Here is a 288,358-nt window from a genome sequence, read left to right as displayed (position 1 = left end):
CGATGGTAAGTATGAAAAGTGGTTGAGTGGTAAAACTTGAATGGATGGACTGGACATTTCCTCAGGATGATATCATCTGATTGAGCAATAAGGGCTGCTGTAGAAGGTTAATGACATTTGAATTGTTTTTGTGACACTGTCAGAGTTGGGGTGTTCGTAACAACTACTGCTCAATAATTCAACCAAATCTTGATAAATCAACATTCCAAGAACCAGAGTTAAATATTGTCTGCATGACAACATTACAAGCATTATTTTGCACCTGCATGACTATCTAAGGAAGTTAAAATGAATCTAACCTTTAAAGACCTACAATATTTTGGCATCCAGTCAGTACAGAAGTGCAATCCTTTTTTTAAGAGCTGATCGTCTACTTCTCAGCTTCACAAGCCTCCTCCCACTGTGAAGTACAGTAGCTTTTTACAAACTCAAACAAGAAAGTTATGTTTTTATAGAAATTTTACAACATGCAGTTTGTAAACAGACAGATTTATGCAAAGCAATTTAATGACTTCACTACATGCTGCTTTCTGAGCTTTTTTTTTTAAATCAAAATACAGAATGTGAGACTAACCTGGCACTGACATCGATTCAGACAGTGACAACATGTCATACAGATTGTATTTCGGCTGAACTTTTAGCAAAAAATAAATACAAATAAAAAAGGTAATTTGCGCCACATTCATTCTTGCAGCACATTAGAAGTTCATATTTGCATTCTACACTTACTGTCCTCAGCTACACAATGCAGTGCGTGTCTGTTTGTGTGGTGAGAGTCTTTTGTTAGCCATGCTAGCAGCAAAGTTGTTGGGATAGCACCATCTGCCTATAGACTGGTTTGTCCACCACTTTGGTCCAGACCGAAATATTTTCAAATTCTATTGAATTGACTGCCATGTTGATTCTGGATGAATCCCAGTGATTTCTATGATCCCCTGGCGTTACCATTAGTGCTGCTATGAGGCTGACGTTTGTGTTTTTAAGTAAAATGTCTCAAACTGTTTGATTAAATCGTGATGGCATTTGGTACACACATTGTCCGCACATCATGTATTGTAATCAGTTTGTTGATCCTGTGACTTTTCGTCTACCACCATTATCAGGTCAAAAATTTTAAAATGTCCTAATAACTTCAAAACTAATGAAATCCCCATCAGCCGGAGCTTTTTTCATTTTTGTGTTTAGTGCTAATTAACTAATGTTAGCATTCTGTCATGCTAAATGAAGGGGATGATGATGTAGATCATATCTGCTAAACATCAGCATGTTAACATTGTCACTGTGAGCATGTTAGCATGCTGACATTAGCATTTAGCTCAAAGCGCCACTGAGCACATGTTCAGCCTCACAGAGCTGCTAGCTTGCTTGTTTTTAGATTTTCTGTGTCTTGCAACAATGATCATCCTCTCTGCCTACACTTCATGTAGAAGAGAGCAGGTAGTGAATTTGGAGGGATGTTGTTTTAAATGACTGAGACTGGAAAGTGTGTTTTAAAGGGCAGAAATTAGAGCACATCGAGTACTATTTGAGCCAGTGGTATTGGTTGACATGGCTTTTGATCCCATGCCATCGTTGTGGACGTTTTGTGCTACAGGGACAATATAAATCATAATGTCTCCATGTTAAAACAGAAATACCTATTCTCTCCTTTCAAGTGCCCTGTGTTGGATGTTTAGTTGAGTTGAACAGGTGGCACCGTCATTCCTCTACCACCACTACCCCGTTCCAGCGCTCCACTGTTTCTTCTGGGAGCTGCATAGCTGACACCTTCGCTTTCTGAGTTCCTGCTTTGCAGCCAGGACAGACTTGCTTCAGTGTCCCAGCAGGGAGGCAACGTATCAGGAGAGCCAGGGAGCTGCACGGCATGCCGACAGAGTATGGAAGGACATTAAAGCCTCTTCCATGACCTTCTGAGACACCAATAGCAATCTGCCCTTTACTCCACTGCTGTCTTATATTGCTACAGTGCACAGGAAAAAAAAAAAAAAACATAGCTCAGAAGTGTTTAGAAATTTTCCGTCTATTGCTTTAGTATGATGCGATTTAAGTTACAAGAGGATATAATCAACATTGTTAAAAGGCAGAGGTAGAAATATGTGTTATTTTGGAGTAAAAACTTAGCAGAAATCTGGTGGACAGACATCACAATAAGAGCAAAGGGTCAGTGGAAGACATACGAAATATCAAAGATACATGTCATCAAAGCTTTTTTTACGCTGAGCGATGTTCACGGCAGGTTAGTGACATTTTCTACTGAAGCCACTGATATTAGACTGCATCTCTCATGAAGTGCACCAGGAGACATTATTGAACAAGAGATGGAGAGTCTGATCTGATTCCAACTCATTCTTTGATTTGGCTGCTCTGGTTCAAAAGCTAAAGGGATCTGGGGTTTGTACGCCGAGGTAATTGGACTGATAGCTAATTGGGTGTCAGGAGAGAGAGGAGCAGGTGGGCATGCTAAAAATCTTCATTTTTGTATCAGTGAAAGGAAGAAGGAGACATTTGCTTTTCTGCTTTTTTTTTTTTTTTTTTTTTTTTGATGTCAACTATGCAATTTCTTTGTCTTTCAAGTATCAGAATCGTTTCTGAAATCTAGAAAAGGCGTCACTCCTGCCAGAGTTTGTATGTCTGGTGTTAATTTGGTGCCTGTTAATTTCAAACCTGGTATGTTTTCATCAAATATTCCTATCCATTATTTAATATTTTTTCAGTGTTTTTGTAGAGATACAGGTAAGGTCGAGCCGCACAGAGAAAAAAATCTTTATGGTGTTTTTCTTCTCTGCAGCCATAGACCAGTTATGGAGTCAGGAGTTGATCGATTTGTTTCCCCTAAAGATCCTTGCAGTTGAGTGGGATTGGTGACAAAGCCTTGGTTCTGTTGATATGGGCCCCCGATGACCTGACGGTATTTGAACTGCCCTTCAGGTCCAGTGATCAGAATGCTCTGTGTTATAACCATGAGCACCAGGGAAGGGGTTAAGACTCAGTTGGTCCGCAAGGGCCAAGCCTTCAACACACTAGAGGATCTGCAGTTCTCTTTGTGAGGATCATGGACCTACAACCTGTCAACCTCTGCTAAATTCATGTCTCACTGGCCAATGGAAAATATCAATCAATCATTACCTGAAGCCCACCATTCAATGGCAGCAAATCCAGTCTGTAAACATTTTATCTTCCTGACAAACATGGACTATCCTTTAAAAGAAAAAGACTAGTTTCAGCGTCTCCATCAATATTTGTCCAAAGTTGGAACAGCATAATTCATCTGAAATGGCCAAAGTCGGATTATCTTCACTCTCCTCCAACTTTTTACAGGTCAGTCTAGATTTTAGGTCGTTTGTTTTTAAGGTGGTTAAAGTCAGTATGTGATGCAATCCACAGNATTTGTCCAAAGTTGGAACAGCATAATTCATCTGAAATGGCCAAAGTCGGATTATCTTCACTCTCCTCCAACTTTTTACAGGTCAGTCTAGATTTTAGGTCGTTTGTTTTTAAGGTGGTTCCCTATTAAAGTCAGTATGTGATGCAATCCACAGTCTCTATTCATAATAATAGCAATAACAGTATGTTGGTATTATAATCTACCAAAAATCTGTAGTGGCAGAAGAACTACTACCAGTACTACTACTCCAAAGTGTCCGCACAGAAATACTTCTTAAGCAGGGGTCAGGACCCCTCCAAAGTGTCATGACACAAATGTGGAGGGTCACAAGGTGATAAACAAGAAACATGGTGGTTTAAAATAATATTTGTTTAAAATGTACAAAAAAAAAGTCTTAAAATATGATTCAGTAATTAATTTTAATCATTAGCTGTGTCATTTTCTTAGTCTCTGATGTGTCAGTAATGATTTGTAAATGACTTTGTGATGTTGTGAGTTTTGGGTTATTTCTTTTAAAAATAATCCATTACTTTTATTTTGTAAGGGACCATGTACAATTCTAAACCTAAATATTATCATTTGATGTATTGAACCAGAGTTCATTTGAAGCTCATTTTCATCTGCCATCTCTTGTCAAGTCACAATTAAAACATAAACACAGTGGCAGAACACCAAATAAACAAACAAGACAAGATGCATTTGGGTTAGATGTGGGAAAGTAGATTAAGTGTGTATTAACCTTCAGAATAACCTCTTTTCCTTAGGGTCCACAATTCTAAGATGTGCCCCTGCATGGTTTCATAAACCCGCAAGCATCAAATATATTAAATATAAAAGTATTCAAATGTATAGATATGTACATGTGCAGACATCAGACTTCAGATGCATCATGACTAAAGCTGCCTCATAAAATTCAAATTTTACAACTGCAGTATTCTCTGATCCTGAAGAGCTGCTCAAACTTGTGCCGTGAAAGCAACGTTCATGTCTTTGTGTTGAAAATGATAGCACTGCCTCAATTATGTGTTGGAATGATGCCACAGGAAAGGAAGAAGAAACACAGGTTCTGTTGCATCACTTCATGCACTTTGGGGTGATTTCCACTCAGTCTGCCAATCAAAGCAGAGATCAAAGAACACTCCTTTAGTCAATCTGCTTCCTACAAATAGAAAATAGAAAAAGAACCACACTACTCAAATAAAAACACTTAGAATACTCTATTTGGAACCACTGCTTTTTATAAGCATTTAATAGGTTTTCATTTAATGATTTTCTTCAGGAATCCCTAAAGTCCTCTTTATCAGCGACATAACCTCTCTGTGTTTGGCCTAAATAATCACACTTTATATATACTTGACTGTGAATTTCAGATAACTCTGTCAAGATACAAGGCGAATGGAAAGGGTCGTCCACAGCTGAATCTCACAAAAATGGAATGTGATCCAATAACACACCGATTAATTTTCATAATCAAATTTTACTTGTGCCATATTTATTAAAGTAACATATGAGAATATGAAGAAAAGGCAAGGGCAGAGCTCTGAAATTGCCTGGAGTGAATATTTGTCCCACTAGACATGCAAAATGAAGTCATGTGCACCACCAGGGATGCACACAGCGTTTGCGTGATCCATCACATCAGGCATTATCAGTCATATAATGAAGGCTTTGGTTCCACTCCCATGCTTTCTTTTCTCTCACACTCCTCAGACATTTTTTCCCAAATAAACTATCTCATCCCTTTTTCATTACACAAGTATTCCAACGCTGGAGTAGCCTGAAGGTTAGAGGAGCTTTCTTGTGACCGGAAGGTCGCTACAGTCTGAATCTGCCAGATTTGCAATGAAAAACCTGGGTGGGGGGACTGAGTGAGTACATCACAAGCTCCATTGTCATGCCCTTGAGCAACGTATAGTGGCTCATTGGCTCCTGTGCAGGACAGTTTGAAACCCTTTCTCACCTATACTTACAACTAGATAAATAAATTATAAATAAACGACTAATAAACAACTTTTTTGGCAGAAATCTGTCACTGAAAAGATAATTGATCCATGATGTGTAAAATCAAACAGCAAAACCTCGAACTCTGTATGAAACTTAAAATAAAACCTGTTAAGCATACATTGAGGAGTGGAGGGAGGCATAGTGAAAGGGTGCAGTTGTGTGAAACAATCTGGAACGAGGTTTTACACTTCTAATTACATCTATCAACAATTGGGGCTTTCACGTCAAAGCCAATGTGTTTCCTGTTAGCTGAACACCGTTCGTGACAGCCCTGCAATTAATTGAAACATTAGAGAGAGACAGGGGAATGCTCCGGGGCTCATGTGGCCTTGGCTGACGCGTCGCATGCACTGCAGCCCCCAAAAGACACGGAAAGCACAAGCTATCCAGCGGCAGCTTAGCCTAGCCTCAGTGTCAGCAGGCTAGCTTTCCTCCCAGTCAGGGGGAACCAGATGTAACTTTGTACTCAGCATTAGCACTTGTATCATGTAGAGGCAGCCGCCATGGAGACGTCCTGTCGTGACGAGGTTACTGCTCGGCTGTGTATTATTTTGGAAGGCAGAAAGTATTAGACATGAAAGACCCGAAATGGAGGCGTCTAGTTTATGGTGCGCACATGATTCATTGACTTGTTATTTGGAGGTACATAGGGGGGTATATAGTATATGGGAGTGGGAAAAAAGCAGGGAGTGGCAGGTTCGGACTTGGAATGAGAGATACCACTCTGAAGCCAAAAGATTAGAGGTTTAATCTCAGCCTCAGTTTATATGTCCTTCAGCAAACACTAAACCCAGAGCATACATCTGCGGAGGTGTCAAATCTATACCTGAAGTATGAAAAACAATAAAGTTCTTGATACAGTCATGTCCAGGACTGAAGTTAATATACTGATATACTCACCACTAAAGATTTTGTCTTTTGTTTTTTTTTTTCTGTCAGTTTTGATAATCAATCAACATTTGTGGTCATTTATCAAGAAAAAAAAAGCGAAATATTTTTGCTGACTTGAGCTTCTCCTCTTTTATAGCACTGTAAATGGAAAGGGGTTTATGCAGGTTGTCAAACAAAACATCCCTTTGGGAATTGTGGTGGACATGTTTCATTATTTTTCTGTCATTTTATAGAGTCAGTGATTACATCACTTGTCATAATCAAATCCTTAAAGCAACATTTGAGTCATAACACATTTTGACCCATTTTGTCCGAGTATTTGTGTGTTTTATTTATGTCATAATATGTGGTGAGTTTGGATTTTTAGTTGCAATGTTCTAATAAGAACAACTAGCTTGGCTGTACTGAAAGTAGACACATGTGCTTCTTGACTTGAAAACTTTATTTTCCCATGTGTATCCATCTGTGAGGGTTTTAGGCCATGCTGGCATTTTTCTCATTATTCTCACACCAGTTGTTGTGTGTGCATATGTGGCTGTGAATCACGCTCGACTGTAGTTCTGTGTGTCTGTGTTGGAACAAAATTCCCCTAGAGTCTTTATTGAACATCTCTATAAAACTATAGAGGTGTTTTCATTTTGATGAACTGCCACACTACTTCTAATTTTGCACCAACATTTGTAAGAGTCTTTTTTTATGTTGGAAAACTCCTTCAGTGATGAAAGTCATCTCTTATGTTTGTGTGTGTGTCTGTTCCGTTGGTTCATTACAATGGAAACTGTTGTGTGACATTCACAGCATGCCAGGGGTCAGCAGCGCCAGCCTGAAGCAAACTGACACGTCAGTCAAAAGATGTACTTGGAAACAATCTTAAGCATTATTTATGAGGCTGGCAACTGCCATTACAATGAACTATGACATCACCTAAGCTTAGCCCATTAAGCATTTATTTGTAGCAATGTGGCACCTCACACATCAAAGCTGTCCGCCTGGTATTCCCTGTGCCTGCGACAGCCTGCGGCTAATTACACGATCTGATGGTTGCACAAGGAAGGTTGCGACTGGATGCTCACTGCTGGGACAGTAAACGTACTCGCCGCCACCTCAGCAACAACAACAGCTGCTGTGCCCTTGAGCAAAGTGCTAAACCCACAACCGGCCCAGTAGCTGCTCATTGGCCAACAGTGTAAAACGTTTACACTGTTGGCCTGTTCTTTTGAAAGGGAAGGCTGCCAAGAGAAAATATTAGATGTGGGCTGTCTACCTAAAACTGAACATTAGACATGCTGGCAGTGGATATTTAGGACTGTTAAACTGATATAACCCAGATCTTAGAGTCTACTGACAGATTTTCTCAGTTTGGTAAATAAAAGTAACTATTTTTATTAGTTACATGAACAGAATGTGAACTTCAGCATTTTAAAGTGTTTTGTCCAAGTAGAGAAAGGTGTTTACCAAAGTTCACATTTGTTTTCTGCTGTCAGATTTTTTTTTTCAGACTCTCCCGTTGTGTGTATTGATAAGGTGTAATTGCGTCTTCCATAGTTGAGTCAATAGCCAGATAACACAAAAGGGACTCATCAACTCCAACCCGTAAGAATACGTGTTTTGGCAAATGAGTGATGATTTTGGCAGCTTTCACTAGAGGGAAATACATGCTATGTAGGGCTGTGTGATATGACAATATACATCGTGTGACAATAGAAAAACGTCTGTCGTTTCATATTCCGTTGCATCCAAAATCAGACTTCCCAGCAATACATTTGGGTGATGCTTTGTGTTCTTCCACATGCCACGAATGCAAGCAGGGAATTTGCATCAGGGAATTTGCATCAGGGCAACAAGAACAAACACAGAGGAGAGTGTGTGATAGAAAACAGGGTAATTTTGAACAGGAGAAGGACTCAGACCAGCCAAGACTAAACAGGACAGCTCTACTTCTAGCGCATGGATGTGGATTGGGTATGAAAAGTCTGACATGGACCAGAAAACACTACTATGTAAATTATGCCACATACAGACAACTGACTCAAACACCACTGACTTGTTTTACCACCTACGCAAGAATCATGTCAAACAGAACAGAGGGAGTCTACAGATGAGAGCCGTAGAAGTACAGCTGAGTGCTGAAAACAAACCCCAGACTCAGACATTGTTAGAGGCTTTTTGCCTGTGACACCCCACATGGAAAAGAATCACGAAGACGGAAGGAGAAGTTGCCGTTGCAACTGACATCTGTAAAGGCATGGCCCCAATTTATACAGTAGAATTTACAGAAAATTTTACAGAAAATGTGCTGTCTTGTAATTTGTACTGTTATCTGGAAATGGATATAACATAACATACATAAGGATATGTCATTTTGTTCACATCGCACAGCCCTAGCACCAAGTCCAGTTTATGAAATATTAAATTTATTTTCACTGGACATTATCAAAACCATATAAAGATATAAAAAGTTGCACCAACACCGAAAAAGCCACAATAAAAGGCACATTCCTATTCTGAATGTGATTATATCTAAATGAAAAGAACAAGGCCTCTTTGTGAAGCCCTCTATCACACTCTTACTCTCAGATTAATAACATATACAAATACACTATAATCATTTCCCTTTGGCAGCATCAGAACTTTATCACATATCGCACTTTCACTCAAAACCCGTATTTGCCCTCTGGGATGAATAAAGTTCATCTTTTCTAATTATGGAGTGACTTTGATCTTCACATAATTGTAGGCAAAAGCTTTGATTAGTTGTCTTGTTTCGAAATCTCCTGTGAGCTGATCTCACTTTCAAGTGGGAGAGCAAGCGATCCCGGAGCCATCCAGCTCCTGCAGACTGAAAAGAACAAACAAGATTTCTGTTCAACTGAAACAGGAGGTTCACAAACAGGTGGCTACTGTTCCATAAGATATCTCCACCTGTGGCATTTGGCAGGTGTGAGCTGTTGATGTTAGAGAGCTACAGTTTTGTACTGTAGGGGTTATGTTATGTGTGTTATGCAAATTTAATCTTTCTCTGTTCTTTTTTTTTTATTAAAGAAAGACAAAAAGACAAAGTCAGCCCTGAATCTACAGTTGTCGTGATGCAGTGTGTCTGAAGCTTAAATGACACAATTTCTTTGGCAGCACATTTTTCTCTCCAGTAAAACATCTCATATCAGTTACACAAAGGCCACATTAAAGAGCACGGCCTTCTTGTGAAATTGAATAATTCGAGTGATTTCTCACTTGAAATAATAGTATAAAAGGACCTGTGCCTTTTGTGAGTGTTCAAACTGGACATCATGAGGTTACAAGATTTTTATTGATATCTTGTGTCACCTCATGTGAGAGTCATTCAGGATCAGAACATGTGCATATAATTTTTTTTAAACTTTATTCAAGTTTCCACCTCTTCATAAAAGGTCAGTGCGTTCACAAATTCTTTTTTGTTAATTTCTGAAGGGACGTCAATATATTGACAACAGAAATTTAAAGTAGGCTGATATGCTGAGACTGAGTTTTGGGTGATTTTAGATGCCAGTTCTTCAACAAGATGAAAACTCTGACCCCGGTTACTGTACTAAAGTTTCTTTTTCCCCTAAGCCTGCAGTATCAACCCATTCAAATGCCCCTTAACTGGACAGAGGAGTGCAGAGGATGCCATCTTTATTTCTAAATTTGCATGAGCATTTATTTCCATTTATTTTAAAGTACAGGCATTTCTCCTTTATCCATGCATCTGGACAAATGTGGCATTGCCGTTGAGCCTCAGACATCCGGGGGCCGTTAAAGTCCCAGGTTCACTGTTTGTGAGCTACTGTTAAGTAATATGATTAATTGCAAATTTGTACCACTAAAGTAAACTATGCTATCTTGTGGCCCTGTGCCAAAATCCCATGAGGCTTTCATCTATACGCCACACTGTGTCCGCTATACTTGATGGATACTTGTAGGGAACAGGGAGCAAACTGGAAATGTTTTTCCAAGGGCGCAAAAACAGGTTCATTCCACCATCCAGTCAATAAAACGACCAATAAACTTCATTCAATGCTATATGTAAAATATATAATTATCTCATATGTGTGAAATTATTCTTACCTACACTATATGTCTCACCATCAGTCTTCCATTGCCCATTCCATTTATGCAACAAGTATGTTTTTGTTCTCTATTCCCAATCTGAATAAAAACTGTACTAACACCTAAATGTCTCTCCACCTTCACACCACTGGCCTTTATTTTGCTCAGGCCGAATCAACCATTGTGTTGACAGAAATCAAAGCTGGCAGCGGAGAGAGAAATAGTGAATATGTATACCTTTAATCCCCCTTATCCTGCTGTTAGGCCAGGGTGTGTCCCCCGGTCTTCTATAATAGTCTGCAATGAGAAGCTTGAGTAAACACAATCAATGGAAGATACTAGCATATGCACCGCCGAGACCTCCGAAGTCTCCCCGCTTTTATTCACCCCTTCATATATTCGATTACACACCCCTACCTTTGTGGGTTGCACGCAAATTACAACCTGAGACAAAGGTATTGATGCAATATTACTTGTGGGTAGCAATAATAGGTAATGTTATCACCATCACAGGATTGTCTCGGAAAAAAAAAAGGCTCTGATTCTACAAGAGGGGTGCCCTCTCTCCCTGTCTCTCTCTCTTTCTGTGTGTGTAGGGTGCTCTTGCATGCTCTCTTACTCCTGGATTACAATCTCTTCATCCATTATTAATGAAGTTAAACTACTAGTGGCATGCTGAATGTGCTGCATGGGAGATTTGTAGCTAATCCAGCGCAAAACAGCCCCAGTCACATAATGAAGGGAAAAAAAGCACAAATGTCAACAGTTTCACACTGGGACTGGATTAGACACCCCCACCTCACCCTCCTCATTCACACACGGCCTCGCTCTCTCTTTCTTTCTCTCTCCCACACCACTGGCACAGCAACCCCTGCGCGCACGCACACGTGCACACACACACACACACACACTGAATCAGTCACACAGCAAATCTTGCATCCAGCATGAAGACTTATGAGTACACACACATCCACCTCCCTCCATCACCTTTTCTGTGATGTTTGCCCACTGACGGATTAGTGAACCTGAAGTACTGATGTGAAGGAAAAGGCCAAAGAGCCGTTGAGGTCTATATATGTGAAATGATTGAACAGAGTCGTCCGAAGGTTAACGGCTGTAACGCGGCTTCTTAAAAATCAGCCACAGTTCCAGTCTGTGCTGCTTTCATAAGGCTTCTGACACAGACACACACGCTTACAGATCAGCGCAAAATGAGTGGATGTTGACCCTGCGTCGTCTTTATGGTTCTCATGTGTCACTGTTAGTCTACTGAATGCATGGGGATGGCCGGCGCGTTGCGGCGCGCCCGTGTACAGTGCAGCCAGGCAATGTGGCTCCATGAAAAGCAGAGATGAGCATGAAACACTGGAACTAATCAGAACACATGACATGGGTCTAGCATTCTGATTTCAGATTAGCCATGTCGTATCCACCCTCCCTCCTTCCATCTCTCGTCCTCGCTCTTTGTCTTCATATCTCTTATCTTTGTCTTCCTTTTGGAGGTGTTCTTCTTTATCTCTCTGGCTCCTCTTTAAAATCTGTCTTTGGATCAGTTATGTTATGTTTTCCCCTTTGCTTTATCTTCTCTTCCAGTCTTCTGTTATCCTCCTCCTTTTCTCATCACTAACCATCTGAATGTCTTTAAATATCAAAACTCATCCGTCAATGCTAGTCTTTGAGGGTTTTTCTTGAACTTTGCAGGCCACAGTACAACGTCAAAAAAGACATTAAAAGACTAAAAACAAGGAAACATCCGTCAATGAGCACAACTCTAGACCGATCTGAACAGGAGAGTCGGAGATCTGAAACAAGGCTTTATCGTTACACCAACTTTATTACACTCCCTTTAAGCAACTTTCCGTCTTTTTCCGAGGGTTGCTTTGCTATTTACACAGCAAGCTAGTGAGCAAGTCGAGACTCAGATATGAAAGAACAAATCACTTGATAATCAGGTTCCTGAAATCACATGAGTCAGCATCAAAAACTCCTGTATCCCCATCATCACTACAACAACAACAACACTTGTGGCACAGTTCTGGAGATGACAACGTACTGTAGGTCGGTTGGTTGGTCCACAACTTTGGCCCAGACTAATATATTTCACATCCCCCCTCCCCCATCAGGATAAATTGGAACAACTTTGCTGATCCCCTGATTTTTCATCTGGAACCATCACCAGGTTAAAGTTTTATTTTGTACTACAATACTTTGCTTCATAAAATCCTGGACAACTAATGACACTCAGCTGTACTTTGAGTTTAGTGCTAAATGTTAGCATGCTAACACACAAAAGTAAGATGGTAAAGAACTTAACATTGTCATCGTCAGTACATTAGCATGGTGACATTAGCATTTAGCTCAAAGCACAACTGCCTCACAGAGTCTCTGGCATCCTGTTCAAATTTAGTGACTTTGGAGAGAATTTTGGAAAGATTAGTTATTGGTGGTTGATAACACTGATGTGGAAATTTGTAAAATGAAATTTATTTCAATTTGCAAAATGAAATTTATTTCAATTTGCAAAATGAAATTTATTTCAATTTGCATGAACATGGCCTGAGTCTTTTCCTCTTTTACCCCATCTTGAATTAATTAATCTTTTCCCTCACTCTTACTTACACCTCATATGTATGTCTTTACTCTTATAAACATTTTTAAGGCTTTGGTTTACACATTACTCTCCCATCCTCTACACTCGGTCTGAATCAGCCTATGTTTCTCCTGCTCCTTCCCTTGCCTGTCCTCATGCCGCCGCTCTCTGCCACAGTGGACCAATTAGGACGAAGCTGACTCCAGTTGTGACCTTTGGGTCCACCTCAGGTCTGCTGACAGGAGAGTTAGCATGTAGCTGAACTGTTTTACATGTTATTGACAGGGTGGGAGGCATCATAGTCATTTTATCACACCAATTTCATTCTTGGCCGATTTCCCCTTAGGCAGGTTAGTGGCAGCTTCCCATTGATTTTTCATGTAATTGATCAGAGACCGGCTTGAGCAATTTATTGGCCCGCTCGCACCTGTGATTAAGGCTGAGGCCGCATGTGTTTATGCATGCACCGACTATTACTTTCCCCGAGATCAAGCGCGTGCAATAAAAAGCGTTGCTGTGCTGTCTGTCTGCGGCTGTCAGCGTAATGAATGCCGTCCTAGTCTCAGGGACATTTTTAATCATGCTTGACCAAAGCCATGTCATGTCCAAAGTCAAGAGAAATGGAGACGGGCTCGTCTGACTGACCAGCAATGACAGGAGTTAATGTGTTCACATAAAAACATGGAGCAGAGTTTAATTCAAAGTAATCCTTGTTCATTTGAAGCCGCTTCATGCATGGGATTAATATTAGAGCAGTCGGGGGGCCAAAACCACAATGACATCAGCTAAGCATTTTCTTTGGAAGCTGAGGATAGGATAATTACAGAAGAAGACAAAGACGAAGAGCTGAGTACTTTTTAAATATACACCATGTTAGCTGAGCATGTCGGGAGAAGTGAGGGCAGCCTAACATGTAAGTCATTTACTGGCCTCGTGTATTACGTTCTAAACCACAAGCCATGTTGCTGAGTTGGAGTGCTTAGCGTTGGTGTAGCTCATCTCCCTTTGGTACTGTGACAGAGCTGGAATAGTAAGGATCAGGCATAAAGCCGCTCAACAAGCTCAAGAGCTATCAAAGAGCCACCCTTTTAATTTGGTTAATTTACAGGCAGCTTTTTCGCTAATAACATTCTTGGAGTGATACTTGACAAATGGAAATACACACAGGATATTTCTGCCTCAGAGGAGAAAGACTCATCTAATGTTCTGTCTTTTTTCCTCCTCTCTTTCTCCGAACTCATCTTCTCCACCTTCCTTCCTCTCTGTCTTCTGTCTTCCTCTCTATATTCATCCTCCTTTCAATCGCAGAGAAGTCACACCCCAAAATAAAACTCAATTCCCAGCCATTACTTTATTTCTAACATATTAGCAGTACATAAACTGATTTGTTTAAAGATTTGTGGCTTTGGAAACACCAATTTGACTCCAAATTTTATTACATGGCCGCAGAGTGTTGGCCAGACAGAACACTAGGCGACAATCGCATGTGGTTTGAGGCTAAAACTGAAATGAAAAAAAAAAAGAAAAAGAAAAAAGAAGAAGAAAAAAAACAGGCTCGGTTTCTCAGGCAAAGAGCACCCCCCCGAATAAAGGAACCACTTCACATCTGCATTACTCAAGCTTCCCGGTGCAACAGAGTGATGACCATGTATAAAACAAGGACATTATATTTCACTGAATGCTGTGGGAAAAAAAGGTTCAGATTCGTTTTTCTACTGACGGCCTATAGAATTAATTCAAAAGTCATGGTGTGAAGTGAAGGGAGAAGTCAGAGACAAGCTCCTTGAAACACATTTGTTTCTTTTTGATTTGACTGTCATTTATTTGATTCCTTGTGGCATGAGCAGGATGCAAAGTGCTGGAGAGATGGGAAAAGACATTTGTCACATCAAACCATTTATTCTATGTCTATAGAAATTAACGTGGGTTTAATTTCAGAAGACTAATAACCTTTGTGTCACAGGGCAGTTTAACAAATAGCAAGAATATTTGTTATATGGGCTCTATTCTGAGAGATATAAATGTAGGGCCACATCTGCAGGGTGTGCATATCAGGTTATGATGCTTGTGCGTCTTTTCGGGATACTGTTGTGGCTTTATAAATCCGTGTATTTAGTCACTTTAAATAATTATATGGCTGCCAGATCCAAGTACTGGTTCCAAGGGGGGAAATGTTGGGTTTTATACATCATATTATGTGCATAACCTGTTCTTAGATGCTCTGAAGCATCTGAAGCCTGCACTGATGTGAAGAGCTGCAATTAATCACAGTGGAGAATTGTGCAGACAATTCATTCAAAATGATAATTAAAAAAAAATCCCCTGCATTTTTAAAAAGGAGCCAACACTACAATTGCCTACTTTTTGAGAGTTTTGTGTTGTGGCTGAATTTGCTGGGCAGTCCATCATCTTGCCTCTTTAAAGTGGAGGCTTGGATGCGTGCTGATATATACATGAAAGCCGGGGGGGAAGAGTGTTTTAAAGTCCTCTCCAGTATGCAGCATGAGGAGGAAAAGTTGAAATGTCCAACTGTACTGAGGCTGGCGGGGCTGATGTGCTCGTTAAGAATCAGGAGAGAACACCAGCGGAGCAGGTCACCCTGATTCTCACATCACAGCCCCATCAGAAATTCTTTCAAGTGTCCTTCTGCGTCGCCAAAGATGACAACGGCGAATCGATAAGCGCTTGAAATGAAAAGAAGCCGCCGGTTTGCCCCCGAGGCGAAAGATTTCATACCCGCCAGCCTTCTCTGAACTTCAGGCATTCCTCTGCACCTTTCTGCGTGAGAAAGAGGAGGCTCTTGACTGATTTTTTTCTCTCTTTGTATAAGAAGGTAAGAGGAGAATATAGCCGAACCATCATGCCTCTCCAGGCGCCGCTCACCCTCTTTTTCCCTCTGTGCAGGCGGGGCGTGATTTGAAGATGTGCATGATGTGGGAGATGTTTTCTGCACGTGCTTTGGGCGCGTTTACTTGCATTGTATGTGTGTGTTGAGTGTGTGTGTGTGTGTGTGTGTGTGTGTACATTCTGTGCTTTAATAGATGCGTGTGCCACATCACGGGGTCAAATTTTGAAGCACTAAATGAGCTGTGTTGGTAAACAAGCTGATTTTATTTATTTTTCTCATTGGTTTGCATTTGAGTCAACGCACCTAGCCTGCGCGTGTATTTACGCCAGTGGAGAAATTGATAAAATATGGCCTTCCTGGGCCTCTGTAGAAGACTATCTGCGCTAAAAATGAGGATATCTTCACATGTTTAGTCCTGACTAAATAAACCTGATCTAAGCAACTGTTCAAATCACATCCACTTTCATAATGACTCATTCTGTAGGGCTGAGCATCTATTATATCACATGTGTGTTTGGGATACCAGCCTGATTCACCAAATTTTTTTCGGGGGGGGGGTTGGTTGGTTAGAGGGGTGCGTGATGCGCACGTTTTGCTTCAGTGTCCCCTTTTGACTGGAAATTCCCGTGTGGATGTGCGCATTAATTACTGGTTTAATGGGAGTATGACTAAAAATGTAAAAGAAGGATTAGGAGAGGGGAACGCAGGCCTACGTCCGGTCGGTCTGCTCGCTCGCCTCACTTAAGATGCTGAATGGAAAAAAAAAAAAAAAATCTGTCTGTATCTCAGGAAACGGATCTATAAAGAACATTTGCATCCGAGCCAGCTGTTCACTTCATCTGCACATAAATCCGCTCCACCATAGGTCTGTCTGGCCCTGAAGCAGCCTGATGCATCAATTTCCACCCACCTCTATAATACTCTGTTTTGCAGATATGTTAAATTATAGAATGATCATGTGTGAAATGGCCCTTAAATGAGCATTAATTGGACTCTAATGTTACTGATTACATAATAAGCTGGAAGAGGAATCAGTATCTGTGGCTGCAAATGTAGCCTATTTTATTTAAATTACCTGCCAGTAAGTGGGTTTAGTCATGAATCTGTGGTCGTGACTATTGTTTATTTTTGCGCGCACAGAGTTTAGATAATAAGCAGTTCAGTTGCTTGTTTTAAATTACAGGTTGGGTTTAGGCAAATTGACCCATTCTATGTTTTGCTTGCCTGCATCTCAAATGGTGCAGTGTAACCGTAAACGCGGCGGGGCGGGCAAACAGGAATATCAGTGTTTTATTTTTTTTAATTTTTTTTTTTTTTTTTTAAACACAGGTTTGCTTTTTAAAGATACCACAGTGATGATGTTTTTATTTTGTTTGATTGTTGTTGAAAGTTGAGAGGCTACTAAGTTTGTCCTCAGCTAGACTACACAGGCACACCCCTTTAAAAGCGCGCGCGCAAACACACACACACACACACACAAACACACACAAACACACACAAACACACACGCGCGCGGGGTCCCTCTGTGAGCTCAAAAGAAGGAGGAAAAAATGCGCCACTCTTGGAGCGTCTTTCTAGGGGGAAAAAGTTGAGGAAGACAGAAGAGGACGAACCAAGGGGAGACTCTGATGAAAGCGCCTCCTTCGCCATTTCTCCTCGCACTGTAAATAGATGGTTATTTATGCGCATAAATGAAACAATCCTAAAAGGTAGCGCTGCGTCTCCTTTTTTTGGATAACATAGCCGTGGGGGAGCCACATCCATGCAACGCTCATATTTCCGGACAGAAACTTAGACTTCAACGGTACTGGACCCTGAAGTTGACTGAATTTTCTGCTGTAAACACGACTGCTGGTGTCTGAGTGTGTCTGGACGGTGGAATTTAACTCTTCACTACAGAATAAACGACGGCTGGGCAAATAAAACCCCACCGGTGTCTACAACTGGTAAGTGCAGTAGGCTATAGAGGAGCTGCGGGCACTTCTTTTTTTTTTTTTTTTTTTTTAAAGAAACTGAGATGTGAGTTAATGCAAGTGGAGGAATTTGTTCCACCTCGAGTTTTTTTTTCTTTTTTTTGCCTGTCCTGATGTGAATTTCAAAGCCGTGGCTGTGCAACATGAAGGAGCACGAAGTGATGTGAGAGCGGGGTCCGCCATACAGGTCGGCGGGTGATAATGATGTATCGTTAGAGGTGATGGAGTGTGGGAAGTAAAACGAGGGGGTAAACCAGACAGTACTGTCCTCTGGTTGGCGATGGTTTGAAATGATTAAATATCACTTGAAGTATCCAAGAATTGGATATTTGCGCATTTTGGCGTCATTGTAGTTTGTCAGTTTGATGCTCTGAGTTTAAAAGGCAACGTAAATTCCATGAAAAGGCATTAAAATGTCTGTATACCTGACAAACTGAGCGTCTCAACACTCGCACAGTAACCCAAATAAAATGGTGAGTTCACGCTCTTGAGCAAATCACCAATAACCGTGTTCACAACAAATCGGTAAAGTGAGTTCAGATGTGCATCCTTTTGCAATATAGTGAAAAGAGAATGGGTGGTGGTGGTGTTATGGGGGGGGGGCGTTCACGGTCTCACGCCTTTAATTAATACAGGACCATATGGTGGAGGTTAGTCGATTCATCTCCCGGTAAAGGCTGCAGTCTCATGCTCTACTGTGTTAATTTCAGAAGTAAAGCCAGTGTGAGGCAATGCCAGCTTTCTGTCTGCACTGGGCCGGATGCCATGTGAGTCACTGATGCACATCAACTGTTGGTGGTGGAGCGTCCGTGAAGTGAGAATGAATGGATGAACGACATGAATATCAGCAATCACAACATTCATACAAGCGTCCACTGCGGCATTTGATGAAAAAAATAAAAGAGAAATAAATATTTAATACCACAGAACCACCATTTATAATTATTTCTGTTAGTATTATTATTATTATTATTATTATTATTATTAATATTATTAATATTATTGGTGTTGAACGTGCCACATTTATTTTAAGATATTTATAATGCAAACATATGAAAACTGCTGTCTTTCAGTTTTTATGTGATACCCAATTTTGGAGAATTAGATAATATTAATTTCATCATCTAAACTTACGTGCTTGCAGATTAGCACAATAATATAAATTTTCTTTGACTTAAACGTAATTTATTACGTTGTTTATGCATTTAATTTATTTAAGCGATATTAATTAAGTATTTTTTATTTGTCATTTGCTATTTTACTTGTAATTGTAAAGGGAAATATACGCCCTTAATTTCATTTCATTTTTTGTCAGCATCAAAAAAAAGATGAAAACACATCATTCAATGCTGAAATTTAGCACACCAGAATAAAATACAGTAAAATATATAAATAACGCGGAGCAGCCAGGCAGGATGATATATTTGAGGTACCTCCTTCATTAAATCTCACTGATTAGATAACACGGAGCCGCATACAATAACCTTACACCTTACAGCCTGACCCCCACTATTTCATTTTGCAGTGGGGATATAGGGGAGGGAGGAGAGGAAAGGTTGTGCAGGTACACACCGTGTAAAACTTAACCTCCAATATCTGCATCTTCTGAAATAAAGAGAAAAAAAAAACCTCACAGATGATGTAGAGCAGGTGAAGAGAAGAAGTGAGGAAAATGGTTAACAGCATGACTGCATGCAAATTCCCCCCGACTTGAATTATCATAAGCAAACAGTGTGAGCCTGGACTAATAAAACCCCATCTGTGTAACTTCATATCGAAGTAGTATGAGGGCTGCGATAATGAATTTTGTAATATCCCACCGACAGACATCTCAATCAGACTCTAATCCCGTGATTTTACTACGGAATCACTGCACTTCCAACTGCTGCAGGCTGCACCGAAACACAAGATCCGGCTCATGCAAAACACGACGGATTTTAAACAATATATCAGACTGTACAAAAAAGAAATCTTGCACTGGTAAAAAATAGAACAATACATGATGAGCCATAATATGACGTTTTAGACTCTAATTTGTCTTAAAACAATGATGAGAAAGAGCTTCTGGCTGATGAGATTTTTCTCCAATAAAAATCATCTTGTTTCCATTATTTTATTCTATTTTTTTTTAATCATATGAGGTTTTCATGAAATACAGATGGGATTTTTCTGCCGTAGCTACAGTTTTTTCCTGACACAGGTAAAATTAAATTGGAAATAAATCGATCACTGACGCATTTTTACAAAGAGTGAGACTTTCAGATCAGAGCAGATTCGTTTAGAGAGCACCACCGCTGACATCCCAACTTTGTTTAATGTATTTTATGCATTTGCTTCATTATAACAACACCATTGTATTTTAATTGTATGCATTTTAAATCTTTTCCTCCAGACCACCAGCATTTTTCTGGTGTCATCCTTTGAGCACACCACTATTCTTTTAGGTCTCATATGTTGACTCCAAAATTATTGACTGCACAGGCAGAGCTGTATGACAGTGAACCACACAGGAGGTTATTTACCAGCCTTAAAGGCTAATTATGGCTCTTTTATCTGTTTTTACAGAAGCGGTTTCCTCAAATTGCCATAATGGACTCCCACTGCCGCAAACTGGCCACCACCTGCGCGCAAATAGGTGAGTATCTGATCCACAGGAATCAGTATGACGCGTTTCCTCCAGCAGAAATAATAAAACAGGGCTTCTTTGTTAATATAATATAAAACATAGGCTAATATTTTCCATTTCAAATCTGCATATAAATCATTAAAAAAAAGATATGTAGGCCTACATTTAATGGTCGTCATAGTAACACACACTATAGATATTTGTCTGTGAGTGTTCCTTTCCAAACATGGCCTGATTATTAATTACAGCGAATATTTTATTCTAACCCTTCCCGTCTACAAATTCTATTGTCAACCGTCAACATTTTTATAAAGGCTAAAAGTAAAATTAGTTGACATCTTCTGAGAAGTCAACATAAAACTAATACTATATTATTAATAATAATAATAACAATAATAATGCAGTTATTAATGCACCTTCAGATGTGGCACAAACACATTTTTGCTCATAATCTGATTTTGTGTCAAATCAGTGAACCGATGTGGTAGTGTGATGGTGAGCTACTGTTTCAAATGTATTGTTTTTGTTAAGTTTCTTAAAAATAAATTCAACATCTTTAATTAAAAAGGTAAAAATAAAATGACGCTGAAAATGTATAGGCCAAGCCATCACTTCTGTTTGAATTCTCACATTATAATCTCCAGTTGTTCTCTTCACAAATTCAACTTTAAGACTATTGAATAATAGTGAAGATGTGGTGGTAAAAAAAAAAACTGTTTCATATTATATTTTGCAGTGAATTTCCCTAGTTTGTTCAAAAGTGGCCACAGATATTTTGGCCTCTTCTCTTGTCACTGTGGAGGGATTTAGGGTGAATCCAGGTTGTTATCTGTCTTAGAGGGACACCTGGTGGCCAGATGTGGACCTGCAGCTGCAGTGCTGCACTTGAAGCTGGCAGAAAACACTGAGCATCATCCCAGCATGAGATAAGGCTGACAGCACTGCAGCGACGTTATGTGATGTAATTAAAAGACGAACCTATTTATAAATGTTATTATAGCCTTTAGTTCTACTTGCACGGCCGTTGGCTCAGCAAAGCAATACAGCAACAAAACACAGACTTTAATGCGTCCCCCCCCCCAATAATCCTCCTTAACCATTTTCAGATCTGTTCTCATAAATGCTGCTTTCCAAACTGACATCCCCGAAAAAAAAAAAAAAAAACGATAACAGGACTAAACACAAGCTGGAATCCTGCGAGACAAAGTGTGGGATTTATTAATTATTCTCCAGTGCGGAGTGGAAATGACATCGAGTCTTGTTAGGGTCTTAAACGAATAACCAATAACCCTCATTCTGTTTCATTTAGCCAGCATCGACGGGGCTGTGCGACAGAGCGCAGGCTCGTCATGGCATAGCTGCACATTGTGAACGATCATTGATTATGAATAATAAGAAAACTGAAATATAAAAAAACGGTGGGGGGTGGGGTCAGAATGATGCTTGCAAATATAGACACACCAGCGTCAACTGTTCTGCTGTATAATATATGCGGCGCTTGTTGGATTGACTCCGGGGAAAACTAAATGTATAATGAAAGCCCAGTCGTGAGGAGGAATATACTAATGGAGAAATCTGATGTCTCCTTAATCCTATGTAAAAAGCCTTGTCGTCTCCCCCTATATTGACTGAATTGCTAATTAATGGCCCTCTATGACAGAGGCCTATTGCGCGCAGTAATCCGCAGAAGTGAGATAAAGCATTCAGAAGGTAGAAATGAAGAGGAAACCGATAATCCACTTCAAGTTTAGTATTACAATACGGCTGGAAGGAAAAAAGGAGCAACAGACTGATCGCTGCTTTCCATCAAATAAGACACAGGAAATAGGATTTTATTATTATCATTATTAAGGAAACAGTAACCTGATTCTGACTAAACGTTCATTTTTTTAGAATTACATGTTTATGTCATTATAATAATTATTATCACTATTGAAATAAGGTACTCATTAAATTTTAACATGTATTTTATTTGATGTTTAGAAATGTCAGAGCATGATTGTTTTATGTATGCATACACATGTAATTTGTTAATAATAATAAATCTGTTACTTTTAAATTATGCTTGAATGATCCGAACTAAAAACATCAATCATCTTAATTCAATGACTCAGAGACGATCCAAAACAAGGTTTTACTGCTCTTTGAGGGTGATTGGCTCGCTGCTTTTGATAAAGTATTGCCCCTCCCTCAGTGTGTGTGTGTGTGTGTGTGTGTGTGTGTGTGTGTGTGTGTGTGTGTGTGTGTGTGTGTTGTAGGCTATGGTCTGCTGGTATTTATATATCAGGGGCTTTCACGGGATTAGCCCAGTAACTTTTCAACAGCGCCAAATCCAAATGTGCTGGCTGTAATGGGCGTCCGCCTGGCCACGTGGAGATGGGAAGTGTGTTATTTGATGATGATGATGATGATGATGATGATGATGATGATGATGATTTTCACTTGCACACTGCTATGAGTCGCCCTGATTGGCGTGAATGTTGCCTCCTCTCTATAAAATCGCTCCATGACTTCAATCACCTGTTACCCAGCTGACATTTCTCCACCCTCAGTGTCCCGCCTTGAAAATTAAAGTCACATTTTTTTTGATTGAACATGTTTGCTTTGCTTTAACGCGTCACAATCTTTGGGGAATTATAGGTTAAAAGAAAAAAAAAAAAAGCAGTCATATCAATTCAACTCATTAAAAGTCCTCCTTCAGAAATTCTTAGGCAAATGAGAGTCTTATCAGATTAAAACAGGGGGAAAAACACTAGAGGAGTGCTCCCTGAGACTGAGGGGTCCAAACGCAAAGTGAGGAGAGATATCCAGTTAAGCTCTGATGAAGTAATCCGTCGTCAACAAACTGAGTCTGCGCGGCTAACTAACTGTGGCTGCGTTGGTTTGATTTAATGGATATTTGAACCTTAACTCTAGGGAGGTCAAGAGGGTCGCCTCATTTGACAACTAGTATGACTGACACTGCTTTCCCAGTGCACGGAGGCTACATACGGGGGTTGTGGTGAATAGTGAAACACTTTGGTCACAGTTGGGTCACGTTTTTGAGGCATGTGATGAAAATGCACATTATTCATCCTCCCTCAGTTTGTCGCTTTTAAAGTCATTTTACCACCTTTTTTTTTAACTTCCTGTGTCTTTACTGCCTTTGAATGAACATATGATAGCCTACTTGAAATTCTGCATCCCCCGCCATATGCAGCACGCCAGTATGAGCTGCACCAGCTGCACATGTGCTCTTTTTAACATACTGTACATGTCTGGTAGTTAGCGTCAGTTGACAAGTGCGCACAGACAGTTTCTGGAGCAGGCTGGCACCTCCCTCCTTTTGAAGTTAAAATCGCGTGTCCCTCCGCAGGATCATTGTGCTGTAGGCAAGGAGGTTGTTGTGTTTGATATTCAGTGTGGATTTTTTTTTTTTCATCTTCTTTGTGCTTTCAATACAATCCTCTCAGTGGCTCGCTTCATCCACATCGACTCCCTGAGTAAACTGCGGTGACAGAGCCTGCGAGCACGCGGCTCAGCTTGGGTATCAATAGAACTGCATCGTTTTACTGGGCCACTGGACCCATCTCATAAAATGAGGCCAAACTGTGTTATTTTCATTTTTATTTGGTCTTGGGCTGCTGCGCAACGACACCTCGGAGCGCCTCGGGTACACCGTGCGTCCCATCTCTCTTTACATGCTTTTATTTGGAAGAGAAAAATAAGCGCCAGCCCGGCATAAACACATTGGCAGACATATCTCGTTTCTGCAAGCTCCGGTTGGTTGGGCACACCGTCATATCCACATGGATGTGCCTGTCAGAGAGAATATGGGCGGGCGCAACTTGGTGACGTGGAGGTCTGGAGAGAGGCGCAGTTGGATGGGCAGTGCGCAGGCAACAGCTGAAATGAACAGAGAGCGGTGTAGTGTGTGTATGCCTCTGGATCTAATATCACCTACCTGTCCTTGTCACTCTGATAGTCAGCCGAGGTAGCCGCTGTTTGCCACCGATGCTATGGCAGCACTCAATGGGCTATTTTAAAGCATTTACCAGCTTAAACAGAAAGAGGGTTTCTGCTGAACCGCAAGAGGAGCCGCGCTGCTGTGCGTTTTTTGGAGAGCTGAACACATTCCGCCGTCGGACTTTCCGCTTATCCTTCCTGTACTAAAAGGGGACTTAATCTGCTTTTGACAGCCAGTTGTGCGATCTTTTACCCATGAACTCTATGAGGGATCCATTAAACACAGACCATCACCACCTAACAGGGAATAAACTTGCCTCCACTCACTACACGGCTCTGGCGATGGCCTCTAGTTTACAGCCGCTGCAGCGGTCTGTGGACTCTAAACACCGGCTAGAAGTGCACACGGTGTCGGACACGTCCAGTCCGGAGTCAGTCGGTAAGAACCGCCCGGGGTGCAGATGTTCTCGGCAAGGTGCCGCAGATGTCATCTTGATATCAAACATAAGATGGCTCCCGTGAATCAGCGCACAGCGAGTTTTACATGCATGCAGATAGCAGATTACAGCTGTCATTTTTTTACTCGGATAATTAGTTTTGACGCTGGTGTGTGTGAGCGCGCGTGTATGTGTGCGCGTGTGTTGTGAAAAGTTTCCGTGTCATGTGAATGAAAGAGAGCTTGTCCTGTGTCAACTAAAATTAGTCAGGCATTTACTCAAACATTCGGTGTCAACATTAAATCAAAATATCAAGGCAAGTCGTATGAAATGAAGGACAATGCAAAAATTCAGACCACGAAAAACTAACTCAGTTTATGAATCAGAGCGTTTCCTCTCCAGTGCAGGCAGACTGAACAGCTCATCCATTTCCCAAGAGTGTCATGGATTCAGGAATTTTTCTTCCCTCACTGTAGCACAAAGGCCTTAATCTGCCTGACCCTGACTAAAGTAACTCGTTTCCTCTCGACAGAAAAAGAAAAGATCCAAAATAAAAACGACGACTCCTCAGATGACCCCTCTAAAAAGAAGCGGCAGCGGCGGCAGAGGACTCACTTCACCAGCCAACAGCTGCAGGAACTGGAGGCCACTTTCCAGCGGAATCGCTACCCGGACATGAGCACAAGGGAGGAGATAGCCGTGTGGACCAACCTCACAGAGGCCCGGGTCAGGGTGAGTGTTCCCCTGGGTGTAAACAAAAACAATTCGTGTGTATAATTTCGGGTAATTTGTACCAATTGCCCGGTTCAACTATAAATATCCTGCACCTAAGTGTTATTACGCACGGACACCAAACTTTACGCACGGCTGAAATTTCCTTGAAAATAATTTAGGACACAGTTTTCATCTGAAAACAAATAATTAGAGTCTTGTTTAAATATACTGCTGCTTCAAGCTCAATTTAATTACACTGTCTATGTTTATCTGTTAGGCTAAATATAATTACAATCCCCTGCACACACTGCAAAATAATCTATCTTTGTACAAATTCATTTGTTGTTCTCGGCAAACTTCAATATTTCCAGTGGTTTTCTAATAAACCGGGAGAAAACTGCCTGTTTGTTATTTGCCTGTTAAGTGCAACAACACATTATTAACGAGAACGGTTTCAGTCGGTGACAGATACCAGTCGTGTTCGCCTGTTCGTGTGAAAGAGGTGCAAAGCTTGTATTTTGCGATTGTCGCCCTGGTGTTGTGTGATGGAGCTCAGCCTGTTTGTGGGAGCCTGCGGAGGAATACACATCCACCGCCACATTAAGACAGTGCAGTGACAGCCCCGTGTGTATTCTGCTCAGATAAGGACGGAATCAAAGCGGAAGCCTGTTTGGATTTATAGACGTTGCGATTATCAGGAAATAAGAATTAATTTAATTTAAACTTCAGCAGCAAGTGCAAAAAATTAAAGAGGATTTGACTGATAATTAAAATATAGAACTGACTCAATACAATAAATACTAAGAATTACAGAGGCTATAGTGGATAAATAATCCTCTAATATAATCTCTAACTTTCTAATTTCTCTGCTCCAGGTTTGGTTCAAGAACCGGCGAGCCAAGTGGAGGAAACGGGAAAGAAACCAACAAGCGGAGCTTTGCAAAAACGGCTTCGGTCCGCAGTTCAATGGACTCATGCAGCCCTACGACGACATGTACCCCAGCTACACGTACAACAACTGGGCGGCCAAGGGCCTCACGTCGGCCTCCTTATCTACCAAAAGCTTCCCCTTCTTCAACTCCATGAATGTCAACCCTTTGTCCTCGCAGACCATGTTCTCGCCGCCCAACTCCATATCCTCCATGACTTCCAGCATGGTGCCATCGGCGGTCACAGGCGTGCCGGGCTCCAGTCTCAACAGCCTCAATAACTTGAACAACCTCAGCAACCCGTCTCTCAACTCGGGGGTGCCCACGCCGGCGTGCCCCTACGCGCCTCCGACCCCTCCTTATGTGTACAGGGACACTTGTAACTCCAGCCTGGCCAGCCTGAGACTGAAAGCCAAGCAGCACTCGAGTTTTGGATACGCCAGTGTGCAGAATCCGGCGACTAATCTGAGCGCTTGCCAATACGCCGTGGACAGACCAGTCTAATACCTACCTGCACTGCAAAAAATAACCACCCTAACAAGTCATTAGAGGCTGGTAGTGACGCTTTAAGTGTTATTTTTCTCGCAAAAGGGGGGTAAGGAAATCTGGCGAGGGGATCATTTTACCTTTTTTTTCATGTGTTTAGGGAAATTTCTTGATCAACTGGCATTTTCTTGGTACTAGCTGGAATATATTCTGGCTTTTTCATCAAGATTCTGCCATTGAACATTCCCCCAAACGTTCAAGAAAAAAAAAAAACCTGTGAGATTATCCCCATCGCGCCATGTGGGTAGATTTAATTTTCATTTATTTCAGGAAAAGAAAATGTGATTTGTAAGGTTGATTACAAAGACTAAATGGCTGGTTATGGTGGTCATTTTTTGCAGTGTGTGGGTAATCACAAACAGCCGGCCACAGGAACAAGAGACTACTACAACTACTTTTTCATTTTTCAAAAAAAAAAAAAAAAAAAGGGCACTAGAAGACTGAACCACTGAAACAAGCTCAACTCCAGGTCGGAGTGAAACTGAAATGGGAGTTTTTAGGTTTATTCCCCCCTTTGATGATGATGACGAGTCCAGGCCTCTGCTTCACACTGCGCCACAGTACAGAAAAAAAAACACAAAAACAAACAAAAAAAACAACAACAACAACAACAACAACAACACAAGCCTGGTTCATTCTCATAGCTCGTCGTGAGGGTTTTTCCTGATGGATTTTGGACGTTAATTGTTGACTGAAAAGGTTGTATATATATTTGAATTATCATCTCCTGTTTGTCGAGGCGAATGCGCTATAACCCTCCAGTTCTCTCCAGGTTCAATTTATCAACGCATGTGGAAAAAAAAAAAAAAAAGAGAAAACCCTAAAAAGGAATCATGTTTTGCTTGCAAACAAAAAGGGAATGTACATACTAAAACGCACCAGTTGTGTGTTTCTAACATATTATAAATTTATTATTAATGTCTGTGTGAATATCGATTTAGAATAGCAATTCTGGATTTAAAAAAAAAAAAAAGAAGCATCAAAAATGTTCCTGCGACAAATTATTTGGTTTTTGCTCTGTGTAAACTATTTGGTACGGAATTATGTTTTTTTTTTTTTTCAACATCCAAAAAAACTATTGTGTTTTATTTAATGGAAGTAAATATATTGTTCAAAAACATTCTGCTGGAGGACTTTTATTGAATCTTTGTGTCGGTAGTCCGTTAGTGGAGTGTAAAGCAATGACAGTCCTGTCTATAGCCTTTCGATTATGTGAGTAACTTGTGCGGCTAATCTATAGAGGAAAACAATGGGCCGCTCCAATACACATAGCAGCGAGATGCTCCGTCAGATTAACTGCAGAATACATGTCTGCCTGCTCAGCCAAGGGTCTCGGCTGGTCACTGGTGCTTGAAATAACACGGGAATCAACAAACAGGAGTTGGACCACACAACAATGACAACAGTCCATTAGAGTTTGTTTTTTCTCCCTGTGTTTGAACTCAGGGGGATTCTCTCAAGTGGATTATTAGAAAACGTCCTATAATCCACAATTTTAAAATAATCACTTGATTTAATTAATGCTTTAATTGCAATTCTGCAAAAGTGTAATTGTCCAAATTCATATTTTTACTGATGAATTTAATCTCTATAATTTAACCATAAGCGTTATTTGTTTAGAGTTTATGTTGTTATTCATATAAAGTCTTGCTCCTTTTTTTTGTTCCAAACATCCAGATGATCTCCACGCAGCCTGCCTGCCTCACGCATGCATCTGTTTGCCTTTCTTTTGTAACTTTGCACTTTTTTAAAGTCATGTATTATAGTGCGTAAAATGCGCCAAAACAAAACAAAGCCACGGTCTAGGGGAAACTATGATTCACAAGCCTGAGCAAACAAGCTCACACAGAGGTATGTGGGCCGATGCTGACAGCAGGAGGCGAGGTGGGGGGGTGTGGGGGGGGTGGGGGGGTGCAGCTTCATGGCTGCAGGCAGAGCCGAGACACCGGGGGGAAAGCACCGCAATGCTCCCCGCTGAAAGAGCCAGATAAATAGTCCCGAGTCTGGGTCTGCAGGCTGAGCTGAGTGCACTTTCCAGCTTCATAATGTCGACCGTGTGAGTTGTTTGAGTTTGTGTTATATTTAATTGCTCTGTATGATTATATGAAACTGTTGTCACAATTAAAATAACTGGGATATTCTTTTGAAAAAGGAAAAAAAGCAGCAATTGCCTCTTGTTAAAGGAGCTGATTTAGGATCTGATGTCATGCTGGAAGAGGTCACCTCTCAGGGGGGATTTAAAATGAAGAGAAATAAATCAAGAGTTAGTCCAAATGTTATTTTTTTTAGAAGACAACTGTTAAACAACAAACACAAGACAGCCATTCTTCTCTTTCAACACCAATGAATTCAAGTAATTTTCTGATCTGCAGCGCGCAGTCTGCGGCCTGAACTCCTCACTCTGCACAATTACATTTTCCTGAAGAAAAAAAAAAAAAAGCTGCGCGCTCTTTTGTCTCGTCACCTTTTGATGGAGTCGGTAACGCGGAGCAATAATCAGCTGACAAGGGGGGATAAGCCTCGGCTGCTGTATAGGGGCGAATACGCAAGTCTGCAGCCTCAATACACATCCACACAATCAACATGTGAGGAGAGGATGACCTGAAGAGAGGAGGCTTCAGTGGGAAATGTTCATTTGGCTGAAACGGCGCTCAGGACTGCGGACCTTTTCGCCTCTCCTCCCCTCTCCTCTTCAGCCTGCGCAAGGTAAGAGCTCATTACAGTTTCAATGCAAAACAACACATGGCTTTTAGCTGCTGCGGCTGCATCTACACTGGTTTATTTACTGACATTTGCAGAGAAGCTTCACAAAACGAGCTTTTGTTTGTACCGTGTCTGCTTCTACTCTGCTTATGTTTTTTTTGTTTTTGTTTTTTTTTGTTTGTTTGTTTTTTCTTTTTTTTTTAAATCAGAAATTAATTCAAACTTCAGACACTGCAGTCATTTATGCGTCAAACCAAACTGATGTTCAAGTAGAAAACGATATACTTTCCAGGCATAACCACGCATTAATATCGCCTGAGAGATACAGCAGACGCATGTAGTTCATGTTCCAACAAAGATGCAATTCTCAGTATGTGTTTAAAGCAAATTCACACACCTCCCGCCGCCAGTTTTTGGTATAAAACACACTAGTACATCTTAATGTGAGATTTGTTCCGCCAGCATGATTAAAATAAAAATCCAATGGGAGGAAACACACCCGAACCGACACAGCTTTCACCTCAACACTCCGTTGGGAATTGAAGAAAAAAAAAAAAAAAAAGAAAAAGCGAGCAAGTGCAAATATCCAAACATGTATCGTTACAGCCCCTAATCAAAATAATTAACAAGCTGTCAATATTCATGCAGCGGCGGCTTTACAACAGACTGGGTGGTATAATATTCTGCATGTGACGCATCAGGGAGCATATTTTCTAATTACACGCTAATGAGGCCTGGATTTCAACTATTGCATTTTCTGAAACGTAACACATTTTTTTGTTGTTGTTGTTGCACAAGTTGCATGACATATGCATGAGACTACTGAACACACACACACACTCACACACACACACACACACTATGAAGGATCACAGATATTGCTGGTTGAATTTTGATCAAAATAAAATCTGGTGCAAGACTAAAAAATTCTAAAACAAAATTTATCATTAACTCATTTCATTCATTTACTGCATGATGATGGCAACAATTTCAGCTTCAAAGATTAATATATAGGCTACTTCAGTGGTGGATATTAATGTGTGATATTATGACTGTTATGAATGCACAACATAAAACCCTTTTGTAGGACTTGCTTGAGTTAAAAAAAAGATTAACTCCAGAGAGAACTCCAGAATTAAACCTCTGCCTTTTCAGCCACAAAGAAAAACAAACATGCAGATTATTTAAAGAAGCTGAGTCTTGGGTTGTGTGTTTAAAAGTAGCAGGAAGAGTGAGAGCTGTGGGTTATGAGTTAAGGTATAATGAACACAGATTTCAGATTTACAGAGTGCTGCTGATCAGTAGTTTATTTTTGAAGTAAGCAATAAGGCATCAGGGCTAAATGAGCAGGATTCAGTTTCTGCCACCCAGCACCAACACCTCAAAGATCATCAGCAATTTTCAGCTTGTTAAAGCCAAGTTTGTATCTATAAGTTAGATAAGATAAATTGTTTTTTTTATTGTCCCAATGGGGGGAAATTAGCTTTTCACAATCTGCACATGCTCCTGTCTCACAAGAAAAACATTCAAATGCACCAAACAAACATAATGGAAATATATAAAACATACACCTTTTTTGTATCCCCAGATATGTATAATTTAGGGTTGGGGTCCTTCTATATGTGTTTCAGAATATGGCTACATAGAAGGTACACAACACAAAACTAGTCTCCTCACTTTGGCCCTCAGTGCAGCGGTCAGGCAGTAGAGAGGACTGCTGTGTGTCTGGGGGAGGTGGTTGAGGTTGAGGGTATGGGGGGTTTTTGGCTCTGGACCAATGGCGGCCCAGCGGCTTCAGCTAAAGGTCACATGGTGTGACCTCACACATTCTCACCCTCACCTAAGGCCCGGAGAAGAAGTTCTCCATATAACAAGATGCATGAGCGTCCATCTGAGCTGAACTCTGAAAACCACACAGTCACTGACCTGCTCGCTTTGCTTCTACAACATGATGCAGGAGAAATTGTTCAATTTTCTTTTTATTCGCTGCAACAACATTCACATGCGTTTGCGCACTGCAAAATGAAAAAAACATGTATGTCTTTGCCGCAGGCTTTGATTTAAATGTGTGTGCTTTGTGTGAAAATATTGACTTGCGGGTGTTCATTCATGCCTCCACGCTTGTGAATAGGTACACAAAGGCATGCATGCTTCCTCAATGCTAGTGTCCACTGCATGTATATCTTTGGGTATATGTGTGTGTCTTGTGTGTGGATCGACATGTGCGTGAATATGTACGCGCGCATGTGTGTAAGCTGTGTATCGGCTCCTCTCACAGTGGGGGCTCGGTGCTGTCTGAGGGCAGGCGGCTGGCCAGAGCGTGTGAAAGCAGATAACCAGGGCGAATTTCATGACGCACACACTTCCTGCTCGCTCAAGTTCTATTAAAGAAAAATGAAAACAAAACACACATCTGAGATGTTTTCTCTCCAAATCAATTTCTACACATTAAGCATGCTGAAGAGATCAGCAGCACGGCTCTCATGGACCTTGAAATAGTGGGAGGGAAAAAGTGATCCATCAGGAGAGACTCATGAATTTATTTGATAGAGGAAACATACCCTGTGTTGGGTAAAAAAAAAAAAAAATCTTTCAGAACTAACTGTAGATGTTATATATGTTTCGCCAGGTGAAAAGCAGTGATTTAAGAGCCTGTGCCAGAATATTTTAAAAGCTCGATTGGCATCCTCAGTGTAGAAAAACTGAACCCTGGATGTCACTCACTATAGCTCTGCTCTGGAGTGTTAATGTTGAAGGTATCTCTGAGCCATTTCGCTCCCCGAGTTACATTACTGGGCAAAATGAATACATAAAAAAAATAAGTAGTGAAAAAGTATTAATCAGTTTTTTTCTGGAGGTCTCTGATCTGTGTGTGTGTGTGTGTGTGTGTGTTCGGCAGGTTATTGCAGAAAAAAGCTTGCACGCTCAAACTCCTCTGGATGAAAATGCCATTCAAGTGGTATTATTCAGCATTAAGGTCGACCTACCCAGCTGCAAGAAAAACCAGGGATACTATATTATGATCCGTGTTGACCACATGAAACACATCCTATATTTTTATCAGATATTATCCACAAATACATTGTGCATTATCTATAAATATAACTAAAAAATGTCGAAAATAAAATAATGAAAACATATAATTCAAAAATAGGCAGCCTGCAGGCAGATAGACTACCTAAAGTCTTCCTCATGCCTCTTCATGTTAACCTGACAAGTCTAAAGCTGCTAACATTTTAACCTTATCTGAAGCATCGTGTTCAGACACCTTCAGTTTACACAGTCTGCCCCAGATGGCATCTCTCAGCACTGTTTTCTTTAGGCCTGTCATCTACTGTAACGTCTTAATTGACGTTTACCTCTGTTCGCCGCTGTCAGCCACCCGGAGTCTGTGTCTGACGAGCAGCCTGGCACAATAGTTTCCCAGGCTCCAACTTCAGATAGAAAATTACACCTGAGCGCTTCTGTTTGTTTTAGTTTTTTGTTTTTTTTTCATTTTGTGTCATACAATTTCTCCCTCACACGCAGAGTGAATTAGAAAAAGCTGTGGAAATTGTCCGGCGCTCGCCTTCATGCTCTCACCAGTTCATGTGAGTTTAGTGGCCTGAATGAAATCCTGCCTGTTCATCCCGTCTTACCTGAAGAATCAAAGATCAGATAACAACTCATTTCACCATTACAGAAGCAAAATGTGGGAGGATTTCCAACTGAATCTTCATGGCATGCATTAAGACTTGTCTTTATGGTAATAATCCTAAATTTCCCTCTTAAGTAAGATTAGATATTTCAATAATGAGGTTTTTTCATTGCTTCCAACCAGCCTGTGTCAAATCGTGCAAAATACACAAATAATGTGGAAACTTACATGCACAGCCATTTAAAGTGCAACTTTTTTTTTTTTTTTTTGTCCCTGTGAATACAAAACCCTGAACACTTGCAGAGTTAATGTCACACTCTACACACTGATCTGACTCTCCAGCTGTACAAACACAGTATCTTTGGGCATGAAACACACAATATTATGGGGAGGGCCACTTAAAGAGAAGCTTTACATCATTTATCCCCCCTCTAATGCCACGTTCAGTTCAAAGCTACAAGTCAGAAATTTGTGTTTCCTAAATAAAACCTCTGTGCTTTCATGTGGTCCAGATATGGGGTAGAAAGGAAGAAATAAAGGGACAGCAACAAGATTTTAATTATAATATAATGTAAAGCAGTTTCTACTATGTTACAGTTAAATGTTACATCGGATATATTTGGTTTTAAAGCTGGAAACTTGCCTTTGGAGAGTAGGTTTGAATGAGCGTAAGAATCTGGGCAATTGCTCAGTCTTAACCACAGTTACCTGATGAATTTAAAACTCAGTTATTTCAAGTCTTCGTCTGCTGTCCCAGACCAGGTTTCTGTATAAAGTAGTAATGTTAGATTTGCATTAGAATTTGTGTTTCATGCCATCATCCTTTCCCATTACGCAGATAACTGAGGAAACTTTGATGACTCTTTGTCATTTCTTTGTGAGGACAGCATAAATCTTTTGATCTTTTTGTCATACTGAATTGTGCAGTCAGCTTTTTTCTGTTAAAAACAGTCACTAAGAGGAAGTCAGATTTAAAATTTAGCCAACAGCATCTCAAATCTAAATCACTGACTCTGCTCGTCTCACACACACACACACACACACACACACACACACACGTTTGCTGGTCTGCACTGCAGACATAAAATTGCCCTCAGAATATGGTCCAATATATCAACATTCATGTTTGAATTTGTACATGTTTCATTTAAGGAAAAACATCAAACCTTGCCTATTAATAAACAAATGTCTGCCGTTGTTTTATCAGGAACAAGATTTTTCTCACATGCTTAAATGATGTAATTCACTGTGTTTTTGTTACATTGCACATGGCCTAAGAGCAATAAGCTTTTTTGTCCACTACTTCCAGAGCCTGCTGCAGTTGCTGCCCGTGACCATCCTGCCAGCAGCAGCTTGTGGTTAGAGAGAGACCAGCCTATAATTCAACAACTTGTGCCTCCATCGACAGACTGTCATTGAGCAAAACATAGAAGCTCTGCCCGCTAAGTCGCTGTAAGTTACTCTGGTGCTGGCTGAAGTGTAAAATGTTTACTCCTTGTAAAAAATATTTATTTGGCTTGCTCCCTTATTAAAGCCAGATGTTGGAAGCTCCAGTTTTCGCTGGTGTAAGTTTGGAGTTGTGGTGTTTTGGGGTTTTTTCCCAAGTTTAATTTCTGGCATTCACTTTTTCTTTTTCTAAACACAACCCTAATGGTTGACTGTTCTCCACACATTCTTCTGTTGACGAGCAGCTGTTTGAAACAAGCAACTATTATATACAAACTGAAATGTCTACGTCACTGTTGTTTAAGGTAATAATATAAATATTGATTGCTCTCTTCATTTCTAACAGTGTTATTGTTGATTTATCCTCTTCTTTGCACATTTATGTTTTATTTTTTTCTCACATTTTCCATTTGGTCTTTTATTTAATATACACATTATGTTATTGTGTTATTACGATCTCTGCTTATTATTACATTATTATGTCATTTATTAGGTCTGACTTTTTTCCATTATGGTCATGTTAGTCTATATATAGAAAGTTTGACAAAAAAAATCCCATTTAGCGTCCTATTCTTTCATTTATTCACAGATTCAATGTGTAATTCTAAAAAATAACATATCAAAAAATCTTAATTAGTTAAAAAGAGAGCAATAATCTATCTATACACATATTTAGGTTTCTTGCTGCTAAATAAGAAGATTGATACCACTCTGATGTCTGTGTTAAATGAGAAGCTACAGCTAGAAGCCAGTTGACTTAGCTTAGCATTAAGACTAGAAACAAGCAGAAACAGCTAGCCTGGTTGTGTCAGAAAAACACAAAATCCACCTAAAAGAACATCTAAAGCTCACAATTAAACTCTTCATCGATATATATTGTTTGTTTGATTCTTTCAAAAGCTGAAGCATAGCATTGTGTTTTTTACGTGGAGTTGTGTGCCAGGGTTGGACAACTTCTTGACCAGGGGTCACCACTGGTTGACTAGCGATCTCAGGGTGATGATATCAAACAATATAAAAAATATATAAATTGTATATTAGCAAGCTTCAGAGGTGCTGGTGGGTGGATTCTGGCAGAGACAGTGAAGCCATTTCCCCCTGAATCCAGACCTAATTCTAAGCTAATGGCTACTGGCTGTACATTCAAACTGATCATACAAACATGAGACTGGTATCAATCTCCTCGTCTAAAGTGTATTTCCAAAAAATGACAGATTATTTAAGTTTGGTGCAAACTCTGCACATCTACATAATAATGTAGTATAATTTAATTTCAGCTGTGCGGGAGGTTGGATCACCCGGGCACTGATCGCTGCCCATATGACCACACACACAATATTCAGACAGACAGAGAAAGAGAGAGGAGGAGGAGAAATGAAGGAGGGAGGGGAGAAGCTTAGAGCTCTAATATTAAAACATTTTCATGATTGTTTTTGTTGATGTCAGATACGATGAGAAATAACCTCCTTAAATGACCTTTAGGTGGACAGCAGTGAAATGTGAAATAAACAATGAACTATTGAAAATAAATAAAAAAAATAAGAAATAAAAAAAATAAAAAATAAAAAAAAGGGGGGGGGGGGGGCACTCCACCTGGTGTACCTGGTGTCTCCACTCATCCACCTCTCCCAGCCTACAGCATTTCCAACCCAGCAAGAACAGACGGTGTGGAAAGCGATTTATTGGATTCGATCCCACCCAGCAGTGACTTATACGCTCAACCTATATGTCACAGATGGTAGGATTTCACTGTGGTTGATATAGGAAATCCACTAAGGAGTATTGATCTTTCTAAGATCTGCTCTCTCTGCCTGATCTCCACAGGATCTGAACATATGCAGAGACCTGGAGGGGAGAGGAGCTGCGAGAATCTCACTCCACCTTTAATGGTTGATATGGAGGTAATAATATGCAACAGTTTTACAAACATTAATGTTAAAGTTGTAAACCTCACCAAAATCATATGCTGTAGCACAATAATGATTCAACTTATAGCCACTTGGTCAAAGTTTTTACATTTTTAATTCCAAACAGTCTCTGCATGAGAAATCATGTTAAAGTGGAGGAAGTGATGCATGTTACATTTTCAAATGGTTTCAATTAAACTGAAGAAGAAGAACTGGTTAGCTACAGCACTAGCATCCACATCTGAGATGAGAATAAAGAAAAGAGTACTGCCAAATGAAACTGTAGCAGCAGACAATCCTGACTCACTGTTTGCTTGCCAACTGATCTCTGCGTAGATTAAGTTCAAAACCACAACAGTAATAATCAGTTTGCGTCAAAGATGTCTCCAAAATGAAAAACAATAACTTTGCAGATTTCTCCTTGAAGATAAAGTCTCACATGACTGAAGTGGGATTTCTAAGTGCCATCTTTTTTTTTTCTTCCAACAATGATTCTGCAAAATGACAAAACATCACCTAATTAAAGCCTATCTGCAAATGTCAAGCATTTAATTTCATATATCTGAGGTTTGTCTTTCTTTACCATCCACCTTTGTGGGTTATCTGATGAGGAACAAAATTCAGATCAAACAATGGCCTATAGCTAAGAATTTAAGTTTTGATCAGAAAATAAATTATGTACTATAACTGCCATATTCTGTACCTGTTAAAGCAATATCTCATCTGACGGTGTGTCTGTAAGTGAGTGGGAAAAGCAATGTCATGATGATAATAATTATCATGTTAATTAATAACTTGTCTGAGTCTCTAAAAAAAAAGAAAAAAAAAACAAAACATCTGAACAAATGATCTGACATTTTGTTTACAGAAAAGAGCTGACTCAAGAGACAGCTGTTCTGATGGTGATCCAGATCTCAATTTCTCATATTAGATTATGTTTTAGGTTTTGTTTTTTTTTGGGGGGGGGTTTTAGACAAAACCATGAAATTGACAGAGACTTGAGTTCCATGTTTGCTGAGAAAACAATTTAGCTGTTTAGCTTTAGGTGGAGCTTTTTGCACCATCCTCGTGCCCTTTAGCTGAAACACAGCACAGCAGTGACACTTGAAAAAAACCTATTTTGTCTTAGTCTTCCCTTTGATTTCCTGGACTGTAAGCCAGTGATTTGCTGTTAAATTGCACAAGCAGGTTGACTGCACAAGTGCATAAAGACCACTAGCCCCCTCTCTCTCTCTGTCTCTCAGACAGTTTTAATCTCTGCTAAGACAGTCACGTCCAGCTTTGTCGTCTGCCGTGTAAACTCTGGTGGAAAGCGACCTGCCGCCCACGCCTCCAGTCTCCACAGCTCTCCTTCATTACCACGCACGGTGGGAGAGCCAGAGCACACGGAGTGGTAATCCCCGATGGATGGTGTCACCATATACTGTCATTAATGACACAGCCATACACACACACACATACATACATTTATATATATATATATATATATAATGCATGTACACACCCAGGGCCAGGATTGATGAATGGTTACAGCAGCATCTTGTAGATTACAGTTGAAGGTTTATATCTCTCTGCAGGAGATGTTATGGGCGCTCATATCATCCTCTGTAGTAAGTTATAGGCATGGGCTGCTCTTATTTGTTGTCGTTGATGTCATGCAGTGTGTGTTATTCTGCTGTGAGCTAATTTTCTGCTTTGTCCTATGTAATATCTGCTCACCATCTGCAAAAATGGTAGGTTTCAGTAAGGACTCACCTTTGCATACTTTTTGTATTTTTTTTTTTTAAACACCTCCTGGAGCAGTGGTTGCCAAACGTTTGTCTTGTGACCAACCGAAACAAAGCTAAGTCTACTTGTGACCCCTTTTAACTGATTGTATATGTCTACAGGTTATGAGCAGTTCAACCTAATAATGACTCTTTCCTCTCAGATTGTTTGATTTGAATTATTTCTAAGAAGACAAATCATCAAGAAATCCACAAGATTAGAATAACAAAGAAGTTAGAAAAAGTAGCCACTGGTTTGTGAAGCAGAAATATGTTTTTCTGCTCTGCTATTCTGCCAATCATCTCAGGACCTGCCTGGTGTATTTTGCGACCCCTTGAGGAGTCCCACAGCACTGCATTAAGATTTTGACCTAACCAATGGGTTTTACAGTGATATTTGTACATTTTACCACATGCACATTTACCATAAGTAATGGGGACACTAGCAAATGAGAGGTATCTCTGTGGTGTACTACAGCATTTCCTGTTTATGTAATTTATTTAAGTTTATGTTGATATTATGAAGACACCTGCAAATGTAATGTTTATTTAAAATATTAAAATTCTTGATCTTATATTTTGCAGTTGTGCACATTGCCTTTAGTGTTTTATTGTAGAATTTTGCCCTGTCCTTAGTTAACTATTAAAGTTTTGTGTTGTTTTGTGCCATTTTGTCATAAAAAACCATTATAGTTCATTTATTACAGGCTCAAGTTATGTAACCATTTCTCCAAAGTGCTATGAGGTGACCCAACAGGCTGATAAATAAAGTATGAAAGTTACAACTTTTCGTGTTAATTTCTTTGTGATTTGTCCGTGAACACACCACTAACTAAAGCTCTCATTCACCCAGTCATGTAGTTTATTTGAGACCATATTGGCCAGCAGAGGGCACCAAAGATACTTCAATGTATTAAATCAATTCCTCTCACAATTATTTTTTTTTCAATTAACATAATTCAGCATCTGCTCAGTTTTGAAAATGCACCTCATAATCTTATTTCAGTCGACTCACTATTCACCAAATATCCTATGATATTCTAATGGTGTACCTTTTCTGCATCAATAACTGTATAGTTTGATCATTTATGGCATTTCTAATTTTCTGTAGGTATATATTTACTTAAAAAATATTTTATGACAACTTCAGTTATATGGTTATATATAATTAAACTATTAAATGTATTCATTATTTTATCATTAACTTTCTTTAGGTAATTATAGCAAGGGTATTTATTGACAATGTGGTAATTTAAACATTCATCTTACAGATTTACAAGGTGACGAAACACAATCAATGAAAATAAAGTCAAGAAAAAAAAATGGAGAGAAAAAAAAGAAAACTGCCGGTCGTACTGTGCTTCTGACATGACACCAGCACTGTATTCTCCTCAATTTATGAGGTATCATGGCAGGTAATGAAGCGGAAAGGTCAGGGGGAATTTGTTTTTATCTGCTCTAAACCAATAGGTCAGATTTCCACTTTCCACATCACAACTCTGTGACTGCAGCTGGTGCCCTTTTGGTTAAAACAATACATTCACCTTGGCCACTCATACATCATATCACCAATTCTCCATCTTATTGGCAATGTCACACAGAGTACTGGAAGATATTATAGAATAGATTTACTGCAAGGGCTGGTCCACAGCCTCAGATATGATATCAGCGGTGTGTAATGTAAGTCATACATTATGAATCCAATTTGTTTGGGCGAGATCAGGTATTTTGAGTGCAAAATAGATCTGCTGGGCTGAAAGTCACCATAAGACCACTAGATGGCAGTATGCTGGTGAATATGGTCCTGATGAACCCACTGAGGCAAGTTTCAATGTGTTCTCCTTGAAAATATACATTTATCTTAAAACTGCAATGAGTACCTGTGACACTATTACTCTTTAAAACTATATAGGGCCTACTACATACTAAACTATATACTATACCTTCTTATAAAAATATAATCAGAAAATTGTAACAATACCATATCGTATGACAAATAAGGCCATTTGTGAAATATCACAGTAATTTTATAGGCTACAATAAAATTGTATTTTATCCCCTATGGATTCAATGCACTGATAAGGTGCCTTTCATTCTCCTGATGCTCAGGTTTACTGATATTTATATGTAATAACATATTTACATCTTAGCATGTTCAAATAGCATTTTAAATTGCTACAAGGGCAATTTAATGTAAGTATAATGTGGCAGTAAGACAAAGTTTAAGAAAGTTTAACTTTTATGGACACAGTTTAAAGAACACTTATGTAATCGAATGGAAAATCAGTAAGCCTGTAACAACCGATAGCCTTTGTGAAGTTTATAGTATTCTTTGCTGTTTCAAAAGAGATGCTGAATAATCTGCAAGGGTTGTTTTGAGGCCCTGTTGTGTTATGGTTTGTGATTCTGCATTATATAGAAGGGGTTCAGGTTTTCTCTCCACATTTTAAACATATAGGCTATAGGAGGGGGCAAAATAGGATATACCTTAATGTAATCCAGAGCAACAGCACCACAATACAGGCCTATAAAAATAACCATATAGATAAATCCACATTGCTGACACAGTCTGAACAAAATTGTTATAGTATAAACTTTGCAAGGCTGTTTTACTGGATTGCATTAGACCAGGGGTGTCCAACAGGGGGCTCACAAGCTACCAGATATAGTTCAGTCAAAGGTTCTGAGAATATCATCTGTACAAACCTTAGATGCATCGTTCAAACTTAATGCAACACAACTTCACTCAGTAAATCTTCTCCAAATGCAACTAAATCAAATACACAGACAGACCCACCCCTCTTCAACACCAGATCGTTATTTGTCATGTGTCAGTCAAATGAGTGACGTGTCAAGTTTGTTTACATCAGATATGCTGTAGGTGACATGCAGTGATAGCAACTCTGCTGACAGCAGTACAGATATAAACTAAACTTTTCCAAGAAACGGGAAATTTGTTGCCATGGATGAAGTGAGTTAAGCGCTTGACATCAGATTGAGCCCCATTTTTTTAGCCCACGTTTGTTTATATTTTGGAAAATTAAGTGTACTGAATGAGCTATTTTGGTTTGCTGATGACATGAGTAGTTCTCAGCCCGTTTGATTTTGTCAAAGTAGCTCTCACAGCAAAAAAGGTTGGAGGCTGTTAAAAATATGAGTGTCTATCGAGCTATTTTCCTTTAATTTTTTTCAGAAAGCAATTCAGGCTTTTTGCAGGCCCCCTCTGTGAGGTTTGAAGTGGCTTAGAGGACTGTCACCACAGTTACAAGGTTACTCACGGCCACACACCCACACAACTTTGCACTTTGTAGAAGTCTTTGCAGTGAAGTTCACACTGTGATGCAAACATTCAACTTATTGGTACCAAAAAACAAGACTTTACAATTATTTTAATTACTGGTTAATCTGCCAAAATCTTTGAAAAGGACAAAATAGTGTAAAATACCCATCACATGTCCTGACAACCCAAGTCTATCAGGATAGCTTCTTTTGTCCAACTAATAGTCCAAAAAAGAAGCTGGAACCAGCAATTGTTTGGCATTTTGATAAAAGACTCAATGAACTACTTAAACATAACAAATTATTATTATTTATTATTAGTCAACTCATTTTGCACGTTTATAGAGTATTAAACTTCTTCAGTGGTGTAGGCATTGGGGGAAACTGCACATAAACTTTCCAGAACTGCAGCCTAATCTGTCATAGTGACAGCACCTCAGTGCATCCAGATGGCCTGTGAAATACTGTATGTTAACAAACTTGTTTCAGGACATATTTGTATTTGCTTCAAGAACACAGTGTATTTAAAGCAAAGCAAGCAAAACAGTGGAACAAAGAGTTTAGGGGGGGGGTGTCATATTGAGGTATGATCCTACATGGGTTGTAGTCATGGGAAGACAGTTTTCGTCCATCAGAGGAAAACACTAACACATAACAGTGTGGAAGTGGAAAATCCATGTAACAGCATTTAAACATCAGCAGTTTAGAGCACAATGTACAGCACAGTCAAAAGGTAATTTCATGGTCACGGGTTATATAGTAAGATTACTGTTAACCGAGGTTAAGTGGCAGCTCAAACCGGAAGCCTGTGTTTTGTGATTATTATTATTATCAATCGGCAAACAACAACATAACAATAACATAGACCCTGAAATGCAAGGTATATTCTAGCTACTAGTAGTCCTTAGTAAGACTTTCAACTACTTGCCTACTCATTGTAGGACGCAGGATGCAAAAGTATTTGCTAAATATTAAACAAAAACAAAAATAAACATGGACAGACATGTGGTCTTTGTGATTCTACCTACAGCAGGACTCGACAGGGAATCGTGAGTTAGAATATATCAGAGCACATGAACATCTGTCAGGCTCCAAATCTCACATGGAGGAAAAAGGCAACAAAAAAGTGATTTCTCATTCTCTGCTGCTTCTCCCTTCAGCTCTGTCTGTCTCACTGTCTTTTATTTAACATCCACAGCCCTGTTATTTAAAAAATAAATAGCTCTACTCGATTTAGGTTTTCTTGCTAAAATTTTGAAGAATAGATATTTCATACATGAAATCATTTTTGCAAGAACCAAATTTATAACCACTATTCCTCAGTTGTTGCAAAATTATAACGAAAGATGCAAATATTATTTTTGGTATAAACGTTCTTTTTTTGACCTTGGGAAAATTAGTTTGCCAAGGTGTACTCAGAGTTTCCTCAAGGTGTAAACTACGAGGTCAAAAGGCCAAACTACATGAAGTCTCTACGGATATAGACCAGGAGATGGGGTTGAGAGCTCCACAAATTGGTAGTAAATGGACCTTGAGTTAAGATTAATTAGTTAACTAATGATTGTTAACTACTTTAACATACTGTTCTGAATTAACTGTTTAGTGTTTAAAAAACCAGAATGTCTTAAAACCTCTTTGGGACTATATGTCCCAAACTCAAAGTGATTTAATTTACAATGATGAAAAAAGAAAAGAAAAAGAGAAAACATGAAAATATTCAAACCGAAGAAACTGGAGCCAAATAACAGTTTTACTTATTAAATTATTTAAAACAAGTAATACATTTCTAAAAATCCTTTCAATTGACTACTTTGTTTCTGAGTTTTATTATTAAATCTTTTTTTTTTATTATTTCAACAACAAAAACCAAATCACTGATTTCAATAAGATACATTTATCTAATTATTAAGTCGTGAGACACTTAAGTTCTGCCTCGTCACTCCTATTATTGAAGTCTCAGCACTTGTTCTGGTGACCTACACACACACACACACACACACACACACACACATTCCCTCTCTCCCATATTTCACATGAGTGACTTCCCAGACTACGAAAGGACACAACTCATGAGCAACTCTCAACTCTCTGTAGTCCAGCTCCCCTGAGCTGCGCTCCAGATGCCTAACATGCCTGCCAAACATCTTCCCTGAGGGCAAACCAACTACACAGGTGCACTCACTAACTTACAAAACACAACACAACAGACACGCATATGCATGTACTAATACATGCACACAGCCCTCATGTGCTTCCTCAGATTTATTTGATGTGGAGAGAAAGAACTCTGATGATGAAATCTCAGATGATGCTGTAGCACACCCGGCTTCAGCAGCAGATGCTCCACTGGGAGACTTTAAGATGATATGTTTAGACAGACAGGTGAGAGGTCACACCCCTCAGTCCTACAGCTGAATCACACTCAGGAGACCTCTGAGAAACTAATGATGCAAAGATGAAATCCAAAAGCTGGATATTTTAGGAAGCATAATTAGGTAACAAGGGAGAAAAAGAGCAAGCGTGAAGAGGTGCAGGAATGTAAGTGCAGCTCAGTCAGCTGGCTCAGGTGAAATAGATTTATTTATGTGAATACAGAGCTGATATTTGGTATCTAGCCTGAACACTCCCCACAACCTTCATCCAACTTTGCACAGAAGAAAACTATAGGTTATATACACAGAGTCCAGAGCCAGCCATTATTTAGAACCATATCATTTGTGAGCCGATGCCTCCTATGGCTATGTGGTCATTCCCCAACAAAGCATCTCCAACCATTGCAGGGAATAAACTATGAGCTCAGGTGAAAACATGTGAGCCAGCAATGCACATGAAATTCAGCAACACAGTCAAGAACATGTCAGCAAAACAACAAAAAAATGATCTGCTTCACATATGCCATATTATGTATGATTACATCAGATAATCCTCAAAATATTATGTAGCTCTGACAATCAGCAGATGACCAAGAATATGGTCATAAGCACAATGTTATAAGCAGCAGCATTAACCACAATACAGGAGGTGAGCAGTCGAGATGCAAACTGACACATAAATCCATTATTTTGAGTTCAAATATTTCTCCAACACTCAGCTATAATATAAAATGTGTAGACAAAAACATCTTAAAGAGAAGGCTTGTCATGTATATGCTTGAGAAAAGCCATGATGGGTTCCCATGAAGTCATAGTAACCGGAAATAATTGTCAATAGGCAGTGTCCAAGAAGACGACATTAATATTCAACATGAAGCTAAAATAATACATCCCCTTCTACAGAGGCCTAGTTCACAGAGAGCTGATAGCAAATCCCCCAAAACAAGTGCAACATTATGTACAGGAAATATGCTGTTATCAGTTCTGCCGATAAGTTAACAGACAAAACACTTAATATTGGCAATAAAAAATGATAAGCTTTTAAAAACATTCATTTTTGACAACTACATAAAACAGCAGCATTGCATCCACCACACAACCAAAAACAAAAACGAGCTTAGCCACAACAACAGAGTGATTCATAAAGGAAAGTGCAGATAGGAACGGCAGAACAGCAGGTATCAGATCGCAACAGCATCAGAGCAGAAACACATAGCTGCTTGTGGTCAATTGATGTCTGGTGTCTGTAGCTTGCTCATATAACCGAGCACACCGACAACAACTGCCCAGAGCTAAGTCATCACCTCACAATATGAATGCAAGCACAAGCAGCAAAAACTTACTTGGTGCAGTGTCTCGGGGAAGGGTCGCAGTGGCTCCACGTTGCCCACAACAGAGAAGGAAGTAAGACTTTAGCTTCATGCTTGTGGTTCACAGCAGATAGCATGGATGTCACCAAAGGAACAACAGTTGATAACAAAGTAATTCCGAGGCGACATTAGGACTGTTAACAGGTTGGCTTGGCAACAGCAGTGGCAAATGTTCGCAGGAGTGTTATCACAGAGTTAGCCAGAGTACAGCTTTGCAGACCAAAACAACCGGCAGGGCATTGGTGCGTTAAATCTCCCGCCTAAACAGTCAGGTGAAGTCTGTCACATGACCATACCGCACCGGAAAGCGACCTGCCTGTCATTCCGGATAAAGGGTAGAGTGATGTCGCTAGAGTTTTGAATTGTCTTTGTGGTTTTGGTTCATGAAAGTTAGTGGTAACATTTTCTTGGCCTGAAAATGTCATGTTCAGCGTTCGGTTGTACTTAATGTTCAATTTTTTAAATTACATTTGATTTTCAGCCTGATTTTCGCTAGCCTATATTAGCATTCCTGTTAATATTACAATTAAGTGAATTCTGGATGTACCTTGCTAACCAAGCTAGCTAACTAGAGCTAGTGTGTGCTATGCTAACAGTAGCTGACACCGCCTAGCTGATGTGTTAAGCATCACTGTTTCAGCCAAAACCCAATAAATTGTCCATCATGACACTGGAATTATTATAGTCTTACAATTCATGTATTCATCAACTTATTCATTTGATTAAGGTTGCTTATTCTGTTACTTTGGGTGAACATATATCTACACACACACACACACACACACATACATACTTAATTGCTGTGTGCAGGTAACCATTCATTCTTCTTTATAAAGGTGGGGAGAAAGAGAGGGCGAGGGGCTGAGTTTGATATATGGTTGGAACATGAAAGGTAGTTGTTGCACAGCTTAACCCAACCAAAATGACTGAGGAACAGTGTTGGGTCTTTCTAAATGATGAGGCAGCCTAATAAATGTAGATTGCTAAAACATATCAGTGATGTATAATATACCGGATATTTGACAAATTAAAGAAAAAATCAAGTACATGTAGTCCAGGCAGAGGAGGTGGCTGAACAGGGGAGGGGAGTGTTTTTTCATGTTTGAATGAGGTGATTTTTTGACCCTGGTGTTTTTGTGCGAGATCATTGGCAAATATGCTTAAAGTCCAAGTCATGCTGCAATATAATCAGAAGACATCATCACCCGACCATCGAAAGGTAGTCTCCTGGGGAGCATAGTCTGCTTGTCAGTGCTGCAACCATATCTGAAGAAGCATAATTGTGCTGTGTGTGTATCTGCATTTGGCTGCAGACTTGAAGTCACTAGGTGAATGTTCAGACAGGCTGTACCAAAACCTTTTTGCCAGATGAAGAAATAGCTTTCACCATTATATGAGTCTTTCATAACATTGGAAAGTGATTATGCAACAAAGTGGCACATAATCAGGCTAGTAATGCTAAACTGATTGGGTATGATATAATGTACATCTCTATTATTAGGAAAGTGTGAAATTAACTGTTTATTCACACTGAGATTATGAAACCAAGGATTAAACAGATAAAAAGAGGTATTCAGGCACTTTTTAAATAAGTGATGAGGGATAAAAAAGCTGGTGGAAACATCTCTAATATGTATTTAAATTTTAGACATATACCTCAGCACTATGCTTAAGACCTCTCGTTAAATGATCTACACACAAATTAACTTAAGTGATTCTTTTAAAGCTTTTAATTAATATTTAATTTTTTCAACATCATGGGTGCAAGTAAGGGGATCTCTCTTTGAATTTCCATTCTTTTTTTATGTATTTTTCAGCAATTTTCCTTGTCTTCTATTTAACTTGGATTGGGTTGCATTTATAAGTAAATCAATGTTTTTAATAATGCCATGAGCATTTTTATTTATCAGTTAACTTCATACAAAGTATCCAACAGAAAAATAAAACTACTGTAAGTGAAAGCAAAATGGTGTGACTTCGCTTTGCCTTTTCTCCATGTACACTTGCACACAGATTTTGAAGGTGTTTTGCAGTTAGGTTGCTCCAAGCATCTTGAAGAACTTGCCATAGCTATTCTGTGAATTCAGGCTGTTGCTTCTAAGTTGCTAGACTTGATTATGTTGACCTCAGGGCTCTGTGGAGGAAATACCATCTGTTGAAGGACTCCTTGTTCTTGTCACTGAAGTTAGTTATGACACAAGATATATGCTTGGGGTGGTTATCGCGCTGCTGAATAAATTTAGGACTGGACACTGGCCTCCCTAATGCCTGATTGATGATAATACAAACATCTAAAGTGCCTCAGATCTTTGCACAGTACTATGAAGTCCATTGAGACAATGTTGCTCCATACGAATAAACTTGACTTGATCTGAATGTAAATAAAATAAAATTGACCTGAAGTGAAATAATCTGAATTGTACTGAAATTGAATTGCAATACCATGCAGCCGTACGACAGAGGGGAGCAACTTGGGCGGCGTTAGGACCTGGCGTGCATCTTCCTGAGGAAGAGGGCGTAGGCTCGGTCAGCCGGTAGAGGAGGAAGGTGCCGCCACTGCCGAGCTGCTCGCGCACAACCGCGAGGTCTTGACAGCAGCACGAGCGATGCTAGTCGAGGGCTGCGAAGGAACAGACTAAACAGAAACACTTCGGCCGGGTATCGTCTTGTTTCAGCAGCGTGAACAGCAACACAGCACAGTGAGCATGTCGGTGCTAGCTCTACAAGAGTATGAGTTCGAGAGACAGTTTAACGAGGACGAAGCCATCCGATGGATGCAGGAGAACTGGTAAGGCTTCACTGCGATGTAACGTAATGGTTAGCCCCTCGGTTTAAACCCCCCCCAAAAAAACACATCGCTGTTTACGCTTTCTACTGCAAATTGAGCGCGGTGTGTACGTGCTTAATGTGAGCAGGAGGCTGTGTCGGCGCACATGCACCAGCCTCGCTCACCGGGATTAAACCTCGCCGTATCCTATTATATCAGGCTCTCTGTCATCATCCGCACATTGCTGCTTGTGCTTCATAAAATGAACAAATTCACGCAGGCCTGGAGCCGCGTGCCAGTGCGATGTTGTGCTACACTTGAGCCTGTTTGAACTCAGCAGACACTACAAGGCACTCCGCTTTTCCATGATGCATCTTTTCACGGGTATGATTTGTCCTTGATTTCCTGTGATTTATTCTCCCGGCATCAGTTACCGCGATACTGCTGTAAAGGTCATCCATGGTTCCAGCTGCCTCATCCATTTAGACAGTCACTGGCCCAGTGGGTTATTGAACCAAGCCTGGCGGTAGCCTGGTTAACATTCCCATCGACCATATGCTTTTCTCCTTCCAAAGAGATGGTCTTCTGTTTATTTCAGTTAAAGTAGACTACTGCACAGATATCTAATTTAAATCTAAAGCAGTCACTCAAGCCTATTCTGAAAAATATGTTTTGCTCTGTATTAAAATGATTAAAGCTGCAGACAAAAGGGTAAAGTGGCCATCACGAGCTCTTAGAAGCTTGTTTTGATCAAGCAGCAGTCCAAAACAAAGATGTCCAGAGAAAAGTACAAAATCTATACATAAGAGAATTTGAAATTGAGAATTTGGTGTTTTTGCTTGATCATTTCATGAATTAAAATAACTGGCAATTAATTTTTTGTCTTTGATTAATAGATTATAGTTTCAACTCTAAAAATTAGGTTTTGGCAAAAGGAGGAACAGAGAATACTGATTAACCCATAACTTATTAATTACTTAACAAGCTCCAACAGAGTGTGTAGTGTATTTCATGAAACATTGGCATCACTGAGGACTGTGATTTAAAATGAAAACTAATTCTAGAACTGTCATTGTTTACCCAGGGCAGTGTCTGCCAGGCCTTGCACAAGCTGCAATATTACCCAGGACTAATATTTCACTGCTGCTACAGGAGTTAAGTAAATATTGCTTTGTGGTTGTGTGCGTTGATGCATTTCAAATGTAGGTCATGTGCAGGACCATCCAAGCATCCTTGGCATGGACTCACTGGAAAGTAATTGTCGTCCAGGTCCACACCAGGTTGTATGAGAAATGGTTCTAAGCTAAACAAAATGAGTCATGCGTAAAGTTAGCATAGGCTTCATTAAGCATTCAGTGGCAGTGGGTTTGTAAAAAGCAGCACACGGTGAGCAGGAGGCATTCGTCTGGCTTCCTCTATCATCTGTTTGAACTGCCCGTAGAAAAGACTCACATTCAGCATATTATTTTTAACACAAATTTGGATTGAGTGGTGCTCTTGGAGCCAGATTTAAAACTGTTTCCTTCTTATTCATTGGAATGAAATCTGTGTCTGTGTGTGTGCGAGAGAGAGAAGTAGAGAGAGAGAGAGAGAGAGAGTGTGTGTAGGAGCTGTCCATACCCTGGTACTGACAACGGGCCAATAACGTTCATCTTCTGATGTCTGCTGACAGAGCATTAGCCAATCATGTTGCAGCTGATCTGTGCTGACTTCTCTCTGCTGCTCCTGTAGTGGAGGGTGTCAGACTGGGCTAGTGCACATGGCCGATAGAGGCAACAACCACAGCAAATGGGATTTGATCGGTTGTTCATTACATTCATAATGTACAGGGAGCAACTGACGAGTTGTGACATGTTTTTATGACTTAAGGGTGAGACAGAGAATGGAAAAATGCAACAAAAGTAAACAAGTCTGAATGCATATGTCATGCAAAACAGAAACAAATGAGGCTGTTGTCAAATGTTTAGTTCTGTAGGACACTTGAAAACCAGCTGCATTTTTTCTTTTTTTTTTTTTTTTTAGCCGTGCAGTGATTTTAATCACAGACTTGCACACCACACTTTTATTTATTCATTTAGCCTGGGGTAAGGCACCTTCAGCAGACCTCTGCTATGGTCCAGGAGTTACATCCCCTAAGACAGAGTGCAAATGCTCATTCAATTAGTTTTTGACTGACAAATGTTCACTTAGCACAAAGGTTGGGTGTTAGTCAGGTGTTAATTGCTTCTGAATCTGTTTATGAATGTCAGTGCTGGCTCCTGGTTTAGTTTTTGGCATATTATTCAAATAAGAAAAGAAACCAAATATGCTGAGAGCAAAATCTAAATATCCTAAATATCTGTATTTAGGCTGCCGTAGACACACTTTCGTTGTCATGAATGACAATTTATTTTTTGTGTCTCCTTAGTCATATAGTAAAGAACAATAAAAACGTTCTTCAGATGAATGTTTATTGTTTAACATTTATGTACTTGAGATGTATGCACAAGTATTAGCTGATTCTGCCACATTATAACAAAAACTGCAGATACTTCCTAGTTTTAAAAGTCAGAGCATAATATTACTTAATAATACATCATTTTTATTATTGTACAGTGATTAAGGAAATGCTTTATTGTTCACTTCTGGGTTCTAGCTCCAGCCCATCACATTGTAAACACCCTACATGTGTGCTAATGTTGGCCAAAGATCAGTAGGTCCAAACGTCACATGGAGGAACTATGTTCTACGTCCTTAAACATTTTATCATGTTGCACTTAACACCTGAGTCAGTGATGCCACAGCAGGTGTCTTACCTTTGACCATCTTTTATGAAAAATACCTGCAGTGACATCAATGATTGGAGTGAGGCGAGAACAGCAATGTGCTTGAAAGTTTGAACCAATAGCTCAATATTCTTCCCTGATCATACCGCATGAAATCTGATAGAATGAGTTCTCAGTAGATATGAAAAATGGTGTCGGTGGTAGATTTTACCTGGTATATATAAACCAGTATAAGTTTTGGAAATAGAAATTTGTCACAGCAGAGGAGGAGCAGACCACCAGAGACGGAGGATCTGTGTTGTTGAAAAGACTGTCAATCAAGAAAACTGTTTGAACCTCTAAAGGTAAGACAAATTTATGGTATGTTTAAGTTTTTATATCACCTGAAGAATGTTTTTTGTCAGAAATCTTAACTTTTACATTCCTAAAGAAATTGGTTTATGTTGGTAATGAAAGTTGTTGAAAGTGGGAGATGCTTAATGTGCAGGTAAAACCGTGTGCATGTCAAAGGATTGAATAAACACAACATAACAAACACAACATATATAAGATTAACTGGACTATACTATAGTCTATACTATTTGTATTTCAGACAAGTTACAAAAATGCAACCTTGGCTATTACACTGTTCATTCAGGAATACGAGCTTTATCTTAATGTGACCATTGAACCCAATTTTCCTTATACTGTATTACATTCTTTGAGGTGTGTCTGTTGTACTTACGAACCGGCAAATTGTTTTGGCGATAACACAGTCCAACTAGTGGCAGATATGGGTAGATGGGTAGTCCAATTTAGCTATTTGTATCCAAGGTGCTCAGCATAGGAGGGAAGCTAGTTGAAATAATAAGCAGACCACTATCATCATATCAAGGGCCAAATGATGATGTTGCATTTCTTTAATCTTATCATTATCAAAGGAGGAAAACGTTATCATACTTCAAATGTAATCTGAGCTGTTAAATGAGTCAGAAATTGTTTAGCTTGTCAGGTATTTTTAGCTAAGTTGCATTGATGAATCTAGTTCATTCACTATTCTTAGTTTACCCTGTGGCATTTCACTTTTCATCACTTTTACTGATGACACATGCAAATATTTGCGTTTCAGAAAGATATTTTTTGTCCAGTCTAGTGCCTTGACTAAAGTAATGCATGCATGTGTTTGCAGGGATGAATGGAGACTGGTACCCTGATCTGATGTGTTCCCTGGGGACTGGCAGCAGACAGCTCAGCATTGTGAAGCATGGACAATTAAGCGACTGGTTGAAAGGAGACCAGGAAGAGGAACGAGTGGTTATGGACGTAGATGCTGTTATTTATCAACATCAGTATCAACCTCTTTCACCCCTATAACAAGCATGAACACATGAGGTAGTGTAGGAGCGGGACAATATATTGTTCTGACATGTCATGCTTGACAATGCTGATGACACTGTGGTTCACCAATTCAAAGTAATCAGTGGTTGTTATTAATGGTCTGGAACAATCAAATGCAACTGTAGTTTCTGCGTATAATGTTTGAAAAATGGACAAACACATTTCCCCTATTTCAGATAATACTGCTGTCGATGCTGTCTTGTTATTTCAGGGGTGTCAGCAGCGTCACATAGCACCTGGGACCTGAGAATTACGTGCAAAGTGAAGTGACGATCATTTCAGCTAGAACCTGGCATGTCAGCTGGGTGATATTAATATCAGTGACTCTTTCCTGTCACATACTCTGAACCCCATGGCACTTGTCGCTCTGTTCAACACATGTGCTTCAACTGTAGGATACGACCAAGAGAAGACTGACTCTGCTACAGATAAAGTAGAATAGGGAATAGGACTTAAAATAGCTTGCTTGGCTACTTAGTGTTACAATTTTAGTATGGCAGTGGAAGATTTTTATTTACATGTGACAGGAACTGTAGTCCTTGGACTTCTCTTCTCTTGTCCATTTTCTCATATTAACAAAGTTGAAAATGTCATATACAGCCTTCTGCCACAGTCCTCAGTAATTATTCATTTACTCATGTAACTGTTAAATGTATCATGTTTTATGTTTTAAATGATTTTCCAAACTGTTTGTCTGCTTTCTGTGAAATGCCATAGGTTTACATATGTGCTGTCGCTATTTTTCTAAATAAAGCATTTTAAATCACACACACATAACGTGCACTTCATTTCAAATTATACTGTGATATGATGTGATGTTCAACAAGACAGTTTGGAAAGATGGCAGTGTTCCCAACCATTACAGCTATACCTTCTAGCATGACGGCATTGACAGTATTGCTGGATTCATCATTAGTATAGTATTAACAGCACATAAACACAAGACAAGCAGGACACAACATAAAGAAAAGCAAATCATTTAATAGACAGATTACTTGTTTTGTCAAATGTGGTAGAGAAATATCATTGAAAACCATCTAATATCAGGCTGATGTATAATATTCTGTTGTGGATTATGTGTTTGTCATTCAAATGGTGCTCTTGCATTGTATGGGTGCATTTGGGATTTGGGATTTTTTTTTCTTGTTGTAATGCAAATAATGCAATTCAATGTGATGGGAAAAATCTGCTGCAGTGTAGAAAAGGCCTGTTTTTTAAATTATGATTGCCATGTTTTGCAGTGTGGTATTGCTGTCCTAAAGAGAGCTGTTACCTACTGTTACACACATCTTCAACCTGCTGACTCACTCTGTACTCCCACAGACGTCATCACTCCTCATTGCCATGCAGGTTGCTGGGAACCTGTGTTCTTTGTGTGTTTTTTTTTAATTAATTTATTTATTTTTCATAAAGCCTCTGGGATAGGTAGCAACCCCACGGGGCACCACACTTTTGATGGATCTCTGGTGGTTTTGCCCTGGACTGATAATAAGAGATGCAGAGAGCGAGAATGCTGCAGTGCGAATGAACAATGAGATCTTATTTGTGGTCTGTTTTGTTAATGTTTATTCTCGCTATTTTTATGATTCAGCTGCTCTGTTGTTCTTACCATCACGCTGGAAATACATTTGTAGGGAAAAATAACATAATTAATTGTCTTTGCAGATGTTATGAGAGGATTGGGACTGTTGCTTTGTTTTAGTGGTATTTGGTTGACGCGTTCAGCTCAACACAGCTTATCATTTGCTTTTTCATTCAGAAGTATCATAGCTCATTCACTAGTCTTGAAGGTCAGGTTCCTGGGATTTGATGAGTTAAGGTGATAAGTCTCTTCTGTCCAAGTCTCATGTTACTCGTTCAGCCCAAGAGCAGTCCAGCCTATTGTCTCAGAGCCCTGCTGGTGGATGGATGAGACCAGTAGATGCGCCCATCTTAAATTTGGCAACAGGGTGTCATTTCACTGGTCCTCACATTCATAAAGTTCCTTTTTTTTTCCCTTTGTGATACATTTGGTTAAATAATATCTGTTTGTTGATACTCTTCTCTAGTAGCTTACACTGAACAGAAACAATGGAATAATATATTTCTACAAGGCAGCATTACAGGCAGGCAACTAACAAAGGATGCATTATTTAAAGCTCCAGTGCAGACGGTATGAGAGGGTTAGGACAGTTCAAAATGTTCAATAAAAAATTAGTTTTGAGGTGTCAAACTGGGGTGGAAAGAATGAGGTTATATTTTGTAAACACAGTGGGACTGCCTTCTGTTTGTACTTCATAGGTTTTCTTGTGCCCTGAATTTAATGCATAAAGAGATGTTTTGTTCTGGGTTAAATCAAATTGGAGAACTCCACAACTGAGCAAAACGCAAGCAAACATTGACGTGTATTATTTTTCAATTTGAAGACATCATTGTTCATTCAATTCTAGAGGTTCCTCTTGATAGTCATACAGTAAATCTACAAAGTCTTTGTTCTTCATGCTGCTGCCATTTTAACGAGAGCAGCACATGGTGATGTTGATCAATCCTGACCATGTTAACCCAGAATCCACCCCAGGCTTGATGTTTGCTTGGCTGCTCTCCTCTCAACTGGTGAGGTCAGAGATGAAGATGTGGGCTGGCTCCTCACTCCAGGTCTGCCTGGAGTGTTGCTGCATTCTGGTTTCACTTTCAGATTTAATCATCGGGCCGTCCAGGAAAAGCATGGCTGCAGACAAAGGAAAGAGCAGTTAAATGTAATTCCTGTTTTATTTAATGCCCATATCATTGGAAATACATTGGTTAATATATCATGAATATTACCAGCATCCTTTAGCAAGTTGGTCATAACATACTGCATTGTCCAGTGAATAGGTTTTTCATAAGGTATATGTTTGGTGTATACGTAAATAGGCCATGGAAAACATTTCAACATGTCACAATAGGAAAAGCAGAGGTATAAATGATAAAACTAATGATGGCCAAAGTCCATTTAGCTGCTTTAGTTTCAGGGTCCTAGTATTTTGCTTGCTGTCTAGTACACTTGAATAGAACGGAGCCATCATTACGTGGATATCCATCACTGACTGTATACAAAGATGGACGACATCAAAGCTCCCCAAAAATGAAGCCAAAACATCTCAACCGTCCCCTTGTGGCTAGGTCATAAACCCCACCCACTTTATGTTAGTGGATGGGACATGGGCCAAACTAAGTAGTTCTTATCAAGCTGATGTATTTTCAAGTGATATTTTGGCTTCATTCAGTGGGAGGAAGTGGAGACGCGTCATCCATCTTTTATATACAGACGTAGGTTGTCCATCCAAATGTAGCACAAATTTTAACTGAATTTCAAAAGAAAATATGTATAAATGCACATTTCTATCCACTGTTATGTGAATATTAGGAGTTGGTTTGCCAAGATAAACAGGTCTGAGGTGCCATTAAATTATTGCTGAAGAAGATGGTGCAACAAGATGAAATAATTAAGAGTGCCGGGCAAACCTCAAACGGTAAAAAAATAAATAAAAAATGTAGAAAATATGAGTGAAATATAATATTTTGCTTTTGTTTATTCACCAATTAAAAAAAAAAAAAAAAAATCCCAGAATATTGCAAAACCAAAGTACAAAAACTTCTTTGCAATGTTTTGAGATTTTTTTGACTGGATGGAAACCCACCTGTTAAAGTTATTAGTACCAGCTGAGCTTTCGATTGCTAGTACCCTGTCAGTTCTGTAAAAGCCCAATCAGTAATCTTTGCCATTTAAATCAAATATACATTAAATGCATATAAACTGAAAACTTTAACTACCTAAGCGGATGTGTCGGATGGAGAATCAGGTACAGTGTGAGTGGCATAGTTCAGTCTGTGCACCTGGATGATTAAAAAGTATAGCAAGGTAGCAAATGAGGGAATTACCCCCAGCTAACACCAAAGCATCTTCCATGAGAACCTCCAGTTTTTACAATTTTTGCATGATTTTTAAAAATATTTTGAAACCTGCATTGTTTTTATTGGGTAGCAGTCATCCCCACCCTGTTAGCACATTGTAGCTTTTCTTGGCACGTTATCTCTATAAACTTTCAGTCAGTGGAATAGTGTGGCTTGCATGCAGTACATAATTGCATTACAGCCCTCTGCAGTTCCAGGAATGTCGATGGTGTCACCCTCATGCTTGACTTAGTACATGTGTGTGTTATTATGTGGCATTAGTAGAGCACAAGATAGACACAAATTTGGGACCTGTTCATTCAAACATCAGTCCATAGCACCACCAGTGGTCAAAAAGTGCAGTGTTATACCAATCAAATACAATACAGTGCATTTTATTTCATTTCTCCACAAGGTCGAAACTGAATAAATAGCGTAGTCACAGATTATAGTCGTGTAGTCTTCTAAAAAGAAGCCACACATTAGTGATCTTTTGAATACAGTAAGTGTCCAGTATAAAGACTGGGTCAAGGTGAATGGGTTTGGTAAAAATGTGTACATTGTGCTTATGCTGTTGACTGCTATGCGATACAAGCTTCCTTCAAGCCATTTGTCTTACTGCTTAAAATAAGCATGACTCAAGATGTTCTTAAGCACTTAACAGGCTGAAATAATAACCACTCAACAAAAGTACTCTTCTGTTTCCTGAATAGTCAAATGATCCTTTCAAGTGGGCCACCGGATGCAGAATGAACTGAACAAATGGTAGTAGTTTTACAAGGTTGGTCATTTTAAGTCCCACATGAAACTCAATGCAGGAACAGGGAAAGGTGGGTGTGTTACTAACTGGATTATATCTGGGTGCTTCCTGGATAACAGCTCATTCTGTAATAGGTAGGTCTTATCTACAGCACCTCTTGGTCTTATTTTGTGGTTTGCTGGACATCCTACACTTTGGCACAGTAACTCGGATTGCCTTTCCTCGGTTTTAGATACAGAGCAGTGACAGGGAATAGAGTTGTACACCCTGAACTGTGTGTGCGTGCACACATGCATGCATGCACATGTTGTGCTTGCAGTTGCATATGCACATGTGACACTGTAAACATATGCTTTGGTAAGACAGTTAGACACCAGCTCACTGGCACAGGCGTGCAGACTCATCCTCAGACTGCAAACTCAGGATTATGTAACGAGTGAAATCTCCTGGACCAGCTAATACAGATCCAAGTACCACAGCAGGTTACCCAGCAGCTTTATACAACACTGCCAGTGGGGGAGGGGAGGGTCTACAGGATCAACATCCTCATTATACTATGTACTGTACTAAAGAGGATACATGCCAGTACACAGTCCTCCAAAAACCACAGGCAGAAAGTGCACACCTCTGTTGTGTCACAATACCCTAAGCTGATGTCTAGAACCTTTTTGGTGTGGATAGTTTTGTAGGGCCATAGTGGCACAGGACAGCATTAGAGTTTTGGTTTGTTGGCTTTATGTTCTTAACTCTGTCGAATATGAGTATATAATATGAGTTGTTTTTTTTTTTGTTTTTTTTTTATATCCCAGATATTCAGCATGATTTGGCAGCAGTGCAAACTGGGCCAATGCCCAGCATCTCGCCCTGTGATAATAATCACACATGAGAGAAAGAGATGCCAGAGATGCCTAACCTACCTAACCCAGCAGCTCCTGCATATTATCCTTGTTGTACACACCAACATGATGTCTTAAGCTGGTGGTTTTCATGTAAACTAATATTGGACTCAGTTTATGTTACAACAAAATAAGGAATATCAACACAGCAACACACAGAGCATATAAGTTATTTATAATTTATTATTTTTCTGTAACAAACAAGTGTAACATTTTTGTTTATTTAAGTATACCAAGCTTTGTGGGCATAAAAAAATAATATAAACACTTTGAACATGTATAATATGTAGTGGATCTGAGACACCTATCATTTTTTAAAATGAAGCCATTGCTGCTTACTGTTGTGTTGGAGGAAATCTCAGCAGGAGGGAAGCAGTTGGTTTCCAACCATGCAGAAAGCAAGAAATCTCTGCTGATCCTTTCCAAAAGAGCTCTGATGTTGTAGTTTTTCATTTGTGCTGCCTCGGTCCACTTTGACAAACAGCAGAGTCAAGCCTCTTGCCACACCCCTCTAATGTATTGTCCTGTGTAGACATAAGTCAGGATCAGGGGTGCTAGGTGCAATGCTTGTCTTTGTCCTTTTGTTTTTCCACGATTCTTTTTATTTGTACAAAATTTCATAAGGTGTTCCTTTCTGATGTTTCCAGGCCAAAGTTTCTGACTTCGTAAGTGGTAAATGATAATGGAGGTAAATGATCCTCTTAGTCCCTGCACCAGAAGAGGATGAAACACCAATGATGGTAGACATATCCTTCTAAATCATCCATATAAAGTCTCAATTTTCACAAAATGGATTGATAAGATACCTTCTGTAATATCAGCAAGGATCCAAAGAGGTAGTATGTGCATTTCTTGGTGACTATGCACAATAGACTAGTGTCAGTGTCTTGATCCTCAAGTCGGTCCAGAGTGCTTGTGATGATCAACAATGTCTGGGTCATTTTGTCTTTCCCTGCAGTGATAGTACTTGTTTTGGCCCTTACATGATTAAAAGAATGTATCACCATGATGTATGATGGCATTTTGGCGTGTTTCAAGGAGCAGAAAACCCTGTTTTATTCTCTGAATCCTGCATTATTTCTTGGATGAATCTGAATACTGATGATCATGGGTGGAGCTGTAGAGACACAGGGAAGCATGAAATGATGATGTGAATTCACACTGATGTCTCAAATACATTCCTGTGACTGCAGACATAGCTTGGCTGCAGCTGGCAACTCAGAGCCTTCGCAAAGACAACAGCAGCACCTCCCCCTCCCCCATCACCTCCACACCAACTTGTCAGCTTTGACCATGCCCTTGGGTTTCTTTACCCTTTATCATTTTTTTTTTCTGACAGCAGTGGAATCTATCTTCTAAACATATTGCAGCAGGCAACACATCTTAACCTTTGGCTAAGTCTAATGCACATAATGATAATGACAAAACACAGAGAATGACATGGAAATATTCCTCTATACCTTTGTGTATGAGATAGATTATAACATTCTTTTGGATTCTTTAATCTTTTGGATAGTTTTCAGTCAGTTATCTTTGCCTTGAGTTAGTCGGCTAAGTTACCTGTCAAACCAGTTCAGACTTGTTATACTGAATTGCATTATAGCTGGTCAGTGTTCACACAGATTTCTGTCATACTTTTGTACACAGATACGAATTACAAAGATAAGAATCTAAGTGCAAAGACATAATGAGAATACAAGTGTAATAGTTTTGGTCACTCAGTTCACAGGGCCTGAAATGTAAATGATCTCTTTTTAGGTAATGTTCAAAAAGGTGGTTGAGGTTATGAGTGCTTGGGCTTAAGGTGAATCAGTGGTAGCGAATTACAATGTGTATAGTATATCTCTAATTCTTTAAGTACAGGGTAACATAATACTTAAGAATTTAGCAGTAAGGCTTTTATCTAAACAACAGTCCTAGGTATTTGATGTAAATTGATGAGAAATGTAGCACAGCAAGCAAATATTTGAGTCTCTTTGAGCTGTGACCACCACATGTTTGGACTTTTACTTAATAAATTACTTAAAGGACCAACTTTAGGTTAAATTTTTGGTGGCTACAAGTGACAATTTCAGGATAATGGTAAATGCCAAAATGCATTGTAACAGTTACACAATAATTTATTTTATACAGTCTATAAAGTTTGCTAACCATAGCTCCCTTTAAGCTACTGGTCATACCAGACCAAGCAAGGATGTCGCAGCAAAACTGCTGAGTATATTGAGTTGAGCAAGTTTGTGTTGTTTTCATTTGCAAATGGAAGAATATGTTATATCTTCTTTCCAAAGTTGTATGGTCTCAATTTAAATGGTTAATCGATTATAAAAAATGTTAGTGGCAAGTCTTAATGTGATTGAATTATACATGGTCTCTACTGCTACCTGTGTAGGATATCATTAGGTGTAAAATATACTGCACACTGCCAAGGTCACATATCACTCTGACCTGTGATCTTTTAGGTTGGATGGCAGTACGCTGAAGGGGAATGCTGAGATTGTTTCTCCTTCGCAATCCTCCCGGCCTCACTACAGTATGTAGGCCACTGTGTATTGTGTTGCTCTGTTCTCCCCTCGTTGGTGTGTAGTTGAGAAACAGTGATGTCATTCTGCAGTCCAGCCCTGTTGTCATTCTGTGAAAGCTGCTCCTTTTGACTTTGACTGGACTGCTTTGTCCTTTGTTCACTGGAGGTGGCCTAAATCAGTTTCTGGGCCTCCTGCAACAACAGAGAGGTGGCATCCTTCATCCTCGGAACGCTGACACACAATGATGTCCATTCTTTTAAACAATTGACAGTTATCTTTGTCCGCTTGGTAACTGTTATGATAGAAATATTTTAAGATTCACATTCCTGGCAACATTTTCTTCTTAGTGTGGGAAGGTGGAGACAAACAAAGAGTCGATATATTGTGTAATGGTGGTAGTATTTCTTATAGAGTTGGTTATATTTGAAATGTATTGGGAAAACAGGTGAGAAATAGGGAAGCCCCAAGCCAATCTGCAGCTTTGGCATCAGGCAAATGTTGACCTTTTTTAATCTGTTTGTACTAGTTGAGATATAACTGCTTAACATGACTGACTCGCTTATAATCAGGTTGAGTAAACGTTTTCTTTTTATGTGTAATATATCATACAGCCACTTTTCCTTTTTTTAGTGGCTAAGTGAATTGAACACTTTTTCTCTTTCTTGCCCAGCTACACACCTGCTCAGCAAAACTAAGTGCTGTTGTTGCTGTGCTCTGCTGAGGCTGCAAAACAGAACAGGATGGATTGCTGTTTACAGTTTGCATATGTCATGGTTCTGTGAGAAATGTTTGCATTTGTATTGGAAGTAATATGCAAACCATTTGACCTTTGTGCTAGTCTGCATTGTATGGTACAAACACAGACTAGATGATCATAACCAGAGATATAACTTCTCTCTTGTATAATACAGCACTACACATTACAGTAAGGCTTTGAATAGAATAATATACTTGGGTTAGGGTTGGGCTGATTCCTGATGGTTGACAGTCATCATGATGTCATGACCCCTCTGAAAGCAATGCTCGGAGCCTGCTAAAATGAGAAGCTGCAGGTGAAGCAGAACAAAAACATCACTGATGTGTAGCATCACTCCTTGAGCTAGTTTTACGCAGCTCATTATCGCCAGTGCTATTGGTCCCAGAGCTCCCAGAATGCCTCATTCCTTGGTCCCTTTGCAATGTCCTCTGAGAGCATACCCGATTTATTTATTTATTTTTTCCAAGGGTGTTATTGTACTTGCCTCTTTTTCAGGCACCACTGTACTTTTACACACATATCTACCTCTGACCACTGAGCAACCTTACTGCAGGTCTAATGCCTTACTCATTAGCAGTTGCTACCTTATAATCATTGGTTTATTTTCCCTAACTTTTTTGGCTAATGCTGCTCCAAACAGCTGCTCTGCTCTCTGTCCAGTAGACCAAACAGTGTTTGTTCTAGTTTTAGGCAGCATGCCCCCATCTTCTGTCGGTCCTACTCAGCATCTAGTCTGTCGCATCAGACCACCTGTGCTTTGTAATTGTGCTGAGTGCTAGAAAATGCTTTTATTCAGATTCAGTTGGGCCAGGTGATGCTTCATCACAAGTCCTCCACTTCATGTGGCACAGCAGTGATCTCTGACAAGTCAATTAAGGCAAACAGCATGGTGGGAGTTGGAGCTGAATAGAAGCAATAACTGTAAACTGAAAGCTAAGCATTTAGCGACAGTTGGAGTTAGATTTAAATCATTAAATCATTACTTCAGGCGTTGCTTAAACTCGGTACAACTCGGGTTTGTGTTGTAATCAGTATGTTGCACTTATAGTGGTGCTGCTGGAAGAGGAACAGGTACAGATGCAGACTTAATGTTGTATAACTGTCTTTTAAAATTAAAAATTTTGGGTTTAAAAGGACTTCTTACAGTACTGTACACGAGTAACAGTAATGGCTCCTCAACTAAATACTGTCAAAATACTTTACAGCGAAGATGTAAAGGAAAAAACCCTCTTACGATACACTTAAACTTTTAGATGTCATCAGTTTGACATGAGCATAAATTGTGTAGTTTTGTGGTGTCCATGGTAAATAGCTGCTTGTAGTTTTAGGATGGATTTCTAACTGATCAATAGATGTTTGTTGCTCATGTCAGGATGCTCTGGGACTTGATATTAAGCAGCAGCTAAGCTGCCCAGTGTTTTCTGTATGTGACAGTCTGAATATTAAGCAGGTTGTTGCTGAAAAAGACGTGACATAATGAGTGCATTAACCCAGTTATGCATAGACAGTTAAAAGTCAAAGAAAGGTTAATGTTAATCTCTTTACTTTTTGTGTTTACAGGAAGAAGTCTTTTCTCTTCTCTGCACTCTACGCTGCCTGTATCCTCGGGGGCCGCCATGTCATGAAGCAGAGGGAGAAGTTTGAGTTGAGGAAACCGCTGGTGCTATGGTCCCTCACGCTTGCTGTATTCAGGTGAGAAAGAGTTATTATACATACTTTATGTATGCGCAGTAAAAATGAATTTTCTGTCATGTAGAGTAACCCAAATTATTTTGATGTGAAAATAACTGTCCATACATATAATTAAACTGTGTTTGAATGTGGCTTTAGCTGCAGAGTGTCTGTTAGTGACACATGCTGGTCACATTACACACTACCACCAACAGGGGGAAGCAGCTATATTTTGTTATGGAGCCATGAAACTTATTTACACAGCAAGTACATATTTTGTGAGTCATCTCTTGGGAGATGTGTAGAATCCAGTTTGTGTAATCAGATTGATTTCATTATCCAGAGGGAAACTGAGTCACAGTTGATTTTAAACAATCTGCAAATACAATTTAATTCAGGCTGGAAAAAAATATGTTAAAAATGCTGCATATTTCAACACATTAAAAAAATCTGCAGCTGATACGACACACACAAGGCGTAGACTTCACATGCAGTATAGTGCATATGGACAGTGTATAGTAAGTGACTAAGACTGCTGTATGTAAACATACCATATACTTACAACCTGCTCATGTGTGGTAGCCACATATTTCCCACCATAATAATCAGCTGTGTCTGTATTGTCTCTCTGTCCATGTAGTATATTTGGTGCCATCCGTACTGGGAGTTACATGATGTACATCTTGATGACAAAAGGGCTTAAACAGTCAGTTTGTGACCAGAGCTTTTACAACGGGCCTGTCAGCAAGTTCTGGGCATATGCCTTTGTACTTAGTAAAGCACCAGAATTGGGTAAGTCAAAACCTTCTTATAGCATATCTCATATTGCCATGTATTATAATACCAGTGTACTGTAATGTTTTCCATAAAACACCCTGCCCAAGTGAATAAACTGCTCACCAGAAACATTTTTTCGTAGTTCACCTGTGTTTCACTGAAGTTAAAGACAACATTTAACACTACCAAATAACAATACCATATTCATGAAAAATTACTATTACTCATTTATCAGTTCATAGCAACTGTTGTGTTTCCAGTTGCAATGCAATCAAATGTTGCAGTGTCTGACTACACTCATTTTAGTAGCTGCAATATATTAGACTTACTTTCCTTCCTTAATCAAATGCTAATAATATTAAATATTAGCATTTCTAAATGAATTCCAATAAATTATCAATATTTGATTTCATATGCTTCTACATTAGTTTTTTTTTTTTTTTATAAACGTTCTCACTGAAATACATCTGAAGAACCTTTTATTTGTCCATCCTTCTCATAAAATGTGACCTTATTTAGGGTTATGCTTTATATTTCTTAGGATCCTTTTCTGCCTGTGTGGTTGCTTTTTTAGCCCATCTGTGTCCCTCTGGGCCTTAAAGTGCCATGAACTCCAGGCTTAAACCAAGAGCAGTTGTTCCCCTCAGTGGGAATGAAAGGTGGCAGACGCTCACTGCCTCTGTTCTCTCTATCTGGTTGTTGTCCAAACCAGCGTGAACTAGATTGTGAATGCTGGAAGAATGGACAGTCACTGTTTAGCCACAAGGCTCAGGATCACAAACGTACAGTCATTTTAAATTAAACTCATACACATTTGGCAGAAATACATATATTCAGGTTTACAATATCACTCTGTGCCAAGGTGTAATATTGCTAATAGACAGGCCAACTGTTCCCCCTGCACTATACAGTGCTTTCAGAAAGTGTTGAGATCCCTTCACCTTTTCACATTTTCTTCTGTAGCAGCCTTATGTTAAAATCTGTATTAGATGCTATGAATACAGCTTTTGCTGTCACTTGTGTTACTGTGTATTATTTAAAGGGCAGCCTATTCAGTTGTTTGAAACATTTCAGTCCTACTCTGTGCCAACATCTTTGTGGTTTAACATAGTTCATTTAGCCAACATTTTCTGCATATTTGAGAGCAGCTTGAATCATAGCCAGTCATTTTGAATGGGCCAGTGGTAATGATATTCTCTTTTCCTCCTGTTTCTGCCCCTTCATTCACCCCCTTGTCTTTATTCCCCTCCTCCTCATGCTCTTCACAAACTTCACCCATCTCTTGTACAACTCATACCATACCTGTAGGTGACACTCTCTTCATTGTCCTGAGGAAACAGAAGCTCATCTTCCTCCACTGGTACCACCACATCACCGTGCTGCTCTACTCCTGGTACTCCTACAAAGACATGGTGGCCGGCGGCGGATGGTTCATGACTATGAACTACTTAGTCCATGCCGTCATGTACTCTTACTACGCCTTGCGGGCAGCCGGCTTCAAGCTGTCGCGCAAGTTTGCCATGTTCATTACACTGACCCAGATCACCCAGATGCTGATGGGCTGTGTGGTCAACTACCTGGTGTACTCGTGGATGCAGCAGGGCCAGGAGTGTCCATCCCACATGCAGAACATTGTGTGGTCCTCACTCATGTATCTCAGCTACTTTGTGCTCTTTGTCCAGTTCTTCTTCGAGGCCTACATTGGAAAGTCCAAATCGGCTATGGCTATCACAAAGAAGAGCGAGTAAGAAAATGCCATAAGTATGGGAAGAAGGGAGATAATGAAGAAAAAGGGAGTTGGAAATGGTGAGCAGGGACCAGTGACTTGAGAGGGAGAGAGAGAGTGAGGGGGATGAATGGGTTTGGATGATGGAGAGGTGGCATGGAGGCCGGGGGAGTGGGTGTGGGGTGGGGGTGGGAGGGTCAAGAAGATGGCTGGTGTTTGTGCTTGAGCATTACTACTAATGTGCAGATCTAAAAAGCCTCACTGGAGGTGACGTCTCCGTTGAGGGATGCTGAGGAAGCAGCGCCGCCATGATCAGAAGCCATCACGAGTTGTCCACCTGAAGTTTAAAAACCCCTTTTTTGAATTCACCATGAATAGTTCTTAAAACCTAAAAGATAACAAAAAGACAAAATCACCAGATTAAAAAATTACATCTGCCATGAGCATATGTTTAAGTGATATTAAAAAAAATAAATTAATCAGTACATATGAAGATGGATGGAGTCAGTGTTAACTTGAGCCATCTGAGTATGTTTTTGTCTGTCTGTCGTCAGTGTTTGTTGTTTTGTTTTGATCTGTCAAAGAAAAAGTTTGAGACACTGGTGAGTGCTTGAAGCTCATGTGTGTTGGTGGTTGATGTGAACTGATGGGGTGAACGGCACTGTATCTTCTGTGTCTTACATTGCAAAATGCGATATTTTTCTCAGGTCTTAGGTTATCTCTTTCTTAATATAATATGCATATCAAGACAAAGTAGACATGTTTAACATCAGCACCGGTTTACAGTATGGCTGAAATTCATCCAGTATGGCCGCATAGTTGAAAAAAGTATGAATGAAACTGATTGGACTGACTGCCTCAGATGATCACACTGCTCCTGGGCATGATGGGAAACAGATGCTGACAGTGCCCTGCTTCACCATTTGTCATGACCTTGCAGAAGTTGCCGACCACACTTGGAAAATGACTTGCCATTGATTTCCAAACGCTTGTCTGTGTTAAAGGGTCCCTACCAGTGAAGAAAAAAAGTCTGTTGGACATTGACAGCTTAATGGAGGACAAACATCTTTATGTTTAGCAAAAGAAAAAAAATAAACATGCAAATTGTCAAAATCTGCCGTATTGACTTCAAAAAATAGTATGTATCCTTAATGGTGTCTGTTGTGCTATTGTGCATTTGCACTGTATCAATGTCAAAAACAATTGTTGCTGAAAAACGTAACGTATGAACAAAGAGTGCTAAAATGTAACGTGCCTGTGGTGTTCATTTTTTTCTCAGCGGTGACAACGTGGCATTACACAGTCCATTTTTTGGTGCTGAACCTGAAAAGCCATTTTGTGGGATACCTGGCAGATTTACAAGCAGCGATTCTTAGAAAGACCAGAAGGTGATTATCAGTTCTAGATATCTAGTATATCTGGTCAGCTGTTAACATCAGTAGACCATATGCTTGCATGCATTTCGAACTTTATTCAGTGGATCTTATGTAGCAGTAATTACAAACAGTTTAGTTGCATACCTGCTACTCTGAAGCATATCAGGGTTTCCACTTAAAGTGAATGTGTGTCAGTGCTGGATAAAGTTGGCTGGTTGCAGGTATGAACAGCATATATGACTGGAGTAAGCAAGCTAATGGGCTTAACCAATAAACCATTCTACAATTGCTGCTAGACCTGTATTTAAAAGTGTTCTTATCCAAGATACCCGGCCTCCGCCTAGAGGTGCAATTATGCAATAAGGGTTAATCATTGAGACAAACTACATTTGTGCAGAAACTGTTAAAGGATGCACAGATCTTTCACTTAGAGTAAGGACAATGTACATTTTCTGTAAATCAGAAGGGTTCTGTGCTCTCTCGATTATTTTAGTTCCATTTTCATCAAAGAGATATGAGATATGCATAAGAATATCAAGATCAAATTCTACCTTTTTAGAAAAATAAATTGATTGTGTATTTCACTTTAATACCATATTGTGAATGTGTTAATACCACATGTAGTTGAACGCAGAATTGTTCAGTAGCACATGCAGGGCAGAGTTCATAATTTGAGAAATTAGTAATTAGCATCAGCCTGTGCATATTCTCATTTGTCAGCGCATGGTATCCTAAAGAGTTTTAAATCAAAACGCAACTGGACTTGATTATTTGTCAGACAAATTTGTCAGACAAATAATCAAGTCCAGTTGCGTTTTGATTTAAAACTCCTTTAAGAGTAATTAGCATCCTGTTTAATGGAAAAAAGCCAGTAGTATAAATGGCTGAAAATGGTCATGTTTGATCATGTGTCTTCTGGATTCTATTAACAGCCACACACTTTAGGGTGAAAACTTTTACTCAAATTAAAAAAAAAGTTTTATTTTGCAGTAGTTCAGTGACTAAATGGTACTGCAAGAACACAAACATGAATGGTTAGTTTAGACCATTGTGTTCCCTTATCAGCGGTTATCAGTTAAGCAAAAAAAACATGGTCGCCGGATACGACTTTCTCCTTATGCTTGTTGAAGGACTACAAAACATGTCACTTCCGGCTACCGTCGTTGTTTCGTCTTAAACAAGTTGCAGCTGGTGAATAAGTTCAAAAACTTTATTGTAAAGCTAACATGATATTCATATTCCAGCTGGATCAAGGAGCCTTTCAGTAATCCGGAAATGTCATCAAACTGCGGTAAGTGTTGTCAAACGACCAGAAGGTTTCTGAAAGGTTGAATTGCTTTTATCTTCAAGAACATGCTTGGCTAGTTAGCATTAGTCCCACCTGTGACTGCAGATGATTGCTAGAGATCTATGACATCACGAACAAACATTTTAAGATTTAATGTTAACTCGCTGCTGGAAAATGGCTAAAAGATTGAAAAAAATAATGTCCCACCTGTGTGACAAAGGACGCTGCGTGACTGAAGTTAATGCTTAGCTTAACTCGCTAGTTTTGTTGCTACAGCATAAGCAAGGCGGGGCTGTAATTAACAGTAAATAACGCCAATTTGAGTGCAGTCACGAACTTGGCCTACTGTTGAAAGTTTCGCCTAATGAGCAGTCTTCAACATGAGGTGCGTTGTGTTTTCAGAAATAATAAGAAATAAGTTTCTCCTTAATTTGTTTGTCATTTTGCTAATTGGCTAACCCGGCCGAGTGGCAGCCTTGAAAACTAGCCTTTTAGTGGACTAACAATGGCACATTTACATTGATGTTGATCAGTTTGCATTGTCCCAGAAATATATAAGCAAATAAAAATTTAAAATTTCCATCTCGCCAGTGTCCAGCTTCCCATGTAATATCTTATCACTAGCTATGAACTTTATGTTTATGGCATTAAGCAAACGCCTCCTTTATTGTAATTTGTATTGTGTTTTAACACACTCTTTTTACACATACAGTGTCCAATTCTTTTAGCCTAAAATATAAGAACTAAAATGACAGTGTTTAGAGTTCCACACAAGAAACGACCTGGTCTATTTTGGCACTGTTGAACATGGTGTTGAACATGGTGTTGAACATGGTGTTGAACATGGTGTTGATCTATTAGCTTTTGTTAACAAACCTGTCTGACGTGTTGGTCACATTTTGTTGTGGTGACTGTTGCTGTTTTACTGGATATAACATGATGGATGGTTTAGTTTGTTCAGTTTAAGCTGCAGATTATGGACAGTCGGTCATAGTGACGGATTTTGTCATGAAGTAGAGATGTGTATGGGTTTGACTTCCTGCAGGATTGTGAAATGATGCACTGAAACTATTGGACATATTTCTGATGTTGATTTGTGGCAGCTTTTTCACAAGTCGCATCTCAGTTTATTCAGAGCAGGATATATTGTAATAATTTAAATCTTAAAAGGCTTAAGATTTTCTTGTATGTTATTATTGTTGTTTATTAATATTATTATTTTTTATTAATGTACTATAATTTGTTAGGATGAGCAATGAGTGGGACAAGGGACTGCAAATACATACGGTACTGTATAACCTTGTTTTGTACATCAGTAGGGCTGTGAAAGACTGTAATTGTATTAACAAAAAAGACTAGATTTAGAACGTCTCAAACTGACTTCAGAAATGTTGTTTTTGTGACAGTTTTGTAGACATTTCCAGTAAGATCTGGTTTATGCCACAAAATGGTTAATCTCAGTCAATATAGACAGATGTGGTCTAGTTTATTGTGTTGATATACATTTGCAGGAGAGCTAAGAGGTGCATTACTTTACTATGCATCCCCCATTCCCCCATTTGGATCTGATACAGTCATCACTGTTCTATTAGTCTATATGCAGAAAGTTCACTCCTGTCAGACGAGCTGTTTGCACTTAAAAGGTCAAAGCAGGGGTCTGTCTTACACACAAGAATTTCATAATATGAAGCATTTCTCTTATAAGGAAGGTTTTTACCTGTCAGCTACTAAGTAATCATTTTTGAGGGATTGCTGCTGTTACCATTACCACAATATACCTTTCACATATTCTCACCATAGACCCAAAGTGGTTTTATTTATACGCTATCGCCATCTGCTGGAACAAAGACAGTCCTGCCTCAAATGTAAAACTAGACAACAAAATGATGATAGCAAATATGTTCTCCCAGTTTTCATGGTATCTGGATGTTCCTGATCAAATCCAGTTGCAGTAATTCTATAATACTATAATAATATCTAGAATACAAGAGAAATAATAAATAAATAATCAACAACTATGTTGATATTTGAGTAAACATTTTAGTATTTTTTTAAGCAAAATGACATATTTGTTGTTTCTAGCTTCTGTAATAGGAGGATTTTATGCTTTTCTTTGTCATACATGATAGTAAACTGAATACGTTTGGGTTTTGGATTGTTCTAACAAAGCAAGACATTAGAACATCAGCTTGGACTGTGGGAAATTATAACAGGCATTTTTTGCTGTTTACTGTCACTTTATAGACAAAAAATTAATTGTTTGAGTAAAAAAATAACCGTCAGGTTAGTTTATAATTATAATACATGGAATTGTTTGTTGTAGCTCCACATTAAACACAATGAATCAGTACTAAGGGGTATCCATTAACAGTTCCAGGAAAAAAAGATTTGATTTCATATGTACTATCATATGCTGTATGTTGAAAATATGTCCTAAATAAATATTTTGGAAAAAAAAAATTGGATTTAATGGATTTGGATTAAATTTTATATATATATAATATATGTTTAGTTATAACTTAAATCTATTCAAATACACGTCTGTTTTGTTGAATACTTTGAAACTTTTTCAAAGTTTAAGTGAGATGCATTCATGTGTCAGTAATGGTAATGTTCGTTGATATACATTGGGATTGCCTCCCACTTATGGTGAAGCATATTTCAGGCTTTAAATCAGTCTACTCAAAACCTTCTCTCCAATTACCCCTCAGGAGACAAAACTATGAAGGAAGCTCTAATGTTTGGGACTTTCCCTCCACCCATAGATTCTGGCTCATGTATCTATGTCCAATACATGCATTAGACCCCCTCCCCTTTTGATTTTAAATCTGCCAAAATCCTTGCAAACTAGTGTTACTCTGTCCTGCTCAAGAGCTGAGGGGACCAAATACTGACCTGAAGGATCAGAGCAAAGCCTTTGAGTGGGTAGCTAATTCCCTCTTTAGCCCTCATCAGCTGTCCTCCGGGCTGGGATGGAGACGTGAGCGATAAAGCAAAGCTAGCCCCATCTGGCAGAAAAATACAAAATTAGCTAGCAGAGAATGAATTGTAATACTTACTTACTTGTGTAAGTTTTTTTTTTTTCTGTTAAAAAAAAAAAAACACTTTCTTGTCCAATCATCTTTCTTTCCTTTATAATTTTAACACATTTTTTTCTTTAAATTAATTCACTTATTAAATGAAATACCTTTTAGTAAGATAACTTTCTTTGCCTTTTCTGACTGTATCTCTGAATCTATTGACACATTCAACCCATCACCCTACTGCTTTTATTTGTTTTCAAAATCTGAAGCTAAAACTGAAACTTGTATGCTCTTGTATATCAACAGCAAGTGATTTGACTGGATGTAGACGGTGATTTTAAAAGTACAATTGGCTTCTTTCCGTCTCTTTCTGAGAGCTTTACATTTTACAATTCTGCTTATTGTACATCTTTCAGATGATATGGCCACATCATTACGGTTGCATTATTAGAGGTGTCCAGCTCATTAATAGTGAGTGTAGAGAGAGAATTGTTATCCAACTTGTAACTTTGCCATTACAGCAGAATTAAAATGGCTAATTTGTCTGCTGACTTTGATGGAGAACTAATAATTCTGCTACTGATTAATCCAGATTGGCTGCTTACTTTTGGTGCATAGAAAATGTTCACTAACTAGCAAGTCAGTAGTTGTATTAGTAACAGTAGTATCTAGCAGTACAATAACAGGTTTATTCTAGTATCTAGTGGTATAATAAACAGTTGATTTGCTACATGAACAAGCAAGTAGCTTACAATATCAAAAAGACAGACTTTTGTTCAGGTGTTTGGTTAGTGCTTTGCAGAAGGTTAGCATTACAGCAACTGGATGTCCTATGTCTTAGTAAGCTTAATAGACCTATTCCAGTCAGCACTGCTTTACCAGGCATCTGTTTTACTCATGTTGTTGTAAATATAGTCACCCACTTCTTTTCTTTTACAGATTCTTTGTTGATCCATAGTGATGACGAATAAGCGAGTCCCAACCACATTACTGTTAATGTTCTTGAGAGAATGACATCCAGTTTAAAGTTCATGATGTGCACCTAGCTAAAACCATAATACAAGAGTCCCGCAATACATCCTACCTTCATGAAGCTTATAATGTTCAGTTTTTGTTATTTAGCCAACCAACATTAATATAAATGGGATAGACAGCGTAATAGAAACAGCTGCCAGTGTAACGGCACCACAAACTGCATCCTCCTAAAATGAAGGTGAATCAACACCTGTCTAAAGCACTTTCAATAAAAACAGAATATCACAACCTTCATTTAAGGTAGGATTTATTGCAGGACTGTTGTAAACTAATAAAATACTAATATATTTATAGAATACAACTAATAAATTGGCAACTGTGGCAAGTTTGTATTTATATTAACATTTAAAACAAAGCTGCTTCCAAAAATGAGATGTAACTGAGACCCCCTGAGGGCCCTGTTACTTACAGTGTCAGTGACTCTATTGCCCCCTGTTGCCCCAATTGATGAGTAATACAAGATAAATTGACACTGGGCCCAATTTCATCTTTACTTGAGGGCTGATCTGCTGCTGTTTTGAGTGGTGCCCTAACCTATCTGTTAGCCCTAATGGAGGCCAATATATATAGATAAGTGTGTCTTGCCAGGAAAATCAATATCTATGTGGCCCTTGATGGTTTTTTGAGTTAAAGTGCTTTGTTTTCTGCCATTGCCTCGAAACAAAGAGGCTATGGGTCCTTCTATTAACAATTCCCAGTCAACCTTGAGACGAAGTCGCAGACACAGACAGAGATAGAAATAGACAGATGGGGTGGTGGTGGTGGTGGTGGTGGTGGTGGTGGTGGTGGAGGGTGACAGCATCGCTACCAACATCACTAGAGCGTTAGATTTGGTGGAGGATAGAAAAGCATCATCAGTGGAGCATGGGCTAGAGCTTTGAAGAAGTGCGATGTGGTGTAACGAGACAGAGATGGGGTTTGAATGGTCAAAATAAGCTTTCAATTATAACAAAGATAATATCATTAGAAAAGTGTATTTTTCAAAGAAAAGTGGATGGTAAAGAAGGCAAAAGTTTAGTGATGGTAATCATTTTTATGTGTCTAGTAAACTGAGGATGTTGGTGAATATGTTGCAGTTATTAAAACAGTCAGATTTTTGGGAATATAGTTTTATTGAGGGAGATAAAAATGAGCTTCATCTTGCAATTTTCTAATTCCAGTTATGTCTGCCGAAGATAAGAGAAATAATCGGTCGAAAACAGTGGGAATAAAAATTCCGGATGTTGTCTGTCCTGTCCAAATAAATATGACCTGTTTTTGGCTTGTTTAGGGGACATAAAACTCTGTACTGTAAAGAAATTAGGTAAATAGCAAAATGCCTTCCCTTTCCAAACTAAATAGTCCAGTTCAGTCAATCATCAGTCAGTCATCAACCCAGTTCAGTTAACCCTCATCTTATTTCTAAAAGCACAGATCTAAGCAGAACTCTACTAAAGTAAACATGGATTTCTGTATAGAATAAATATAGCATAAAGTTTGCTAACAATGTCACAGTTCTCAGGTTAGTTAAGTAATGCACCGACATGATAGTTGTTATGCTTGGCTAAATGTTACCATGGTAATACACACTGTGGTGCATAGTCTGTGTTTTATATCGTTTACATATCATTTTGTCAATTTGAATTGATCGGCAAGACAAGAAACTGAAAATTATTTTCACTGAGCCACATTGCACCTGACAGAGCTCCACCTCGATGGTCAAAATGCAACACACTGAAAGGAAAACCTCATACAGTTACTCCATAAAATATATAACAAATATGGAAAACATGTAAGTAATTTCTAAACAACAAAACAAATGTGTCCCTTTGTAACACAAGCAGGCAGGCAGTGTTCAGCTTTTACTCTCCTACAACCACCTTTTTAATCCAAGGAAGTTGAGAGGGATTTTCAGATATTTGATCATTTAAAAAAAAAAAAATTGTAACAGTAGCCCAAAGTAAATGTGAAGACTTGTAAGTGCTCCAACTTGAAACATTTCATGCTTTGATGAAAAAGCTGGATAAACAGCATTTACACGACTTGGTGTTAGGAATGAAATTCTTATAGTGATGGTGGCTAACCTCAGTTATTCAGTGATAGGTGAAAAATAGAAAACCTATTTAAAGACCCTGTGGCGTCCAACATTTTTGGTAGGCAATGCCACCCTGAGTAAAGCAAATGCTTGTGACTAAAACATGCAAAACAGAGATGTGAATGAAGGTGCTGGGATCTAGGCTAAGATGACGAGGTTAAAGACAAACAGAAATTTAGCTGTTCTTGTTAGAAAGTCCATGACAATGACATTTTCAAAAGCAAGCAGTGGGAGTAGTTCTTAATTTTCTGTTTTCACTGGTTTATCTCTCTTTTTTAGCAAGTTATGAGCTTGTACAACTCCTGATAATATCGATCTACTCTAGAACTTTGAAGGAAAGACGTACTGTACACATGTATATTACATAGTTGTCAGCTACAGTATCAGGTATATTAGTGTAAGGAAGAGTTTCAGTCCAAATGCTGTATCTTGGAAAATAGTTTACAACAACAATATTTTATTATTAAACCTACTAATGTTAAATGATTAAGAATCAGAGGGCTATGCTGTAGCATTAATGCAACATTGTACTCTGGTGTTACACCATCATGCCACCTCCCAGAATACACTTATTTGAAGCCGACAGCTCCATTGTATTCTGGGTGAGGGATATTTATACTATATTGGTTATCTACAATTTCATTTTTTTTTTTTTTTTTTTTTTCAATGAGAGATGGCACTCATTACTTTTACAATGCACTGTAGTCTGTGTGTTAACTATAGTTTCCTTTTTTTGCTACCAAATACCTGTATTTACAAGTGCTTACATCTACTGGCCTGACCGAAATATTGTGTATCATAGAAATCTATAATTGAGAAGTAAACATGAATTTATTTTTACACAAAAATGCCACAAGTTACTTTTCCAGGCAACAGCTTCAGTGGCTCTTGTTCACTTTGCGGCACATTTCATTTTGGAATGAAACTCTTCATTTGCAGTTTGTACATCAGCCAGATGTTACAGTATGTATATGTGTGCGTTTAACTGTACAGCGGTGTCGGTCTGTCCGCTGAACTACGAAGCGGGTGACTCTGGGCTGGCAGTCTGGGAGAGTGGTGTCGGCTTGAACGACGTACAGGAATATGAGCTTGACAGTGATGGACTCGAGTGATGGACAGTGGGTTTAGCGATTTCCATGGCAACAGCCGACACCATGGAACACTCATACCCTCTGTTGTGTTTGGACAATGTTTCCGACTCTTCAGACACATGGTTGTCCGCTGGTGACAAAAACAAAACCACGATAATTTAGCAGCCGGTAGAAGAATAAACATAAAAACTTCTTCACATTATAGTTGTAAGTAGATAAAAGGAATAAGGTCAATGTCAGTTTCAGGTACCTGTCTCTGAAGAGCATGATGGACAGACAGCTCTCCTGGGACAGCCCATGGCAGGGATGACTTTTTCTTCCACTCCATTTTCTACCAGCATGTAGAACTGCAAATTCATACAGGAATTCATTAAATGGTGAATGGGTTTTTATTAGTTCTGAAGCCATTTGTCAATGAATCAATTAGCTTAATAGAAAAATAATTTCAGTCATTTCAGTCACTTCTGAAGCAAGACAAGTGTGAAAAAATGCCACATATTCTCTTATTCCAGCCTCTCAAATGTGATGATTTCCTGCTTTTCTTTGTCTTATCTCATTGTAAATATTTTAAAAGACTTTATGATTAACCAGAAAAAAAGATCAGCAGATTAATTGACAATGAAAATAATCGTTAGTTGCAGCCCTAGTCCTTTTTATAAATGTTTTTATCGCTTTCGCTGCATGTCTTATTGTCAAATGTTGTCATGGTTTCTTCAAACCACTAGTTGGTTTTGAGTAAACATAACATGGACTTCTTGCTCTTTAGAATTTATGAGTTTAGTTAGATTTAACTTAACCAGATTTGTATTGATTGATTGATTGATTTTTGTACAGTGAACTTGTGTGTTCCGCATGTTATGAACAGAGACCACACAGATTCAAATCTATTGACCACATCAGTCAAGTCACATTAATCTCAGATTCACTGGATGGCTTCCTTCACTTTAAGACGTATATGAGAGAGCTTGGTGGTGATGGTCTTACCCGAGGCACGCTGGTGGCGGTGGCTTCTAACATGCTCTCATCTGTCATGCTGGTCTCACTCACATTATCCACTGAGGGTTGTTTGTGGAAGAATTTTCTAGTTCTGTGTGGAAGACAGTAAAATCATCCATGCAGTACTTTAATTAATTTATGAATCCCAAGAATCCTCAGACTCGCTCAACACATAATTTTACATACAGATATTCAAAGACCCACATGGCATTTACATGGTTATCAAGTCAAAGAGATGGTGTCCTTGCATAATGTTATACATTCAAATTGATCATGGTAGGAAATATCAAAATGACCTTTACTCTCTATGGCCTGTTAATAATGTTATCTAGCGCTGCACCCCACGAACACGCACGCACATGGTGTAACATCACAGCAGATGCAGCACACTGTACAGGTCTCAGTCGCTTAGCTCTGTGTGTTTAATCTCTTTAACATACTATCGACCAGAGAGGATAAATCTAGATTCAGTGATGTACTAGCCCAAAGGCCGTGTGTATGTGTACGTTTGCTATATTTGTTTATATGTCTGACTTTAAAAACACAGAGTATGAGAAACGGCGTTTTTGCCCGTATTGCTGTGTGTACTGTGTGACTCTTAACATGTTTGTGTGTGTTGCAGAGGAAACTCAACCACCAAACTCAAAAACTGACAAGTGCACTTGCAGTCAAGTGCAGAAGGCAATTTGAGGTAGAGCTATTGGCGGCGATGTAGTGTTTCCACTGGGGTCATACCTCACCGGCTCCATTTTGTAGCCGAGAAATGACCTATTTTTATGTGTAATTGCTGTAGAACAAGCTAAACCAAGCATGTAATTGAAAGCGTGCCGCTTCCACAGGGGGAACCAAGACTGCAAACGTTAGGATGTAGTATGTGGAGGGGGAGGGATGTGCTTTGTGAGTCAAAAGAGTGGAGAATGCCAACAGCCTTGTCCGTAAGCCAGCGAAACAACCGTAAAACAAATCAGCTACTTAGAGACAGCTCAGGTGGAAATAAAAGGGAGGAGGGGTGGCAGTATGTAGTTTACCTATGCTCCTTACTCAGCTAACCAGGGTTGCATGCTGCCATTCGTTCCACATGTGATCTGCTCCCTGACCCCCCGCTGTCATGCTGAGACACCTACATTACACGGATCATGCCACCATGGGTTTGATAGACACCTCTAAAGGCTGTCAGCTCATTCATTGTTGAGGCCGGTTCTCCCTGGCTATCTGTGCTGCCCCGTGCTTCCAATGTCCAGCAGACTAAACCCAACACTGCTTATATTGTACATCATTACTGTCGTTCATACACCAGCACATACTGTGACGTACTGTACTGTTTTAATGGTAAATGTGTTTTCAACTCTCACATTTACCATTTTTATAAAACCCATAAAAATGGAATTCTTTTTTTCCTCTTCTTTTTTTCTCACTTTCTCTTTTAATTTCCTTTTTTCCTTATTTTTCACATTACAGTTTTATATGCCTTGGTCCTCATGTACCACTCTTTGTCCTCCTGTCCTCTCACCCATAGCAGTAGGTGACACAGGCAGCAATGGAGAGCAGGGAGATGAGGACCACCATGCAGGCCGCAATGACCATGTTTCTCCTTTTCTCTTCCTCGGCCTGCTGAAGGTCCCACCACTCCAGGTCACTGAACTGACAGCGCTCCCCCATGTAGCCTGATACACAACTGCAACAGGTTCAACAAAGACACAGTTAAAAGTTACACTGAATTTTTCCGATGTGCCAGCCATTTAATAATGTAATGTACTGAATGATCAGAATCCACTATTGAGAAATGAAGTGCGTTCTTCAAGCTTTTCAACTAAGTGGGTCATGTGCATATGCTACATTAAATATAATACAATGTAAAATTATGTAAAAATCATAAATTTTAAATAATAAATCTCTTAACTATATTATGTTAGAACCTGACTGACTGCACTTAGGCTATAGATTTGTGCTACATTGAAGTTAACAGCAGTACACATTACAAACCATGGAAAGAATAACATAATGAGCTATATATATATGCAAAATTTAAATATCTTTACTACAGCCCACAATTAAAGCTGGATATTATTATACCATTCAAGATCACATTTGCAAAATGTTGCTTTTCACCAGATTTTTTTTTTTTTTTGTGCATATGTAATTTTATGTTGCGTGTGTTTAAATATGAGAAAGTAGCAATAGTAGCAATAGCCACTGTCATGATGCAGTGGCTTTAATCATGGAACAACAGTGACACCTACAGCCTGTCAGCTGTCATAAATAACATCAGAGATAGAAGTGTGATGTGACAAGCTGTTTGAAAAGGAAAATACTTCCCAAAGAACGCTTAAATATTCTCTTGATTACAGTCTGAGTGACTTTATATTTGTTTGTATTGAGCGTAAATGAACATTACGACCTCTCTTGAACAAATGAATAGCAGCCTTTTTTATGTAATGTGTTACGTATGTGTTATCTAATTATCTAATCTGGAGAAAGGCCAGCAAGCAGGAGCACACTATCAGTAAACTGTTAAACTCGAAGGTGGCAGGTCAAATAGAGGGATTACACATGGAAGTTTATTTACTTGCATGCATAGGACTCCATTTCAGGAAAGTAGAAGCAGATGCCCTGGTATAGACAGTAGGACTCATGGGTGGAGGGGCAGTTCTCTACAGAGTTACTGTTGTGGTGCCGGGTGGTGACTTCAGCAGGGCTACTGGTCGTCACCCATGTCGATGTGGTCTCCAGCTCTTGAGACAGAGGATTAGGGATATGATGTGATTACAGTACGGCACTGCTGTGTATCTTCAATCAAAGTCTGCTATTTGAAATACTACTTGTGTCTTGAAGTGACTCATATATACACTGTATTCTGTCTATGATAAAAGGGATTATTTTACATCCCAGATGTGAGAATGATAGATACTGGGGATTTGCTGGAGTAAGCCCGGTTACTTAATCACAGTGGTTTTAAGCCTCCACTTTACTGACTTTGGGCCTGATATCTCACCACTTTAAATAGTACATGTGATGATCAGTAGCAGGAGTGAATATAGTTTCAGTGTTTGTCATGGTGTTTATAATAATCTAAATGGGGAAAAAAGTGGTACTCAAAATTATATTTGCTGTAAAAATTCAAGACGCACCTTGACATGTTTTCCCGTTGATGTGGTATCCAGCCTGGCACTTGCAGAGATACTTCCCCAAAGTATTTTGGCATTCAGCGTTTTTGTTACAATTGTGTGTTCCCAGTTTACACTCATCAATATCTAAAACACAGGGAGAAGAAAAGATGACTAATCTTTTATAACCTAAAATGTTACCGTATTCAAAGTATCACAGGTCTACAATTCTTATTCATAAATTTAATGGTACCTTCTCATCAAAATATAATCTAATATAATCTCTATAAGCAGACCCGCAACTCGCTGGTACATTGATGAAAGCATCAGTCACTGAAACTGGTCTATAAAGAACTTTCTGAAAGACTTAGCTCCTCTCATTAATTTTTATCTTACATTACCTTTGCTTCCCGAGCAGCTCTTCCTCCTGAGAAATGTTTTTACTTCAAAAACTCAATTCCACTCCATTCACAGCGCTGTCACCTATGCTAATATGTAGCCTGCAGTTTAAATCCCTGCTACAGAAAAGTGAGATAAAACCTTCTCTGTGCCAAATTTTATCCCATAGGCTTTTTTTCAGGATATGTAACTTCATCCCTCTAAGACACTTTGATAGTACAGAAGAAGAAATACTCACCCACACACGACTGTCCATCACCCGTAAAACCTTCAAGACATAAACAGGTTGGGCTGCCAGCATGAAGCAGGCACTGTGCATTCACATCACAGCGGAGTGAGTAACACTCATTCTGGTCTGACAGAGAAGGGGACATATGGAGACATAACATGGAGGTAGAGTAAGATATCGAATGGTAGGAACCACAAATCGTTTTCTTTTGTAAAGGTGCACTGTTACCTGAGACCATCTTGTCTGTGAAGAGAGTTGGCTCACTGCCTTTGAGAGATGTCAACTCAGTGGATTCACTGTCTCCAGATTCTACACAGTTAATACGTAAAGTTAACATTAGCATTTATCATCATTTAGAGTTCCTACAGAAGTGTCTCCCAGCATAAAATAAATCACCTGCGCTCCCATTTGAAGCATCAGAAGGCAAGCAGGTTTTTCCATCAGCTGATAGGATGTAACTTGACAGACAGGAGCAGTAGGCGAATCCCAGTTTGCTTTCGCACGCCTGGGCACAACCTCCATTCAGATGAAGACAAACGTCTGCCCCTGAAGATAAGGATGCAAATCGACGATGAGAAGCCCAGGAAATGTCAAGGATTAGAGGATTCATTGTTTGATCTTTTCTGTTGTTGGCCTATATATACTGTATCCAAGTATATTTAGAAGCTGTCCATCTACAGTGAATGTAGAGAAAGTTGCTTTGTTGATATAAATTTTGTAAACTTAATAACAACAAAAACGCTTTAGCACAGTTAAGCACTGTTTTGGCTGGAAGAAGACTCCTCTCCTCCTTCCTTCTTCCTTCCTGCCATACAATATTATTCTGTAGTTATGCCACTTTTAATTACTGTTGTTGATTCAGATATACCAACTCCTCAGAACATAATCCCTGTTTTCTCTCTCTGTACCTGGTTTAGCGAGGGGATGAACCACCACAATGGATGCTGGTTGGACCATGCTGCCATGGATACGTTGCAGTTTCTTCCCAGTCCGCTTGTGTACGCTCCTCAGCTGCTGGTGCTCCCAATCAGAGATCCAGAGCCTGTCTCCGAATACTGCGAGGTCAAAAGGTCGACCTGGACCGATCAGAATAGAGGAGGAAGAATTGAGTTCACTGGGTGATACCAGGTGAGAATTATTTTCTGTTTGTTCAGCAGTTAAGTCCATGACTACAGTAAGGGCAAGAACACACTGGTTCAAGTGAACACAGTCACTGAATGAAAGAGTAAATTGGACAACTGGTAGAAATGTTGTGTGTATTTAGGAGGACTACATTTATAACCTGGACTGAAATGATAGCATGGCTTATTGGAAAGCAAGAAGATGCATGTGATAAGCATTTGACGGCTTTCTGAACAAGGTATTGTCGTTCTCAGCAGACTGCTGCATCTACAGATAAATTAATGACAGGTTTGGATAAAGTTTTAATTGATATACACCAAGTCCACAGTGCGCATAGGTAATTTTCTTCCCCTTGTATGGTGGCTGCTCAGCGCATCTAAGGCTCAGCTTGTTTGGCTTAGCTCTGTGTTGTCAGATGCAGCATTGCCTTCATCAGTCTAAAGTGTACAGTACTTTCTCAGGCTTAGATCAACATTTAGCAAATACAGCTGCACAAAAGGAGCTTCACCCACACATAGATTTAGTATGTCAGTCTCAGTTGTAGTTCGAAAGCTGTAAATGTATTTATCATCTCTAACTGTGAGGCTCAGGTGTATTATGGCCCTGATTTTAACATAAACAATTCTGTCTTGTATTATAATACTTGATGATGTACTTTCCAGTACAGTGTCACCTCTACATGTTTGCATGTGCATGTTTCAAACAAGCCTCACCTACTTGGTTCTCTAACAGGATCCGTCGGTCTGAGCCATCCAGGGCAGCAGTCTCCACCAGACCCCTCCGCTGGTCGCACCAGAACAGACGATCCTCTGTGAAATCGATGGCCAGGCCACTAGGTGACACAAGGTTGGTGCTAGCAATGACAGTCCGAACTTTCCCGTCTAAAGAGGCGCTTTCCACCACAGGCTGGGCTCCCATATCAGTCCAGAACAACTTCCTCAAAACAACAAAAAGAAGTATATTAGGCAGATACTTATTAATCCCATTAGATTTTTTTTTTTTTAAATAATGTAGTATTTAAAACAGGACCTCTTGGTAATGATATGACTTTACAGAATATAAAACAAAAAAAAGTTTTTATTCTTTTCACTTTGAAGCTACTTAATAGAAAAGGGGGGCAGTGTTAAAGTCCAGAATGATGGTTACAAAAATTCAATGGTCTTTTCAGGGTAATTCACCAAGTAGAGCTGCTATTGAGACACTGAAGATTTGCCTTGTTTGAAAGAACTGGTGCATGTATGGTTCCTGGCATACTCACTTTGCCAAAGGATGGACTGCGATTCCTCTTGGTTTTTCTAGCCCTTTTCTCACAATGGTTTCTCTGTTCAGTCCTACCAAGGTACTGCAGTCAACAGTCGACTGGCTGGAGCGCAACAGTACAAGTAAAAACAAAAGGGAGTTAAACAGTTTTGTTAATGTTTAGCAACATAACAATTACCTGAAAATACTATCAACTCTATCTCCCCAAAAATGACTTAAAATGCCTGTTGCCAATGCTTCACAGGGTTTGCTTGAGGTTTAATAAAAACAAAACAGACAGACAAAATCGACAGTGACCTAAGCACTGAAAGTCACATCAACAGAGTGTGGCCCAGCATAGAAAAAAAAAAGTAAAATTTCTACACAAGATTCGTAAGTCTAGCAATAAATGAAATCATCTTTTCATGGAATGGATCAGCTGAATTTACTTATACGCACACCACAAACCTTTTATCAGTCCAGTACATCCTGCGGTGTACCCAGTCAATCGCCAGTCCCTCTGGAGAGTTCAGATTATCAGACACAACAATGTGTCTGGACCCACCGTTCAAATCGATCCGCTCTATTGTCTTCTGGCTTGTACTAGCAAAGTACACCTTCAAAATGGATACAGAAATTTTTCATGAAGACACATTTATCATATAAAATGGGCAAATGGTAAAACATGCAGATAATAATCTAAACGGAGAACACCAGAAACTACCAAAATGTGAACTAAAGGTTAAATGACTCATTGGTGAAAACCTATAGGCCATCAAATTACAGCGTCTGTCCACTAGGTGTCATTGGATGCCTGCACCAAAACCTGAATCTCATCCACCTAAATGTGCTACTCTGGAGGAGTCATGAGAGTGTAGGAGGTTAGTATAGCACATCAACACACACTCATACTCTACTACAACAGCAACTAATAAAAAAAATCGGACTCAAAATGACGATACTAAATGGAAGGGGTTTTCATCTTACATCGTTCTGGACCGGGTCGTAATCCAAAGCTATGATGGTTCCTCTGGGCTCCTCCACCAGGGTTTGATCACCAGTGCCATCAGGATCTATTCTTCGTACATCTACTAAATTAGCAACTAGCAGATACGGTGGTGGTCCTGAAAAATACCAAGGCAGTGTTTTTATAATCAGATCAGTTGTACTGTAGTAGATGTTTACACACTAAACTCATAATTTGCATTTTCTTTGCAAATTTTTCTTTGTAATTTGCAGACTGTGTTTGTGGAAGCAGAGGATAAACAGTGAGATTTAGACAGATAGGAAGTCTGTTCATCTGTGTGGGCTTATGCGCCTCAGCTTTCTGCTTTGGCGTGGTATGACTCACCCATAGCAATACAGCGCTTGCCATTTTGGTGGAGCTGGTAGCCAGGCAGACAACCACACTGCCACCTACTAGGGGTGACGGGAGTACAGAGCTGACTGCAACCCCCTTTGTCTACAGATGAGCAGCCTGCAACAGCCAAAAATAGTGTTACACAGATAAGTTATGTTCTCTTCAAACATGCTCCATTTTCTAACAGGACTTGGCTCCATGTATTTATGTAATACTGCTTTTTTTTTTTTTTTAACAACTTAAAACTCCTTCCGTCTTTTAACTTTTATTACTGATGAGAGAAAATCCATCTGTGTTGCTGCGCACTTTGTCTCCCCTGATTTTACCTGAACCCCACTATAAATTTGGAGCTCCATTATTAAATGAAGCAAAACAGAAGGCCGCTTTCTTGCCTCGCAGTATTTGTTTTGGTATTAGGTTTTGTGTGTGTGTGTGTGTGTGTGTGTGTGTGTGTGTGTGTGTGTGTGTGTGTGTGTGTGTGTGTGTGTGTGTGTGTGTGTGTGTGTGTGTGTGTGTGTGTGTGTTAAATAATTCCATGAATATTAGGTAGATTTTAGTTCCACTGTAATATTGTCCATACCAGTACAGGCTTGTCCGTCCTCCTGTAGTAATGATCCCTCAGGGCACACACATATGTCGCCCTCATCTGTTTTCAGACATCCATGGCCACACTTAGTCATATTGCCTTCACATGGCATGATCTCTGATTGTAGAAAGAAATGTATATCTTAAAACACTATTTTCCATTTTAACAGTTATGGTAAAAGTCTGATCTAAGCGAGTTAAATTAATAGAAACGTGGACAAACAGATGGACAACAAGCTCTGGTAAAGTCCCTGTATGAAGTCTGCTGTATTTCTGCTGTTAAAGTGCGATGAGAGTGCAGTCTAAGCCCACACTGTGAGAGTGATGTAATGTTACCTCACAGGAGTGTGGTATCTCCTGTACTTGTGAATATGCTCCATGTATACACAGACAATATACAGATATGAATTTAATGTGAAATAGTTACAGGAGCAGTTGCTTGTGCCTCTTACTGTTGACTTCTTCCTACTGGTAACAGGTAAAATTATTGCGCTAGCTAGCTTGCTTTTTGAACTAGATACTGTACTTGGAACATTAATTGAAGAATACATTATGTGTAAATGTGCAGGACGAACTGTACTACACATGAAAATGATGAAAGATGGCATGGAAAATTTTTTTTACTTGAAGCAATTTACATGAAAAACTGTTTTTTTTAAGTGCCTTTGTTTATTGTGAATTAGTCTTTTCCCTATTGTTTTTATTGAGTCTAAAACAAAAAAACGTAAGCAGCGTCGCTCTATCCTCCTCCATGTAATCTCTGCTGCTGTCTCCATTGTCTAGTCTGCTGCTTGGCTGCACGTTTGTTTTCTTGTGGACCTTGGCAAAGGTTGTCTACTTAAACAGCTTAGAGAGACAAAGCTGCTGACCAGATATGTTCCCTATTGAAAATGTCATCTCGTTATCTAATCTCATTGTGTCTGTGAACCTTTCCTGTTCTATTGGCCTCTCAGCTGTGAGATTAGAAGAGAAGAGATTAGGATGTGTCCATAATGTTTTTTAATATGTTATGAAGTTAATCACTGTGTAGACACCACTGTAGCTTTTAATGGCAAATTGGTCAGAAACCAACCACAGCTATTTTGATGATTTAAGATCACCATTATTAAATGAAAAAATTAAAATTTAGGAATACACTAAACACACACTAAACACTCAACACTAAATTTAATCATTAAACAAAAACAGATTTGTATATTTCTGAAAAATCCTTGTCAAAATCAGTTGTTCTAACCAATTTATTTAACTAGATAAAGATGTTCTTATACATTCCCTCATGACTGCAAAGCATGTTTGTGCCAAAAATATTAGATTGTCTGCGGTATCTGTTCACTTAAAAACAATCTGTTATGCAGGCAGACAACAGACCTGCATTATGGCAGAGAGCAATGACCAGACACATAGAAAAGCTATATGGAATAACTGAATTAGTGAAATTGCAAAAAAAAAAGTTTTCAAACAGTATATGTTTCAGTGTAGCTCCTGACAGCCAATATTTAGAGCTAGTAATCAGAATCTCTCATTTTGACCAGTTTCTGGCCAAATTAACAACTATCAAGCATTTCCAACAGCCACTATTACATTTTTAATACAGGCCATCAAACTGATATATTGATCTAATCCTAAAAAGGCAGATTGTTAAAAAATAACATTTATTAACATCCTTGTTCTCATGAGCTTTAAACAGCCTCTCAGTCTAACCACTACCAGGCCTTCAGGAGTGCGACAAGTGACCCAAGTAACCTAACACACAATTGGCAGCTCACATATGTCTGGTCTGTCTGGTTGTCTGTGACCCAGCCTTTTTATTGGCTCAGTAGGGTCAAGGTAGTGTCTGTGGGACAAATGCCACCTTTCATAACACACACAAAAAAGATAATGATCTAGTCCAAACCAGAGTTATATTAATTATACTGAAAGAAAGTGCAAGTGTTAACACTTTTTGCATAAAGCCAAAATGTTTCCTCTCTTGTTCTTATTTCACTGAACAGGGATTCTGCACAGCTAGGAAAATTTAATTGATTGTTGTCAACTAGTTGTGTAACTTCATCTGCTAATTTATTGTTTGTGTGATATCAATTCTTCACATCTCTAATAAACCCATTAGAAAAATCAAAACAGAGAAGAATAGAATAGACATTAGTTATGATCAACGTGATAATAATAGCAACTCTGTTTCCACTCTACCTTGACATGTCTTCCTGTCTGGAAGGAGGGCGTATCCTTTAGGACAGGTACAGAAATAGGAGCCTGGGATGTTTTCACAACCAAGCGAGCAGCCATGGTTCCAATGGGCACATTCATTTACATCTACGGCGCACATAGACAAAAAGTTTGGTATAACTTTTTCATAAATATATTACCCTGAAATTTCTGAGATTCATACTGACTTTAGTAAAAAAAGCACTGACTGAACTAAAAATGTTTTATTGCGATTTTTTTTAATTCTTTGATTTAATGGCAAACATACCAACCTTCACAATAAGTGCCTTGCTTACTGAGAGCAAAGCCTTCACTGCACTGGCAAACCCCCTGCTCAGCTAGATTGGAGCACACATTCACACAGTTTCCGCTCTGTTTGTCACACTCTGTTTGAAAGGGTTAACAAAAATAGATTATCAAAACATTTTCATTTCAGTCATATATATACAGTACAATGTAAATACCAATAATAAAATGGTGAGATGCTACGGAGCAATTTAAATGTCGCAGTTCAGCCGCAACCTGGAAAAGATGATGGGGAGTCTGCCAGCGGCTGGTTAAGGGCATGTACCACCTTGATGTCAACTGGGGGTTTTGCCATTTGTTTTATGTTAACATCCAGTGCCTTTCCACCAGTGTACTTGTTCACTTGTTTTATAACCCGAGATGCAGCATCAGTGTAGTATAAGTGCTCCAGAAAAACTGATATCCCCAGTGACTGAGACCTAACAAAAACAAAACAAAACAATAAAACATTAATAGAAATAATCATAATGCCTTAATGTTGGTATCTTTTGGAATCTTTGACACTTGTTTGTCAAATGTTTGTCTTCACTGAGAAATGTTAGATCATTTCAGATGTCTCAGTATTGGCCAATATTGAATACAATGACATGCTCACCGAAGTGGCTGATCTATGATGTGCAGGGCGTTCCCATTGTAATCGCAAGAGGCGATGGCACTTTCTCCTTGCAGACCAAACTGAACCCAGAACAGTCTGTTGTCCTCTCTGTCAATCGACAGGGCTTTCAGTTGCTCGGCTATCTTAATAAGCGTGGTTTTCATCTGTCCTGTCACATCAGAGCGTTGGATACTCGGAGTCATTCCACCGGACAGCCAAAAAAGGAACCTGCAAACATATGTTTGGAACTGAGAAAGATGGCTGCGCAATGAAGTATTCTGAAACTTCACCATTGTTTTTTTGCTCCCTTTGTGTCCTACTTTGTTACAGAATAGTGCCATTTTTAGTTAGATGCGTCTACTGATGTCCCCATTTGTCCCTGATTGCTAATATTCACCCCTACTCAGGAGCCTCATGAACCTTTTGCCTTATAGTCATATTTTAGTCATGTTTAGAAAAGTAAAAAGTAATTTAAAGTATGCTCTTGGCATTTTATTATCACGGTGAAATATTCTGAAATGTTAATATAAATCCCTCACTGCCAGTATTTGCTTTTGCGTATCCACTTGCCAGTCTACTAGACCAAAAATGCAATAAAATGACAGGTAATATGTGGCCTGGCTAAAAACGAGCTGTCTTTGACGTGACAGATCGGTGGTATGCCAGAGTCAGTCTGGCATTTTGCACCTCTGTGCAAGCCGTGCTTAATGGAGGGAGATGAAACATTTATACAGTAGAAACACACAAAATGCCAGGAATCTCCACTGTGTGCGCAGCAGCATGGGAGTTATAAATGTAATCTCATTTGACCTGTCCTTTAACTTGCCTACATGAGGACAAAAAGGTCCGTCATGACAAACATAAAAGTCTAATGCAGAATGGATTACCTGTTCGTGGGGTCAACAACTATAGAACTTGGTTGGGTCAAGTGTCTTAGAAGAGTTCTCTCATTTTTCCCGTTTAAATCCATTCTCTTGATTTTTCCCTTTTCTCGACTTGTCCAGTACACGCTGTTCCAAATCCAGTCCACTGCAAGGCCTGAAATGTGTTTGTCAGATGAGTAGAGTTTCTGGAAAACAAACAAGTTAACATTTGAGTTTTTGTGATTTGGTGATCCTTAACTTCCATACTGATCTGTTACTGTAGATGGATTCAAGTTTGAATATATTTCATACAAGGGACTGGTAATCCATTTGCATCAGTGAAATTCCTTGCTGGGGTTAGTGTTAGCTGTTACATAATCACCTGTTTGTGTGCTCCTCTCACTGATGCTTTGTAGATGACCCCAGTGTGTTTGTCAGCCCAGTAAACTCCCTCCTGTCTGAAATGAAAGTCGAGCAGGATAGAGCTTCCCACACCAGCCACAAGCCTTCTCTGGTTCTTCCCATCGAGGTCCAGCCGATGAATGGCTTTACCGTGACCGAATAGCAGGAAGGGCTGTGAAGCTTAACAAAATCAAAAGTCACACACCTCTTATGTGAATCTAAACACTAAAACACACAGTACAGATCTTTCCAAAGCTCCATATTAGTAGACAAGGGTAACTCAGTATTCTCACTCGGCAGCGCAATGGTATAAACAATGTCACCCACAACAATAGTTGCATTAGGTGACTAAAGTTTTAACATGGTTTGTAATCTGATGATTTGTCTTTTTATTTCCAAATGCTGTCTGAAGGTGCCATATTGTTTTTTTTTCTTTTTTTTATGGCTATATATTTGTGTCCACCAGCCCAACCTGCTTAATTCATCCAAGACATGCTTCTGTGTGTTTATAGGGTTCTTTTTAAAGGTACATGATGAATTGGCCCCAGGATTTGCATTGACCCTCAAATCAGGTGTGGTTGGCAGAAAATTATTCGATGTGAAATCAAAAAGATTAAAAAAAAAAAAAATTAGTCACTAACTGCTTCACAACAGCATACTTGTTTGGATTTTAGTTTGAATTGTGAATGAGATTTTGATGCACACGGATGTTGCTGTCCTTTTTATAAGGCTTGTCCTCTGTGTAACCGAACTTTTCAATAGCTGCTTCTTCCATCTTTGTGCCTATCTGCAGTTGTCGGTAAATTTGTCAGACTATCTGATGAAGAGTCAGGCTGTAATGGGGTGAAGTTCAGGGCAGGCGATACATCATCCCTTAGCAACAAACAGCTCCTGTGCTATCCTTTGACTCTCTGACAACATTCTGCTATGAACTAAGTTAATAGCTGAAGCAGTTAGTGTCACTTTCTTCTCATAGGTTTTGGTTTTAGGAAATCAAATGTTAACACGCTGAGGTTCTGAAACAGCTCTGAACATCAAAAACTTGGCAATATTTTCTAAATTTATAAGGAGTGCATGTTCATATCAACATGTCAGTTGTAAAAATGATTATTTCTTAATACAGACATGTTATTTGCTGTCCAAACAGTTGAACTTTGACAAACTGGCCTAATTCGATCTCCGAATTGCTATTGATAGAAGGTGCTCTGGTCTATCATGGTCATGTGCAACCATGGATACTGCTCTTAACTCTGTGGAATGAAGAAAACAATGAGCAACACCAGACAAACATAATGAAATGTCTGGCCTGAGCTCCCTAAGACAGCCACTGGTGCTGAGTTGCTAGGAGACATCCTGATGAATCATTGATTGACAAGTTCACAGGGTGGTCAACGTTATTCTAGTCCGAGTAAGCTCAGCTCATTGGATATGGTTATTGGGGAAAAGGGTTGCTGTCAGAACATTTTCCATTTTACAATAGTTATTGGATCTGACAGCAGAGTGAAACAAATCAGGATACTCCTAATGCCTGGGAAGGCAAACATTATGGACATTGATTTCCTATTTTTCATCATGATAAAATTTATTAGGGCAGTTTGAGTGGTAATTTTGGCTGTTGAGTCAGTTCATTGGGTTGGCCAATGCAATCCTGTTGCTCATCAAAACAATCTTGAGTATTGGAGATGCAACATCGCATAGACTGTAAGGGTTTGAGCGGTATGACAATATATAACATATAACAGACATTTCCGCATACCACTTATACCAGGGTAGTATATATGTGGCTGTATTTGGCTTTTGTGGACAATGTTGCAGATTACTGAGCAGGACTACTTTACAGCAATAAAGAAATACTTATTTTGTTAGTATGTTGAGGTATTATAACTATCAGGTAATTTAATTAATTGAAATAGCCAAAAAACTAGACCTCTCCATCTGGCTCTTTTATCTATAAATGAATTCTCAACTGAGTTAAAAGAAGATCACACAATATAGCTCAGTATTACTTTATGAAATTGCACATGATAATTTAGAAGTTTATATTCATTTCTTGAATAGATGTGAGGAAGATGTTTCATATTTTTTATATCCAGATCTCTAGAGTGATGTCAGTGAAAGCAGCATAGAGTGTGTGGCCCCTTGTTTCTTGCACAGCCTTTGGGGTGTGATCAACTAATTTCTAGTGAACCGAGGGGTAATTGCAAATTTGGCACAACATTGTGCAAACTGGAAAATGGGCTTGATTGAGATCAATACATTTTCATTAGGAGGAACACGGAAAAAGGGGGAAAAATGCCCCTGGATGTTTTGTTATCTCATATTTGCTGCGTGAGGATGCTAGAATGTAGTTTTTTGTTTAAATAAAATACATCTTGTTCATTGTGAGACCGGCTTGAGTGCAGAGGAAACTAAACCAACTCAGATGATGATGTTCTTAAGCTTGACCTTTGATCTATCTGTGGAGGACACCAAATAGTGACAAGAATTTATCAATGGCTATTGTAGAGACAACTCATCATTACTCTTCACTATGTTCTGTTGAGATTAAGCTAAAGTCATCAGTTATGACAGTCGCTTTTCCTACGGGGAAATAATCTTTTAGACGTCAGCAGTCACTACCTGTAAGCTTCATGTGACGTCCTTGTGGCATCCCACAAAAAACTTGGGCTCAGTTTGAGATACACCCACTCAGCACAGGCCAGTGTACTGTACCTTTGGTACAGTGCATTATATTGTTTGCTTAGCCAAGTTCACTTTGCCACACACACTGAAGAGTGGCTGTCTTTTACCATCTGTTGCTCTGTTCTTTCTAGAGATGGTTGTAGTTCTTGTGTTATTTTACACAATATCAGTTTTTTTTTTTTTGTTTTTGTTTTTTATCTGGGCACTAGCCCAAGGCAGAATAGCAGTTATCACAGTTGTAATAGTACTTGACATGGTTGCTGATAGTGTATACTGTACCTGTTAAAATCAACAGACTACTGACACACATGTATTAAGGACCAATAGACCTCCATATACCGCAGACTATCTGGTGAACAGTGAGCAACTGTTAGTACTGTGAATTGGAATTATTGCTCTGGACAGGAGAGGTGTCAAACTCACCCGCACAGCTGCTGTTTCTCCCCGCTCGTGATAGGCGTTCATCCCAGCATCCTGTTCTGAGGGCCAAGGCTCCAGAGTTTTGCACCATGAAATAGATCAGCAGCGCTGCTGTGATCGTTGCTGCCAACATAATCCTGCGCCTTTTCCCTGTCTTAGGAGCTGCACTTGTTCACTGTTTCTCAGGCATTCCCACTATCAGAGCTGGCGCACAAGAATTCCCCAAAATCAAGCAACGTTTGCTTACAGACTGTTGACATCCTTGTCGACGGCTTTAACCCTAGAGACGCAGAGGAACTTTACATACCAGGTGATGTCATGCTAAGAGATGAGAGAGATGCAAATCCACTGTGAAAAGATGGACTCAATAAAGAGGGTGATACTGCTATTGCAGTGTTTGACCAAAAGAGGAAAAAAAAAGAAAAAGTGTGTGGGATCCTGCTCACTCTCCACCTTGCCCCCAGGGTGCCAGCCTGTTTTGGAAGCAAAGATTGAAATTCCTGACACCCCCGTGGTAAATTTTGCACATGCTAGTCCAGTATTGGAGCAAGATCTTCTTTAAGCTACAGTCAGTGTCTCAAGCAGAATGTGGAATATGCAAGAAATGAGGCTGGGCTGAAGAAAGGTCCCACATAATAACAAATCTTACCCTCACCCCACCCCCTGACCCATGTCCATTCTGTGTGTGGATGGATGCGTCTGTTTGGAGTTTTTGTGTCTGGCAGAGGGAGACGGGGAGATGGGCTATTAGACCGGACACAACCCTGAGATATTCAATTATTTATTCATTGGGGAACAAAATTGACTTTGGGTATTTTTTCCAGACTATTACACCATTCATAAATTACCTACACTTACAGTACAAGTATAATTTACACATGACTGAGACACACACACACACACACACACACACACACACACACACACACACACACACACACAATAGACACTCTGTTTTGTGTCGTGTGTGTGAATGAGAAGCCAGTGTGTCAGACTGTCTCCTGTTGACGTTCATTTGGCTCCCAGAGGGAATCGGTAAAATGAGTAATTTATAGAGAACGGAGCAGGAGTGGAGCTGATTATCCCTAAATTGTTTGTCCTCTTTTTACCCAGGAGAACAGCTAACAGACAGCAGGAACCAAAACCTCTATTCATACCCTCCAATGACTAGGATATTGTCAGCAACAACGTCACCAGTAAGCTTGTATAGGAGAAGTAGAAGATTTACACGGCTGAGAACGTTGCCTTGTCTCCTGACTAATGTTAGCAGTCTGACGGGCACTGACCTTTTCCCACGGTTTCACCGCGGGCAGACAATTATAATGTTAATGTTAATTTCTCTTCAGGTAACTGTTGCACTGAATGACAAGTACACGTGGGTTTGAATCATCAAGTTAAGTGTTAAGTTAAGTTTAAGTGTTAAGTTATCTAGGAGAAAGAGTGTAGATGCTGCAGCCATATTAGATGCTACATCATCATCATCACGTCATTGCTTTTGTAGGACAAACAGTTCTTAATTCCATCTGGATGAGTCACTTTGAAGCTGTTACGTTATAAATCATTTGAGACTATGCAACTTTTGATTGAAATAATGTCATGCTGATAGTAATACCTGCAAAATCATCACTCTTACTAAAGTTTATATGATACAAAGTTGAGCGTGGTGAAACACCTAAAATAGCACATTTGCTTTGGCTGCTTCATCCACCCAGCTCCCATCTGCTACTGAAAAATATTGATCAGGGTTGCCAGGTCCCACCTGCTGGTACTAATACTGTCATGAATTTAATAATATACTGTATTTGTGTTCACATTACTTGGCTGCTGATATTGTTATTTTCTTCTACATTCGGTGTCAACAACAATGTGCAAAAACCTAAGAAATAAGTGTTCCTTAAACTTTAGTGTTATTTGAGTGAGGTTAAAGTTAATGGATTGCAGGTTTAAGATTGATGGCTTTGTGCTTGACTTCTGGCTGAAAATGCTAAGGACAAGTTTGTTTCACATTTAAGTCAAATTGGAAGCAAATCCAGCTTATTAGACCCAGTGCATAGCATAGATCACAAAATGTTTCCACAACCACACAACAGTCTTAGCCGTGTTGGTATATACTCTGTCACTACTTACATGTAATCAGTTTTCCACTGGCCTGCTATAATGGCAGCAGAATTTGTGATGCAACTGTAAAGCCTCTAGAGAGGTAAAGTATCTCACCTCCAGTTGCATTGTCAGGATTTGCTTTCATGGACCACAGCCTAGTGGCAGCTGTGGCACAATTAAGGAAGAAATCTATTGTATCTGTTTTTATGTCCGACAGATAAATTGTCAGCTAGGTAGGATAGATAGCTATAGAGGCAAGAGGACCAGGGACATAGAGAGGGGATAAAGGACAGACCGACAAATCGATAGATTAATTAACAGACTGTCTGTCCAGTCATAGTTCATCTATCATTAACACCTTAGCCCATCCTTTTCTACATCCATTCATTCTGTTTGTGAAAGTAGCCTGTCTGTTGCCATAATAATGGCACAGCTGGTGTAAAAATTATCTATTGCTGCAGGCTCATACAGATGGTGGCACAGAGGTATCCATGGGAACAGTTTTCCAGGTTGTCTAATTGGGATTTATTGCAACTCCTGTTCAGATGAGCAGAGCATGACAACTGTAACCCATTGATTTTCAGGATGAACACGCCTGCTCTTGTTCTTAACTGACTGAACATATGATATGTCTGTGTACATTTCGATGCTGTATTGTGTTCATAAATAACACTGGTCATACTTTTACTTCACAGCAGCCTCTTTATTTTGCTTCTAAATTAAGTATTGTGTTTAACTCGTACTAGGTAATGCACAGTTTAATTTATGCATAGGTGAATAGAGAATTGATGGTAAATAATTGAAGGTCAGTGAGTTTAGTGACCCTGAAAGTCATTGATGGTCAACATTTTTTAATAAATTTATAAATATTGGTACAAGTACACATGTACACAACACAAATAGAGTTCAACAGTTTAATTAATGGTTTATTAAAAACAAATGTACAACTCCACTTATAAACAAACGTATACATAAAGTCATAGAAACTGGCAATGTTTATCAGATGAGTCACATATTCTATCAAACACACTGACAGTGCTTGCTTGTCCAGTAAGGCAACAATCAACTTGATGTATAAAGCAACAGTGATGTTGTGAATGTGATGGGGAATGGGTAATGGGTCTTTTTGACACCACCACATGATATTCATATCTGACACTTAAACTTTGGCATTGAATATAACATTGAACACCACACACAGTTAACTTACAGGCTCTTTGTATGGTACTATTTATAATTCAGTCCAACAAAGGTGCTGTGCTGAAGTGACAACTATTGAAATGTCTTTATCAAATATAAGGCTCCAAAGAAATAAGGACATGGATAAAAAACATCAGACAGTTATTGACTAATCTGAGTTTTTACCAACAACTTCCAGGGCATGTTTTCATGTTTACTAAGCTTTTCTAAATCATTATATAAATCTTTATAAATTGATAGTTGATTGGAAATGGAGAATGAATGGGCTAAACCATTATATTACAGTCAATCAGTGCCTTATCACCCCACATGTGAAAAAATTAATATTTATAAAGATGTATAAATGATATTGTAGTTAATATATTATCAGTTTCATAAAAGGCATATAAAGAAATTTCATATGTGTTTCTAATGTGGCATTCAGGCATTGCCCACGGTTTCCTTACGTCAGCAGAGATACTCAGACCGGGAACTGTCACTTTTATAGGTCATCTGGGAGTCTATGCTTGACCTGGAGCACAGGAGCATTCGCTCTGATTCATGGGTCGCTCTCCTTGCCCAAAGCTCAGTTGGGTGAGAGGTCAAAGTTCTTTGTTTCATTGAAATTGTCTCAAACTTCACATAGCTGTCCTTTTCAAGCTCCTCTTCATCCAAAGCTGTGTTGTGTCCTTTGCAGTAGAGAGCGAGAATCTTGTAGATCAACAGAGCAATAAGCGACAAAACTAAAGCACAGGCAATACCACTTATGATGATGAAAAGTTGATTCGGCCCACTATCCTCTACATTGTCCAGTGTGTAGAAGTCAATGCAAGGGTCTTTTCCAGAATCACTACCTTTTGCTATGAGGCAAACTGAGTACCTCATCCCAGAAGACAGTCCCTCTAGGAGTATTTTTCCACTGCCAGCATTTGTCTCCTCTGTCCTTTTGACGTCATCCTCACCATAGGGTGAATATACAACTGTAAGAGGGGCATCATTTGGCAGTCCATCTGCTGCCCAGAGCAACACTGCACTGTCAGATGTTTCCTCTACAATCCTTAGGTCTTTGATAGACTTAGATGCATCACTTTTTTTGCTCTTTTCATCTGCCGCAAGCTTTCTCCCTCCTTGCTGGGTCTTTGTTTGTTTGAATGAGCCTTTCTGTAAACCATTGCTGGGGGTAGTTTTCGGCTTCTTGGGGACAGCAGATAGTGTCGTTGATGTTCTTGGGAGAACTGTGGACGTTAACAAGGGCAAGTTGGGAATGTCTGTTGGCGGAGTAAATGTTGTGCCTTGGCTGGTTGGTCCAGTTCCAGTGCTTGGCCTCAGTGGAGGGATGGTGGTGCTGATGGTACCAGCAATAGAGATAGAAATGGTGGCATCTGCGTTGCCAGCAACATTCTTAGCTTTGCAACTGTAGTCCCCAGCATCTTTGTACAATATTCCGTGCAAGCTCATGATGGACCATCTTATGCCCTCCGCAGGTGACTCCTGAACTATAGGGTGACACAAGAACACAAAGGTCAGCATGGATCAAATCCTACCAGGTCTTGACCTGCTTTGCATGTTTTCAAAAGGATTATGACCTTGTGGCATTAGCCCTGCACAGCTTAATGCTTCCTGCTCCCCAGAGAGTGAAAATTTACATGCATACTAATACATAGATTTTCTAAAGATATAAGTTTGAAAATGCAGAGGCTATATATTATACCTGTGTTGTTGACTGGTGAGCCATCTGACTTAGCCCAGTAAAGAGTTGGTGTCGGAAACCCTGTTGCGTCACATCGAAGGAGAACATTGCTGCCCAAAGGAGATGTGATCTTGGTTGCGGAAGTCATGACTGATGGTTTTACACAATTATCAAGTTCAGCACGCTGAAAAAGAACACCAGCCAGATTCTCTGGTCCACCGCAGGTCAGGAATAGGTCCATCAAAACCACTGGTGTGTCTGCCATTTTGGAAAGCTCAATCAGCTTGGAGATTTTACAGTCACAGAACCAGGGATTATCTTGGAGGCCTGAAAATGAAAAGATGAGACAAATTATGATTATTCGTTGGTGTTTCATTCCATTGCCGTGTGAAATACCATCCATTTAAACGGAATATGACTTTAAAACCTTTTTTATGGAACATAATGGAAAGAATAGAGGATGCTGAGATGGCAGTGTAGCAGTGCAAAACAAAACTTGGTGGTTGAGACAAATTTTTGAAATGACTCATTCATATTGAGTCCTAGCTATAATGTGATATTAGGAAAAAATCTATTTAAAATGGATTACACTAGTAAAGGCAGATTTAAGAGGATAATTGTTTCACCTTTTCCCAAAATGGATGTACAACTTGATGGAAGCAAGGCAAACCAATGAAATTGAAAAAAAAAAAATTACAAACACATAATGATGTATACTCTGAGGTGAGTTAAACACTGCTGGAAACTGGGTATCTTATGGTTGCATGGTACATGTAAGTTAGCCATATTTATAAACTGCCATTAGTTTTCTCTTTTGCTGTGAAAATTCACATGATTTTAGGCATCGTTAGAGGGAAATTCAAGGGCTGTGGAAGTGAATCGATCCTATGAACTCCTTTACAACTTACTGTAAACACATGTTACACAGGTCCAATAGATAAGCACACGTACTGGTGCATATTAAAGCCTTTTAACCAGATTAGTTTGTCTTAACAGTGGCAAAGCACCTAAGCTTCCTCTGGCCTTCTTCCATTTTATAGCAACACTCTCTTTCCATTAGCCTTTCTGTTAGCATAACCATAACTAGGTCTCTGACAACTTTAACACTTTATAGTCATTGTATTAATTTTGAGCTCATCAGGCCTATTTTTGTGGTTGAAAGATTTAGAAGAAACTGAAAATAGTTCAAATATTTGTCTGAACTTTGTTTTAATTTTTCTTTCAATATTTTAAAAACAGCATTTATTTATACTTTATTTATGAATAATTCAGCAGTAAAGGTGAGCCTACCTCTTCTAACATACTAACAGGAAATGCTTTTAGGATGTGCTAAAAAAGCTGTCGTCTGTTTGTGCATGGTCTGTTTTTTTCTTACCGCCTAATCCTGTTTCTCCTTCAAGTACACCAGTGCACACAGCCAGCTCTTGTGGCACGGATAAGCTAGCTTGCCCTTACACAGCTTATTAACAATATCCCTCCCACTGTCACTGCTACACAGACGGGATGAACACACATTTACTTACATGTACATCAAAATTTCATCCAACAAAAAAGATTTTTTAATAAAGATTTAACAGGAGTATTGACAATTAATTAATTAATATGCTCAACATAATAAGGCTGCAATTACTTTGGTTTCACACCACAACAATTTATACTGTTTTCACAGTAAGCGAGTACCATAGATAAGACTATAAGAAATAGACTTTAAAAGAAAAAAAACCTTACTTGTGTCCAGTTTTAAAAGGACATGAGTAAGGTTTTATTATTACCTTAAACATACAACATAGTGACTACCTATAATCAATTGCTTAGATTTTTGACTTTGAAACCATCTTTTCGAGCCCACTCCCTTCTGCTTCAAAACAATCAAATTCCTTTAGGCATTTTGTCTTTCCTCCCTCTTTGCACCTCCCCTGACTCTTTGTCAGCAGTGGAAGACAAGTTGACATCGCTATGACATTTTGGCAACAAATGCTAAAATTCTTGTCATGCCAAAAAACAAAAAGCAATGACAATGCAATTTGCAATTTCTGCCAGTTGTTGCTAATGAAACTCTTCGACCTAATGATAGCCACAAGTTTGAGTTTGAAACTGAGAATGCGTGACTGTACTCTTTTATGTATCTCTAATTCCTCTTGGAGATGAACACAACCTAATTAAACTGAAATATTGAAAACCTGTAACATTGTGTATTGGACAAAAGTTTAGAACATTAAACATAAGAACAAAACTTTAACAGTGGATCTTTTAACTTTTCAAAAAATGATCAAAGGTTAGATATCATCTTCCCATCAGAAACATTTCTGTAATTAATGTTTTCTATTGTGCACTGTAAGTTTAATATGTTGCATGGTCACTTGTGATACATTTTTTTTTCTAATTTGATCCACTGAACTTGACCCCAGCTTGGATAGCCAAGAGGCGCGGTGTTAAACATTCAGCAGTTAATTAGGAAAATAAATAAATAATACAAATTAGGCGTCAACTCTGCCACTGCTTAGAATAAGCTAATTTGACTGTGTCCTGGCAGTCACTACCTGGCCAGGTTTGAGTCAGTCACAACAAGTCTAGCTAGATTAACAGGTGATGGAATGAGGTTCCTGAGGTAATTACAAATAAACCCAAAAGTGTCCTGCCATGGCCCTTTACGTCCTGTAAAACCTAAGCCAGAGACAACCTTTTCTTCTTACCTAACACAATTTTCTGGGAGGCATTAGTAGAGATGGGTGCTCCATTGAAGGGCGGCCAGATATCCATGAGATCAGATGGCAGGGTTGCTAATTTGTTGCTGGATAGATCCAAGTAAGTAATGTTGAGGAGGTAGGGGATAGCTTCAGTGGGAACACTGGTGAGTCTGTTGTTGTGTAGATCCAGTGTCCTCAGCCTGGGCATCTCTTTTAGAGACTCCCAAGGGAACATAGAGATCATATTTCCATCCAGCCTCAACTCATGTAGCACTTTGAGGTTGTAGAAACTTCCAGTATCCACAGAGGTTATGGAATTGTAAGTAATCCAGAGGTACCGTAAATCCACCAGGTAGTAAAAAGCTTCAGTTGGAATTCGGCGTACAGCAGTTTTCTCAACACGAAGTTTAATCGTATCCACTGGGACATTGACAGGGATATCGGACATGTCTGGGTCATTGCAGAGCACAGATCTGAGATTAAAAAATAAATTGGTTAAATGGTTTCAACATAACTATGGCCAGATAACAAAACAGTTTTACAAATGGTATAACACTTAAACCCATTTTCCAATTTAGACAGCAGGTTATGTCAACAGATGAGCATCTGAAAGAATTAACAACCAGTCTACAAGCTATAAGTATCTATCTACAGTATCTGTCCATTCAGCTATCCATCCATCCAGACTCTGTCGAGACGTGGGATGCTTTTTCTGACATGACTGTAGTCCTTCTAGAGGTCACTTCCTAGATGGCAAGGTCAGAGATAATCACTGTCATCATAACTAGTGAGTGAACATGTGGGTTGACTTCCACTGCAGGAGGTGGAATATCTGGAATCAGTTATAGTCATGATAAAGACATATGCAGAAGAGAACTGTTTGACTGAAAACCCTTTCACTAAGAGTTTAATTAGCGTTACGTGATAACAAGGAAAAAAAAACGAACAAAAGAACATAGTCATATAGTCCTGTACCAGAACATGTGCCATAGGCACCTTTTCTCTGTTTTTACAATGGACATGTAACATCATAAAATTTTTCTCTGTTCTCAAACTTGTTAGTGAAAATTAACCCACACAGAAAGATGGGGGAATAGGGTTCAGTGCTAACATGATGGCAATTAGGTCTTTCTCTGGGATAAATGGATTGGTACCATGCCAGGGAGCATACATTATGTCAAAACAGGTCAGTACAAATTACACTGTGGTGGATTTGGATAAACTTGCCTTTATTTTCAGTGTCCTCGAGATACCCGATTCAAAACTGATAATTTTCCTACACTGGTATTAATATTGCTTTTACTTTAACAGTACATTGGATGGCTCTGCATTTAGTTAATTGTTGCTCATCCAAATCAGGCTCTACCCCCGATTAACACACCTCGTGGAGGCCAGATGGCTGACAATGTTTGGAGCTTTGTGCCCCTCAGTGAACATGTAAATATAACTTTTAAAGTATGCCCCCTTAACTTTCCATTGATTGAACACAGATTTCGCACCAGGTAGTCTGAACGCTGTGGTTCTTACTGCTTTGCTCATTAAAATGGGTCATCATTGCTAAATGAGCAATTTAAATCTTTAATTTAAATTTTCCAAATTGGCAAAAGACACCAAGTGTTTGAATGAGGGAGCATAATTAAAGTGCAATTTTTACCTTGTTCCTGTTCCATCAGTACGTCCATGGAAGACACAGGTGCACTGGGATGGACAGAAGGGACGAGCCATACTGAGGCAGCATAGGAATACATGCACATAGAGAAGTCGACGCATGATTTCACTGAATGCACCCAAAATGCTCACATGGAGGAGAGATCAGGAAAAAAGACATCCGGATTCATTGAGAGCCTGAAGAAGTATCCTTCCCAAAAAACAAATGTAAAATAACGAAAAGAGCTTTCAAAGTCCATAAGAAGCAACAGTACAGGCTGAAGATCTAATTACAGTACAGGTGACCTGTCAGATTGACGGCTGGGGGAGGGGGGGGTGGAGGGATTAGTGGAGGATTTCTTTGGTTTGACAGGGTCACGCAAGCTACAGGTAGGGACGGGGGGGGGGCAGGACGGGGCAGGACGGGGCAGGACCAGTCACCTGGACGTGGTGCTAATCAGCTAATTCCGGAGGTTTCCCCACACGTGATCCTCCAGCCACGCCTTCTGTTAAGCCATTCAGATACCAACCACACCTTTGCTTTTCCTGGGTTTGCTGAATGTCCATGCTCTTACTTATGTCTCAATTCACTGTTGGACACATTGGAAATATTTTTTTTTTTAAATCACAGTATGCTATATATAGTATAGCTACAGCCAGCCCTGTTTAGTTATGTCCAGTCCCCTTGTCTTTGTAATTCTTCTTCGTTTTGACCCATTGCTTTAACCTGCTTCCAAAATGAGAAGACTGTAGATTGCTTCTTTTGCACTTGCATTCTGATGCAAGTCCCTCTGACTCTCAAGAAATTCCTTAAATGTAATTTTTTTATCGAGCTGGAGGCCATATGTAAGATGTGTGAACGAGTTCTGTCTGGCACCAGGGTGCAAAGTGTAATCTTGGATGTGATTTATTACCTGACTGGCTGGAACAGTTGCTTGGGGTAGGGGCCAAATTCAACCTGCATGCAGATGACGGTTCTACAGTAGTGTATCTGTTTCATATTTTCTTCACACGTTGATTTTAGTTTGGGTTGACTTGAATGGCTCCATACACAGGCATTTGGAGAGTGCAAACATCTTCTGGACAGTCCTGTGTTTTGATGTCACAGCAAGTGACATCATTCCTATCATTAACATTTTGAGTGAAACGGACAAGTCTGGGATTTGGCCTCTATCTTAATGTGTTTTTTTGTCTTGGATACAAAATGTTAGAAATTTTGTATTTGGATTCAAATGTTAGAAGTTCTGTATCTGCATCACCATCAAATCAAATCAGCTGATCCTTGGCCCAAATCTTATTTATAAACAATTTCTCATGGAAACATTTTTGAGATACAGTGTGGTATCAGGAGGACAAAACTAAAATCAAATACAACCTACTGCAGGTAAATAGAAAAATGGATTTATGGTTTTATGATCAAGATTAATATTATGTTAGTTATGTTACCTAAATTGATTCTTGAGCTTTCGACTTTCTGGTACCAGATAATATATAACATGTTAGGAACCTCCTATACACAAAGTGTGAAACTGCTTATTCATATACAACTCAGTTTAAGTAGCAAAACTTGAATTGTATTGTTATAATGTGCCTAATATTAATAATCAACAGTGCTTAATCTTATTAGTGTAGTTATAATCATTGATTTTCACACACATACTATTTATTTTCCCAGTTTCTGGCTGACAGAGGAGAGGGAGACATCTAGTGGTATGAAGTAGTTACTGAGTGTATTTCCTCCTGATGAGTATCAATTTCCTTTCTCCTTTTAAAATAGTCATCCATCTTTCTACAGTCTAATCCTGCCTGACATATTTCATGACTCACCTTAATGACAGTGAAATATGGGCTCATACAGTAGCTTTTACAAATCCTGTAACACCACCAGTGGGACTGCTTGACAGCAAAACAAAATGGACAAAGGCGACATCAAGTATTTATTAACAAGTACACAAGTGAATTTTATTTATGCAAGCAAATTTGATCATACAGGTAAAATAAGCCACCTCAAGCTGTTGGCACATGAATGTACAAAACATATTCAATTTAAAGCCTGCTACTAAGCATTCGTAGTGAAAGTACAAAAGACTAATACGAGGAGAAAGCTGAGAGCAATTTTTTTTTCAGATCATTACAGAGTAAGCAATGTTGGTACAAGTATTAGTTTTAAGACATGGTTGAGAGCTCATCACAAACTAAACAGACACAACTCAAAGACTACAGTCTCTAATATCAGTAGCATAACGCGATAAGCGTGAGGGGTTTAGTACTGCACATATAAACAAAGGGTTGATCCAGCAAGACAGTCAAAAGTGTCAAAATAAAGAAGTGAAATGAAGTAACTTTTGAGTCAATAAGACTATATTAATGCATGTCCATGCCACGAAAAACATCTAAATTCACAGTCTTTACTAACAGTACAGTTATCCAACTTTGAGTTGAACACCAATGCGCTTACATCTAGAGAGAGCACAGAAATGGTCAAATAAGTGCATGAAACGTTGCCAGGCAATGAACTGACAGGCCACCTGTGTAGTCATATGGCATCAAGATGTGTAAGCAATACAGTTACTGTCATGAACAAAAAATACTGTGACACACACTTTTCTCACATCTGATAATTCCACCAAGTAGTGCCATTACACCAACAACCTTTTTATTGTCAGGGTTTCTTTTTCGGCTGAGACTGATCGATGCAAAGTGGACTGACCCACAGTGATCTCCTCTTCTCACCTGAATTGTCCTTAAATGTCAGTGCTTAACATATAAGTATGCTTTGATATATCAGTATATACAGTGCAGAGTTCTGCAAAAACAGGAGTTTACTATTTATAAAGTTCCACTTTTAAGAAATTAAAAAAGGGGTTTATGAAAGCATGTTTGCATGTGCTTTTGTGGCTTGTGATTCAAAGACAATGGAATCATTCACAGTCCTAAAATACATTTAAATGGCAGGATTATCATAAAATAAGCCATAATTTATCTTTTGTCGACTAATCCCATCTTTGATATCTATCAAAGTCATTGTTTCCTGTTTAACAGGCTTGGCACATCTAGCAAATATTTGTTTTACTCTAATGATTTGGTATTTATTGTGTCGTCTTGCTACTGTATAACTTCAAATAGAAAAACAGATTGAATTACTTTCATGTGAAAGTGGTTTTAATCCCTGGGAATACTGGTATGACAAAGGCTTACGCTGCTTACTATTTGCATTGTGAGATTTAAAACATTTTCAAAACTTAACCACCCGTTCACATACAGTACATTGTTCTTGAAGATGAAATCTCCAGACACACAACATGAGAAATGTGCTTGAAAACCCTTTTTAAGCCCCTGTGTACCCCCTCAGAAATGAGCAAAAAATAAATAATGCATGAGAGCAAAATGACACTTGGCATCAAATAAAAACTTTCAAGAAAAATAAAACAATTATATGCAGATTATTCAAAGTAAAAAAAAAAAAGAAAAAAAAAAGCAGAAATACTACTGCTACTTCTGATTCTACAAACTACACTAAAACTACTATCAGCACTAAACAACTCGTATTCAAGAATAATATAACTGCCATAATGATAATCATAACACCATCCATGAGAGAGGTAAAGGGGCTATTTTTTCATCTGAAATGCTGTTTGTGACTGGGGAGTTTTGTGTGACGTTTCCCCCCAGACCACACTGTCATATGACGCACCAGTGATATCAGCGGTGGCGAGGGCCCTAGGCGCCATCCGCCCCCCCCTCGGGAGGGGATGGTAGAGAGAGAGAGAGAGAGAGAGAGACAGATAGAAAGACAGAAGAAAGAGAGAGGGAGAGAGGCCGGAGTGGCAGGGCCAGGCCTCACGCTGGTCTTTATGTGTAGGCGTTGAGACGCTCCTTGGAGCGAGTGGAGTGGATGTCGTGAAGCTCCTGCTCCTCCTTCGACTTGATGTCCTCATACTTCTGCATTCGGCAGGCGTCCTTCACGTAGGCCCAGTTGGCTGACAGCACCATCAGGTAGTGGATCTGTGAGGAAAATTATTAAGTTATTAAGCAGATTGAAAAAATAAAAATAAAAAAAAGAACCTGTGTTCGTATTTGTTGGGTCACCTATAGTTGTGAAACACTGCTACTTTCAGTGTAAAATCCAAAATAGTTAAATAACTATAGCAGCCCATAGGAACTTCATCTCGAATTCCTCAGCTTTATCTCTTGTGGACTTATAGTACTCAAATGAATTTAAAATGCAGTGGATAGACCTGGAAAGCTTGTTTGTGTTTCCAGTGGTCCAGCAGGTGGCAGCATAATGCTAGATGTGGTCTTGGACTTGCATTACTATGGCAGCCAAGATTATAATGAATGTATTGTGCTTTAAAGACTGAGGCTTCCCTTTTCACAAGGAATGGCAGTTTCATGGCTGCACTGCTCTTTGTTTATGAAATGCAGACAGACCAATTATACGACTGAGATTCAAAATCATTTCTTATTTTTTCCCCCAGCTAAGTTTGAGTCTGATGCATTTTTTTCAAAGATTGTTTTAGCACTGTGTTCCGGACTTTGAAGTGTTTTTTGAGGGCAGCTCATTATTCAGATGCATCAGTGTATCTGTTGTGAGTTTTCTCCGTCATTAGCTGGAAAAACAAAATGAGGGCATGAGGAAAAAGAGTCCTTCCACAATGTGCACCATCATCCATGACTAGCAAGCACTTTCTGTTTCTCAGAAAATGGCTCCTCACAAATTACTGAGTGATGTTTGCAACAATTTCTGAGCCTTTCTTCTCCCTGTTTCCATGACAACACATTGACATGTCTGGCGCCTCCAAAAGAGGGAGGGAGATAAAACCCCGTCTTCTTCACTGCGCCAAAATGCCTTCCCTCCCCTCCACAGCTATTCTCTCACAGGCAGATACGACAGGCTACCTATGAACCAGCCACAACAAATCACAGATATTTTCCCAGCTCCAGTATCTCCCCTCACTTACCGTCTTTGTCAAAAACACCTAACTCCTGCCACAGCTGAAATGATTTGCTAACAACAAAGAGAAATCAGTCCTTTATGGACAACATGAGATGCTGCTTTGGTTAAGAAATAAACAAAGAAAATCCAGCCTGTGCCATCTGTGGTATCTACATTTTAAAAACACACGCCACAGAGAGGGGCTCCTCTGTTTTGTGCTCGATTCTGAAGAGATATAGTTATGTCCCTTGAGAGGGAGATGCAAGTTTTATTGGTGTCTCACCATAGCAATAACAGCAGCTCCTGCTCCAGCGAGGGCACAGATGAACAGGTGGAATGTCATGTCGAGCTGTAGCAAAAACAAATCGCAGCACATGTCACTCGTCAGTGTTTCCTGGACATATCTGCCAATCAAACCCCATTTTTAGAAAATGCACTTGTATACATTCAGTTCATTCCATTTTACAGCCATAAACCCATGTGTGTGTGCGTGTGCGTGATTATAAACTGTCATATATGTCAGTCCTTCAACTATTGGTCTAATATTATCATTTACTGTCTTGTTTACATTGTGTAACTGAGAGTATTCAGGTGTGTCAATACGCTGTAAACTGACAAGCACTCAGATAATTTACAACTATCTGGTACATCTAAAATCTTCTATCATACACCTGTGAACAGCTCCAGCAGAGCAGCTGAGTAAAGTGCCTTGCTCAAGGGCACTAAGACGGTGGCTCTGTGGTTGAGGTAGTGGTAGTGTGTCGTTGTGGCAGGTAGTGAGCAGGCTGAGATCTTTTGAAGAAGTATTACTTATTCAACATTGCCACCGCTCCGACTGTCGAGCTGTTGTTGGCATTTAAACTGGCAAACTGTTCACAATCGTGTTTGTGTTATATTCATGATTTGTCATATGTTAGAAAGCCATCTAGCACAAATTTACAGACGTTATACAATAATCAATTCATATCATCTGTGCTGATTATTCCCATTGTTTGATACCTAAAAGTAACTTTTCTCTTACCTCATTAGATTCGCACATCTTGTAGAATTTCTCTGATCCAGCACACACTGTTTTCGCCTCAGCGATTGGCACAATACCTGAAATAAATTGTATTATTCATAAAGCATGTATAAACGCCAGTGTGGAGTGCTCTGCAGTAAAAAGCAGTAAAGAAAACAATGTGCAAAAAGTGGCAACAGGCAACACACCACTATAATATAATCTTATTGTACGCTTAGTCACACACAGGCCACATATAGGCCACTAGTGTGACGGTGGCAGCACAAATAGTTGTTGACACAGAGGCAGTGTTAGTGGCTGCTGGTGGCTAATGGACTGAAAGACTTGCCACTAATTAAAGTTAATGAGCCAGCCATATAAGCTAGTGATATGATGGACTTTTATGGACCAGCTTAACAAAATGCCGTTTTGGGTCATTAAAGTTTTCAGGACAATAATTTGTGGATTTGTGATCGAGTATATTGTAAATTTCAAAATAGGGAGCATCAAATTGGGTCATTTATGGTATTTCATTTTAAAAGTAACAGATTAGTTTCTTTGTATGCATAAAATAAAAAAAATGAAGTGTGAAATTTGTCATAGTTTATTAGATTCCTATGGAGCAGGAGATTCAGTTATGTTTATCATATACCAAATATAATAAGCCTGAAGTGAGAATGTAAAGAGGAGATTTTAACAGAAAAACACTATGGACCGTACTTGATGAATGAACTTAAAATAAAAGCAACATTAAGATAAAAGCAGCAATTTATACAGTGCATGCAAGAGAGGTGTTCAGCAATGGAGGCCATAGAGATCCGAGTGATGCAGAAATGGAGACAGAATATCCATCCTTACCATACTGGCGTGGGTCCAGGCAGAGTGTGGCCCCCTCCAGCACGGTAGCGTTTTGGCAAATATTCCAGATGTTGAAATAAATAAAGACTGGGAGGGAGGTAAAAGCAGTCACTCCAAGCCAAGCCAGCATGAAGATGTATGTCAGCATGATGAACTGAAAGAGCAACAGAGGGCAACAGATCACATGTAGGTGCTGTGTCAGTGAACAGTTTTCATGTAATCTATGTAAGATTGAACGCTCTCAAGTTTCAAGTTAAGTGATTTAAGGATTAGACCGATGGTGTCTGTATCCTGATAAACTACTAACCACTACTCCTGCCAGGTCTTGAGGTACACAAACTGACTGATGTGAATCTGTGATCCTTTAGGTTACAAGGTGTCCCCAAGCCACTAGTCCGCCCCATGGTCCACTTGCCCATTTCTGCCAGCTAGACTTATTTTGGGTTGGACATTTCCATGGGAATAAGATTAACACACACTAACTTAATGAACCCATTGATCACAAATACCACAGCATAGCTCATTTCCTTTGCCTCCCTGTGGAGCTTCAGATATGCTAAGCAATTATATCCCAGCGATAATCTTGTTAGGATTGCCTCCAGCTCTGTTGTATGCTCTGTACGAGAGTGCTCCTAATTTTTATTATTGTTGTTGGCAGTACGATACAATTATTTTGATTAATGTGTTTAATGTAGTTTTAGAGCACTTCAGCTGCGACACAGTTAGTTTTTTTTTTTTTTTTTTTATATCTACATTAACATGCAAATCAACTTTTTTCTTTACAGCACACGGCCATTGCAATGTCTTTTGCTGCATGGTTCAGTTCTTCTGGTTAAATTGAGATATATGCAAAATTAGACCATTTAATGTAACCCAATAAAAATGCAACCCTATTCCCAGTTTATGAAAACTTTTACCTTTCACTCTGCTCTGTTTAACCAAACTCCCTGGAAAATGACCTGACATTTAGGCTGCTGCATTACCAACTGACTCCTGAAAAGGGCAGCAGCTGTATACAGTATACTTTTATACAGTAGTAGCTATGATAAATCAATAAATCGTGGGTGTAACACAACCAAAATCTAAACTAAATCTGACAGTTAACATGCAGTAAAATGTTAGTCCTACCCAAGCGCTGACACAACGTCCGCAGGTGGTGATTTTGAAGTCTCCGTACAGGTCTTTAATGGCTCCACTGGTGAAGAAACCCTCCACCATCAGCAGGATGCCGTAGACGAAGAAAGCCGAAGCAATGCCGTAGATCACATACTTGATAATGTCAATCCTGTAGAATGAATGGAGAACCACTGAAAATGTGCACAACAGCACCATACAGCACCACTCTGAACTGTTACACTGTTATCGAAAATATAACAAGCCTTTAACAAGTCTTTGTGAAAGTGCCACGGGGCAGAGAGATCCAATTTAGGGTCAGATGTTTTCTTCTTTTTGCTTTTGTAACATACACAACACAGATGGCATTTTGTTCTAAAGCAAAAATCAAAGCAAAATCAAATTTTGTTATACGTTAAATTCATGTTTTGTTTTTTTTTTTTCTTTGTGGGTATGCAATTTGCCAATTCCTTAGGGTCAATAATGTTTCCTTTTAACAGCTTATCAACACGTAAAGTCAGTCTGAACCTTTACTACTCACATGGTGAATACATCCAGTGCGTCCACAGGGCTCCGCACCACCTCGAAGTAGTTCTGGAGAATGGTGACGGTGCCGGACAGCGCCTCATGTCCGCAGCCGCAGAACAGAGCCACGCCCGCATAAAGCAAGATGGTGGCTATGAGCGATGGGTATGGAATCCCACCCAGGCATTTGATGCAGCATTCCAGGCATCCTAAACACAAAAAACGTGATCACAAAAAAAAAAAACTTGTCAAACTAAATCCAGGATGGGAGGAAATTTCAGTTTTAAATAATTCCACAAAAGTTTGCCAATGGGCGAATGCATTTGCATAACATACACTGTAGTACCATTTACTTTGTGAGAATCTCAGCCACAGTAAGGAGAAGTAGCTGGACTACAGTACATCTCCTCCCTGGTTTATGAGCAGCTGATTGTTTTTATGCATCAGGTGTTGGCGTGTTGGAGCAAGTTATTTAATGGCCACTTCTGTTTTATCTACGCAGTATCACATTTTCCCTGTGTTCTTGGTCCATGCACCATATTTCTTCAGCCCTGCAGAGCATGCTGACATTTTATTCAGCACTAAAAGCGCAGCCTGAGCTTCACATAGTGATCCTGAACTTTAACCCTGTTCTTCTCTGCCCAGCTTCCTCTTCCCTGAGGCCTCTGAAGGTGACTAATCATTGCTCGGTTCAACTTCAATCTCCTGTCACAGATAACACAAAGAGAAGCTGAGTCTGTAAATACTCCTGCACAAAAGTGTGTCTATTTGAAACACTCATATTATGTTTGTGTATTAGTGAGTGTGTGTGTGTGTGTTTTGGGGTACTGAGTCACTCATTTCTCAGAGTAACTGCAACAGAAGTGGAATTTATTTCCTGTGGAAGCACAGAACATAACCAGACTTTATGGAGTCTTGCAGTGCATTGCAGTATATTAACCAGACACACACACACAAACACACACACACACACACACACACACACACGTTTTTCACAAACCCAAGCCTATTCTACTTCAGTTTGTAACTCTTTATCTACAGCTATATCGCAATGGAGAGCTGCAGCCTAAATATGCGTAACTGTCTGAAGTCCGAATCAATACACGCATGTGAAATGTACAAATGTAATTCAATGAGTGTAGAAATTGAAATTTCCTCTTGATCAGTTACATCACGATCATGGCTGATGATCAAATTCATCTGCATTCACACCGCTGTCTTCGAACAGAAAAGAGACTCTATGACTGTCAGTTTTCATTGTCGGTTATAGAGATGATAAAAGATTTCAGGATCGTTCATCAAGGCTGTTTTCATCACCATCTCTTTTGTGGTTATCTTATTGTCTTCGCCTGTGTTACAAAGCAGGACTCAGAGCAAATATCCCTCCTCCTCCTCCTCCTCCTCCTCCTCCTCCTCAACTCTTTGCTTCTGACTCTGATCCGGACCTGAGTGGAATACCAAGTAGCTGGTCTGCCTGCTGGGCTGTGCAGAGCACTCAGACGCTTACTGCAGCTCCAACCCTTGCCCGGGCTTGCCTAGATTATCTGCATCCTCGCTGATGTAATCCAGTGCTAGACTGTAGACTGTCTATTCTGCCTTCCTACTTTATTCCAAACCTCTTGTCCATTAAAGGTTTGCTGAGGGGGGTCCAGCTTTTCACACTTCGAATCTAATCTGGTTAGATACAAAAATATCAGTGGCTCAATTGAAATAGTCAAAAGGGAGGTTATCGGTGCCTGGTGGACATGCTTCTCTTCCCTTTTTTTTTTAACGTCTGTTTGTGGATGTTTTCTCGGCTCAGTTGTGCAGAGTTAGAAGTGGTTAAATGGATGGTTTAAAGGGGAGGTACACGTCTTCATAGTTGGGTTTTCTGTAGGGTTTCAACAAAAGGCTTCTCCTTCCTTGACAGAAATCAGAGTACAGTATGTCATGATGTCAGGGAGAATCCCTCCTTGAAGTGGTTACACCATCTGTTTGCTGAAACATTTCTACATCATCTCTGTCTTGGTGTTTCTCCAGCATTCATACCAGCCCAACCTAGGGGATCGGGACATCACCTGGGAAGAGACATCAAATTCACCTTTGGTGCCCATTAGAATATCAGGTACTTGCAGTGCCACCTGACATCCACTCTACCGACATCCACAGGCAGTTTCACGCCAATTCACACCTTAATTCATGTAACTCTGCCAACCTGCAGCAAGGACTCCCTATCAGCCAGTAAAACTCTTGTGTGAGTGGCGACACAAGCTCAATTCTATAATTTAAGTTGAATGGTTAAATAGTGTAGTTTTGATAGTCATAGATTAAAGGTAAAAGGTCAGTCCCTGTTTAAATGATTAATGTCAAACAATGCATTACAATTCTGGACAGCTCCCATGAAAGCACTGTGAATTTGTTGCTCTCAAAGATTAATTACAGAAAAAATTGCTTGCAAGTGTGATGATTCAGCAGAGGGTTCAGTGTGTCTGTAGTGTTTTTACTTAGAATACAGTATCTCTTGAAAGTGCATTGCATTACCTGTTGAGGCCACAGTTTGTGGAAAAAAATGGTTCGCTCGTGACGTTTCAGATCAGACAACTAAGAAATCTCTGTAAGACGTCAGACTGACTTAATTTGGCCACAATAAAATATTCACCTTTTACCAGTGTTTGCAGTATTTTCAATATTTTAGGCCGTGTGCAGCTGAGTGAAAAAATGCGGCCTCCTCATTCATTTGAATTAGGCCAGTCCGGCGACAAAGCAGAACTTCCAGCACTGAGGGCTTTTTGCAAAAAAAGCAGGATATTCCCAAAAAAGTTGAACCTTTGCAACTTGTGTTTTGTGGCTTTTTGAATTTTTGTCATGTGGCAAGGCGTTATGTAGGCCAGCTAATACATGCAAGTGTAAATTCCTGATCACTTTTCTATATGGACGTCACATTTTTTACTGTTTACCGCTCAATCATCAGGACAAATGATAAAATAATCGCCACTAGATAATATCTAGTCTCAGATCCTGTCTCAGAAAGCCTTTGTGCAGTGTCTTGGCGCCTCATATGTCTTCTTCTTTAACACAGGCCTGCTAGGACAGAGAGAGATTCTGTCACCGCCTCTTCCCTCAGACTCATTATCCTGAGTTACCTTATCGTTTCAGGAAGCAGGCAGTGACAGGATTTATTGATGCGAGGGTGTTTACTGACAAGATGAGAGTGACAGAGAAGGCAGTCACCTTTACCCCTCATGCTCTGGGTCTGTGTGCCTCTTTAAGCCACAGTAAGAACTATTGTCCAGTCTTGTGAATTACCCACCAGAAAAGACAAGTGGACATTTTAGATGATTAGATGGATTTGCATGTAGCGCTTGTTGCTTTCTCCTGTTGTATTTGCATCAAAACTGTTGGTGTTTTTAGGGAGCACACAAACAGATTGAAAGGAACAAGATTTATTGTAATTTTTCTCAATTCATTATTTCCTACTTAATCTCATAATTGTTCTTTTGTTTGCTGCAGTAACATAAACATTCAAGCCTAAGTTTTAAAGGAACTTCATACAGAAATCACCTGAAGTGGAAGCAAATATTACAACCTCACACTGGGGGAAAACTGTTTCCACTTCCTTTTGCCTACCTTTGAGACATGCTGGTTAAATTTGGTGCTGTGGATGTTCGGAGCCTGTGCTTTACATGACGGGCAATGAGCAGAAATATAAATGATTTATGTCATGGCCTCAATCAAGGTTTACTACCTCTGCATTATTTACATTTCTGCACACAGATTAAAGTAGCAATTTGAAATCTATTTTACTTTTCCCGCCACCAGTCATATGTGAAGTCAGGTGTCATTGCTGCGTATTACTGATTCAAATAACAGACCTGGCTACTAAGTTGCATTATAATAGTTTGTCAGCTACAACAAAATGATGTAGAAAGGAAGTGTTTCCATGGAAACAGTTGAAGATGAAGTTACAGGATAAGATGGGAGAATTTGTGAGTGGTTGTAATAAGAGTGATTGTTTTATTGATTGATTATCTGCTTTTTGTGGAGAGGAAACTCCTCGGACCCAGTAAAGCGAGGTGTGTGAGGAAAGTGTGAAATGAAATGACCATGTCAACTGCAGGTTAAGATTTCTACTTCACAGTGAGGCTTGCATAATGGTCTAACAGAAAAAACTGAATCAGACTCGGTCAGACTGGATGTTGATGAGTGTAATATTTAGTCATCTGTATAGTTACATATAATCTTCTCTTTATTCAGCTGTTTGTCTAATGTTGTAATGTGTTTCTTCATATTTTTGAGAGCACAGTTAAAGCTATTACTGGACAATGCTGTAATAGCTTTATGGCTTTTGAGGATATTTGATTAGATGTGATTTATTTCTAATGAAAAGTGTTGTTGCCACCGATGCATTAAACGAAACCTCCTCTCACACCACCACATCCTCTCATTTCCTCCCCTGCAACTCTGCATTGATCTTAACTGACTGCAAGATCGAGCCGCTGAAAAATGGCAAGTGGTGGTGCGAACTGACTCGGGGAGCTACTAGATGCTTGATCCATAATTTAGAAGCGGCACAGAGCAGCAGAGCACAAGCCTCTCACATTCATTATTCATGCTTTCTGCTTAGCCCAACATTACCTGCGATGGAAATGAAAGATCCCCCGCTTGATGAGAAGCTGCAAGTATTTGAATTGATCTTGCTCACAGGTGTAGCACTGCTTGTCTTTTGAAGCACCCACCGATAGTCGAGCTGGGAATATGGCTTAATTGACTTTAAGTAAGCTTTGAATGGACCAATGGGCGTAATGATGAGGAACCTTATTTGTGCTTTCTACTTGATCTGGTCTAGCAGGACACAATACGGAGCTGGTTTAGTATTTTGGATATTGTAATTTATGGTTTTCATTGCAAAATAGGCAAATGACTCATTGAAATTGCTTTATTTATTATTTCATTTTTTTTACATTATTGCAGACTGAAGGCTATCCCCGAAGCACCAAATGTTCATGAGCATAAAAATCTTTTCAAATTAAAAAATTAGACCCTCTTTTCAAAGTAACTCTCTCATATTTAAAATGCTTTCTGCTACTTTATGTATCTCCAACAGGGAAATAACATCTAAGGATATTTTTCCCACTGAGTGTTAATGAAATAAATTTCACTTGCCAAAATTGAAAATCTGGCAACACTAGGATTAGTCTTAATGAATTTGAACAAAGAGATGGGATTTCAGGAGACGTTGGGGCTTTAAATATTTCATCCTCTACACAAAAAAGCTTCTGTTTATATAAAAAAAAAAAAAAAAAAGTGAAGCCAACATGACCCCAAACACCACGGTCCAATCAACAGAAGCTGTCTCCTTAATACAAAGAGAGAGGATGACCCCCCTCCCAAGGCCCCTCCTACCTCCTACTTCTTCTCCATCTGTCAGTGTCATATCCGACAGGCAAAAGGGACACAAACACACACACACACACATGCACACACACAGACTCACTGATCCCGTCAACATTTGCATGAGGGATGAGGTTATCCTTATATAATGCTTAGAGGTAAATGACACCCTTTAAAGAAAACATGGCTCTAACATCTGAGAGACAGTTGGAGTTAATTAACCAGAGATTTGCTGCCCTTGTTAACCCACTAATGAGTTAGATATTGTTATATTCATACAATACAATATCCCTACAGTATTCTTCAAGCACGTTTTTCTAACCTTAATGACTTTCTTCAGTTTCCTTCTGCTTGAATTTGAATTTTCCCTGCTCTTTACCAGCTCACAGCAGGTCCATTCTTTAAAGCATAATGACATTAGCAGTCAATGTGTTTATTACCTAACTGATTAGCTTTCCTCTTTCTACCCGACTGGATCTGTTTACAGGATTTTGTCAAAGGAGAGACATGTATTTTACGCCAACATATTTTTGAATTTCAAGAGCCACCAAGAAAGCTCCTCTTTCTGGATTTGCCTCACATAATTATAATAGTTAATTTGATTTCAGTCACTTACATTTTGTAGAGCTCCCCCTAAACGTAAAACATACAATGACTCAAAACTTTGTAATTTGGAACTTGTTTGTGTCTGACAGAATCGTCATGTTGCGCAATCTTTTTTGGGTGTCATTTGGGTCAGCACACTCGACAAAGTAGAGAGATGCAGAGAGAAACGAAGACAAAAAGATGAGGATTATTTACACCAGTAAAATATGGGCTGCAGACACCTGCCTTCCCCAGGAGTGCAGAGAAAGGATGTTTGCACTGGAATGAACTGTCAGAATCTGGCAGCTTGAAGCTCACACTCATGGCAGATGCATCTTGTTTATACCTCCCAACATTTCTTTAAAGTGAGGGAAGAATGCTGATCCTAATACTGATGCACTAGAAGCCCTCAGCACATCCTCATGTTATAAAATATATTTCTTTAAGACCATGAGGATCATTTATTTAGTTGCTGTTTTGATTGAATTATATGTAATTTAGTAGAAATAAAAAAGAGTTACTAGTTCCACATACTGTCAGTCATCAAATTAATATAGGGCTGATTACAACTAATACAATGCTTCTTTGGCATGTCTTTAATTAAAATCCATCAAATAGGAATGTTGGGCTTTGCTTTTGGTGCAGTTGCAGCCACAGAGAAAATTAATAAGATGCAGCACTAGAGGAGGAAATGAACAAAATTAAATAGAGGAGATGACAGAAAAGAGAATAATAATCTAATTTAATGTCTAGTGCATATTGACTTCACTTACACCGCAAGACATCCAATCAGACAAAATTTTTGCTCATTCAACTAGCAGTTATTAATTCCTTGTTAGCAGAGGAGTTTTGTGTGGGGGTGGGGTGGCAGTGAGCCTACTCCTAGAGAGAGAGAGAGAGAGAGAGAGAGAGAGAAGGGGAGAGAAATCTCAGAGGGGGGATGGTGTGTCTGTGTCAGCCTGAGAGTAATGGGCGTATATGTGTCTCGTTGCTTTCCTATATTTAATGCGAAGCCCCCCTTCCCCTGAAGCAAGCAGGTTTTTTTTTTTTTTTCCAGCTCCTCTGCGCATGTTTAATCAACCAGTATGGTTGCCATGTCAACGGCAGCGCAAAATCTGCGACTAGTCCGGGTACTTCAGAGCTGTGACCCACTTACTGTATATCAACAAATTCAGTGGGACAATAGTGAATGAGACACTTTACACAGATAACCCCTCTGGGCAGAGAAGGATGTTGCAGGCCAGTTCCAAAAGCTCAACCACTGATTTCCTCTTTTTATTTTTGCGCTGAGAGATGAAGGAGTCTGAGCATGACTGCGTGACTGCCGAGCAGGGACGTGTCTTTTGTCTGTGCCAAGTTCACTCCAGGAACTGAGAGCCAAATGTCAAAAACTCAGGAGAAGAAACCAGGGCTGTTCTTTTACTTTCAATTTGAAGACTTAAACTGTGTAGCTGGTACTTTTTTTTTCCAGGGTGAAATGAGCTTAAATGTCTTGATTGCCAACATTATAAGCAGCCATCACTGGGGAGTGTAGGGATTGAAGCCACAGCTCCCAAACAATAGATTGTAATAATATCCTGTCTTCAGTGTCTGATTGAATTTGTACAGTTGTGATCAATTTTTACTTGATTAGTTTCCAAATACACTCTCCCCTGAATGAAGCAATGATTGAATTTTCTTAACTTACTTCAACTATGATTTGAAAGTATCAAAGCCTAAATAATTAGAAAACCATCATGAAATGCCGTTTACATAAGTACATTATTTTCCCAGTAGCAGCAGTATCATTGCATAGACCCAGCACGGGTCTTTGCAAATGGTCTCAAAGTGTATCATTATATATTGAACACCTGTTGTCCCCTTATCTAAAAATCTATTCTAGTGAGAACAATAAGAAAACCCTCAGAAGTTATCCAGCAATAGCCCAAACAAAGAACAATTGGTGGAACTCCCTTGACTTTGTCTTGGGTCGAGCAAATTAGGATTCAGAACAATGAGCGAGAGAGAGAGGTAGGGAAAGAGAGAGGTTGTGTACTGTAGCATGACCAGAATTCACCGCTGATACTTTGAGGCCATCATGGGACGCAAACTCTCCATTGGTGTATTTACAGGTTTAATTATTTATGCTTAGAAGCTCTTTAAGGCAAGATGGTCAACCTGAGTGAATGACAGGAGAACTCCGTGGATGTATGCCTTCATTTGTAGGTAGTAGCGAATCCCAAACACAATATTGAGCCCTAACAATAATTCAGATCTGCAAAAATAATTATATACAATATAAATGTTTACAATTGACCAAATTACTTTTTGATTCGTGGTCATACATATTGGTGCACAACAGCATCATCTATATTCAAAGCAGCTTTTTTAACATCAATGCAAATTTGACATTTATTTTGGGAGCTGTAAAATTCAAAGTGCATGAAACTCAATGAGCCATTAAAGATAAAGCAAAACTCTGCAGTTTACTGTGTTTGTTCCCTGCCTTTTTATAAAAAAAAAAAAACAGTTGCGCTTTATGAAGATTGACAAAAAATATCAATGAGATGCTCAACATTTAACAGCTTGCCAAGTTAGAAGCCTGATCAAACTGATCAAACAGACGGAGAAGCGGTGCCTTGCAGAGTAGATTCTTGGCTCAGGAAAAGCTAACAGGTGTGCCTTCCTCAGTTTTTCCATTCAGCAACAATTAACAGAACCAGTCTGAACTATCTCCAGAATCTTTGGTTTATTCTTAAACACCATTACCCATCCTGTGCTCATTTGCAGAACTTGTTTGCTAAAATGTCAATTATTTCAGCCCTGTGTTTAGTGGAGACCTGCTTTGTCAACCATAGGGCGTTGGTTTGCCCCCCTGTTGCTGATGGCCCCTTCGGTACAGAGTGTGTCTGCTACATTTGGCTAGTAGCTGAAGTGAGCAGTGCCCACCTGGTACGTCTGACTCATAATCAGAGATTTGCAGCCTCAGAAAAGGAAGACAGAAGGACATTAGCATGCTGTGAGTGCACTCATTGACACCTTCTCCTCTTCTTAGGTGCGAGTACTAGTATTTATTTGCAGTTTGCTGTTAGCTTGGTTGGTGTTTGTGGCATGTTAAAACAACAAACCTATATTGAATTGTCCTTTAAGAAGGTCATAAATTTGTGATGGATAGTAAAGACAGTACCCACTTGACATTAAAAGCCCCTATAAAACAGAGCTGCCTTCCCATAAGAAAACAATGTTACGTGACATTCATAAGCTTCTGAAATGGTTATGGCTGCACAGACATCTTGTTATAGTGCTTGTGTTTTAAAGAACTTTTGCTGTGAGTAATGCTTTTCTCTAATGTTGAGTGTTTCAATGTTTTAACCCTATCTCTGACTTGATCTTTGATGGACTGTAGATTGCTAATGCTAAGTTTTACAATTTTATTTTTTCACTTTATTGATCACCATATTTATTACCCTGAACGACTTTGAAGCTGGGGTTGCACCTTATAACTTTTACCCCATGCAAATTTCAGTTTTCAAGTCAGTCCTTTGATAAGTTAGCTGACCAGTGAGCCCTGCTACCTTCTTCTAATATACTGTATCTTACATGTTGTCAGGTTTGATCATCCAGTGAAACTCCTGAATTATTGTGTCATGATCTCATAGGAGCCTCGCAATAAATGGGAACCTGTCTTTAAATCCACTAATAGCACTAATTCTTTACTTACAGTGAAAGCATACACAACCTTCCAGGTAAAAGCCAACCCCGCAAAATCTTGTGAGAGTTCACTGGGTTTGGAGAAGAACCTACTTTTTCCAGAGTATTTTTTTTGTTTGTTCATATTGTATTTATATAAGTGACGTAACAGTATTGTTTAGGGAACTTCCAGATTAACCATTTAAAGCATAATTAGCTTGAAGTGGACTCTGCATCTCACCTTAGCTTGAATTGTTTCAATTTTCACCATCCAGTTTTTTGTTTATTTTGTATGTGTTATACACTTTAAACATCTGTTACCTGATTATTGAAAAGACTTGTTCTATGTCCATATTAAAATACACAGTATTATACAAGTCTTTAAGATTGTACTCTGAAATACATTGTGGTCCCATCAAGGAATCCACTGCTGCTACCAAAGAGATGATGGAAAGTTCCCAGAAAAGCCTCTAAGGAAGTAACTCCAAGAAACAAATCTAATGTTTCCTCACATTTGAACAGTGATTGATGGAGGTTTTTCATTATGGTAACCAAAGGGTTGTAAGTGGCTGCATGCATTTGTCAGGGGGCCAGGACCAGATTGAATGTCATCTTCTAGGCCAACAGGTTGGTCATTTACTGTTTTAACGAACTGGGAATGTTTTATGTTAGTGTTACACTGCAAATGTCAGCTATAAATGCAGGATATGTGGACAAAAAATGTTTTTAATCTACTGTTTTGCCCCGAATGCATCTTGTATCTTATCCTGAACCACTTTTCCCTGCTTGACTTTTAAGCTCCCAGCCATCCTTTCTTTCTAACCATCAAAGTTGAACAAGTGACACAGAAGAACAATTACGTCACTTGGGGCAAAAAAGAAAGAAAAGGAAAAAAAATGTTGTCTTTCTCTTTTGCTCTTATGCTTCTCTGAACTGGCTTGTGCTTAGCAACTCAAACTGCACAACAAAACCACACTCTTTTTAGATAATCAGAAGAAAATGTTTTCAAGTGAGCCAAATTTAGGCTAACCGAGCTGGCAAGCAAGGTGATTTCAGAGTCTTTACAAACCTACGCGTCACCCATGTAAATGGACATGGCATGCAGAAATGTATGCACAGCTTGCATGGCTGTGTCTTTCAGTCGGGTGAACATTTGTGTTAGTGGGCAGAGATGACAGATTTTGCTTTCTGAACAGGAATGCCTGAGTACACACCTAGTAATGGCGTCCAAGAGGTATTAGATCAAAATCTGTAAGGTTTGCTGGGGTACACATGCCAAACATTATTAACTGTCATGCGAACAGCACCCTCAGAAATAATTTTGCAGCAATTTTGTCAATCCCTTTAATCAACAAAATACAATCTCTCCATATCTACTGGATGTGCATAAATAACATATAGGCAGCCATTATTCTCTCTATAGTCGATGATTATGCCTCCTGTTTTTTTTTCCCCCAAATCTCTCACTCTCTCTTGCGCCCCCTGAATCTCTCTTGCCTTCACTTCTTCTTGATTTCTGTCAGTCTGACTCTGTACCTCTTTCTGTCTCTTTGCTTCCCACACTCGCAGACACAGTGAACTATTCCTGTGTTGCTGAAATGTCATCAGCAGGAGTGGGTGAAGAGAGAATAGATAATGACTACACTTTGCCAGTGCCATGGCAACTGTTTCAGCTCATGTGTGTGCCTGTGAGAAGCGCCAGGCTGCAGGGTGGAGGGACAGTCGGCAAGAGAAACAAAAACATACGAAGCCATGCCTGTCACATGAATCAGTCTGAGAGGGAGGGAGACAAGGGAGGTAGAGACAAATATGTTTTCTACACGACAACAGCATCATGTTCATCTGAGCATGACATTTCAGGATGGCTTTAGAAGTAACAACCCTATTCAGTGTTGCCATCCACCAGTGAACAAAACAATACACTCTCATTTATTTACTTATGTGAGTCCCAACTGTACATTGAATCATTCATGAAGAGAAAAGGTAGTGATGGTGGGGGTGTGTGTTTGAAGTATAAATAGCAATCCCACTTTGCACAAAGCAACCACTGCCCCTCTTAAATGAGCGAAAGAAAGCCCTGCTCCTGCATGAATTCCACACTAAATGTCGCACAGCCACTGACTCTTGGGTCTGGGTATTTGGACACAAAGGATAGAACCGGAGAGTTGATGGCATAATGAGTGTATAAGCTTGGTTTGGTTCTTCACTCTTCATGTTTCTCTCTCAGCCACCGTGACAGGCATGAAAACCTTATCAAACAAACAAAGACAGGCCAGCCCTCGCTCAAGCAGTTCACACCCCTCTGACTACCCAAACAGCACATACAGACGTGCACTCTTCAGTGGAGTGCTGATACTCAGTGGACAAAGGAATTACCACAAACAGCTGCTCTCCTATTCAGCCAGGGAAAGGCGAACATTTGTGCATTTGTCTCTGCAGAGGCACCATTGACACACTGACAAAACACCCACGTCAGATTTACTTAAGGAAATCTACCCAAGCATGTGAAAAATACTTTCTTACCTTTCTGAGTCTGCCCCTCGTCCATGTCTTCTTCCATTGTGCTGATGCTGTTTTAGAGCAACAAGAGATGTGTAAAAAAGAAAAAATGCCTGTTTGGGTTGCAGGTTCAAAACCTTTTTATTTAGTAGTAGTCCACAAAGCTCTCTCCGCTTTCTTTCTCTCTCTAGATGTCCCTACTGAACAGCGAGATTGCCTGTCAGCTGTGGTTTCTGTCAAGCGTCCGGGTGATGCGAGTGATCACTGAGTCTTTGTGGTGCTGTCCATTGCGAGCTGCCGTGGCAAGTGCTGAAAACCTCCTTAGTCCCTGGTGGAGAAGGGGGAGGAGGAGGAGGAGGAGGAGGAGGAGGAGGGGAGTAGGGGGGCTGGATGGAACAGAGGGTGGTCTCTATGGTTGGCAGGAAAGCGCATGTGTGAGAGGGGTATGCAACTGCATAGACAGGTGTGTGAAAAATGTGGAATTAAAACACAGAAAGTAGCGCTGGAGCATAGACTGAGCAGTGAATCTAGACCTTCTTACTGTGTCATGTTAAGGTAGGGGTGTTCTCAAGTGTATTTTACCTTTTCTTACCCGGCCAACCCTAAACACCCCTGGCTCTCAGACAGAATGGTTATGCCTGACGCCCCCCGCGGCAGCAGCTCTACTGCATTAACTGAACCTTTCCTTAAATAAGGGGGGGGGCATTGATTTCAAAATGGGATTCTCCTAATCTTATTAGTCTTACAGATTCAATTATAAAATCACCAAGGAGGTGTCATTGGATTTATACCCTGTAAATGCACACTATATGTGTAGAAACACACCGCATAAGCAAGTTCTTGGCCACTTTTTGTCCAGATTTAAACTAAAGGTTTATGTGGTCTACTTTAGGTTGAGGTTTTACTGCTCATGGTCACATATATACATATATATACACACACACACTCTTTCAATTCCATATGGAATATCATGTCATGTATCATGCAACATATTTACTGTATGAAATGCATGTCTTAACTTAAATACAGTAGATATAGGAGCAATAACTCACAATGTGGCTAAATCACTGCCGTACATCAAACTGCTGTGTGCTGTATAGATAAAATCTGACTTGACTTGAAATACAGACAGATGGATGAATGGATGGATGATCAGATAGGTGGATTAAATAAAACTTTAATGATCCCTGTGGGGAAATTGAGCTTCTGCTGCAGCAGAGAACTGGAAAATGGTCAAGGAGGCAAATAAAGAGTCCTGAGAATGATACAAGTGAACACATGAATAAAATAGATTGTAAATAATACAGGAATGGGTGTATTGACAACCTGTAGCTTTACTGACATAAACATGCTGAGGGTCGTCTTTTCCTCAGCGTTTAACTCGATTTTGTATTACAGTATATCTGCCCTAATTAAAGGAACTCCGACAGATGCACCATCACATCTTGTTTATGGTCATTATGCTAATGTTCAAAAATTAATGTGGTAACTTATTGATGTTAAAATTTAATTATTTATTAATGTTTCATTACTTAATGTAACATCTTTAATAATTTAATTAGCCTTCTGTAGCATATTGTCCAACCAAATGATCTAACTTCCTGTGTCCACTGACTCTCTCTCTTCAGTTTAATTTAGCATCTTAGCCTTGTAATAGCCATGCTAGTGGCGTGGTTTGCTGGTTTGTTGGTTGGTAGCTCTGTGTGATGGTTGGCCAGTCGGTTGGTCCATCACTTTGATCCAGATCCAGCTAGCTTGAACTCTAGTTCCAGCTCATTAGGAGACTCTGTGTGCTGCTTTTCCACCTTGTGCCACAGTGGAACAGGATGAAGTTTGTACCTCTGGTCAACAAAAAAAAGTTGGCTACAACCATATAGCTTGCACCTTTTTAAATTGTGTCCTGACATTTGCTTGGTCCACCCATAATGAAAAAAAAGAAAAAAAGACTTGTTGCATTATTTGCACAGACCACAGGCATGAGAATTAGGTAGACTTGTAGAATTCAGGTAGCCTGACTTGTGGGGAAGTAAAGGTTAAATTATCCAAGATTTATGGATTTATTTTTCATTTTTTTGCCTCATTCTGTCAAAGCCTTAGTAAGAATGAAAATACTCGAAAAAACGAACTTGCACATTTTATTAAGGTAAGCTTTTGCTAGCGTAGCTTAGATTTCTAGCATTGGATATCAGTCCACATCAGTCTCTATATACACATTTAACCATGTATTTTTTATGGTTGTTTCTTATGGTTTATAGTTTCCTGTAGCTTTTAATTAAATTCATGAAATAATTTGATTCAAATATCCACTGTCCTGCTCAAACAAACTAAACCATAGGTCAAAATGGCAGAGTTTAAAACAAACCCCAACTGTATTTGGCCTGACTTTGCACATACTGAATACAAAGGGAGTTATATATCTGTTTTTATTCTGTGGTCAGTGGGTCATTTTGCCAAATAGTATGGTTGAGATATGACCAGCTGGATCACTTAACAAGATATATTGTGTGTTATAAGTACAGAAAAAAGTAACTGTTGGGCAGCGTGAAAGGCATTTTCCTTTCTTGTTTTTGACCTAAAAGACATTTCTTCTTTGTCTTATGTTGTATTTTTACTTTAATGTAGCTTCCTGTTGCCATTGGCCTTTCTATTGTGAATCTAATTGTAGCAGGTTTGCTCATTCTTCTTCAGGGAGGGGCAGTCCTCTAGCATGTCAAGGATGTTGTGGTCACTGCTTTCACTGTACAGATGTGTCGGGCTTACAGGATCAGAATTTTAGCCCTGTCTTTTCTTGGTACTGTTTTTCCATTTGAATCGAACATTTCTGATTCAAATACTTATTTTATGTTCTCATCTCATTTTGAGTTTTGCTCTTTGACAAATATTTGTGCTGCTGATTTTAAAAACTGGAAATAGCAGTAATGAAATGAAAGCTGAACTCCAATCTAATGGATGTTTCAATATTTGTTTAAGTGGTATTGTTTGCATGTGGCACATAAAAAATACTCATTTGCACTTAATTATGTTTAGTCTCCTGGGATTGGGAAATTGACAACAGGGGCCAGCAGCTTGTTAGTGACTAATGTATTATAACTAAATTGAAAATATGGTCATAAATACAAGCAGTTCATCAGAGGATACTGAATAAATACATACAAATATGACAGTCTGAAATGCACATGACTTTTTTCACATTTGCGTGAATGCCAACATATAGACACACACAGTGCCCCACCCTTGGCCTGGATAACATGGCCACACACTAGCTTGCTGTGGCTTTGTTAATAGGGGTGGGAGATTTGCTGTGGGAGAATGGGGGAGGGCTTTTTTTTCAAGGGGAATCCTTAGCTTACAAAGCTTCACAATACCCCCCCTGGCTAGTCGTGTTCCTGTCTACGCTTCCAACAAGGCGCTGACCCCTCCTCCCCCTGCTGCATCCCCTCGCCTTCATCACTAGAGCTTCCTTCACACTGTGGGCGCTGTGATGCTGATAGGAAAAATCGGCAGATGGCGAAACACTTTCTTAGGGCATTTTAGGCATCCTTGGTTTCTAACATCAGTTTCGTGGCATCTCCTGTTTTCATCAAAAATGTTATTGGTGTTTTGTACATGAATGTAAGCGCGTGCTTATCAGCTTAAAAAGCTTTTTTTTCCCCTTTTTTTTTTGTATGCATGCATCCTACGTGCAATCTTACAGCCACTGCCTGTGCTCATGACCAACAGAAGGAGCCAAAGAAGCTCACAGTAAGCTTATTAATGTCTCCTGGTTGCTCTCCAGTGTGGGCTTGCTAGTTGCTATAGCAACCAAGCCCTAGATATTGTTCAGTAAGGGAGATGTGTAGATGTAGAATAAATATAAACATCACCCTGTAACCCTGGCCAGTGCTTTTTATGCAAATTAGCCCATTTCACTGATTATCATTTGTGTTTATAGTATAATTTATTTTGCGTTATAAACAAGGAATATATCGGCACTCTGGCTGTTCCTTTACTATACTGTACATTTACATGATATACTTGCTTCTGACTCACAGTCTGGATTTTGAGTATAACCAGTATAACCACATGTGAGGATCAAATCCAAATTCCGATGCTCATCACAGAGCGCCTGCAGAAATCAACAGGCGACAGCACCCTCCATCTTAAGTGCTGATGTGTGTTCACGCCCAGTCAAGCTGAGGGAAATCAAAAGACACTGAAAGATTAAGGAGGTCAGGTTTTTACAGCTCCACTGAGGGAGGCAGGGAAAGAGGCTTTACCAGCCAGTGACTACCATGGAAACAGAATGGGCTGCTTTCACAGAGACCATCAGATACATTATAAGCTGGTAGATTTGTTCAAATGTCAGATATCCACACTCGGTTTCAAACTCAATCAATCAATGATTGCTCAAGCGGAAGTCTTCTGTTTCAACATTTGGTTCAGTTAAGCATTAGCTATTTAATTTGTTTTGGTTTTGTAGTTGACCTAAATGCCACTCTCTTCCACAAAAGTTCAAGAGGCAAATTCTGGTCTGTCACTACGGCAGCAATAGATTTCATGGTCATCTGTAGCTAATAGTCTGTTGAGGCTGAAGATCATATCATTACAGCATTGTCCTATCTCTATTTAAACCCCAGGCTCTTAGACCACATGAGAAGCCAGGCACTCAGCCAGAAACACTTATCATCCTGTCATCCGTTTTTCACTAGCTTCACAGCTCAATTGTATTGTACACTGGGCATCCACGAGTGCTTGGGATTTGGAGCCACCAGAGTGACCTCAAGTGAATCTGAGTTTTGAGTGAACTTAAAAAATGTTCATTACTAAATATACAAACATTAACACAAAATAGAATCAGTTGACCATATATCAGCCACAGATTTCACAAATGTATATTACTTAAGAGTTCCAGTCTGTGGAGTCTGTATTAATATTATATTGAACAAACAATTTCCCTGGCCAGTCAGATAAAAAATATAGATTTTACTTTTGGTATATAACAGTTGTGTACATAGCTGCAGATGATAATGTAGTACCAGCAGCAACCATAAAGCAAATGGGTATAAATGTATACCCTTCAGACAAGTTTATAAGTGCAGGATGAGGTAAGGGCCAACAGAATAATTTATATTATAAAGTTATATTTGTCCATGAAAATTAATCTCTCATACATTAAGTTGGAAGAAGCTGATGTTGCATGCCGGAACAAAATCATCAACCACCAAACCAAAAGCAGATTTACTCTCCTGTATCTGGGTCACAATTACTAAATAATTAAAAATGTAAAAATTTGTCTGTCAGGATAGAAACTTCTGCAGTCATTTGTGTACAGTATGTACAGATGACAGGACTCAGCCCTGAGGTGATCCAGTGAAAGGGCACAACATATGGTGCCATTAATGCTGACATAAAGCAATCTGTCTGTTCAAATTAAACAGTAATTTTGTAGTTAAAATACTATAGGACTGGGCTATGCTTAAAACTAGAGGAGAAAACTCATAAAGCAGACACGCCTGATGTCTGGTCCCTCAGGATGCATAGAAATTAAATAGGATAAACAGCTGTTATGGACACAGCTATATAATCATTATGGCAGGTATGGGATTTATGATTGCATAGGAATATATGTCAGCACATTTAATTAATGTTACCATGGGCAAACTTTTATTGGCATCTTCAGAGAGAACCTATGAAAATTAAAAGCTAGTGATTCACGATTCGGTAGTTCTCATATTGAGATTATAATGCGTAGAAATGCTGAAATGTATTAAACTAAGAGCTAAAAAATTTTGAAAATGAATGACAACAGAAGACAGGAAACATATTTTGTCTACATGTCACAATGACTGGTTATTCCTTATATTTAGCAGGCCAGTTTAGGAACCACTTTCTTGCCTAGGGTGGCTCCTACCACAGTAAATTTATGCTGCAGTGCATTAAATTCTCTAGCATTTGGCCAGAGGCTGATTCTAATTTCTTAGAATGCAGATTGAGAATAAGGTCTGTCTTTTGCCTCAGTGATGGTAAAGGAGGGAAGATGAAGATTCAGTTATGGGTGAAGTGACTCTGAATAGCATTGGGTACAGATAAACAGTAAGGCAGGTCAATATTTGATGCATGCACTGGTTTATTTCCTCTTTTTGTCAATGGTACACTTACAGCAGTGGATTTCAGTCTCAAAAACCATTTGAGAACTTTACTCATGACTCCAAGCTGCCACCTACTGGTTCAAATAGGTATAGTCCAAACATGATGGTAGAGACACTGTAACATTACATAAACCGCAACAACCAGTGACGTAATCTGCCTTTCAAAACAGATTACACTTGTCTGACATGATAGTTAAAAATAAGACATGAATTAGAGAGGAAACCATATCAATACATCATGTGACACACACACATTGTAATATTAAAGCACAGATCTCCATCCAGTTTTTTAATAGTTAACCTGTCAGCGTCTGACAGGCTGATGCACCTTTTTTCTCCTTAAAGGAAACAGCAGCTCGACTCCGTGTCGACGAGGAGCACAACTCTAGAACAGCAGAAATGGGAAAATGTGATTAACAGTGATTAAGTTCAGCTCTAATTACGTTCCCGTCAATAAATCAGATTATTTGGCAGCAGTGGAAGAAGTAACAAAACACAGTAACTTAATAATATACAATATGAACAGGTGATGTGCTGGCGACAGATGAAGTGTCTTTCATCGACATTGTTTCAAAGCAAGTGACTGAACCTTTGACTGAAGCACAGGCACACCAGTCGATGCTTCAGAGAGAATAAAATAGCAGTTAACTAAATGTGTTCTCTGCATTTTCATCGTTTTAACTGTCACCATTTGCCAAAACCATTACAAACCGCTGCACCCAGATGATGCATTTTAGCATCACCGTCATCAAAATCAATATACTCTGCTGATTACTGTTGAGAGAGAATGTAAGACTTGACACTTACTTGATGTGGTGGCTCTAGATGAAGGGCTGTCAAAGCACTCATCACACTGGCTGGATGGTAAAAGTCTTTTGGCTGCCAGTTGACACAGATTTGGCTTCACTTTAAAACGTCCTGCTGTCACCCGACGAAAGAAATTGTCAGAAGTGGCCAAATTCTGTCACATTCAGAGAAATATGGCTTCTGAACTGTAAAATGTCCTTGCCATGCTATAGAGCATACGGTTTTTACATCTAACCCCATATTGTAATTTAACTGTATCTGACATACAGTGATTCAGATCAAAGCAAAAACTACAGAAGCTGTGATAGCACCCTGTATTTGCCCCCCTGCCCCATAAGTCTCTTCATTTCATTTATTTATGTGACTCCATACCATGATCACATGGTATGGAGCACAAATGAGACATACATTAATAACAAAACACCTCTATCACCCCGGGTTGTCTCACCAGGGTTGAGGGCCCTCTCTGCAGCTCTGTGCTCCAGGTGCCTGTGGAGGATGACTTCTGCCTTCCTCTGGTTTGTGCTGATGTCAGGCTTAGCCATGATCTCTGTTATCCTCAGGTTGTTCTTGATGGCTTTAGAGGCCGTGGAGCGGGCCAGTGTGGGCAGCAGCTCCTGGTACTCTTGGTCGGTGAAGTCTGATTCTGGGCCCTCAACACCCCAGATACTGAGAAGGCAAACTCATGAAGATTATAATTATGCAGGAATATATTGTTATATTTGTATCTGTTTAGAATTTGTGTTATTATCATTTTAGCATTGTGCAAATGTGCTGTACACCAACTGACTGGCATCCTTTTCAGTTATGTTTTCACAGTTTATTTGGGTTCAAGTGCACTAGAAACTGGTTGGTGGGTTGTTTTTCTTGTTTGCTTTTCATTTACCCTGTGCTGTTCCTCTTCCAGTATTAACATTCTTTCATTTTTAGTCAGATATCTAAGAAAGTGATGTGTGTAATTTGTAATAGCAATGTCCCCGTTCTTTCAAGAAACATCAGTATTTAGTGAAATCTGAGTGTAACAATCAACCCTGTGACAGTGTTACAGGAAAGTTACACTTATACAGTTAATGTAACACATTCCTGGGAGGTGCATCAGCAATTTTCAAATCATAGTAATGTCTCAAAACAAAACAAAACCCTGGGAAACTTGTTAGCTAATAGCACTTAAGCTTGAGTGTCTGACTTGTTTATGTACCAGTATCAAACTAAACTGTAACAAATACACAAACTTACAATGAAACATTTTCTAACCTCCAGTTATACATAATATGCTATATAAACCTCCTATTTATCTGGTAAAATGTTTGACTCTGGCTCAAATGGTTGTAATTTCCTGTCCTGCTCCCAGTCAGCTCTTACCTCCTGTTAGTTAAAATAGTATAAACCTCCTTCACCAACAGCTCAGCTGCTCCTGGTTTACAGTGAATGGTTCCATCAACAACCTCCTTCCTCAAGTGCAAATTCAGCTTCTGTAAAGACTGGGACAATAACCAGTTTCAGTAAATTAACTTGTTGGGAACATGAAAAATTAATTTAATTAATTAATTTAACCACATGCCAGCTGAACTGACTAAAGAAGACATTGCCTCCCCGCTCCATTATATTTTTATACGTTTCCCCCCCTCGTCTTACCCGCTCTATCTGGCTCCAGTTCTTCTGCTTGGCAGAAAGTGATGTTCCTTTGTCATATGAATGCTCTGGAAAGTCTTGGGGGTAATAACGAGAAAATATCTCTGCCACAAGGTAACCACTGGAAAAATCTCTGGAAATAAAAGAGACAGACTTAGTTTATTTACTCTACCTCTTTGAATGATTGGCTGGTTTTTGATTATTCTCTTAATATTTTATTTATCTCACAAGTCTGTGATCTGTGTGTTGCTACTCCTGTAACTGAGATTTTTAGTCTCTGGGAGGCCTCTCCAATATTAAATATGGCAGGCTCACAAGAAATGCTCAATCAAAACGGGTATGGAGTAACTGTTAACCTGTAGATGTTATAAAATTAAAATATCCTGAGTAGCATAATGTGTTAAAACTCTCTAGTTAACACTGGAGATGTTTCAGATCAGAAAACCTATAGCTAGCCATTAGATGTATAGCTATGTTTAAAACTGGGTTAAATTTAGTTTAAATGTGATTTACTTCGCATTAACATATAACATATAACCAGGTTTGTCAATTAGCATGCCAGCTCTGTCATTTTCAAACGTCTAGGACTTGCAAAAAGCTTTTCAACAGCATTTATCAAGGTTTTCAAATGTAGACATTGAGGTGCACATCATCTTTATATGTGTTCACTGGATAGTGGATATGCTTGCTGTAAGTTAGTCGACAGTCTGTAAATCATAAGACCACTTCTTTACCTGCGCACATTCTTCAGATAAAAAGACAATTCGAGGCTCTGCAGCCACTTGACGATTTCTCTTGGCAGTCCTGCTTTTTTGGGACACTGTGCGTAAGACATGCTGCTCAGAGCCTAATTAAACCTACAAATCTCGTTTTTGTATGACAAGTATAGAATATATATACAAAGAAAGAACTGACCCGTCAAGTTTCCTCAAGCCACTACGGCTTGCATTTGACGCATTTTGTTTACATTTCCATGGCAACGAAGCACTTCTTTGTCCTGGTTCTGTGGCAGCACAAACAATAGATAACGGTTTGCTGCCCTCTAGAGGATGTAGCAGGAGCACAGAAAGTCACTATAATGTAGTTGTAAGCAGAGATAAGTTTATTAATGATAACTCCTCATGTGGATACCCATACGTGTAGGCTGCTGTATTAACAGATAATAAATGACAATATAGTAAAACACAGTTGTAATACTATAAAATATGCCTTCAATAGGAGAAGTTATAACCACAGACAAATACTTTACTTGTTTATAAACTGTTTATTAAATGTTTGTATACCAACTAGTGGTATACTAAAAAGGAGAACTTAAAGTGAAGCGCTAAGTGCCAAATAAATAAATAAAATGGTTTCTTATTGTCTTATTTATCAATGAAGCCAGGTAATGTAATCATAGAACTGAAATCATTCAATAGAAATTTAAAACTCAGTTCAATATTATTAAATATTATTTCATTCTGCTACTTTATATATATGATTATTTAGTTCATAATGTCTTTGGAGCATTATTACAGTAGTAGTAATGTCTCAGCAATAGAAACAAACACTTGCTGCTCCACCCACTCATATTTTCCATCTGAGTCTTTCCGATAAGGTCAGCCTCCGCGGGTTGTCAGTACTCAGTAATCCAAGCTTAAACTTGTCAACTATTTTTGTTTTAGTATTTTTGGATACGTAAATATCCCACTGCACTTCTACATCAAACACCAGTAACACAGCACTGTATCTTGGAAAAACAACAAATTTTGGAATGCGCTAGGTTTCAAAAATAAATTTAATTTCCTAGTCATGTGCAGTGCATTAGGTATCAAATGCAAAACTAAGAATACTCAATCATACATATATTTTGTGTATTTATGTGGCATTATAATCTTATCAAAGTGTACCACTCACTTGTAGCTGTTGCAACTATCAAGATATCTTCTAAACACCGCAAATCTGAATAGTAAATAAATATGTATTTTTTTATTGTTATTTTTTTTCATTATATATCCAAGGCTAAGCCTGCAGGCTTCTTTTAGTAGCAGTATCCTGCTTCACATTCATCCAGGTCCACACATACAACACAGCTTGGTACTGTCATCTACTCAGTGGCTGCTCTTTGACTAATTTCAATTAATTATTCTTACTGCATTTCTGGCAACTAACATTAAAAGTGGGAAGAGCTCATGGAGTTGATGTGTTGTTTATGTCAAAGGCGTCTTTCTGAGTCCCATTTAGACAGTTTGGTTGTTCTGTCTATCATTGGTACTGCAGGTAGTTTCTTAGTCTGTTGGGCAGGGGGAGGTGGGAAAGAAGATGGAGTCTGTCACGGCCGACGCAGTTCCTGATGCACTGACGACACAGCTGGCTCAGAAGTCGTGGTGTAGCTGTGAAAAGGAGACAATGAAAAATAATTGAGGATGGTTGTAGGATTAATGCATAGACTACTTCCAAAAACATATTAGCTCAGGTAAGGAAAAACGTATATTAAATCCCAGAACAGGACAAACAAAGGTCCAAGAATGCATACAAAGCCAAGCTACAAGTCAATCTTTACCTTCATAGAGCAATAGGAAGCCCTCTGTAAGACTGCTGGGTGGCGCCACATCTACTGGCCTCTGACACTCTGTGTTCCTGGCATTAATGTCTGCACCAAAGTCGAGCAGCAGCTTCACTACCGCTGTGCAGTCTTTCTCTGCAGCTGCATGTAGAGGCGAATCCAGGGATTTGCCTTTCTGTACATTGGCACCTGTACGAAGGACAACTTGATTCTAGACACAGTCCAATCAGAAAACTTCCAAAGTTAGACACTTTTGCCATTATGTACCTAACATTTCCTACAGATTTTACTTTCAGTATCCCTGAGAGAATTCATATGAGCTTGTTACTTTCAATCAAGCAAGCAGTATGGGCACACAAATAACTTGAAAATGTGGTCAGTCAGTTGTGGGCTACATATCATTGCTGTGTGGCTCCTTGCAGTACTGAAACTGCAGCGTGTGTTGTGTCTGAAATGTTTCTTATTACAACTGAAATTCTCCTTATATAATCTCTAGAAAGAGGAAAAAAAAACTGACAAACTAACACCTACTGCACAGTGTACCGTTGCCTTCATAATTTACATAACTGATGAAAAATAACACTGTTTTGTTGGTGTTGATTTTATTACTCTTAGTTTTAATGTAGAGTCTAAATGTTTTTTCAGAGGCTTCTAAAATCTAGTGTGCATGCATATGTGTTTGTGTATGTATTTCCTTGTCTGTGTACTGTGTGTGTGTGTGTGTGTCTCTGTCTGTCTGTTTGACAGCATGATTACGCAAAAAGTACTGAACTGATTTGCACCAAACTTGCAAGGATGGGACATGGGCCAGGGGAGAACCCATTACATTTTAGGGCAGATCTGGATAATTTACTATGAATCTCAATTTTTTTTCTCTGAAGTCTGGTGTATGTTGTTTGACATTGGCCTTGGCAGAGCTCTGTGCTCTTTGAGTGCCCTTCTAGTTCAGGATGTGTGGCTGTCTGTATGGAGATGTAAAGATCCACACTGTGCTGTGAGCTGACCTTCCCTCAGGAGTTTCCTGGCACACTCCAGCTCTTGGCAGACGCAGGCTGTATAGAGTGCTGTGCCCAGGTGAGGAATGTCCATGTCCACATCTGCCCCCCAAGTCACCAGAGCCTCCACACAACCGTAATGACCTGGAGGTAATGGAGCATGAAGACAGTAATCAGTGAGTGACAATGTGAGATTATTCTCCAAGCTGTCCACTCCGGTCATGTTGGGATTTACTTTTAAAGCTGTGTCTCGCAGTGAAGGTTTGTTAGAAAGAGCTTTATAGCTCAATAAAGGACACAAATGACAGGTTGAAAGACAGGATCAAGTGCAAGTTGTAATCAGTAGTTAGAGTGATATGTTGGTTTATGTTTTATTAAAAATCAGAGTGGATAAACATTGGTATTGGTTCATTGAGAGAAATTTGATGAATTGCTTTGAACCAGAGTTTACTTGTGACAACTAACTTCCACTAACTTAAGTTGTACAGTATATGCAAAAAATAAGTAAAAAAAAAAAAAAAAACTACCTGACATATAAGTTGATAAATTTTCTTAGAATATTTTGTCATACCTTTGCTGGTAGCTTCATGGATGGGTGAGGGATGGTACATGAGACTCTGAGGTTTTGCTCCATTTTCTAACAGAATTTCAGTGCATGCTACACTGCCCACTGTACAGGCGTTGAACAGAGGGGTGACTCCATCAATTGTAGAAGCATTGACCTGTAAACACATTTTCTTTTTATTGTTATTTTTAGACCTTGTTTAACCATGCAGGTTGACTAATGGCAACAGCCTGGGGGGCACAGTTGAAGGGGAGCATAAACTTAATAGCTCTACAGTGACTGTAGATAGAGAGCGGTGCCTTGCACATTTGTTACCCTACCCGGATTTTCCCAGCCATGGAAATTACATTTGACCTGTGCAGTTTAGCAACATTAAAGAGTCATAAGGCCAATATATGACTTACATTTGCTCCTGCATCAATGAGAGCTCGGGCACAAGCGACGTGGTCTCCAAGACAGGCCTCATGAAGCGGCGTCACATGGTCTATAGTCAGAACATTCACATTGTGACCCTGGAAGTCGAATCAAGCAGCCACAGACATGTAGCGTGTTAAGAGGCATTGAGTAATACATGACCTTTGTCAACCTCTGTTGGCGAATCCTAGGAATTGCAAAAAGATCAATAAGGCTTATCTCCAATTATATAACAGACACATCCTCCTATGTGGTTATGGCTCTCAGTAACTGACAAACTACATATTCTCTACAGTCACATTTCAACAATAGGGATTAATGAGCTTTCTAATTAAAGTGCAGATCCAATAAAAGTCTGGTAAAGAGCTAATGAATCACCATGTAAAATTCTGTAATGATATTGCTGCTTTGTCATGAGCTTGTCTGAGTTGAGAACAAGGCATTGTGGGCTTTGAAGCTGAAACGGCTTGATCTCTTGTGGCACAGTCCTCCATCTGTGAGCAGCTGAAAATGCACGTAAAAGTGGAGATTGCAATTTGAATCCATTCCCAGTCAGTTTCTCGTAAAGTTTCTAAGTCTACGGACCAACCCTCAGACACTGTACATGTTTTTATGTAATATGTAACATCAAAAATATTTTATGTACTGCCTTCATACGCTATTATTTAAACTACAAGATGTATATAAGTGTCCAGATTTAGTTAAAAAGGTGCCGATAGATGAATTTAATGAATCTGTGAAAGGAGGTGCCCCTTTAAATAACTCCTGAAAACTCTGTAGAAACCGCTGACTTTCTTCCAAACCTCTGTCTCTGTATCTGACTGGTAATCTACAAAGCTACTGAACCAAATTTAATTGCACAAGGGATAGTTACAATAGACCCCATGTGTACAGAGGAGGGGGGTGCAGGTGCACATGACTCTCCTTGGATTGTGTTCTCTTCACCTGTAAAATGAGGGTCCTCAGGGCCAGGAGGCGGCCCTGACTTGCAGCATCATGGAGGGGTGACCGGTCTGCCCAGGATCCTGTGATGGGAATAAGAATTCAGTGTTTGCTTCTACTTGCATTCATTTTCATTTACCTATTTACAAATGCAAGTATTCCAGCTGCCCTCCAGTGTTAATGACAGCTAAGTACTTGCACATAGACATTTGCAGAAAATATATAGAAGATAAAAAATTAAGCACGGTGTACCAGTAAAATTGTCAGTAGTAAACTGATATGGGTCATTTAAAGTGCTTAAATTTATTTATTTTGTGCAACAACAGAAATTGAAGTTAATTTGATTTACTTTTATTTTTTTTTTACTTTACATTAGTAAATAGGCTACGTGCCGCTGTCTGCATGTCACCTTCCATCTCTCAGCTCTTCAACTCGTAAATAAGTCTGTCTCTGCTTAGCTTATACAATACACTGTTTTGCTGCACTGTATAAGAGAAAGCAGGAGACCACATACTCTACTGTTACTGAAACACGGCTGAGAAGTTTTCATAACATTCAAGCCTCTCTCTCGTATTAATTGTCTGTTAGCATCTGTAAAGCCTGCTAGTTATCATTATAAAAATTCTTAGTGTTACAACAGCAATTAACCTTGTTCCGTGTCTCATATTATGCCTTCTGGGGTCCTTGAATTTGAGGGAATAGGGCTTGGGAAGTCCTTGAAAAGTCCTTGAATTTGATGTTTAAAGACCCCGACAATGGTGATTTTATTTTTTTAAGAAATTATTTTACTTAGATTGATATTTTTGAGTCACCAAATCTCTATTTATTTATCTTGTCTTGTATTATAATTCCTTTACTAGTTAACCGTTACAGCTGCTTAATGAAATCCCAACCACAAATATATTCATCAAGTTCATATTTGACCCTTTCTGTTCATGTTTTAGCTTTCATCTTCCAAGAGTTAATGCATGGGGCTGGGTATTATTATGTGACTAATGGTGCTTGAAAAGTCCTGGTGCATTAAACTCAGCGCATTCACAATCCATTCACGTGACAAATTAATATAAATGTGACAAACTGGCTGTAGCTGTTTTGATGTAAATTAAAAATAAAGTCTCCTTAAGCACACCTGAGTCAATGTCCAGAATAACAGCCGATGCATTCCACACATTATCATCATCATTATCCTCTTCCCGCATTTTAATCATAATTTATAGGTAATAATCAATCTAATGTTTCCTAGTAAATTTATGCTATTGTATTCATGAGCCTATTTTCCTTGAGTGACACTAATTTGAAATGCGGTTGTAAAGAAGCAGTCATCAAACAGATTTTTTAGACCAAGGAAGACCATGTCTACAGCGCCGTGACTAATAACCTAAGCCTGGCTAATTAGTATTCCATGGAGTGGGTCCACTTTAAATTAAACATTCGTTTGAACGATAGCTACAGATTATGTTGTCGTCGCCGTGTCTCTTCCCCCAAAACGTGCCTTCGAAACCGCCTGTCCCTGAGAATGTGGAGTGTTGTTTTGGTTGCTGTCTGAGTGTGAAAGGGTGCACTGCATAGCTGGGAATGGAAACTAGGGCAGGAAGGGGGTGGTGAGGGAGGAGAGGAGGGGGTGGGGTGGGGGTGGGGGGGTATCATGACTCTGTTCTATTAATACATTAGAGAAAAAGAGCTGTCAGCCTACAGTGTCTTCGGTTAATATTGAATGTACAGTTCAGGGTTTATAAGTAGCTATTAAGCTAATAAGAGGAAAGTAGGCTATCATTCATATCTACAGTATGTATTAATGTGAGTACAATTAATGGCTCTTATACTCAGTGGATTAGCTATGCAGTATTTATAGCTCATTTGTAAACACGGAAATTGTGAGTGTGTGTGCGTGTGCGTGTATGTGTGTGTGAGTGGGGTGTACTTCTACTTGATTTTACAACAAACAATATTCATATTTTCTACCTATCCTATGACCTTATGTTCCTGAGGCCGAACACGTTTCTTGTTGTATAGTGTAAACACAGTTGCATTGTGGTTGCACTTTCCACCAAATTTAAAAGCACAAATATATATGATGCAGTCAGTTGGAAAATTCAAACCACCTTAAGAAAAAACAACTCTTAGGCTTTTATGGTTTTCTCAGAGTACTCACTGTGTTGTTGACCATAATCATAGAACTCTGCTGATATCCTGGCCGCCTCTTTACGGTTCCCACGGACAATGTAGAAGTATGTCAGCAAGTTGAGAGAAATCTTAACAAAGAGCTTAAAGCAGAACAGTGCCAAGATGCTGAGGTAAACATTGGACAACTGGGCCGTGAAGGGCTTGTTGGTTAGCTCCTCTGTTTGGTCTGACATTTCCTCTGGCACGTTACACACGAGCTTTGGTTCTGATGAAGGCAGGATCAGATGCCACTCCAAAAAGCACAAGAGTAGCCTACTTTTTCTCCCAGTGTACTGGCTGGTTGGCTGGACCTGACAACGCACCGGCTGGAAAAAAAATGCTTTGCAGCTGCTCCTGTGCCTGAGAGCAACTACTGTAGTGCTATTGTACAATGCGACTGGGTATTGGTGTGTATGGTCAAAAGTAACACAAATTTCAGTGTAACACAGTGCCTGTGCCTGCCAGAAATGTTACATAAAAAGCATTTTTGTAAATAAATCTATGATGGTACTTAATTCTAGATAAATGACATGAGTAAAATGTGTGCAGGATTTTTTTAAATGAGAGTATTTGAATATGGATAAACAAGGTTAAAAAAAAACAAAAAAACTTTGTTGCATAAGTTTGAACGCATGACAGTTTATTTATGAATAATAGAGATGAAAAACATTTATGCATTTTTATGTACATTTTAAGTCATAATAGTATTTAATTTTAGATGGAATTTAGAATATAAAATCCAAGCCAACAACACCAACAAAAAAAAAAAAATATTTGGGATACCAAGGTACAAAGTCATTACACATGTGGAGCCTGTCAACAGGCACTGTGAGCAAATTTTTCAAATTTTGAACAGATAAGAAACAGAAGTCAATGATACATCTGCCTTTAGATTAGAAGTCTAATAAACTAAAATAATTTTTAATGTTTTTTGTTTGTCTGTCTGTCTGTCAGTCAGTTCTAAACCCTATCAGTCCCAGCTAAACGCTGTCAATCAACATATCAATAACTCTGGTCCTTATGAACTAAATTAGCTATTATGCTTACTGGTAACACATTCCTCAGGTGTTATTATGGCAATCCAATCAAAGTATGGATGTATCTCATGTACAGAGCTCACTGAACAGTTGCCTCTGTTATATATTGTTGATGCTTTTGTAAACAAGGATTTTCCACTTCTTGTGAAATGTTTGATCTGATTTCAGTTAAAACCTGAGTTTTGTTTATGCATTAGCTATGAGGCTATTCTGAGCCCATACTTCACCAAAAACCTTACAGTTGTCACTGACAAGTTGTGTTGCTGTTGTGCAATGAACTTATATTTCACAACTTTACAGTTCTAATAAAATGCAGTTTATTCTAACAGTTTAATAATCAGGGTTATTCTGAAAAAGTGTGCGAAGCATCCATATTTAAAGCCAATGGGAAACTTATAGAAGTATTTGAAATGCTCTCCCTCCTGTGAATGATGCGTTTTACTTTCCGTTTTCAAAGAAGCCTCTTGATCACTGCGCATGTGCCAAAATTTAACCCGCACCTTTTCCGCGAACATATAAACACTCGTACTTCCCTGTTTTTTTTTTTTTTTTTTTTTTTTTATCAGTGTGCGTTTGTAAGCGAGATTTCTTCGTCAAATGAGGGGTCGCCAGGTGTTTGTACTTGTTATAATCACCGTTTGCACACTCGTCTCTCCTCCTCTGCGTTGTCAACATGTCAACTCGGTTGAGACTCGGAGTAAGTTGAATGGCTCTGCAGTTGATTTCGTCTCGTTCAGAGAACAGTTTCGCCGCCGGTATGAAGTCAGCAGCGAGGAATTTAAGCGTCGTCATCTCTATTTTCAGGTAAGGGCTGCGGTAAGAGAAAGGGAGACAGAGACGTGTGGAAAAGCTGTGTTTACACTCCTCAACTCACTAAAAACAAACGTCACTACAGATCACGCCCACTCAAGTAGATGAAGGAAATGTATTTGAAATGTTGACTAATTCTGCATGAATCGTACATTATTATAGAATTAATTTTAATAAATGACGATAGAGTCAAAATCCTAATACCATAGTGTGACCAAGTTTTCAGTGGTGGAAAGTAAATGAGTGCATTTACCTAAGTACTCTAGGCCTACTTGTATACAATTTTGCAGTGTTTGTACTTTACATGAGCATTTCCATGTCATGCTACTTTCATTCAGATTTCAGATTTTTTCCACACACATTACAACACATTTCAAGTATTAAATCAGTGGTGACAAAACTGGTAATTTAAGACCATGATTTGTAAACGGCTTCACTAAAGAGACATTTCCCCTAAACTTTAAATTCCCCAAAATGTTTTTTCAGTTCATTTCAATAACTGCTTGGGGTTCAAAAAGGTAAAACTCTCAAGAACAACTAGAACTTAAAGGTCTAAATGTGTGAATCAGAACTTTTTTATAATTATTAGTATTTATTTTGAAAATACATAATCTCAGAAGTCTGCAGATTTATTTTGTGGCACTTTGGAAGGAACTGAACACTAGGTTGGGAAACACTGGATAAAAATAACTACATATAAAGTGCTTAAAACTAGCTCTAACTAGCAGAAAAAATATAGTAATTTATCAGTCACACAGAAATTGGAATTTTTAGTAAATATATCTGAATACCTCTTTCAAGTTCTGCATTTACAAATTACTCTAGTTGTCCAGAATTACTATGAGCAAGATACTTAAAATGAGACTTTGAAAGGTGGTGCTGTCACAGGGTTCAGGATTTACCATTATTTCATAATTTTCACTTGTGGCCACTGTTCAGTGGCCATTTGAAATATTCAAATACACTACTTGAGTAAATGTACTCTTTCCACATTTTTCTTTCCCAACACTGGTTAGTGATCAAATATTACAATGCAGATAACTAATTTGTTGTAATTCAGACTCACTCATGCTGTGTTATGTAACAAAAAGAAGAAGAAAAATCATCTGTAGCCCTCCGATTTTTGCTCTTCGCTTTTTTTTTCTTCTCATTATCATTATTTTATGCAATAAATTACCACACTTTAATATGTCGATTGTGTTTTTGCAGGACGCTACGAAGCGACACGAATTCCTGAACTCATTTTCCACCGCACCACGGGCTGCCAAGTATGGCATCAACCAGTTCTCTGACCTCTCACAGAAGGAATTCAGAGGTAGACTGTATTTTTTTGTCACATATTTTTAAGTTTGCAGGATGAGATTAGGTGCATGGACTGTATCTTTGTTTATTGAATGTACTGAACAGGTGTAAAAAAGCTGAAAATGCTTCTCTGTGTGTCCAAATCATTTCTTCACAACTCAAGGTAGTTCATCAGATGAAATAGATTCACATATTTATATAGGTTCAGTTGATTGGTTCAAATGTAACTGAGCATGCTACCCCCTGGATGACTGTGCTGAATCTGCACAGTCATTGTTTACATGCGTGTTTGTGTCCAGGAGTGACTTTGAACTGTATCTGTTATCCACAGATCTCTACCTGCGAGCAAGCGCTGACAGAGCTCCCCTCTTCTCTGGACTGAAGACGGAGGGGCTCCCAGCCAAATTTGACTGGAGGGACAAAGCGGTGGTGGCACCAGTCCAGAACCAACAAGCAGTACGTTTTACACAGAGAGATGATAGATATAGTGTATAGACAGGGATTTACTGCAGGTACAGAGACACAGTTGGGTTAAAACTTATTAAATTAATGTCTGTTTTTTTGTTTTTTTTTCATCAAAACATTTGATCATTAATGAAAAAACAAACAGATGATGTCATAACAAACAGGTGGGCAATAGGGAATCCAAATGTGTGTAAGGGCACCCATAACAGGCACAATTATACAGCCAAAACAATGATGTTCTTGACAAGTGTATCCCTTGCTTTTTTAGTTTTCACCAATACAAAGTTTATGATTTGCCTGATATGTTTTTCCCATAAAAAACAGTTCAATTACTGAGTTAAAAATGATGAAAATCATGTATTCCTTCTCCCTCTTTGAATTGTTCAATTTAAATGTTTCACTAGTGGACACATGATGTCTCCTACTTGACTGAAAAACCTTCCAAACCTTTTGTGATATCACAAAAAAGTCATGATTGGATGTGCATAACTCAAGCACAAAGGAACCGTCCCCCTTCAGAAGATGAAGGTCAAACATGAAGTAACAGAAAGCAAAATTCATTTTTGAGTGAAGAGCGACTTTGGTAATAGTAAAGGAAAAGAAGGTGAAAATGACAAACTAAGTCATTAAATTTGCTCAGAGAACAGACTGGACCTGGGGACACAAACAGGGAGAGGGTTGGTGAGATGGAGCTGTTGCTTGTCCTCACAGGTTCACTCTGCGCTCTTTTTGTCCTTTACCTCTTCAGTCATTTAATTTGCCATCGGGGATGATATTTATACTGTAAAACTGTTGTCCTCAGGGAGAGACATAGCCCGTACAGGAAAAAGCCAAGGCGATAACATATATTTTACTCTCTTGAATTCAGGTAAGGTTTACCACTCCAGGGAGTGGTGTCTACACATGACCACACTCACCTACCACTTTGCTCTGCTGCAGTTTTCCTGCCCAGATTTGCCCTTTTTCTCTGGCTTTGTCTGTGAACCTGCCTGGGCTAAGTTTCCACATCAGACAGCGATATGGAAAGTCAGAAAATAAAATGCAGTACCACGCACAAAGACACAAAATATTAAGCCCCTCACATCTCATAAATTCAGCTTGATCCAGTTTTCTCTTCCCTTGATTCCACTTTTATGACTCAAGTGCATTTCAGCGCTTTCAAGGAGAGAGCAGATGGTCCTAATATTTTGTATACTCAGCACATACTTATCACCAGTCCAAGTAATAATGACTGATTTTGGTTTCGGTATTGATTTTAAGCCATGGAACCATATTGAGCAACAAAATATTGGATTTTTACATGGAGGGCTCAGGCTTTCATCACATTTATGGGAATTTATGCTGAGCAAGTGAACTGAACATAATCTGATGCTGTAAATGTTGCACAGGGAAATTGCACTGTATGTTGTCTCAGTTTCAGGAAAGCAATAACATGTATATTGGATATGAAGTGTAAGGGCAACTTTTGCTATCAAAATAGCTCAAATGATCCACAGCCTTAAAACTTAAGAACATTAACTGAAGCAGAAATGAAGATTTTGCTCTAGACACAGTATACCTGAGGTGTTTCTGTCAGTAGATGGCAGCAGAAAACAATTAGTCACAGTTCACTCAGACTGGCCAGATCATCTCATCCCATCACCATGTACAACATCCACACTCACTGTAGATTCCTGATCAAAGGTCTTTAAAAATTCAGGTATTAATTTTAAGAACCATCACATTCAAACGTATTGTGATTTGGAACAAATCTTTGAAGGTTAGTTGCTGCTTTAGCCACCATCCAAATCCAAATACGAATTACAGAAATGATTGGGCCAGCAGGGTTATAGGGGAGCAGAGACCATCATTCAATGGAAAATAAATATTTACCTTGCTGAACTTTCCTCGAGCAAAACATTGAGATAGGCATAAGCAAAACAATGATTTTCTCTTTTGGGGACTGTAGGATGTGGTGGTGTTCTTAGTTTAAATAAAATAATTGTTCAACCTTTCTTTGTTGTTTTGTTTTTCTCATTATTATAATGTTACCTTTGCAGTGTGGGAGTTGTTGGGCATTTAGTGCGGTTGGTGCCATGCAGTCCGTCCACGCTATAGGAGGCTCGCAGCTGGAGCAGCTCAGTGTGCAGCAGGTTCTGGACTGCTCTTTTAAAAATGGAGGTTGCAACGGCGGCTCCCCATCCTCTGCTCTGAATTGGTTAAAACAGGTATGGTAATACTTTTACATAATATAAGGTCTTTAACATATTTTCAGGTCTTTTAACAGACAAAATGCAAAGGTAGAATAAACCTTAACTTCCACTACTTCACAGGCACAAGAAATGTACTGAATATTTCTGTCTCTTAAGTGGCTGTTTATGAAAGAGGAGACCTGTGTTGATGTTTTAAATGTTGTGTTTTAAAAAAAAGATTTTGTTATGTATTTTAATCAGAGAGAAATGTAGTGGGAGAAAGCAGAATAAGATTGTTGTTCTCTACAGTTCCTGCACCAGAATCTTTCATAAACAAGATGAATGGATAGCTTGATTTTGTATTCAGACGACACACTCGCTGAGATGAACTATTTTCTTTCTAGACCAGAGTGAAATTGGTGCCTCAGTCCGAGTATACCTACAAGGCCAGGACGGGAATCTGCCATTTTTTCTCCCAGTCACATGACGGCGTTGCTGTGAAGAACTTTACTGCAAATGACTTTGGGTAAAAGACACATTTTTGCAGGTTGTCTATGAGCAATAAAGGCTAAAAATTAACAACGCTATATCTTAGTAAAATCACATGTAATTTTAATGTGTTTTTCATAAAGTACCAAGGACAGAGCAGAGGGGAAGGGGATTGGTCCTGCGCAACGACAGACCACAGTGTTTACTGTGTCAACACAGACATGGATTGCTCATTAGCTCAGAGGTTCTTGACTCTGGGCCAGTTATTTTGGCCCAAAGGTTATCTTGAGGTAAAGTGAATTCAGATCCTCTTTATTTAATATTGAACAGGACTGTGACTCACACTCATACTCATACGTGACTCATACTTTTTTTTTTTTTTTTATTAGCACAGTATTGCTGTATTGCTATCATCAGGGTCCTCTGTTAGAGTTGATGAGTTTTGATTTTGATAGAGTACAGTTCAGAGTTTTTGTATAGTTCCTTTCCTTCCATACAACATATATCAGATGTAGCTTTTTATTTATACAATTGTTAATATGATCATATTTTTAGAATGATTTTTAAACAGGAATAAACTGTAAAGCAGAGTAAATGTCAATGTCATACTTCTACTAAAAGACTCACCATCCCTTTGACCTGCCACTGTCTTCACAAAGGTCAGAGTGCTGGGTCATGGAGTAGAGGGGATTGTAATAGTAGTACTAGTAGAGGGGCTCATAAGCCAGATCTTTACTACTGCATGGCAAAAGAAAAACATGATCATAAAGTTTCAACAAGACAACACCCCACCTGAAGCTGAATGGGATGCAGAATGGCTTTATTCAATATAGTTTTAGCACAGACTTGCGACTCCACGACGCCTCCGTGCCCCATATGTCATAAGCCTGGCAGAGCAAGGCATCACAGCTATCCTCAGTGGGAATTGTCTGGTGGGAAGGACAAGATGTGGTGACACAGGACGCCTGCATATGTCATAGGGAATGAGAAAAAAGGCAATTTTATGAATGAGAAAATGTGCAATACTTGTTCAGAAACTGGTGCACCGATTGGATGAATGAGAGGAAGCGGAGGGGAAATTCATCATATTCCCCCCCAACCCCTTACTTTACACTATAGTTTACATGATAATTCCTCAAAAAAGATGTGTAATCCCAAGGCCACACATGCCACCAAAAAGTACAGTGTTATTTATCTGTTATTCAGTGGTCAAGAGGAGGCAATGATGGGTCAGCTGGTGGAGCGAGGTCCTTTGGCTGTAGTCGTGGATGCTGTCAGCTGGCAGGACTACCTGGGAGGAATTATCCAGCACCACTGTTCCAGCCAATGGTCTAATCACGCTGTTCTGCTTGTTGGATACGACACTACTGGTACACACTGCCACCGCACTGATCATGAAACAGAATCGTAATTCAAGAAAAAGGAGATTTTATATTTTACTTGCGCTAGTAGTTACCTTTTTAGGTCAAGAAAGTTTTGAAAACCCCAGGGCCTGTTAAGTAATTTAAAGCAAATGCACTAGGCAAGGGTTTTAGGTAAAAATATGCCAGTCTTAATCAGCTTTAATCACAAATTGCTTCAGTAACAGTGTCACACACACACACACCCCCCCCCCCCCCCAATTAAGAGCTAAAACAAAAGAAAATAGAGAGAGCAAGATATTTTATCAAGCCTTTTAGCTAATGCTTGAGTCCTCATTTTATAATTTTCATATATGAGATGAAAAGTCTGCGAGCGAGGTGAGAGATAGTTTCATGTTTCCAGTGAAAATTAACATGCCTTCATTCTGTAATATACTTGATGTTGTAGTAATGTGCCTTATTAAGTCGTGTCAGAAGATGTCGGCCCTCACTTCTAGAAAATCGTTGAAAGAGCTACGTGTTAATATCTCACGCAACATATTTCTGTAGTATTAAGAAAGACAAGAATTGAAATCAGAGGATGAATCTTGATTATTATGAAAACAATTTTTGCAGGGTTTACAGTGTGTAGACTTCACTTCACCTTTGGCCTTTTTCCTGTCCTGTTGTTCCTCTTTAGTACACAATGATTGGAAATGTGCTGGGTTGGTAAACATAAGACTTGTGTGTGTTCTTCTTGACGTCATGTCACAAGATTTCTAAGTATAGAAGTTCTGATTACTTGGACGGTTACCTCTTAAAGCTTTGTTTCCCACGTTTAAAATACAAAATCACTGTGAGAGGTTGAAAGGTTTTAAACATGCAAAGTTAAACAGTAGTTTTATCATCAGTATGTGTTCTCAACCATCAGCCATGACACACAGCAGGGTTTATATATTTTTTATCATTAATTATTTCACACACGCTTGCGTTTTGTGGGTATTAAACAAGGATGTCAGTGATTATGTAACAGTTTAAAGTGGTTGCAGCTGCAGTGCACACACAAGTTCAGACAAACAAACACACACATAGTCACACACACCTAGTGCTCCTTTACCCTGTAAATAATTCAATCCTGAAATGCATGTTGTCTGTCTTAGGGGACATTCCATACTGGATTGTGCAGAACTCCTGGGGAACGACATGGGGGAACGAGGGTTATGTTTATATAAAAATTGGTGACAACGTTTGTGGTAAGTATGATCTCTGCCTCTTTTCATTTTCTGCTTATATCTCCTTTTAGTCTGTTGTCTGTATGTAGCTGTGCCCACCATCCCCTCAGGCATTAATGCGGCTTTCTTTTTTGTCTTCCCAGGTATTGCAGATTCTGTGGCAGCAGTTTTCCTTTAAAAACACTGTGTATATTTTTGTCTGTCTCACTGTGTGTTTGTGTGTGTGTGTGTGTGTGTGTGTGTGTGTGTGTGTGTGTGTGTGTGAGAGAGAGAGCGACCGTGTGTGAGAGCAACCGTGTGTGTGTTCCTGGCTGCCAAAATTGAAATCAGTCATCTGTTTGCCTTCAAGTGTCACTTTAAAAAATGCTTTTATTGAAGTGTCACCATCTTGCATCACCAAAACAAAATAAATCACTTCATATGTTGATAAATGTTGGATAATAACTGAGTGATTAACACACACCACTGTAAAACTAATAAGAATAGATGCACTGTACAAAATATGTATCTTATTAAATACATAAGGTAGATACATGTCATGGGTAATATAACTCAAGTTTATCTATACAGAGATCACATTAATCACTGCATAAATACATAACAAAATTAATTTAACCATATAGAATACTATACAAAACACTTCTATAACAGCTACATTATTAACATTATGTACAAATTTTGTGGTTATAGTTTAACATTTACGTTGTACAAATTGTTTTATGATAGATGCTGACATTGATTTATTTACACAGAGGTTTGCACCTATACGATATCTTATTAGTCTGAAACAGCTCCATCTCTGACACCTTCCCCATGCTGGCATGACAGATGATGCATTTGTAAAAACTCCTCATCACCACCAGTTTGATCACTGCTCTCACCGATCCATTTGCTTTCAGGTCAGTTACTGTGAATTAGCATCATTTTATTGAGAAAACATCTAAGCAAATCTTATCAAGGAGCCATCTGCTATACTTTGTGAGCAGTCAGGATCAGAGATTAGAGTAAAATAGTTAAAATGGACATTTGATTGATTCAGGGTCAGACGCTGTGCGACAGGTTCTGTGGCCTGATGTAAATAATGAACTAGCAATTTGCTCTTTTGTTCTTTTTCCAACATAATTTTAGGATATTTGATGTGCAATGGAAAACAAGAGTTTTTACCTTTTACAAATTTTGTAATTCTGTACACTTGTTATTTTTCTGTATTTACATGCCAGAGAGAAAAAAAACCATCAAATTAAGATTCAAGATGCTCAGTGTCCTTCATAATCCTATGTAGTATTTAGGTATTTTGTGTTAAAACAGGACGTATTGATTTCTTGAGAAAAATATCATTTCTGAATGTATGGACTTTCTCAGGTACACCAACCTGATGTTATATCTTGGCTCACTATACTGAAACAATGTGTTTCTTTGCATGTTTTGATGGCCACCTATTCACATCTGCCACTAAAACCTTTCAGCTGTGCAAATGATCCACTGTTGTGAGGTCTGCTATGGTGAAAAAAAGGAAGCCGGGACGGACGAGTGAGGTGCCCTCTAGTCTGAGTCTTCACTGCTGCAGTAGGAGCTGTCGCAGCACTCGGCCATGTAGAGAAAGGTATGAACATTGGGATTCAGCTTGGGCACCCAGTGGCGAGGCACCAGGAATGTGGCCAGGTTGAACAGATCCACAAACACTTTGTAGCGGTCACTAAATGGAAAGAGCAGAATGTATTTAAAATTTTACTCATGTACTCAATACATGTACAATATAATTACGCATCTGCCACAAATTGTACTCTGAAGGACAAAAGCTAACTTAAACTGCTGCTAAAATTGAATGAGTACTGAATCAAGAACTGGTGTTGTAACTTCCTCGAAATGAACTTTAAATACAGTTTGTGCATGTGTGGATGAAGTGACCACATGGCAGGTAATTTAGATAAGCACAGAGCAGCAGTATCCTGTCCTTACCTAAATTAACTCTGAAGTGTTTAAGATACTTGAAGTGTAAAGTGTTTAATCAGTTGGTTAAAGTTTATAGCACACAATACCTGACAGTCGATCTCAGGTAGTGGTAGCCAGATGAGCCCCCTGTGCCGGCTTTGCTGCCAATCATACGATGCACCATGCATACGTGATTGTCTAAAACAAAAGACAGAAATATTCAGCGTGACATGAGCGATGTTTTGTTCTCTGCATGTTTCATTTGAGCTGTAAATTGTCTGGACATAAGAGAGGCATAGACAGTTAAAAATGTATTTCTTGGGAATAGGTTGTTGGGTTGATCAGCAGGCGTGCAGGATGTTATCCAATTCTTCTGCCTCTGAGGTTGTGAACTAACTTTAGCTCTGTAAACTTAGTCAACCCTGCTTTTGGGCAAAATATTAAAGCACCAGTTTTCTGTCGAAATTTTTTCTTTTTGCATTTTTCTGTTCTGAATCACAGCAGACAGAGGTGCTATAGTACTTACATCTCCATTTTGTCATCAGAGTGTCAATGTCCATGAGGGATGTGAGCAGCTGGAAAGGAACCTGGAACCTCGGCTCCTCCCTGAAAGGTAAGAGAAGACTGAGTGGTGCTGATAGCAGTTGTAAAACAAGAGCGACTATCACTTATTTAATACCCATAATTTCATTAACATCTTGAACCCAGGAGTTTCACATTAATTATCGCCTTTCGGTGACTGTTATATGACTCTCACGGAGCCTTAATGAGTGTCGTGACGTTACATCCTTACCACAAAGGTTTTTAAAAAGCTGGTTACCACACCTTGTGCTAAAACTGACAAAGACACTCTAATGAGTGATGAAACAGCACAGAGAGTCCAACTGCTAGTGTTTATAGCTGCTGGATATCACATGACCTGGATGGCTGACAGAGTTTTAAAAACCGGGATGTGACATGGTAATTTTAGTACCCCTGCCTCAGGAATCTGAGGTGCTCTTAAGCAAGATGTTAAAACCTGAACTGTCACAGAGAAGTAATTTTATTAATCTTTATTATAACGTTATGAATCCGAAGCACGCATAACACAGATACACTGTGTCAGCAGAGTTTCATCAGACCACAAAAGGGAAGGAAACGCTGTAAAAACCACAAACCTGTAGAAGTAGATCATCAGGGCACCTTGTAGAGCCTTGTAAGAGAGCCGCCTCTCACCTTGTTAGAAAAATGAAAAAATATATTACTTAAAGTAAAATTGTCTTCATTCATGTAGTTTTGTGCGTGAAAGTTCATAAAGTAATACATAGCAGACACACTGCTGTCAAATCTAGACCAAAAACAAATATGTGAGCCCCTGACACACAAGGGATGATACAATTAATTGGATAGATTTTCAGTTTGTAGAGAGCCCTCACCTTTGCTAAGGAGATGGTCATGACGCTTTTCATCAAACAGAGAAGTGAAGAGCTCTCTCTGTTTGACCAGCTCAGCCATCAGTTCCTCCTTCTCCTCAGAATCTGTCATTTCCTTTTCAAAACAACAACCCATAAATAAAAATACAGTCTCTTGTCAATCATCTGTGCACTCCAGGGAAAGTGAAAGAAAGTTTTTCTTCTGAAAGTTGGTAGTCATCTCTTACCTCGATTTTCTCCTTCTCTTGATTCAACCCATCAAATATATTGATTTCCAGCCTCTCCCAGAAATTGAATCCATCCACCTCCAAGCCAGGAGTTCTCTCCAGCCACTCCTGAGAAGAGCAGCCCAAGGTTTTTTTTTTTTTTATCACATTCTACCCCGTTCAGTAGCAGATGAGCTTATCCACAGCGAGAAACGGCAAACACAGATTTGGAAAAACAAAGATATACAATACAATAAAGTGATCCCTGCTTAAATGAACTAAATCTAAAAATCGATGACCATACGCAGGCGGTCGGCGGTTGTAAGACGTACCTCGACTAGCTTTAAGAGTGTGGGCTCCTGTTCAGTGGCGAGCAGCATCTCACTGTCATGACCTTTGAAATTGTCCCTGTAATGACGCCTGTTGTATGGAACCCTCAGGTTGTCTGGGACCCCAATTTTGTTCTCCAGCAGCCGAAACTGGAGGCTTTGGAAGCCTGAGGCTGGAGCCAGGTATTCCCTGCACACAAACACAAACGCACACAAGTAAGCATACATGCACACAGCACAGACAGAGTGCATCTCATAAATTTTTTAGAGCTGAAGTAGAGATGCCCAGAAGTTAGTTATAAGCTCACCTAAAGTCAAAAAAGTCCAAGGCTGTCATTGTTTCCAAAACCGCGAACTGGTCGACCAGCAGTCTGAATATCATTACAATCCTGTGGATGCGAGTGTTGACTTTGAGCATATTGCGTTCGTCTCGGACCTGGAGGAAAAGTAAAATGTGTAGGGAAATAATTGCTAATCATAGTAAAGCTTGTAAGTATATATCCTGAAACAGGGAAAAAAAAAATCTAATTACTGAAATAATTAGAGTTTCTGACTTTTGGCGTTGCTCTAATTTCAATTTAGAACATCAGCCTTGGTGATGCACAACATTTCTTATTTTTTCCTGACTGAGCTCCAAAGCCAGAACGACTGAATAATTCCTATTGAATATAACTTTCTTTTCAACAGAGGTACTGCAAGATCTGACTAGCACAGTGTTCTCCTCTCTGATGATTATGTTAAGTTATTCTACTTCATGATTTCTTGTTCTGAGCAGCATTCAGTGTTCCAACACTGACAGATCACCTACAAAACATTTGAAATTAGTGATACAAAATGTTCCTCTCTGCTCCAGAATAATATCTGAGAGGATACTTACTTAGACTATGTATTATAAAATAAAATAAAAATATTTGTTTATGTTTGATACAGGCTAATTCAGTCTCTTATTTTTTTGTGTGAATACAATCACACAGATTCAGAAATGTGACTTACGTGTCCACTGATGAAGATCTCTCGCACTGAATCAAGTTCAAACAAAATCTGTTTGAACCACAGTTCATAGGCTGGAATAAAACACAAAAAAACATTGTAGTGTAATGTTACAAGATAAAAAAAAAAAAAGTGAACAGTCAGGGATTACAAGAGCCATGTCACACTGAACTGCATTGCAAATGCCGATTTAAACAAGTTATTGTCCTTTTTTTTTAGCTATACAATATTTAAATAAGTGATAAATCTGCTGCTTGGTTGTTATAAATTGGTTGTTTTATTTAATGATTTGTATGAATTTCAAGCAGCAATCTCCCTTTTTTCAAATGAATTGCTGAATTTATAAAAAAAAAAAAAAAAAATGAAAATTTTGAAACTGAATTGCAAACATTTCAAATTAAAAGAAAAAGATGAATATAGAAGAAAAATATAAAGACTAAATACAAGATTAAAGGAACAATTTTATAAAACTACAAAGCTAGTTTTACCTTGATGGGTGACAATGAAGAGGTGCTCATCATGGATCTTATTACCCTTTACTTCACTCTGCAACACCTGGGCTGTGACAATTTTGTCGAGCTGAGGGTTGGAAAGAAAGAAGCCATTTGGCTTAAAAACTTGACCTTAAAAAACAAATGCAAATTCCGATACTTATCTTTCATTTAAAAAGCCAGGCACAGAGACTGATGCATATGATAGGTGGTGTTTTCTACCTGCAGGTAGTCTCCATAGATGATTCCTCCTTTACTGGCTTTGTTAACCCCGGACTGAGAGGCATCCTCATCGTCTTCTGGATTTGGAGGCTTGTTTTTGAATAACCTGCAGTGTGAAGAGAGAGGTGACCTGGTGTTTTCCCTGGATTAAACTAATGCAAACTGTTAAGAGTGTTGCAGCCAGTGGAATTAGAAAAACTTCAATAAACATGGAAAGTAAAGCAGCCAAATTCCTTGAAAGCCCTATTTTAGGTGAAGTAACAAATTGTACGTACAAATGCCTCTTCTCAAAATACGGACATCCACTCATGACTTGTCCAAATCAGCTGCAGTAAAGATGTATTCTTTTTCCGTGACCAATATTTACTAAAATTGTATTCAACGCAATCCAGATTTTTAAAGACTCAACTCATCCAATCCCTCATGAGGATGTGGTCACCATCCGGCCCGCCTCTATTTGCCCCATGTTTACCTTGAGCCAGGACCACCTTCTGGACTTTGTTTGACCTGTTAAAAGAACAGTCACAGGATCCTTTTCAAATAACAAAATGCAAAACAACAAACACCAAATACATATAACTTATATAATAACTAAAATAACAGGAAACTGGATATATTCAGCAGAAGATTTTATAGTGTAATTATTGTCCAAGACCTTTTAGCTAAAATAACAAAAGTCAGGAAACTTCTCTGTGGACTTTGTTGTCTTGGTCAAAGAGTATCTTCAGTGACACTCTGCTGTATGTATGTATATGTGTGTGTGTGTGTGTGTGTGTGTGTGTGTGTGTGTGTGTGTGTGTGTATATAAAATAACAGGTTTGGGGTCCTTGCTGGCAAACATGATATGTATTCATTTTTATTTTAGTCATCAAAGCTTCTAAACAATAAACTTAATTTTAACTAAATGAAGAATTATATGAAAAACTCAATTCTGCCAAGAAAAAAAAAAACAACCTAAACCTCAACCATGTACCAGGGTAAAAGGGTGGATTTCTGTTTAATCCTAAAAACACACTTGCTAATTATAAATTGCTAAGAGAAAGAAATGTTAGTTAAATTGGAGTTATGTTTACTATGATGGCATAGAAGTAATTTTTAACCAAGAATTCTTGGATTTGACAGTCTTTACCCACCAGCAAACCATAAACACTGAGTCATAAATGTAAGCTGAAGTCTGTCTTCATTAACCTCTTCCAAACTGCATCATAGTGCTCTCAGGGAATTACTGATGCCACTCTATAGGTCATTGGACTCATCTGTAAATATTTGCAATTTGGTTAATAATTTATTTACCTTAGTCACACAAGGTTATTGTGAGTGTGTGTGGACTGCACGTAATATGTTCTGAAAAAAAAAGTACACTATGCTTATGTTTGTGTTGTGTCCAGTGAATGGGACAAATGAGATATACTGTACACACTGCTCGAGCTGGAGAATGTGACCAGCCAACGCATGTTAGCAGCTGAAAATGTCATTCCAGTTCATGGGAAATGTTTATTTTTTGTTTTCATCCGCAATTGGTCGAATCGGTAGAAAAATAATGATAGGCTCGTCCCTCCCACCAAACCACTGTCAATCACAACAGGCAAGTTCTTTTTGAACAACAGTTAACCCAGTTTCATCAGAGTAAGCCTCAAAATCCACAATCCTCTAAATCTCTTCAAGATCATTAGCTCCCTTGTTTTTCACCCACACTCTTTATAGACTTCTCAAGTAGAGTCCCAACAGCCTGTGCAACTGTCCTCAGATGATCAGAGGGATGATAACAAGCAGCTATTTCTGAATTGGGACATGGTACAAGCCTAGCAATATAAAGCAGAGGAGTGAACAAGAACCACCCCAAAATGCTTTGTTCTTGTTCCCATTTAGCCAGGATGAATGGGATGCTAGTGAAGAGAGAGGGGGTACCTTAGATGAGAGAGCTGGAGACCTGTCGGTTTAAGTCTTCGAAGCTTTAACAGACCTGTCCATCTCACTGATATGATGCACGTGTCATTACACATGATCTCCAAGGTCTGAGTGAGACACTCATTAGCAGGGATGTGGCCTGTATCTGCCTCACTGCCATGGAGCCTCCAATGAAAGTTAAGCTGTTTTCCTCTATCTAGGCCCCCAGTCCTTGAACCGTGCAATTACGGTTTCCTGTTTGAGGTGTGTTTGTCAAGTGTCAGCCCTGCTAGTGGCTACATCCGTCTTCATCTCTGCATCAGATTTAACTTGAGGCTTTTTGTGACTCTCAAGCCATTATGAGAGCTTCAGGAATAATTAACTCCTAAAATCAATATATTTGTTAGAACAGAGAGATAAACTAAATGTATTTGTATCAATAGAACGATCAGCCTGTTGCTGATCTTGTTCTCTGTGTTCCAGCTACCCTGTTGGAAATAATTATTATAAATTATTGCATACTGTAATAATTCCGTTTAGAATAATTATTTTGATCTTGACATAATATGAACTAATGTCTTCTTTGGATCATTGGGTCACTAGCTGCTCAGATAAAAATTATATCTTTATTAATAAGAGTTAAATGTAAAAATATAGATTTTTATCTGATGTAATGATCAGATTTAATCAACAGAAGTCAGATATAATGACTTCTGTGACCATGACTACGATGTCTGGTTGCACACCACATTTACACTGTACACTGTTATCTTGACTTTTATATATTTTTTACAGTTATTATTGTGTACTTATTATTTTTAGTGAATTGCACTGTCTTGGATTAACAGGGTTTAGTTGTACAAAAATACAACAGTAAAAAGTTGTGTACAATGGAATCAAACAGACAAAAGGTATTTTGTTAATGTTTAATCTATAGTGATTATATTGCAGGTTAACTATTTATCTGTATTATGGGGATATTATATAACACTATAATGACCTCAGCATTTTGGTCACTACAGGTTACAGTAAACTAACTATGATACTTTATCATGTATTAATATATATTACAATCCTACAGGGATTTTTGCTTGGTTGCGGCTACATAAAGTGATAAGGATTCACATCAAAATGAGTGACAACATAAGTGGTAGAAACTGCTGTATGTCTGCTGCTTATAGGTGATTCCCATATCGGAATGATTTTTTTTCTTTGATGCTAATGATCATCTTAATGACAGTTTAGGTTATGTCAAGATCACAAGATTGTTGCTTTGTGTCCACAGGAAAACGGAGCTCATATAAAAGCTCAGAATACAAGGTTTTCATCTTGACATAAAATAATTATTCTGTGATCTGAGGGGAAAGAAAAATCCTGTCAGCCCTTCTAGATGCCTGTGGTTCACACATTGTCCTTGGAGAAAATTCCAACAGTTTGATTCAGATTATTTTTGTCACCTGTGTCTGCAGAGAGAAGATGTTTTTTTTTTTTTCTTTTACAGTACATCTACAGTTTGGTACCGTATACCAGGCAGATTTTCATAACACAGTTAGGTCATGAGTGCAGCTGCTTGATTAATCGTAGTACAATGAAACATGGCCTTTCCATTGTTTCTTTCCTTTTAAACATTACATGCAAATCCATTCAGTTCAGAAGCAAAATGCAGTAAAGGGCAGATTGCTTCGTGGTTTTGGAAACTGCATTGTTGGGATTTTTAAATAATTTTTTTTTTTACTATCTGCTACAGTTTGAGATTGAGAAGGTTTAACTCTCCCCTCATTAAATTCATACTTATATGTTTTAAAAATCTTTCAAGGAAACACTTCAAATGAACAGACATGATTTTTTTTTTTTTTTTTTTTTGCTTTCCATTACAATGATTTTATTTTGTTTATCCACAGGTCCTGTTGGAGTTTGTGAAGAGACAGTCCACAGGTTGTCAGCAAGAGGTGAGAAAAAGCAATAATGAATATGTCACCTTTTGTGCTTGTGAAAATGTAATAATGCTGCTTGGCAAAAATAGTAGGTGTGGTAAAAAGTCATGGAGGGACATCAACACAGAAATGAATTTTACAAAAATAAGATGCAGCAAATGTGTTTTAATGTTTACATCCCGTGAAGGGGAATGTAAATTTAGACTCAAAATGTGTGGTTCTTTTGGAGAAGTAATCAGTTACACACTTATTTTATTTACTAGAAGCTCATTAGAGCTTGGCCTGACTATTTTATGTTCATAATTATCTAATCTGCCTGGTTGATGCACTTGATCGTCCGTTGCTAATATCACATTAATAATTGCAGTATTACTACTATAAATTCAACTTCACTTTAAATTACTGCAGATTTCCTTCCTCTAAGCTTTACATCATATGATCTTAATTGATTTTGAGTGGGGAGCTTTTATAAAAAATTCAAACTTGAGTGCAAGCTTGTTTCTTAAATCCCTACATCCGACAGATTTTAGCTTGCGTGGATGCAAAATTTATAGTTAAAGATGTTGGTTCACTGCAGTAACAACCAGTTTGATATGAGGCCACTGTGCTGCACAAAAGTCCAAATCATCCACCTACATAAATCCCAGCTGTATGACGCCAAACTCAGGCCTCATATTTGATGTATAGCTTTCCCTTCAAGTCATTGTGACTCCAAAATGGGAAATATAGCTTGCAAAGTCATTTCATGTTTGGTAGTGCGATTCCATATGGCTACCTCTGTGTTACGTCCATTAATTGAGGCTTGACTGAATTATGAAACAAGGTTCATTTTTCCAGCGCTCTGATGTGGTTATTGCATGATGCTTTTAGGTCTTTGATGTTCTTGCAAAGTCGTGCCATCTCTTTTATATAAGCCTTTGAAGTAGGTCTAGTTGCACTGCGTCGTGATAGGCCGTACTGTTGCTTCGGCAGTGCCTTCTGTGGTCACAGTGTGATATTGCAGCAGCACTGTGGATCAGTTTCATATTACTGGTTTATCTATTCCATTTGATGTCTCTTTAAATTAACCTGGAGTATCCAAAAGTGATTATTTTGGGTTTTTTTTCCTGAACATCTGGCCCATTAATCACTAGAATTTGACTGAATTATTTGAAGCTGTAGCTCAAAGCAACAATGTTTTTCTGTCCTCTATGAAAGTGCAGTGGTGGCTGCTGTTATAACAAGTGTACTGCTACATGATATGTAGATAAACAGTCAGCTGGATGACTGTCTGAACTATGCACTTTGTACCACTAGGGAGCATCAAAGGACTTTTAAGAGAATGAAAGATTTGAATGCTTCGTATTTGGCAGAGCTGAGTTTGTACTTGAAGATTTTCCAGCAGGGGTTTGGTGGGGTTCGAAGCTCTTTGTATGGATATATCAAAACAAATGGGGGTTCACTGTAATTTCAGTTTAATAAGATATTTCGTTATAAGTTGGTGGTGAAGAGGGGTGGTATACCCAGAGGGAGTCTGATGAGAACTTCGAAGGCATGTATTTCAGATTTTGAGCTGAGCAACATTCAAAGAGATGTAGTTTTATAGAGCTCTATATGCCAAAGCATGTTTTTTTTTTTTTTTTAAATCTCTGAAATGACATAAAGAATCTGTGGGCTGCTGGAGGAGCAGAGAGGAGGTCAAAAACAGCGGCATAAAACAACCTTTGAGTAAAGAATATTCTACTCCCATTTGGTTTGAAATGCTGTTTGAAGTTTACCATGAAAAAGAAATCACTTTCATATGGAGGGGTTGTTTTCAGAATTATGCATGCTATCATCAAAACTCTTCTGTGCTTTGAAGAATAACGTTTAGCATGAGTACGGCAAAGCTGATCACAACCTACATATAATTTAAAAAAATGAGCGATTAAATACACACACACAAACGTATACCTAACATCCTCTGTGACTGCGATGCTGACCGTGTAGATTGCGCCTGTATTTCAGGTTAGTTGCATTAAAACTTTCTGCAGCTATTTCAATTGAGAACAGCCTCGAGCAGCTGGCTTCAGAGTAGTGCTGCATTTGTCTCCTTTGGTTCAGTAGCTTAGATGTATTTTAAATCATTAATGCAATTTGTGATTTTGATCATTTTTTTTTTGTAACAGAGGCAATAAATACATAAACATTTGGCAAGACTTTCTTAAGCATTATATCCAAATAAGTGTCTGAGTAACTCAACATCTCAGACCACATTCAGTCACTTCTGATATTCATTTTCAAACATAAAAGCTGTTCCAATTCTTAAAAAAACAACACACCCAAAAGAACCCCAATATCATTTTAATCCATGAGTGCATTTAACATTCAAAAAAATTATACCTACCGAGAACATGGATGTGATCTATATTTGGATCCACTGTAACCTTGTTTATGTGAGATGGGTTCATGAAATATTTGTGTTGATGAAATATTCATTGGACAGGAAGCCAGGTCAAAAGGCATTATGCCCAATAAACATTAAATTTAGTGGAAATAATAGTTGACTGCATGTTATAGATACATCACCACTTGTAAATACTTGTCACTACATGCACAGGTTTCTGTTAATTACTTAAACAGAGCATTGTGAAGAAGCCCCACATTAGCCATATTAGGAGGAACATAAAAAAGAAACACATGTCTGGAAAAATCTAAGAAATTAAAAAAAAAAAAAAAAATCAAAATCCGCTGGACTTTATTTGTTATGTATAAACACAACATAAATTACTGTTAATATGACTAGTACAGACATTTATTCAGTTTCTTAAAAAAACGCCATAAAACTCTTGCATAATTTACAAAACATGGTGTCCCTGTGCTATCCACGACACAGCTGTGCCTTTGTCTCCCCGACAGTTCTTCATACCTTTACTGTCCTTTTTTTTCACAATGAATATTGGGTATTTAAACATGGAAACAGTTTCTTTTTTCCATTTAAAAGCATCTCAGAGAGAATAAGACATTTTGATGTTTACAGTGCTAAATCTGGTATACATAGTGGCTGTTTGGTGAGAATCTGTCTAATGTCAGAAGTCTCTGGTTTAAAAAAACAAAAAACAAAAAAAAAACATCTGCTCAAGGACACTGCTTGCTCTCGGCAGGTGAACTCATGAGCCCCGTACTTCTAGAGAAGTGCAGATATGCATAATGTAAACATTTCCTTTGCTCTTAGAATACTTTCTGTTGAGCCAGACTTTTCTTGGTAAAAACAAAAACAAACATAAGACACCTAAACTAGCTCACTGTTTCTCCAAAGACACCACTATTCCTCTGTTTGAGAGTCCAGAGTCCAGAAGGCTTGTGCTACAGAGGAACTGACCTGTATTTTGCCATGTTAAGGCTTGGTGTAGTTATACATTTACTCTGTAGTCCCTAGGTCACAATGCACAGCATTGCTTTTGACCACTTGTATTTTTTCCTTTTTTTTTTTTTTTTTTTTTTATAAAAACACATGGACACTCAGGATACATATCGGCAACCTTTGATTACAGCTGCTGTTCATTTTGTCCGCTAGTATGTCTCTACCAAAATGAAGTCTCTTTGGCAGAAAATGCACCTCGTATTGTTACCTTTTCCCAATTTCACTTTGCCGAAGAAAATGGATGTTATTAGCGCTGTCTGCTAACTCTGGGTACTGCTCGATAGAGAGCACGTAGTACCCATCATAGCCCAAAACTTTTCCACTACTCAGAAGCTGCCTCTTCTCCCCCTCTGTCCAGGGGCGGACCCCCTCCTCGCCATCTCGCACTCGTTGCTGTTCTCTTGCCCACGCCCCCGCAAGGGCGCGCTGACGAGCGAGCTCAACAACTCGCGCTTTCTCCTCGTCCACCGTGGATCCATAGCGGATATGAAGAGCTAGAGCGCCGGCACGAATCTCCACATCTGCAAAACGGCGAGTCCGACTATCCATGACTGTGGTGGACTGGGAGACGGTCACATTGACACCGTTCTCCAGAGTCTTGTGTCCACTAGTGAGGTGCAACGCAGCGAGGTCTGCGTCCGGAAGGCCTGGCTTGACAAAGTAGTGCGTGTCCCGTCCTTCTATAGTGAAGTGGAGGTCTTCCAGATAGAACGCGTTGTTGAGGATTGTCGCAACTTTGATACAGTCCTCACTGGCCACGTTGAGTGTGTGAGTATGGATGCTGCCCTTGTAGATGGCAAACATAACAGCTCTTCCGATGGGAGACATTGCTGCTGAGAACCACAGCCAAGACTTTTCACCTCTGCGACCTCGACTGAGATGGACCTCTGGCAGCCGCTCGAATGACAAGAGCGAGTGGGCTTGTCTGGTTACTTCCTGCTGGACCCCAGAGATAGACTGTAGGAAAAGTGCAGTGAAACGTTAACGCCTGAACATGGCAGAACCTGACTCTCCAGGCCATTTAGAACCAGCTACTGCTCTGCTTCAGAGAGTTTTTCATCCCCGTCTTAAGATAATGGTGTTTTTCAAGCTGTGTTCTCAAGCCAAAAGGAGATAAATCCCCCATGACAATTTTACAGCAACACTTTTTGTGTTAGGGCATTAGACTAAAGAAGCCTAGCATAAATAGCTTCAAAAGATTGTTTTAAAAGTTTATTTATTTATATATTATATATTATATCAACTTAGACACTGTTGAAGTGTGTTCAGCTAGTAACTAAAACAACAAGACAGAGGAAAGTACACTTTGCTTTTATTATACATATTATTATGCAAATATGGCCCAATTAAAACTGCTATTCTATGAAATGCATAGCAATCCAATTAAGAGATGGCAGCATCAAAATACTGATGTAAAAGAAAAAAACAAAATTGTTTTTTGTTGTCTGTCTGAACCCCAACACTATCAAAAGCAAATTGCCTGTTGGCTTGAGGTGTATAATAGTTCTGTTTATTTTGTGTTCACCATGCATAAGAGATATTAATTATACCCACCGGCAGATCATCCCAGAGCTGACTCTTCCTCAGTTCATAGGACGGCATGCTTAAATCAAATTTTGGGACTGGAAACCCAGGAATGGTGTTGTGAAGATGAAAGCCAAAGGTTACGAGCCAGCTGTTCACATCTGTGCATGAAAAAAAAATGAAAGGCAGAAAGTTCCAAGTTACAACATGGAAACCTTTGTACCTTACCTTATACTTTCTCATTAGCAAAACCATTTGTTTGTTAAAAATGTTAATGCTGTATATTGGGCCAGAACAAATGCAGGTTTTAACCCAGTTTTAAAAAGTGTCATTTAAATGCTTGAAACATTTACTTTTAATCTAAGTATTAAAAAGAAACAACAAACAAGTAAAATCTATAAAGTAGAGCTACAAATAACCCTAAATTCATTAAGATCAATGACCATTGCAACAATTGGCTGATTTATTAATTAGCCAATTGACAATTAAAAGGCAACTGTTTTGATATCTGTTATTTTTTCAAGAAAAAATGCCAAACAGTCAGTGTTTTCCAGCAATTAAATTATGAGGATCTGCTGCTGTTCCTTGTCATATATCATAGTAAACTGAATGTCTGGATCAATGTTTCAGATACGACGAGGATAACAGCTGAATTTGCAAATTATAATGGGTATTTTTCACTATTTTCTGACAGTTTATAGATTAATACATGGAGAAATTGAGCAGCAGAAAAAAAATCGATAGTGAAAATGATAATAAATCATTAGTAGCAGCCCTAATTATCATCACTAGTACCAGCAGGATCAACTGCAATATCACTTACCTGCAACATATTCTCTCACTTCATGGACTTTGCTGATGGGGTTGTTATTTCTAAACATGTATAAATTAAAAGGAGCAGGCTCTCTGCCAACTTTTTTCCAAGTAGAGACATCTGGAACAGTCCACCTTCCAGACATTATATCATAATCCTGCTCCCCAAAGTGCAGCAGTTTGGTCAGGGGGTCATACAGTCCTCCGTGAAACCCTAGCACGAGCTGGAAGTCTGGGTTTGAGTCGAAGTAGACCTCACCGTATGCCGTGTACTGGAGCTGTTTGACGAGGAGTCCGTTGCTGGTGAAGACAGCCAGAGGTGTGCCAGTGTTATCACAGGCAATGTAGAACTCCTCCCCGCTGCTGATCTCCATAGCAAAGAGATGGCCTTGGAGGTCATAGTAGAGCGAGGTGATCTCTGAACTGGAGTGGTTGTATACATGTGTAATCCTGGCTGGGTAGCTCAGGTCTGCGTAGAAATACTGCAGGTGTTGGCCCAAGCTGGTTTTGGTGGAGACTCTGCGGCCGAGTCCATCATAGCGATACTGAATCGTCCAGCCACCGCTCTTGCTGTAGACCCGAACCAAGAGCCCTTTAGAGTTGTACTCAAAGATTTCTGCTCCTCTCTGACGAAGGAAACCGTCTTCATCCATTCTGTATTGGATATCACCAAGGCGGGTGATGCGGTCTCTCAAGTCATAGCGCAGAGGGAGAAGTCTAGCACTGTTTCCTGCATTCAGCAGGTGCAGATTTCCATTAAGGTCATACGTATAGCGCCACATCACTTTGTCATTCAAGTATACGGTCTGGAGCTGGCCATCCACGTCATACTCATAGCTGTACTTGGTGGTGTTGGCAAAGGGACCAATCTTGATCTCCCGCTTGGTGACTCGGCCCACATCATCATACTGGAAAGTGATCCAGTACATGAGTGAACGAAAGATCTCATACTGGATCTCCTTGATGCGTCCGTGTGCATCAAAGTGCTTGGTATAGGTCATGACTGCAGTGGAGATGATCTGATTTATATCATAGTAGATCACCCCAAACTTTCCAAACTGCTCAACTTTTCCTGAGATGTCATCAAACTGGTATAGATCGATGGGTAGCGGTGTTTCGTTGATGACACCTTGCACACTGGTGACACGCAGACTGCTGTCATAGGTGTAATCAAAACGTGCATTGACCATGCCATCCTCGCTGAAGCGGAAAATCTGTCGGTCCACCAGGGGACCCACTTGGCGATAACGAATGGAGCAGATGAAACCTTCATTCTGCAGGTTGACGGTCTTCAGCACACCCGCCATCTCGTCATAGGTGAAGCTGACCCTTGTGCTGTCGTACAGTATCTCTGAAAGTTTATTCTGCCGGCGATACCTGTACAGGACCCTGCGTCCTGTACCGAGGTGAGCTACCCTCAGTAGGAGGCCATCTTCACTGTAGTCCACAGCCACTGAGGCGTTGCTCTCCGGGGGGTGGTAGAGGTTCCTGTAGTAACCCACTGAACGGATGGTCTGCATTGTGTAGCGCGCCACACTTGGCATGGTGACAGCAGAAAGCCGGTCCAGAGAGTCGAAATCAAATATGTACTGGCGCTGACTGTGGAGCAGGAGAACCATGGACTGAGGGGAAAAGAGCAAAAAAATAAGTGTTTTCTTGAGTTACGTAATATTTATACATAATATGTTTGTAATACCAGCCAGGAAGAGTACAAGCAGAATGAGAAGACATTTCCTTTTTTGAGAAAAGGAGAAACAGGATGTATGTAAAATGCACTAGGCTGTTATGAGACAGTGGCTACCAATTGTGCTGCCCATTGTCTAATCTGTTAATGCAGAATATACAGCTTTAGTTTTAAAGTTATAATAAATACATTGAAAATTATATATTGATCTGAAATACTTGACATGCTAAACATGCTAGTGTGGAGGGAGTTTACTCTTTGAAATGTGTTCAACTGTTAATTATTGTCTATTACAGTAACACACACTTGTTGACATGAGCAATGTTTACTTTTAACTCCAGGTCCACAGAGACTAGTTTACTTAATTTACAGTATATGCAGTTTGGAGTGTGTACAGTCTTCTAAAAGTTCACCACCTTTTCTGTTAAAATGTCATACCCAGTCATCCGCAACTACATTGAGGTTCCCTGTGCTCCCTGAGCTCTCTGTGTTCCTTATGTCAGAGTGTTGACATGTCTTCTCCAGGTCACGCAATGAAAAGACGCAGCCAGGAGTGAGTGGCTGAGAAAATCTTTTTATTTTTGCGTGGTATACATGTTCTATAATATACTGTTAAAATCATGATTTAATGTATGTAATTTAGCCTTAGTTGATTGTTCTTTTTTTTTTCTTAACAAATAAATTGTTTCCAAGGTGTACACTAAAGCCAGGGATACATGTGAAAACGACTGCGTCCACCAACACTGACACATTTTTAGGCTTCAGCAACGAGAAAGGAGCACATATTTAACAACTGGCTAAATACAGAAACAACACAATGGGCAACAGACACGCTGTGATTACAGTCGTTAGGCAACTGCTAAAATCTTACAAGGATATCAATTGTGATGTATTAAAAAAATGGCCATTCATGCAAAAGAGTTTACCTCTATAATTTGTACAATTTGTACAGTGCATGTGAAAATGGCAAAGACACAAAGGAAAATTGCTAAATCTGGAAGAGATGACGGCAGTAAAGACTAAACTGTGCAGAGAGCTGAAGGTGAGGGAACTTCATCAGCACTAAATGCTGCACTAAATTGATAAAGTGGATTATAAATTAATAGCTACTCTCATTTACAGTACACCCCACGATTTTGCCATTTGTTCATTTGTTTTTGTAATTGGTTCTAATGCTTGAACGCATAATGTTCAACGGTCTCGATTATAGATTTTGTGTGGGGTGTCCGGTCTTTGTTAGCTTCGGCTCGTTTTCAGGTCCCGCCCTGCTTTACAAAGTAGGATGAGAAATATGTCCCAGAGGTGGGGACGGTGAACAGCCACACTGTTCAAAACATTTCTGGAGACCATTTGTCCTCTGGTTGCCCGAGAATAGACCTTTTTTCACAGCAGAGAGTTTTGACTTGTCATATCAGTAAAGGCACAGTTGTAATTAATAACATTAACAATGACTCACTTGTGTTAAATGTCTCAGCTATTCCATTGAGCCACAATGCACATGACAATAGGACTTTCTAAGTGGAAGGCAGACATTATTATGTTGTTAAAAACACCTGCTCTTTTCCTGCTATGACGTGTGCAAGTGTCTGCTGTGAAAAAGGTCTATTCTTGTTTACTGAGTAGAGTGATGTGTAGCTCCTGCATAGAAGCTTCATGTTTCTGTGGAGGCAGATGTACTAAATTTCTTTTATATCTAAGGCTTGTGAATGATGCTCATAAATCTGCAGTTGGTGTAAAATGATTACTATGTTTGCCAAGTACCTCTGTAATAAGCAGAATTGTGTCAATGGAGCTGGTGATTATGGCAAAATAAGTGTCTTCAGGGTGACCTCTGCTACATGTCAGGGTCTTGATTCACCCTGTAGCGATAATGACTAGCCTGCAGTACAATATATCTTATATATTGCCTCCCCTGGTCATTTTATTTTCTCACCTGCTCTAGGTAGGTGTAACTCCATATCTTCCCATCAGCAAACACCCTGGAAACCAGGCGGCCCTGGCTATCATACTCGAGTCTCTCAGTGGTGGGACCTCTCTGCAGGGCACTGATTTGCCCGCTGCTTGTGCGGCTCACATTAACCGGCAGTAGCTTACTGCTGGGCACCCAGAGCACCGGGTGGCCTGCTGTGTCGTATATAATCTTTAAGAGGAACTTCCTGTGGTCATCATAAATCTTCTCTGTCCTCAGGGTGCGATCATAATCGACAGAGAGTATGTTCCGCCCATTCACCTGTGGGAAGGATTTGATTTAAGGTGTAAGACAAAAAAAAAAAAAGACAACTATGCTCACTACTCCTACTACTTATAATAATATGTTGCTATTTGATAACATTTAAAAATAATAGTCAACACAATCTATGCACATAAATTACACAATAGTACAATATGAAGAACATATTCTTGGTATTGATATCACTGTTCTTTGTCTGGCAGGCTCCTAAAACTATTCACAGAGATTTCCACTAGTCACAGAGATTAACATCCCCTTCACCAGGCTCATTAAACTGAGAGACACTCTGGCGATTGTTCAGGTACACTTAAATCACAACCTCCTAAATTTCGTGGAGATGAAAATTACTGCGAGGCAAAGTAACCGCCCAAGTTCAGTTCATGAAGTCCTGTAAATCATAAATCTGAGAGTCGGATTCAAAGAAGGAGAAATAAGAGTTGGGCTTATGTACAATACTGGAATATTGATAACCCTCTAATATACAGAACTAAATGTTGATGTCACTCGTAAATTTTTATGGAAAGAAAGAATTGCATAAATATTTTTTTGCAAGGTTATAAAAAGGACAGTGACACAGCCACAGAAATAAAATATCATGTCATTTGTTGGTCAGTTTGACTGATCATCAGCATGAGTAACCTGGGCTGGTTATTGATTCCCTTGCCCTAAAATTGTCACGGCCATGCTCTATTTACCCCTGAGCTAAGCAAGGGCCCAGGAAATATCCACTTTTGTGTCGATGATCATTTGCATGTGCATAAAGAGGAAGAAAAAAAAAAAAAAAATCAAACATACCCTAAGCTTGCGTCCAAACACGATAACTTTCCCTCTGGCTTGTTCTTTGCGGAAGCGCCACTCAACCAAGTTCTGCCCACTCTCCCCTGGCAAGCTCATGTTGCGTCTGGCTACAGTTGGGTTGGCAGCGCCTGCCAGGATGTGGGGCTCTGTCTGGTAGTGGGTGTCCATCCCGTTGGCATAGGTAATCCTCAGCGAGTTGTCAAAGCCAACCTGATAGCTACTTCTACATTGGTCTGTAAACAAAAAGTGAACAAAAAGTACTACTTAGAACAGAAGAATAGGTAATTACACACTGAAATTAATGTTGATAGTTTCCTGAAGTAATTATTGGTTGTGTGTACTTTCATAGTATTTTAAATTAGACAATTTTCAGATCAAAAGAATGAACATCATGTGTTGAAATAACTGGACCATCTGGCTCTGGCGGAGAGTGGAAACCATTCAGACACAAGGTTGATGTGTCTCCCTGACACCCAAACCCACACACTGAGAGAGTAATCATTTACACTGTCGTCTGTCAGACCCTGTGAGCTGTAATGATACACGACTTAAGCTTACTCAACATTGCCCCGGTAACCCCAGAAACAATGACAAATAACTGTTCACAAAATAGCTGCCTGAGTCGGGAAGATGTGTGGCGTGGCCTCACCCTGAGCCAGAGTGTAGAAGGCACGAATGGTTGAGGTATTCGTGGTGATGCTGATTTCCTCCTCTGTCATGGAGCTCTCAATGTCCACCGTCAAAGCGCTGTATATGTCTGTGTACAAGTTATTCACCATTCCAGTGGGGAACGTCACATTCATTAGCCGTCCCTCACTGTCATAGCTGCGTGACAGAAAGAACATCAAATGACAAAGCATTGATATGTATGAGGGATCTCAGCGCCACTGTGTATTCAATTATCAGCTCTTTTATACTTGTTGTGTAAGACCCGTCAACTTTATTGTAATTAAAATGTCACATTTTCTTTCTTGAGAGCAGAAGCGAATGGGTGTCTGTATCAACCCGACGCACAATCCAAATATTTGAAAATGGGAGACTGACATCTCCTCAGCTATCAGTTTTATATAAAAACCACAGGCTTGTAATGAATTCAATTATTTGGATGATTGATGTGTCATTATAATCTCAACTGAATGCTTTGTTGTTGTTTTTTTTTGTGTTTTTTACTTATAGTGAGGATATCATTCATGGTATAATGTGACATGACAGTGAATTACACAAAGGAGAAAAATTCAATCACTGACATGCCATACTACCAAAATAAAGCGTCACTATGATACAGAGTCCAGGTGGCTTATTATAACGAAATCAAATCACTAGTTGGTCGTTTTGTTCAACTTCACTTTTTTTCAAATGTATGCATGTCAACACAACATGCTATTGACCACAATACACATAGCTTAGTCAAGTAAAAAATAATAAGAAAAAGTAGCATACTTTATGGATATTGAGTTATTTAATTATAACTAGGCTTTTTAGAGATCTGAGACAAATGTTATAATTAGGTTTCATTTAAATGTGCACCCTAAAGCAGTTTGCAGGTAAGTGCAGTTACCAATTATAGAGTAAACTTGCACTTAGCTGTGAGACTAGACAGAACACACACAGGGTTATGTCCATGCAAGTACACACACATAGCAAACCATTTAGTCTTTGTACCTCAATGCTTGAGGTTTTAGTTTACAAATAAAAACCAATATAAATATTAGTGTCAAATCCAGTTTTTTTTAGCAGGTAACAAGCTCAAACAAAAGTTTAATAAATTCTTCAACTGCAAGGCTGTTAATACTGCCTCCTCGTCTGTGAGAAGCAGGTAATACTTTTTTTAAATTCCCAAACATAACATTATTTGCAAAGTGAATTTGTTTCCATAATTTGTATTAGTATGCAGAGTATAAAGTCTGTTTCATTTGTAGCATATACAGTTTCCAGATGTAGGAGGCCTAAATTAAATTGCAACCTAAATCAAACAGACTTTGGCAAGTGATAAAGATTCCGCAGAATGATCTTGCTAGTCTCCATTATACTTACTCATAGAAAGTTGTCCAGCCAATCTCTGATGTCTTCGTGGCCAGCAGGCCATTGTTACCATGGTAGGTAAGAAGCACCAGCTCCTGGCCCTGCGCTGTAAGAGTTTTCAATCTGCCATTGGTGCCCATAGTCAGCCAAATCACCTGGTTGTCAGGGGCGACGACACGCACCGGCATGCGGTTAGGATCTCTGCGTATCCTCAAGGTGTTGCCGCTGCTATCGGTAACAGCCGTGATGTCATTCTCTGTGCTGTAGCTGAAAGTATATTTTAAGTCTCCGGTGAGGAGGCTTGCAGTGTGTTGGTGGGTGCCGTTGCTGTCAAACACATACAGCTCCTGGGCATCAGGGGAAGCCACCTCATACGTACTGGCACTGGAAGTCAAAGTTGGCCCGTTTCTATAGATGGCCCGGATGCGGATGTTGCCCAGGTCTGCCACGTAGAGTGTTCCATCTGGAGCTGCCACTAAAGAAGATGGAGCATTGAGCCTTGCATCTTTGGCATAGCCATCCCCTGTCTGGTAACAGTCACAGTTGGCATCATTCTTGCAATCGCAGTCAGAGGGAGCTCCCGCCAAATGCGTTATCTCTCCATCCACAGAAACCTTCCGGATCCTGCTCATCTTTCGCTCATCTGTCTCCGCTATGTAAATGGCACCGTGGAAAGATACGGAGATGGAAACAGCAGATTCTAGAGGGGTTAACTGCGCCCTCTGACCACCTGCCACTCCGCGCTCCAGTCCAGCCAGTGGGCAGTGGATAGGCCGGCCAGCTGCGATGCTCACTTGACCGTTCTCTGTGATGCGTAGCACTATATTGTTGTCCAGGACATATAGTGAGTTGTCCATGGGGCTAATTGCTAGGTCTGTGGGCCACTCCAAAATCACCTGAAACACAGGGAAAATAACAGATTACTCTCACAAGACAATATTACAACATTATTACATAAATTGAAATAAAATGTAATTGCTGCTTACTCAAAGTAATCCTTACCTATTATTGATTTCATTAAATTCTTATTCTTTTTCAGATTAATAAAGTGCAGTAAGGAAAAAAGTACATCTCAAACTTGTATGGTTGCAAGATCAACAAAAATGTAGCAATGTTGTAGCACAACATATTGAATACAAAAAGGCATGAATACATCTCCATTATAATTGCGCACAGGCAACGTCCTGCTCTTTCAAGCTACCCTCAGTTCCTCCAGCCTCAGCCTTTCCTCATAGAAGATTACTTTTATCTTTCTCAACGGGTGAAACCTAATCTATCTGGTTGATGATTAAGACACTGGCTGGTGCAGGAATCAAACATGACATTTTAGTAGCAGTGTAGTCTCTCTTTCCATTATGCTAGTTTATCAAACTTAGGATGTATAATTTCAACGGCCCGGAAGGAAAACTAAATAATGCGATGATAGAACCTTTGGGTTATAAGATAATGTCTTATCCTCACATTGTTTTGCCGTTGCTGATACGTGAATTTAAAGCAAAATTTATTTAAAAGGATATTTCTGACTGTTGAGATTGTTTCCCATCATGCCCTCTCTCCCTCCTAAACATTGAACTTTTAACATGCTGCGACAGAGATTTCAAACTAAATGTAGTATCAAGGCTTTTTTTTCCCCAGTGTGACTATAGTATAGCTACAAAATAACCTTGAGCGTGCACTTCACGCCTTCCCGCTCCATTTGTGCTGTACTAACTGATGCTGCAACCTGAGAGAGAAGCTCCCTATGGGGAGGGGGGAGGAGGGTCGATTAAGTACATCAAATTAAATCAAAATTAAGTAAAAGATATTTCACAGGTCAAAAATTGATAGCAACATTAAACACATCTTGGGAAAAAAATAAGTTAAGCTTTGCCAACTATTATAGTCTATTTGTCAGAAATGTGTCAGTGCATAAAAAAGCTTATTTTCAAACAGCACAAAATGGCCCTCAAATACACAACTGTATGATTAAAACTGTAAAAAATGCTCCTGAATCGTACTTTTCCACAGGGTGATTAATAATAAAACACTCAGCCTTTAAGGCTGCCACTAGTTAAACTGCACTGAGCCATTTCTGTAGCTTGGATGCCTGAGGATCACACAGTCTCGCCAAAACCATGTCTTTATTGGCTCAAACCAAATGACTTGGTTAATTAGCAAAAAGTGACAAGCTTAATCCTTTGTCTTCATGTTCTCTCATGTTCTCCTCCCTTCATGTTCACCACCCACATGCGCGTACTAACACAAACACAGATTGCTTTCTCGTCTGTTTACATTTAAAATGTTCTCATGTTGCCAAAAACACCCTTTAATTTTCTCCCTGGCTCTTTTTTCTTTTAATGCATTTCCATTGTTATCTAATCTCTCTCAAAAGGACACAAGAATTTTTGATATCTGCTGTCAGGGTCACTGGTTTTGACTGTTGCAGTCCTTCCTATCTACTAAGTGCTTTGTTTGTACTATTTCTTTTTGTAAGCTGATCTGCATTAGAACATTAGAAATCTAATTAAAATGTAAATTGGTTGGTTAAAAAACAAACCAAAAGAACAAAAAAACTAAATACTCTTATGTCAGGTGCACACGTGTAAGAGGTGGGAGAACCAATCCCATTCTCGAGGGTCAATACACTTAAAAATTCACCTTTTTACTTTCACTGGGAAACGGGACCCAGACAAAAGCTTGCGAAAGGTTCCATTATCACATGATAAAAACCTTTTTTGGATTTTATTTTTCTTCATTATTCATCTTCAGTCAGATCTGAAAACTCTGAGGGAAAGAAGTGAGGAGAGATATTCATGCTTAAGCACAGGAAGCTGCACTTCTACTTTGGAAGAAATGTCACCTGTATTGCAATAATATAACCTATAGCGTAAGGGCAGGGCGCCGTTTTTATGTCACCTCATTTACAGGTAGAGGGTAAATTTTGTTGGACAAAGGCGGCTGTCGTCAGGTGCTGCAGAAGAAAATGTTTTATGTGCGGCAAACTGGCTACCGAGTGCTGCTTTATTATCATGTCTGGTCTAAGTGTCCTCAATACTGAGAATTTTCAGTGGAACGCTAAACACTAATTCAGCTTCAGCCACATCAAAACAAGCCCCCCAAAATGAGTAATTATTCTTCCCTCCATATCCTCTACCGTGACCTGAAAACTCATCTTTTCAATAAACACTTCATGTCTCCACTTCCTGCCTAAATCAGCCTCCTCCTAGCACATATTTTCCACCAGTACTTTCAGAGAAAATGCTCTACTGTTGCTGAGAGTTGAGAGCAAAAAAAAAAAAAAAAGAGAAAGCATTTTCTTTGTTACTGTTGTTTCTTCACCAAGCAGTTTATACCAATTTTATTGCTGTTCTAGGAATTGGAGCTTATTCCACTAATGTCACTGTAAGTTTCTCTGGATAAGATCTGTCAGTTAAATGCCAATATTTTATTTAACACTTATTTAACCAGGGAATCTTAGAGATAAAAATGTCCTTGTCTGGACAGAAAGCAATAACAATGTTACAGACTTAAAAACATAAAGCAGATAACACAATATCTCTCACAAGATCAGAATTAAACTAAAATGGGATTATAAAACCAGGAATGAAAATGCCATTAAGATCACATCCTTGAGACAAACTAAGGAGGTACTTAAAAAAAACCTGAGGGCAATCTAAAACAGTCAATATAAATAAGTAAGAATGATCTAATGCTATCAAACAAGGAATGAATTATACTAAAACATCCCTGCTCTAATATTCTCCCAAATAGGAGCCAGAAGAGAGAGCACACAATTTCTGCTGCAATGATTTAGATTCCCAGAAAGAGACCAGTTTTTGCAATTTTAAATTTAATTGCAGAGGTTTCTAAGCAGCGGGAGCAGCATGCTAAAAAGCTCTTTTACCAAGTTCAGTGAAGGAAGGTAAATTCTAAAAAAAGTGCATCCGCATGTCTCACTCAGAAACCAGTTTCCCCCGAAAAGATTATCATTTATGAAAAAAGAGATATACTCTATATGTAATATATATTCAGTTATGTAACACTGAATATCAGAGATGAGTCATGGGTGAGCAAACTGAAAGAGGGTCAGAGGGGCGGGGCCACAAGGTGGCGCTGTGACATTCTCTGTGTGGGCATACAGGCAATGTGTGTATAAGTCACCTGATTGATGTCCATGCTGTTGTCACAGGTCAGAGGGCGGGCCGATGTCAGGTCATTGGAACCAAGGAAAGTGGAGATGATGCCGTTCTGATCCACCTTTCGGATCGTGGTGCCATCAACAAAATAAATCAGCCCATTCTTGTCCACGGCGATGCCTGTTGACATCACGTAAAGGGGGGAAAAAGAAGAAAAGAAGAGACAGGAAAAAAAAAAGCTGTGATAACAGGGCAGCATGGTAGATATGCGGCATCTCTGCTTGCATGACTCAGTGGACGGAACACGATGGATACATGTGTCAAGCTTGCCTTCCCATTATTCAGGTCACTGCAAAAAGCACACCCATCAATAATTCACGGGCTGCTTTTCTGGTATTAAATAATTTCTCAGGCAGAAGTGGGAAAGGCTGTATTCATACCGTATATATATGCACTTGCCATGTCTTGTAAACCTCCTCTCTAAAAACGGACCTTGTGAGGTGGGGGTGTCAATGAGTGGTGCGTTTGGGACATTTTTTGACAGCGGCAATCATCAACAATCTGCACACCATTTGAGAAATGAATGAGCGAGGGAGCGGAAATGACAGCTTCGGCCAATTTTAGATGAAAGGGGTGAAAGACAGACAGTTGCCATGGTGACAACTGTGGACTAAATTGTCTCAATGATTGAGTGTCAGCTCAGAGTTGTAAGGTGCAGCAAATCCAGTATGGAGTTACATGCAGTGAGGCTATTTTTCATTCTCCACATTGGTTTTAACACGCTGTGGCTTTGGCTGTAATTCTAAAGACTGAGAGACGCTGGTCTCAGAAACATGTATAGTGGAAGACTGTGCTTTAGTTTGTGGAGGATTTAAAATGTTCTGAATCAGCATTAAGTTCAGTTTTACCTCCAGAGTATGGTTTCTTTTTCAATGAAGTCTTTAAAAGCCTCTATGGAAGGTGAGTGGTTTGGTTTGACCTGTGGCTAGGTCTGCACAAGATTGCTTTCTGCTAAAACATTGACGAGCCGAGGGAGCCCACGGTGAATCCTTGGGAGCTGGCTATTTGACAGTCTGAGATTCTCAGACAGATGAAAAGTGTCACATTTGAGCAGAGTTCACCAAATGTCTGAGAGCAGGAAAAAAAAAAGAAAAAAAAAAAAAAAAAAAAAAAAAAAAAAAAAGGAGCCATCTGCTGTTTCTTCCCTGGTCTCGGCTTCCACCCACTCAATCATTAAGAGTCGCTCCCTCAGATTGCCTTCACTCAAGCCTCTATCACCCAGCTGAAGCTGAGCTGTTGCAGTTGGCATTTAGAGCGGGCAACAACTAGCGCAAAACAATTCATCTTAGCCTTTTCATCCAGAAGATTTTGTGGAAGAGTGAGCAATCCAAGCACAAATGGTCATGTGCCATTTGAATGTGGAGGAACAGGTTGTGCATAGAGGCTATCGACACATGGATGGCTGTCACTTTAGACTTCACTTTCCCAATAGTTGTTTGAGGAAAAAAAGCTTGAGGAGTAAATAAAATTTTAAATCTTAAATGATATTTACAGGAATATCCAATCATGTCAAATGAATCATGCATTATATTTCTGGAGGTTAAAACAATAACCTTTTGTTAGGCAGCAGCAGCATGTTTTTTCTTAGCTGACAGTCCTACCTACTTTTTCTTACTTACTTACAAAATATGAACCCCAACAAAAATTTGTACATTTATATCAGTCATCAATCATTACATTAAAATCAATCAAATCATTCAAAGGCACAGAGCCCAATGCACACATGAATTTAAATCTAACAGTGGCTGATCCCGGGTGACAAAACCATCACTGTGTTCCGCCGCTCCATTTGACTTCAACCCTATCAGTTTCATACGATACCTTTGGGTCCAGTGAGAGACGCCTCTGGAGCTTTGCCTCCGTCCCCACAGTGGTTCTCATCAAAGGGCAGACAGTGTTCACCAGTTCCTGCCACCACCTCTGTGTTCGACTGCAGATCCTTGGTCCCGGTTAAGATTTTCGGTCGGTAGATTCTCCGGGAGTTTGTGTCTGACACATACAGCTGGCCAGTTACTGGGTGAGTTGTCAGGTAATACCGGTGTGCAGGGTTGTTGCTGTATTCAAGACAATAACTCAGTTATATATTGTCATTATAGACACAGAGGATTTTTCTTTACATGCCATTACAGTACAGCCAGACAGTCCAAAACTCTCAAAAAACACCAAACACAAAATGTGTAAAACCTGAATGACTCCTGATGAAATTTTTCTTCCCTCTGAATAAAACCTTTAGGATTATTATCAAGAGTAGATTCCATTATATCTCTCCCTTCAGCTAACATTGTGTTCAGTATGCATTTAAGTAATTTTTTAGAAAATACTCTCAGATTCACAATATTCAAGGGAATGTACACAGCAGTATTTGTTTACAGATCAATATCAATCTTGCATAATTTTTTTTAAAGTGTTATGTAATTAAAGAACCTTCTCTAGAGTCACGTCTTTGTATTTTAATCGCATCTTAAGAGTCGAGAGTAAATTAATGCCAATGTTCAATCAGGGTATTTTCATCGTATTAAGCTGTCATTTAGAATGTCATTTACTGTAGCGTTTTTTTTTTCCAGTCCAATTGCAGCTTAAAATAACCTTATGATGAACCGAGGAAGGAAATAATGTCTATTTTTAATGTTAAAAACTGAAGAAAATTTCCACAGCAGGAGAAAAAGGGCAGAGCCTTTGAGAGAAAGAACAAGTAGAAGACAGAGAAGGTTGAAAGGATGGAAGTCAAACTGAATTTAACAGGATACCACTGCAAAGCAGAAATGACAACTTGTGTGCCAGGTCATTTCAGTTATCATCGCTCCCCTGTGGGGAGAAGCCTTTGGAAATTACAGAAGTGACTGGCTTATGTTAACAAAGTGCAACAACTAATGACATTGCATCTGGTTCTGCTTTTTACAGTCTCATAATGAATCCTAATTAACCTATTTTGAAATATTTCATTTTACAACACACGATTGACTGATCCTTCAATTTGAAGAAAGCCAATTAAATGATTTTCTCTTTTAAACAAATTCTAAACACTGAGAAGCTATTGAATTAACCTTTTCTATTAGGGCAAAGTTAATACATAGCAGTTGCTCAAGTGTCATTAAAGAGCTCAAAACAGCGGCAGTTAACATGAGAAATAGCTTGCTTTACAGAGCAGTCGTAAACATGGCTTCTCTGGTTATACTCCAGCTTAATGGTACCTGAGTCAATACTGGTTGGCTTTGGAAGTGGGATAATGTGATGGCAAAATAAATGTGGCAATGAAACATCTTTGTAAAATGATGAAGATGGAGTCGTAAAACTTGACAGCTTTTATGAGTCAAAGTAAATGCCCAAAATAGGTGGCTGCTATCAAGTTCCTCGAAAGAATTCAGCCAGCCGTACACGAGTAACCCTTTCTTTTACAGTCAACCTGCAGGGGGTGGACACAATAAATGAAACACCTGTATGACATTATGCAGTCTTATAAAACAATCCTGCAATAAATAATACCTTGGTGAAGCTTCTGATGTTAAGTACGGTGCATACTATGTTTTATGGCTAGTTTTAAGGCTTTACTATGTGGTCTTGTATCTAATATTTTGTTAACCTTTTCGGTACAAAAGAGCACCCCAGACTATGGCCACAAAAATTACCTTATTGGCAGCTCTTTGGCAGTCTCTACAAAAACTTGACAACTGCCATTTGACCAGCTGATCAGGTGGTGACTGGCTTGTGGTCCAGATGCTAGTCATCCCCTGATTAGACTACCACAGTGTCCTAATTGCTGGCATTTGCAGGCAATCAGAAGCCTCCAACTGATCCAGAATCCAGCAGCCTTCACATCAACGTGCTCAGGCTTTCACATGTCACTCTGTGTCTAACGCTCCCTTCACTGGCTTCCCGTGGTAGCTCGTAAAAAGTTTGAGACCTTGTTGCTACCCTGTACAATCATTAGTGGACAATCAGCACACAGTCAAACACGGTAGCAAGGTCTCTCCAGCTAAAATTATGCTTCCATGAAGATACACTTCAACATCTCTGTCAAACTAAGAGTCGTGGGTAAAACCTATATATGTCACACAAGTTGAGTACAAAGGAAACAGCCATCTGAAGGTCGCTGAACAACTTCTGTGTTTGTTCATCTGTAGCCAAGAGAAGCATCTTTTAGCTTTTAGTTTTTTTAGTTTTTTTTTTTCAAGCATGCATCAAGAGTATGCTATCTTTTAGTCCCAAATTAGTATGGTAATGTTCATGCCTCTAGTTTTTTTCCTTTGGTCTGGGAACCAAACAGGGCAAACAAGGGCAAACAAACAAACAAAAAAAGATCTGTTGTTGTTGGGATTCACACAAACAAACCAAGAGTAAATATAAGCCAATGGACTGACAGTGACCTGCACTGTTGTGGTCGGCTATGCTACATCAGCAGACATGCAAAGACCTTAGGGAGACAATCTAAACAAAGTTTATTCTGGTGACTGACGACAAATCGTCGCCATCCAGTGCACTTCATTGCACTTCATTGCATTGGATGGCTTTATTTATGGCTTTATTTATTTTCTGAAGCTTTCAAGCATTAGAATAAAATTCTCAGACACAGACACCGATCAAAACGATACTGCCCTTGCAGATGGAGAGAGGAGCCAATGAATTCTGCAGTGAAAAAAAAAAGAAAAAAAAAAAAAAGAAGGGGGGGGGCTTTCAGCAGACACATCAGGCTAAATGGTGTTGATTTTAAATTCATACAACAGGAGCATCTACATCACATCATCTTTTTGTCACACCAGAGGCATTACCTTGATAGCCAACTTAATAAAGTTGTTCCAGTTTACTGTCTGCAGCACCTCTGGCACTTATGGTCAAGTTAATCACTGAGACAACCTAATTGCCACCAATCTGCATAGTCACTTGATCTGATGCTGTCGTCTTAATTATGAATACAAAGCAGTTGTGTAAGCCCCTGCGGGTAAGAGCATCTGCCAAACACCATCACTGGAAATGTAATTATAAGCTTCACAATGGTACTGTTAATTGCAGCACTGTTGTCCTGGACTGCATTATAATGTATACATACAGTATAGGCGGATTAGATATATTTACATTAACATCCTTTTTTAATATTAATTACTTAATGTCTTAAAACTGTTCCAGTGTATCTTGTAGTCATGTTGTCAATAATCACTTTGCACAGTCGTAATTCTTAAAAGACCGTGCACTCTTCTTCTTGTTTGGATGTAATCAGGCTATAATTGGTTTGCTGTAATTACACATAGTAATCACTGGTGCTAAAGGTGAATGTAAAAGGGAGTGTTACTCGTATATTTATATAAAAAAAAAAGAAGATGATAAAGATGATGATGTAAGGAGAGCGACAAGAAAACATGCACTAAGATAAGACACCTACCTGTGTCTAAAGTCTTTATTTCTATGACAGGGTACAAAGTGAGCAGGAAGAGAGGAAGAACAATCAAGAGAAAGAAATTGGTAAATCTTAAACTTTTACCTCTCGTTTTCAAGGTTGTTATTTGCCTGCCTGACAGCTTGCTTGTCATAATAAAAGCTTGACTCTTTTTGACGTCTTTATTCCTTATTGAAACCATGAGGAATAAGCAAAGATTTTTCTAACAAGGGCTCAAAGTTTAGTTAAAAACAGAGTCTGGTAAGGAAAAACAAACAGCTGAAACTCAGAAAGTCAAAATATCCCCTTGAAGAACAAACACAGCCACTGGAGAAAGTCGCACGCAACGACAATGTGTTTGGCAGAAAGTGGCGAGGTGGGACTGTGGCCGAGAGTTACAAACCACAGAGAGGAAAATGTATGCTCCTGTCTCCATAAAACCTCATCCTACATTGCCACTGCTTTTTCTCAATTTGACCACTCATATTGAAGTATTGATTTTGCCACTTGTTATGTTGGCCACTGAAGCCGGACTCTAAATGCAGATTTTCCGCAAAGAGCAGTTGAAAGAGGTTCAGAGAATCCCCATATGGAGTATTTGGGCTCTTGTACAGGAAGCGTGGATCATACATACTAAACACTGAAACTGCTTTGGTCTTTAAATGTTTGAAAGAGGCTAACATCAAATGAAACGTGCACTTTTTCAACTGTATTGATATAAATCTGTATTGAAAGTACCATCAAAATGCATTAAAATTGTCCTTGGTGTGTCTTTTATGTGAGACTAAATTTTATTCTGCAAACACAACATGTCTTCATTGTAATGCTTTGTTTCTCTCCTTGTAAACAGAGTAAACTAGTTGCTTGGAGACACAAACCATTTCCTAAACCATTATTTATCTTGGAAAGAGTTGCTGAGCGTGCATGCTCCTCTGCAGCAGCACCCTGCCTCCCATTCATGCTGTGGTAACCTTTCCCACATGAGGACTGCCTTGTCACTTGCCCCGGCTGATCACCGTGCAGGTATGAATGTTTTTAATCACTTCAGTTTTTCAGTGGACATCCACCCTCATAATCTTAACTCTTAACTTCCACACCGCTTGACGTGCAGCTACCCGCCAACAGTGCTGTGACCTATGTCCTTTCAAGGCAGTCTTCATATGTTTGTCATCTATGTGTCTCGTGTAGGATGATAGCCCAATGTACATTTAATCAACACCTGCTACTTTGAAATAAGCCAACTGGCCGAATCAGTGTCACTGCTGAGAGAAGCCAACTTGGCATGAGGCTGTAAATCATCCCAATTACACGCTGAAGACAGGATGTCTTTCCTAATTATGGAGATGGATAGGGAAAAGATTTCAAATTTCTATGGGTAGGGGAAAGATGTGTGTGAGTTGAAGTCGGTCCACCATGCCATTTTAGTTTCCCTCTCCACATTGAGGACTAAATGTAAGAAATGTGTTCAGATTTTTTTTTAAATTAGGGTCTATTTTTGTTAACTACAGTATGTTCCATGTCGTCTTTGCATCATTTGAATGTTGAAATACAAGCGATAATTAAAAAAAAAAACAAACACTGGAAGATGCAAGGTTCAAGGTTAATTAATACTTAAGCATTTACAACAGTTGATTGTGGGACACAGGTAAAGAATCAATAGGTAACACATTTATATGCACCTAAAAAATCCCTACAACAAGGACTTGGTCTTACCTGAGCTCCATGATACTTGTGACATTGCCAGATGGGTAGATGCGGCGGATGTAGTTGAAATCTCCAACATACAGACTTCCATCGATGCCCCATGCCAGAGCCACCGGCGCCAACAGCTTGTTGCCTTGGGCCTGTCCATTACAGCTGGGGCATGATATGCTTCTGCGCCGCCCGTTCCCCATGACAGTGGAGATCACAGGGGGCTGGAGAGAGATGAACTGGTTCTCCCCACTGCCTTTGTAAAGAATGCCTGGTAGACAAAACAGCAGTTACTTGCAAGTTTAAAAGCATGTGTTTTTGTTACTGGTCGCAGATAAATGGCTCATTATTTATCCTTTATTTAACCAGAGATTCTCTTCTTTTCTACGACAGCCGCAGCTAAAATGGAAACATACAATAATCTACACTCAACAATATTTTACTTTACAATATTATGTGTGTGTGTGTGTGTGTGTGTGTGTGTGTGTGTGTGTGTGTATGTATATACACAGGAGGACACATTAAGAGTCAGATGATAAAATCTATCCCTCTCTGTGTGTTAACAATGGAGTTGTAGCCAGGAGGCAGTTAGCTTAGTTTAGCATAAAGACTTTAAGTAAAGGGAAACAGCTAGCCTGACTCTGTTCAAGTTTAAACCAAAGACACGCCTACCTAATTAGCATGTTAGCATGTCTCGCTTGATTAAACCATACACAAACAAATATAAAAATGACAAGATTTAGACAGTTATTAAGTTATGTTTTTTCTTCTCCTTCCTGTGTTGCTAGGCTAGGCTAACACACTGACATCATCCCTCTGATCTAACTCAAAAAAACACTTCGACATATTTTCCAAAATGTCAAAATATTATTACTATCAGGAAGGACAAAAAAAACCAAACAAAAAAAAAAGGAAACAATACCATCACCTACTTAAATTAATTACACATATGAAACCTACGAATTTATGAGGGGAATGTTACAAAAAGCACCTTAATTTCCAGCTGTGACACATACTGTGGCAGATTATAAGTAATTATCAGTAATAACTACTGAGTACTCATTGGTCAGAATGTAAACATGTTGACAGGCAGCTGGTGTGATACCATTGCAAGATGGTCTCGAGTTTAGCTTATAAATGGTTACTACTTTCTATAAGATGGCCAAAGTAAAACATAGTTGGCTTATTTAGCTTAATATGCAGGGATATATTAAGACATTTATTTCAAATAGTTCTCAATCTCCAAAGTGTGAAGTAGCTGACTCCAGTTATTGAAGTCTTAATGCAAATTCTTGGAAGCATTAGTAAAACTAGGGTTACTTACTACATTCCTTTGGCCTTAACTAGGAAGTATTTTGTCATAACAAAAAAATATAAATGTGTGGTTTGTTTAATATATAATTTAAGGGTGTTTAATTAGGCTCTCATAATAACTTTTAGACTACAGTCATCCAAAGTATTAGATCAAGTAACAGAGATCAGATTGAAATAGTGCAGTGAGCAGTTGGAAGTACACAGGTATCCGGTTGACTATCAATTTAAGTGACATACCCTAATAATTCTGTCCCATGCATTATTCTAGAACTGCTCCACCCTCCACAAAGCTAAAGTATATTTGATGTAAAATTATGTTCTTTTTACTTGACAGGGAGCCTGTCTTCTCCAGGTCACAGAGAGGTGGTGAACATAAATACAGTACACTGTACCTCCCCTTATAACTGCGCGTATGTTTCACTGAGAACTTGCTGGCTTTTTTTTTTTTTTTAGGGGGGTTATATAGTGGGACTCTCTTCAAAGGGGAAAAGCACATCAAAGGGAAGAAGTGCATGCTAGAAGCACTTAATTATTCACATCCAGCAACTTGTTTGAGTTCACACTGCCTCTGTCCTAATTAGTGGATCTATGACTCCACTGAATGGCCACATAATGTTGTTATCCCGTAAGCCTTCATAACCCTCGATGTATGTGAAATCAAGCGTGCGGCCATGCTGCTTGTCCTCTCTCTGATTAGTTCCTCTCATTGATTTAATTGATTGAAGGGCAAATTCAAATGAAGCCACGGTCTGGCGAGACTCTCGACAGGACGATCTGACCAATCCGTCTTTTGTATCCGAGAGCGCTATACATGAGCTTCTAACAAAGACAAATAGGTCCGGGGGACGGCTTTATGCGTGACGCCATCAAATGCGCGACCTTGGGACTTTAATTGATCTGTGATCCATGTGTCTGCTAAATGAATGAAACACACAGTGCGATGAAAACTCTCAGTTGAGCTGGAAGGTTTACACTGCACCCAGAAACATAGCTACAAATAACAAATAAGCTTGGTACTCTGACCAGAATCTTAATGTCTGTTTGTGTAATAGCTCCTTAACATTCTCGGGAAAGACAAAGACGTTTCTCATATCCAGGAGCCTAATGCAGTGTGTAGGACATGGATCAGTTACAGCAGCACAGCCGTCTAGCAGTTTGGCTGGTGTTCAGCTTTAAAACAAAAAAAAAAAAACAAAAAAAAAAACAAAACATTAATGCTGAGGTCATTTTGGCAAGCTGCCGTGGTCCTCTCTATTTACACTTCCATCACAGTTTACTGTACACACAAGTCTTACCATAGGCTATTAGACAGCATAATGGAATGGATTAAATAGACTAATCAATCATCAACTCCCCCCCACGATCAGTCCACACTTAGTAGAGACACTCTACTCTTTCACTTTGATTCTCTCAGACATGCACAACTTGGGCTGCTCTTCTGTGGAGCAGACTGTGGAGTGAGTGAGCAGATTAAGGTTCAGTTCAGTTTTCTTCCCTCAAGGACACTTGGTCATGACACATTACTGCTGATGATTGTTGCGAGGATCAAGCTAGTGACGTCTCAGCTGGAGAGCTGCTCTGATGGGAATTTGGTTTCTGACTATCCGGCGCTCCAGGCCGAAAAGAAGAGGACTTCCAACAGTGACCAGACTAAAATGGCTTCAGAGTCTTTAAAGATATGTATGTATATATATATATATATATATATATATATTTTTTTTTTTTTATAAATTTACTTCCCTCTGCTCTGAGTTTCCATAAAACTGTAAACACAACTTTCTCTGAGACGAGACGCAGTTACTGTTGTTATGTGAGATAAGCAGAAATACAATTTATACAAAGTTGTGTTTTTCTGCAAAAGACTCAAACAAACTAATGCTCACTAACAGATTTTGCAGAGGAGACTTCAAGTCCAAGTATAAGTATGGCAGCTGAATGGACCAACCATTAGGGACGTGTCTGCTCATTGATTAGTAAATTAATGTGTGGAGGCGTCTTTGAGTTTTGGATAGAAGTTGGGAAAAAGCAAGAGAAAAAAAAAATAGTGAGAACAGGCTTTTTAGAAACTCTGAGAATCTGTTGTCTCTCTTACTCCAAGATCACTCCGGTACTGCTCCATCCAACAATCACACAGCCTATAATGTAATGTAACTGCATGTCACGCAGCATTTACCACATTATTAAACACTCAGACACAGTTAGGCTCCGACAGTAGTGGAGATTTTTCCAAATAATAACGGGAAGACATTGAAAAACAAATCAAAATATAAAAGTGCATTAAAAAGAAATGAAGTATAATGAATGAAGTGAATGTGACTGTAGAGACGTGGAGGAAACATGAAGGCCATTTTCAATCACAGAAAATGAAGCTGAAGATAGAAAACTAGAAGAGTCGCCGTGACAGAAATATGCTTTCACTCTGCTGTATTCACATTCCTACCTCCTGTATATGGAAGCGATAATTCCTCATTACACTGTCCCAAACTGCAAGGCCTCCTCACTACCTTCTCTGATAATGCATATTCATGCATTGGTGACAATTTGTTCGATTCCTTTCTCAGAGTCATGACAGAAGGTAATCATTTCTTTGATAAAAGGCAAAGTTTAGTCATGTAGTGGGAAAAAAAATGTTTTAATGCCGACATCACGGCTTTCGAGATGATTAATGGTACAAATGCAAGGCCGAACCTCAATACCTGATAAAAAACTGAGAGCGCCCTGAGCAATGTCACCTTGGTGACACATAGAGAGTACAGAGATTGGTAGGGGAGGAGCAGGAGAGTCTTAATTGCACCCTGTCCTTCTTTGTTCTCCCTTGCACTGTGTCATTCTCTACAATACCACCGGGCTTGCACTCATTCGCCATGGTCGAGGCTAAAAGTGGGCAGGAAACATCTTACTGCTTCAAAGTGTGTGAGCTGTACAGTAAGTACACTCTGAGACAGTGCGTTTCTGAACTCTGCCTGTGTCCAATAAAGAATCAGTTCTCTTACACTAGATAGACACAAGCTGCAGATTGGGGGGGGGGGGGGGGGGTTACAGGCAGGAGGACATGACTAAAGCACAGACACCAGCAATTTGCCTTATCTAGTTTGACAGGCTCTGGAGTGGAGGCAGAGAGAGGGAGACGGCTTTTGCTCAGGTCTTTTGCCATAAACGATGAGAGAAAAGGTCCTCAGATGTTTGCAGTGGTGCGAAAATGAAGCAGGAGTCACAACAAAGAGCGATAGCAAATGTCTGGAGCTAAACCGCTGTGCAGCTGCGGAGGACCACCGCTCGCTAACGTGTTGGGTGAGGACATTAGTCAAGGTTTACAGCATTAAAGAATCAATACTGGAGCAGCAATGAAGGCAAACAGTGATATTTGGATTCATCTTCATGCCGACCGAGGATATCGAACTGCATTCCCTGCCCAAAAACCCACGTGAGCCATAAATCTCAAATGTCCAAAAGTGGCTGAATGCAAGACTGAATAATTCAGTTCAGATTGAGAAAATGCATGCGGATAAAACTAGGTGCCTACGCACAACCTCAGTAATAAAAATGAATATGTGTGAGGGCAAAGGCAGATAGGATTACAGATAGGGTTATGATACTTTGATGTGAACACTGTATAAACTAGCATCCCAAAGTCGCTAACAAAACCATTTCACAGTCTCACAGAGCTCACTGTCTTTGGGTCGAGCTAATAGGATTGGAGCATGAAACCCTTTCGGGAAATTGATTAAGCTCCTGTCAGACGGGGGTAAATGAGACAGAACAACACAAGTTTGCTAAACTATTTATGAATCTTTTAAATTTAGTCAGACTTTGCCATTTATTTTTGGGGCGGTGTTGTAACAGGACAAGTGAAAAGTGTGAAAAAGCCTTGGGGAGGCTGCAGCACTTACTGCATAAGAAAAACTCGACACCATCTGGTTGTTGTTTTATTTCTGTCATCAGTGCTTCCATGTACACTTACAATCCTGCACATGATGATTTTTCATGCACAGTAAAATCCAATTTTCTGATAAATCCAGACACAGCACAGCTCAATCTAATAAAGGATGCAGCATACATTAGCATATCACACATGCTGCACCTATCTGTTGATCACAAATGCATCTCACAACAACTGCAACTCCAACTGTGATGCTGCCACAGCGAAGGCTTTGGAGATGGATGTGCTGTACTTTGAGACAGGTGGGATGAAAAGCAACGCGCCGGCAGCAGTCAAGCTAGAGGCATATTTCAGTGTTCTTTTGCGCACTTCACAAACTTCACATTCTGAATGGCTTGACAGATTGGGTTCGGCAATGGGCCCCTATGTCTGTTCTTGTAATGTTCAACAAAGACGCAGGACAAAGTAGCATCAAGGTCTGAACAAAGTAAAGGAAGACTCCCGTTTCAGAAACTGGTTCTCTGACATGTTTTCCACAAACATATCCGACAAAAGACAGTTTGTGCAATCTCGGAGATGTGAGAGGACCTAATATACATGCAGGATGATTTTACTGTGCAAACTCACTGAGTATTATGGAATGGATGTTACTGCCCCTGCCAATTGGTGGGTGTGCATGTAAGATGCTATAAAAGACTACATTCAAGAAGTAGGCAGAGTTCTGGTTGCACAAACCTCCCTCCTTAAAAACAGACTTTCTCTGGTTGCCAAAATATCTAGTAACGGAAATAACCTCTGAGGTTTACGTAAAGCTCGATGGACCAGGCCAAAGAGACACATTGGCAAAAGCCAGATTTATACTGTGTGTCAGGCAGCTGCAGAGGACATGTGAGGAGGCTCCAGAGCTCATGTAAACCTCTGCATATGTGTAACTATTCATCAGGGCTATAGAGATACCACATGGAGACCACAAAAATTGTGATTGGGCAGCTTGTGTTGCTTGTGTTTTGAAGACAGTAGAGACTGAAAGAATTCATTATATATGGCAGTTCAAATTCTGTATCAGCACCATCTATTTTCATGCACAATTAGCCACACAAACACCGTAATGGTGTGCTGTTAAACCAGTGAACCTCATTAACCTCTTCAACCTCACCGGACCTACTGGTGGTGCCTTATAAACTACAATTTAATCACACACTGAGGTGATAAATACGTACCATTTTGTAATGATATGTTGTGTCATTTAGGAACCAAACCTTTGCTGAACCCTGAGCATCGGGCATTTCACTTGAAAGGAAACAAATGAAATTTCATTTTAAAGTGATTTATCCCTCTATTGCACAGAATATAAATGCATCTGTGACATAGTAATTACTGGCAGCGGCTTTTACTGAGAAGCAGCTTCATAGTGATGCACACTCAAGTGTTGATGGCTGCTGGGCCAACGTGCTGCCTGATAAAAGCTCATCTCGAGCTAAATTTGTGCATTTTTGCTGCTTTTTGGGGAATTGACTTTATTTCTGCTCCTACAGAGCTCTGCAAAGGGGAGTGAATCAGAAAAGCACAATACTCCTACCTGTTAGGTGAATGGGGAGACCTCTGAGTGAGTGAGTGTAGGTGTACAATACAACTCTCAAGAGTGGGAGCTAGGAGAAAGGCATACTAGGCCATGCTAGATGTTGCTTTGTAGGGGTGTTAATACAGATATCATTGAGTATCAGGTCATATTGCCTCCCTCTGATGATCACATAAAGGAATATTTCATCTTAAAATAAGTGGTTGAATTTGGTTCATCTATTCTCAACACAACAACCTCTGAAAATCATCTTTGACTTGATTAAAAAGTACTTCAGGACAGTTCAATATACACGTTGACCCACACACTATAAACACACCTCACTGAACCTGTTATGTAACTGACTATAAACAAAAAAACTGCGAAAAGAAGAGAAAGATTGATTGAAAATATCCGTTTCACATCTACAAATTATATCAGCTCTAACATTTGCACTGCTTCACCTTTTCTCTTCCTTAGTGATGAAAATAACAAAGTCGAATCAGAAGAAAAATAAAAAAATCAATCATAGCCAAGCTGAGCTCTTCGGCAGCGATGCTGTCAGTGAAGGAACATCAAAGAAAATCCCCAGACTCTCTGAGACTGAAAGACAAAAAAACCAAACTTACCTTTCTATCTATCTATCTATCTATCTATCTATCTATCTATCTATCTATCTATCTATCTATCTATCTATCTATCTAACTAACTATCTATCTATCTATCTATGCTAGAAAATCTAAAACAACTGAACATCCAGTTACAATCTCCAGTCTGACAGTGAGAGTCTAAGGACTCTGCTGAAGGCCAAGACTGTAACCTTGACTACTTTCAAGATGAAAGGGACACAAATTACATTGGACAACTGGAACAACAATTATGAGCTGGAGTGGGTTTAATGTCAAAACAGCGGCCTGGCAAACTGACAATGCACACTACCCTGAGGCCTAGTTCTTATAATTGCAGTCATATTACTGCCTGCGCAGTTGTAACATAACACTGCGTTTTCCAGATTACAGAGTGTGACCTACTCGTACCATAACCCCGGAAATGACTCAATGCTGTATGTATATCTGATAGTTCCATTATGCATGTTTCACTTCTTTGTGTCTCTGCAGCAGGTCGACAAAGACAAACTCTTGTCCATTTATTGTACTTGGCGATTAAAGTGATTCTGATTGATGTCAGAGCAAGAAATTCATTTAGTTTATAGAATTAATGCAAGAATTAAACATGATGCCTGTTCATCAAAAGCATAAGCCTTCATGAGCCGCCGTGAGGCCGTCTTCTTCCTAAAATAGCTGAGTAGTGTGGAACCGTGGTGAGCCCTGCACCCTGGTGACTTATTCCCTGATTTATTCTATCATTACTGTGAATGATCAGCCCTTCAAAACTCTCCTCTATTATCTCCAGATGGGATGACGAACCATATTTCATTCTGATTCAGATATTTATTGCGGTGATTCAGGGTAAAGACCGCCTGCTTGTAACCCTAAGAGGCCACCTATCTCTACCCCACACGCATACCCACACGCATACTGAATATATGAACATTTCTTACCATTCTGAATGTCCAATATGTGGTGTTTGTCTAACATCCACCCTCCCATGTTGGAGGCATCCAGTTCATAGCCTTGTAACACCGCCGTCCTCTTCTCCCACAGCACCACATCAAGGCAGGACTCATATTCATATCCCACTGACACTGAAAGTAATGACAGCAGATGCCTATGGTGAGCAAGGTTGCAACCTCCTTACCTGACGCTTACGGCAGCAATGAGGCTTGTACATCGTAAGACATTCAGCACACGTTGCAGCTGTTTTCTGTACTTGCTGCTTTCTCATTGACTATGTAATTTTCCCCAGCTGGGATGATTTTAGAAGACCCATGGGGTTTCTGTGTCTCACCTGCGCAGTTTATATTTTATGCACTTTCCTCTCATTTGTCTGTTTTATCTTGTGTAAATGCAAACAAACCACAATGTGAAACAGTGTGTAAAGTGGCAGGAATTATTTAAACAATAAAGGCTCAGATGGAGCACATTACACTCACAAACACATTGGTATGTTCACGGCCATAAGCCATGAGTGAATCCTGTTAATTGTCAGGGTTGTGGGGGTTTTCTCTGAAACATGTAAGCTGGAGTGCTCTAACATTCATCCTTCTTAACGTAATCCCTCAGCCTTTGAAAAAATTTGTGCAAGTTAGTAAAATGCAAGTGCATGTACTTCTGCACAAACAGGAACATGAACAGGAATATGAACCTAAGTACATCCTTAAGATGACACTTAAAATTATTCTTCTAAAAAAATAACAATTGTTCAAGATGTTCTGTTACGTATGATCTGATCAAAAGATTCTGTTAGTATTTGTCATTAGATTTCATTGTGACTATTGACTCCTTGCTGTGGTTTTTCAGACCACTGCCTCATAGGCAATATTCTAATCAGTGCACTGCTACTGAAATATCATACATGCAAAACACAGAAGTCAGCAAAAGAGCACTGGCCTTCAAAAATGCCTCACTGGGGGATTTCACCATTTCACACCACCTTCTATATCTTTATTGCACATGGAAATAAAAGCAGTCCCTGACTAAATAATCCTCAATTTCAAAAAACAAAATCAATCTTCAAAAGTTCAACCAAGGTTCATTGCCTGAAGGTAGCACGAGTATCTATCAGCGAACCTATGCTTACACAACATCTTTAGTCGGCGCTTCACAGCAGGGACTCACCCACAGCCTCTGCCAGGCCGAAGACCTTCTGATTGTAGGCGTCTGTTTTATCCCAGATGAAGGTGTAGGAGAGGTCGGGGAAAGCAGGGAAAGACTTCTGGAACTGACGGCCCATGACGGCCACCATCAGGTGGACCTTCATCAGGCCAAAGGGGAGACGGTCCTGGGTCAGGAGCACCTTGAGGATGGGCTTGTAGCCAGCTGCCCTGGAGCTCAGGTAGACCAGGTTAAGGTCACTGCCTGGTATGGCCACTTGCTCATGAAGGACCTATGAATTTAATTAGCAGTCAGTCTGGTGCCAAATACACAGTGTGAAGTTTAGACCTACTGTAAGTAACAGGAGCAACAGGAGTTTGCTGGTATTTAATGCAGAGGATGACTAATCACAGTAAATTATGTGATGTAATATATAACATGATATATTGCACTTCTGACATTGGGGTTCAGGTCAGAACAAACCCTTATTGTCATGTAAGAGATTTTTGTTGCGCCGATTACAGACATATAGGCTATTATATCTCAGACAGTCCAGGCAAACATCACCAGTTTCTGTTGAGTAGCCAAAACATTTAAAATAAGTTCTTATGCCAAACCACAGACTACATTAGTCTATATGCAAATTGAGCCAACTCCACCGGCAATAAATTAATTCTTCATTATTTGAGTCTGTGAGAGAAATAAATACTTTTACTTGAACACCACGACTCTAATAATCGACAAGTTTCACTCTCTTTTTATTGCAGAGTCCCAATTTTTGACTAGGCTGCATCTCAGACTGCCGTGATACTCATGCTGAAGCATGTCCAGACGATTTGGATTTTTTCCCTAAAATATAACACAGATATATTTTTTTCTAACCACTTTAAACAGTAAAAGCTGCAGAGTCACATTTTGCATTTAGGGATTTTCAACCCTGATTTGAGCCAAATGGATACAAACCAAAATCCTGAGGCATGTAACCTCCATGCGATGTGCCCTCAGAATTTATCAGTGTCGCTATGAGACAATTTATGGCTTAGTATTTGGGGAGACACCTGAATTCAATCAAAGCTCAAAGGCAAACTGAAAGACAAATCTGACTCTATTTAAAATAAGCGAGAGAAGCCATGGTGAAAGGAAGATAACAGCATTATCGTTACTCCGTATTTGTGTCGAGTTGAACACTGCAGCTTGTAATGTTGGGATCAAACATGGGTTAAATTATTAAAGCCATTCACAACAATCAGATACGAGCAGGAATTTGGAATTGACCATAAAAGCCATGTAATGTGATGCCCCCGTGTTCGCTCTGTGACGGCGTTCTCACCTGGGTCTCTGGGATGATGGGACTGTCCTCCGGGGAGGTCTTGTATAATGTGGAGAGGGGCGTGGCCAGGATGAGGGGGTTGGGTCTGAACAAGCCGGTCAGGTAGCAGCTGGGGATGTCGTTTTCTTCCCGCTTCATCACCACGGTGTCCATCACATGGAAAACGTTCCAGGGCAGCCACACTGTGCGGTGCAACGTGGGGAACGGGGCACGCTCGTAACTCAGTGTCAAAGAAGCACCGCCATTGGCCAGGAGGTCAAACCTTAAGGAATTATCATTAAATGGAAACATGCAAATACATTGTAAAACACAAAACAGTAAGTGACAGGATAAACAGTACATTCATGAACTATAAACATACTAGATTCGGATTTGCAGAAGCTGCCAGTCAATTAAAACTTACTTTCATAGTTTTGGCATGATGACATCACATACTCACTAAAGTAAATGTTGAGATCTGAGAACATGTCAACATCGTAAGATCAAAATCTGACTGGGCGAGATATACAAGCCGCCAGATGATCAGACACTGTGTAAACAAGTCAGTTCTTTCTATAAACCACTTTATCACTTATTGCACAAGAAATCAGTGTGTGCAAGACAAGAACAGTAGGTTAAAGGTGAAGAGGGTTTGTTTGAAGCCTGTATGACTGTACGAGTACTGCTGCTTCTCACCCCTCAGGACTTCTCTTTAGCAATCTTGACACATTTCCACATCTCAGCAATTAACTTGTTGTGTAAGATTTTATCATTATGGATTAAAATGATGGCCAAAACGTGGGCTGTTATAACTTTTTGTAATTTAACTTGAAGTGCCAAGAAGCAAAGTAAATATTTATGTCAAGACTAAGCCTGATAATACTTTTTCAATGGAAGAGAGAACTTTTCCCTTTCAAGTGAATTCCCTCCGTACAGCCTCCATATATTATTATCATTCACTGAGTCTAATTTATGACTTTTGTTTAACCAGGCATGGCGTAAGAAGACACTTTCTGGTTGAATATGGTTGGAGTCTTGAGTCCTGGGAGTTTCCTCTGGTGAACTGGTTTTAATTAGTACGACATTACTCAGGGAAAAGTTACTGATTTGGAAATGAAGGGCGAGTCTTTGAAGTGCTGCTCTATATATTCGACGAGCTCCACTACCCAGGGGGTAAAGCATCTGTGTGGTGACATTGCATGCATTCACATGCACAAAGACACACACCCTCACAGATTTGAATGCTTATGCACATCTCTCATGCATGAACCCACACCCAGGATGACACACACACACACGGATACACGCGCCAACAGCCAAGCTGTGCAGCTGACCTACAACAGCTTCCTTCTCGAGCTCTCTCCACTTTGGGCAGTGGGGAGCTCACAGCTGCAAGAGGCCAGGCTTTGATGCTGCCCCCCCCCTCCTTCTTAACATACTGAGCGGATCTGTTGGCTAACCAAGTGTGATTATCCCCGACCATTTATCACGCTCCTTGTCAGAAGAGTTACAGGGCAGAATATCTGAAGAAATCAGCTAATCCTCAGCTATCTGGGGACTCAAGGATTGTGCTTCATAACAACAGCTGTACAATTCTCTGCCACTCATAAGCCTTTTATTCCACACTGTCAACACATAAACATGGCCTCTGTCTGCTGAATTTGAATGACGACCTGGTTCACTATCTCTGGTGAGCATCTGCGAAATTAAGCTCCTACCTGAAGTGAACCTTTCCTGTAAAATATGTGACATACGTTTGTCTTGTATGTATTTGCACTCCTATTATTAAGGAGCTGCCTGTGGTAATAGCAGGAGAAGGTCAGATAGTAATCCCATGTTTTACTACACCATGGGCAGATTGATTCTACCCTTGCTGATTCAATGCATTTTAAACAGCCTGGTTCAAAATGGCCTCCACCACTGTGACATTTGCATGAGGAATTGTTCTGGGGCACAATGTGCTGCTGTTTCGATTTGTTTTGAATGCTTTCTGGATAACTGCCAGGACGACTCTCCCACTACTTGAACGCCTTCCTGTGTAATTTTTTTCCATACTGGTCTGGGGACAGCAGTGCATAGCACAGATAAATCACTGCGAGAGCAAAGGTGGAACCTAAAGGCTGAGCTGCCTGTGAGAGACTGCTCATGTTTATTTGGACATGTAAATCAGTGTTGGTAAATGTAGATGGATCACTGTCTACCTGCATGTGGCACCTATGGATGCGTGTGTGCATAGAGACTCCCTTACATGCCATCCTGCCGCGTGGTGGTGTAGCCGTACTCTGGATAGTGCAGAAAAGACACGTTGACTCCAATCAGCGGCGTCCCGTCTCCCGTGAGGACCTGACCCCGGATGACTGATGCCAGGCTGCGTGGGCAAACAAACACAGAAAGGGCTGAGTAAACAAACAATGCCAGTCGGCATCAACAAGCGGCCACGCCATCAGTTGCTAACAACAGTTATTCCTTTGCCAGCGGCATGAGCAGGGAGGTATGATTTACTGAGCCTTAGAAGCACACACATGTCAGTGTCTGTTATTCATGAAAATGCCACCTCACAGAGCACCTCTTTGTGTCTGTTTACTGCTTTTAGAAGCCCATAATTCAATAGGATGAGGGTTTCAAGACATCAAGGACTATAAAGATTTTTTCAGAATGTTGCACATGTATTGCAGCATTTATATTCCACGAGGACACAGAAATTGATGTAAATTTCTTCTCATGCTTAAGATCTATTTCTATTAAAAGCAATATTATGTGGAGACAGGATGCAACATACAAACATATAGCTCTTTAGGGCAATTCAGTCTGTGAGGCCAGCACAGAAAACAGTGGGCATCAAAGCTTTGAATGTAAAACACACATCTTATCTAGCCAACATGAAATATACACACAGTTAAATAATCAGCCTGTTAAACTCCACTTGGTAAATGAAGTGTACAATATATTCAGCAGTGGGCAAATCAAATGAAATTCGTGAGTGAAATATTCACAGTATTGTTATCGCGCTGACCTTGCTGAATTAAGAATTTACCCTAAATTGTATTTTCGAGACGATGCGATCAAAGCGTGATTATTCTTTGCAAGTACTTTTACTTTCAAAAATGAGTCTTTTGTCAGTGTCGTACCCAAGTCTTGTGCTTGCTAGCGTGATAAATGTCTGTGGTAATACTTGTGATGAAAGATAATATATCAACAAGAATTGTGTTAAAACGAGCTCTTCAGCTCGGTTACAGATATCCTCTTGATGTGAGAAGTTGCAAAGCTTGGCGCCTGATGTGTCAAGAGGCACTTTATAGGAATTCAGAACAACAAAATGCAATGCTGGAGGCAAACTGTCACACAGAAAAAAAAAAAAATGAAAAGGGGGTTTGACAAAAGAAGTGCAATGCTACAATACAAACGAATCGCCACAGCAGTTTAGAGAGGTGAAGTCATAAATAGTGCCGATGTGAAAAGGAAATGTAACTTGAACACAAAAAATACAAACTGTTGAGGAGTGAAATGTTAAAACATGAAGGTTTTTGTTAGTTTGAAGTCTATGGAGGAACAAATAAATAAATAAATGCAGGAAAGGTTTTCTGAACAAAGATCTTCTTTGCCACCTGTGTTTTTTTTTTCATACATTCATACCTGGTGGCTGCCTTATATAACCTACCTCCTACTACTGGCCAAAGAGCAGTGCCACCAGAGCAGGTGGGGAAGGTTAAATACTTCACTTAAGGCCACCTCTGTGGTACTTATTCTAGCATGGGAGAGAATTACTCATTCACTTTCCCCACCCACCCAGATTTTCCCTGCTGGCAAATGGATTTGCTTCTGGTCAAAAGGCTCTCCACCTCCAGCATCCCCTCCCTTGCTTTTACCAAAAAAAACTGTATTTTCTTTGACGTTTTTTGCTTCATAAATCACAGACACGGAAGGTTCATACATGATTAAAGCCTCAGATATCCTCTGTGATTATTCAACATGAGCGCTGGCCCTTCAGGTAAAACTTGGCCAACACTGCTTCTCTTTCCTATATTCTCAAGTGTGAAGTAATTTGTTAAGTCAGTCCTTTGTTTGAAAGTAAGTAGAGGAGACAATGCAATATTTCTCCATCAACATTTAATCATTCCCCACTTCTCAACCACAGAGCAGAATTTTAAAAGTGTTCCCTCTGCATTTGTCACTGGTGGGCAAAAGATGTCTCATTTTGCCACTTTATCTCTGGGTCATTACGTATATGAGACGGGGATGATCAACAGCTTTAGCCCCTCTTATTTCCCTCCCGCTCCACGCCTGGCACAACCGTCTCCCATCCTTTATTTACCGGTTCGGGGAACAAGGCCACTTAAGAGCCCCGGCGAAGGTTCACTCCTTCTTCCCTGTGTCTCTATTAATCTTTAGAGAGGCAGACAGATGCTACAAGAGCCGAATCCCCAAAACAAACGGCAACTCACACCACCTGCTGAGACCCCAGAAATGAATCATATAATACATTCATTCATATCTGTCACTGTCTCACACCGGCAGTAAAAAAAACACCATCTGAGAACCCATTGGGAGACTTGTGTTGGGACACGTGATACAGCTGGGGGACTGGTGGTGGTGGTGGTGGTGGCGGCGGCGGCAGGGAGCGTGGGTGGTGGGGCCGAAACCACAACACATGTTTTATTCTCTGTGCTGTACGAGGGACGAGTTCACTGCAGAGTTCTGAAACCCGACCACACACTGAAATCTGCTCCCTTTCTCTTTGCTTACACAATGCCTTCTTAAAAATGGAGGGAGAGGAATGACCTCTAACCGTTTCCCATCACTGTACTGTTAAGACATCAGATACTCCACGACTAGACATAACAGTCACCGCTGCTTTTGGAAGTCTTGATGCTCTGCTGGCATTGTTCAAGCGCGTCAGGGACTTTTTTATAATGTATACTCTGCAAAGGCTGTCAATAAATAATTCACTTTATAACCTCAAATGAATATTTGAAAAATATGGGTCTCCAAACAAACTCTGTCATGACTAAATTCGACTTCATTACGTGACTCTTCCCAAAAATTATTTCACACGTGTAATGTTTGTGCTGATAAGATACAATAAAAAAAAAAGGTAATTAATTTTGTCATATTTAGTCGTATGTATGTTTGCTGAGCTTCTAAAATGCACCATGATGTTTTGATTGTAAAACTAACTTCTACAAGGAGATAAAAAGGCAAATGAATATTTTGAGCAAGAGAGCTAATGCCACTGCCAGACATGAAATCGACAGTAAGCTGAAGACAATGAGGATGAGGATTACTGAGAACCCGGCTGGGGGGGAATTGCCTCATTCTATATTTTCAGTAAAGCATGCTATTTACATAAGGATTACTTTAAACTATTGGAGGAAATATTCCCAAAGCCTTCTGCACACAGTTGGCAATCATTTTCCTCTACATCAGTCACAAAATAAACTCTACTCTTGATTGTGAACAGATGTGTGCTCTTGGTGAAAAATATAACTATGTCTCCTCAGTTTGCATATTGATGTAGCCTGCTAGTCTATTACTGGGTGTTCTGTCCCTTGATATGAAACTTTTCAATCATTGTTTCTACCTTGGACAAACACCTTAAAACTTTAGTTTCTGGAACAAGCTGTAGAAAAATGTGCGGTCACTTAACAAGGTGTCATGGATGAAAACAGAGACCCAAAACTAGAAGGTCACAGGTTTAATACACTTTGTGAGTGATATGGAAAATAAATCCTACAACTAAAAGTAATGTGAGGGAAATGTCTATAGCCATGCTAGCTGGTCTGTGAGTCTGTTCAGACCCAGCAATGATTTCAGTTAACGTTAGCATGTTGATGTTTAGCAGGTATAATGGTTACCACGTTCTCTATCTTGTTCTTAACATGAAAGCATGCTGAGATTTGCTAATTAGCATTAAACACAAAGCACATGTAGACTTACAGGAATTTCAGTCACTTATAAAGGGGTTATTTTTAAGTTTTCTCTGCCGCTGAATGTGGTTTCTGGCCAGGAGCGGGTTGTGATAATTGTCACTTGACAAGAGCGTTAGCCATTGTTCCAATTACAGAAGAAGAAGTTATAACACGGTCTCTGAGCAGCGCTACATCTTCAGGGCAGATTGGAGGCTACAGTGAGTCGGACGGGCTGGGGCTAGCTGGTTAGCATGCTAACTTCAGTAGAAGAAAAGAGGTGGTAGAGACAAGCGTTAAGATTGGTATTGCTTTTTCCACAGCTGGAGACAGCTGATTTTTGATTTGTGTGATGGTGAACTCACAACGTTTCTTCTAGACTGATAAGTAAACAGCTGTTAATACCAACGCTGGCAATAGCAAAACTTACAAATAGCTCCTTCAAGGTCATAAACCAATTGGACAAATTAAAATTCTGAGCTGATGATGATGCTTGATTAAATGCTAAGAGATCACCAAAGAGGCTTCAATTCATCCTGAGGGGAATACGAGTGTTTGGACAAAATTTTAAGCCCATCCATACAGTAGTTACTGAGACACTTCAGACACTTGGAGCAAAGCGGTGGGCTAAACGACAGATCAACATTGCCATGCACAGTCATGCAACTAGCGTTGCTAAAAAGTAACACTATGTGCAACACTTAACAGTCCTCTGCCTCTAAAAGGCAACTTTATGAACTTGAAAAATGGAAAATGTAGCTAATTATGTATCAAATAATAGCCACAATATGTGTAATTTCTATAGATCTTGCACCCAATAATAATGTACAAAACAAAATATCCATTTCCTCTTGTCTGCTGTTACAGAGCACAAAAACAGCATTGACTTCTTGGCTCTTTGCAGACTCTCTGTTCATGCGGCTGATTTAATGTGATTCTCTGTTGGAGAGACAGTTTCTAGAAAGAAACCCTTTCTAGCTAATATCAAAGAGAAAGTCTATTTAAGTGGGCCAGCCTCAGATATTCAAATACACTGTGTGATGGCCAGCTTGTTGATGATTAAAAAAAAAATGGTTTCTGATAAAAGATATACATTCATGTGAAAACAGTCTCTTCAGAGAAATGTTTGCTGTGCTTTTCTTTCCAATTTGGAGGACCACATGTTGTTGTTGTTGTTACCTTGGTGTACGAAACCTTATCCTCGTGTTCTTACAGCCATCAAGGCTGTTTTTAGCAAGGAACAAGAGCTCTTGAGCTACTTAAGCTTCACTTGTTAAAAAAAAAAAAAAAAATGCTTGTGGCAGCGAGACCACTGTAAACACACTTGTCAGTGGGGCTGCACAGACAAAGAGATGTGAGATTCTTTGACGTTTCAGAGTGGCTGCACAAACACAGGTGCCTCTCCCCAACTGGTAATGAGACAGCAAACAGCTAACGTGATCCAAATCATTAAGGAGCTGTCAGTAATTCATTAAGCCGCTCACCTGCTGTTGAACGGGTTATCCCAGGGTATCACATGACTGCCGCTGGGACCAATCAAAAAACTGACACGGTCATAAAAGCCTTTCGATGTGGGCTGGGCGGCTGAACTCTGGCCCTGGCCTGCGATGGCAGTGGGGTCAGGTGAGCCACGACAGTAGGTCTGACCCTGGCAGGAGATTTGAGTGCAGCAGTCTGGGTCCATGCAGTCGATGAGCCCATCTGGAAAACAGGAGGGACAGTTGAGTCAGGGAGGGAAAGCCTTGTTGACCTGGATGTGTTAGGGCTTGACAAAGAAAACGTGAGCATCTCCATTACTTTGTTGAGCTCTGGTGCACACAGATGACTTCTAACATGAACTTAAGTTCATTAAAGTGACAGCAGAGATCCTGAGTTGACATTAAAGTATGAACTATTGAAAAGTGTGTCACCTAATATGAGCCTCAAAAGTTCTGGGCTTGTTGATCAGGCTGAGGAGCAGTTTATTAAAAATCCAGCTTGTGGGGTATTAATAGTAATTCTAGTCTCAACTACTTTTTATAAGTGATCCACTGTATATTTTAAAGCACGTTGTTGAACAATCTGCTCTGCTACAACATTTGCATATTCTTTCCAGTGAGAGTTTATGTATGATTGATTTGTTTTGTTTGTTTGCACTGTCACTGAGGAGCCACATCAAAGCCAATTTGCGGTCTGGCACAATAAGTGACACACACACATACACAAACACACACACACAAATACACACACATTTTTCTGAAGCTAAAAGACTATTTGTACGAGGCTTTTACTTCTTCCTACCTCCCTCATTATCCTTGCCATCTGAGCAGAGCGTTTCGGTCGCTACATCGCATCCCAGCCCTCTCCACCCTGACTGGCAGATGCAGTGCCAGACGTTTTGATCCAGGACGCACCTCCCGTTGTTGTTGCAGAGCCCGGGGCAGCCGTCTGTCAACACATCATGTATGTGTCAAACAGCCGAGCAAGTCAGAGCAAGAAAATCAGGAGTAGAAAAGGGAGGGTGGGGAGGGGGGGGGGAGAGAGACAAGAGCCAAGGGGTTGGGGGCATTTGAGTGGACAGAGGTAGAGGAGGGACAAAAATGATAAAAGACAGTATTGAGTGAACATACAGTACGATACACCTCTGACAGGACTGGGGATGTGGGGGAGGGTGTGTGGAGTTACAGTCGTTTCACATGAGTTTCAGGAGCAGGTTCAGCTGCGCTGAGAAGTGAAATGTATGGGATGAAAAAAGGGAGAAACCTGCTGAGCTGTTTATTTAACAGGCCAATGGGAGATACCAAAAATGCATGATGAGTCAAATCCTTGTGGCAGATGGAGTTTTTTATGTTTAAATCAAAGTTTGAATGGCTCTTATTGAGTTCAATTGCCTTCTATTTGGGTCCGTGAATTCTCTTAGTGTCATTTTCAAATCAAGGGCTGCACTGGAGTCAAATTCACATTTTTTTTTTTTTTTTTTTGTATTTGAATGCATATTTAAAACATTCTCTGTGAGTTCAAAGTTGCATAAATCCCATCTAAGAGGCTGAAATTCAGAGGAGTTCATTTCTTTTGCCTGAAAATAATGAACGTAGGAACAGCCCATTGCAGACGTTAGAAACACTCATGTGAAGTAACAGCAACATCAAAGGAGAGAGGGAAGTATATATGTAAATAGGAGAAGAAGTGTGGGAAGAAGAGGGAGGATCAAGAGTCTCTACATATACAGAAAACAGAGCACTTGCTGCCAGATCACATTCCTTCTAGTGGAGGGTGAAGACAGGGAGCCGGAAAATGACTAAACCACACCAGTTTGGGGCGTTTAATCTGGCAGACACAGGGAATTAAGACAGGGGGGTGTGGGGTGGGGAGAAGGGACCGTGGAGTCTGGTGTGAGACTGGTTAAGACGGACAGGAGATGAGGGGACATATCGGGGGGAGCAGGATCACAGCAGAAACATTATGATCGACTCGGACATAGAACAGGTGTATAAACGCCGTGCTAGGAAAGACAGAGAAAAGGGAGGGATTGTTTGTGACAATCTCCCTGGGGGGGTAGTGGTTCAATTTACCTTTATATCCTATCTTGACTGCTCCTATTACACGACCGAGGAAAGGGAAACATTTGGAGAAGAAAATTACTTATCTCTGAGGTGGCAGAGAGCTAAGACTGACAAACACATTTACTTATTGTAACTTACAGGGAGCACAAAAAGTGTAAATGGTTGCTGGCATAAAGCTGATGTACCTGCCAACTTTGTTTCAATATTTGGAAAAGAAGCTTTTGCAGGTAGTTTTTCCCGAAGATTATGGTTGCCTTTGCCACGTTTCAGCTTCTGCTCTAATTTCAATCTATCGACTGTGTATGTAAATCACAGTCGTTATGGTGATTGAGCTGAATAGCTAATACTAAGCATGAGTGACAGGATATGACTGAGCTGCGAGCTCACCCATTTATTTTTTTTTCTTTAAAAAAAACAAAAAAAACAAGAGTTTACATTTTTTTTTTCATAAGCAAAACATAGGTGTTCAGCTGGACCAGAAAAAAACATCTTGCATGAAGAATATAATTCTCAAGCAAAGTGAAAGTTTTTTTTACCTGATACTCTGGAATCCAGGGCTATACATGTAAGCCAAGAGGGAGTTGGAGAGAGACAGATAGGTAGGCAGACAGGCATACAGACATAAAATAGAGAAGAGAACGGATATAAGCAGAAGTTAGGTAAAGAAATGCAAACAGAGAAAACAAGTAGAAAATTGATTTGAGAGACAGAGAGAGACAAAAAAGACAGAAGCTGCAGATTTGGAAGATTAGATTCTTAGTTTAGCTTCAGTAAAAGGGGAAAAAATTCACTGTTTGACAAACTTAGAGTGTGGATGTTAATTAAAGCAGCAAGTGATTAATCAGAATAATAGATGCTTCCACGGTCAAAATCATCACTTTTTTCTGTAAAAGCGCCTTGGATGGTGATTATATTTCTCTCCATAGGAACAACATAAAAGAATTCAGCATCTTAAGCCTAGTAAAATATTCGTTGTTAACACTCTCCATCTGCTTAGCTTTTGCCAAAGCAAGACAGGCTAACACAAAGGGAACACACTGTTTCTCTAAATATCTGAGTGTTATAACACACTTTGTTTTCAGACTATATGAGCCAGTTTGATCTGGGCCTGCTTCAAAACATTTTCCTGTCTGCTTGTCAAGAGGTATGTAGTTTCGCCCGCACTCTAATATGAACGCATCATGAGGCAGAATAATAAACTTTTTCTTCTTTTTTTTTTTTTTTTTTTTCAATTTTGCCGTCATCTCCACTTCAGTGATTTCAACAACTGCACGGCAATGAAACAGCAGTACACTAAAACGAATCACAAACACCTTAGTGGTAAACTTCAGTGCTGAGAAAGCAGTGACAGTGGGTTAAGTCTTGCATATAAAACAGGATCTAGATACGTGTGACAGAAGAATGGCCAAGGAAGTCCTCTATTCATGCTCTGGCCATGTAATGTGATTAAAAGGCGCTTTGTGCAAATGGCAGTTATTCAGGGTTTGAAAGACAAAATAAGCTCCCGGTTCTCCAAGAAAAGGTAATGCATTGCCCATTCATCCCCTCTGCATCCAAAGCAAGGAGTTACTTTCCTGACGGGAGCCTTAAACAGGGGGAGAGAGAGAGAAAATGGACGGCTCACAGTCGGCCCCGAGGAGGGAAAAGATTAATACGATCAGGAATGTGACCCCTCCAACAACTCCCTCACTGCAATCCCCTCTCCCCCTCAGAGATGGAGCCTCGTTGTGGATCCATCTCTGTAAATACGTAATTAGAGTTCAACAGTTTGGAGAGTGCCAGATCTTTGTTTCTCAGGGAATTTGTCGTCACTGAGAGGTTGGAGATGACACTTGGGGGAATGCTGTTTGACGCGGCGTGTCAGGGTTTAACTACAGGACCTTTGACAGGGGGTAAGGTGTCAACGAAGTTTGAGTTAAAGGTCAATAGGAAGTGACATCTCAGAACTCATTATCCTCATTAATGCCAGGTGAAGCACTGCCATTCCAGAAAAATGATATTCTAAAGAGGCCTTCCCGTGGCTTTTCCGCTCCCTAAATACCTGCCCTTGACTTGCTAATACAAGAGCATCACTTCAGCAGTCTGAAAGGTGGAATATCTAAATGGGTGATAGAAAAATTACAAAGTTGATGTGAGGTGTTGCAAAAAAGAAAAGAGATTTCGAAAAAGAGTGAAAAGTGAAGTACGGAATAGATCACATTTTCTCATTTCTTTTGATTCTTTCTTTCTTTTGAAAGATGCTTGACAATCATTTAGATTCTCTCCATTGACAGAACTGAATGTTGGTTTTAACCCATTTAATTCAAACATTTACACATGCAACATTTTTGATGTTGATGAAGTGCATCTGCTAAAGATGGAGTTCAATTTAATTATGGTTTTATATTGTTTCTATTGCTTAATATAGTTAAATCTATAAAAAATGCAACATACAGTGGTAGTAGAAAGTAACATAAAATGGAAATACTCTTCATTAATTAATATCTCACAATTGTACTTAAGTGTAGTACTTAAGTAAATGTTCTCAGTCACTTTCCATCACTGACTGCGCCTGATCAATAATAAGAAAAACAATGAGCCCAATGATGGAGATTCTGGCCAGTGTTTGATACAGTTCCAGTTATCTCTGGAAAATAAACTGCAAGAAACACAGCAGTTTATTCATTTACCCACTGAAAACATCTATAGAAACCACTAGTCACTAGTTTGTCATGCAAAGCCGCATGCTTAGAGTCTGTAGGCAGCAACAGAACTGTGTCATGATCTGTGTCCTTCCAACAGATGCTTGAAACTGCATGGGATATACTGACATTCACACTCCAAAGTTGCCCTTTTAAGCCTGTCCATAAATGAATTTCCTGTAGTTCATGCCCTTCTGTCACGTGTGTGTAGGTGGACGGTGCTGTATGTGTCACCGTGGCTCACCGATGGTGCAGTGTTCACCCGTCCAGCCCTGGTGGCAGTCACACTTGCCCTCTCGGCAGACTCCGTGGTCGATGCAGCGTGGGTGACAGTCCCTCTGCTCACATTCTGGTCCTGTCCAGCCTTCCTCGCAGTGACACACGCCGCTGATGCACGAGCCGTGGGGACCGCAGTCCACCACACACACCTCTGTTGCAAAAAGAAAAAAAAGAGACAGGTAACTTATTTTCTGTGAAAAAGACACTTTTTTATTCTTCCGCTTTTTATATTCTGCATCTGCAACTGAAGAAAAACACTCTGTTGTTTGCTGAGGAGTGTTAGTTCCCTCAGTAAGAGAGGGCCAAAAGTTAAATTGTGAAGGGCCCATTTTTTAAAAACTGCTTGATAAAAAATTCTGGCATTATAAGGCAACTACTAATGTAAGATAGTATTTCGTCAAGAGGCTCAAAATTACTGCCTTCTATTAAAGGAGATCTTAAGAAGCATCATTTTACGTGGAAAATGTCAGGCCTTTACTGCCTCCTCTTGCTTGATGGATCTCAATGGACTTGCCGTGTACATAGTTCTTTTTTAAATCAGTGTGGAGCAGGATATGCAACTGACATACAAAAATGTCAGAGCATTGAAACTCCACTTTTATTCAGCTGCCACTTTGCGAAAATACACAATGAATAGTTTAGAAAAAAACAAAAAACAAAATAAAAAAACGAGGATAACGCTTCCTCTAAAAGGTATCACATTAATCTTGATATATAGTGTTATTACTTTTATGGGTTCAGGCGATAATAAAGTGCCTTAAATTCTTGGTGCTTGACATTTAATCTGTAAATTCTGTTTTCTATAATACAGACAGCAACAACGCAGTGCCCTCAGAGTGCATTAAACCAACCAGTGTGAAGGAGACTGTGTTGGAATGCGCGTTGAAGGGATTAAAGTTTAAACAGAGCATCAAAAAGAAACAAATTGTGCACTGATATGTGCTCTTATGAAGGCAGATGGATGATATCTGATTAGGTTTACATCTATTTTATGTAAAAAAAAAATAAAATAAAAAAAAATTCCTCAGCAGCAAATTCTGAAGGACTTTAATGTGCTTATCAACAAACAGGTCCAATCAGTGTAACAACCACTTTTTACCATCTGAAACGACTTCAAAGCTTATCACACAAAATGTAAGTATGCTCTGAATAATTAGCCTGGGATAATAGAGGCGGCCTTTTTTTTTCTGTGCACACGCACAGACAGGCAACACAGGCTATTATTGTCATTTTTGATTCTGCAGCCACTTTAACTAATCTTTATCAGAGTAATGTCAGAGGCCAATTTATTTCCTCACGAGTGCAGAAGGCTTAAAAATGAAACAAAACCTGTCATCACTCAAAAAGTCGAAATTCAGAGCAGAGGAACAATAAATCACTGCAATCACTGTTCATCTAAAAACCTCTAAAACAACTCATTTCCAGGTTTTACATATTCCGAAAGCTCATTTGCATGGAGTCTTGGCAAACTGAGGCGAGGATGGTGGATATGAGCAGGTTCTTATGTCTGGACTCTGGGAGATGTTAGATTAACAAGGTTTTTTCAAGTACAGAGCCTCGGAAACTGCAGAGCAGCTGTGAATCTGTGTTATCTTCAGAAAAAGTAAAATTCAAATGATTGAATCCATGGGTGGTAAGTAAATCAGTGTGTACCAGGGTAAAACTGATGCTCGACAAGCTGTGGCTGCTCTTGTGTGTGAATAAGAAATGTTCATTTACTGGAACCAAGAGCTTCTATCAAAGCTTCTGAACAGAAGAACCATAAAGCTTTCTGCTGTGACAATAGCCGTCAGTGTGCTGGAGGAAAGTAACTCAAGTATGTCCTCAAATTTTAAGTGACTAGATGCTCCAGGGAATATATATAGCCCCATAACCGAAAAGTTTGTGACTTTTTAACAAACTTGGTACAGCCTGCAGGAAAATCAAATTAGCCAAGAACCATGATTCTTCCACCTAAAATAACAAGTCATGGATAAAATATCTACTTATCTTTATTTTTGTATTATTGTTAATCCACTCCACTACTACTGCTTTACCCACACTCACCCCCTTTACTGAGGCTCTTTTAACTGTCTGTTTCCAGCTCTCTGAATAGAGTTTTTCTTCGATTGAGAGACCTTGGATGGTTCTGATTAAGTCGAGCCGACACTGTAGAATATTAAGCATGCCTCTGGAGGGGAGTCATTCGATTCCAAAGGGATACCTCCTTCCCATAGAATCTATGCAATCAATTTTTCATTAGTGCAAAAGTGTTTATCTGCCTTTAACATGCCCCTGACTCGAGCTGGATAGGGGTTGTGGGCGGTCGATCCATGCTATGCGCTTGTTAATTAAAGTTTATTTAATTGAAGAAGAACCGCAGCATTAATTAAGAAGGAATCCTCCACCCACCCAGGTGGGTAAACACCCCAACTTTTGGACTGCATCAAGGCCAGCCTTGTACGATCTGCTATTGACAGGCCTGAGATATCCTGCTGAGTGAGTGTCTGGATTTTCGAAAGCTTTAACTGAATAGCAAATTACCTCTCTTTAAAAAAAAAAAAAAAGAAAGAAAAAAAAGAGATAATAATGTGAGACACAAAAGAAAAAAAAAAGTCTGTTCACCAAAACAATCATTCTTTCTTCTTGGGCACCGACCAAACACACTGCATGGTGCTTCAAAAGGTCTGCGCACACATCTATCATCTCAAAAATACCATCCAGTCTACTTATTTTCAACTGAATTTCAGCCAAGAGAAATATATTCGACAGCCTTTTCACTGACAAAAACAACCACAGCTTCTGCTTTTAATTGTTTCATTCAGTTTGGCCATCGTGTCTCTCTCACAGAGAATGAGTCTATTCTGTGGGGGGAAACAGCCAATATATCACCTTAATCTCAGGCACTGATAACAGATTGGGAGGGGTCGGCCTTTGAACTAACATGTCATTAACCTGTGTCGAAAGGCAACAGCTCTGAATACAAAGCTGGTAGCAAATGAAGAGGCTCTGCGCAAAGCAGATGGGGATACACGAGTGTCTCTAAAAAAAACCAAAGATACGTGAAGATGCTATAAAATTTTGGCATTTTTGATAAAGGCTCTGAACAAATGTCTGCTTTGAAACAACACTGATTTTTAAAAAAAAAAAAAAGAGCATATGCCGGGTCACACAAGAGTAACATGTGGAGTCAAAGCTTTGTTGTGAACATATCCTCTATTTCAAACCAACACGTGCCACAAGTGTTGATTACAAAACTTTAAGGGTGTGATCACACCCACACTTTTATTTTTTTAGTCCAAAACACAATGAAGCGCATGTATTTTTGTTCACCCAGGTTCAAACTGCAAAACTACAAGAAAAGCAAATTGTGTCTCACAATTGTCACAGGGATTTGCACATTGCTTGATAACGGATGTCGAGTCTTGTCACTCAATTTAAGCAAAACCAGTTTTCTAATTGAGCTTTGAACACGCTGAAGTAAAAAAGAACACAGAATGTATGAACAGCAGCTCAGACTGATGTTTGCCACCAGTCATTTCTTTTGTGTTACAACACCTTCCAAGCATGAGTGACTCCTGGCTATCAGGTGTCAACATCTGTCTCCTCATCCCTGTGAAAGCTTTTTTTTGTTTTTTTTTGTTTCCTGTAGTCGGTTCAGATTACTTCCCTTCTCTTCCTTTGAAAAGAAATGAGACCTTTAGAGGCATCCTGGTGTGTTTGTGTTATATCAACAGACATTTAATGTTGTTTTCATGCAGATACATGAATCAAATTGTTTTAAAGTTCTAAATGCACTCGATGTGAACATGTCATCATCATCATCATCATAAAAATACTGTCTTATTATTGTAGCTTTCTTGTATTAGTGAAAATATATCATTGTCTCCTATAACTGCACTCCATCACACCAAAGCAAAACTTTACTGAATGTGATATAGGAGAGTTATAAAACACAGTGCTGACAGTAGTGGAACATACAGTGCATAGATCAGAGGATGAAAAACTCGGGTTCCCATTCATCATCTCTGGGGCATACCCACACTATGAATCAGCCGGACATCACATTATTAATAATTTTGTTTCCTTCATGTATCTATGGAAAAATGCTGAAAAACACTGATTTGGCTGTGTATATTATTCAGACAGTTTAATTCCAAATTGTGATTTAGGAAAACAAATTGTTCTCTAATGTTCAGTAAAAGATATTTCAAAATCAGAGATGATGAATTACCCAAAGTCTTTTTTTTTGGCAAATATTTAAAGATTATATTAAACATCACATATGTTTCCCTTGTATTTTGGGTTGTATTTGTATTAGAAAGTTAAAATAGTTATTCCTTAAGTGTCTTATTAAGACACCCACATGTAGACACGCTGTGCTGTATGAGACCGATAGGCTATTCTATGTCAACCTACAGCGTTAATAAAGCCGCATACATCTGTTGTTGAGGACATCTGGCGTCTGCAGTGTCTGTGCACAGCAAGGGGGAAGTTTGTTTGGAATAAATACAGAAAAAGTGATGCCAATTACTTGTTAGAGAAACTCAAACTTCATCCACAAAAACAGTGAAACAGACATTATAGAAGCGACTATACTGTTTGAAAGGATCTGTTGAAGCAGAGCAAATAATACTGCACTAATGGCATCAATATAAATGAACGAATGAAAGACATCAACGTTTACAGCTCTTAGTAACTTAATATGTCCTTTAATTCTTTTAAAGCCAATGTGTAATGTTTACATTTTCCAGCTTCACATTTTTTTTTTATTTTTATTTTTTACAAAAAATTAGTTGATTAATCGATTAGTCAGCTGAAAGAAAACCAATTAAGTGTTTGAATAATTTTTTTGAATTAAGAAGCCAAAGATGATCTATTTCCAGCCTCTTAATCGTGAGTAATTGTTGCATTTCTTTGTCATATGTGACTTTTAATTTAATACGCTATATAAACAAGACATTTGAAGATGTCCCCTGAGCTTTAGGAAAGTGTGATGGATATTTTCATTTCATTGACCAAATGATTAATAAAAAAAAAAAACAAACATTAGTTGCATCCCTAACTCACAGCAACAGTCTACACAGTAGCAGTAGTAGTTTTAAGTGATGAAAAGAAAAGTGACACGTGTTCTGACCTATGGAGCAGTCGGCCCCTGTCCAGTTGGCCTCACAGATGCAGGTTCCCGAGTCGGTGTTGAAGGTGCCGTGACTGGAGCACTGCTCTGGACAAGTGCTCTTCAGGATTTCGCAGCTGATCCCGCCCCAGCCCGGGTTACAGTGGCACTCACCATGATGACAGGCTCCGTGACCGGAGCACGCCGGGTCCACGCAATCCACTGAGGACACACAAGGAGGACGACACAGTTTACCCACTTCTAGACAGGATATCAAACCTACTTATTTACTCTGTTACCAGCCAAAAATCAGTTTTAGAGTGGAAGTGCTTCAGTGCCGGATGATGGCTGGTGACCCACAGCTGAAATTTTTGCAGTGTTTAGTGATGGCTGGTAGTAATTTCCTACCCTATGTTCAACTACCTCCTCTACGGTACATTATAGGGTACTTCCAATATACTGAAAGCATAATTATGCTCCATTATAGGCACTAGGAAAAGGAGTGCAATTAGTGTCTAGACAGATATAATTAATTACTATTAACAATTTGCAGATCAACCTGCTGATCTAGGTTAATAATTGGCAATTATGACCAACATAATCAACCCATTACTAACAAGGGATAATTTGCAACAACATCATTGTGCTTCCTCTGGAGCCGATAGCTGTGCGCATTTCCATATCTGCCTGGACACCGATATTGATTATTTACCTGAACCAATTAATCACATCAGAGCCCTTACATGCAAGCTTTGAACCACAAATTCAACGTCCTTGTGTCCATCTTTCCTTCCCAAATGGCTCTGCGTCAAAGAAAACTCCCATATATTCATTTAGTGAACTCAATATCTTTTTACATGTGAGATCAATGACCTGCACATGTAAATCTGAGCTGATAATTGCCTTTTGTCTGCACGGGGATCAATAAAGTTAAATGCACTGAGGTGAAGGGGGGAAGTGGAAGGGGTTGACAAAGAAAGAAGCAGCAGCAGCAGCAGCAGCAGCAGCAGCAGCAGCAGCAGCTCTCTCTCAATAAACCAAGGAACAGATGCCATTGACGGATCGATTTTAACAGGTGTCTTCAACTGTGGAGTATTCCAATAGGTGACTGTATCAACGGGCGCTGCACAATCTGTTCCAGTTTGTACCCTAATGTGGTCTAAACACTAAGAGGGAGTTAATTTACACATGGTATCAATAACAACATCCAAGGCATTATCTGCTTGGTGGAGTTGAAAACGCCAATTGTTTCGCCAATGGACTGTGTCGATTCCCCCTGAGCTCCACACAGGAGTATGTTGCATCTAACTGCTTCAAATCCCACGGAAAGAAGCTTCTTCTTTTCTCTTTACCTTGCTCACAGTTGGTCCCTTTGTGGCCAGAGTTGCACACACAGTTGCCCGCCACACAGTGTCCGTGTCCCCCGCACTGAGGGTCGATACACTGGGAGGCAGGAACGTCACACTCGGTGCCCTTCCAGCCACTGTAGCACTGGCAGCGCCCCCTGGTGTACTGGCCGTTACCGCTGCACAGGACTGGACAGGCGGCTGAGGAAAGACAACAAGTTTAATGAAGTTCAACCTACCTAATTAAATACCTTTTTAATAAAGAACTTTATGTTGGAAATAATGCAACTATGGTCCATTTTTAAAGGAATAATTCAACACTTGTTAGATATGCTTATTTGCTTTCTTGCCAAGAGTTAGATATGAAGATTGATTTGATACCACTCTCTCACCTGCCATCTATGGATTCTTTTTAAAAGGTCTTTTCACTCAAGTTATCTCTTATAGTATCTAACTATGCAGACAGCTGGGGTTCAGTTTGTCCAGACAATCTCCCAACTCCAATATAATGGAGATGAGGACTTTCTGAAAAGAGTTTAATTTTTATTCCTCAATGCATTTAAAAGCAATGACCCTTTTACCTTGAACAAAGTTTCAACAGTTGTCATAGAGACTTTTTTTTTTATTTAAAAGTAGTCTCAACAAAAAAAAAAAGAAAAAAGAAAGAAAAAAAAAAAACAGCTAGGTAAATTGTGAGAAGTAGTGTCTGACTGATACTGGGTTTTAAAGGATGATACAGATATTGACAGAGAGCTACAAAAATCTAATAACAATAAAACCTGCCAATATTCGGACTGCCCTGAGACCTATCAGTATATCTATCAGTACCAATTCATTCGTAATTAGGTAATATTGGCTGATATATACAGTCCAGACAATTTACTGGCCTAGCTCTACCAGATAGTGTTTGGAGGAAGTTTTATAACTTTATTCTTTATCTTCTTCAATGCTTCGAGGACGATTTACAAAATTCCACTCAATGTCATTGTGTTGGGGAGCAGCAAAAATCTAAAAACATGGGCATATAAAACCAACATGATCGTCACACCACTAAAGATTAAGGGAGGAAAAAAAGTTAAAGTAAAAAGTATTTTCAAAATTTGAGTCGTCTGATATTATAAATCATATACTGAATGAACAGAATAAAAGTAATGTATGAGCTTAATAATTACCTCTGGAACAGTATGGCCCTATGAATCCTGGGAAGCAGTGACACGATCCCGCCACACACTCTCCGTTCCCGTAACAGTTGTGTGTGCACTCCATGACAGAGTCTGTGGGTACAGTAGTGTGCAAGTCCAACTATTAATAACCCATCAGATTGTCATATTACAGCAAATCTGAAATTCCTCCTTAATAGAACATTTGACGACTGTACAGTTTGAGAAATACTGGCAGACAACCAAGATACCAACTTCTCTCTTTTTTTTTTTTCCCCCTCTCTGCATGAATCTAGACTTTCTAAGGATCCCTTATCTGCAGCACTCGTATCAGGCATGGCATACATTTACAGCTATTTGTCCATGTCCCACTAAGGTCTAAGCCTCCATAACATGTATGCTGCTGCCTGACTCTTCCCATCTAAGCCATGTTAAGTAAAAGCCACACAGGCATTTTAAATTAGACCAAATAATTCAATTTCCTTGACACATTTCCTTTCCTCTCGTCTCCTCTCCCGTCCCACCCACTCCCCACCCTCAAACCCCTTGAATGACTGATCATGCCCACACAAGCCATGCAATCTCCTGAGTGTTTACAGCTCAAATCCTCTCTGAGTTGAAGTTAATCTGACATATCCTACAGACAGATCTTGTGTTCATTCAACAGACCATTGCTCATAAAGGGCACCCCCAAAAGACTGGGGCCCTCATTTTGATCGGCATTAAGAGGGCAAACTTTTTTGTTATTACTCGGGCTTGTATTGGATGTTCTCTGAGCCAATGTTGGACCCAAGCAATTTTGACCTCACACATCGATACCTTCATATTTGTAGGGCCGGATCAATGGAACTCCCCAAAGGAAATAGAAAAAGAAAAACGTTAACTCAACCTTAGTGTTTCTCCTACCTCAAAACCCAGAAGGAAATTTCACAGACTTCAGAACACTGAAGAGGTTGTTAGGCAGGAAGGATCAATGCTGTGTATGGTCTTGTATTATAGTGTTGAGCACAATAATGCACTACCCTCCAATGAAAACCTAGATCTGCCTCCTCGGAGGCTCAAAGTTTGAAAAGCTCAGCTTGTTTGTCTGGCAGCCAAAAAATTTCCACCAACCTTCCTGTTTGTTTGTTCAGGCGCAGCTGTTTAAGGAAATTAAAGTTGTCCAAACATGTCATTACACATCACCCCAATCACACTCATCAGCCATCGCAGCAGATGTGTGACCTCGTACCCTGTATAATGGTGTTGTAGGACACTGCCTCCACGCTCCGTCCGTCATTATAAAACGCCAGGTGCCACACCCCTGAGTCCAGGTACTGGATGAATCCGGCTTGGTGGACGGCAACCGGATGATCCAGGCGGGACCTTGTCTCAGGTTCGCTCGGAGTCCGATGCTCTTTAGCGATAAGCCGGCTGCCATCCAATAGCTCCACAAAGTCATACTGCAAAACAACACCAAGAGCAGATTCCAGCAGATGTAGATGACTGTTATTTTAACGTCAGTGTAATTAAATCAGGCGAAAGAGTTCAAAAAGTTTATATTTTCCTCTACTGGATGCTTTGTATGCAGCTTCTCTTGTGATTTCCAAACAGTCTGAAAGGAACTCTTCAAAGTTGTAATTCAAGAAGCAGGTTTGTGTACACGGCAAATATTCGAGTATAATAAGTGTTGATTTTTCGGTGACAGTTATTTGGAGTTGATAGATGTTGTTTGGAGAGTTGTTTGTATACTGATAGAGCTGATATGGCTCTGGGGCAAATGCTCAAAAGTTTTCCAAAAATATATTGTTAACTCTGATGGGAGTGCACTTAAGGGCCTCTGGCAATGTGTTTATCATGATCTGATAAATTAACCCTGATAGTGTACTCTGCAGATGCAAATACTTAGAATTCAGTGTTGGTCTATCTGCAAAGAATACAAATATAGAGATAAACAAAGTAAAAAAACTTCTTCAGTCACATCTACAGTACTAATTTAATAAATCAATGGTACACTTGATGGACCATCTGTTAAAACTGTTACTTATGTTTGGTGTGTTTTAATTGTTTAATTATTTGTTTTCAATTGATATGTTTTCCATGAAAAACACATACTGAGTGGATCCTGGTAAAATCAAGTAAACCGAAATGAAAATACAAAGTCTATAACTGATTCAAAGCAAATATGCACTTGTTGGTAAGGTCCACATACACAGTGCATAAACATTACATACAAAACAAACTATATACTGCATGTCAGGCTGGTGTTCTTTTTAAAATATGCTGGGAATGCAGCATAACAGTCCTTCTAAATATATTTTTCAAAACAAACATTGATTAAAGGGGTAAACAAGGAGTAACGACTCATTCCTGCCAAGAGAAACAAGTAAAGCGGTGCATCTGCTCTCTCTGCACCTGCTCAACACCTGAACCTCATTTTGACTGAGGCTGTAGGGTACAGAGCAGTGCAGAAGACAGTGTAACACATACCAACAACCCCCCAAACAGGCTATATGCTGCAGAGGAGCACAGCAGATGCTGACAGATCCTCTGGCTAAAGCAGTTGTTAGCTCCACAGTTGTACTGAGCCTATAGTGAAGACTGAAACGAGTCTGTGAGCTGCTTAGGAGTGTGGTGCATAAAGATTGGCACCGTAGCTGGCTTTTCAAAAGAGTCTGGATTTAAATCCAGCAATGAGGCTGTTTGCAGAGCGCTTTGATGAACTGTTTAGGCATTGATTTTTGATTGACACACAGTTGAGATGTGACTTCATTTAAATTTTGGACTATTGAGTTTTTAAATAAGTAGCATTTCATGTCAATTTAGGAAATACCTTTTTCTTTTTTTTTTTTTTTTAAAAAAAAGCAGCAGTTAAAAGTGACTGTAATGTTCCTCTACAATAGAAAGTTTCCTACTTCAGGAGGATATATATACACTGCAGTTGACAGGGTGTTCTCATGGTAAGAACAGCTCTAAACATGTTTCCAGTAATAAAAAGTGCAGAGAGAGAAATGGGGAAAAGGCAAAAGGTATATTTTTGTTCTCTCTCAAAATAAAATATGGGAAAAAATACATGTAAATTTTTTTTTTTTAATATATAGTTTTGCCCAAATCAAATAGAAAATAACTAGCCAAGTAAATAAATCATAAAACTACCAAGAGAAATTTCATGTTATTTTTAAAAGCCGTCTTATTCAACATATTTTTTATATTGAAACTGAATCAAACAACTCTGTTTGAATTTTTACCTAAATCCAAAATTTTATCCCAAATATGTAGCTGATTGTTTTGGTTTTATGGCTCACACATTAAGTATCACAACTCTCATCTACATAATTTCTGGCAGTAGCAGCTGTTTTCAGCATAAAAAAAAACAAAACAAAACTCTTATAAACCCACTGCATGCTACCTGTCCACCCAGCACCAGACAGCAGACAGACAAAGTTAACAACTAGCTGGTACCTTCTAGCCAGTAAAGAGCCACAAGTGGCTGGACACCAAACCAGTGCTACAGAAATATTGGACTTGCATATATCAACTCAAAATGGATGCTGGTAACTGGTTTAACAGTTATAAGCTGGGTCATATGTCAGTTCTTTTGTCCCCTAGTGGCGCTATATCAATTAATGTAGCTCTAAATCAGCATGTGTACAACATCCAGCCTCAGAGAAACCCAGTGGATTATAAAATTGTTGAAAGAACTAGACAAAAATACATTAAAATAGGATTTTGTTCTTTGGAATGTGACAAATGTGGACCCAAGCAATCTTTCAGTTGACTTGCAAACAACAGGAAAGAGAGCATTAAGCGAGGGGAAGGTAAAGTCAACACGGTGATTTAAACCCCTTTGAGTCGAGCAGGGGGCAGGGGAGGGATATTAACCTGGCGGAAGTTGACTTCTTTGTGTTGCCGGCTTGAGGGGGAAGTAATAAAACAGTTCGTCCCACAAGCCCTGAACCTCTTGGCCAAGTGCATACATCTCGATTAGCTGGTGTGAAAGCCCCCATCCCCTAACTCATCTCAATCCAACAATACCGTTGAATAACAGGCAGGAGACCAAGCATAGAGAAACCATCGGATGCCCCATGGACGGAGGAGGAACACTCAGAGCCTGTAAATTCTTCAGTTAGATTGAATGAACTTAGTCTGATACTTGATAACAACTGAGAACAAATTCCAGAGGAAAAAAAAACTACAAAAGTTTGCTTTCTAACTTGTTTGGTTTGTATCAGCAGAGACAGACATTCAATAGCAGATGGAGGAAGTCTATATTTGAGAAAGGTGGAAAGGCTGTTGTCTTGTCTTCCAAGCTGTGAATAAGACGAACAGTCAATATCTCTCATTGGGGTCTTTCATGCTCAGTTAAGTAAATGCATTGATTTGTGCCCCCAGTACCTGAACAGAATGTAATTTAGAGGTGGCCACAATGGAAAGGGTGTCCAGCATTGACAAGCTTGAGTGTCTGTGCAACAATTGCTGAAGACATAAAAGTAGTGTCTTGTTAATTAGTACCCTTTGGTCTTTGATTTTGTTGGGCTTCCTTTTTTCACCTTGAAAGTGCAATCCAACTCACTTGTTGTCACTTGCATCGGACTTTCTTCCATCAAAGAGTGGCCCTAACCGTCTACACTTGAGTGAAGCCCATCTTTACAAAGAGAGAATGTCAAGAAGGTGAAGCTAAGAGCTTTTGCAGTCAAGTGTGGTGGAAAATAGCCATTGTCTGAGTGCTTCCATCACCATCACCAGACATCGGACATTCGGATCCCCAGAAATGTCATTCAAGTGACACATCAGACATTTTGGAAACACTTCAATTTGCAAATGGCAGACATTTAGTGGGATGGAAAAGACGTACGTGCCCACACACAGGCAAATTGAAGCTGAGGGGAGAAAACTGAAACTAAACTAGTGCCCAGTTCCAATGCATACATGTCAGGAATCATCAGGACTATTTTTGTTTTTTACTTTATTGTACAGCTTTGATTCTGCTTAGAAACAAGCCTCTTTAGGACACAGTGAAAATGGCCTCTTCTCATGCTTCAAGCTGCTACAATCAATTTCATATGTCAACAGTTGGTCACATGGCTATGTTTAATGTGAAGCTAGTGATGAAAGTAGTGATGCAGTGATGAACCCACAGAGAATTATCATTAACTCTTCAGTTCCCCTCGAATCTACGGAGCGCTTCACCCTCTCTTAGGTTTTGGTTTCACAGCCTGCAGCTTTACTCTTTTGGTTCGGTCTCATTGCTCTCACCAGGTTCATTTCCACTTCTGCACTTTTTTTTGGTTTGTTTTGCATATTTTCTACATCAGTGTGTTTTCCTGTTGTTAGTGATAACATGGTCGGATTTAGAAGCTAAAGAGACAGATATTTCACTCAGGAGTTGGTGGAAACCAAAACGGAGCTAAAAAGAAAAGTCAATATTGTACTTAAACATGACACCACCACCAGCACATCTTCATAAGGTGATAAATATGTCAATGTTGTGTTTACTGCTTTTTAGCATCCCCAGGTAACCAAAGAAATACATAAACAATGCATGTTTATTGACACCATATTTACCTCCGTAATACAATGTAATTCCTGTTTAAAAAGTTTGTTGGGCAAGACATAATGCAGGTAGAAATCATTGCACACCCATGTGGAAAAGTATCTTAAGACAAAAGCTGTTAAATTTCATAGGAGAGGGTGGGTGGAATTAACATAAAAATAATGAATGCTTTTATCGGTTAGATTTTATGTTAGATTTTATACTCTCTAGTGCTGGATGAGGTTACCATAAAAGCAAGACCATGTAACTTCTCTAAACAACTGAGACAATGAATTTTCCATTATCTCTTAAAATATGTGTTTTTACTTTGGTGATAAAACCACTGAAATGTAACATAGCGTTAAACAGTAGCACAAGTAGAGAAAGGTCTTAAAAGCAGCTTAGCTATATATATATGTGTGTACACACACACACACACACACACACACACACACACACCTGCTAATTTTAGTTAACATTAGCTACCACCATGAGCTACTGGTCATACCAGACCAGGTAAGGCTGTAGCTGAAAAACCTGTCGCACTTTAAAGAGCCATCGTGTGTCCATGTCATAGTGTCTTTAATCTCACAGAGATTAACCAGTTTTAAAAAGATTTTTAAAAAGTCTTTACCTGCGTGTGAGATGGCGCAAGACCCTTTCGTCCATAGACTCCAATCAGTGCGTTCTTCTGTACCGAGATATTGAACTTGAGGAAGCGTGGTTGGTCCATGCTTAGTTGAGAACGCCAGAACACACCAGGTGGGACGCTCTGACCCACCCTCTTCCCTACGTCGACTTGTCCGGTATCGATTGAGTTGTTCTCCTGATGGAGCACACTAGTCCTCCCTAGAAGACAGAAACACAGCCCCATCCAGATTATGTAAGGTGTTAACAGAACCAGAACAACACAGTTCAGGTGATATGGTGCAAATCAGTCATCACAGAGCCTTTCATGGCACCTTCACACTTACATCTGAAATACAATCTTGGTTTTTGTGCAAGTCTTTGATCTTTGGATATCAGTAAATGCTGCATTCTATCTTTTTCTTTTCAGTGTAATCTTATTCCTTTAGTCAAGCAGGGACCTAACAATAAGATAGTCATATTTTTTCCAAATGAGCAGTGGCCAAGCAAGACAGGATTAAAAGTAATGGTTCCCTGTGGTCCATGATGCACTGCTCACCGAAAAAAAATGACCAGATATAATTGGCTTTTTATAAGACTCAAACAGGCCACATCTCCCATCTTTTCTCTGGTCGTGGTGACTCATAGAGCAGGGCTTCATATCAGATAAGGTCTAAATGGAATCTGTCAGATGTACTGTGCTACCTTGCCAGAGCAATAACAGCAAATCAAAACAATTTGGCGAATGATGTCCTTAAACTGTGTCCTTACAGCACCAAAGAGATGGAGGGATGGCCACTGTTAATATGACTCATGCTCACATGAAAAACTGTAGTCTGCGAGGTGTTATTACAAGAGCAGATTTTATTGTTAAGAAGAAAAATCTGGAAAGCATTTTGCAGTCATTGCCGTCTAAAGCTCTACTGTAGAAGGAGCGCAGCTGTGCTCCTTAATTTACTGCGGCAATGACTTTTAACTTGTTAGTTGGATGGTGCAGCGTCGTCCTGCAACATAATAACAACTCAACCTTTGCTCCTGCATCTTGTAAGAGGTATTTCAGTGTGTGGGCCTGTTTATACTGTAGCTGTGAGTGTATCTGTTTGTGCCAGGCCTCCATTATTTACATGCCTCGGTGTTGTGTGTGTAATGAGGCCATTGCCTGTCGCTTTAGCTTCAGTCAAAGTGAAGACTGGAAGCCAAGTTTACCTCTGGGGAGAATAATAGCCAGCTATTGATTGCCTTTAAACAGTCCAAAACCTGCCTCATGCTATCTTAATTAGCAGTACTTATGAGGATTTAAATCTAGCCGAGTTTAAACAATTGAGCTTTTGCCTGGCCTGCTCAACTCAATTAATGCTTTCGTGGCCGTGCATTCTAAATACCGCAGTGTGCTTAAAGATTAATTTGGTGGCTTTTGCTGTAAAGGTGAACTGAGATGGCCTGGCTGCTTGTTGTTGAATACACAATGGTCCAAAATTATGATTAGGCAGTACAAAGCTGTCTGGAATCAGTCGATTAATATTCAGAAGGTGAAAGATCTCAATAAACTCCAAAGGCTGACTGAGCATCGAACATCGTCATTCTGTCATTCAGGAGGCCAAATGGTTTGCTGTTGCAGTTTGTCTTTCATAATAGTCATTTGAACCTTTATTTGACTTAATTAGTTTGTATTGTGATGCTTTTAAGGTCAGCTGACCTTTTTTTGTTTTGTTTTATCTCAGCATTTAATTTCAAAAAGCAGTATTAACATAAATACATTCTTTTTCTTCTTTTCTGGCAGCCTGAGAGTATTTGCATATTTAATCCTTACGCTCTACTTTTCACTATTAAGTTGTTTAGTTTATTATTTTAATTTCTGAAAAGAACTTGACCCTGATGGCAAAATATATCCTCAAAAAGAAATGCCAAAAACCTTGACCAAAATATATCGCTAAGAAGGAAAGCCAACAAAAGACTAAACAGTATTAATCTGGAGCATTCATACAGTAAAAGTTGATTTAATCTTGACTAGTGATTTATTCAGATGTGAGTTTTTTTAATTCCTCACCGTCAGCAGCCAGAGCTGTCACTATGCTCGACTGAGTGGGCCCTGTCTTCCCAACTCCTCCGTTTTCAAAAGCCGGCTGGTTGTCCAACTCTTGGAGCTGCCAATTGAGGCCGAAAAGGTGCATTGCTGTGAAATACACAAAAAAGCTGCGTGGGCTTGTTGAAATGGATAAACAAATAAGCAAATAGTCGCACAAAAACAATCAAGCCACTTAAGCTCAAAAGACCCGTGGGAGAGCACGATGGATGGATCCAATGCAGAAGAAAAAAAACTGTTTAAACTTCCAACATTTCACTTCACATTTAGCTTTTTTTGCAGCTACTCTGCCATGGGTGGCTTTTGCGTAAACACAGCACTGATAGAGGCCAGCCAAAGTCACTTCAATCAATACTTAGGAACCCTGTTGCTCTAGCATGTTTCCTTGGGGAGTGCTGTTCATTAACGCGCCGCACAAACAGCAACTGTATCAAAGAGAGCAGCAGGCAGAATTTCTATTTTGACACAAAGCTTTCACTTCAGACAAGCAGAGGATGCGCCGAAAAAGCCTTAAACTCTCCAAGTCTAATACAAAGCAGGAAGGACACAGATACACAGCTACATGTGTGTGGAAAAGTAAGCGAGAAAGAGACAGAAAGTGAGAGACTTTTAAGAAAGTGTAAGGCAGTGTATTGAGACAGACAGTCGCAGCGGGGGGGGGGAAGTGAGAGGGTAGGATGCTGCAACACTCCTCTAGTTCTCTTACATAACTAAACTGTGTGCAGCTTTCATTCAGCAAACCTGCTTTATTGTCACAGTATTGGATCCAATCAAACTGTGTTCTTGTTGTTTTGGGAAACTGAGGTGCTTCTGTGAACGCAGCGAGAGGGCCAATCTCCTTCAAAGTCGCCAGCCAGGGAACATGCTGAGGAAGCATCTTGATTTCCGACCATTTGATCTGCGGGAGAAACTTTTCTCTAACACCCGTTGCTCACTGGGAAGATGGATATCGACTGCAGCAAATAACTTGAGAGGTGTATGTGGAGCCGTGGAGAATATTAAATGTGAAGGAGGCCAAAAGAAAGATGGAAAACTAGCATGGACAGTGCATCAGTAGGTACTTTGTTAAGAAATAAGGCTTGTGTTTTGTTTAAAGCCTGTGGATGAAGATATTTGGCATCAGTTTAGTGACAGCACTATCCTTGGTAGATCGGATGAACAGGTGCTCCATAACCTTGAATTCCAATTAAATAACGCAGGTGTAACATTGAGTGACAATGGTTGGCTACCCGGTAAGTTCATCCAGCATCACCCTCAGCATCAGAATCAATTTTCTTTCCTGGTGAAGCAAAAACCAGCAACATCCCCAGCAGCAGAAATGAATGCTGACTGATCCATCAATATTTTTGACAAGTCTGTCTTTTCTAAACACCCTGAACGGACTCATCTAACAGAGCCTTTAAATGTGAAAACCAGCAAGATCTGTGCACCTTTGTCTCTTTTTTCTTTCGTGTATTTTCTGCATCAATGGGTTTTCCTGTTGTTATTGACAGCGTGGTCAAAAAAAATAAAAAACTCTTCTGAATCTTCACCAGATACAGATAATTCTCAGTACAGATCTACTAATGTACTGGCAACACAAACAGACACAGACAAAACTATGCAGTTTAATGTAATTGGCCCAGAATCAGACCTTCAGATCAGATTATCTATAATATTTTCTTTTGCCTTCTAACACTGAAGCACACTGTATATTCTCCTTGGCCTCGTTAAACTGCAAAAGTCCTACTTTGTAAGTACCAACTTTTTCAAACAGCACCTTGTGGTAAATACCTCCAGTTCTTAGACTAACATGTCGATGGCTTTTAACTGAGTGAGAGTCCTGAAAAAACACCGTGTGCTGAGCTGGAGCCTAAATTGAGAGGATAAACTGAGGACATCGAGCATGAACCCGAAGTGAAACATCCTCTCCACGGAAAAAAAAGAAGAAGAAAAACAAAAAAAAAAAAGAAGTGACACCTACTCTTGCAAAACGATTGACAGCATAAAATTGAAAGCAGGTTAAAGTATTACTTAAAAAATAAAATGTAGCATAATCTTTCATATGACAAAACCTGTATTTTGAAAATTAGCATTAAGTATTTTAGAAAATGAACCTTTTTAATGCTGAAAGAGAAATCTGTCTCTAAGCTGACTAACAGAACACAGGACACCAAGCTTTATCAACACTCACGCACGCTGTTATGGGTAAAAGGATGGATGAGATAAATGAGTAATATTTACCAGGTTGACCATATTAGTTTAGCCTGTAAGCATGCTAACATTTACTAATTAGTGTTCACACATATAGTCATACAAATTAAATTATAACTTTAACCCAATGACTAGATGAAAAGTCAGGGGATCACCAAAGTTACAAGAATTTATCCTCTGGAGACCTTGAATGTCTGATTTTCCAGATATTTCACTCTGAACCAAAAGCCAAAAAAAGAAAGAAAAAAGAGAAAGCGTCCTTGTCTAAAAAACTGCTTTTTTGTAGACTAGTTAATTTAAGATGATAAGGTCAGAGACTCCCCTCAGCTTAATATTGGTCACTCCTGACTTTCCCAACTTTCCAGGCCACAGCAGTGGGCTCTTGTAAATCTGAAACACCACACAACCACAGAGAGCCATCCCCTCTTCACTGTTCTTGGTACAGCGGCTCATCAACAAACTTCTTTGAGGTGAATAGCCCTCCATTTATAAATTTGCATAAGTTATTCCTGCAGCCTAGGCCAGTTCAAATTAATATTTATGGGCCATGAGCAATTCTCTTCTTAGGCAAGTTGCTGAAAACGTTGGCCTCCAAACTCTGATGTCAAAATCTGCCCCGGTGGGCATCACCACTGACGATGAATTGGAGGTTGAATTTGTAAGTTCACAACATGTTAGTTTGAGATCTGACATCCATGTGGTATCTAGTGTACAGAGGCATGAATACTTCTGCCTGAGCAAATTCCCCCATCTTGTTCACATCATTTTTGGTGGTGTTGTTAACCTGGAAAACACTGTGCTAATTATGGTACAGATGAAATTTGCACCTCTTCTTTATAGTAAAAATAAGAATTATTCGGCTAAGCTAACTAACTTGAAAACATAAATGGGTAGAAAGTGAAAAAAAAAAAAAAGGTTTCTTGTTAAAATATGCAGATGACACTATTCTGATGACCACCGTCACCAAGAATAATTAGTCCATTTAACAGTGAGAGAGGTGGCCCATCTGGAGTCCCGGTGTGCCAAAAACAACTTGGAGCTCTACAGCTTTAAAATTATTGAGATAAACATTGTTTTATGCTGGAACCTGCCTGCACATCTCTCCAGAAACTTCCCCGGGGGACTCCTGGAAATAAGCCGCACAGATCAGAGCACGGCTAAAATGTTTCTGTTCTGTGGGATGGTATCTGTATCAAATGGAGTAACAGCATCTGTACCATAAGATTGACCAAGACAGGGTTTGCTCATCTTGTCCTTTAGTTGGGTGAAGGAACCCCCCCCCCCAAAAAAAAAAACAAAAAAACAAACACTCATCATTGCTGAGTGGAGCCACCTGTATCATCTACTCTTCTCTGGTAACTGGTAGGGCCATTTTTACATCACCATGCCCACCATGTCAACAGTTCATTGCAATCACTTTAATCAACAAGCCTTCACTGAAAAACACATCAATAACCCAAAATTGACTGATTGCCTGATATTTATTTAGTTTTTGATAAAAAGTCTCAGGGAAATTTATTTCATCCTAAATTAGAAATCTGTGAAATGCACTTTTACAGAAAAACAGGTGATTCATGCTTCGTTTAAACCACATTTTTAATTAAAACATTCCTTATATCTGTCTGACATTTTTGAAGGCAAATGTCAGACAAAGAGAGTCTGTCATCTTCTACTTAGAAATATTTTTGATCAGACATATTCACTGAGGACATTGTTCACACTCACTTTTGTTTGTCCGGTTCAATTTAAAGTGCATTTCCAAAAATCCACATGCTATTTCTGCATCCAGTCGGAGCATCAAAGCTGGACTCGGTCCTGATTGGCCTCCCTATATCTGAACAATCGCTGAAATCCTTCCAATCAGGCAGTTTGCAGAAGTGGAGCTGGAAAGCCTCACCTCAGCAGGTTTGCCTCATTTGAATTACAGGAGCTGCTATTGTCAGTCAGCCACGGTCCAGTTCTGCGAGTGTTATGTGCGCTATTCTTTAGATTTATTTGATAAGAAAAAACAAAAAAAAAACAAAAAAAAAAAAACATTTTATCTGATCTATTTGTTTATAGAATATCAGGAGGTATATTCATCTTACCCTGAGCTGCTACAGAACAAAACAAAAATGGAGTTATATGGTACAGTAAACTTCAAGCACAATACCATTTTGGTACTGGTCTGCCTGTATTTGTCTTTGAGTTTGTCTTGGTACTAATGGGATTATGCGAGCTGACAGTAGGAAAGTATTAAAGTATGAGTGCGCGTTGTAGCTCCTTGAGTCATTGCACCTGGCAGGTAAATTGGCGGCGAATGAAAGAGAGAGGAGGTGGTTGAAATACACTCCTGAGGCAAGTGGCAGAGGGCTGCATCTGTTAAACTCTCTCACTCACACACACACACACACACACACACACATATATACACAGCAAGAGAGAGAGAGAGCTTAAGCACCGGGGCGCATTCTGGAATCAGGCCAAAAATACAATTCCCAAACATCCGACAGGTCTACAATTAAACAAGTTGGTGATTGTTGGGATGAAAATGTTGTAAATGAATCCAATCTGCTAGAACTGTAGTGACAACAGCTGAACAAATGACTTGTTTCTGCTTGTTTTCTCTGTGTAAACCGAGCATATCTGTCATGAGCAGAAGCACAAATAAAAATAGCAACTGATTCCTACACACAGAGGAGCAGTTAAGTTATAAAATGTATGTATATATCCATACTAATTTTATGATATGAGATCATGAACGACAACAAGCAACAAAAACAGTTAAGTCAATAAAGGGATTGTGAATATTGATAGTGATACAGCCCATTTATGACCTCTCCTCCAAGAGAGCACTCCCCTCTCTATTCAGCAATAAAACACTGGTTATAGGATCTTCCCAACAACGCCATATTTCTCCTTATACAACTGTGTCACATTTCCCCTGCCTCCAAGCTGCATGAATACTTATATATCCGCTCAGGGAGAAAGGTTCAGTGTAAAGATTAAGGGCTTGGATGACAAGGGAGGGCATAAGGAGAGATGAATCTGTAACGGGTTTATTGCTGTGGTCAAGATTCTAAAGGTTAGCAAGAAGTCAGCTTTGACACACGCTGTAAAAAATGTTCGAAAGCTCTCTCATAGGAAATAATGCCCAAAGGAGGAGGCAGGGAGAGGATGAGCATTAGTTTATCTTCCTGGCTGAGATAAAAGCATTTCCTGTTTGACAGAATGAGCAAGTTTTGGTTCAAGTACAACAAAGGCGGTGTGGACCAAGGTCTTCTTTAAAGTTCAAGTGCTTGGGACGGTTTCCTTTGTTACGAGTTCAGCTCCTCAACTTGTGTTTCATTTTGACGTTGCCATCTGTGCTGGCCATTTGAACCTCGCTGTCTGTGTTTTAACAGGAGCCCCCAAGGACGTGAATTGGCTGTCGTACTGTGAACTGTGATCAGAAGTGCGGGGATGATGCACAGCCGCTGTCAAAGGGAAACAGAAAGGAATGCCTTGTTGGAAACTGTACCGGGGCCATGTCTGCATATCTGACTGGGAGCTTAGTCAGACAGACGCTACTGAATCATATCAGGACATCTGCAATTTCTGCAAAAAGGAAAAGGCAGTGAAATAGAAATACTCCTGGCGGAGATCAAACTTCATACAGATTAAGAGGTATGCTGGCTCCATTCACTCCAGGCAGCTTGTCTATCATCTGTTTTGTTTGACCAAATGACATGTCTAAAGATTGTCTAATGCCACCACAGATAATGGAGTCATGTTTTCTCTGACTAAAACTGAAAGAAATAGGTTGCTTCTGGCAGAGAAACTACTGGTTTTCATGTACTCGCCTGACAGCTTGTTCTGCACCTCCATGTTAGGCAATAACAGTAAGTATTAGGTGGCAATATTTATGTCAAAGCCTGAAAGTATAGTTAATATTGTCAGGCTAGGTGGTTGATTTCTTTCAAACTTACAATAATAACATGTCCCCAGAAAAAAAAAAGTCTGGTCATGCCAGACCAAATTGCAAACTGCCCCTCCAGAGAATCAGAGGGGAAGCTCTGGTCTAAGCCCACAGCCAGTACAGATGTTCAGCCTAGAATATCTGGTAACGTGAGACAAGATTTTCACCTTCTGAACTTTTTCCAGATACAATCACAGACTGAACCTTCTAAGAGTGAGGCTTTGAACTGATGAGTTAAATGTGTTTTCATATGTACAGATGAAAAACCAAGAAAGCAAAGAGATGAGAGGAAAATCCTGGTGTCTGTCAATGATTGAGAGAAAAACATGAACAGATCTGTGGGTCCAAATCAAACCTCGACTCCTTCTCTGCAAGTCCACGTCAAGTTATATGATTTCATAAGCAAGTTGCAACTCAAGATGCAACATTTTCACATCAGAATGTTGCCCTGGATAAATGGCTGTTTTAAACTGTGTTTTTTTTTCCACAGGACATTACAATATCACAATATAACCCAGTCCTACATTTTGAATGCTTTTGAGTCTCAGGTAAGGTTAAGTCTCAGGTAAGTCCAGACTCAAGCAGTCAAGTAAAATGCTAAATGAACTGCACTTTTCTAGTCTTATTGACCAGTCAAAATGCTTTACAAAACTAGCCACATTCACATAGTCAGTCATGCATCACACCCATACACACACTTATACACTGATGAAACAGCTGTCACACAATTTGGGGTTAGGTATATTGCCCAAAGACACTTCGACATGAGGACCGGAGGACCACACCACCTGATTAGTGAACAACCCGCTTTTGAGTCACAGCTGCCCCCAAGTCTCACATCCCAATTATTTGTCACCTACTACACAGTAAGTCTGACTCTGGAGATGTGTGTGTTTAAAAGACACAAAACTAGGTTGTGTAATTCTCATTAAAGTGATAATCTTAATAAATTCTCATGCGCCTTATCTTGTTACATGGCTGTGTTGGTGATTTGAGAAAAGATAAATCAGTGAAAACCACATTCCAAAAGCTTGCATAGTCTAAAAGCCAGCCTTACCTATGCAGTAGCAGAGAATGATGGACAGCACCACGGCTATGCCAACAGCGATCAGGGCGGTGCACTTCCAGGAGCAGTGTTTAGGTGACTTCTTGAACTTGAAAGCCCCTCTGGACAGGCTGTTTCTGGGCAGAGGGCGTGCCGGTGTGGAGTAAACCGTCCCCGTTGCCATGGTGTAACCAGGGGCTGCTGCGCCAAAGAAAGGTGTCGTTCCTGTGCCCGTTTTAAAAAGAAAGTGCCTGCAGAGGGGGAAAAAAAGAGATAGGAGAACAGCGTATTAAACAAATGGCTATAAAAAGAGTGATGGTTGAAAACAGCATCTGTCAGATGTCTGATCTCTGAAACTGCCAAAGCAGCCCTGTCTCCTAGAAATTACATTTCTGTACAACTTATCTGCAACAGGAAATTGAGAGCAGATTACAATTTCTATCAACCTAATGAGGAAATTTTGGTAATTTCAATATTTGATAAATCACAAATATGTTGAATGAGTTGAATGAATTTATCAGTAAAGTGTTCCCAGAAAATGTTTTTTTCTCCCCAAAACATCTGATCTTGCAGCATAATGTGCAATTGTAGTGACTCACAGCACCTGGTTAAAGTTAGTGAAAGATCGGGGTCCGGTTTAATACAGAAAAAGTTCACAGTGACAAACCATATGATCGTGTAACTCCTGTGTGTATTAGACTGCAAGAGACACTGGGTTATATTCTAATATCCAGTGTAATCCTGACATTGGAAAAGGTTAACAAAAAGTACCTCATAAAAACAATCATCTCCCACTTGCCCTTTTACAACTGGGCCTTTGCTAATAGCCCATTATACCTGGGGTAATTAAGAGGGTTTAATCAAATGCACTATGGAGTGATCGTCCTATTAACTTTTAAACCCCACGTGAAAAGCTCTTAAGTAAATGAATTAAGCCTTGTTGCCACTCTTGCCACTACTTAGAGATTAATACCCAAATGCCTCCAGGCTTATGGGGACGGCCAGGGAAATTGGACAGACTGACCATGCATTGCAAATGCTCTTTCAATCTAGAACTGTAGAATGTCATTGCTGACACTTTGTACATTTTTGATAAAAAATAAAATTATTATAAATAATAAAACTATATTGTAGATTACCGTTAAGTACTCTTTCTGTATGTGTGGGTGTGTGTGTGTGTGTATGTGTGTGTATTTGACTTTTTTTCTTTTTCAGATGATGGATAACTCTAAATTAAATTAAAGCTAAATTAAATTCTTAATCAGGAATGCTTTGGCCATAAAATAAGGTGTGTGCTAATTATTAACACTAATAAAAAAGAATAGAGCAAACTAATTGTATAACCTAAGCTGTATTACTCAGCTCATGGTTGCTCTGCATGAACATTCTCCTTCACACTCACTGTTACACATACAAATTATACCCAAGAGTATCTCCCCAGTGCTGACACTGTCATATCTTTATAACTGGAGCAGTTCAGGGTTGAATGTCTTGCTGAAGAGCACTTCAATCGAGGGTAAATAAAGTCAGTCAAGTGCTACAAATTCACTTGCCAGTCCAGGTTTACGCCCCAGTGATCTGCTGTTAACAAAATAAAAGTTAAAAATGCTTTATAAACTGGGTGAGGTTTATAAAGAGGTGAGGTCAACCACTAACACAATAAAACAAACATTTACAAAGTAATCCAGGAATAAAAAACAGACTCTCAAAGCAGCAAATACTTGAGTAAGAGTGGAAATACAATTAAATGTCACGATAGGTGCACAAGATCATGAAAACCTTTTTTTTTTTTTGAGAGAGGAAGGACCAGAGAAAGCACAGTCCTCCCCTCCTGCTCTGGCATCCCCCAGTTTCTGTAACAACTCTCACACAACGTTTTAAACAAGTTATGTTTTATATGTTCTGTAGATCTCAGGGGGAGTGGGTTGCTATGGTAACTGCTAATTTAAATATACCAATAAACTGATAATGCAGTGTTGGCTCATCAATTATTTGTACGGCATCTGTGAAGTCTCCATGTAAGTTTTGTAAAGGCTTTTTTAATCCCGACTGTGAATCTCTACTAAAAGAGCCTGAGAACGGCTAATTAGTGTAATAAGAACATAATCTAAAGCTGAGCAGTCAAGGACTGAAAATCCATGCAGTTCCCTGGTTATGTGGTTGGAGCGGTGGGTCAACAAGCTTCAGGAAAGCTGTGAATGGACCTAAAAACAGTTTCACCAACCTATGATATTCTTTCATTCAAACAAAATTTTTGGTAAGTGAAGGTAATCATGTATTAGCTGAATACAGTTTCAACAGATGTCAAAGGGGGTCATTGCTCGGATTTCAGTCCCGCCGCTGATATTTCAGCTCCTTCCATCTCCTGAGAGGATATCTTAGAGCTAAAACCCCCTCTGATCAATTCTTGACTAAAAGAACAAATGTCAGATTTGGATCGTCTGGCTCCTTGATGCCCCGATTGACACATGCTGTCATGGACAGACAGGGACTCCATTTAAAGGTTACGGTGTGTCACCGCTGGAATGACAATGTTCCGGGCGTCTGCAACCTGAAGAAGTTCAGATTTCTCAATCTGGAACAATCTGTACTGTAGCTGCGGCAGACTCTGTAATATGCAGTTGGGTATGAATTGAGGTCAAAACGTGCACAACGTTGGAGGCGGCAGACGTGTAGTCAGACACACAGGCAAATAGACACTACTATCTGGGGAGTTAAGTGTAAGTGGATGCAATCTGATGAGGCAGACAGGAAGGGACGAGGACGTGTGTGTTTGTGTATGCGTGCGTCGGGAGGGGTTTGCACTCTATTTGAGGAAGGTGAATAGCTATTGCGAGTTGCGGAGATGATCTGGAGGCAGTTTTGCCAGTAAATAAATGTCTCAAATATACCTGTACTCTAATTTATGCAAAGACATGACTGCATAACGCTCTCATAGGCCTCCAAGTCAAAGACGCCTGAACTAAAAACACATAAAGGCACATGTGTAGAACTGCAGTGCAACAGAAAACTTAGTAGTACTGAAAATAACATAAACAGCAACATAACGTTAAAAAAAGAAAGAAAAAAAAAAAAAAAAATCAAGGAAAAAATATATCAATAAATATTTACATACATAAACGAATCATAGAAGAGTGTTTCTTGGTACGATGTAGCTGATTAAACAATCCGAATGCACATATAATTACTGGAAACATATGGCACGCAATGGGTGGTTCAAAGCAAGATAGTCAGTTATATTCCAGTCATTTCTATCCAGTCTGCTTTGTACAAATCTCAAGTGAAACTAAAAGTCAGAACCTGTGTGTACCAGCGTCAGACACAAATTCCTACACTGGACATTTATTGCTCGGCTTTAAAGTAATTCTGGTGCTGATGTTTTTCATGTCGCCCCCTCCTCTCCACCCTTTTTTTTTTTCCTCTAAAGAGCAGACTGAAGGGGTCTAAAGATGAAATGCTGTTGGACATGATTAACAAACAGCAGACCAGTGTAAATGTCTGCGGCTATACACATTGGATGACCGGCTGTAATTGATTACAGCCAGTGTGATGCAACAAGGCACATTACTATGCTAATCCAGCCAGCCCTAGTGATAGCAATGTATGCTGTGAGAGAGAGGGAGAGAGAGAGACAGAGAGAGAGAGACAGAGAGAGAGAGAGAGAGAGACAGAGAGAGAGAGACAGAGAGAGAGGGGGAGAGAGAGAAAGGGAGAAGAAGAGACAATCAAGAGAGTGTGAGACGAAAGCGAGCAAATGAATGGCTACGTGTCAGTGTGATCGCAGTGTGTTTGTGTGCACGCCTGTCTGTCCCATTGAGAAGCCCGTAACACAAAAGCAGCAGCCAGCCCGGTCTCCTCTGCTCTCACAACATTGCTTGTCATCAGGATGACATTTGAAAACATCCTCACAGAGGACAAAAGACTAAACAGTGAGTGGGTGGATTTGTCTACGGCTAAGCTCCAGCTGGAGGGGCAAGGGAGCACACTAGAAACAATGCAAATCGCAGCCCTCAGAATACGTAATCTGCCTATTAGCTGCTGTTCTGTGTTAGCATTAGCATTTCAAGGTGAGAGCTGGAATAATCAGACCGCTTTAATCCACGGTCTGAAAAAAGAAAGAAAAAAAAAAAAGACTACAGATGTTGTGTGGCATCACAGTGGCTGGTTTTCACACTCGCTGCCATCGCCGTCGCTCTCCCCCAGATCACCACCTGCCCTCACGACAGGGGGCCTGTTAGCAGGTGCTATTCTGGTACAGCTAGATCGGTACTTGTGTGATGGTATTTCGGCACCGACGCTCTTATTCGTGCCGTCCTGCCCACAATGATCAGCATGGTGCCATCTTGAGTCACTCCCTCCGAGTGCTTAGAATATTTGCACGTGGAATCGATTATATTTAACGGATTTGATTGGGGTTTGGCATAAGAAGAGCTCAGCCGTTATGTAAACACGTTTAAGATGCGGCTATGGAGTCTAACTCTAGGCCTGAGACAGGAGCGAAATCTTGAGGGACAGTTCAGGTGAGGACATGTTCCACTACAAGCTGAATGCTGGTGTATTTTAGTTGCCGCAGGTTAAACGTGTGATGTATTTTTTTATATGAATTACTCTTCACTATCTATACTCTGTTCATGAAAGCGTTTTCATTCGCTGGCAAAAATCATCTGGAACAGATGCACTTCATGTTGCCAGCAGCAGCAGCAGCAGCAGCAGCAACAGTTTATACAGTAGTCTAAAATAAGAGAAAAATATTACAGGACTCTGGAATCATCACAGAAATGTGTGCCTGGCATGAAAGATGTTGGCAAAATAAACAAAAAGGAAAACACATGAGAAAGAGAAAAAAAAACACGTCTTGAGGATTACCACTTTGTCTACACCACCATCCACTTTGGCAGGTAACCAGCCATCACTGGAAGCTCCTTTCTTTTCCAAAAGGCTAGTTGGCTGGCGCCTTACACATGACTAATCAGTCCTGGTGCGATCCTGAAACTGCGGCTGGTGCACAAAAAAAAAGTTCAATTTTCCTCCTCTGATGGGAAGCATGACTGTCTGACTCATGATTTACATGCACATCCCGCACAAACAACTCCCCCCACACACACACACCTCTCACACACTCACACTCACACTCACACACACACACACACACACACACACACACACACCTCTCACACACACACACACACACACACACACACACACACACACACACACACACACACACACACACAGACCAAATCCTACTTGGATTACCTCTGCTATTCTTTTTTGCCCCCGAGAACAATTCTAACACATTTTCCATCAGGAAAATGTACTGTCTGTGGGACACTGTACCACATGATGATTTTAGAGCTGAGACATAATTTCATTTCACCAAAGGACTCCCTTGACACATGAATCCAATGAGGATTGACAGTACATTTATAACTGCAACGTGTGGCTGGGCAGGCCTTCAAGAGACTCATTCTCAAATGTCATAACGGCTGTGCTAGCTGAACCTCACTGAGTGAAAAAAAAAAAAAAAAAAAAAAAGTGCTGAAGTGGGCGCCAAAGGACATACATATGTAAGACCAGACACCTACCTGTATCGTATCCCGTGGAGCACTTATAGAGCTTATAGCAATATACACATTTCACACATACTGATGTAGTCTTTCTTAAACAAAGGATTAAGTACCGCTTGAGAATAATTACCGTATATGTGCAAATGGTCTCTTAAGGGACATGGCGGTTCATTTTATAATGAAATTGAATGGAATATTTTTAATTGAAAATTTCACCAAATACTCTTCGAGAGGAGCCAAGTGGTTAGTGAGGGAACCCTGAGGGATTTATTAAAAGTACTCCACACACTTTAAAAGATCTAAATGTCTCCTGCACTTCTGAATAGCAACGAACAGCAGGCAGCCTCACTGCTCTGTTTCCAACTAATTGAGCCCTTTAAATGGAGTGATCTTAGTAGCATAAAGCACAACAAAAGCTGAAGGAGGTTGATTTCATAGGTTTATCTTCAATGGAAAACCTGCACCGTGAAACTAGACTGTTCAGTGGACAACTCCCAGTAAAGAGTCATGTCATGTCATGGCATCAGATGGTCGCCGATCCTGTCCGCCATCATCTCACTGAAGTTTGTGTTTCTGTTAATTAGAGATCAAGTATAAATGTCAATGGCACCAATAGATATGGATGACTTTTTACACTGTATTTGTGTAGTTGTAATACTGCCTAATGTCACTCTCATTTCTCTGATCTTCTGAAGGAGGCTTCACTTATCTGACGCTTATGTTTGATGCTTTTAAACTGCGGGAGTAAATGAGCTGAAATCAAATTTGATGTCTTAACACAGCTCTGACAGCACGATCACAGTGGGATCAGTGACTTTACTCACTTGCCGTGTTACAGTGAGCAGTAGTTACACTAGTAGTGACCGAGTGCAGCACTTCACTCATTTAGAAGAACACTGAAAGCTATTCACTGTGAAAGCTAGTTGGTACCAAGTCAAATTAGCACACTCGCGCTTTGAAGACCAACACTTTTATGGGAGGTTACACACACATTATTCATTACTGCTAATTGCTGTAAAAGTAGCTAATGCTGTCAAATGAGTGCTTTATTTTCAAGGAGGCCATGTCAGAGGAAATATATTAAGCAAGATCATAACATTGTGATTTATATTTGACACTTTTTTAATCAACTGCCTTGTACAGAATAATTTACTGTCTGCACATGTGACCACGTCTGATGTGCTGCATGAGGAATAAAGTGCATGTTGATGTTGAGAATTCAAGAGAGATTCACACCCCTGCTGAACCTGAGGCCTCTTGCATATGTGCTGTGCCAGGACTTTGCTCGCCCAAAACCCCCTGAAGGCAGCATAATAAATACTTTCTGGAGCTTCTGTTTACATTTCCCAACCTGGTGGTTTTCTTGACATGTGCAATTATGTGGTGAACTGGGTCTTCCCTTTTGGCCCCGTTGGTTCACAGCAGCCCTCTGTTCCCACCCACTGACAAGCACTTGATTTAGAGTCCACTGTGCTGATAGTGATTTATGCCTCACTTGATGATAGGTGTGCCCATATTGTTTTGTCGATACGGCTAAGACAGCTCAAGGTCATGGCGCGGTTAGTATTCAATCACCGCATCTTCCAGAGAAAGTGAAACTGTCACCACATATCCCAATTGATTCAGTCAGATCATAAGAGGCTGTTACTTCATGCTGCCACGGACAAAATTCAAAGTTTACATTCATCTAGGGCTCAGGAAGGGTACGCCGTGCCAGGGAAATATCAGGCGAGAACGCAATCATTTACTCGAGGCCATTTCTGAGTCGGAGCGCAATGTACCACACTTCATTAGCCAGGATATTTTGAGCTCACTGATTAAGAAAGATGTAACTGATGTTTCAGGAGGGAAACTTGGCAGTGGCTCTTATGACAAAGTGGTATCTTGCACAGCAAATTTTGATATAACACACACTCTGCTTCCCAAGTTTCTTCTGAAGTTATAGCCTGTCTGATTTGAACTGGTGAGATCTCTGATATTCACATAGTTCACTCTAATCATGCACTCTCCTTCTGAGTGTAGGTCTGTCTAATTTAGTAATCAGCTCCTAATTGTAGGTGCATACAAGAAGCGAAAAAAAAGTTAAAAAAAAAAAAAAAGTTTAAAAAAAAAGAGCACTTAGCAAAATTATTCTCAAAATAGGAGAAACTAATGCTTTTATCAAACTCAGTGGTAACTATATTATTGCATGCAAAAACTATGGCATAATAGTTGAGCCTGATGAGATGTAGTCCTTAAAATGGACCTAATAAAGAGACACTCTTAAATATTGTTATTATCCAGCTGTGTTTGGTGGACTAGAGCTAAACTTATTAACAAATTCATCAGGTTTTAAGAATTATTAGTATAGTAAGTAAGTAAGTAAGTTTAATTCCCAGTATGTTCCACAGCCTCCCTAGTTGTTGGCAGCACCACTGTTGTCTTGGGGAAGGTGGAGACTTCCATGAGACAACCATCAACCAGGAGACTACCAAGCCCCCAGCTCTGTCTTTTACCACTGAACTTCAAACCTGCCTACATGGGTGATACTTACTGCGCACTTCCCTGACACTTTAGCTCATAGTTTGTGGTGGAGCCACAAAAGCACAAATATTAATCAATGCTTCAAATTCATGTTTCTAAACAAAAACAAAACCCAAACTGCTGGTTCAGTCATGACTGAGTGAGTCACTGAGCTAATGAGTTATAAAATGAAAACTTGTTAAAAAAAAAAAAAAATTAAGATACCGTATTTAGTGTTCAGTTTAGTTTAGTGTATTACATTGTATAAAATTTTGGCATATGCAAATTCTTGGAATCAAAATTTTCATTATTTCATTAAACTTAACTGAAATTTCTTAAAGGCCCCCGCTCATTTGTTTCACATCATTTTGCTTTCTGAGTCAGTGAAGATGGCGTCATGACAACGCCTGAATTTCCCAGTTCTGTTGTAGGTCATTGTGGGTCACTCACCTGCTCTCCAGGGCAACATTGCTGCCCAGGACCCAGCTGTCCTGCAGCTGGACGCATTCTGCCGTACTCTGCAAGTCGGCCGCCAGGCCGGCTGTGGGCGGCGGGCTCGGGCTCCTCTGATTGGCCAGTGAGCTGCGGCTCAGGGACGTGATGGACGGATGCTGCTTGTGTGGGGGCGGGGCTGGTGGGAGAGGTGGTGGGCCTTGCTGACTAGACAGATGATCACCTGAAGAGAGGCAAAGGGGAAGAAATATCAGAATGTTATTCTTAATAGTGGCAAAATCAAAATGCAGTAATCTATTCTGCTGATTCAAAGTACACCCAGAGATAAGAGACTGGATTGCTAAAAGACAGCAGATGGGTAATATTATGCACCTGTATGCAAGATATGACAGCATACAGACACCTAACAGACCCAGAAAAGTAAATACAACCAAGAGCAAGACATTAAAATGAGATGCAACCACTGCAAAAAGAAGGGAAATAAGAGCTGCTTTTATGGCGACACACATAATAATTGTCGCAAAACGCCACGCGCCTGACAGTTGGGTTCTCTTAAACAGAAGGTCACTTAGAGAGGCAGCTGTTCCTTTATGGGCGCTTAACGCGATGTTTCACGTTTGATTACAGCCGGAGAAGACTCTCAAATAACTAATGACCAGAACATCCATTAGAGCTCTGAGAGAACAGGTTTTCCAATTTCACACAAAGCTGTGTAATTGGCCCCCAGAATGGCATGTGGTGATTATCTATCCATCTTCCCCTTTTAAAAAGGTAAAAACCCACAGTGCTGACAATTCTGATTTGCTCCAATGAGCCCCAAATGGGTATCGTCTTTCTTTCCTCACAGAGGCTTAGAGAAGATTGAGAAAGCTGGGAGATGCGTCTTTTAGGAGCTGTTGTTGTTTTTGCATTGACAGCATGAATTTTTATAAAGCCTAAAGGAGTTAAATTTAGAGCATATGAACGCTGAAGGTTGGATCAGGTGCATGATATAACCTTTGTTTTCCCAACCATGCATAAAGACCTTGTCGCCACGGAACAAAACCTGCTCTATGCTATTGGCTGGGCAGAGCAACTTTATTGAAAGGACGTTAGTCATTGTTTGGAAAAGAGCCTTTAATGACCAAGCAATTTTTGTCCTTCACTATGTGCTTCTACTTTTCAGTGTGCCCTTCAATGCATAAAGCAAGCTGTTTGATGTAGACAAATGAGCCTTGACTCTGGTTCCACAGTGGTAGGAGGAAACATCTATGCCATTCAAAGCCACAACATCATTTCCAACGCTTTGAGGTAAAAACCTTAAGGCTACTGCACATGCAGGCTATTGGTACAACTGAAGATCACCTCTCTCATATTCAAACTAGGAATATATCAGAAATATATATTGTAAGAAATACTGTGAGACTTAAACTGCTCTCCGCTGGTTGTACCAATCGTTTTTGTGACTGATTACTTGCATTTTTTTCAATAACAGAATACTTTAGACAAATACACATTGATACTGTTGACATATAAGGGTGAATAGTGGAGCATGGTCAAGAGAGTCAAGGGTGCTCAGTACTTGTGCAGAAGACCAGACTAAGATTAATTGATTCCTGACTGCAATTATACAGCAACAGCATGGCTATAAATACAATAAAAGCAAAATCATCAGGAGCAGATGAAGGTTGTTTTTTCCTCCCTTTTTTTGTGGACTGTGATTAGACTTGGATCAAACCCAATCAAATATGATCCCTTCATAACCCCAAACCACCTTGTGCGAAGTCAACTCGGAGTCCTCACACATGAATTACCCGAGATCAACTGTGGTATTGGCATTTGAAAAATATAAGGCAGCCATGACTTAGTGATAATGAATACAAGACATCCCACTCATCTCTTGGGCTAGACTGTGAGCCCTATTAGAAAAGTGCTAAGTAGGCTAATAGAAATGTGGATTATCTACCAACACTGGCTGGTTTTACATCACCTCTGGGCTTTATTCCACTGTATGAGCCTGCAGCAGCCACGAGCTCCACTTCACTTTCCCGCAGAAGTATTTTTCATATAATCAGCGCACACTCGCGTAACAGCACAATGTCAATGAGTGACGGAAGGGAAGGGTTCGGAAAAACAGAAAATGATCTAACATGGAGGGAAGTGGAATGAATACAACACATTATCTTCAGAGGTCAATGTTTTGAGTTTTTTTTTTTTTTTTCCAAATCACTTATGAAGAAATGATCAAAAATTTGCTAAATGTCCATTTCAAGTGAAATAAATGCAGCATCATCTTTAAAACACAATTAACGCCCACCTTTTGTATAAACACATAAAAGCTGTTGTATTTGCTCTCCTGTATCAACATCACCTAATTATCACGCCCACATATGACACAGTCTATCCCTGTAAACAATCCGCCCTCCTATTACGCATTACAAATAAAGATACATGACAGATATTGCAGAAATTTGTATCCATTTATCTTCATGTCTGCATATTGATCTATTGGCATAAAGTGCAAGTCAACATCTTGATTGCCCTTGTTTGGCTCGCTGCTGCTACTGCTGCTCATACTCAAGAGTTAGAAATTGCAGCATAGACTAAACTCCAACCCATAAAAACAGTGCAGGTGCATTATGGTTGATGGGAATAGTGTGGGCACAGCAAGCAACAGAGATGAGTCACAAGTCTGAACTCCCTCACCATCACAACTTTATGGTCAATCCTGAATCAATTTCAGACGAATCAACGTGTTGAAGGCATGACTGAACTGTGACATGAAATGAACCGTGTTTTTAGGTGAAAACACTTGCTGAGCATAAGGTTCTCAAAACACAAAATCCCAAAACCTTCAAAGGAGTGGGATTTGACATGCAGCAAATCTGTCTGCATAATCCCACAATGGACTAAGGGAACATAAAATCCCATGAACTGAATTAAACCTACTGTATGCATGCTTTGCAAAAACGCGCACAAAGCTTTCGGGTATAAATAAGGCCTTGCACTTGAAATGCTGTGTTTCAGTTAGCTGCAAAGGGATGAGATGAAACGGTGGATCAGTTCTGTTTTCGAAAAAGTTAAAGAGGCAAAACAAGTCTAAACTAAGTCTGAGATAAAAATGTTTTCCTGAACAAAAGTGGGCAAAACATGAATCCAAACTGCAGTGCAGTGCTTCCCAGACTGCAGCAAGGTCGCTATGTGACTATTAACTGGTTTCAGCTGGAATGAGATGACAAAAATCAATTATCGCTTGTGTCACTGTTAATATAATTGCCATACAATGACACCAAACTTCAGCAATTGGACTAAATTCACCATATCATACTGAGGAAGAAGCAACAGCTGTGAGAACTAATCTAAAATGGCTTTTCCTTTACCTTAATCCACCTTTCAGTTCCACAAATATACCCGCACTCCTCCTAATATATCAGCACACACACACACACACACACATATATATATATATATAAATCTGAGGACTAACTGCCCCAGTCACCTAAGCCTGTGAGATATTACTCAACACAGAGTTATGCCCTTTTAAGCGTTTAGATCTGAGACCTGACTCTGTGTGGACTTTGAGTGATTAATTATGCAAACATTTTTCTAAGTTAAAGGGTTTTTCCTCATCCCCTTAATCTTTATCTTTTTGACTTCAAGATCAAATGGTGCAGTGGTTGATTTTTTTTTTCTCTTTTTTTTTCTTTTTTTTTTATGAGACTTGTTTACAATTTTTCTGTGCAACAAGCAACCTAGTTAACATGTATGTAATTTAATATCAGAATCAACATTCTAATTGCATGGATTGCAGTGTTTCAATTCGGATGATTCTGGGATGTATGCTGGTCATTTTCAAAAAGGTATGAACCCCTAAAAATATCTGACACCATTTGTTTTTCCAGTCACTCAATTTCACTGCACACAGTAGGTGTCAGTTTGTCTGAGTGTTGTAAGGCGCAGTGGGTTCTGGTCTCCAATTTGAAACGTGGGTTTGAATCCAATTTCTGACAAACAGTTTTACACTCAGGACAGGGTCTCTCAATGATGAAAAGCCATAAGTGATAACCTCAATGTGATTCTGTGTAATGTAGCACTGGCAGTGCAGCGTGCATTCTCTGTGTACTTGAGGTTTGAAAGCCACTGGGGCAAACCAAGTTGAAATATGGACATTTGGCACAGTAGCACTTTGAATTAGATTATCCACTGCACCGCATATGTTGGATTGTGTGTGATTGTGTGTGTGTGTGTGTGTGTGTGTGTGTGTGTGTGTGTGTGTGTGTGTGTGTGACTTCTTTTCTTTTTTTTCTTTTTTTTTTTTAATAAGCACACTAAACAATGAGCCTTTAAGAAAGCCTGGCATTGTCTTCCATCAAGACACACAGGGAATTAAGCTGGCCTTTAAAGTGCAGGCTCAGTGACTGGGAAGGCAGATGAAACAGCTGTGTGGTTTATGAGGCTTTGCTTTGAAATCAGATCAAGACGGATGCCTCCTTTGCATAATTCCTCAACGTCAGCTTGTCATCATCTCCATCAGCAACATGCTTTAAAAGGACCTTTGTGATTAATACTGCATGCAAGCACAAAAAAATGACAGACTCATTCCCTTCTTAATGATGCTTGCAATATCTATCAAATCTGTCAAAGCCTCTGTATTTTAACACAAACACTTCATGGAGTACATCTTTGTTTTAGTTGCTCTTAACACTTAACAGGTTTCTCTTTACAAGAGACAAGTGTGTCGGACTGTATGAGTGAACCAAAATGATCCATGAGCCGGAAAATACCTACAATATGTGTTTTTGATATAGCAAACGATATCTGAAATGGTTTGGGTTTGTATTACACTTTATTCCATTTTATAATAAGTGTGTCAGAGGTTACGGCTGCGAATTCAAATTTCACCACATTTCTCTTGAACCTTTGATGCCTCTTCTTGATACTTGGATGTTTAGGTCTATTAGGTTCCTATAGTGTGTGCTCCTTTGAAAATATCTTTTTTTGATTAAAGCACTGATAGGCCTTGAATACTTCACATAATGTTCCACACTGAGCCGGGACACAATTAAAAGCCGTTTTGCACTCACTAAGCTTGGCAAGCTCGATGAAAGCCTTTTCATATTCATTGTGTAAGTACTACTGCAAAAGGTCTTGTGCCATTTTACTCTCCATTAAGAGAGTGATGCAACTGCTAATGGAATTGAAAGGGCACTTGCTTTGACTGGCTTGCCCTTCATCAATAGGAAAATTGCAGTATGTGTGCATCACAAAAATTCCATCAAAATAGATCACAGAACCTATATAGAGACTACTGTTTTTCTATTACAGCTCCCAACGTTTTCTCTTTACAGAAGAATATATAGAATTAAAAAAAAACGCAGAATCTCCGCTCTGCAAAGTTCAAATTTCAGAAAACATATTAAAATAAAAAGACAGACCTCTAACAAAATCCCCATTTTATTTTATATGAAATGAATAATGGATGAACACCATGATAAAACATGCCATTTGGACCAGGTAGGATGTTTATATATGTCAAATCAATAAAGTCATTCTCATCAGTGCCTTGTTTTCTATTCATCTCAGCACAGCTCTCGGCGCCTGGTCGAAGGCAGTGGCAGTATTCTTCAGTAGAAAAAGAGACAGCAGCTTCTCACTGGGAAGACCTGAAGGTGGGGTGGGGGTTGGCGGTGTTTAAGGGGGGTGGAGGGGTGGGCTGTACCCGCTGGAATTCGGGACCATTAGAACAACCTTGCCCTAGGTGAGTTTTGGGGATTTACTCTGCAAAGGGAGTTGGCAATTTTCAGGGGCTTGGGCTTTTAAGAAAAAAAAAGAAAAAAAAAGAAGAAGCTGTGTGAATTCCATCATATTTCCTGCCAGAGTACCTTCACTGCTCTCACAGCCTTGCCCACTCTTCTCCTGACTTTCTATCTGATCAAAGACAGAAATTTCTTTTAAGCCATTTCTCTGCAGGGTAACCAGGATGTAACCAATATTTCAAGGATTACATAATCATTGCATTATAGAAAGGCATCATTCCATTTAAACGCACATAATGCGCTCCTACACAGTCGTATGGCGGGCATTCATCAGCTCGCATTTGATGCAAATCCTAGACTGCCATTCATTTAAAAATGTATGATTTTTAAATACACTTAGAAAGTTGAACCCGCTGAAGATGCACTGTGACTATAAGCAGCTTCACATCGCTGTGTGTCCATCTCTCCCTCTCTCTCTCTCTCACCACTCTCGCTCAGACATTGCTACAGATGGCAGATCATCATACAGATGATGACTGCTTAGCAGCTCTCCGATTACATAGCAGTTACACTCCGTCTCAAAAGCTGCTTTGACAATTAGCCTGCTGACAAAACACTTAGTTGTATTTATTCATGTGTGGACAGCTTTGGCTTCCTTGTTTGTGCAGAGAGATTGTGTTCACACCTTGGTAAAACGCTACACTTTGTAACTTCGGTGCAGACAACGCGGTTTCCACAGTACAGCACTAACAATACATGTATCACTGTATTTTCTTCAACCTGCAGAGCTAAAAAACCTGGCTCAGTCCACAGGGAAGTGTGCCAGTTCTCACTTTTCTGAAACACATTTCTATTTGATTCGCGTTCACACAGCCATTAACTTCACCAACCAGTCCCCAGAAGTTCATTTTCAACACAGCTCAGCAAGCAATTGATATTTAACATGTAAAGAGTGTATGGATTGTCATTGTCAAGAAAGATTGATTTTAACCATCATCAAAAGCCAAAGAATGCCGCAATAGTTAAAGCCGCGTGTATCAATATTTCCACTTGATACATATCTTCGAGGCCACGTTACATCATAACAAAGATTAAAGCGTCAAGCACCATTTCCTGTAACTGATTGAATCTGTGAGTTATCAACCAAGATGATGGAAATCATCTAAAAGGCCAGTTATAAATAAATATAAACAATGGCACAAAACTATTTTTAGCATGCTGCAGAGGACCATTTTGAAGATTTAACATCTGAAGTTGGAGGAGGAAACTATAAACCTGCATTGCTTGATTTTTTTCTTTTAACACTTCGAGGCAGATCTACAACCTATAAACGCTCCGCTGTCACATTATTACCTTGTGAAGTTGTTGTGGCAATCATGTTAGGAAACACTTACCTATTGTAACATCTGAAGCAGCATAAGCGTTCATTTATAGTGGTATTCCTATGCACTAAGAAATAAATATATATGGTAAATAAAAGGACTGCACTTAGATAGCGATTTTCTAGACTTATTGACCACTCAAAGCGCTTTACAATATTACAATAACTTGCCACATTCATTGATAATTCTCTTTTGGTTCATTATTACAAGCAAGCCTTATCATATTTCACAGTTATCTGCCCCATTGTTGATAAAAAGAAAAAAAAAAAAAAAAATACTGATCAGAGCGCCTTTAAAAATATACTACATTAGTATGGCTCATGTCAACCTGTTACATTTTTCAGTGTATTGAAAAAATAATGAACCTCCCCAGTTTCCAGTCAATGGCATAAATACGCAATCCCGCCCTGGAGTTCTCATTGCAGCCGTCATGTTGGCTACAAATTCTTGGCCTCACAGTTTGTTTGTGTCCTTGATATGCCGTTATAAATCGCAATAACAGCAGCAACCTGCCTCTTTCTGTCACTGCATCATCCTTTTTTGATGGTGGAACAACACAGTAAGCTACGATGCCGCGAGCTGTATAATATAAACAAATCACCAACAAGAAAGTGGGGGAAAAGGAGGAACTGGAGAGACCTGCTCTCATCCAAACGCGTCTCCACTCAGCACTTTGTTGTGTTGTCTGTTTTGAATGGTTGTTTTTTTTTTTTTTTGCTTTTTGGCATTCTTTTGAAAAGCAAGTCACCAGTTTCAATCCTTCTCCTGTGTGCGTTTGAACTGAACTAGTCTTAAGAGCAGTCATTCGCTCTCTCCCTCAATTTCTGTGGTGGCTTGAATGGCTTGTGCCTTCAGTAACAGCCGGTAGTTGTGATGGTGTCTGGCTGATGGAGCCAATATGAAACTGTGGTGAGGGTGGTCCTGGCCACCTCAGGAGAGAGATAGGGTGGGTTGAAGCTTTTTAACATTCAAAAGCTTTCCTGACGGATTTTAAGCAATTTATTTCCAACTGCAACCAAACCTCTGAGTGTCAGGAATAACAACAAAACAGTCCCACTGAAGTGCGAGTCATTTCTCTGTCTAAAGCAATATAGATTTGAATTAGTAATTGCACAAAAAAAAAATGTTGCCTACATCATCTTAGGGGTCACAGAAATGTGACATGTGTACTCGGGAGAGCTATTCATGTGCCTCCCCATTCATTTACAGCTCGCTTCCCCAATCACTTGAGAAAATGGTTGCAGGAAAAAAACAAACCACTCATGGTTGTAGTGGCACAGTCTTTTCCAATGGCTGCTATAATTGCATTTCCTGCGCAAGTCACTCAGTTTGTGGGGGGAAACCAGACAAAGGAAGCAGAATCCATCTAAGAAAGGGAAAGCCTATCTTTTCCTGATTAATTGTTGGCATATTGTTCTCAACTGGATGCACTCCACTTGCACAGATGACTAATTTTCGTCTCTATTGTAAGAGAATTTGAGGAGACGGAGATTTATACAGTGTATCTTTCACACCACATTGAAATGGCACCATGAAACCTATATAATATTCCACAGAGGTTGATGTTTTTATATTCTGCTACTGCACAAGTAAAATAAAGTTTTAGCTGAGCTCTATTATTTAACCATCATATACACCCACATGCTCCCATTAAGATTAAAACTCTAATGCAGCGCTGCCTTAAATATTACACAAAATCCAATGAAATTTAAAAAGATGCTGCAGTGAAACAAAACATTAAAGTGAATCTGTTGGTTTGGAATAAAGAAAAATTTGCTTAACTGGTTGGTAAAAACTCACCGACACTCAGCAGTCTACCAGCAGAACGTCTATAACGATAATGCTTCTATGATATAATTTCTTTATCTTACTACAAGGCAATGAATCATTATTTTGATTATCTGATAATTGTTCTCTTGGTTGCTCTGTTAATTGCTTTATTGATTAAATATCAGAAAACAGTAAAAAAAAAAAAAAGTAAATGATATATTTTCCCAGAGGGGAAGTTGTCAACCAAGACTTATCTGATGGACTACAATGAACAAACAATGCATGTTGGGGCCTTTAAATTTCCTCCTGACTCGTCCAAACATTCCCACATATGGTTCTCTAAGCCAACACTTCTTGCAGTGTCTGGCTCCAGAGCTGCAGCTACATCACACAGGCTGAAAATCCCTCTGCTTTCCAAAGAGCTTTCCTGAGGCCAAGGCTATGAATTGATATCCCAATGTTGCATTACTCTTGGCTACAGAGCAGAGCACAAGATGAGAATAATAATAGGATGAATCATTGGCTTATTCTCATACTGTCAATATCCTCAATGGGCATAAGCGGTAAACTTTATGTTTGCAAGCACATGTTCAGATATATAGTCTATACACACGCACACACGCACACACACACACACATACATACATATATAAGCACACGCTTTAAAGCTCAGCCTTCCAGCAATACTGATGTTTTGGAATTTTCCGTCAGAACACCCTTTGCCTCTCTCGACGAGAAGAACTAAGATGCAACCTGCGTACCCTCTGAGGCTCGGTGCATGCTCAATCAGCAACATGATATGGCCCATGGCTCTGTGCTGAGGTCACTGCTGGAGTCTTGAAGCCCCATCATGCATGAGGTAGCAACACAGCGTTGCCCTACTAATGTGCCAGGCTAGCCATGCTGCTTCTACAGCTACTATTCAGCTGCATAGACCGAGCTCCACCCTGAGGAAACTGGACTCTACCTCAAAACTCTGTTCTGGGCATTGAAATGGAAAGTGTAGAAAATTTTGCGGCGCTGCCACTGAAATTATAAGCAGTTCGGCTGTCAAATATTGTGATTTAACAGAGAATTTTGGTCATGCTATGAAATGCAGACACTGTTTCTGATCTGAGGAGCAATCCACTCTAATCAAGATGACTTTACTTTTGTGCAACCCCCGGATGGAGGCAAGGTCTCTTGAGTGGCCCCGGCATCACAATTCATTAGCGAAACTGGCCTTTAAAGTTTAATCTACCGTGCAGTCGTTCTTAATTTTGAGCCGCATCCCGCCTTCCACTTCACATTGGCTCTCACACGTTTCCACAGCATGTTAATCAATAATAAAAGTAGTCAGGGAAGTCAGACGTACCTCCCTTCAAAATCTCTCTAATGGTGCTTTGCTTGACAACAGCAGACAGGGCTGCCTGCGTTCCAGTCTTCATTCACCTTAGAAAATACCACCCTAAGCCTCATCTGTCATGTATTGGCTGCAGCCTAACATTTCACTTTGTTTGGCAGACATTGATTTTTACCTCCAAGGTGTTGTCAAGGAGGCATCCAACTCATACATACCTCCTCTGCTGTCTCTCTGGAGGCTGCTTTGGAAGGAATTGCAGGAACACACACATACACACACGAAGGAAAGATCACAGAAATGACTACATTTGAAGGTAGCCTAAAATATTGCCAAATCTGTGGAATAAGGACACTGGTGGGGATGAAATGTGTGAATGAGAAGCTGGGGCTTATCGAAGCAACATTTCTCAGTCCCTATTCTTGTGGCGTATTTATGTACTGTAATAAGCTGGGAAGCATGTAATCCAGATTCAAATATATACTGTAAACACACACAGAGATGCAAGCTTGATAGGATGAGGATCACCGTATCAAAGCATATCAGATGCACAAGTGTGGACCTATTGTGGTTTTTACTGGTGCGGCCCATGCTTGTGCTCTCTGCCAAAACACTCTCAGGACACAAGACATCAAAACAGGTGGTAAATAGAACGCCTTGAATCCACTTCAGTGGATTTATCCAATCCTCCATCCATATGTTAAGGGTGTTTTCCGCCACAGCAAGTCAGATAACAACAATTTATCAACTACTGTATTACCAGAACCTCCACCCCACCCTTTAGACACACACACAAACACACACACACACACACACACACACACACACACACACACTTGCAGCCGAGTTGAGCAACACTTTATATTCATTAAGTGTCAGAATGTTATAACAAATAGCTGGCTTAAAAGAGCAACAGTATATCTTGTTTAAGAAATATCTGGCACCGAAGAGAAATGATCCATGAGGTAGCCTTGAAAGTAACATCCTTTCACAGTTTGATAACAATATAAACAGCAACACCAATTATAACAAAGTTATAACAGCAAGGAACAGTTGTAAGGCTAACTTTTAATTATGGAGAAACCATATAAGAATCCTAACAAACTGTACTACTGCAGGACTTTTTTAATAAGAGTAAACATCTACAGCCATGCTAGGGTTTGATCTGATGTTAACCATGTTCACCATTTTAGTTTAGCACATTAGTATGCTAACCATGTGCAACTGAGGCTGATGGCGATGTCATTACTTTGAATTACTTTGAATGTTTGGTCAAATATTGGACAAATTAAAATTAGAATCGTGACCTGATGATAAAAAGAAGTTTTCAAGAAGTATCTTGACCATCATAGATGAAGGTCTCCATACTCCAGAACAGACAAACAAACTTTATAGTTTACAGTAATGACATCAATTTTCTGTAAGAAGACTGCAGAAACACATCTGTTGCAAAAAAAAAAAATCACAGATTCTCCTTTCTTTTAGTGCTACAGTGATTTGCTGCACTGAAAAAGCCTTCCCTCTTTTCTCTCCAGGTTCAATCTTGGCTCCATTTTGATATTTTGTTGAAAAAATAAGCCCTAATGATGACACAGTGTCAGCATCTCTTTTTTTTTTTCCAAATGGGCTCCACAGAAGGAGACAGAGAAAGAAAGAGACAGGCGAGGTTTGGCTGTGAATCTCTCAGCCTGCTTGCTTCTCGCTAAGAGAGAGCATCATAAACCTGCTGTGTTTCTAAAAGCGCGTGATAAATATCCTGATTATTTATGAAAATGAAAGAGACTGGGGAGAACAACTTTATCATGCAGAAGCACAGCAGACGGATAACAGTTTCCTACAGTTGACTGGCTTGTATATTAGAATTTCTCTCCAACAAGGTCAAAAGTTCAGTTTCTGCAACAGCTAAATCTTTGCACTGCGCAAGACGCTGGATCGTTACATGCCTACTTATTGTGACTCACTCTGGATGATCATCAACTAAATGTTTGATATGCAAAATGTATTTTTACTGCAGCTAATAGCATAAGTAGCAAAAACTATCATTTAGACTAATGGTTGCAAATGCAATCATTGCTATTTAATGGCTTTGATGAGTATATGTATAGTATACTAACAAACATGATGAGGAAACTTTTGTCTCCATAATGGATCTGAATCTCTACTGCAACTTTAGAATATGCATTTGGTATCAAATTGATTTTTTTTTTTTTAACCATCGACTGTACAGACATAGTTACATAAATTTACACATATAATTAGCTTAGGTAAATGTGTGTCTGTGTCACATGATGATATGCCAGTGAGCAAATGAGTGTTAACATGGCGAGAGCAACAGAATAGCAGGAAAGAGGTAGTGTCGACAGCATCCATTATGCTTCTCTGTGCACATTCCCCATTTAGCCTCTTCATATGACTCCACAGAGCTGTGCATATCTGCAGTTTTGTCGCTGTACTTGTAAACTATGCAATTTGTGTTTCATGCCACAGCAGGCATCAATTAGCACCTCTCTCACGCCTCCACATCTGAAATGCATCAAATTTGGTTCTGTGCTGCTCAGAACATGACGTGAATTTGTCATGACTCGACTGAAAGGGAGGAAATGTTCAACACTGGGGAGCTTGCTTACAGCTCACCTTGGGCTTTTAAATCAAGAATAAATACTAGGTGTATTGTGCTTCTTGATTACAGACTGAAATGGTATTCATTACTGTTGCTGGATTATCTGCAGAAGGTACAGTGTGATGGAAAGAAATAAAAAGATACTTTGTCCGGGATGCACCTGGATTTTTTAAAATCACACAACACCTGTGTAAAGCAAATCCTTATTTGCAGAATTTTCATATTATTGAAATGGATGAATTATACCTAAACCTCTGCATTTTGTAAAACACACTGACAAAGGATAATGAAATTTGTTGAAATCACAAATGCCCCAGATACAACTGCACAAAGGTCAACATTTCAGAGTTTCAAACCTTTTCACTGAACGGGGGGAAATTGTGCTGAAAATCTTTAAGCATTCTCATCACTGCTTAGGCTGGAAGTTAAACCCCATATTATATCAGGGAAGTCTGTCTTCACTGGTAATGATACTGTAGGTAAACTGCCCATTACTTTTTACTTACAAATCACACAAAGAGCAGATTTATCCAATAAAAATTAAAACACTTTCAAATCACTGGACATCCTATGGTAACATTAGCCTTAGATGAAAATTAGAAAAATGATAGTTTAGTGTTTAAAAGGACTTTGTATTGTGACGTGTGCATTGTGTCAAAGCAGGAGGTGGTGTGGTGGTTGGGGTGTACAAGGTGATTGATAGTGGACACCAGGATTTATGTCCTGTCTCCTAGAAACTATCAACGTCTAGAAGACTTTGTGTCAGACTTTAGCCTTTTAAAACTAATTTCAGAGTTTTCAGTCTCACACTAAGATTTTGTAAAGACTGGGATGTTGCAGGTTCACCATTTGCAAGACTACATTCCATAAAGATTATTTCTTATCATGCTAATATTTTTTCCAGACTTTTTTGCACCTCCTGGAGTCGCCTCCATGCTCACCATCACCCCGGTTTGCAGCTTCATGTTTGGTGCTGGAGAAAGCGTCACTGAACGTCACTATTTGCATGAGACAAGACTTAAAAACTTCCAATAATATTAAACATGTTTGATTTTATCTGAACGTCAAGACTGACTTACGACAGTTGAGATGATCACCTTATACCAAACGATCGAGATGACAGGAGCGCGCCACAACTCTAGCAAAACTCATGATTTTATTACGACATTAGAAATTTGTCTGTGACAGTGAGATCGCTTGAAAAGTTGTTTGGTGGAAGGTCAGCATGAGTAGTATCAGTTGTTGTAAGCTTCATCATAGGGGCTGAATGTTGTTTGCGAATGCACTGACAAGCAACCTACTTTGTTGTTTAGGTATAAGGAATTTTTGGCATCGGTCTCAATGTTAAAAAAAGGAATGTGTTTTGCTGTCACATCTTTTTGTTGAAACAGCAGCTTGATACTGTCATCAAATGGTGTTGGTCCGCCTCTCAGCAGCGCACGCTGCAGAACATGCATAACCGTGAGACGCCTCTGCAGTAGAGGACCCTGATCGTCCTACAGATTGGATCTAATCATGTTTGCTTCGCCCCAATTAGATAAGGGAGGGGCGCCATCAACACACAAGCTTTCTCATGCCTCCTTTGATGGTACCCGTGCTTTTCCTCCTGCTCACCAAATGGCTGTAGTAGGAGGCAAAGGATGGTCCGCATTCACACCCGGCTGAGTCATTTCACACTGGAATACATCCATCAAAATTAAGATCATAAAAAGCCAAGACCAGACTGACAATGGAAACTGAGAAGTGAAATCTGAGAGAAAGGCGGCAGCGGGCAGCATATGGCTTAGCAAAACCATAAGCTGTCAGTTTATAAAAGGCAGCAGCTGGTTGAGTTTCCTGGCTAGGATTAATATTGTATGACTACACTGTATATTCTTTACTCTTGACCAGATTAAAACGACACAAGGGTGTATTGATACAGCAGCAAACCCACAGTTGGCACCACAGTCTGGAGTCACACTTGTTCCCAGTATCATTTTTCAGCCATAATGCACAATGGACTCTCACTATTTGCATAACCTTTCCCTGTGTGTATTGATAACACCTTTTCTCTCCGCCTCTGGAATTTCCACTCCAGTATATGCAACTGGATCATGACATGACACTCAATCATACAGTCCGTGCTTGAATAATTTGATGAACCTGAAGCAATGCTGCAGTTAAGTCAGGCCCACAAACACTGATGATAAAAAATCTGGACCAACACGCAGCGCACACAGCCAAAAGATATGCTTCACACACAACCTGCAATGCTGGACACAATGTGACACCACAGCTAATCACAGGGCAATATCCTTTCTCCCTGCCTGCACTAAAATATATCTGATCTGATGTCTAACATTGAATTATGATAATTGACCACATAAAACAATTATTGAACACAAGTGACATATGCTCTGCTTGCTTTAAAACCTCAACATGTTCTTGACGCTGAGCAAATAACAAGAGACAATGAATTTTGACCTCATCCTGATGTTTGTTCAAGGCACTGTCAATAATGTAATCCCTATGATTTAGTTCTGCCACATTCAGATGAAGGCCACTTTGTCTCCTACATATTCATAGGCAACAATATTGACTAAATGTCTTGTCTGGCTAAGTATACAATGGAAAGTGTGAAACTAGAGGATCAGATACTGTGAACATAAGCAGAAGAGAAATGCATACAGGAGATTCTGGGATTAGCTCTGAAAGCTAATATGCTAACGCAGTCTCTTCAGTCAGGTCTGGACACCGACTGACACCGAGGACTTACTGTAGCAGACGTCTGGCATGAGTAAGGAGTTAGCAGGGCTTTGAAGTATCCCATGTCGTCAATAGCCAGCGGTCAAAAACAACACTCTCCAAACTTCATGCTGTAAATCATACCTGGAGCGGGCTAACCTGTGGCTACTCTGCACTGGAGGTCAATAACTACGGCAAGACACATTCACTGAGAGTCTTTGTGTTCCTAGAGTGACAATAGAATCTCATTGTCAGGTGTTTAGTCAGATAAGGTCGCACACCCACAGGGATTAGCGTCTGCTTTTCATCAGTGTAATGCCTTAAAAGCAGGTTTAGCAAACGTGCGGTGGATCAACCAATTTAAATGCTAAACCTCCTTCTCTCTCTCTCTCTCAGAAGATTGGGGCCAGGGGCTAAACACACAGATAAACAAATCAACCTAGCTGTAAGGACTTGGAGCGAGGGAAAACAAATGAATGACCCTCACACCTTTATTTGTACAGGGAGTGCTGGGGAAACGGTGATATAGCTTGCAAAGTGTTAAGGTGAGAGGCTGATTCCCTTGTTTGGCGCAAGAATACTTCTAGTCTGAAGTTCCTCGGTTAACAAGAGCCATCCTGAGGCATCACATTCAACGCTAAATATTATGGGGTGTAACGATTCTCCAAAATGCACGATTCATGTGGCCGTCTTCCGGTATCTCGACACCAGTATCTCAAACCAGGCTGGTTTTGGTCTCGTTTTCAGAATCGTCACACCTTTACTAAATATGCAAACGGGGCTTCAGGAGTTTGTGTTAACAGCAGGAGGAGGTGATTCAGACACGTCATTGGTTTTGTTTTAACATAACACAGTTGTAGCCACTTGTACAGTAACAACGTGTACCACCACTGCTCATATGCTACCCACAGGAGTAGTTGAATTAGAAGCTGGCTGGATCATGCTGGGAAGTGACATTACTCTTTGAGAGCAGCATAATGATCACTATCAATCTCTTCATTGTCGAGTCACATTAGTGAAATATCAGGGAGGAGTACTGGAAAGGGGAAGGAGACCGCCGAGAGACATCCTCCACCATGGCGGCCTGGCAGTGCATTAATCACAGTGGCGGGACCCTCTCTGCGTCCAGGCTGAAAACTGTCAGGGTAAATACTTGAGCCAATAGATTTGCTACTGCTACGTCGGGAGAAAAATTCTTTGCTTGTGTCCCACCACATTGGCAAAGAGTGCCAAGCTTTCTCTCTCTACAACACATAACAGTCACAGTGTTCTCATTTCACATTCACATTTTTCTCTTAGGCCGTTTCAAAACGTTGCTGCTGATATCTTCAGTCATCTTTTTGAACAAATATGGAGCCGGGCAAGAAGACAAAACTGTCATTATTTCATATTCAGCCAGGCTCAACAAAGATTTCCTGCTGCAGATATTCAACTCAGTCATTCTGAATGTAATAACAAGGAGAAAAGATGCTGTATTTAAATATAATATAATACCACATCTGACATGCACCATGAAACAGCTGGATGAACGCTTTATGACTTTGAAAGCCTATATGAAGAGCAATCCCTGAGAACTAGCAACAACTTCATCCATTAACTCCATCAATCTGTGTTTGCTCCATCACGTTCAATTAGTGCGACTGTCTCAGCAGTCTTTGGCACAGAGCTGCTACAAGTGGCAAAATTTTTGGAAGTGAAACTTTTTTTTTTTTTTTTTTTTTTTTTTTTTTCTCTCCAGTCTTGTCGTCTAGTATAGCAGCACACATGTCATAGTCAAGTGGTTTATGAAATCACCCGTTCCCCTACTCCGCTACTGCCATCTAAATAATGAATACTCTGCCACTTGCAGTAATCCACCAGCAGCCATCCCCAGAAATAGAACAAAGTCAGACAGAGCACTCATTCTCTCCCCTTCACTTTTCAAAACAAATAATGCAGATTCCTGAAAAAAAAAAAAAAAAACCCACTCAAACTGCTGCCACTCCAATCATACTGCGCATTAATGATGTGCTGCACTCACATTTGCAAACAAAAAAAAAAAACATTTATGAACTGTCGAGTTATTGCGGCGATTCGGCATTCTTGGCCACATCTAGGTCGTGACTTCAAAGTTTTGCTTAGTATCCATTTGAAGGCAACATCAAAGCGTTGGTAAGCCGCGATTTCAAAAGGCATCAAGAGCTAACCAGAAAGGTACAGTAACTGCGAAGGGCACCTTTGGGCTTCCTATGATGGATGATAAGAAGGAGAAAAGACAGAAGGTGAGAGAGAGAGAGAGATGCGGGGGAGAGAGAGGTAGGAGAGATGGGCACAAAGAGAAATTACGGGGGAGAGAGGTGAGCTTATATTAAAGGTATCCTTAATTAGATGGAATGTTTGCCCTCTTCCACAAACTCCTTTATGTGGTGCCAGGGAAGAAAAAGACCAAAGCTGATGAGACTGGGGAGAACTATCTGCCTAAGTGGCCTTTTATTAAGGGATAAAAAGCTCCTTTTTGCCTCTGTTCCCATCCACTGCCCCTGATTATGGAAAAAGTGAAGGCGAATGAAAGGAGGGGCCGAGGATTTCGACGTGTCCTATTGTATGCATATGTGACGACAGGCCTGGCATTTGGCAGATGCAACCTATGAAATGCGTTTTGAGATCTCAGCCAATTACAACAGGGTTTTGAAAAAATAAGGGAAAATGCACACACTTTAAAATACTATGAGAAATATTAATAGTTTATCTGTAAAACATCAACAACATTTTGTCGAGCCTGAAGATTCCTGACAAAACGATACTGAACACAACATCGCCTTGTTGTAATCAAAGTTGTGGCAGATGTTTTACTCTCATAGGAAAAAGTGTGTCAGACAGCATGAAAAGTAATTACTTTCCTGTGTTGAAATAGTTTTCTCCAATTTTGTGACTGCAGCCAAACCATCATTATAATCTCAGCGATGCCAACTGTGCAGAATGCTTATCTGAACCCGTATTAAATGTCAATTAAATTAGACATGAGGTGAACCTGCAAACAACAATGATCATCTAAAAAGGTATTACAGTTATGTACTTTCATCTGAAGATGTGTCAAACTTTGGCGCTTGCAGCAGTGTTGATTGATCAAGTGCCACGCTAATGAAAGCATTGAGACTGAGGGAGATTAGATAGCTGCTAAGCTTTGACCCTGGACGCCAAAACAGCAAGGGCTGGGGACTGCTATCATAAAGAAGCTAAATGGCTTATTTCACCTCCAGCTCTGGTAGCCACCCACTGGCATCACTGTTTGGATAATGATACCCGTAAATGTCCGCAGTAAACAGCTGAGGAACAGGGGCTCTGGCCCTTCCCTATCACCATTACATGAGACAGGGATGATCATTACCCTGTGAATTCTGGTCACTAAAGAGAACCACATACGCTACACAGTTATGTGTTCCAAATTAAATTTAAACACCGACATAGCTGGTCAAAAACTCACTCCAACATACAACATCTTAAGACACCTTTATTTATTTATTTTATCTTTCTATCTGGAGTTTTAAGCAAGATTTTTGTGTCGCATGGTTGTTTTAATAATGTCACCACACTGCCAATTATGCAACACTGAATATTGAGACACAGAATATAAAAACCAAAAAACAGTATATATATAGTATATATAAAAGCATTCAGAGCCCTGCAGATCTTACCCTGCTGTCAGTTTAAATTACATATTTTGTAGTCAAATTATAATCAATATAATAAATTATAATAATAGTCTGCAAAATACGATGGGTGACAAGTGATATTCAACACTAATACATAATCTCACAGCATGTGAGGGTTAAGGATACAAAGTCCTTGCTTCCCAAACTGAGCGTATCAGACCACTTGGGACAGATTTTCAATAAATGAGCGTTTCTTTACAAATAGAACCTGGGTATATCCGAATGTGTAGTTTGAGCCGACTAACATTGGGCAGTAGTGGAATGCAGCACTTATCCAAGTATTGTACTTACTTTAAGGTACTTTATTACATCACTTGAGTATTTCCAGTTTATACAACTTTACTCTGTATTTTTTTTACTCCACTACATCAATCCGACAGCTCTAGTTACTAGCTAGGCTACTATACAAATTAAGATATTTACATACAAAGCACAATGTATTTATTCCAACAAACACAGCTAAAACCTAATGTACATCTGTAGGCCCTACATATGATCATTTTATAAATATATGATTTACTGTTATATATTATATTACCCTGCAATATAGGCCTACAAAAGATGGACTAACTTCACCTCAATCAACCACAACTGTAAAATACTACGTATTTATTACTGAGTTGTTAATCACTAATATAATATATCAGATTCATGAGGGTTATTTTCTGCATTGTGTGCTTTTGCTTTTGATACTTTGCAAATAATTCTCGCATTGTGGTTTTTCTACTTTCTTGTGAGTAAAGAATGAGACAATAGTGAAAATAAAAATAAATGTGATACTATTCTTTTAACAGTCAGTCAGTATCATAAAGTCCTACCCTGACTGTGGCATATAAACAGCTCCTGCATCACTGTTACTTTTCAAATCAATTCGATCATCTGTATACTAGTAAATCCATCTGCCGGCATATTTATTTTTTTAGTTCATTTTGCTGTTTCCAAATTGGTTTTGAGCTGCGAGCTGCAAGCAGCCGCACTCTGTGTGTTCCTACCTCCGAGGTGACACACAGAGGGAGACCAACCTTCAGCCTGAATTTAGTTGTGTGTTTGACAAGGTGAACAGAAGCCATCGAACAGCAAAGTCTAGTATTTGTTTAAAGGACAATGGACCAAAGGACCATGTCAGTACTGTTATACTATGACAACACTTCACTGGTTTTACTATACGAAAATAGAGGATACATTTATGTACATGACATAATCCTAAATAATATATTAATTTTCTAATTTCAGGTTTTCATTGTAATTATGTTTCATATTTTAATTAACTTTTCCTAACAGACACCGGCTGATGCTTTCAGGTGTGCCGATTTTTCCTCCATATTATTTGACTCAGGTCTTGATTAAAAACAAGGGTTCAGTGTCTCCCGGATGACATCACTCTGTGGACAATTTCACACTCACATGCTTTGCAAAAACCTTATTAAGATTATTTCAGATGTGGATATGAGGATGATCACAATCAAGTCACCTTTGTCTGCTGAGGAAACAGGTACTGGCACTTTTCCTGCCTTTCAATCATTAAGGCAATCATCTATCTGTTAATCTCCTGTGCGTATGAGACCGCAGAATGTACAGCTTGTACTGCATGTACATAAAACGTGTATATTCATGTAGCTTTTGGGATATACGTATTCATATATGTATGATCCATGTATCCATCGATTTATCTGTATGTATTAGTGACAGGATTTTTAATATAATCCTGAAACTTTTGTTGCATCACAACTTTTTAATTGAAATAAATATGTAAAAATCAAGATGTCTTGAGTCTTGTTTCATCATGTTTGCCTTGAGGGCACTTTGTCACAATCACTGTGTAGAAAATAAAATGACTAGTGAACTGATGGGATTTCAGGGAATGAAAATAAATTTTAAAAAGTAGTTTGACTGCCTTTTTTCTGATGTTTGTTATTGAGAGCTAAAGCTGCTGATGCAGTTCATAACCGGATATGAGTTGAACAGGACATATATTCAGAGGTCCGCAAGGAGAGATTGAGCTCTGCCCAATAAACGGATACAAGCGGTCCTCATTCAGACATTGCATAAATTAAACAACAGTTCATCCTTTCATTGCATGAATTATGAAACACTCGATCCAGAAACCACATCATAATGCACAAAAGCCTTTGTTGGTTAAGGCCCTCGCTGGCCCTGAAGACCTGACGTGTTTGCCAGTAAAGCTTACAGGAGAATAACGCTGGCAGAGCTGCCTGGTGAAACATGAGATAAGAAAATTAAAACAAAAATTGCTCAGATCTCACTGTTAATGCGAATGCCGAGCAGCTTTAGTCCATTGAGATAACCATGAATCAAAAGCGAGCCCGTGCAAAGTATTGATAGTCCATCAGCCCATTATGATTTATGATTCTGAAGTCATTATTGCTGTCCTGATTGCACATCTACTGAACGCCTCCATTAAAACTTTACCTCTCCTCCAGCGTACACCACTCACCATGTATGGAGGTGCACTCGCCTCTTCCTCCAGGGACACAAACCCACTTTTTCAATGTAATTACCACTGACACATATAAAGATGGCTGGATCACAATATACCCAACTGCTCAGCAGCATGCCCACCCCCTCAATTACACCTACACACCACTACACAGACAAACACAGCCAAAGCTCAGCTATAGAAAAAACCAACGCCAACATGAGACCGCAGCTTTGAAATCACACAACTGAAGGGTGTTAAAATGAACAAATACAGGTACAACATAGTTAATATTTTCCCATTCATTTAGCCGGCTAAAAATATACCTGCCTTGCTCCAAGACTCACCTCATGGCCTGGAGAATAACTCATCATGATGCCTCATACGATGCAACTCCCACAGAGGAGAGGCTTATTGCATTTACCTGCTCATATTTACCTGTCGCCTGTAAATGTATGTGGGAATGCCACTGCATGACCCTTTGCAGCACTCAGACTTATTCCTCTGTTGATGCATCTGCTCTGCTTACATTGGCCACCAGTCACTACACACCAATTACTCTTTGTCTTTGTAGCTATTGGTCTGCTAAGCACTTCAATCCATCTCTGTCTCCGAGGCCATTACGTCAACCCGAAATGATTAATCAACGGCAAGTCAACACCCAAAAGCAACACCTAGGGTACCCTGTTTGCATACATTACCCATAATACTTCATGGATGTCATGTTAAATATTGAACGTGTGAGGAATTTTTAAATAAAAAAGCAGCAGCAGTTTATTTTGGAGCATGAGCCAAGAGATACCAGTATAATGTCCAATTGCTGTGATGCAGTTTAGAAAGCTTAAGGCAATATACTCTAACATTGTATTTCATACAATATTAAAATCCCTTCTCTCCTTTTGTTCCACATAATCAAGCAGTGCTACTGATAATGTGAGAGAAACTATAATCATGATACCTTGTGTGTTCATGTGAAAACAGCAATGGATTTCACCACAAGACACCTCATTAAAAATGTTTTCAGGTGACTGTAAATCAGCTTGACCCTGAGAAAGTCCAAAATGTGCTTCTAGTTACTCCTGAATGTAGATATTTCCAAGCCTGTGGACACAGATTTTGGGCAAGTGCAAGATGCTGTATTATCAATTTACACGTGTTAGTCTGCAGTACCATTTTAAACACAACACACACCGCCCCCTCATAAGAAGAAGAAGATCCACAAGGGGATTGAGAGGAATACAATAGACTGAAGATTTCTGCAGTAACAATAAGGCCCAGTCTGACAGAAGAGCTGCCGGTACACAGCCCCTGTAATGCATTAAACATTATTTCGCACCATCTAAGTTGTTGACAGATGCAGATGTTCAACTACTGATTTGTCAGCACAGATGTCCAGCATGAAAACGACACTAGTAAAATACAGTAAGATCAGACACAGATTCGTATTTGGGTTCATTTTCCACGCTGATTATAAAAAGGATTACAAAGAAGTTGGTGTGTTACCTTAAAGAAATGCTTGTAGCAATTCCCCACTGAGGCTTGACTGTATCAAGGTCCACTTCCCGGGCTGCGATGCTGCTTTGTATTGGATTTACAAACGCTCCGGATCTCCTCCTCTTTCCACGGCTGCTACACGAGCCACACACTGCACGAGAACACTATCGCACTGACACATGGATGGCACTCAAGCGATGTCAAAAGGGTTAAAACCTAGTGGACCGGAAAGTCACACCAGCATCGTTCTACTTGCCAGCTACCGCTGCAGCACTCTCCACCGGCTCTTCACCTCCTCCTCTTTTTTCTTTCCTTTTTTTTTTTTTTTTTTTTTTTTTTAACTCAACCTATCTCATGGGCTTCTCCCCCCCCTCCTTGTGTGAGATGGTAGACGAAAGCGCCGGGCGATTTGCACCACTCTATCATGGATCGTGTTACACTGTCTGGCTGTAGCGGCGGTCACAGATGATAGGCTGAGGAGCTTTGCGTGTGTGTTTACCCCTCAAAAGAAGTAGCGGGAGAAGAGAAGAGAGAAGAGAGGAGGGAGGGAAGGAGGGAGGGAGAGGTAGGCTGCCTCCTTTAAAACACAAAAATCTGGAATGGTATCCACGAAAGATTATCGAGCTAGATGTCAGGCTTACACACAAAACCTTGATGTGAATTCATGAGACTGTCACTGAGTTACTGCATCCAGACCTTAAAGTGCTACTTTTAAATGGCTCTCCTTCAGTTTGATAACATTTGATTAATCACATTCAGGCGGTTTACCTTTGTTTTGCTGACATACATAGCGAACATCCTTTGTCCGTCTTATTCATTTAATATTTCATGATAATTTAAGCTCATTAAAACATAGAGTCGTGTAAATGATAGAAGAAATATAGAAACAATAGCCACATTTCAATTCATGAACTGAATTGGACATTTACCATCAAAAATACTCCGATCACATGTTCTGATGTTTCGATCACAGCAGTTAATCAGTAATGCCACACCGTCTCCGTCAATGTGAGAATGAGAACCAGAGCTATCCCATCTTTGTTTTGATCTTATCTTGTTGGTTAGGTTGTCAGTGTTGTTTGTGTATTTTTGACAGCCTTTTAAAGAGGAGGCAAAATATTTAACTGTTCATAGAGACATATTTTCACAACCGGTTGGATCTAATCAAAAGAAAATAGTTTATTTCAAAAAGTCCTCGGTGAGCTAAAATGGCCACATCCTCATTAGCTTCTCGGAAGAAATTTGGTATTTTTTTTTTTTATGTAGCCTAAATGAAGAGGCATAAAAATACTAGTCAACAGTTTGACCGTGTCCCTCTCATAGATGCTGCTATATCTTATCACTTGCTAAGCACTTTTATAAAACACAACAGCTATCAGGGAAATGTTTGGGTTCCATAGTTTCCTTGATTTTGATTGCATTATACTGTCTCTACCAAATACCATAAATGTAAACATAGATTAATTAATAGAATGTCAGCTATTGGTGTGATTATTCCTTTTTCTTTTTTTTGTCCAAACGAAAAAGGTCTTTTCTTTTTTTTTTTGTGAAAGCACATGTAATTCTGCACATTTCATCAAACTCTGCCCTCTACTGGTGACTCATAAAACTGCCTTGACTATGTTGATCTAAAGCTTCTGATACAAGCAATTTTCTCAGTTTTATGCTACAGACATAGAAAAAGTAAACTTAAAGCATCACTTAAATTTCAACTCTAATAGAGATGTAACTCACAAGTTTAAAAAAAAAAAGAAAAAAGAAAAAAAAAAGAAAAAAAGTATCTAGATAAGAATAAGAACTTGACTGAGCTCCCTTATCTTAAACTGGTACTTTCCATAAAGTTGGAGGTAGATTAATAAAATATTAATTGCAGCAGAGGCCGAGATATCCTGACTTCTAGTCCCTTATATGGGTCAAGCTCCAAAAACAATGGATGCTACAGTCTACAGTCTTTCATTAGACCCTCCCTTCTCTCTAAACCTCTAACCTCCAGTTCTTAACACAGGTTTTCTGTTACAGATGTGTCGTCTGCAGTCTAGAACAAGTATCGTCAGGGTCATCTTTTGCAAACAAAAACAGCCACAGATAGAGAATGTCAGTATACAATCGTACACAATCTTGAGTGCAAGTTTAACTACAGAGAATTTGGATCAATGAGTTGTTGAATATTTTGGCTGATTGTGTCAGCAGATATCCTAGTGGGAAGATGAAACTGCCTGTTCTCTCAATTGAATCGCCAAATAATAGTGCCCTCTAACATCACTTGCAATTTGAGTCTAAAAAGACTTCTAATACCAATATATTGCCAAGTAAATTGATATCTATTCCACATTCTGTATGAAGGTGAAGATAAAATGATTTGATCACATCCGTCACATAACTGTACATTAAAAAAAAAATACTGTAGCTTATGAGAGAAATTATACTGGATTTAAAATTCTTCTAAATGTTTGTTGGTCAAAAACTGTGAATTTGTATAATTTTTCTACTGCAAATAATTGCAGCTATCTCTGCCTATATTCTCTGTGAAGAATCTTGGGTTGCCTGTGGGTATGAAATGTGCTATATAAATAAATGCACCTTGCCCTGACAAAAATCAACTTGCACCTTTTCCCCTATATATCTACTGTATGCAGCAATGTTTCTATCGACCTACCGACATCTACCTATCAGTTTATTAGTTCTGATTTTGGATTTATTTGGTTTTCGAATCTCTGAAAAAACACATGTAATAGGAAAAAATGCAAAAACAGTTGTTGACTTGAGAAAAAAAAGTATCCACTCTGTGAACTACTTCTTGTTTGATAAAGAAGTCTAATGAGTCATACAGTGCTGCAGTGCGTCATATCTTAATTCCAAATCAATTGGGCATTTCATTTTTATAATTTATCATGTATCATGTAATTTATCATGTCTGCAATACTCTGCTTTCATTAATGAGCAACAACTAAAACAGCAAAGGACTGATAAGACTCCTTTGAAGGTGGACATCAAAAGTGATGCCTCTGGGCTCGAGAACAAGGGAGTGCTTCTTTGACATTTTCCCACTGCAACTGCACATTGACTCAAAGAGCTTGGTCACGCCTGTAGGCTCAAGTGAGGAAATATGTTACAAGTTTGGACTGCGGTCCTTGTAATCCAGGAGTGCCCCAGTTCCGTTCAGCTTGAGTGAAATTCATGTGGCCCAAATTATTATATTCATCATCCATCCTGAAGAAACGGTATTCGAGACCTAGTGTAGGACAGGCTATTTTAAGATGGAAGCATTTCTACATTAGTCACTTTAGAACACCTTGGAGATGGTGTCGATTTTTATTCTTTTGGGAATAACGAACGGCCTCATTATAATTCCCACAGGGTGTTCCTTGGTGAGGTGGTAGAATTAAAACTAGAATCAGTCACGTGGACAAGTTAATGCTTCATCCACAATAACCTATTGCAAGATGAATGTTCATTTAGCAGATTTCAGCACCGTATTTTTAATGATAACCTACAACAGAGCCGAAATACAATACAATGCAATGCAATACGATATTTGTACATGTTTTGCCATGTTGTTTGTAATGGACAGCAGGGCACAATGGGAATATAGTGTACAGTGTGAATGTGTACAGAGGGCTTGTTAGGAACACAGTAATTGGTGCTGGACGAGTAAGCAGTGGCAGCTGAGGAGGTAGTGGGCTTGGGTTTGGTCTGTTCAGGGAATAAATATCAATCTGCTGAAATACCTGTCTTTTGACAGTCACCCGTCTACATTTTCCATCCACTGTCAAAGCAGGATTACCCCAAAAGCCGCCCTGGATCCTGAACCACCTACAGCCAAGTAGCTCATTTTCACTACAGCACCATGTACAAACAAAGAGGGCGGGAGAAGCGGGGAAAAATGGTATCCGCATTGGCAAAGATGCTGCAGTAAATTTCACCCGAGTAAACAATATGGGAAACGGGCCAGGATCTTCTCCACATAATATGCTTAATTCTCCAGCTAAAGGGGGAAAATGGACTCTTATTTTCACTAAAGAGCTGTTGCTAAATGACGGCTATTCAGCCCAGTTTCAATTTTGACATGCCAAAGCTGTCTGAGGTAGTCAGTTACTGGGGAGTGGGATGTGGGCGGGGGTGGTAGGTCTCTTTGCTCTCCTTGTGCTTCATGGTCTCAGTCCAGCTGGCCTTTAGAATATGGATTATGTGGTGCCGCGGCCAGGCTCTCACTCCATGGGGGGCTGGACTGGGTGCCCGGCTTCAGTGGACTCCCCACCGGGACCCCTGGGTGAGAGGACGCCGAGAGCCCCCTTGGTTCTCAAGGCTGGATCATTGAGAATGCAGCCGATGCTTCCCACACCAGCACCATACGTCAGTGTGTGAAAGAGAACTAGCAAAATAAAAAAAAAAAAAAGACAGTGAAAAGAGGAATGGTGGGTGGGTCGGCGGGGGGGAATCAGGGTGTGTAGCGCCGAAGAAGAGGCAGAAGCTACAACCGTGATTGTGGCAGAACTGCGACACTGCATCACTGCCAATCACAATGCCTGCTCTGTCGGGGAAAAAGAAAGGGAGAAAAAATAGAAAAAAGAACCTTGGGAGTGCAGCTGTGCAGCAGATTTACCTTTCAAAAAAGTCTGGGGCGATAATAAGTATCCAAATGACAGCTCTGTGCCACTGCATCCCCGACTAAAGTTAACCAGAGGTCCTAATGTCGAGTGCCAGCAGCAGACACAAAGGTCTGAACGGTGGGGAGCCGAGGCAGCTAGCACAGCATGGCTAAATAGGGCAGGTGATTTCCCATCTCCTCCACTGCCCTCAAGGCACAGCCAATCACTGCTGGGGAAAAGTGGTGCCCCAGCCTGCAAGCCAGGCAGCCAGTGAGTGGAAGGGCTAGAGAGGGAGCTGGAGTCTATCTGGGACCATGCATTATTCACATACACCGCTACGGCACTAAGACCTCCACAAAGGAAAGGCCTCAGGTTCCATCAGTGCCGACTTGTTTCCAATCTATTATTGATGGCAACACTACACCCTATACTTTTCCCTGATTTACTGGATTCTATCATTGTTTCTATAATAAAGGCTATTTCCAGTAAAGTCAGAGCAAATGAGTGGAATATTTCCAAGCACGGTGCCAGTGGGCACTTCTTTCATTGGAATCTTTTAGAATTTGCTTTGATTACACAAATCACAATATGCACAATATTATTCTGTTACTGAAATGAACGATAGTGTGCAGACTGACTGCTTACACTAAGTGTGTCCTCACCCTAATACACCACAGCCACACCTGAAACCTTAGTGCAAAGCATCAATCATGTCAAAGGTAGGCTTTCATGCAAAATTAATTCCAGCGTGGAGACCTCCAGTTAGACATAAGTGAAATAAATGAGCTATCCAATTACCACATTATGATCACATGTAGCCAACGTAAAAAAAAAAAATTGCACTGACAAAATTTCCCCATCAGCAGCTCCCCAGTACGTAATGGCGGCTGTATGCTAATGCCTAAAACCATAAAGTTCTCAAAAAAAGGTTTATTATTTTAAGTCAGTGACTGATTCTGTGCCCACTTGCAGCGTGTTGTCATCCATTTTTGTTTTATGTTAGAAGGTTAGGGACACAGACTGAACCTTCACAAAGACAAGGAGCTATCATTATTATAATTGCTTTTCGTGACATTATGATGTGAAATGTGCTCTCGTCTTGTAGTGTGAAATGGGCCAAGAACTTTTAAAGGAGTAATGTGATGTAGAGATAGAGTAAGGCTGGTCATCAGATATGAAATGATACACTATCAGTATGTATATTTATAGCCTTGCATTGTGTCACAAAGCTAAATTATCCTTTACATTAAGATTTTTATCGGAATATGTTAAAAAGCTGCAGCTTTTGAACTCAGAGACACTTGCTTTGCATTTCATGGCAATGTCCACATTATTACCATGCACACATCAAAGATTTCCCCTAAATCTCTGCAGGAAACACAATCAATCTGCTCAGTATGCGTGGCTAGGACAGTGGGCCATCTCTCCCTTTGAGGATGTCGACTCATTTGACCGATGTGCAGTCGATCCCCCAGATTGTGGCTAATCATCATTACCAGCTGCTTTAACAATGACTTTCCTTCAGTCCGCTCGGCTTCAAGAAGGACACAGGGGATCTGCCAGTTTTTCTTATGGTGGCTTAACACATGAGTCTGGATTTAAGGAATTAAGGCAGTCTTGGACACAACAAAATGTGCACTCTGATCACTCATCCAAGTCATCAACTATGGCCTGGCTCGCACTGTACAATCTGCCTCATGAATTACGCTAAAGTCACCGATAGGTATTGCAATTTTGGGAAAGTGAGACAGAGCTGCGGTTTCACTCGAGGGAATTTCACTTTATACATGTGTAGCCTGAAAATAAATGATGACTGCTGTGCATTCCTAAAAGGAAATAAAGAAATATAAAACAATAGGAAGGAAATGAGGACAGTTGCATAGAAGGCAGTAGTTGGGGAATTCTCCAAAATGGACAGCGGATTATGAAAAATGACTTCTTCCTTACAGTGCTTAAAGGTTAGGTCTCTATTACACAGAGAGCAAAATGTCAGCAGTATCCCCTGAAAGACTGGACTGTGATATTAATGGAGAGTCCAGGGAATGGGCTTCCCCTGACTGAATTTCCCCTCTACCAGACACATTACTCATTTAGTTGTCAGCCAGCACCTGGTGCATGTAACGCTAACATCTACAAACTAAATGATGGAGAGAATATGGCCCACCCTGGTAGGCAGCCAGTGGTGAAATGAATGTTGTTCATGAAGTATAATACGGAGTAAAAGTACAGCTACTGGATAATCTAAGAGCTCTTCGCCTGCGCAACTGAAGTTGTCGCCAAGGACGTATTAGCATAATGTTCAATTTTCAAGCTAATATTGTACTTTCATTTGGCTCTTAGCTTGCCTCTGAGACTGTAAGGGTGTGGGAAACTCAGCACTGGGTCTGTACAGCACCACTTCCATCAGGGACAGTGGAGAGAGCTGATGCACCACCCCAATGTACAGCTGTGCAGACAATATTCTTTTTATCTCACAATGTAAAAAACGGAGGAACTGACTCATACCCAAAATAAACCGGTGTATAAAAGATTAAAGAAGACAATAAGTTATCGTTTGTTTGAATTGGTGTACATACCGTTTTCTTATTTAGCCCTGACTGCACACACCCTCATCAAATTCCTCAAAGCAATCATCGAAGAATTTTCCCATGTAATCTAACCATGCAACACCGCTTCAAACATAAATGACAAAGAACGTCGTGTTCTATGGAAATATGATAACCCCCGACAGGATGACAAGATGATTTAATATGTTTCAGAGCGACTCATCAGTCACGTAGCCGCCACGTTATCTAAGATGCAAAATGGCTTCTGCACGAGGCAGAATGTGGCGGTGGATTATTTGTGAGTAATATTCTTTCGCCGGGGTAAATATACTGTGTCATGCAGCAGAGGGTGGAAGAAAAATTCTCTCTCAAGCTGTTTTAATGAAGTCCCAAATGTCATCCTCATACTTCTTTCAGGAGCAAACTCAGAGAAAGTCCTCTAGAAGCCTGGCTGTCCCTCAGTGCGTCTTCAAGTGATCTGAAAACAAGCAGCCCCAGAGAAAGGCTGCCGAAAAAGGAAAACAACGACGGCAAAAAACACAAAAAACAAACTACTCTATGGAAAGGGGTCAAAGGTCAGCAGTAAACAGGTGGTTTAGACCATTATGATTGGAGATGTTTGATGAATTGTTGAGGCAGCGCTGAACTGAGCTTTCGATTAGGTTCAGCTAGGAATTTCTTTTGTCCTGGAAAACTAGTTAAGTAAAAAGAACAGTTTTGCAAACACTTTGCCGAAAAATTACTTTAATCATCACCATCTTATAATACATTTGAAATTACCCGTTACCACTCCATCTTTACAAAAAAGGCTAATAAAAAAAAAAAAGAGATTTCACAGTAACACCATTATAGTGAAAAAATGTCAATGTAATTCAGTGTTTTTGGTAAATGTAGCAAAGAGCGTCAGAGTCTGAGTTTAAATTAGAGCCAACACATTTTTCTCTCAACAATAGTGAAGGAGCAGAAAAGGGAGGGGGGTTGGGGGGTGGGGGGAGGGCTGGAGGGTGGGCGGACATCCAATTACTGGAGGACTGTGTGTGTCATCTTGACACCACGTTTGGGTTTTTTCAACGATGTATTAAATATACCAGACGTAAAAGGCTGCACTGCAGTAATGATAGAAAGACTCAGGCTTGCTGTTGTAGCCATTATTGGGGGGAATCGGTGAGCAGTTTCACATAAACAACTCAGGACAGCGCCAATGTGTCTATTTTGACAACTTGTGTCATCATGCATTTATCCACTGTTTGCACTGTAATTTCAAGCAAGCAGAAACAATACACTAATGCAGAGTGATACTTCCTTTTTGTTCAAATGTGATTCCACTTGATTAAGCATTTTCCTGAGTGAAGTAACAATTTCTTAAACCAATGAGAGTAATCACCCATATTACAAGGTTAATTTTCCTACTCGCCGATGAAGTTTAAGTAGATTAGAAACAAATGACACTGACACTGCATGGCTATCTAAATTGTCTTAAATCTGCTCCGGCAAAATTTTGCACACAGGCAGCTCCAAGTGGCAGCAAATGTGAGATTCAACACCCAGAAATCATGTAATATGACATGAGCAAACCGTAGGCAGCAAGCTCATGTTTGTCCAGCTGGCCTGTCTGATCACTTTATACCATGTGATACCAATGAGATGAACGAGGCATCAGATCAAACTTTGGGGAGTCCTGCTTTTTCTGGATGGAGATTCAGTGAGTTTGTCGATAAGATAATAAAGTTTGTACAGAAAATGCACCAGCGACTCTTGTTTTCATTATTTAAATAAGAAGACAAATAAATGAATAAATATAACTGGCTATAGCTTCTCAAATGTGAATATTTTCTGTTTTTTTAAAAATCATCTATGAAACCAAACTGAATAACTTTTGGTTTTTGACAAAAGAAGAAATTTGAAGATGTCATCTTGAGCTTTGGGAATAGTGAGGGGGATTTTTGACTAAAATCAAAAATCTTTTTTTTTGTCTATTAATATGATGAAGTTATCTTGCCAGTAGGTTCTGACTGATCAATGTCTTTTGGTAGAGATCATTTTTCCATATAATGGTGATCCTGTTTTAACCATGGACGATAATGGGACAATAATGACTGGATGCACACCAGGTTTTATATTACAGTGTGCCGCCCCTGCTGTACATTGTTTGATGTGAGCCAGTATGGGAGGGTATGCCATTTGTTTTAATTATTATTTTTTTTTACATATTTATTATTTTTTATGTTGAAATCTGTGTTTTACTGCAAAATAAATTCACCCTTAGGTAGAGTACAGTTAAAGCTTGAATAGTAAAATTAATGTGAGAAATTCATAACCAACCATAAAAATAACATTTGGGTTAATGGTTATTGTCATTTCAGGTGAGAAACGTCTTTGAGACCAAAAACACAGCGACATATTACCTTTGACAACAGTCAGATTGGACATATGTTACAATGCTCTTTTGCTCTGTTCACTTTGTAAAGGCATTCTTCACACAATCACCCAGCCCGTTTTCCTTGTATCGTGAATCTCTCTTTCCAAGCCCTCCAACCTTTAGAGCTGCCATGCAAAACTCTGCAGACAGCTCCTCCGGGTAATGTAGAAAAAGACAATAGGTGGAAACTGCTCTAACCTATTTGCCAAATGGTCTGTCATCTAATGCCCTGGTGCTGCTCTATTGTCTAATCCTACTGCTGAGGCCTCTAAAAGGATACATCGGCCTAATAAGATGAATGGGCTTTGACCCTGGAGCTGCTAAAAGCCAACCTGGCCAATTTATCTGAGTGACCTCTACTCTTGGCAGAGACAGCCCTCACCTCTCTTGGAAGCCTTTAGGCAGGATCAATACCACAGAGGCAAAACAATCCAAAACAAAAAGTGTCTGGAAGTTGGGATCCAACAGCTCATTGCCTTTTTACGACCCTGGATTATGTACTTAGAAGGAAAGATCACTTATTTCTTTTTGCAGTACACTCTCTTTATACAGTATTTATTATGCTCTGGAGATGACAAAGACCAAAGAACTGCAAGTAATCTCTAAAAGGGGGTTTATGGCTGAAACAACATGCATAATGTCATTTGTGATTTAAAGTGAGTTTTACTTCACCTAAAAATGTTTACATTACAGTTGGCCTTCTAAAGCAGCTCTAATCCAATTGTGTATTCTCAAATCACAAATGGCTAATGTAAAGCAAGATGAGCAGAGTAAAAAAATATGTCAGCTCCATACTGATTCAGCAGTAATTTCATTATGCAAACCACAATCGTGGCTATTCCAGGGGCAGGATCGTAACATTGAGAAGTGCATTTTGAGGGAAAATAAGATTTTGTCAACTAAATTAAGGATTCTGTTTCATGTTCTGTTTGTTGGTGTTGGGTTGTGTTCAACCGAGATAAAAGGCCCGGCTCGTTTAGGTCAAGGCAGGATACGAAGAAGAGACCCTGAATGTGTTTTCTTTCTTTGAGCATGAATCAGTTTACATGGTATACTATATCAATCGTTGGCCTCAAATCTATATCTGCAAAGTGCTTAGGTTTGCATTGGTGATTAGATGAATTGAACTGAGAACAGTCTGTTACTTGAGCATCCCTTCATAGCCCGGATACCTAATGCCTTTCCTCTGCCTCTGAAGTGACCACAGTTTCAGGATGCTTTGCTCTGGGCCCTTGGCCAGAAAGCTTTATGTATTCTGATACCATTCATTTTTAATCAGGACCAGAATATCCTTCCAAAGCTCTTGCAAGCTGCCTTTGGCTATAAGACTTCAATTTTGTTATATTTTAATTGATTTGGCAGTTTCTCCTCGTTGTCGACGGTAAGTTGATTGCTAATATTGCTAATATACCAAGTGAGAACTGCTGCACCTCTCATTTAAAATTCTTTCTCTATTTCTGTATTTTCAGCTGCTCCTTTCTTGTTGCACAATTATGCAATTCCCCACTATAGCACCATAGTGTAGTGACTGAAAATATTGTGTGTGTTCAGCATATTTCACTCTGCTTCGCACTTCGACGTGCCCAACTCGTCTCCGCATGCAGGGGAAGGGTTTCTTCACATGACTGCTAGGGAGAAAGGACATGAGAGCGGGGAGGAGGAGGGGGAATCTTCTTCTGTGGTATAATGAGTTTGACAATGAAAGTGACACTGCGTCCTCCCTGGACCTTGCCGTGTGATCAATCATAACAATGGCTCACCATTTCCTCCTCTGGATACTGACCTTTCTCCCTTAAGGAAAGGAGGTGTGTGCAGGTGTTGGAGTGTGTGTGGGTGTGTGTGTGTGTGTTCCCCTAGATTTCATTGTGCCATCATCTTCTTTCCAATCAGCCCTTGAATTCCTTCTATACAGCCATAAGAGTGTCCTTTAGCGGGGATCCCCCCCCCCCCCTCAAAAGCAAAAATGGCCTGAAAAAAAAAAAAAACCCAATTTAGGAAATACTGATCTATTTTATTCTGTTGTGCAAACTATTTTAAGCTCGGATAACACACTTAGAAATTTTGGGGGCAGTGACATAAGGCTTATATGTTTAAAATCCCATCACCTAAACAGCTTACAAGGTGATTTGATGGCGTTGCTCCAGTGAGGAGAACTGCCAAGATTTCATGCAAATATCAGCGAGTGAGATTATTTAAGGCCATTTCTCTCATAGTTCAGTGCCCATAACTAAAGAGCGACAGAAACGGGAATGATGTGTGGAGAAAGCCGTGCGCATGAGGTGATACTACAGGGTGTTAGATGACCCCCCCTCCTGCCCTCGTCTCCTGGACGTCTCATCGGCAGCCTATTTACTGTCCTTACAGTGGTTTGTGTGTGGTTTCTGCTAGACTACTTAAATAAAACATTAAAAAAGTAAATCTCAAAATACTGGTACAATCAAACTCATCTTAATTTGCCTCAGCCACGAATGTCCCATGATGACAATAAGGTGTCTAGACGGAATTTTATAGCCAGTTTTAATGCCACTTCTTAATTGTTGTTATATCTGCAAGGTAGAGGTACACACTGTCTATAATGGCTTTAAAACAACATAACTTAAAAATCTGATCAATAAACAGCTTCACTTGGGAAAACATTGTACAGTGACTCAAGTGAAGAAATCTTCAAGAAAAGACTGAATTTTTAGATTGTAAAATGTGAATTTTAAGTTTTTTGTGATGCTACTTTAATGGATATTTTTAACGTGAAGTGTTCTATGGTTAAATAGGACATGGAATAAATTAATATTTAAGTAAATCAACAATTAATGAAAAAAAGAAATTAAAAACAAAAGAAATTCACAATAAAATAATTATATACATAAATATACATAGACACTGTGTGTGTGTGTGTGTGTGTGTGTGTGTGTGTGTGTGTGTGTGTGTGTGTGTGTGTCCCTGCCAGACTGTCTGTTTTTTTTGGTTTGTTTTTTTTTTTTTTTAACAATTATTAGGAAGTGCCCTTACAAAATAAGGGTTTTATATTATAAAGTTTTTGTATTATATTTTACAAGGTATTGGTTTTGATCGGTTATTGTACTAAAACTCTATGGTTAACTGTCTTATCTTTGAGTATTGAATATTAAACATTTAACATAAAATTTAAAAAGTATGCCTAGGAGGAGAAAGGTGTTTTAATGTCCCGAGTAGTGTCTGCAGGTTGTCCTCTCAGGCTGCATTGTCTATATAGAACCTAACAGGCAAAACCCAGTGCAAAAAAGTCTGTAACCCTCCCAGCTGTTGTAGGTGTATAATAATAATATAAAAAAACTCAAAATTTTAACCTTTCCCATCTCTCCTTTGCCCTATAGAGGCAGTAAGAAGAGACTGTTCAAGAGAAGCAACCCCGAAACTAAAAAGTGAGAGGAACATAAACAGGGTTCTAAAATACGAGGGGGACCTGCAGGCTCCATTCTGTGTACAAATCTCCATAAACTTCCTTCACCCTTATTAACTCGGGGGAAATATTAATGACTATTCGATACACTAAAAATAAATGGAGACAGAAAGCCTTTGATTTGTGGCATTGTTTGAGCTAGATGAGACGCTCATATGACGAAAACTATGTGAAATCCCGACTGAAGTCAGGGCCTTTTAATGAAACATTTATTGATATGTATAAAAGACTCAAAACACATTGCCACTGCGAATGAAAAGATCCAGGGGTAATAATATGCGGTTAAAATGTGTTCTTAATTGCATATGTCAAAAAGGAAATTAGAGCAGCCAAATACAATTAAGACCATACATTCTGCCCATATTTTCCTCATTATATTTGGTCAGTTAATTGGACGAAAAGCACAATTGAGTTTAGATGACTGTGGTTTCACTTTGGTTTCTTATGATTAATTCATTCCTGAGATCGCTTATGAACACCACTGCAGCCTGTAGCCTTAAATACCTGCTGCATAATCTAGTGTTTTAAGTGGTCCTACTGTTCAGGTGTATATCAATTCAAAGCCACTCTCTGCAATACAGCTTCTTTGGGCTCAGTGTCTTGCTCAAGGACACGTAGACAACAATGGACAAAAGACCTTTTTTTATACCAACAGTTTAGAGAAAAGACAAGCAAGCGCGACATAAGCTGATCCTTTGAGTACGACAAGCAAGACAGGGACGCTTTTACATTCAGATGAGACAACAACAGAGGAGTCACCTTGACTTCCAACTTTTTGATTTCCAACATCCAATACTAAGGAGCGCAAAAGGTCAGAGCTGCAGCACAATGACAGTAGATATAACAAAATATTCCTGAGTCCCAAGATAGGGGAGAGAAAAGAGAGTGTTAAGGAAAGAAGACATGAAACCAAATAGATTGGTGGGTTGGCGCTAGTCTGGGGACAACGTTCCTTCAGCACTCCAGGAAAAGAAAGAAAATCTATTTTAGCCCATAAGAAATGGAAAAAGAGACCTACAGTAGGTACTCTATCCTGACTGTCCTAAACTTGCAATAAGTGGGGAAAAAAAGGATATAATTTCTTGATTACTCACTTTACAGGCAATCAGTGTAACATATCCCTTTCCTTATATGTCTTTTTTTTTTCCTCGGGAGAGTAAAGTTGGATTCCTGGATTCAGAAAAAAATAAATGGCCCTGATGGCTGAAGAGACACCACACATACATGTAATTATGACGAACACAACTGGAGCTACATGCTAATCCGTGTTTCTTGCATTGATATTCATAGAGTATAAAATGACTTCCTGACTATTTCCGTATTGCATGGTAATACAAACACTCAATTAAGCAGTGTGATGAAATGAAATGAGCCATTTTCTCTTGAGGACGGTAAATAGTGGCCCTCATAATTGACAACTGCAGAGTGATTCGTAATCGTAATAACATGTCCTGCAGTCTGGCACCCGCCAGTGATTAGACCGAGCCAAGTGCGGGCTAAGAAAGTGTTGTCACCTACGCTTAGCAAAACTGGGTGAAACTTAAGTCGGAGAGGCAAATGTTGATACTTAACGATTAGGTGTCAGAAAATAGATGCTGGACAGAGTTAATAGCCTTTTTACGACACAGCTGCATCTCTGCAGACCATGTAACACTAACCCTGACAGATTAACCCAAATACCAAATGCCTTCTGTCAACTTCACACTCGAAAGTGCTCCACTTGAAACTCTCTGGAAATTTGTTGAAAATGCATCAGAAATTATTTTGAGAAGAGATTAACCGTTAAAGTCATTTATGATGCAAAGAGGTTCCAGCTTCTTAAATGTGAGGATTTGCTTTTCTTTTTTTTTTTTTTCCTGTCTGTTTTATATCACTGTCAGTTTGGAGTTTTGACTTTTAGTCTGACAGAATGAGATCACCTTGGGGTCTGATAAGTGGTAATGGGTGTTTTTCACAATTTACTGACATTTAATAGACTAAATGATTAATAAATTAATTGAAAAACTAAACAAAAGCAAATCAAGTGATATATAATAAGTAATGTAAACAGCAGCCCTATTTTGATTTATACAAAAAAAGCTTAAAAAAAGTGTCCTCACATAGACTATGTTAATAGGAACTGTATCTTTTAAGTATTAAAGGGACATAGTAGCTTCAAGAAAATCTGTTTTGCCATATTAAGATGCAAATTTATACAGCAAGACACTCCAAAGTCTAATCAGATCATCCACTCTGTAGGGGGGAGCTATGGTGTGAGTAGAAAGTTTTTTGCCATGTGTTGCTGTCGTGTTAATGTGTTCACATGAATGTGTCTACACCAAAAAAATGAATAAATAAACATACAAATGGTATGAATCAAAGTTCCCATATAAGTGGTCAGTTTGTGATTTACTTGGATGTAGCTTAAAATGTCACCGACCTCTGCTCTCCACAGAAACAGGGGCACTGACCTCCTCCACGCTTTTCCAGAACTACTCCAAAATAGAAATCTTTTCACACGACTGATGAGCACAACACCCTCTGACACCTTGGCACGTCACTGCCGTATTCCACATCCCCCCCGTCACCCCGAGCACTAACAATGTGAGCACTTAACTGGCAACGGCGCCAGCAAGCAGGGAAGTGATGACAATAAATGATGGCAATCAAAGCGTGCCTCCTCTTTTGATGAGGTATGCGATAAAGCTCAGACACCTTCCTAGCTCCTATTAACAAATGATAAAAATGTTTTCTCTGCCAGGTTTGGAGTGTTCTTCAAAAAACATCACAGTTGGCCAGCCCTTTTGACCAAAAAAAAAAAAAAAACCCTCTCTGATGTTATTTATTCTTTTTTGTGGTCTGCTTGTGCCATATTGAATTATGAAAGTGGTGAGGGAGGATTTCTGCCTGCTACGATCAATACACTGATTCCACTGTCACAATACAAGGCGCAGATCTGAGACAGGAGTTTGACAGATGGCGTGTCACCTTCGTCAGCGTGACGTCCGCGTGCGAGTCCGTGCGTGCGTGTAAATGTCTGCACTTTTGCTTGATTCTTCTAATCTGAGAGAGATAAAGTGTGAGAAACAAAGTGAGATATGGGAGCATGTGCGCGTGCGTGTGTGTGTGTGTGTGTGTGTATGTGTGACAGGGGAGAGGGAGAGGCGCAGAGTGAGAGAACATGAATACATGCACACAGAGACGCATGTTAGAGGGTGTCTGATACGCTTTCATACTCCCACCCAAAAAGCCTTTGGTGCTTGCTGTGCTACAGCACACTTTGCTGTGACTCCTCTACTGATTTAATTAACCTTTTACTGGCACTGCTCACACAATGAATGTGTGAGCTATACTGAACTGTAAAATGTGTACAACTGCAACGTGGACCTCTGACTTCCACGAACTGGAATTAATTATGAAATTATTTTCTAATACAGTTAACAGTCCTGGATGTGAACATGGCAGTAAAGACATAAAAAAAAAAGAGAGTGGTACATCCACACTAGCCATTCTCCATGAAAACATCAAAGGGACACACCATTTCCCTCAAAAACCACTCTGGACAGAAAGTGCAGGCCAGAGCAAGTGATGCCTCTTTACAAAGGGTGACAGGTATTGCAGTGAAAGTCTCCCGTCTACCAACCAGGGGTCAGCAGGCGTCAAGCCTCTCCCACCGATGATAAACCCCATGTGTGACGGTTTATACAGCCGAGGAGAGCTGTCACGAGGTACTGCAGTGCTGTAGCTGCAGTACCTAACAAGTCAGTGCGAGCTTTTTCACACCCTATTAGGAATACAACTCAACTGGGCCATGCTATGTTTCTGTTTCCTGCAGTCATTCATGTTTTATGAGGGGTATAATATTGATTCTGAAGTCAGCGCAGTCAACATTAGAGTGGAAATCTTTCTCCATGGCTGTGTTCACTCTTACACAGCAGCTATAGGCTGACTCCAATATGAATATTTATACATTTACACAGCAACAATTTAACCCAAACTATGATAATTTAATATGAAACATTACAATACACTGAGGTAAGGGCTATAGAGGCCAGGTAACTGAAGAATGGCAACTCCTGTTGAAAAGTTGTATCCCACAGTTGACTTTGTTTACAAAGTGATTTGTTCGATTTTTGAAATGAGAACATTTTCTGTCTTCATTTATAATTTATTGTTTTCTGCGTTTGCTACAAGAGCTGGCAGAAGAGCACAGATTAAGAGGAGTTCACCTACAGTTTCAGGGTCTACATCTTAAATGTAAAGCATTTTAAATTATGATGGATGGATAAAATTAAATTCCATCTGTATAAAATTCAAACCCGATAAGAAAAGTAAGAGGGCATGGTTTATCCCATTATCTGTTTTCAGATAAAATTCAGAAAAAAATTCTGCATTTCAATAAAAACAGCATGGCTGCGTGGGACTGAAATACCCAGGGACATCAAGTGACCCACATTCCAACCCATGCAAATCCAGTGTTTGTATAAATATTGAATATATGATTTCCAGCACAAATAATGGTCCAGTTAAGACAGAGGTCACCTCATGAAACCAATTCCACCTCCCGGTATTTCCTTCTGTAAGTGTTTGAAGAGTAGTTCCTTTGTATGCTTTGCTTCTCTATGAGCGTTTCTATCACTGATAAGAAATATATTACAATATTTTAAATACGTTTCCTTCATTTAAGGCAAATTAAATTATTAGGTTACAAATTATATAAAAATATTTTTAGAAAACTATAAAATCAGGCACCAGTGATGTCAAGAAATGTTATTACTCCATGTAGATGTATTTCACCTAACGCAGATGAATTAATTAATTTCATGAAGAGTCTATATAAAACTGCTGCTGTGTGATCGAGGCTTTAGTTGGATAAATTCTTCTCTCCTTATCTCCAGCTATAAAAGCTCAGTCCTGTCTCTCTCCAGCTGCTGCATGCAAACATTTCTATTTTATCATGGTGCCACTTAAAGCAAAGTTACACTCACAAAAGACATGAAGTTCCAACACTTTACAGCTGGTACATGTCACAACGCTAATGTAACATGAGACGGTAAGTGAGCATATGTACTATAAGTGTGTGTGTATAAATCTGTGGATGTATGTGTGTGTGGGTGTTTGCATATGGCGAGCTATCACTGTCATGTAGAGGTGATGATATTAAATAATTTCTGAGGAGAAAAAGCATGAATAGATTTTTTAATGTATGTACCGGTACGTCAATGTAGGAAGGCAGATATTTAAAAGGAAGATAACGAGTTATTGATAGGGATAATTTTTTTAGGAAATTATAAAAAATGTGAATTTTCACGTGGTTTTTAATGAGAGAAATTAACAATATATAAATATAATAATTATTAATATCTTTAGAAGGTGTAGTTTTGGTTGCTGTACACTGTAATGTAATAGACATTATGTAGGAACAGGATGGTGTCTTCTATTTCGATATGCAATGACTGCTTAGTATCACATGGCCACTCTTACAACTAGGAAACCAATAAAACTGACGCTTTAATCAATCAATTTTGTTTTCAAGGGATTCTATCAGTGGCAGGGGATTATCTTAAGTGCAAAATCAATGAAAGCTGCTTAACAGATTTCTACTTTCCTTCTTTCTTTTTTTTTTTACCCCACTTTTTTCATTAAAAATCCAACAACTTCATGTTGTGTCATAAATAATCTGTTATGATTGATATAATCAGTCCACTTCAATGCAATTAGAGACTTGGTTTTCAGTAAAAAATGTGGATTTCATTTTTAAAAGGTTGATTTTAATACTAATTTTTTTTTTTTTTTAAATAATAGCACAGAACTCAGCTGACAGCCGTTTCACTGGCTTCTCCTCTCTTTTGACAAATATACTACAAAAATGCAAAAGCATCACTTCAGAAAACAACCCTTCTTATTCAGTCTGTGATCTTTGCCCCCAAGTGGATCATTCAGAGCCTCGAAACCTCCGAGATGACCATTCATGGTTTCATCTTTAAAAGGTGGACCTCCTTCCCTCGGATCACGGAGGTTAACATTTGCAGATGCCATACTCTGCAAATGTGCTGAGGCTTTGGTACTTGTCTGTGTCGAATACTCTGTAGAACAGAGCGAATTAGAATGAAATATTGAGTTCATTTATGAATAAGTGGGGCTGAACGGCCCCTTGTCGGAGCTTCTGCATGCATATTCAGTTGATGGAAACCTTTGGATGGGTCATTTCTCTTAGCTGCTTCATTAAATAGTGAAAGTCAAAAGTGCAATGCCTCCTGACAAAAAAAAAAAAAAAAAAAGAAAAAAAAGAAAAACCAAGATGTATGTAGGTGGAAAAGTGGCAATGTTTTCTTTTGCTCCAGCTCAAAATCTAAATGATGAAAAAAGGGCCTTAGCTCCAAAAACAGTTTAATAAAAAAGAATTAGAATTTTAAATTACACTGCCACTAACATGCTTCTCTCTACAGAGCAGTTTCAGCAAATTAAAATGATGCGCAAGAGAAACATACCAGTGTGCACTTAAATAAATTAGTTGTTAGGTATTTTTGCTTTTTGTAGCATTAAAATGCATGGCAGCTGGGACAATGATCTAGCAGGTATTGTTTATTTTCTCTATAATGACACTAACTAACTGAGACAATAGCGAGTTAGATAAAGCCTCAATGGGACACTGTACTAACTACAGCCAATCAGCTGCAGCTTCCTGAGATGTTTCCAAAAGAAACTCCAAAGAAGGTATGCCAAAGGGGCGCAGGGTGATGTGTGTGTACATGTTTGAGAGAGAGAGAGAGAGAGAGAGAGAGAGAGAGAGAGAGAGAGAGAGAGAGAGAGAGTGTGTGTGTGTGTGTGTGTGTGTGTGTGTGCTCATGCAGTTGAAGTGCTGGAGGGCAGGTGCAATTGAAGCTCAATAGAGAAGCCATTGAAAGCAGCTTCTGCATTGTCTTGCAGAATGGAGCAATGAATGGTGATATGGTTTCATGCTTGGCATGTTCAGCAACAAATATGACTAGAGCCGCGCACTAAGGAGGTAAGGAGTATGTTTACCGGCACCTCTGTGGTTAGGCTGAGCTTTCAGCGACTCATAAATGTATATTGCGTGTTGGGCTAAAGCAAAGGCCAGACACTGGAACAAATACATGGGTTTGAATTCTGATGGCATTTTGAAAAGGTAAAGGACTTACTCAGCCTCCCTCCGGAGACAAGCTCACTATGATGAATACTGCCATTAAGAAAATGACTTGTCTCAAATGTCAGAATGTAGCCAGTGTTTTCAGAATAAAAATTGATAGCACATGAACACAAGACATTTTACTTTTTTACCCTCTCTTTAATGCTCTTGCCAGGAAAGTGTAATCATCCCTAATTATTTTAACTGCCTGCCACTCTTTGAGATCACTGGTTTCTTAAAATAATTTGAGCTTTACATTAGAAGTGTTGTAATAGTGATGGCTCACAGTATGATGATGATGAATGATGTACAATGTCAGCAGCACTCAACTTCACTTTTTTTTTTTCTTTTTTTTTAAGATTTACACTAAAACACATGAAGCTGACAGGATAGACTGAATGAAGGGTGAAAAAATGCAATGTGCTTAAATGCCAAAAAGAGTGTCGGAGGAAGAAATACTGTTGAAAAGCAGCAATGGATGCCAGTGTAAAGTAAGGAGGAAGAAATATAAATAATTCAAAAAGTGCAAATTAACCGTATCAGGTATTATATTAAAATAAACAAGAGAGCATAAAAAAACAGAGTGAATTTAACAACATGGCAGATCTGCAGCCGTCTTATATACATTGCCCTTTTCAAACAGAGAACCTCAATCCTCCATCTCAGGTTTCCAGCATGATCAAATTTGCACTTCAAACCATTGTACCCATTTAATCAGCCATTGTGCATGCCCAGTCAACCACTGCAGAATTTCTAAGCAAAATCTCACACAAAGCTATCTTTGATTATACGCTAGCCCATGGGGAAACTTTATCAAACTCCTCTGCTTCCTGTGGAGAAGGACCAGGTGACTAGCAACTACTCAATCGGTAGGCCAAATTCTTTTCCGCATGCGGCGAGGAATCACGCCTTTGATCCAAAGAAAGGCAGCTGCAAATGCCTCTCCAGATACCAGCCCCACCAATCGCGCTTCCACTTTCTTCCACCAATCAGGTCCTTGTCTCCAGCACCAACCATAATCCAACCTACTGCTGCTTTTCCTACCTAGTGATTTCTCCCCCTTTGAAAAGCAATGAAAGCATGAGCCGCAAACAAATAAGCTTTTTATAGATAAAAGAATGAAACGTGTGCCCTACTCACCCATCTCATTGTCCGATTTATTGTCCATTTCCGTGTCAGTGAGTGTGAGCGCCGAGTTAGAGCGACTGGAGAGGCATGAATTCTGCCCAGACTTTGCCCCCGTTCCCCAAAGAGTCATGGTACGTTCCGGTGAAACAGGTTCATGGTTTTCTGTAGCGACTGGTCCTCTGGAGTAGCTGCTGAGTGGGTGGGAGAGGCCCGTCTCAGGGCATAGCGCCAAGCCTCTGCGAGCCGGTGGCTCACAGATCCCGAGCTGCCTCAACGAAAATGTCTGCCCTGTGAATGACAGGAGTTGTAAAGTTAACAAACCAAGCAACAACACAGTTAATGGCCAAGAGCAGGGCTACTTAAAAAAAAAAAAAAACACTCAACCCGTGAGCCCGGGGGAAGGAGAGGGGGCTGTTAAATTAAAGCCTTTACAACATCCTCCCAGGCTACTTAACACTCATCAACTTAGCAAGATGCCCAAAAGCATTTTCTCGAACTCAAATCACAGAGCAGCTCTTAAGTAATAAAATAAGATTTTTAATGTTGCCTAGGTTGATGAGACATTTACACCCAAAGCACATCACCTGAAATCAAGGTTGCATCTACACGTGAAAAATGAGAGAAAAATTTTATCCACCCATTTATCACTTAAGAGTTTTCAGAAACAGTTTCAGACGCAGCCCATTTCACAACAAGTCATTACCATAATTTAGTTTTGTCTTCATTTGTAATTACTTAAGGCTTTGGTGTCGTCTGGAAATAAAATAATAGCCTGCCATGCCTTCAAAGACACTGCAGCAAAATGAATTAATTTATTTTTTAAAATAGGACACAGGTATATTGCCAGTAAACAAAAATACCTCATGTTAACCTCATTAAGAAGTCCCTGAAGTAATAAGAATATATTCTTCATGTTTCACTCGCTTCATATACAGTAGTCTATTTAAAACCTATGATTAAGTAGTACAGATGTTCTGATTGTTTATTTGTATGGTCAGTACCACACCAACAGTCCCTGTCAAACACGCTTCTGTTATTACCCTGAACAATTCATCCATTTATTTAAACAGAAACGACTGGTATTTCAATGTTAATGGTTAATAATGATTTTTAATATTTCAAGGTCAGATGTTCCAATGTTGCTGAAACACACTAGAACAAAAGATGTTCATGGTAGATGTGTACATATCAAAATTAAGTTTAATTTCAAATTCAAGGTCAAAAAGTGAGGGGACTTTAAACTTTCCCTTGTCCCTTTGTTGTGTATTTTGTGCTGTTGGAAATGGTGCAAAAAAAAAAAATAAAAATAAAAAAAATAAACCTTTTCAAAGTCAGTGTCTGAAAATGTGTCCGATAATGTTTAGATGTTACAGGAAATAGACTTCGCCACATTAAAATCCATACCATTTAAAATGATTATTACATTTAGATATTTCCATACATCTCTTTCTCTCTCTCTCTCTCTCACACACACACACACACACACACACACACAATGAGCAGATATAGTAGTATCAACACTCCATTTATACACGGTATGCTCTTGTTTCACTCCTACATGACTCACATTAAATCTGACATTTACTGTGATGATGTAAGAGATGTAAGAAACTGTCATTAACATTAAATGCCCAGATTTGAGAGAGAAATAAAGAAAACCAGCATTCTTCCCACAACTTCATCATAATCCCATTAATTCTAAAATGAGCACCAATTAGCACCAAGAAAATGTAAGGGAGTAATGGATAGATTTTCTAATTGCAATCTTATGAGCCAAAGGAGCGCAATAAAATAGAATAAACTGCTCAAACTTTTTAATTACAGAAATTAAAGCACTTTCCAACAGCCAATTAAAGGAGAGGGTTATTTACTGAGCATTTTTCCTTATTATTTTAACATAGTCCAGCAGGGTACGGACATTTTATAAGGTCATAGTGGTCCACTGGATCACACCCAATGTGAGTTTTCTCTCAAAGTTTAGGAGAATGAAACAAAACTGTGCCTTTGTTTGACATTATTTAATTGTGTTTACCACTGTCTAACATACTGGCATTATCCTGTTATTTCTTATCAAACTTGCACAGATAAGTAGAACATAAAACTGTAGGATGGTAAAATTTATAAAACACAACAAACAACAAAATCCTTGAATCCTTGTTCATTTACTGGTGCCGTTTCGCACTGTTAAACATCAGCAAATAGACATGGACATTAGGATATTATTAGTTGAATCTCAGAGTTATTGTTGAAATTCCCTCGAGATTTATGAAAATAAAACTACAAGATGCAGTTATAAGACAGAGATTTTTTTCTAATCAAAAATAATACTTTTTTCTACAGCCAGGTCATCACTCTATTACTTTCTCATAATATCAGCCTTTAAGTTAAATGTAACTGTCCTACTTTTCTCTGGCAGCCTTAATAACCACCCCACTTAGCTGATATTATGGAGATTCATCTGACAAACACTGACCTACTGTGGGACGACTCAAATAAACATTTGCTCTTGCTCACCTGGCCTGCTGTACTCTGCACTCTCCTTGTGGACCATCTCCTTGACTCTGCCTCCAAACAACATTCGTGAAGGGTCATGGTCAAAGGCCTGGAGCGTCTCGCTGGAGCTGTAGGATTTCTGAGTGGGTACGCGACAGGCTCCCTCCTCCCGGTCAGCCGAGGAGGCGGTGTAACGGCGCTCTCGATCCTTGTCTCTCTCGCAGTCCCTCTCTCTGTCTCTCTGGCTCTTTGACAGCGAGCAGAAAGGCCGCTGCTCCCTCACCCGTTCCATGCTGCCTGCATGCTGGGTATCCAACTCCCTCCCCTTCACTACCGACGCTCTCCCAAGACACTCGGCACTGGATTATTTCTCTCTTTTCTCCCCCTCCTCTTCCTTCTCTGGTTGTGATTCTTGTCCTGTACCGATTTCCCCTCAAACTCCCCTCCCCACTTCTCAACCTTTGTCGGTCACTTCTTCAGTCCATTCAGTCCTCCACCCACTCTACCTGTAGAAAGAGAGAAGAGGAAAGGAAGCAAGGAGCTCAGATAACACTAATCCATCTGCTTCATCTTCAAAAGCACACACTTATCCCCTTCTCACTGCCCCACCCCCACTGCTACCTCCCCATCCCTGGAACCTCACCCGTGAACTCTTGCCATACATGACTTCCCATCTTAAAAAGAAGAAATACTTTTTATTTTTATTCCGCCTGTTTTAGCCTTTAAAATTCAAGTTCATCCGGAGTGTGTCGATTTTAAAAGTTGTCCTACATATTACACACACACACACACACACACACACACACACACACACACACACACACACACACACACACACACACACACACACACACACACACACACGTTCACAGCAAGCAGTTTCACAAAAACTAATTGTGGTTTCACACAATAATCTTTTCAGTGAAACATTCTCAGTTTTTTATTTTTTTTTTATTTTTTATTTTTTATTTGGAGGAGGAGGTTTTAATTTTTCCCATGAAGCTGTGCCGAAAAAAATGAACAGCCACCAAGTGGAAGATGGTCGTTATTAAATGCTGGTTAAATGACACGTGAATCAATAAGTCACACATCACGGTGGCCAGTGGCTTTCTGACACCATCATATCATGCTTTAATTTTTAATTTAAACTGTAGCTCATACAGAATTATAATTCTGACCCATGACATGCATGTTAACCCAGTGTCACATTACATACACAGAATAGCAATGATGACTAGAGGATGACATATTTCAATGAAAAATGTATACCTACTGTAAAAGTGACAAAATTTGTTTGTTTGTTACTATTTCTTGTCTCTGTCTCTTACTTTTGGTTTTATTTGTCCAGGTTTTGAGATTCCTGCCTCCATTCAAAAACAATGGAGGTGTATAATACTTTGTTCAAGGCATTGGACTCTAGACAGTCTACAGAAGATGACAGCTTTCATAGGGATTTCTTCCTTGGTAGGTAGTAGTTCCAGTAAAGCCAGGGTCGTAAAACAAAAAACAGCTGTATGACAAAAAAATTTCAAAATTTTCTCAAAATTGAGAAAAAAAAAAAAATTTTTTTTTTTTTTTTTAGTTTTTTGGGTGAACTGGCCCTTTAAACTGCTGTATGGCTCGATATACTGTGTGTGGGTACACAAGTGAACCAAGAACTTGCATATTAAACAGCAAGAATAATAGTGATATGAAATGTTTATACCAAAATGCAAACACTGCCCATGACCCGGCTGGATATCCCAACCGCTCTGACCGCAGCACTGAGCGAATCTGCGCCTCGCGTTAAAAACATAATTTGGCTTTGCACTCAAACATTAGACATGTCAGAGTTAAAATCCTTAGAAGACTCTCTCAGGTGGAGACAGTGCTCTAAAATGTGGACAAGGGGGATGAGAATGTGACTAATCTGCAAAAAAAAAAAAAAAAACCCTTGAGTGGAATGTGGATGGGAGTCCCGGTGTGTCACAAGTGTTTATTACCAGCCATTTTCCACTGCCTCCTGACACAAAACTGCACACCCTCACACACACTCACACACCACACTTTCATTTCTCTCTTGGCTGAGCTGTAAGACTAGAATATCAGTCTCCTTCTTTCCCCAAATGAGATCTACTTCGTTTCACATCAAGCATCAAAACCTTCCAATGAAGCCAGGATAGCACACTGTTGCGCTGGAAGATAGCACCAGTCCCGGAGAGACCTTCCCAAAAAACTGAGGCAGTCGCAGGCGGAGTACAGGATGCAGGGATAATGAAAATAGTGAGGTTTTCTATGCTCCTTCGTTTTTTTCCCCTCCTTTTCTCAGAGTTGCTGGATATCATTCTGTTCCCTGATGGGCTGAGATGCAATCAGTGACACACTCTCTTGTAACCCTGACACTCAACTCTGAACACTACCCCCCACACACTTGTTTTACGATGCCACAGGACATCTCACTCACATCTCATCACTTTCAGGAAATTGTACACACCCGTCCAGACTGGCAGATTAATGTACAGGATGAGTGCAAGCAGACACGCCCAGAAGCCTCCCTGATTACGATCCCCCTCTTCTTTATGGAGTTGTAAAGAGATCCGCCGTCTGAAAAACAGCTAATGCCACAAGTCCTTCCCACTGAGCCTCAAGCCTCCTCTATAGGAAGAATTAGATTTGTGTCCTAATCGATCATAAGCCCTTCAGTGACCAGACATAGTCTCCGTATAAACATTCCTACTTTATCCTGAGGACCTCCACAGAACTTTAGTAAATGCATGTTCCTTTTTTTTTTTTTTTTTTTTTTCTTAACTTTTCCGGTATCATTCACTTATACATTTCCTTTTAGCCTTGATCATGCAGTTAAATCAGGACAGTCAGTCACCCATGACCGCTCAGTGGAACGGTCGACACTGCAAAATTAGTGTCATGCAGAGGTCCTCTGGCGAGCCAGCGAGGCAGGGAAAAAGACAATTCATGATCTACACAGCGCAGCTCCATACACGTCGCAACGACTCCCATGCCAGTTGAGTACAGTCCCCTAGATGCCTAGTACTGTCCTACACCTCTGCACTTCTTTGAAGCATAAACCATAAACCATCTGTATAATATGGTGCGAAGAACTGTGTCCAAGTCAATTGGCTCTCCAGTGCAGTTGGAGAAGTTTCAAGGATCTAAGTGAGATGTACTTGTTTCATGTCTGACATACAGTATGCTATTCATCAAAGATGAGAGAGGGTATGTTTTATGCTTCCATCTTGAGGATCAGAAAGAGATGACTAAAGGGGATAGCAACCTTTTTAAGAAATCTTGGAACCAATAAGTTGTTTTATACAAAATTAATTAGACCCTTTTAAATGACATTCAATATGTTATTCATCAAAACTGCAGAAAGGAAAATGTTTTTCTATTCTCAAAGGAAAGGGAGCAACTTTTCAAATAGTGCGCGATGATAAGTCAAGTGATTAGTGCAGAAACAAATAATCAATGAACTGATTAGTCAGTTGACATAGTTAATCCTGAATGACTGACTAAATATTTAAGTCAATTCCAGAAAATTTCCAGTAATTCTCTGGTTCCAGCTTCTCCACTGTGAGGATTTGCAGCATTAATCAGTTTTAGATCATCATTAATGGAGGTTTTGAACTGTTGATTGGACAAAACAAACTATTTGACAACATCACCTTGTGCTCTGGGAATTTGGAATGTGGAGTTTTTTTTTTTAATACTCTCTGACATGCGACAGACTTAACGACTGAAAATAATTATTAGGAGATCAGATTTGAGTGAGGGTGACCTAATAGCGTAGCATCTGTCCACAGATTCAAATGTTGCTAAATCCTGATTGGTGCATGGCAGTACATGACATCACGTTTTCCCACCTAAGCCCCACCCACTTCAGACCAGTTGTGTGAGCACAGAGGAAATGAAATGAACAAAACAGTTCTAACTTTAGCAGAGAATCATGTTTTCGTGCAGGAAACCATTTTCCATAATAAGCAGCTGAATGAGAAAATACATTTTTAATGCCTTTAAAGTGGTTTATCAAGCAAGCAGTGTTAATTTCCCCCCCCCATCATTTTCATCATCTTTTGGATGGTTGGTTGGATAAAGTGATCTGAAGACATCATCTTAGGCTACGATGAATTGTGTTTTCTCTCTTTTTTCTTTTCTTTAACAACAACAATTAACAATGCAAATAATCTCACAGCCCTACTTCCAAGATATCTTGGAACTGATAAGGAGTTCTGTGCAAAACAAATTTAATAAACAAATACAACTGCTGAAACTGGGTTGGCACACACCCCCGAGTTGATGCACACAAAGCATTTTGCAAAACAGGAGTCGCCAGCGCTGACCAGAATGCTGAAATGGCAACTCTTGCCCAAGCCTTTGTTCGGTAATTATATTTCCGTGGGGCTGCTGTACATATCAGCTCAGATCTCCCTGGCAGTGACCTCTGTAAATAAAGGTAATAAAGAGCGTACTTGTCGTCGCTGGTGTGTCCCTCCAAGACAATCCACCTGTCACCGAGTGCCTGCCTGCCTGCCTGCCTTGCCCCCCCACTTCTTCTCATCTTGTTGTTGGCCATTTGCCGGAGCACAGATCAGACGGTGCTCAGCCATGGGGAGTGGTGAGAGCGGTTGATGGAGCTGGTGGAGATCAGGACTGGCTCCCTTTAACACAGCCAGCACCTCCAACAATAGCCGCCTCTGACAGCTTTGCATAATTCATCTTGTCGAGTCCCTCTCCCTTTCCTCCTTGACGTTCCTCTCTCCCTCTCCTCTTTCAGTTTCTCTTCAGTTCTTCTTCTTTTTTTTTCTTGCCTCCCGGCGCTTGGAGAAGGGGAGAGGGAGAACCAGGGCAGTGTTCCATCAGATGCTGCCTGTTTCCCCCTGACACCAGTGATTTTGGAGACACAGAAGTGTTTGTCTGCAGCACGTTGCCCAGACTCTGTGAATTCTGGATGCCATCTGAACCAGATTGTGTTCGTTCTTTATCGAGGCTCAATGCCTGAATCCCTTGCTGCAACATGAAGTGACGAACTGTTACCTAAAAATACACGACAAATCAGAGTCAAGATGATCCATTTTTGATTAGCTGATCTTTCAATGAGAGTTTCTACTGGATCTGATCAACTACTGCCAAGTTTCCTTGTAGTTTGATTGAGTTATATGGTCCTATATGGGGGGTTGTTTTTTGCAGATTACTATAATTTGCGATTTCTTAATCTTAAAATATGTGCAATCACTGACCATATAAGAGAGTATGAGATAAAGAGAGAAGAAAGAAAGCGAGCAAACAAAATCATGGCAGCATTTACCAACAATTAAATTTCAGTGGCAGCTATATCCTTAGCATTCTTAGTGATGGATGAGCTTACTGCACTCAGTGAGACTCTCAGGAAAGATGATGAAATCCTGCTCCATGCTAAGTCTCTTGTCTCAGTGTATGATGCAGAATATTCACAAGTGGAGTAAAGTGATGCAAATCTCTGATACAGCCACTTCAGATTATTCCACACACACCGAGCTTGAAGCCTTATCCCTCATAGTTTCAGCACATTTAGAAGACAAACAAAGCTACTGTGACTATGAAAAACAAATCACCAAAAAGCTGCGCTGAACTAACTGTTTTGTTTTTTACTTTTCTTGTCTGTCACTGGTAAATCATTACGGTCAGCGTCTAATCCTAACCATTTTATTGTTCGCTTTATTTGTCTGTGTGAATTAAATAATAAAAAAAAGGCATCTGCCAGTGCCAGGATACAACATAATAAGCTGAGCAGGGATGTTTACAAATCCCCCAAATAACCCTTCACCACTGACAGTATGAGTTATATATTCATTGAATCTTTAGCGGGAAAACCGCAAGCGCAGCCAAATTCATTTTTTAAAATGTAATTGTTAGGTGTGGACAATTGGAATATAAAATAAGCAGGATTTTATAATGTTTCTTCTGCAGTATCTCCCTCTATCTGGAATGGTAATAGCAGGTTAGTCTATGCATTCACACATGCAGTCTCCAGCATTTATCGGTATCCAAGGCTACTAGTATTGAACCAAGCTCTTATCAAAATAGGTGCTGCCTTTCATTTCCCACACCCAATTACACCAGACAGTCTTAATTCTATGGACCACAGTCTGCAATTCTCTCAAATTGGTATCACTGCAGTGTTATTTCACACGGGGGGATCTAAGGAAGTAATGATGTTCATGTACATTCACTTAATTGAGAATCTTGCAAGATAGTGTCAACAATTGTCAACTAATGCTTACTCATAATGAATTGACTCCATGGTGTGCAAAAATAAAATCAACTCCACAGACATGTGGCAATTCACAGACAAATCCACGATCAACACATTGTTAGGGAAATAAATTAAATTGCGGTGATACTGCAGCTGCATTATAATGAAGCTACAGAGCAATCACAACGCCACAGAGGGTGATTGAAAGAATGAATTTCACATCATATCTGTCCAAAACATATCGAATAAACAAAAGGAAATGGCTTTAAGACCCTGGATGATCCTGAGAAAAAAAAAGGGAATTATAGCAGGTATCTTATTCATTTACATCAGCTGTGCTTTTTTTTTTCTAATGACAAATTCTCAATCAAATGTTGGTCCTGCTTGACGGCCTAATCTAGACATCGGGAGACATCATTGTAGCACTACTATAGCCCATCAACACAGCACTCAGAGAGTGGCTGAAAGTCATTACTCAAACTACTTTTGAAATGCTGGGAGCATACAAACCTGGCTACCTGATAAAAAATTCTAATGCAGAGAGATATCTAAAGTGCTGACATTGGGTGTCATTCAAATGCATCTCACATGATTGCACGACAAGCCAACCCTCTCTATTTTTGCATGTGCAGGGGGGGAGATAGGAAAACACTGCAATCGTATAATAGTGGCAGAAAACTGAAGAGTGTGAGGGAACGCTTCAATACTGTAATGGGAAAGCAACACTCGCATGCTGCTGCGACTGCTGGAAAATATCAA

General features: G+C 39.6%; 10 protein-coding genes across 15 annotated transcripts; 3 read left to right on the top strand and 7 right to left on the bottom strand.

The window, feature by feature from the left end:
• Positions 1-24,543: 24,543 nt before the first annotated feature.
• On the top strand, positions 24,544-27,191 carry pitx2 (paired like homeodomain 2). The gene is made up of 3 exons (XM_022760186.1): positions 24,544-24,766; positions 25,297-25,496; positions 26,354-27,191. The coding sequence occupies exons 1-3, from the start codon at positions 24,583-24,585 to the stop codon at positions 26,909-26,911; spliced, it is 942 nt and encodes a 313-aa protein (XP_022615907.1). The 5' UTR covers positions 24,544-24,582; the 3' UTR covers positions 26,912-27,191.
• Positions 27,192-47,998: 20,807 nt separating this feature from the next.
• elovl6 (ELOVL fatty acid elongase 6) lies at positions 47,999-65,526 on the top strand. The gene is made up of 4 exons (XM_022760042.1): positions 47,999-48,221; positions 62,750-62,881; positions 63,501-63,652; positions 64,946-65,526. The coding sequence occupies exons 1-4, from the start codon at positions 48,139-48,141 to the stop codon at positions 65,383-65,385; spliced, it is 807 nt and encodes a 268-aa protein (XP_022615763.1). The 5' UTR covers positions 47,999-48,138; the 3' UTR covers positions 65,386-65,526.
• A 9,330-nt stretch (positions 65,527-74,856) lies between these two features.
• egf (epidermal growth factor) lies at positions 74,857-92,121 on the bottom strand. Its single transcript, XM_022760004.1, has 23 exons — positions 91,758-92,121; positions 88,633-88,832; positions 88,275-88,456; positions 87,388-87,615; positions 87,009-87,211; positions 86,759-86,872; positions 86,472-86,594; positions 84,280-84,402; positions 83,691-83,816; positions 83,327-83,463; positions 82,808-82,956; positions 82,359-82,463; positions 81,814-82,037; positions 80,887-81,054; positions 80,375-80,524; positions 80,207-80,287; positions 79,988-80,104; positions 79,375-79,497; positions 78,813-78,978; positions 77,757-77,921; positions 76,235-76,337; positions 75,501-75,597; positions 74,857-75,380 (listed from the first exon to the last, which is right to left on the bottom strand). The coding sequence occupies exons 1-23, from the start codon at positions 91,885-91,887 to the stop codon at positions 75,175-75,177; spliced, it is 3,420 nt and encodes a 1,139-aa protein (XP_022615725.1). The 5' UTR covers positions 91,888-92,121; the 3' UTR covers positions 74,857-75,174.
• Positions 92,122-94,767: 2,646 nt separating this feature from the next.
• LOC111232635 (leucine-rich repeat, immunoglobulin-like domain and transmembrane domain-containing protein 3) lies at positions 94,768-101,313 on the bottom strand. Its single transcript, XM_022760238.1, has 4 exons — positions 101,065-101,313; positions 99,417-99,883; positions 96,745-97,050; positions 94,768-96,529 (listed from the first exon to the last, which is right to left on the bottom strand). Exons 1-4 carry the CDS (start codon positions 101,178-101,180, stop codon positions 95,502-95,504), a joined length of 1,917 nt encoding a protein of 638 aa, XP_022615959.1. The 5' UTR covers positions 101,181-101,313; the 3' UTR covers positions 94,768-95,501.
• A 1,668-nt stretch (positions 101,314-102,981) lies between these two features.
• LOC111232608 (neuronal membrane glycoprotein M6-a) lies at positions 102,982-122,074 on the bottom strand. The gene is made up of 7 exons (XM_022760194.1): positions 121,637-122,074; positions 109,506-109,698; positions 108,980-109,136; positions 107,852-108,005; positions 107,015-107,091; positions 106,277-106,342; positions 102,982-105,062 (listed from the first exon to the last, which is right to left on the bottom strand). The coding sequence occupies exons 1-7, from the start codon at positions 121,671-121,673 to the stop codon at positions 104,910-104,912; spliced, it is 837 nt and encodes a 278-aa protein (XP_022615915.1). The 5' UTR covers positions 121,674-122,074; the 3' UTR covers positions 102,982-104,909.
• A 5,643-nt stretch (positions 122,075-127,717) lies between these two features.
• On the bottom strand, positions 127,718-131,102 carry spata4 (spermatogenesis associated 4). Of its 2 annotated transcripts, none has more exons than XM_022759865.1 (6): positions 130,914-131,102; positions 130,183-130,312; positions 129,910-130,028; positions 128,996-129,216; positions 128,548-128,661; positions 127,718-128,125 (listed from the first exon to the last, which is right to left on the bottom strand). In XM_022759865.1, exons 1-6 carry the CDS (start codon positions 131,012-131,014, stop codon positions 128,037-128,039), a joined length of 774 nt encoding a protein of 257 aa, XP_022615586.1. In that variant the 5' UTR covers positions 131,015-131,102; the 3' UTR covers positions 127,718-128,036. The 2 variants fall into 2 exon arrangements, with proteins under 2 accessions (XP_022615586.1, XP_022615587.1); XM_022759866.1 differs by having other exon boundaries at positions 128,548-128,658.
• Positions 131,103-131,301: 199 nt separating this feature from the next.
• asb5 (ankyrin repeat and SOCS box containing 5) lies at positions 131,302-138,174 on the bottom strand. Of its 4 annotated transcripts, none has more exons than XM_022759861.1 (7): positions 137,793-138,174; positions 135,644-135,723; positions 134,689-134,796; positions 134,291-134,441; positions 133,729-133,863; positions 132,722-132,913; positions 131,302-132,551 (listed from the first exon to the last, which is right to left on the bottom strand). In XM_022759861.1, exons 1-7 carry the CDS (start codon positions 137,995-137,997, stop codon positions 132,424-132,426), a joined length of 999 nt encoding a protein of 332 aa, XP_022615582.1. In that variant the 5' UTR covers positions 137,998-138,174; the 3' UTR covers positions 131,302-132,423. The 4 variants fall into 4 exon arrangements, with proteins under 4 accessions (XP_022615582.1, XP_022615584.1, XP_022615583.1 ...); XM_022759863.1 differs by lacking the exon at positions 137,793-138,174 and adding an exon at positions 136,770-137,073; XM_022759862.1 differs by lacking the exon at positions 134,689-134,796.
• Positions 138,175-139,402: 1,228 nt separating this feature from the next.
• On the top strand, positions 139,403-146,899 carry ctso (cathepsin O). Of its 2 annotated transcripts, XM_022759860.1 has the most exons (8): positions 139,403-139,644; positions 140,860-140,965; positions 141,284-141,408; positions 143,457-143,624; positions 143,993-144,114; positions 145,284-145,447; positions 146,578-146,670; positions 146,793-146,899. In XM_022759860.1, exons 1-8 carry the CDS (start codon positions 139,438-139,440, stop codon positions 146,825-146,827), a joined length of 1,020 nt encoding a protein of 339 aa, XP_022615581.1. In that variant the 5' UTR covers positions 139,403-139,437; the 3' UTR covers positions 146,828-146,899. The 2 variants fall into 2 exon arrangements, 1 of the variants encoding a protein (XP_022615581.1); XR_002665543.1 differs by lacking the exons at positions 146,578-146,670; positions 146,793-146,899 and adding an exon at positions 144,221-144,367 and having other exon boundaries at positions 145,284-145,358.
• A 101-nt stretch (positions 146,900-147,000) lies between these two features.
• Positions 147,001-152,607, bottom strand: tdo2 (tryptophan 2,3-dioxygenase). Its single transcript, XM_022759859.1, has 12 exons — positions 152,507-152,607; positions 152,232-152,337; positions 152,007-152,097; positions 151,522-151,592; positions 150,837-150,964; positions 150,532-150,718; positions 150,221-150,328; positions 149,997-150,108; positions 149,739-149,796; positions 149,108-149,187; positions 148,689-148,779; positions 147,001-148,345 (listed from the first exon to the last, which is right to left on the bottom strand). Exons 1-12 carry the CDS (start codon positions 152,539-152,541, stop codon positions 148,192-148,194), a joined length of 1,221 nt encoding a protein of 406 aa, XP_022615580.1. The 5' UTR covers positions 152,542-152,607; the 3' UTR covers positions 147,001-148,191.
• Positions 152,608-159,576: 6,969 nt separating this feature from the next.
• On the bottom strand, positions 159,577-281,509 carry tenm3 (teneurin transmembrane protein 3). Its single transcript, XM_022759888.1, has 29 exons — positions 281,395-281,509; positions 278,893-279,168; positions 234,438-234,663; positions 225,931-226,169; positions 218,708-218,833; positions 216,668-216,882; positions 211,753-211,963; positions 210,534-210,635; positions 209,368-209,562; positions 208,037-208,237; positions 202,886-203,071; positions 200,497-200,517; positions 199,970-199,993; positions 198,699-198,845; positions 197,903-198,119; positions 192,764-192,883; positions 190,537-190,798; positions 189,231-189,498; positions 188,054-188,197; positions 179,762-180,011; positions 174,502-174,734; positions 172,646-172,800; positions 168,518-169,401; positions 167,133-167,308; positions 166,481-166,716; positions 165,389-165,685; positions 161,782-163,393; positions 160,989-161,119; positions 159,577-160,391 (listed from the first exon to the last, which is right to left on the bottom strand). The coding sequence occupies exons 1-29, from the start codon at positions 281,456-281,458 to the stop codon at positions 159,639-159,641; spliced, it is 7,971 nt and encodes a 2,656-aa protein (XP_022615609.1). The 5' UTR covers positions 281,459-281,509; the 3' UTR covers positions 159,577-159,638.
• Between the last annotated feature and the right edge of the window lie 6,849 nt (positions 281,510-288,358).

Source organism: Seriola dumerili, unplaced genomic scaffold (genome assembly GCF_002260705.1).
Source record: "Seriola dumerili isolate Sdu_G_001 unplaced genomic scaffold, Sdu_1.0 BDQW01000331.1, whole genome shotgun sequence".
NCBI classification, from domain to species: domain Eukaryota; kingdom Metazoa; phylum Chordata; class Actinopteri; order Carangiformes; family Carangidae; genus Seriola; species Seriola dumerili.
This window is presented reverse-complemented; position numbering and strand designations above follow the sequence as displayed.

Coding starts and splice junctions, on each gene's coding strand:
- spata4 (XM_022759865.1), bottom strand. CDS start 131,014: ATGTCTTACGCACAGTGTCCCAAAAAAGCAGGACTGCCAAGAGAAATC. Junction 128,662..128,995: donor AGAGAGGGCCCTCAACCCTG/GTGAGACAACCC, acceptor GTCGGGTGACAG/CAGGACGTTTTAAAGTGAAG. Junction 128,126..128,547: donor ATCTAGAGCCACCACATCAA/GTAAGTGTCAAG, acceptor CTGCTGTTCTAG/AGTTGTGCTCCTCGTCGACA.
- tdo2 (XM_022759859.1), bottom strand. CDS start 152,541: ATGAGTGGATGTCCGTATTTTGAGAAGAGGCATTT. Junction 151,593..152,006: donor CTTCATTGTCACCCATCAAG/GTAAAACTAGCT, acceptor GTTTTATTCCAG/CCTATGAACTGTGGTTCAAA. Junction 150,329..150,531: donor CACTCTTAAAGCTAGTCGAG/GTACGTCTTACA, acceptor TGCTCTTCTCAG/GAGTGGCTGGAGAGAACTCC.
- asb5 (XM_022759861.1), bottom strand. CDS start 137,997: ATGTCAGACCAAACAGAGGAGCTAACCAACAAGCCCTTCACGGCCCAG. Junction 135,724..137,792: donor TGATTATGGTCAACAACACA/GTGAGTACTCTG, acceptor TTCCCATCACAG/GATCCTGGGCAGACCGGTCA. Junction 133,864..134,290: donor CCATGAAGCTACCAGCAAAG/GTATGACAAAAT, acceptor CATTACCTCCAG/GTCATTACGGTTGTGTGGAG.
- elovl6 (XM_022760042.1), top strand. CDS start 48,139: ATGTCGGTGCTAGCTCTACAAGAGTATGAGTTCGAGAGACAGTTTAAC. Junction 48,222..62,749: donor CGATGGATGCAGGAGAACTG/GTAAGGCTTCAC, acceptor TTGTGTTTACAG/GAAGAAGTCTTTTCTCTTCT. Junction 63,653..64,945: donor TAGTAAAGCACCAGAATTGG/GTAAGTCAAAAC, acceptor CCATACCTGTAG/GTGACACTCTCTTCATTGTC.
- LOC111232635 (XM_022760238.1), bottom strand. CDS start 101,180: ATGCGTCGACTTCTCTATGTGCATGTATTCCTATGCTGCCTCAGTATG. Junction 97,051..99,416: donor CTCCCAGAAAATTGTGTTAG/GTAAGAAGAAAA, acceptor TTTCATTTTCAG/GCCTCCAAGATAATCCCTGG. Junction 96,530..96,744: donor CTCACCAGTCAACAACACAG/GTATAATATATA, acceptor GTCACCCTATAG/TTCAGGAGTCACCTGCGGAG.
- tenm3 (XM_022759888.1), bottom strand. CDS start 281,458: ATGTTGTTTGGAGGCAGAGTCAAGGAGATGGTCCACAAGGAGAGTGCA. Junction 218,834..225,930: donor CATTCTCTGCTACTGCATAG/GTAAGGCTGGCT, acceptor TGTATTTCACAG/CAATGCACCTTTTCGGCCTC. Junction 172,801..174,501: donor GTCTCTCACTGGACCCAAAG/GTATCGTATGAA, acceptor TGATGTCAACAG/GCATCGCCGTGGACAAGAAT.
- pitx2 (XM_022760186.1), top strand. CDS start 24,583: ATGAACTCTATGAGGGATCCATTAAACACAGACCATCACCACCTAACA. Junction 24,767..25,296: donor GTCCAGTCCGGAGTCAGTCG/GTAAGAACCGCC, acceptor TCCTCTCGACAG/AAAAAGAAAAGATCCAAAAT. Junction 25,497..26,353: donor TCACAGAGGCCCGGGTCAGG/GTGAGTGTTCCC, acceptor TCTCTGCTCCAG/GTTTGGTTCAAGAACCGGCG.
- ctso (XM_022759860.1), top strand. CDS start 139,438: ATGAGGGGTCGCCAGGTGTTTGTACTTGTTATAATCACCGTTTGCACA. Junction 141,409..143,456: donor CAGTCCAGAACCAACAAGCA/GTACGTTTTACA, acceptor TTACCTTTGCAG/TGTGGGAGTTGTTGGGCATT. Junction 146,671..146,792: donor AATTGGTGACAACGTTTGTG/GTAAGTATGATC, acceptor TTGTCTTCCCAG/GTATTGCAGATTCTGTGGCA.
- LOC111232608 (XM_022760194.1), bottom strand. CDS start 121,673: ATGGAAGAAGACATGGACGAGGGGCAGACTCAGAAAG. Junction 108,006..108,979: donor GACGTTGTGTCAGCGCTTGG/GTAGGACTAACA, acceptor TTGCTCTTTCAG/TTCATCATGCTGACATACAT. Junction 106,343..107,014: donor AGATGTGCGAATCTAATGAG/GTAAGAGAAAAG, acceptor TTTTTGCTACAG/CTCGACATGACATTCCACCT.
- egf (XM_022760004.1), bottom strand. CDS start 91,887: ATGTTGGCAGCAACGATCACAGCAGCGCTGCTGATCTATTTCATGGTG. Junction 82,957..83,326: donor ACGACCCGGTCCAGAACGAT/GTAAGATGAAAA, acceptor TCCATTTTGAAG/GTGTACTTTGCTAGTACAAG. Junction 80,525..80,886: donor TCATCCCCTCGCTAAACCAG/GTACAGAGAGAG, acceptor CCTTATCTTCAG/GGGCAGACGTTTGTCTTCAT.